At 33.3% G+C, this 288,358-nt stretch overlaps 1 protein-coding gene and 1 long non-coding RNA gene across 2 annotated transcripts; both read left to right on the top strand.

The window, feature by feature from the left end:
* Positions 1 to 112,655: 112,655 nt before the first annotated feature.
* LOC140452901 (uncharacterized) lies at positions 112,656 to 274,525 on the top strand. The gene is made up of 4 exons (XR_011952239.1): positions 112,656 to 112,748; positions 113,257 to 113,286; positions 222,661 to 222,715; positions 274,413 to 274,525. It is a non-coding gene; the product is annotated as an uncharacterized lncRNA (long non-coding RNA).
* On the top strand, positions 115,871 to 125,073 carry LOC140452929 (uncharacterized). The gene is made up of 3 exons (XM_072547251.1): positions 115,871 to 117,285; positions 117,584 to 121,733; positions 124,965 to 125,073. Exons 2-3 carry the CDS (start codon positions 117,934 to 117,936, stop codon positions 125,071 to 125,073), a joined length of 3,909 nt encoding a protein of 1,302 aa, XP_072403352.1. The 5' UTR covers positions 115,871 to 117,285; positions 117,584 to 117,933.
* Positions 274,526 to 288,358: the final 13,833 nt, after the last annotated feature.

Genomic DNA, 288,358 nt, shown 5'->3' with positions numbered 1-288,358 from the left:
CCATTTCTATGAGCAGTTGCTATTAACTAAAAGAAAACAAGTGCTTCGGTTGCTTCTAAGTACGCATGGATCCTTAGTGTTAAATTGCCCAGCATCACAATATCCATATATTCTTTTTTTTCATTGTAAAGCACTTGTTTTCTTATAGCTAAACTATCCATGATGAGGTTGCAGTCCTGCATATCTTTTGGCATCTGTTTCAATTTGTCAAACACTTTTCAAAAAAAAGCAGCCCCAGCAGACACATTGGACAGTCAGTTGTGTATACTTGAGGGATGGGCTAACTTGAAAATATTCCTGTAAAAAATAAAAGTAGACACCATTACTTTGTATCTTTCGTCCCTAAAAATAATTTAATAATAATAATAATAACAAAATCTTTATGCCGAATTTTGCAGGGAGTACCCAGAAATTCAAGTAACTGAACAACGAGTTTCTGATATTAATACCGTGTAATTATAAGAAATAATCTTATCCCAGAGACTACGCAATACTCAAGACGCAACACCAAGAGGTAAATGTGAATCAAGTCCCTAATGAAATACATGAGCAAATTCCTGAGCTTGCCATACAAGAAACTCAACCTGATAATACACTACACGACAACGAGTTATGCGATACTCTGGTAAGCGAAATGGCACGTGCTGTAAAAGAGTTTAATGGAACAAATCCACTTAGCAGACCACCGCTACCAAAAATCTTCTAAAAAACCAAACTCTTCTAAAAAACTAGGTGCTCTGTTACAAATTATAAATATCGAAGTCCTACTCAATTACGTCGTAGAAGCCCATACGTTGGAATATTTGCACATGCTTATTTACTGTGCAGCAGCAGCAACAGCTAGTTTAGTGGGAATTAAGATCGGAACACGACGGGGTACCAATGCCGTAAGGACAGACAACAGAGTTGCACCCTGGGAGAAACGGCTTCTAAACAAGATTGAATTATTGCGTAGGGCATTGGTCAAATGACAGAATATATACGAGGAACAACAAGTAAAATAGTCATTAAAAAAGCTGATCAAATAATGCTAAGTACTGCAAGACACTCGCAATATGATCCAGAAAACAACACAGCCCAACAGTGCCTGGATACATTATAACAAAAACTCTTCGTTTATTCAGGACGACTAAGGAGGTACAAACTTAGTAACAGCCGGAAATGTGACAATGCGCTTTTTGAGCATGCCGAGAAGGCGTTGTATCGGAAACTCAATTCCACTTTTGAAAGTGCCAATAAATCATACACAAGCCAAGAAGAAATTCAGGAGTTTTGGGAAAATCAACTTTGCACACCAGCTGCTCTTAACACCAATGCTGGATGGATACAAGATACGACGCACAGCTGTCACCACTACCGTACAACTATCTACAAACCCTTCACCACAGACGAAGTCTCTAATATCATCAAAGAGCTTCATAACTGGAAATCTCCTGGACAAGACGGAGTTGAAAACTTCTGGCTTAAGAAGTTCTGGAGTGCTCATGAGTGCTTGTCAACACTAATTAATCGTGTTATTTCTAATCCGCAGGAAATACCATCATTCCTACCTCAGGAAACAACTTATTTAATACCGAACGATCAAAATAATACCCAAGATCCAGCCAAGTACCGACCAATTACGTGTCTTCCAAGTATGTATAAATTGGTCACATCCTGTGTAGCCCAGCGTATCTATCAACACTGCGCTCTAAACAATATCATATAGCCTCAACAGAAAGAATGCGCTAAGGGCATAATGGGCTGCAAATAACAACTTATTATCGACTCAGTCATTTCTAACCAGGCATACACCAAAAAAAGGAACCTCTTCACTGCATTTATTGAATATAAGAAAGCCTTTGAATCAGTGCCGCATGAATGGCTGGTAATATTAAGAATATATAAAGTCGATGATAATATAATGATCTTTTTAAGACATATAATGACAGATTGGAAGACTAAAACTCACCTCCACCAAATACCTGGTGAAAGCAATATCGAAACGGAAAATATCGCAATTAACCGCGGCCTATTCCAAGGAGACTCGCTGAGTCCATTGTGGTTCTGTTTAGCGATGAACCCACTATCCTAGCTATTGAACTCCACTGACTCAGGTTTTAGTTATTAAAAACAACAATACTGTAGAGGCGAAGCTTAATCATCTGTTGTACATGGATGATTTGAAACTAATGGCTTCCACTCGAAATCACTTAGATCAAATGCTAAAAACTGTAGAAACTTTTTCAAATGCTATTAGTATGCACTTTAGGTTAGACAAATGTCGTGTACTAAATATAGTCAAGGGAAAGGTTCGGAGGATTCGATATGCAAAATGGCCAAAACATCGAGGCTATGGGCGAAAATGACATGTATAAAAATCTAGGAGTAAAGCATGCTCGGAAAATTGACCATAAACAAATGAAAATCGAATTAAAATCAGACTTCATACGAAGAGTAAAGCAGTTACTCCTACAGCTTTACTTAATAGTAAAAATTTGTTTAAGGTATTAAACAGCTACGCATTTTCCGCGCTTAGCTACTCACTTGGGATAATTATGTGGACTAAAACGGATATAAAAACTCTTCAGCGAAAAGTACGAAAACACCTCACAAAGGCACAAAAACACCATCCTCGAAGTGCAGTAGATAGAACGACATTACTGCGATATTTAAGAGGACGCGGACTTATTGATATAAGCGAGCAATTAGAAAAACAGATTACTAATTTACGAACTTATTTTCAGGTGCAGGCGGAGACATCTACTCTTCATCACGCGATTTGTGCAGTAGATCACACAATACCGATTAAACTGAGAGAACAAGAAATGCGCATAAACCATCTTACTTAGTCTCCCGAGCCCCCAGAGACTACTACACTGATCATTAACTAATAAGTAATGCGCTGGTTGAATATCTTGTTAGTCTTCGAAATTTATCACTATGGGAAATTATTGCTTTCATACAATTGTGTACTAGCTTTCCAAGTTATGTGATTACTAAAGAAGGCTCTGCAAGAAATAAGTCAATACACGTAGTATTTCCGGTAAAAGAATCAAAACTTGTTGGAGATCCATTGTTAAGCAGAGTAATATTGGTGTTATTAATGACAGTTTCTATAATGTGTCCTATTTTGTTATATCTATTAGATCCCCAAAGTGGATTGTGTTCATTTAGATCTCCCATTATAATCTTAGACGAAGGTCTATAATATGAGTTATCTCTTTTATACTTGTATCAATATTCGGTGGAAAATAAATGTTACTAATTTTGGGAGTTTTTATGGTTACTGCTACTGCTTTAAGGTTGATCTTTAAAGTTATTTGTCTAGATTTCAATGAGTCATTAGCAGAAATAGAAACTCCTCTAATAGCTTTTTATAGCGTCTGTTTTTATGATAGTAAATGCGTTTAATTTGGCTAATTTTTGAATTAGCTTTGCTAATAGTTTAGCTAATAGGTTGAATAATAGTTTAAACATTTCTATTTATCTACAATAACCACATATGTACTACTGAAGTATTGACATTTTTGTTCTATATGTTAATTTTTATTCTTGTACTCGATCATTGTCTAATTCAGAGGAGGTATTAGTATCGAGCAATTTAGATGTTTTGCGCTTAATTTCTGTGCAACGTGTTTTTATTATTTTTTCATCGAAGAGAGGGCAAATATTGTCTAATAATTTTAGTAACCCCTCAATATCTTTTGTAAAAGTTTGAGCAATACTCATTGGGTCAGGTGAACGATACGCGTCTTCAAAAAAGTTTATCATTTCTTGATAATTAAGAACGCCTTCAAAAAATGCTTTAGTTGGCTGCATCAATTTCTGTATATCAACAGGATCTGTTGTTGAGTGCTGGGTACTGATGAGTACGTTTTTTTAGGTGCTGGTGGTAAAATATACCTCATTTTTTGAGCTAATTCGGAATTATTATTATCCAATTAAATAAACTTTGAAACTAGTCATTAGATCTGAACGCGATTCTGTATCTAAACTATAACAAGGGAATTAATCCGGTGTAAAAAAAAGATGAGAAGTTCTTGTTTGTATGTGAAATATTCAGTGGTTCTTCTTTTGTTGTCAAATGGATATTTTTGTTATTACTAATATTATTGATTTAATATAATCTGACTTACAGAGCCACTGACGTAACTCCTATTCAGGAACTTCACCAACTCTTGTAATTTTTCAACAGGTATATTTAACTCAAAATTCACTCAACTTAAGAACCGATATTTTCCTACTATACAGGGTAACTTCTAGGTCAGGAATACATAAAAAATTATTCTAAAGCACAAATCTAAAGATTAACCAGTATATTATACCTATTACAAAAGTTATGTCTTATATAATTATGATTTAAAAATATCCTCGTATAACTAAAAATTATTATTTTTCGGACAGGAGATTATCTTACTTAAAACTACTCACTCACTTACTTAAAACCAAAAATTCTATTCTAATTATCGCGGGAAACAAGTGAAATTTCAAACAATAATTATATTTTTTGCCTCCTTATGTGTGTCCACCTAGCGGATGTATATTTAGTTTATTCTTGCTACATCTATGGGTAAAACGGTTTCTAGACAACAAGGTCGATAGAAAGGACTCGGGTAAAGAACACATAAACTGTAAACGGGACACATATCGATTTTATCCCCTTACTTATTTTTAAATTATAAATACAGATGTCGCGCGCTTGAATATCTGCAACAAGGACTCTGTGGTTTTAAATATGTATTTATGAATTTCTAGTATCTTTTATGTAACTTACATGCCTACCTTTTTAAAAATATAGTACAGAAATAAAATATATATATATATATATATATATATATATATATATATATATATATATATATATAAAATATATATATATATATATATATATATATATATATATATATATATATATATATATATATATATATATATATATTGTTATGCTATTTAAATTGTATTATATTGCTTACTTAGGAAAAATCCTGTCTATATTTATTAAATGATCTAATCTCCAATTAATCACAATAAATCAGCATAATTAATTACAATCTCAGGCTATTTAAATTGTACTATTTACCTTTGATCGTGGATTCAAAATATTTTCCAATTGGCTTCCTAATCGGGATAGGTAATATGACCTGAATAAAATACATAGAATTTCAACTGAACTATATGTGAGATGTCCTTTATTTTAATGAAATTTTATATAACAATCAATCCTGTAATATTTGCAATATACTAACTTTAAATATATGAGAAGTTGTTTTCTATCATGGACCCAAATGTTATTTTACATTGATTTTTAATATGTGTTATAACGAAGCTCTTTTTATAATTCTTTTTTTTTTAAGTGATCGCAAAATTAACTGTCTCTATTATTTATTCAATTTATTTAATTAATAAATGAAAATCACACTCCGGCTCTAATGAAAATTGACTGACCTTTCCTTCTCTGCCGTTGCAATTCTATGGCCACGCCACAACAAAAAAAATCCTTTCTCTGCTTCTGCTCCTATTGTGGTCCAGATGACGTACACCTTTCTCCTATCTGTCACTGTATCTGCAACCCAACAACTCGTGTTAGTCTATGCAGCCTCCCTTTGAGCCAATCTCCGCGCCTGTTTACAACTCCAAATGTTTCCGGCTTCGTCTGCTATTAAAATTCTTATACCCTTTGGTTTTCTATCTCTCTGTACCCCGTTCCTCACACTGGTCAGCTTTTACACAGCAAATAAACACACCCGGTAAATTTCGTCTTCGGAACTTCAAACAAACACAAATCACAAAGCTCCTTCCTTCTTGGACGACTAAAACTGACTAACCAACTTTTTTTTCTCTCTCCTCTCTCATAGCCAAAAACCGCCACCTCCTTGCATTCAAAACTTGACCAATAAAAATCATCCACCTCTGTGACGTATATCATTACCAAACAACTCTCTCTATAAAACGTCATTCGGGTAATTCCAGAAAACAACCTTCTTTAATTATTCTAACTAAATCTATCTGCTTTACAAATATTTCTTACTAATAGCTACAAACGATACCTGTTTCTCAATTCAATGTCTTTTGTTAATAAACTTTTACCGATATAATCTTTCGGGGAGAAAAAACCACCGCAAATCCCGGTCTATTGTTTACACTTTCTATATACACTTTTATTCCGGGTAAATCCGTTCCACAATAACCGACTTATTTAAATTTCTTATCGATAATATTTGAAAGTCTTGTCTCTGAGGCCTAATGAACAATTCTTCGAACAACTTAAAATACATATTTTGTCTTATACAGGATGTTTGAAAATTTATATGCCCGTGTCTTTATGAAATATCAATAATTTTAATTTTTATTTAAGTAATAAAATTTGTATATCGGTTTTTTATTGCTTATGGACATTCAAAAGTACAACAAATCCCCGCCTTTGTAATCGATAAAATTTATCAATTTATGCAACTATATTTTCTCGAGGCAAACTAAACGCACTTCCTGTATGCTAGCTGTACTTATGCTACGTATTATCCTATCCTACTATCTACTTTATACAAATTTAAATCTTCATTCGTGATATTTATATACATCATGGATATTATAAATACCTCTGATCTTTTCAGAATCCATATGTTTCAACTCATAGCTGCTTACTCCATCCTCGTTGTTTACTATGTATGGCCCTTCGAAAACAGGCATCAATTTTGCGCAAATACCGGTCTGAAGATTTGACACTCTTAATGCTCTTACCATTACTTTGTCACCCTTTTGGAAAGTTACTGGTCTTCGTTTCCTATTATGACCCTGTCTCTGGATGTATTTCTCATTGCTTCTTCTTAATCTCCTCTGAACGGTTTCTATAACCTGTCGATACTCTCTTTGTTCTGGATCTTCCCACGGTCTTATCGGCATGACGCCTTTCATGATGTATTCTGGTGTTTCTTTCGTTACTGTACTTGGCATGGAATTTAGGTACATCTCTATTTCTCCCAATTTTCTGTCCCATCGCCGATGTTGACCATCCGTTGCAATGCGAAGAAATTTCGTTACCTCTTGTATAAATCGCTCAGAAGGATTACTTTGGGGATGCCTGATGCTTACAAAGTTCGTCTCGATTCCCCGTTCTCTAAGCTGTCCCTTGAAACGATCATTTCGGAAGTACGTTGCATTGTCTAGTAAAATTTTTCTTGGGGTTCCTACCGTAGCGATGAAATTGTCTATTTTTCTCAATATTTCTTCCCCTTTTGTGGTGCGGCAACTATATAATTTTACGTATTTTGAGAACACATCCACCATCACCAGAATATGCTTGTTCCTTTGCGTGGTCACAATTAGATCGCTTAACATGTCGATGGCTATAATGTCCAGGTTGTTCCGGGATACAATGCTCTTTGCAATATTTTCGTTTTTAAAATTCCTGCTCTTGTATTTCTGGCATACTTCGCATTTCTGTGTGATCTCTTTTGCAATGCGGTAATCTTGTCGACTGATGTAGTTTTCCCTAAATACACGCCATACCTTTCTACTGCCAATATGTCCATTTTCCTCGTGTAGTTTCTTGATGATTCTTTCTGCCAATGTCGGTGTCACTAAATATAATTCCTTTCCGTCTATTCTCTTAAAAAATATCTCGTTTTCTAGCTCTGCTCTTCTCTTTTCTCTTTCTTCTAGGCCTTCCTGGTCGGTCCTTATCTCATTTAACGAAAATATCCCTTCGTCTTGTGTCGATATATTCAATCCCACATGTAATGTAATTGTCTCCTTTTTTCCTGTATCTTCGTCCCGTGTTAAAGCATCAGCTATTATGTTGTCTTTCCCTTTGATGTATCGAAATTGGAAATCATACTCTTGTAAGAGCAGAATGCCTCTGTGTATTCTGTTATTTACCAATCGATTCTTCATGATGTGTATTAATGCTGCATGATCCGTTTCGATGGTGAATTTAGCTCCCAATAAGTAAAACCTTAATTTGTTTACGCAAAATAGTACACTGGCGAATTCCAACTCGGTGACACTGTATTTTCTCTCATGTGTTTTAGTCACTCGAGATATAAAACATATCGGAACCTCTTGGCCGTTTTGTATTTGCGACAACACTCCTGCAAATTTCTGTATCGACGCATCCGTACGGAGTATAAACGGCAAATTGTAAATAGGGTGATATATTTTTGTTCCTTTAGCAAATTCTTGTTTCAATATTTTGAAAGCTTCCTCCTGTTCTTCTTTCCAATTCCATTTTGTCCCTTTCTTTAACAATTTTATTAAAGGAATTTCTTTTTGGCTTAAATCGGGAATTAATTTCTTGAAATAATTTATCGTACCGAGAAACTCTCGCAATGTTTTTAGATTTGTTGGTCTTGGGTATTCTTCGATGAGCTTTACTCTGTCCTCGGCTAGACTTACAGTTTCGGTGTCAAGTTTGAAACCCAAATAAATCACTTCCTTTTGAAAAAATTGACATTTTTCAATGTTTAGTTTTAATCCCGCTGTGTCCAATTCTTTCAAAATTATTTTGATATGTTCCACATGACTCTGCATATCTTGTGAAAAAATTAATAAATCGTCGACGTAATGGACGATGAACTCTTCATGGTGATTCAAAATGGTATGCAAAGCTCGTACAAGTGCTGCACAGGCGCTTTGTAATCCAAACGGAACTACCTTAAATCGGTATACTATACCATCAATTGAAAAGGCAGTGTAGTTTCTACACTTTTCAGCCAAAGGTATTAACCAAAAACTATGCTTTAGATCAATTTTTGAAAAAATATGTGATCCCGTGATTCTTTCAAAAATGGCCTCGATATTTAACGGTGATTCATATTGTGATACTGTGTGTTGGTTGATATTTCGGGCATCTAAACAGAGTCTTAACTCTCCACTGCTCTTCTTCACTATCACAATTGGGTTAATATAGGGTGAGTCACATCTCTCAATGATTTGATCTTCCAACATTTTTTTGATTTCTTGCTTTACTTCTTGCCGATACTTATAAGGAATTGGATAAGTCTTCGATCGAAAATTTCCCAAGTTTTTCACCTCAAATGAGTGCTCGTATTTTGTGGCCACTCGGTTTTCCTCATTTATCAGCGTTTCATAGTCTCTTAAAATTATACGCAAATCATCTTCTTTGCCTTCTCCACATATCAATTTTTTGTCTCTCCCATCAAATTTTTCGCACATATTCACCGTGTACTCCGTGTCTTCTTCAAACACCACTGTCTCCATTGTGTCCTCTTCATTTTCCTTTGTTTTTTTTTTGTTGGGCTCGTCTCTTCTTTTGAGGAATCCCAAGTTTTGCTTTCATTTCTTGTCAAAATTTTTCCATCTTCTTCTACTGAGCTCGTCTCATCTTTTGAGGAATCCCAGGTTTTCTTTCTTTGATCTTTTTCAGACCTTTTCCCCTCTTTCTTCCTTTTCCTTTCTTCGTCGCCAGGTTCATTTCCACCGTTTGTTCTTTCTCTGAATCGTCCGTAATTTGTTTCTCTTGTTCCTTATCCTGTTCTTCTTCTTTTTCCTTTGTTATTTTCATCGTATTGGTTTTGAAGTCGATCACTACATGTTTTTCCGTTAATTCGTCAACGCCTACAATCATGTCATGTGACATATTCGGCATTATTACACATTGAAGTGCATACATATTTTTTTTCAATCGTACCATTACTCGTATACCTTCATTTATTGTTGCCAATGTCCGTTTATTTGCGCCCACTAAATTCACCCTAGGTATTTTATAAATTAGACTTGTTAAATTTACTTCTTCGATTAATTTTCTGTTGACCAGTGTTATTTCAGAGCCTGTGTCTATCATAATTTTAATTGGTTTCTCATTTATAAATCCATCCACAAATTTTAAATTAACTCCATTTCTCTTTTCATTGTTTCCTGCCAGTTTAATAAATTCCTTGGGGTGACAAAAAATTCCTGTTTGTTTCTTCGTTTTTAGTGAGCGCCTTCTTGAAAACACGCCTGTTGTTCTTCTGTGTTTTCTCTCCCGTCATCTTCTCTCTCATATTCATTTTCTTCTCTTTGCATATTATTTATTTCTCTTCTGTTCTCTTTTGGTCTATCATTCCCGTATCGGTTACCGCGAGATTCCTGTTCATTCCGTGGGTTATTGTATCTGTTTCCTTGGTATGGGCGGTTATTTCTACTCTGATTTTCCCGATCCCTGTTTTCATTCCATTTCTGGGTTCTGGGTTCATAATTCTCTCTTCCGTTCGGTCTATTTTCATATCCCCGTCTAGGTATGAATTCTCGTCTTGTATAATCTCTTCTAAAATTTTGACCTCTATCTCTATATTCTTGGTTTTCTCTTTGTCTATAATTTTCTTGCGGTCTTCTTTCTCTTCTTTCATGCCTACGTGATTCTCTCATTTGCAAAAATTGACATAAGCTGTCAATGTCCTTGTAATTTTGGAGATTTATGTGGTCTTCCAAGGTATCTTCAAAGTGTCGCGATATCAACTCTACCAATTGTTCTGATGAATAATTATATTGCAAATGTTTTGCATTGTTATAGAGTTGTAATGCGTACATCTTTTCTGATACGCCCATCCTCTCATGGTATTTTCCATTTTGTAACTCTTTATTTACTTGTAGTTGCTTGATTTTTCCCCAGAAATAATTTAAGAATCTTCTCTCCAAATCTTGCCAATTGTCCAATTCTTCTTCCTTGCTGACAAACCAAAGATTTGCCTCTTCTTTGAGATGGTTTCTGATGGTTTCCTTTGCTGTTGCAAACGGTCCTATGTATTTGACTTTTTCCTTTAGGTTATTTATAAAAGGCACTGGGTGTATTTTCCTTATATCCCCGCCAAATCGTACTTTTACGTCTTCTGTGCTATGTACGATGACTTCCTTTCTTTCTACTCCTCTTATCTCCATCTCTGCAATTTGTTTAAATCTCCTTTCCGTTTCTTTCCGGTCTTCTTGTAGCGCATTTTCAAATTTTATTTCTATCTGTTCTAATTCCCTTTCTTGCATACTCTGAATATCCTTCATTTTAGTTTCGATTTCTTCTCTCTGCAATTCTAGTTTCCTCTCTGTTTCTTCCCTACTTCTTTCTAAACAGACTTTTATTTCGTTTTCATATTTGTCCATACGCGTTTCCATTTTTTGTTCCATTTTTCTTTGGTTTTCTTCCAAATTGTCCAATTTTTGTTCCGTTTTTTGTTGTGATTCATCCATCTTCTGTGATAGGAGTTGCATCATCTGTATTAATTTTTCTATTCCCGATTCTTGTTTTTCTGTCTCCATTACTGTTGTGTCTAATACGTCTTCCTGGTCTGAATATTCTTCCTGTTCTGATTTATCTTCTTGTTTTTTGTTCTCTTTGCTCTTGTTTCTTGTGTTTGGCATTTATTATGTTTTTATCCCCGCCAAATATAAAATTCTACTGGTCTGTTGCAACAAACGGGACTTTTCCTGTTCAAATGTAATAACTTTTGAGTACGAGTATCAAATTTCAATATCCCACAAATACATCAAATGGTAAAATATCAAATGTCAAAATCAATCAAATAATTCAAGTATGGTAAAATTATCAAATGTAAATATCACACAAATAAATCAATTATGGTAACCTATAAATTGTCAATATCACGAATAAATCAATTATGGTAAATTGTATCTTAAAAAAAATATATAAATCTTTATGTCCTCAATTTTTACATAATATTTCACTTTATCCCCGGCATATAAACTTTCAAATATCTGCTCGTCTACTCATATCCTTTCAAATTTGCCAACTAGAAATATTTTTCAAAGCTTTACACGTTGGGGGCCATTTTGTTATGCTATTTAAATTGTATTATATTGCTTATTTAGGAAAAATCCTGTCTATATTTATTAAATGATCTAATCTCCAATTAATCACAATAAATCAGCATTAATTAATTACAATCTCAGGCTATTTAAATTGTACCTTTGATCGTGGATTCAAAATATTTTCCAATTGGCTTCCTAATCGGGATAGGTAATATGACCTGAATAAAATACATAGAATTTCAACTGAACTATATGTGAGATGTCCTTTATTTTAATGAAATTTTATATAACAATCAATCCTGTAATATTTGCAATATACTAACTTTAAATATAGGAGAAGTTGTTTTCTATCATGGACCCAAATGTTATTTTACATTGATTTGTAATATGTGTTATAACTAAGCTCTTTTTATAATTCTTTTTTTTTAAGTGATCGCAAAATTAACTGTCTCTATTATTTATTCAATTTATTTAATTAATAAATGAAAATCACACTCCGACTCTAATGAAAATTGACTGACCTTTCCTTCTCTGCCGTTGCAATTCTATGGCCACGCCACAACAAAAAAATCCTTTCTCTGCTTCTGCTCCTATTGTGGTCCGGATGACGTACACCTTTCTCCTATCTGTCCTTGTATCTGCAACCCAACAACTCGTGTTAGTCTATCCAGCCTCCTTTTGAGCCAATCTCCGCGCCTGTTTATAACTCCAAATGTTTCCGGCTTCGTCTGCTATTAATATTTTTATACCCTTTGGTTTTCTATCTCTCTGTACCCCGTTCCTCACACGTCTGCTACACGTTCCTCACACTGGTCAGCTTTTACACAGCAAATAAACACACCCGGTAAATTACGTCTTCGGGACTTCAAAAAAAACACAAATCATAAAGCTCCTTCCTTCTTGGACGACGAAAACTGACTAACTAACTTTTTTTTCTCTCTCCTATCTCATAGCCAAAACCAACCTCCTTGCATTCAAAAATTGACCAATAAAAATCATCCACCTCTTGTGACGTATATCGTTACCAACCAACTCTCTCTATAAAACGTCATTCGGGTAATTCCAGAAAACAACCTTCTTTAATTATTCTAACTAAATCTATCTGCTTTACAAATATTTCTTACTAATAGCTACAAACGATACCTGTTTCTCAATTCAATGTCTTTTGTTAATAAACTTTCACCGATATAATCTTTCGGGGAGAAAAAACCACCGCAAATCCCGGTCTATTGTTTACACTTTCTATATACACTTTTATTCCGGGTAAATCCATTCCACAATAACCGACTTATTTAAATTTCTTATCGATAATATTTGAAAGTCTTGTCTCTGAGGCCTAATGAACAATTCTTCGAACAACTTAAAATACATATTTTGTCTTATACAGGATGTTTGAAAATTTATATGCCCGTGTCTTTATGAAATATCAATAATTTTAATTTTTATTTAAGTAATAAAATTTGTATATCGGTTTTTTATTGCTTATGGACATTCAAAAGTACAACAATATAATGAAATGAAATGAAATAATGAAAAAAAATGATGAATGGGTTTCACATGTAAGTTCATTTCAGTTAGGCCAAAAAAAAAATAAAATATATATATATATATATATATATATATATATATATATATATATATATTTTATTTTTTTTTTGGCCTAACTGAAATGAACTTACATGTGAAACCCATTCATCATTTTTTTACATATTCTTTTAAATACGATATTCCAAATACAGATAGACTAGTTTGCTTGTATAGGCAAGAACTCACAAAAGATTATAGTTTTACTAATTTAGGATCAGGATTACAGAGCAATAGGCAGGTAGATGGAGATGCAAGTAGTAGAATTAGAGCAGGATGGGTGAAATGTAAGGAGACAATTGGAGTGCTGGGTGATAGAAAAGTAGATGATAATTTATCCACCGTGGAGTTCAACTCGAGACGCGAGATCTTTAACCGCGAAAACGCATACAACGCTCGTCGCCCCGAAAAGGTGAAAAGGCCATGCTCCAGCCCAGGGCTAAGCCCTGAGCAAGAAAATAAAAAGCAAAGAGAAGAAGACAGCACGGCAACACAATTACAATGTCTCATCCAGAAAATGGATGAGATGCAAACTAGCCATAATAGGCAAATAAAGGAGCTCTTAGATCAATTAAAAGAACTAAGAAGCGAGATAAAGCAAAAAGACCGTGAGAACAGAGAATTAGTGGCACGAATAGTGTCACTAACGGAAAAGAAAGGGGAACCCGCCGTTCCCGCAAAGCGCGCACGCGAAGCCAGTGCAAATAGATGCGAAGAACGTCAAACAGGCAAATCGGTTAGAATACATGAGGAGGTCGAAAAACCGAAAAATGTAGTAATAACCGACAAACCGAGTGAGGAAAATTGGCAGTTAGTAGCTAAGAACAAAAAAAGTAAGGCAACCACTGCTAAAACAGCGAAGCCACGCCCACAGAAACTGTGAGCGCTGCGCAAAAACAAAGAACTCTTGTCGAAAAACGACAGGAGAAAAAAATGGATGATGAGATCAAAGCTCATCAAGCAAAGAGAGTCCAAAAGGAACAAAAACAAACAAGCGACGAACCAGTGGTGCCTGGTGAAAAACAAACCAAAATGCCAAAACCGCCGGCGATAATAATAAAAACAGTCGGCGAAAGTCAAAATATCCTGCGCAAAGCCGCAGAGAAAGCCATCATCTCAGACAACAAGTTTGCGAAATCTGAGCGGTCTGTAGTCATACAGACAAAGAGCAGAGAGGGATACCTAGCGATGGTCAACATCTTAGAAAATCACAAACCTGCAGTCAATTTTATAGCGTATCCTATAGATACACCTAAAACTAAAAGGCTAGTAATCCGTGGATTACATAAAAACATGGACATGGAAACAATAATCAATGAAATAGAAAACAAAGGTGTACAAGCCATAAAAATAGAGACTGTCACAGCCATGAGAGAAGGAGTAAGAGTCACACTCCCCCTATACAAAATAACAGTACCTGAAGAAGATGCTGAAAAAGCCAAAAATCTCACAAACCTCTGCTACTTAAGAATAAGGATAGCGGATGAAACCAAACAGCAACGAAACATTGTTCAATGCTACAACTGCCAAGATTTCTACCACGGATCGAGCGCCTGCCACTGTGCTTCGCGTTGAGTAAAATGCGGAGACTATCACCGATCGTCGGACTGTCCCAAAGACAGAGAAACCCCAGCTAAATGCGCAAATTGCGATGGAGCGCACAGAGCAAGCTACAGGGGGTGCACCAAAGCACCCAAAAGGAAGCCGAAAACAACGTCCCCACCGAAATACAGAGATGCACCTAGTGCACCTACCACCCGGCCTAACACAAGTTATGCCGCGGCGACAAAGGCAGCAACACCATCAACAGCTGCCCCTGTAGCAAAAACAATAACTAACGACGACATATTGGAGATAATGAACAACAAATTCAAACAAATATCGGATCACTTCTCCGGTATGTTTGAAAATTTCACCAAAGCTTTCGAGGCGATGAGTAAGTGCGGACCGAAATAATGCCAGTACAGTTGGACGAGCTAAAGATCGGATCGTAGAATTCGGGCGGGATTCGTTCGAAACTTAACATCCTTGACGAGTTTACCAACAGACTCGCTATAGATGTCATGGCTCTTCAAGAGACTAAATTAGTCGAAAGAATTAAAACTAAAATTCCGGGCTATGTCATCTATAGAGACGATCACAGAGCGCGCTCAGGTGGCACGGCCATTATGGTAAGAGGGCAAATAGACCACCATCTAGTGCCCACACCACTTGGACTGGCCACAATGGAAGCTACGATAGTACGAATCATTATGCCTAACGAGACGCTGGAAATCGTTTCGGCGTATGTTAGGCCTAATGAGCCGATATTAAGAGAAGACCTTGATCTAATACTAGATTCTGATAAACCAACTGTAATTATCGGCGATCTGAACGCTAGATCGCCCAACTGGTACGACCGTGGAACAAATGCGAACGGTAGACGACTCTGTGCCTATCTAGAAAATAAAAATAACACCATTGTAGCGGGTCCTATAGACCCAACATGCTTTCACGGAGAACTTCCCTCACACATCGACATAGCAATTCTGCATAACACAGGGCAACAACATGAAATACAAACGGTAAATGAAGGCGACTCTACACACAATGTAATTGTCATGACCCTAGGCGCAGTGGAACTAAACCCACTGCAGCCCCACCAAACAAAGAAGACAAACTGGCCAAATTTTAGAAGAGTAATAAGCGAAAATATCGGAGCAATTCCGACTATTAAAAACATAGAAGAACTCGAAGGAAGCATCATAAAACTAGAGCAAACAATGATAAATGCCATTGAGGCCAGTACAAAAACAGAAAACAAAATAACACCAAAAGGCAGATTCGATGAAATCTCAAATGAGCTAAAAGATCTCATTAAAGAAAAGAACAGGAAAAGAAGAAGAGCACAAAGAACTAGAAATCAAGAAGATAAAAGAATTGCTAATGAATTAGACAGGGAAGTCAAAAGAAGACTAAATGAGCACAGAAGCAAACAATGGGACAAATATATCCAAGAACTAAATCCAAACCAATCCGCATTCTGGAAAGTATCAAAAATACTAAGAAAGGATAAAAAACCCATACCACCATTACACGGAACAAATGGCAGAGTATTTACTGATCAGAAAAAATCGGAAGTAATGAGAGAAACACTCGAAACCAATAATACGCAAAATTTTCACCCGGCAGAAGACCTAGACTTCACGGAGGAAGTAGAAAGAAGCGCTAGACGCTTAAGAAGAAGAAAAGGCATAATAAGCCTAGAGCATACAAGTCCGGAAAAGATCGAAGATCTAATCAAAATATTAAATCCCAAAAAAGCAGCAGGTCCTGATAAAATCACAAACAGGGCAATAAAAAATGTACCAAACAAGATCATAGTGTACCGTTCGCGTCATAAAAAACTGGTACAACTCTTATTACCGAAAATCATGTTTTTCAAGTTGTGTAAGTTGATCTTGTCACATGTGTCATTCTAATTTCTAGGGCACTGTTGCCAGTTCAACGAAAATATTACCTATATGAAATCAGCTAAAAGCAGGGCTGTGTGACAGACCGCCAATTTTTAGTATTCTAAAAACTAAAACATCGAGCATTCTCGATCAGTCAGTCACATTTAATTTGTTTAAACATGCATCCTAAAAAATGCTCATATTAATTTTGTAATTTTTCATTATCTCAATTAAGTACTCATACCTTGATTTGTGTTTTATTATAATTTATGAAAATATTTCAAGTCAAATATAGTGATAGATAAAATCAATCTAGACATAACTTTAAATTATTATAATAAAACATTACAGTGAGGTATTGGATCTGTCACTTTATAATCTACGTAGGATAAAGTATAATGTTAGTTTTTGTTAATGTTATCGTTCATATAATAAATAATAAATTAATATTGGTAGTTGGCCTGTGACTAAACTTATTGATACAAAATACAGTTCGTGTTCGGTAGGTAATTGAAGTAAAAAATTAGGTACAGTAGATGCATTCCAATATTCCCTATGCCAATAATCTAGGTTTAAAGATCCTTCAAATATTTTGGATATTAGCTTAACCCTATCTCTGGTTATTAAATTTATTAAATACGGTTTTTTGTTGTTAATGATAAAAATAATACCTATCTAATAATAACTTTATTTTTTTTTAATTAGATTTAGTGCAATTCCGTTATCTGTGATGGCAACAGCGAATTAATTCACGAACCACTGTATCCAGTCTGAACCCAGGTTTAGATGGGGAAAAAAAAGTGTACCAGTTTTATATGACGCGAAGTGTACATTGCTTACATAATAAATGGAATATTGCGACTAAGATATTTTCCAGACAGGTGGAAAGAGGCGGAAGTAATAATGATTGGAAAGCCGGGAAAAGATGGGAGTTTTCCACAAAACTATCGACCTATAAGCTTACTATCATGTTTAAGCAAAATAGCCGGAAGAATAATCTTAAAAAGACTACAAACAGAGTCTGAAGCAATCGGTATGATTCCAGAAGCACAGTTCGGTTTTAGATCCAGGCACTCTTGTGAACTACAAGTGCTCAGATTAACGGAATTCATCACCAAAGGTTACAACGAAAAAATGTACACAGCTGCAGCTTTCCTCGATGTTAGTAAAGCATTTGATAGAGTATGGCACGAAGGCCTACTATACAAAATGAATCACAGCGGATACAGTGAGGCGATGACATGTCTTCTTACGTCATACCTAGCAAACCGGAGATTCCGAGTTCGTATAGGGTCTACCCTATCCGAGGTCGGGACTCTGGAGGCTGGTGTGCCTCAGGGGGCTGTGTTGTCACCTTACCTGTATACCATATATACAGCAGATACACCCAGCGACTACAAAACAATGCTCAGCTTGTATGAGGACGACACAGCGCTAGCAACTAGCAATAGGAACATAACCTTTGCAACAAGAAACCTACAACGCTCTCTAAATCGGCTATATGCATGGTGCATAAAGTGGAAAATCGCACTTAATCCGGATAAAACATAGGCCGTCATGTTCAGCAAACGAAGACAAATACCCAACATGCAACTAAATTTAGCAAATGAAGACATAGAATGGAGCAATCAAGCTAAATACCTAGGACTGACCCTTGATCACAAGCTCACATTCACAGAACATGTAAACCAAGCAGTGCATAAAGCTAAATTAACAAAGATACAACTTGCCTCACTAATAGGTAAGAAAAGCAAATTAAACTTCTGGACGAAGATAAGGGTAGCAAATAGTATAATACTTCCAACGCTAACTTACGCATCAGCAGCATGGGGACACACGTGTAAAACAAACAGAAAGAAACTGCAAGTAGCACAACATCAGCTAATCAGAGATGCACTAAATGTACCAAGATATATACCTCTACGGTACCTATATAGAGACACAAAACAGAAAAGAATTCTTCACACCATGAACGAAAGAGCACATGACATCTTCAATGAAATAAGAAACCACCCCAACAGAAAGCTGCGTGAGCTAACAGATTATGATGAAAACATTAGGACGACACATAGGCGGCCTAAACAACAGATAGCAGGATATGTCCCAGTAGCATAAACATAGTAAAGACAAAGATAGGCACAGACTAGTCGAAGACAACGCGGGTTAGAGGTAGCAAAAAAAAAAAAAAAAGGTAACAACTGGGGTCTGGCATTTTAGAGTTCCACACACTAGGAATTACCACCAAAAAAATATATTTAGCTTTAAGTTCTAGTTTTAGATAAAAATTCGATAAAAGACCCTCTAATTTCCGCGAACGAATTATAGTGACAATGAATTATATATTCATAACCCGGGCGCGATATAATACGTGATACTGATCCCTATCACAGCACACAGGTATACACGCGAATGAATGGTATAAAGAGAGCCGTCTGCCCTCTTTGTACAGCCAACTTGTTGGCTTAGGCCCTTATGGCAGGTCCAATTTAAGAGACCAGCGCGCGACCCCTGAGCATCGAGGCCATGTGCGACAAGCATGGGCTCGGTGGCCAGACCGGTCGGATACTCAGCCGGCGAGGAGAACGAATTAACTTTTGCCAAATCGGCGGCTGAGTGTCCGAACACACACATTTCCCTGTACGGAGGGGCACCAATTACGGTTGGTGCCTCTCCGTGCAGGGGCACACACTCTTTAGGGACATCAGGTCCAAAGTAATGCTCATGCCAAATTAAATTCAGTAAAGTAACTAGGGAGAAAAGCTCAAAGCTACCCCTTAATTTCAGGTGGCCTAACCACAACAATGTCGATACGGAGGGTTTTTCATTACCCAAATAGCCCGACGTAAAGTTCATAAGCCTTCGCTGCGTATGTCAGACGTAGTGAAGGTGGTGGAAAAACCTGGGGGTCAGATAGGTACGGATCCAGAATGATTAGCTCTTCTGGAGCGAGACCGGTTTGATCTTCGGACATGTGGATCCCACTGACTAGCAGTGATATACACATGTCACTAGGGGTTGGGTTGAACGCCTCGCGTGTGTATGTGTGTGTGTGTGAGAGATATCTTTATTTACTTGAATCCTAGATCTAAAGAATACTTTAAACTAATATGGTTTAAATGATTTAAGGTTAAAAGCAAAAAATTACTGTTTTTTTTTGCATTTTAAATGCAGAGCCATAGCCAAAGGTTACTTTGCCCCTCTTGATAAAATAACTTCTAATCGCTAGTTTTAACGTCACTACATAGCCTACTGATGCAAAGTTAAGCACATATTTTGTTTAATTTTCTTTATCTCACAAAATAAATAAAAAAAGGAAATAATGTTTTTTAGAATTCATAGGAGAAAACTAAAATCTGTTTTGAATTATTTTAGTAAATTAAATTAAAATAAAAAAATATGATTAGGTACCTCTTAAAAACAAAACTAAAAACTAGAAAAGCAAAAATTCAATGAAAAACACTGTGTCATAAGGTTTTAGAAACAAATATGTGAGGGAGGCTACACCATAATCGGTATAATATGCTGCGAATAATGATAATGATGACGATGATATATAGTAGCAGGTAAAATATATATTTTGCCCTTTGTTGCGAGCTATGATGACACCTTCTACCTTTAATTTACTGTTTATTCGCGTTAACTTAAAAACATCTAACTTCTTTTACAACCATATCAAAATAAAACTTATTTGTTTGATAGCATTTTTATTCTACAAAATTTATGAGCTTACTTTCTTTCTCTTTTTTCTATTTAAATTATGTGTGTCCTCTCATCTAAAAGATAAAAAACTATCACAGGTAAGACCAAGAGCAAGAGCTAGGGAAAACTGATGCACAGTTGAATTAAAGGACAATATTGAAACTGTAGAAAGCTTCACATATCTTGGAGTTACATTAAATACGGATGGAAGACAAGAACCATAAATTTAAAAAACAATAGTACAGGAAACAAAGCTTACATTTCTGAATACAATAGTACAAAACACACACTGGAGATTGAAAATCAGGATATACAAGACCATTATCAGACCAATAGTAGGTTATGAATGCGAGACATGGGTGATAACAAGAAGACACAAAACGAAATCTTAAAGTCTTCGAACGAAATGTCCTAAGGAAGATATTTGGACCTATTAACGAAAACGAGGTATGGAGATCCAGGTAAAACGATGAACTCTATTAATTGTTCTAAGAGGTACCGATCTCAAAATTCTATAAACTTCAGAGACTTCGATGGGCTGGTCATATAGTGAGAATGGAGACCGGAAGATTGCCAAAAAGAGCTAGCAAGAGAAAATAGGTAGAAAAATGCAAGACTTAAGACCAAAAGGAAGGCCACGGAAGAGGTGGGAGGATGAAGTGGCAGCGGGCATGCACAATTTGCTAGACATGAGATCCTGGAAAAGACCACCGTGATACCAGCAAGGTTGGAGGTATAGTTTGAAGTAGGCCTAGGTTCGATTTGGGCTGTAGCACCCTAAAAGTAAAGAATACTGGTAGGTGCTCGTCTTCTGCTGTAGTGGAGGTCGCAGGTTCTTCGATTGAGTTATCAAAGCACACTCTTTTTAGGAGAAATGGTGATTTTTTGCGATTATTTGTAGTGTTAGTTGACAATGATCTTCTTGTTTTAAGTATTTGAAGAAACTTAGATTCTACAATATCTGTGTTTGAACTTCGAGGTATGACGGTTAAACTTCCTGAACATTCAAAGGAAATATCCCACATTTGCGAAAATTGGATATCAAATTATCTTTGATGGTTGGTGTAATAATTTCTATTAATTTTGCTAACATTGGTTGAAAGTTTTTTCGGTTTTTAAATATCTGTATATTTAATGTCTTCTTTGGTATTTTTCAGTCCGATAACACTTTTTCCATGCTATTTTAACTAGGCGAAATAATGCCACGTCCAGAGTGTGTGCGATTGTGGGGTAAGCAAATTAGGATTGATTGGTTTTCTTGACGTCATTTTTAAGTGACTGAACTGTTAAATGCAAATGCAAAAAGGGTTTTCGCGTATAAGGATTTTCTTTCCTTCTAATTTTCTTAGACTGAGTATCATTTGAGGCTCTAGCCAATCAGTAAATATGATGCTATCAAACCACCTAGAAAAACTAGTGTTATAGCGACGAACTGTTGGCCCATTTTCCGTCCACGTGGTCCACATCTTACTATCTGGATAAACAATATATGGAGACAACAGCTTTCCAGCCTCATTTCCTGCAAAGATGGAAATTTATGTCTTTGATGCGTCTTGAATTAATTTAGAATACTTGCAACCTTTCTTCACGAGCACCCTCTTTTCCCCTGGATCAGTTGTAAGGTTTGTTTTGTCAAAATTCTATATGTTTTTTAAATGTACATCCAGTATTTCGGTCGCTAAATTTTCAAAAAAGCGTCGAGATATACCTGGATGTCTGGTAACAGCTAACTGTGCTCTAACAGCTAACATCTACAAAGCTCTTGATAACACAATACAAGCTTTTTATACATTTGTAGATTTATCAAAGGCATTTAACATTGTTTTACATAAAATATTGCTAACTAAACTTGAAAAATATGGTATTAGAAGGCTTGCATATAATATCGTAGAAAGTTTTCTTTTAAACAGACAATAATATGTGTATATATAGATCGAGAAATTGGTAAGGTAAGAATTATAACCTATGGAGACCCAGAGGGCACAGCCTTAGGACTAATTTTTTGTAATATCTACATCGATGATCTATTCAGACTAAATATTACAGGTAAGATAATAAGCTTTGCAGATAACACAGCTATTTTCTATTATGCAAATACATGGGGTAATTTACAACAAAAAGCCGAAACAGACTTTGCTACAATTTAGAAATGGTTTCAGTTTAATAAGCTCACCTTAAATGAAGATAAAACAAAATATATGCCATTTACATCGTGTGTAAATAAACTTTCAAATCTTGTCTCATTATTGGTCGATGCAAAAAAATAAAATTCCATATACATACGAGATTAAATATCTAGGTGTAATAATTGATAAACATTAACAATGGAATACTCAAGCAAATAATAGGTATAGTAGTTAAATTAAGAGGGCTACTATCAAGATTAAAGTTGTTAAAACAATTTTTAGGATTAACTCATTTACGAATTCTTTATTATGCACGATTTGCGTTCTATAAACATTATTCAGAAGTGGCTAATTAGAATTATTTATGGAAACATTTAAGATATTCTAGCGAGCTGTTGTATAATAAAAGTCAATTGTTAACTAAACGAAAATTATTCTGTTACAAACTTTAACTATCAGGCTCATCAAACTAGATAAGCAAGGAAGAATACAATTTTACCTAAATGTAATAAAACCACACTCCAGAGATATGTTGGTTACATATGGCACAAATTATACAATTTATTTACAAGACAATTTAAAACAAATTAGAAATTATAAAAAACATAGACATAAATGTGAAACAATGGATTAAAAACAAAACAGCACAATGCTATAAAAGAGCTGATTAATGGACAATAGTAATAAGTCATAAATATCTAAATAGACTTTGATTATCAACTAAAACATTTGTTGAATTTACTGCAGTTAATATCAGGTACTTATTGTGTACTCACAGTTGTGTCAGTGTTATATTAAAATTAAAATCATTGTATTTCTGTAAGTAGCATATATAACTTACTCTATATATACAATTAATAATAATAGAGTTTAGTTATAACAAAAAAATTGCATTACAATATAAATTTACATATTTTATACAATATATAAATAAACTCAGTTTCTCACAGAAGTTGTGTGTCACATGGACTATGACTTGTAAGTGAGGGTTGAATTTTTTTAACATATTTTTATCGCACAAATTACAATTATAAAAAATTTAAAGTAGAAACATGCAAACTGTTGACAAATTATAATTAGAAAAACATAAAACTTAAAAATATAATATTTATTTGAAATTTTAGCTAATGAACACTTGTTCATAGTTTATATCTATTACCATAGATCCATTGTTTTTTTTTATTTTTTATAGTTGTGTATGTTTTTGATGGTAGATGGTAGACAAAGAAATATTTTTGGTCCCAAAAAATCAATGCAACATTGACCAATGGCTTTTCCCTTTTTTTACTAATATCGTTAAATTTCTGTTTCTAGCTTATATGTATGGTGGGTACAATTTAGAAAGGATTTCTCACGGTGTAAATATAATAACGATTTGTAGGAGTGCAACAAGCTTAAATCCATGAAATGACTGCCTGTAAATAATTTGTCTACTAAAGATCTTATACCTCTTCTATATATTATTCTAATGATCCAATTTTGTTTAATGCAGGAATATAGCGACAATGCGCTGTCCTGAGTTTTGCATTCGGTTAGGAAACCATGTTGAGGTTTTATTACCCAGGACCTCCACATGAAGAGCATTTGGCTGATAGTTGTGCCTCTATCGCGCATCAGAGTGCTATAGGGGAGAAAGGGATGGTCTGGAGCATTGGAGCGTGGTGGGGTGACTCCTATTTTTACTCGAGTTAACACACTCCGCTCCAATCAATTGTTACACACGAACGTAATTCTTAGGAGTGAACATTTCTGACAGGCTGGGTTTCATTAAATTGCTTGCATTTTGTTTAACGTTTAGATTTTTAAGATGAGCGTTGTAGGCTTCACCACATTCAATAATCTCATAGACTAATTGTGATTATACTAGAGAATAGTATAAAATCTGCATGTGGTGAACATCCAGAAAAATCTGAAGATATTTGAATTTTGGAAGTAAACCTCTTATTTTTACGTAAACCCTACGTATTTGATATGATGATTCCATTTTAGGTGTCTGACTATTACAATACCAAGGTACTTAATGTTTTCTGCTTCTTGAACTGTTATATCATTGTCAATTTGAAGTTGGTTGAGGTTTGGTTACCAAGGGGTGTATGATGAAAGTCCATTTCGACATATCCCTTTAACTTTTTCCAATTTGCTATAAAAAGTGGCTGTATCGTCAGCAAAACTTATGATCTGACCTGAATAGTAACTAAAAACGGTCCCAACACCGTTCCTCGCGTGATTCCGTAAGTCACAATTCTGGTCATGATGATATTACCATCTACAGTTACCTTTTGCTATCTGTCATTTAATAAGCTGTCTAACACTCTAACAATTTGAAGGCCACACCTCTGATGCCGTAATTGTTTAGTTTATGTAACAATATTTTGTGCTTTACAGTATCAAATGTTTTAGAGGGATCTTGAAATATGCATAAACAACTTTTTTACTATCTAAAGAATTGTAAATATTTTTTATCAATTTAAAATTGCATCTTCTGTGGACCTTTCCTCTCTCAAGCCATATTCACTTTCAGATAATATATTATGTTTTTTTTTTTTAAATTATTTTTTTCGAGACTCGAATCCAAGCTTATTGATCTGCAGTACTCAAATTCACTACGATCTTCACCTTTAGAAAGTTGTTTAATGACACCTGTTTTTAATATGGTTTCATGGTTTAGCAATTTTTTCCGGAACTTCTTTTAACATTTCTGATCTTAGGGTATCTATACCTAGCGATTTTTTATTTTTTAGTATATTTATAGTATTTATGACTTTAACTTCATTCGTTGGAAATAAATATATGCTATTTTTTACGTACTCGTACAACATAATTGAAACGTGAATTAATTATCAACATATTTGTTTGCTCAAGACACTGTGTGGGGTATTAACAAACAAATGTACTATTACAAATTAATAGTACTTAATTAACAGAACTATTCCTTCGATAACTCTGGCGAGAAAAATGGACTTTTCCTCATTGGTGCAAATAATTATTAAAATTTAAATGGTTGCAATAAACGATCAAAGACAATTTATAGGTTTAGGTAAAACTAGGTAAAAACTTACCGCTGGGTCTAATTACCAGGGTTTGCACTACGAAACAACGAACGAAATCAATTCAATATGCGTGCATGGGTTCACGTGCCGGGTTGCGTCTTTTCTTTTCAACGACTGGTGCTCTTCTCTTCAAAGGGACGCATTCCACGAGCCCGATGACGGTACTTATAGGGATCGTAGGAATACAGGGAGGACAAATGTATTGATTAATCTATACAACCATATTTGAATTTAAACATTCTCCCCCCTTTAAAGGCCATAAGGTCTTTAAAAAACAAAACGAATTCCAAATACTATCATTACTTAAACAACTAAAACGATAATTAATACAAACAATTCCTATACAAATCTTAAATATTCAAAACTTAAACTACAATAAAAAAATTAAAATTAAAATGGTGGTTTCGTCGCGGTTATATTGACAAAAGCCGAACAAAACCAAATTAATAAAAACGTTGTAAAGCGGCCAAAAAAGCTTCCGCGGTCAAATCACTAGCTAATTCAAGACGTAAAGCCTTTGTAGCGCAACATACAAATAGACATAAATAGGCCTTTTGAGTTCTAACTCCCCTGTAACGAGACATGGTTATCGAAAACTGTCCACCATAATCTAACCCACAAATCGAAAAGGGTTTAATGGCACCGAGACGAAATTTAGGCAAATTACCCATAGGGGGTTGTAAGTTTTTAGGAGATTGTTTCCAACATCTAATACATTTGGACAATACCGAATTAACGGCTTGTTTAGAAGACATTATCCAAAACCTTTGACTAACCAAAAACTGAGTACTCTTAAATCCAGCATGTAAATACTTCTCATGATAATGACGACCTAGAAGAGTAGTAAGGCGAGATTTTTTTGGTAACAAAAACGGGTGTTTTGCTTCATACGATAACGAAGACTGAGATAGACGACCACCTACTCTTAAACACTGAGTACTATCATCTAAAAATACTCCCAACTTACGAAATGGTTTTGGAAAAGAATTTGATTGAAGATGTTCTTCAAAATACTTTTCTTGTGTAAATCTGACAAGAATAATCAACGAGTCTTCTAATTCTACGAAAGTCAAGGGTCCTGACCGTTTCGACCTTTTATAACGAGAGTTGTGCGCGAATCGCAACATAAAAGCCAAAATTCTTTGGATCGAGGTTAAAGACGATTTATTTTTCAGCAAACAAGACAGAAAATGTTCCTCACGAGTGGAAACAAACACTAAAGCTTTCTTTATCTCTTCCAAAGAGGATTTTTCTTGCAATGAGGGAGGAACCTCTGGAAAAATTAATGGAATATTATACAAAAACGAAGGACCTGTTAACCAGTCTAATTTTGATAGAAAAGCGGCCGGTAGCATGCCTCGCGAAGGCGCATCGGCTGCATTATTTCGAGATTCGATATAATGCCAAGAATTATTTTGACTATGGGACTGGATATACGAAATGCGATTTGCGACGAAAGTTTTGAATCTCGAGTGGGAGCTTTTAATCCAGTGCAATACGATTTGAGAATCTAACCAAGCATACATTTTTTGAAATATTATATGCTTCCACGACTCTAACACAAACGACATAAGTTTTACCAAATGAACAGCAGCTAACAATTCTAATCGAGGTATAGTAATCTGTTTTATAGGAGCTACTTTCGATTTGGCACACAGTAAATGAACTTGAACTAGGTTACGAGTATCAATACTACGAATATAAACGACACAAGCATATCCCTTTTCACTAGCATCGGCAAATCCATGAAGCTCTAAGATGGGACATGAGGAAATATTAAAAAAACGAGGAATTTTGAACTGTGAAATAAGAGATAGTTCGCTCTTATATTGTTCCCATACCCGAATTATTTCCGAAGGAGGACGATCATCCCATTTAAGACCGGTTGCCCAAAGCTGTTGGATTAAATGTTTAATGAAAAAGGTAATAGGTGTTAAGTAACCACAAGGATCATAAATTCGAGCTAATTCGGACAAAAACGATCTTTTGGTACAAGGGACGTCTTGCAATTTGACTGAAAATTGAAAAACGTCGGACTGTGCAATCCACTTCAAACCAAGGATTTTTAATGAAGGACCATTTGCTTCTGGATCAAAATTAATGGAGTGAGGATTAATATGGGATTCAGGAAACTGCGACAACAATTTGGGTTCATTCGAACACCATTTCCGTAACTCAAAGCCTCCTAACTTTAACAAAGCGACTAATTCGTCAACTAAAGTTTGTGCTTCTTCGAGAGTCGAAGCACCAAAAACAAAATCATCAATATACGAAGCGAGACGGCTTTAGGAAAACGAGAGCCTTCGTCTAATGCTAATTGTTGGAGAGTTCTTAAAGCGAGATACGGCGAAGATACTATTCCAAAAGTAACAGTTAATAAACGATATTCCTGAATTTCCTTAGCGCTAGAAAATCTCCATAACACGCGTTGATAATCCGTGTGTTCAGGAGCGACTAAAATATTACGATACATCTGACGAATGTCCGCACACAGCGCAAAACGATTAAGTCTAAAATTCAACAACAGCGAGACTATGTTCTGTTGCAGCTTAGGACCGACCAGTAAATAGTCGTTTAAAGATTTACCGCGACTGGGACTTTTCTGAGACGCATTATATACAACTCGAATTTTACTTGAAACACTATCTGGTTTCACAACGCAATGATGTGGAATATAATACTTTCCCATTTTCTTTTCGGCATTAGGGACTAACTGCATATGACCTAAATCAAGATACTCCTGCATATGAAAAGAATATTCTTTTTTCAAACTTGGTTGACAAGATAAGCGTCGTTCTAATGATAGCAATCTATTTAAAGCAATATCATAGCTATCTTGCAAACAAGGCGGCGATTCACGAAAAGGCAAAGACACAACATATTTACCCGAGACGTCCCGATTATGCGTTTCCAGATAAATGTTCTCACACAGAACGTCTACTGGTTCTGAAACTGGCTTTTCCGGTACGTTTTCCAGTTCCCAAAATTTCGTTAACGAAGAATCTAGTGGGTCTTCAATATTTGAAAGACAAACAAGCGAAGTCGACGAAAGGTTAGGTGTGCTAGTAGGTCCTAACAAAATATAACCAAAAACGGTATTTAGGGCATCTGGTTGTCCCGCTTTACCTTCAATTTTACCTTCTAACAACACCTTCGAAAATATGCTACAACCAATTAACAAATCTATAGATTGACTACAGTTAAATTCGGGATCGCCTAACTTCAAATTTTTAATATAATTCCACGTCGATATGTCAATTTTGGTGCTCGGCAAATCCGAGCAAACCCGATCTGTAATAATAGCCTCCAAGTGAAACACCGGTGACTCCTGATGACGAGGTTGGATAGAAAAACTTATTTGACCTTGATTCAGTTTCGTTTGCATCGAATTGAGTCCGTTAACTTCAAATGAACAAGGAGTTTTAGGCCAGCCTAATCTACTGGCAGCTTTGCGACTAATGAACGAACTCATTGAACCTGAATCTAGAAGACATCTCAAGGGCTGTTTACACCCCTTACTATCAATCGCGTGAACTAAAACGGTACCGAGCAAAATTTCCTTTTTTGTCTCGTTTTTCTTCCCTATAAAACTAGCAGCACAATGTGATATTTCAGGCGAATTTTGTTCGACTCCCGATGCCTCTGGATTATTAGTATTTTCTATGGACGACTGACTATTGGAACGATTTCTATCAAAGTGCAACAAACTATTATGAAGGTGACTATTACATTTACTACATTTAAAGGCCTTTGGACACGACTTGACAGAATGATTAGCCTGATTAAGACACCTAAAACACGAGGAAGATTCTTTACAAAATTGGTATCTTTCTTTCGGAGATTTTTTCAAAAACAACGAGCAATGGTTAAGAAAATGACTTTGTTTACATAAAGCACAACATATTGACGACGAATTTGTAACAAAGGATGAACTACTATTATGCCTTGACTCATTGGAATGTTTATAATTACACTTTGGCTCCGTATAAGTTGGAGCCCTCGACGATTTCTTAGATTCACTTAAGCTACTATTCAAATTATCGTAAGCAATGTACTGAGTTTCAATAAACTCTACCAATTTTTGAAATGACGGGATTTTATTCGATTTATTTTCTAACTCAAATAACTTTACTGAATCCGCGTCTAATTTCGACAAAAGTAAATTAAACATAATAAAATCCCAATTTTCTGTCGGAAGACCTAATGTTTTCAATGCGGCTAAATTTTCTAAAAACGTATCTACTAATTTAGCCAGATTTTTCGAATTAACTACCGATATTTTCTGTACGCCCAAGATCGCATCCCAATGCGCGGTCGCACAACGACGAACATTTGTGTAGCGTTTAACAATTAGATCGTAAGCAATTTGATAATTATCGCTATTTATTGACAAATTACGAATCAAACTAAGTGGAGTCCCTTCTAAACATCCTTTCAAATACTTAAACTTTTCTACGTCTGCTAGGCCTGCGTTATTATGTACAACCGAATTATATAAGTCTAAAAATGAACTAAACTCCTTAAAATCACCCTTAAATTTAGGCAGCTCTATTTTAGGCAAGCGAATATTTGATTGTGGAACTACTACCGATCTAAGTGGTTCTGGAGTTTCAAATTGTGGCTCAAATAATTCCGCACTAAATAGTTTTATTTTATAAAATTGTTCCAAAAATAATTCCCGAACATTTTCTTCAACCCTCGTATCCGCGTCTGGTACAGAAAGAATATTACTAATAATATTAGTGTGATGTTTTAAGAACTCTTCGCGAATCGAATCTAATTCTTCCAGTCTAATTTTAAATAAAGGGCGAATAGAAACGTCTGAACGGGCCTTAAAACCTAAATCGAAAATTAACTGAATATCATTTAAAGCAGTTTTTCTTAAAAATTTGAGCTTCCTATTCTTTTCTTCAAGTTTTTCCATTTTAAATTTTTAACAAGTTCCAATAATATTTATACAAACGAAAATGTACAAAAATGTGGTCTAAAACCCGAAATTACCGATTTGTAATTTGATACTTTATTAAAACGACGATAATCCCCTTTTAAAATCCCATATGGTCGATTTTACAAAAAGGTCATAAATTATTCTCGAGCCACGACAAGAGACGCAAACTTAAGATAAGAACCCTCAAAACGATAAAAAATACGACATTCGACGAAACCAACCATTAAAATTTAAATAAAACAAAATATTTTTTCAACAAATGAGTTTAAATCCGGCTCGAAGGACCAATGTGAGGTATTAACAAACAAATGTACTATTACAAATTAATAGTACTTAATTAACAGAACTATTCCTTCGATAACTCTGGCGAGAAAAATGGACTTTTCCTCATTGGTGCAAATAATTATTAAAATTTAAATGGTTGCAATAAACGATCAAAGACAATTTATAGGTTTAGGTAAAACTAGGTAAAAACTTACCGCTGGGTCTAATTACCAGGGTTTGCACTACGAAACAACGAACGAAATCAATTCAATATGCGTGCATGGGTTCACGTGCCGGGTTGCGTCTTTTCTTTTCAACGACTGGTGCTCTTCTCTTCAAAGGGACGCATTCCACGAGCCCGATGGCGGTACTTATAGGGATCGTAGGAATACAGGGAGGACAAATGTATTGATTAATCTATACAACCATATTTGAATTTAAACACACTGAAATAGTTAATAAATAGATCTGCAATTTTTTCGTGATCTGTTATTAAACTATCATCTGTCCTTATCTGTTCAATTTCTGTTTTAACTACTGTTCCACCATAAAATTTTTGACACATGTCCAAAAAGCCATTGAAGTGCAAGTAGTTTTATCAATTAAGTTATTGAAATATTTCTTTTTTGCTTTTGTTAATAATCTGCTAAGATAATTTTTGGATAATTTATATTCATTACTGATATTCATATCACTTAGATTTTTTTGTATAAATTATTTTTTTCCTCAATAGCTTTTAATAATTCTACATTAATCCAAGGTTTCTTATTTTTTGATTTTTTTTTTCGAATTTGTACTTCGTTAGTTGTTATGTCAATATTTCGTTGTAATGTATTGACAAACTCCTCAGTTGTATAATGCATGTTTGTGGAATTATAAACAGAGATCCAATTTTCGTCTTTTAAATTAGGTTTAACTGTATGTAATCAGTGTGTTTGTTGAACTTTGCGTTCTTTTGTTTCTTTTGGTACTAACTGAAGAGTTGAATTTTTTTTACTTTGACGTCTTCTGATTTGGTTTGTATATGATACATGTCCATGTATGTTAAGTAAGTTTTTATAATCTGATACATAGTCATAATAAGTCGATATTAATATCTCCTGCAAAAATATTAATGTCCGATCTTTTTGTATAGCGTAAATAATTGTTAATACATTAGTTAACTACCTTTGGGCATGAGCTTGGTGATCTGTATATAGAAACGAGTTTAATATTTTCATTTTTTCCGTAGATTTTCAATTCGGCTTCTGTCATTTCAATAATGTTGTATTCATTAGTTTAGATTGTTTTTACATATACAATAACACCATCATTTCTGTTTAAGTTAAGTCTACTATATATGAGTTCGTATTAGTGTATTTGAAATATATTGCTATCAAGGAGCTGTAAAGTTTCTGTTAAAATAATAATTTCAAAATGAGATGTAAATTGATTTAAAAAAAGTATAAATTCGTCCAAACTTTTTTGGGATGCTTCGGATATTCATATGCAGTATTTTTATGAGTAAATTACTATTTTTACTAATATGATTGAATTCTTATATTGTATTGATTGTTTGACCTTTAATATTATTGTTATTTTAATCACGTATAAATGGATCCTTGTTCAAACAAGTAGGCATATTATTATTAAATACACCTATTTATTAGATGAACGTATCCTAGAAAAGTGCCTTAACTTTTGGAGCTGGTTCTCAGTAGACTTATTCTTCACTTCTTTTAATACATTCTTCTTTGTGTTACATTACTCTTAATTGAATTTGATGGGTTTTTTGGGCATTTCCATTGGTTTTTCTGCAAATACTGGTATTTTTGCTTCAGTCGTCATCTTCAATAACTTTGAAAAACTGTGATTTCTTTCTGCCAAAAAATGTTGTAAAAGATTTTCTGGCGGGTCTTATGCTAGTTTATTTAGATTACTCAGAGTGCACGAGCAGTACTGCGGATGCGAACTAGCTTTACACCCACTTTAAAAATAAAAAAATGTGTGTATAAATTAGAAATAAGTAAAAATATTTTAAGTGGTTTTTGACACTGATTTAAACAATTGATAAATTTTTCTTTGTTTACATGTAATATATTTTTAAGTCTCTTGCACAAGAGGTGCTACTTTTATAATAGCTCTACTTCCGTGAGTTTTTATGTTAAGTTAGTATGTAGTATGCTGTTTGGTTGTTGTAATCTATGTTAGCCTTCTTAATAAACAATATCTAGATTTAGCCATACGGCTCACACTCCCTCTAAGGAGAAAATTCACTCATCCCAGATACCTACGGTATCAAAAGGATTGAGCTCTGGTGGGACTCTTTCCGTGTTATCGAGCCCTAGGTGACTTGGTATGCTGGAGTATCTCCCAAAAACATTAGTACACGTCTGCACGTCGCGAGGAGTACAGTTTTCTGCAAGGCCTGGAGATATTTATATAGACTCAGCTGTTTTTTATTCTCTAAGAGGTTTTTGGGAATAACACCGATAGTAGATAGAATAATAGGTACTGTCTCTGTACTTTCCATTCTCCATTGTCTTCTGATTTGTATTTCTAGATCTCTGTACTTGGCGATCTGTTCGTTGTACTTAGTATTCAGATTATTGTTGTTAGGTGTCACCACATCGATTAGTGTTGTTTGTCTCATTAATTTATTAACTAGCACGAGTTCTGGTGGGTCAAACAAGTTATAGAATTAATTTGTTGCATCGTAAACTGCAAAATAAGGCAAAATCGTTAATTTTAAAAGATCTCCGATGAGAAAATAAGCTTTGAAAGAAAATACCATTATCTTGCAAATAAGTACCATGCAACAACCATCAAGAAATACAACCTCGTCTAGCGAATCATAAAGTAATAACTGCACAACAAACATTATACTGCCTAAAGAGATAGAGTCGACTGACAATCAACACGAACAATTCTTTTGTTTCTAATCATGCTTCTTTTTCTTCGTCTCACAACTATATAATGTTAATTCACAAGATAGCCATGAAAATCAAGAGCAAGTATGGGAAACTGTTTAATCTCACAAAACAGCAAAATGACAGCCCTTAAGATGATAAACAACTAAAACACACAATAACACTGTCTAATAGATTTGCTAGTTTAGATGAAGTACCTGATGAGACCAACCAAACCGAATCTGGTAAAGATAAAAAAGATGTTCAACGCCCATCCATTTTTGTTACAGATGTAAGTGGTATATGACCTCTTAGATATTTGTTAAAACAATATCCCCACTCGGATACTCCATCAAATGTTTTTATAATGATCAAGTATAAATCCAGCCAATGATCTCTGAACATTCCCGAAACATAACCAAAGCACTTAATGAGAAAGACACCCACTATTATGCCTACCAAACAAAGGAAGAAAGAAAATTTAGAGTGGTGCTTCGTAATGTTCATCAAATAGTAGATGAAAATGCTTAAAAACGTTAGAAAAAATGGAAGACGAAATAACCAATATTGCTAATATATATATATATATATATATATATATATATATATATATATATATATATATATATATATATATATATGTAGAACTAAAAACTAAATAAAATAATAAAGAGATAGAATATCCAAGAAATCTAAATTTTTCTCGACGAGAAGAAAATTGATGTTATGATCATATCAAAAGCTCATCTAACAGACAAAAATTATATTAAAATTTCAAAATACATTGTTATATATTGTTATGCTATTTAAATTGTACTATTTACCTTTGATCGTGGATTCAAAATATTTTCCAATTGGCTTCCTAATCGGGATAGGTAATATGACCTGAATAAAATACATAGAATTTCAACTGAACTATATGTGAGATGTCCTTTATTTTAATGAAATTTTATATAACAATCAATCCTGTAATATTTGCAATATACTAACTTTAAATATATGAGAAGTTGTTTTCTATCATGGACCCAAATGTTATTTTACATTGATTTTTAATATGTGTTATAACTAAGCTCTTTTTATAATTTTTTTTAAGTGATCGCAAAATTAACTGTCTCTATTATTTATTCAATTTATTTAATTAATAAATGAAAATCACACTCCGGCTCTAATGAAAATTGACTGACCTTTCCTTCTCTGCCGTTGCAATTCTATGGCCACGCCACAACAAAAAAAATCCTTTCTCTGCTTCTGCTCCTATTGTGGTCCAGATGACGTACACCTTTCTCCTATCTGTCCTTGTATCTGCAACCCAACAACTCGTGTTAGTCTATCCAGCCTCCTTTTGAGCCAATCTCCGCGCCTGTTTATAACTCCAAATGTTTCCGGCTTCGTCTGCTACACGTTCCTCACACTGGTCAGCTTTTACACAGCAAATAAACACACCCGGTAAATTACGTCTTCGGGACTTCAAACAAACACAAATCACAAAGCTCCTTCCTTCTTGGACGACGAAAACTGACTAACCAACTTTTTTTTTTCTCTCTCCTCTCTCATAGCCAAAACCAACCTCCTTGCATTCAAAATTTGACCAATAAAAATCATCCACCTCTCTGACGTATATCGTTACCAAACAATTCTCTCTATAAAACGTCATTCGGGTAATTCCAGAAAACAACCTTCTTTAATTATTCTAACTAAATCTATCTGCTTTACAAACATTTCTTACTAATAGCTACAAACGATACCTGTTTCTCAATTCAATGTCTTTTGTTAATAAACTTTTACCGATATAATCTTTCGGGGAGACAAACCACCGCAAATCCCGGTCTATTGTTTTTACACTTTCTATATACACTTTTATTCCGGGTAAATCCATTCCACAATAACCGACTTATTTAAATTTCTTATCGATAATATTTGAAAGTCTTGTCTCTGAGGCCTAATGAACAATTCTTCGAACAACTTAAAATACATATTTTGTCTTATACAGGATGTTTGAAAATTTATATGCCCGTGTCTTTATGAAATATCTATAATTTTAATTTTTATGTAAGTAATAAAATTTGTATATCGGTTTTTTATTGCTTATGGACATTCAAAAGTACAACAATATATACCGATTCGGCAAATTTTCAACTACCGTATACGTTATTCAGTATGTGGAACAAAGATAACACTTAATTGTTTGAATACGAGTGAGACACAATCCATGCACTTGGAGTAGCGAGTCTAATTTTTAAACAGTGTTGCGAAATTTCTGTAACATAACTCCTTCTAAAACATTAGTCGGATACATGAGTGTAACATAATGTTTAAATCCACTACAGTTCATTGTAGAATGAAAATTAATATTGCCCCAACAAATCTTACATAAACTAATCATGTAAGTATTATTTTTTAAACGATTATATTATTACTTCATTAATTAACAAAGAATACTGAATTGAGAAATTGAGATGCGACAACAGCGTGAGCTAAATAAATAACGCACTTCAGTAGACAGAAAAATAGTATAAACCATTTGCCCTCTCTACCACTTCCCCTCAAAAGAATAGGCGGTCTTTATCTGTACAGCAGGTTTAAGGTCAATAAGGTAAGGTCTATTTATTTGATTTTTAGCTGTCTTGGTAAAAGGTTGAAAACAAATAATTAACATGCCAAGTGTATACAGTAGAACTTCGATAAGTTAAATTCCAAGGGAAAAACCAAATATTTTAAGTTATAGAGGTTTTAAGTTATCAAGGGTCTATGTTGTGATGGATTAATATAGGTCAGAAGTTCATTAAAATATAGGCATTTATTATAGACTACATTACTACATACACTATATTCATTTATTATATTCGTTACAAAAAGTTAAAGCAATAATTAAAGGTATAATCTACTAAAAAAAGTCTGTGATTTTCTTTTGTTTTAAAAAATTCATAGATTCTAAATCGATATGATTTTCAATAACATAGAGAAGAAAATACGTTATCTTTTATGTTTCTACACTGCTCTATAAATGATCGTACAGTCGTTATAGCACTCTTGCTTCGTTGATTGATATGCTCTTAGATGAAGTTTGTGGGTCGTCATTAAATTCATCGTCTTTATAACTTTAAATACAGTACATGTTGTTATTCCATTATTTAGGATCATTATTATCTTCCTCTTCAAAATGATTGCTTGAGGTTCTGAAGAAAAACCACAGGTTCTAAAGCAGTTTTTCACTGTGAGGAGTGTTACGTTTTGCCATGTTTTGTCCACCATCCTCATTACTTGAAGAACATTGATAGAAGAAATCGTATTTTGCTCCATATCAGCTATCATTCTTCTAACAACTTCTTTTCTGTATAATGTTTTAAAATTTTTAATGATACCCTGATCCAAAGGTTGAAGTTGTGATGTTGTGTTTGGTGGAAGAAATTGTACTTTGATTGCCTTTAATGGTGGTATGTCCCCGTGTGATGTTCAGTTGTCGATGAACAGAACAATTTTTCTATTTCAAGTTGTCCTTTGCTAATCTATATTAATCAGCCATTTTTTAAAAAGTTCTGCTGTCATCCATGCTTTTTTATTGGCTTCATAATCCATGGGTAGTGATTTTAAACCTGCAAAACACCGAGGTTTTTTTGACTTACCTATATAGTTAAAGGTTTGAGGTTTTCTGTGCCCGTAGAATTTGCACAAAGCAGAATCGTAAGTCGTTCCTTGCTGTGTTTTTCTCCATGACATTTTTTATTTTTGAATGTTAATGTTTTTTCGGGAAGACATTTAAAAAACAGACCAGTTTCATCAGCATTAAAAACATCGTTGGGATCATAATCATTCACTAAATTATGCAATTTCCATTCTTGGCAGACTGATTTGCTTACGCTCGTACTTTCGCCGCACATTTTTTTTAGCCTAAATCATTCGTTTATTGAAATTCTCTAACCAGCCATTGCTGGCTTTAAAATTATCGATTTTTAGTGAATTAGCGAACTCTACAGCCTTTTCTTTCAGTATGGGTCCACTGATACTGATGTTTTTGTTTCGATACTGTTTTAACCACGTAAACAAACACTGTTCCAAATTAGGGAATTCGGCAATTTTTGTCTCCTGATTCTTGTTTTTTCAATAGTTCGGTTTCTTTTTTTATGATGATTGATAATGTACTCTCGTGTATTCCAAACAGAGCCGCAACTTCTTTTCTTTTGAATCCATTTTTCACTGCTTCTATAGCTTTTAATTTATCAGCATATGTTAGCGTTGTTAATTTTCTTTTTGAACTCATTTTAAACAAGGTATCACACAGTACCTAAATCGATGTTTCTAGAACAGTGATCAAAACTTATGATACAGTAAGCTGTTCAGCTGTCATTGGTAAACAATTTTATGTTATAGAGATTGTGAAAACATTTCTTTAAGTTACTGAGGGCCAATATTGATATTATTTATTTAAGTTATCGAGATTGTGTATTTTAAGTTGTAGAGGTTTTGGGCTCCGATGGGAAGGGAACATATAATTTTTTGAAGTTATAGAGGTTTTTAAGTTATTGAGGTTTGACCTATCGAGGTTCTACTGTATTTTCAAAAAGAAAAGATTCAAATGGTGAAATGGTATTATGGGAACCATTCTATTGTAGAAATAATACAGTTATTTATTGCTGCTTTTTAAAAACAATAACTTTTTAAAAAATGTTTTCCGATGAATCTTCATTCACAATCCATAAAAGTCATAATCCATCTGTCGTCCGCTATTGGTCTAGGGAAAAGAAACATTTGAGTATTGCTGTGAAAACACAATTCCCAAAGAAATTAAATGTGTGGACTGGCATTTATAACGATAATATAATTGGTCCATTTTTTATTACGGGAAATCTGAATGGACGAAAGTATCTAGATTTATTACGCAATTAGATTATTCCAGCAGTTCGAAACCTTGCGGTCAACTTCGATGATGTTTGGTTTCAACAGGATGGTTGCCCAGCACATAATGCAATCGAAGTTACAAATTATTTGGAACAAACATTTCCTGGACGAATAATTTCTACACGAGGAACAATAAAATGGCCCCCTAGATCACCAGATTTAGCACCTTTGGTATTTTATTTCTTAGGAATGCTAAAATCAAAATTATATCGGCATGAATTCAAACGAGCCACCAATTTAGCAGAATTGTAAGAAAAAAGTGTTCAACTTTGTAGTCGAGTACAACCAAATCAGCTAAATGCAATGAGACTTGCTTTAATTGATAGATTCGTATTTTGTTTAGCTTAAAATGGTGGTTTGTTTGAACATTTAATTGCTTAGAGATTTTTAAAAAATGCCTTTAATTTTAATTATTTAGAATAATTTTTTTGATTGGTTTTTTTCTTATAAAAATAATATTTATATTTAGTTAATGTTTGTTAAGTTAATTATTGTTTTATTTCCTAGCTACCACAGCTAAAAATCTACAAAAATTACATTTAAAACTCGAATACCTATAAGTGTTTGAGTTTTTCTTAAAGATTTACCGACGGAAAGTTGGCGACGAAATAATTTTATGCAAAGAACTGCACCCCATCAATGTCCGATAATTACTGTCGGTCATCCGTGTATTTTTATGCCGCTTCGCACTGTAAAAGAAGGCGTTGCTTAAAATTTTAAACTTTTCAGGGGAATAATGCTTTGTTGCCACACATAAATTACTTAAATCACTGTTCTTTGTTAACTAATAAAGTAATTAATAAAATCGATTAGAAAATAACAATTACGTGGCTACTTTATTTGAATTTTTTTGGGACAATATTAATTTTTATTCTACAATGAACTGTAGTGGATTTAAATATTATTTTAGACTCATGTATCGGACTAAAATTTTAGAAGGAAAGATGTAACAGAAATAATAGCAACACTGTTTAAAAGTCATACCTACTCCATCGAGATGGTGACTGCCTCTCACTTCTATTCAAACAATTAAGTGTTATCTTTGTTCCACATACTGAATAACGTATACGGTAGTTGAAAATTTGCCGAATCTGTATATATATATATACTACAGGATTTAACTTGTAAATACAATACATTTTGGAGACTGCTATCGCCGTATTCCGTTTCTTTTCCGCCAATCCTCCCGGTCCAAGGCTTGGTCCTCCTCCAAACCACTCGATTCCATCGCACTTCTAATTCGTTTTTGGGACCAACGTTCGTCAGGCATTCTCAATAGGTGTCCAAACCATTCTAAACCTCTTTTTTTTTATTCTGTCAATAACCGTTTGTGTAGTATTCATGTTATTTCTTATAGATTCGTTGGTCTTCCTCTCCTTAATTAATGTTCTAGCTTTTCTTTTCAAATACAGTAAAACCTCCGTTAACCGAAATAATTGGGGGGAGGCTGTTTCGGATAACAAGAATTTCGGTTAAAAATAACATTGTTTTTTATAATATTCTTGATCACAGTATTGGTATTAAAAAATACTATAAGTTGATTTCGTAATGTTTTCTAATAAGTAAATCCAAAATAAAGTAATAAAATTAAGGAAAATGAACAAGTTTAACATGATTTTTTAAAGAAATCTGCAATTTTTTTGCGTTTTCGTTTGACAACGATGTTTCTCTTTCCCTCCATCGTTAATTTGCAGAACGTCACGAGTTTGCCTCATTCGATTGTTCGACGAAACGTAAAGCAATCTGAAAAGGACAAAACTTTATGTAATGACAACAAAAATTAAGAATCTAGTCGTGTCCCTAACTAATTAGGCCTACTGTATAAAATTCTTTCCTCTAAAGCATTGAAAATCTCGTCAACGGTCTTGTGCTGCCTGTTGCCTCTTGGGTCGTCATCTTCGTCATCTGATATGCTTAGGTTGTCTTGATAAAGAACCATATCAATGATGTCCTGGTCGATGAATTCATGTTCTGAGTCATCAGCTGCTAACCAGTCACGTATCTCTTCTTAGTTAATTTCGTCATGTCCCGGCAAATTTTTAATGAAAGGTTTAATTTCTTCTGTCGTTTTCTTACCATTTTCTTCTTCAGGATCGTCAATCAAAATCTTATCAAAAAGTTTGTTCCAGCATTTTTCCAAAGTTGAAGATTTGATCTTGGCCCACGACTCAGCTCACCAATAAAAATGTTTTAGAGAAAAAAGATTTGAGGATTACGGAAACACTTTTGGATTAATTCGTCTCCTGTAATAACAGATGTCTTAAGAATGCTTCTCTATAATGTCTCTTGAATGTCTCTATGACTCCCTGGTCTAACGACTGGATTAAGCTTGTGACATTCGGTGGCAAAAATCTGACAATTGTCACCATTTTGTAGATTTTGAAGGTGAGGGCGCATTGTCAACAAGCAACAATGGTTTGATGGGAAGGTTTTTTGATTTTAAAAAGGATTTTACATTTGAGACGAATTCATTTTCAAACCATTCTAAAAATAAAGTGGTCGACATCCATGAACTTTTTTGGCTTCTATACCTTAAAATGCCTTTTCAAAAATATCTTTTAGAGCTCTTGGTTTTTGTGATTTATCAACACACATAGACATCAATTGCTAAGTGAAATTAACGGAATTGTTTACGTTTTGCGACAAAAATTTACTTTTTATTGACGAAATTATTGAAACTGTCAGCCGTTTCGGTTAAACGATGTTTCGGTTAAAAAGGTTTCGGTTAAGGGAGGTTCTACTGTAATACATTTCAACTGCCAACAATCTTCTTTTCAGGTCTGCATTAATTGTTCGTAATTAAGAGCCATAACAAAGAAATAATTCAATTATGGTTTGCCGTATTCTTTTTTTGTTCCTTTTGGAAATGTTGCGATACCACCATTAGGAGTTCAGGCATCCTACAATTTTACGTCCCTGATTAATTTGGTGTTTAATTTCAGTTTTTCCCAAGCCGTTCTTATCAATAAGTGCATCTAAATACATATTTCAATTTTTCCATTTGTTTGATTTTCACGTACTTGTCTATCAACACTTTAAACCTTGCATCTGAATTCTGTAAGTGTGTTGATAAGTAAATATTCTGTTTTTTTCATGCTGACTTGTAGCTTCGATTTTACATATTTTCTGTATAGACGCTTTATCATAAATTCTAGATCATAAGAATCTTGAGCTAAGACGACTTGGTCTTCAGCAAAGTCCAGGGAGAAGAGTACGTCATTTTCTATGGGGATTCGCATTCCCTGGCAGTGGTTTTTCCAATTTTGGACTCCTGGCTCAATATACTGTTACGATAAATATACTGGCCTAACTTTTATGACTAATTATTCTGTTTTATTGTAGAAATTTCGGTGGAAGTCTAGATTCAAATTATGGTGAATTCTCCAACTTGATGTTCTCGACTATTCCAGTATATCAGGATTTCGTATATAAATACAACATTTTTATATGGAGAGACAGTTAATACTCAAGACCCGCGCTCGCGAATTTGTACGTACGGATATAATAAATTATTGTCAGATAAGTTAATATAAATAAAGAAATAAATTAAATCCGTAAGTGTTATAAATATTGAACCTTTTAATAAATTCACAACAAATGGTGTCAGAGTGAGATCGAACATAAATTAGACTTATAATAATAATACAAGTGAATACGTAAAATAAATTGTGAAAATGGCTACGATTTATGAGCTCACAGTGACGAATTTAAGAAGACATCTCGAAGACAGAGAATTAGCTTCTACCGGAAAAAAAGCTGAGTTAGTCCAACGACTAAAGAACGCTTTGCTAGAAGAAGGACTAGATCCAGAAACTTATATATTTGAAGACAAGCATGATGCTGTCCTCTCGTCGATTTCGAAAGTTTCTTGTGATGTAGCCAAAGTTTCCGGTGACATCGCATCATTGGAGAACAAAGTATCCGGCGACATCGCTTCTTTAGAAAGCAAAGTTTCTAACGAGATTTCTTCTCTGGAAAGCAAAGTTTCTGCTAACATCTCTAAAGTCACTTCAGAGATATCTGCTCTTGACGATAGAGTGTCTTCGTTAAAAAACCAAGTTGCTGCCGATATGTTGGCCTTCGAAGAAAAGATATGGAAAGAGATGGAAAGGAAGATGGAGGAAACAGGGACAGCAGAGAGAAGTAACAATCCGATTACAGTGGAGATAAAAGAAGACGAGACGAAATGTAAGTTGGAGACACGGCCGAAATTTGAAGGAAGTGGAGGTTCTATTCATGTTAAAGTCCCAACTTTCGACGGAAAATCATCATGGAACAACTACATGAAACAGTTCGAATCAGCCGCAAGAGCAAATGGATGGTCTGAAAAAGAAAAGGCGGTAAACCTGACTATCGCTCTTCGAGGAGATGCCTTAGATGTGCTTCAGACCATAGCCGTAGAGGAGACCGATGATTTCGAACAACTGAAGAAGAGGTTAAATATGCGATATGGCCACGAACATTTGGAACATGTATATCAGTCGCAGCTTAAAAATCGTAGACAGAAGAAAGATGAGGCTCTTCAAGAATATGAGGTAGATATTGCCAGATTAGTACGATATGCTTATCCAACAGCTCCCGAAAACATGATGGAAAAATTGGCCGTTCAAACGTTTATTGATGGTCTTCGTGATCATGAAATGCAGAGAACACTACGATTAGCTCGTCACAAGACGCTGGTTGATGTTTTATCCGCCGCCCTCGAATACGAGTCAGCTACGCAGGCCTCTGGCGGTTACAGTAAAGTTAGGACTGTAAAAGAGGAAGGAGATGAAGATAAACTTGACCAGCTCTTTAATTTGATGAAAAGCATGACATGCAAGAAAAAGAAGACCATAAAATCAAGAAACTCACCATCAGGAAAACCAGAACGAGTCAACCTTAGGGGGGCAGCTTCGACCCGGAACTCTTCCAAAGACCCTCTTATACTAATAGCTTCTTTGAAATGTCGTGAAGATAGTGTATATGTAGATGGAGACATAAATGGTAAAAAGCATACGTTGTTGGTGGATACCGGAGCGACCAGAACCATTATACGCCCGACAGTTATAAACAGCCGAAAGAAACTGTTACCAACGAGGTTGCGACTTCGGACCGCTACAGGTGAAAATGCCAACATTCATGGAGAAATCCAGGTACAATTGGGGATTGGAGCAGAAAAGTTTGTCCATACTGTTATAGTTGCTGACATCGAAGAGGATGTTATATTAGGAATGGACGTAATGAATATGCATGGATTCCAATTGGATTTTAAGAATAAGGTAATCAAAGTTGGCAACGAGGAAGTATTTCTCCATCCACATAATGACAACACTGTGCAAGCAGCCATTACAGAAGATACAGTCGTGCCTGCGAGAAGCGAAACGATCATAGTAGCGCGACTACAGGGAATTGTAGACGAAGGGAGACCTGTTATGATGGAGCCTTGGAACCACGACGATGAGGTTGGCCGTGGAATCATAATTGGAAAGGAATTGGTGACTTCGGCTAAAGAAATTCCTGTGAGACTTATCAATGTCAACGACTACCCAGTGACCATAAAGAAAGAGACAAAAGTAGGAACTTGTGTACCTGTGACATCCATAATTCGTCAGGCGACAACATCTGATAATTCCAACGACAAATTCGACCAAATGGTTGCAGTTGCAGGACAGTCTCTAAACCAGATGGAGAAAAGGAAATTAAGGGAATTTCTTCGGCAGTATCGTGATATTTTCGTACCGAAAGGAGGAAAAACGGGAAGAACTACCGTTGTTAAGCATAAAATTGATACTGGTAATGCTAAGCCAATTCGTCAAACAGCTCGACGATTACCACAGGCAAAAAGAGAGGAAGCTGAAACGATTGTTCAGGAAATGAAGAAAGACGGGGTGATAGAACCTTCTACGAGCCCATGGGTCTCTCCGGTGGTCCTGGTTAAGAAGAAAGACGGAACGACGAGGTTCTGTGTGGATTACCGTTTGCTGAACAACGTTACCAAGAAAGATAGTTATCCTCTGCCTCGGATCGATGACACATTGGACACATTGGCTGGAAGTAAATTGTTTTCTACTTTAGATTTGAAGTCTGGATACTGGCAGGTAGAAATGGACCCAGTCGATAAAGAAAAGACAGCCTTCACCACAGGATCTGGATTGTGGCAATTCAACGTTATGCCATTTGGACTTTGTAATGCTCCTGCGACATTTGAGAGGCTTATGGAAAATGTGTTGAGAGGGTTATCTTGGAAAACATGCCTGGTTTATTTAGATGACATAATCGTCTTGGGGGAGACATTCGAAGATCATTTGAGGAATTTAGAAAACGTTTTTAATCGACTTAAAGCTGCCCAATTGATGCTAAACCCCAAGAAGTGCCAGCTATTTCAAGGTAAAGTCAATTATCTGGGTCATATAGTCAGTAAAGAAGGAGTGGCCGTGGATAAGGGAAAAATCGATTCCATTAAGGAATGGCCAAAACCAACTGACAAACATCAAGTGAGAAGTTTTCTTGGACTATGTACTTACTACCGGAGGTTTATTAAGAAGTTTGCAGATATCGCTAAGCCATTAACGCGACTTACAGAGGAAGCAAGAGAATACCGCTGGGATATAGACTGCCAAAATGCCTTTGAGACCTTGAAAAAGCATTTAATAACAGCACCAATTTTAGGGTATCCACTGCCAGAAGGAGAGTTCATCTTAGATACAGATGCAAGTAATGTGGGAATTGGAGGAGTGCTGTCTCAGATTCAAGGAGGACAGGAACGAGTCCTCGGATATTTTAGTAAAGTTCTTTCAAAACCTGAGCGGAATTATTGCGTCACGAGAAGAGAACTTCTGGCAGTAGTGAAATCAGTAGAGCACTTCTATCAATACCTCTATGGAAGAAAGTTTCTAATCCGAACCGACCATGCCGCCCTTAAGTGGTTGATGCAGTTTAAGAATCCAGAGGGTCAGATAGCCAGGTGGATCGAACGACTCCAAGAATACGATTTTAAGATTGAGCACCGGGCCGGAGTTAGCCACAGAAACGCTGATTCTCTTTCCAGAAGGCCATGCTCAGCAGAGTGTTCCCACTGCAACAAAACGGAATCCAAGGAAGCAGCTGTGCTAAGAACGACGATTGTCAACGACGACTGGACGCCTACTAAGATCAGGGAAGAACAAGAGAGAGATCCAGTTATACAGAAAATCCGAAAATGGAAAGAGGAAAACCGTCGACCACCTTGGCAGGAAATATCAAACCTATGCTCAGTAGTTAAGACGTATTGGGCCCAGTGGGACTCATTTATCATCGAAGATGGCTTGCTTAAACGAGTCCTGGAAAATGATGACGGTTCAGAGAAGAGAAGACAGTTGGTGATCCCAAAGAGCAGAATAGCCGAAGTACTTCGTCAGTTACACGACAGTCCATCGGGAGGGCATTTTGGTGTAAGGAAAACCCTTCAGCGAATTCGGGAACGGTTTTATTGGATGAACAGTTCCGACGATGTAAAAGACTGGTGTAAGAAATGTACTATTTGTGCCACGAGTAACGGGCCTTACCGAAAAAGGAGAGCTCCTATGAGACAATATAATGTTGGAAGCCCGTTTGAAAGAATAGCTTTGGACATCGCTGGGCCATTTCCAGAAAGTGAAAATGGAGGCAAGTACATGCTGGTAGTAATGGATTACTTCAGTAAGTGGGTCGAGATTTACGCACTTCCAGACCAGAAGGCCGCCACCGTTGCAGATAAGTTGATCCAAGAATATATCAGCCGATTTGGAGTGCCTTTGGAGATCCATAGTGACCAAGGCAGGAACTTCGAAAGCGATCTATTCCAAGGAATATGTGATAGACTAGGCATGAAGAAAACAAGAACTACAGCATATCATCCGCAATCTGATGGTATGGTAGAACGGATGAATAGGACAGTTGGCAAATATTTGACAAAGATGGTGTCCGATCATCAGCGAGACTGGGACCAATACCTTCCGTTCTTCACAATGGCCTACAGATCTGCTGTTAACGAATCAACAGGCCAGACACCAGCGAAAGTCCTATTCGGACGCGAAATGCGACTACCTTGTGATCTAGAGTTTGGGTGTCGACCTGGAGAAGATGTAGCAGGTGAAGATTATGTGATCGAATTACGAAGAAGAATGGACGATGTACATGAGTTGGTCCGTTCCCACCTTCAGATCGCTAGCGACCGAATGAAGAAACGGTACGATACACAAGCCGAAAAGGGTTGCTTTAAGAAGAACGACAAAGTATGGCTGTATAATCCCAAGAAGCGAAAAGGTTGTTCTCCCAAATTGCAGCAGTTTTGGGAAGGTCCATACCTCATTATGGAGAAGATCAACGATGTCATCTACCGAATAAGCAAGATTCCGAAGGGAAAGCCGATGATAGTACATCATAACCGGCTGGCGTCTTTCGAAGGTGACCACGACGTAGATGAAGAAGTGGAAGTAAACCAAGTCCACGATGTGTCTGACCTCACGTTTGAGGAATTCATGGGTGCCTATGGAGGTACCGGTAAAGCGAGACATGGTGTTACCACTGAAGAAAAGCAAGATCTACTCGCGCTCCCCGATGACTACTCGCTGGCCCTCACCATCCCGGCCAGTATCAAAGACGCACCAGGGTTGGCATCCGTCTTTCGAAGGAAGTTTGGTCGAGTTGCAGAACTTCAATGCCAGGTGCCAGCTCCCGGTAAAACCTTGAAACTCCAAGATGCATCACGTTACCTTTTCTACCTGGTAACAAAAGACACTGCCCGTAACCAACCTACCTACCGAGATGTATGGGAAGCCTTACTTCAATTGAGAGAGCACGTACTAGAGTCCGACGTGCAAAAGTTAGCCATGCCAAAGTTGGAGTGCCGCCAATTAGATTGGAGGGTTATCCGAAATATGGTGGAGGAGATCTTTAAAGACACCGAAGTCCAGGTGTTAGTCTGTTGCAATTCGCATAGTTACTGGTGCGGAGAGAAAACCGTCCCTTGTCATTTTTATACAACTGGAAGTTGTAAAAGAGGGTCCAGTTGCCGATACCAGCATACCGTTCCGGTTCCAGTCCCGACAAGGTTCCAGGAGGAACCATCTTTTAAGAGGGGGGCAATGTTACGATAAATATACTGGCCTAACTTTTATGACTAATTATTCTGTTTTATTGTAGAAATTTCGGTGGAAGTCTAGATTCAAATTATGGTGAATTCTCCAACTTGATGTTCTCGACTATTCCAGTATATCAGGATTTCGTATATAAATACAACATTTTTATATGGAGAGACAGTTAATACTCAAGACCCGCGCTCGCGAATTTGTACGTACGGATATAATAAATTATTGTCAGATAAGTTAATATAAATAAAGAAATAAATTAAATCCGTAAGTGTTATAAATATTGAACCTTTTAATAAATTCACAACAATACATATAAATTAAACAGTAAGGGTGACATACTGCATCTTTGTCTTAGTTCTTTAGTTACTTTTATTGGCTCTAATAGTCTATTTCCGATTTTTAGGTAAGTAGTGTTTTTTCTTTATGCTTCTGTGATTATTCCTAAAAGGTATGAATAAATGCCGAGTTGTTGTATAGCTTGCCACAATGTAAGTTCTGGAACTGTGTCATACTCCTTTTCTAGGTTGATTAAGGCTAGATGTACTCCGGTACCAACCGCTATTCTTTTTTCTATTAATTGTTGGAGTATAAATAAGTTATCAGTGCAAGATCTACGAGGCGAAAATCCACTTTGGTCTTCGCTAATTAAATGTCCTACATCATCTTGTATTTTTCTATTTATTGTCTTTCCATACAATCTCCTGAAAGTAGGTAGGACACTTAATTCTCTGTAGCAGTTAGGATCTTTTCAAATACCTTTTTTAAAGATGGACACTTGGTGAGCGGTTTTCCATTCAGATGGTACTTTAATTTGTTGGCAGCATTGATTCATTAGAAAAGTTATTCGTTCTATTAGAAGTGGACCTCCTGCTTTAACTAACTTTACAGCTATATTGCCAGGTACTGGAGATCGCCCGTTTTTTATTTTAATTAACGCAGTACGGACCTCAATATTAGTAGTATTAATGGTACTATTTGTTTGTCTCTCCATACTGTATTCCTCTCTCAGATATTTCAATATGGACTCTTGGAGTAAATTTAAAAATTTATAGTAATTTTCCTACTTTTCTATAGGAATTAAGTTGTTTAAGTAGTTATGAGTGTTTTTCTTTAGATGAGTCATAGTTCTCCATGCTTCCGTAGTCTGAGAACCACCAATAAATTTTTTAACTTGGACACATTTTTGTTTTCAGAAATTGTTTTTTTGCTACTTTTACTTGATTGCGTATTTCTCCGTTTTCCTTTGATTTGCTACTCGATTGCTCGATGTTTTATTTGTTAGTCATTTCTTATATATTTTGTTTTTTTCTTGTATCATTTCTTTGACGTTTTCTGTCATCCATGGTGGTTCGTTATGTTTTTTCGTTGCTCTCTGTTCCTAATACTTCATACCCAATTTTTTTTATTATCCTTTCGAGGTTGTTGTATTCTTGTTCTACATTTATATTTCTTTCCATCTCAGTTAGTTTATTTTCTAATCTAGATAAAAATTTTTTTAATATTGGGTTGAATAAAAGGTGCAATTTATATCTCTGTTTTTTACTATGTAGTATTATTTCTCGCACATTTGGTGTTCTGTTTGTAGTATTATTTAAAGGGGCACAAAAATGTTTAAGAGTTATTTTTTAAAAAATTGTTTAATATAAAGATAATATAGAAATTATTGTACAAAATTTGAGCTAATGACAGCAATTTTTTCAAAGATGCAAAAAACAAAATTCACTTTACAATGTTCATGGTAACTTCTGTTGATCATCTGTTGACAGAGTTTCCCTAGATCGCAACGTCTAAATATTATTTATTTTATTATTTTTTCAGGTTTTAGAAGTAAAAAAGACGAATTTTTTTAATTTTGCGGAAGAGTTTTGGGTTGTAAAAATTTTTTTTTCAAATTTTTGATACATATGGATAGTTTATTAACTCTTAAAGTTTCATTTGGAATGCGTATAATTACCGTATATTTAATATTTTCTAAATAATGCTATTGCAAAAAAAATTTTGGTGAAATTTTAGCGTTTGTTAAGGGTCAAAATACACAACTTTGGATATAATAACAATTACTAGGTTGACTTTTTAGTATTCGTAACGATTACTATAGAAAGCAATTAACGATTTTACGTCGATTTGCAGTTTTTAAAGCAACAAATTAATGTTATAAGTTTTAGTAATAGCTATTTTAAACCTTTTTAGGTCATAAATGATATTTTTTTATGATTTTACCTTAACCCTTAACCACTGACGGTATGCCATACCGAGCCGAAAATATATTTTGTTGTAAAACGTGTTTTATAAAAGATTCTTAGAACACCATCTGTGTACCTTGAAGTGAGGTTTAATTGTACCTGCTCTCAACTGCTGCAGTTTTAGTACACGTTTAGTCTTTGAGCTACGTTGACATAAAGTTTTCTTGCGGTATCAAGTACCGCATGTCAGTATTTACGTTTCTATAGTTAAAAGCAGTGTAGTGTATTCTTTTGCTGTTAGTATGGCAGCAAGTTCATCCAGTTGTTCTAAATTTAGCCGCAAAACTGTAAAGCTTTCAGATGATGATTTTAAGGCTGTTTTATCTCAATGGGCTGACGAAGTACCTGGTGATTTAGAATATTTTAGTGATAGTGATGTTGACGATGCAAGCGAAGAAGTATGTATTGAAAGTTCACACGACACCGAAAGTGAACAGTCGGAAAGTTCTGAAGACGAATATCATTTAAATGATTATGGTAAGTCATATTTTTATGGCAACAATCGTTTTAAGTGGTCTACTACAGCACCCTCGAAAAATGTAAGAACTCCGTTACACAACATTGTAACAAAAGTACCAGCTGTGAGGTCCAGAGATGTAAGAAACGAAACTTCATTACTTTTTTATTTTCTTATTTCTGAGGATATAATACAAGAAATACGTAAATAGACAAATAATAAATTACGTGCAAGTCGTGAAAACTATAAAAGAATGAATAGACCAGAACTAAATGAAATTGATGAAATAGAACTAAAAGCCTTTTTGGGATTGCTTTTATACTCATCAGCTTTCAAATCCAATGACGAAGATATAAATTCTATATTTGCTACAGATGGCACTGGTAGAGATATATTCAGATGTGTTATGTCAAAAGAAAGATTTGCAATATTTCTAAAATGTTTACGTTTTGATAACCCTCTGGATAGAGAAGAAAGAAAAAAGATAGATCCAACAGCAGCCATTAGTAACATATTTAATATATTGATATCAAATTGTCAAAAACTGTATTCCGTAGGCACATGTGTTTGTATTGATGAAATGTTGGTCGGCTTTAGGGGAAGGTGTAGGTTTAAAATGTATATGCCTAATAAGCCTGTGAAATATGGCATTAAAATAATGTGCCTGACTGATGCACGAACAAGTTACTTATACAATGCCTATATATATGAAGGCAAGGACACTGACGGAACTGGGTTATCTGAAGAAGAAAAGAAGATGAATAAACCAACTCAATCTGTTCTTCGGCTTGCTAAACCTATTTATCGAACTAACCGTAATATCACAGCTGATAATTGGTTTAGTTCTATAGAATTAGTAAAGCAGTTAGAAGTAAAGAAGTTAACGTATGTGGGAACCCTCAAGAAAAATAAACGGGAAATCCCTCCGGAATTCCAGCCACACCGATGTAGGCAAGTAAATTCAACTACTTACGGATTTACGAAAAGTTTATCCCTAATTTCCCATGTGCCAAAAAAATCGAGGGCTGTTTTACTTATTTCTTCGATGCACCATTCAATAGGCACAAATCAGATTACTGGAAAACCAGTAATTATAGCTCATTATAATCGTACGAAAGGAGGTGTCGATACTTTAGATGCCAAGTGTGCCAAATATTCTGTAAAACGTCGTTCTCGCCGATGACCACTTACTATGTTTTACCGCATCATTGATATAGCTACTGTTAATTCGCATGTTGTGTACCAATCACTTCAAGAAGATAATATGGAAAGGCTAAACTACACAAAGGAGTAGGCGAAACAATTAGTTTTACCTCATCTACAAAGAAGACTCGAAAATCCCAGAATCCCGAGAGAATTATTATGTGGTATTGAACGAATACTAGGACAAAAACGCCAAAAAGAAGCAGATTTTGAAGAAAGGCTTGAGAAAAAGAAGACGTGTTACTTATGCCCAAGTGCATTAAAGCGAAAGACTTTTTATGTGTGCTTTTCTTGTGGAAAACCAGTGTGCTTACAGTGTACAAAGAAAAATTGCGGACCTTGCGCGCAAAATGACTAGTTATTTTATTGTAATTTTTGGTTATTGTCAGAATTTTGTATTTTAGTTTCTCGTTAAATTTAAATCATTAGTCCGTTTCTTTTGACATTATTTTACCATTTGTTAGTCACAAGTAATCAATTTTGCTTGTAATTTAGTTTATAAACGATTTTGTAGTAACGTCCACCATTTTTTTAAATATTATGCATGCATTCATAATATTCTTGAAAAAGTAAAGTTTATTTTACTTGTAGCAGTATATTATGCTACAGCAATGTGAAGAATCATTCCGTAGTTGATATAAAAAACAAATACAGTGATATAAGATAAATTCATATTAAAAACAAAGGAGAATAGGCAACGGTATGACATACCGCATGTCAGAGTCTACGTTCTGAAACATCCACGTCAGTAGTTAAGGGGTTGAGCATTAAGCTTTTTAATAGGAAGCAAAAAATTGAAAACATGGCATTTTTTACACAAGTTATCAATAATTCAAAAAACGCAGAAATCTTCGCAGAAAACGTATAGGTTTTATTTATATAATATGCCTATAAAAACTAAAAAATTTGCAAATACCTAGATCTATTACATTTCCGAGAGAAATCTTATTTTTCCGAGCTAAGAATAATACTTTGCTGACGATAATGAACACTGTAGTGACTTCGTGAACCGCCGCGCCAAAATACTAAAATATTAAATTTATAAGTTAATTTTTATTTCCGTTGTTATTTTAATTCTTATATTATATAATAATAATAAATAATTAAGGTAATTAAGTTAAAAACTATTGATAAGGGAGGAAACAACAATTTTATTGTAATAAAAAATACATTTTAGGTTTCTGATGTTTTAATTTCGACGTCGGAAATCGTTTTCAAAAAACATTATTTTAAAAGTTTAGTTATTTTTAATTGTTAATATTAAACCATTTTTAAAATAATCTTTAAAAAATAAATAAATAAAAAAGAAAATAAAAAATGAGATGAAATGATGAAAGATAAAATTCAAGAGAATTTAAACAAATTCATGATTTTTTGATTCATGAATTCATTGCAAAAGACACTGCTTAGTTGTTATTATTTTTAAGCGCTACCTCGATTTAAAAAAAACATCGAAATTGATTCATTATTACCGGAGATGCATAAAATTTTTAAGCGCTTTCGAAGTCTTTATTTTAATTTTTGCAACTTCTCAGCTTATTCCCCCCACTACTTTCAAGATTAAATATTCCTTTTTTAAGACACTTTTAAATCGTTATTTAACGTTAAAAAATCAACTATTTTTATATCTGCAATGCTAATTGGTAACTTAAAGGATCGAGTGATTTATTACCTGCGTTTAAAATGTTAATGTTTTTCTTCTTCTTCTTCAGCTTTTCCCTTTTCACGGGTCACTGTTCCTTACTCTTCGTCGCCACTCACTTCTGTCCATCCGGTTTTCTTTACCTAAACCGTTTTCTCTTAAGTCCTCTGCCTTCCATTTTCTCCTCGGTTTTTCTCTACCTCTCTTTACATAATTTTTTAACAGCTCTATTCTTCATTCCACATAGTTTTAATTTCTATTTCTGACATGACCAAACAATTGCAGATTTTGTTATTTAATCTTTTTTGAGACTGTAGTCACCCCATCTCTTTCCCTAATCAAGTCGTTTCTGATCCTGTCCCTTTTAGTCCTACCCAACATCCACAGTAACATTTTTATTTCAGCTAATTCCATCTTTTACTGTCTACACTTCACTGCCGTACACCAACACAGGTCTCACCACACTTTTGTATATCTTTCCTTTTACCTTTTTTTTGAATTTTCAATCACAAAATCACCCCGCTCATTCGCTGTATCCTGTGGGAAATTTCTCAATCTAGTGTCCCATTTTCCGTTATGTAGGAGCCAAGGTATTTAAATTCTCCTGCTTGTTCTAGTTTTTCTCCAATCAATTCTATGTCTTCAACTATTCTTCTTCCTCCCAGCTACATATAATCCGTTTTCGACCTGCTAACCTTTCTTCTTCAATATCCCTTCTCCAAAATTTTCATTTTCAACTTCCCCTCCAATATTTATTTACTCTTCTCTACTAACGCGATATCATCAGCAAAGAGCATTGACCAAGTATCCTCCTTCCTTACTTTCTCTGTCAGTACATCCATAATAAGATGAAACAAGTAAAGACTCAGTGAAAAGCCTTGATGCAAACCAACCGTCACTCGACAACTTTCGATAAATCCGATACCGATCCTTACGTTGGTATAGGTTGCCTTACACATATTTTTCACAAGCCTTACGCACTTCTCAGGAAACCATTTGTCTCTTATACATCTGCATAGCACGTGTCTAGGAACTGTGTCGTACGCCTTCTCAAGATCTATAAATATCAAATGTATCTTTTTTTTCTTTTTGATGTATTTCTCTGTCAACTCTCACGAAGAAAACAATGCATCTGTTGTCCTTTTACCTAGCATAAAACCAAACTGTTTTGGTTTTATGTGTTCTCTCCCAAATTTTCATCATGTTTTCAACTTTATCCCTCTGCAGTTATTACAATCCTGAATGTCCCCCCTATCTTTATATAATACTACTATCATACTCTCTCTCCATAAATTGGGCGTCATTTCTTCCTCATTTATTCTACTCATCATTTGCCACAATCTCCACAGGTATTCCATCAGGTTCTACTGGCTCACCATTATTTATCCTATTTAACGACTCGATAACTTTATCTCTCACTATCCGAGGTATTACATTCCCATTTGGGATCCCCCATCCTCGGTCTCTCCTTTAGTATTTTTTATTTAGCAATTTTCTGTAGTACTCATACTATCTTTGCTTTATTTCAGTATCAGTTCTTAATACTCTTTTATTCGCACTCTTAATTTGCTGCACGTGGGTCAAGTCCTTTGCTGACTTATCCCTTGCTTTAGAAATGCTGTATAACCCTTACTTCACCTCGGATGTTTCCAACTCTTTATACAGCTGTGCATACGATCTTTCAGCCCACTTTGCTTCCCTCTTTGCTACCTTGTATATATACTTCTCTTCTTCTTTTTTAGATCTGTCATACCTCTTTCTAGTCTTTCTCTTCTCTATAACTTTCTGTTGCATTTCATCGTTTCACCACCAAGTTCCTTTGTCTCTAGGAGGCCCTTTACCAGTTGTTTTTCCTAAGACTTCCTCTCCTACTCCTACCAAAACTTGGACTATTGGCGTTTCACCAGCCATTTACCGTATCTTTTTCCTTAAGCTCTTTCAGCACTCTAGTCTTAAAGACTATTGCCAGATCTTTACCCTTTAACTTCCACCACTTTACTTTCTGGTGTTCTACTTGCTTTTCTTTCTGCCTCACCTTTATCTCCGTATCTACTATCACCGGCCGGTGTTGACTAGCTACAAACTCACCCTTTATCACTTTACACTTGGTACTCTTTTAGCTGACTTCTTTTACACAGCATAAAATGTATCAATCTTTTCTTTTCCCTGCTACTATAGGTAACACACTGGTCTCCAGTGTTCATAAAGAACGTATTAATAACAGCCAAATCGCATGCCACTGCAAAGTCAAACACACTATTTTCTTCAATATTTCTTATTTCCATTACCAAACCTCCATGAACTCCTTGTATTTCTGCTCTTTCTCTACCAATATGTCCATTCAAATCACCTCCAATACAATACTTTCCGTCTACAGGAATCTTGAACATCTAGCAATCAAGGGCCCACCAAAATTCTTCTTTTTCCTGTTCCCCACACCCTAACTATGGGGCTTTTGCACATAAGATGATCACAGTGGTATTGCCTGTATTCCGTCAGACACTTCTTATTCTAAAGCTTTTTTTTTGGTTACCCTTACAAGTTGTTCTTTTCATTTGTTGGTCAAAATAATACCTACGCCATTTTTGCCGTGACTGTTCGAACTATAATATATTAACTTGCACCCATCTCCAAGATCTCTCGATTTATTACCTTTACAACGAGTTTCCTGCACACAAAGTACATCAATCATTCTACTCTATCTCATTCTTTACCTGTCATACTTCCAACGTTGAGAGTTACAAATATCAGGCAAGGCTCAGGCAAGGCTCAGGCAAGGCTCAGGCAAGGCCGCAACTTCGCGTTGCTTACAGGGAACGCCCTAACCTCTAAACTATTTTCCATATTCCTTTTTCCATGGTAAAATATTTTAAAGTCTTAACGTTAATATATAGCTAACAAATATTGAATTTAAAAAAGAGATCTCGGTTAAAAATGGTTCTACAAAAACTTTCAATTTTTGAATTGGTAAAAAAATCCCAGCAAAACGAATTTCAAATCAGAATTAAAAAATATTTATTCCTTGCAAAGTTATAAACCAAAAACCTTACAAATAAATTGAAAAATTGACAGCAACTATTTGGGGGGGGGGGGGCGGGGGTGAGGGAATTGACATTTTTTTTTTTATTCAAAAACAATTAGTCCGTATAGAAACCTGAGATATAACTATAAAAACAGCATTTTCATCAATTTATTTATTCTTCACGATATCGAAAGCCAACTTATGAAACAAATTTTGAAAAGATTTATCCATTCTTCTTTATCCTCATACCCAATTTAATTTCACTGGTTTTTCCAATTATTTAAATAAATTATATAAAAAATTTTATTAAGAAAATCTAAAAAGATGTTTTCAAAACCTTTTAAAAAAAGTAAAGCCTTCTATTGGGATCACCTTTTTGATGGATCTTACTTACAAAATAATTTTTGGCAATTTTAATGTTTTAGTCAATGTTTAAACAATTATTCCGTAAAACTAAACCGATCCTTTTATGAACAAATTAATACTTTTTCTGTTCGCTTAAAATAATTTGATCTCGAAAAGTTTCTAATTTGATACCTAATACACTACAATTTTTTTATTTTGACTGACCTAGTACTACTGTCGGCGGAAAAAATAGTGGTAAAGCAATGTTAATAAAAGTGCTTTAGAAGAATGGATGGCGCAAAAATGGCCGACACTAAAATTAGGCTACGAACTAGATGTCATTTTTAAGGCAGATGAATCTCGACTTTTTTGCAATATGACACCAGACAGGACTTTACGTTCGAAGAAGAAAATTGTTCTGAAGAAAAAATGTCTGAGACTTATGATTGAGGTTGAAGCAAATATGACAGTATTCTATAAATGCCAGCTTATAGTTATTGGGAAACCTAGAAAACTAAGAGGCTTTAAAAACGTAATGCTTACTGCCGGTAACATAATGAAAACAAGTCAGGGACGACTTCGAAAATTTTTGAAAGATATTACAATACTGGGTCGCTGAATTAAAAGCGATACAAATAAGATAGTTATCTTTTAGTTAACAATAATTATGCTGCTCATTCGGCTGTTACTAGTCTAAATCGCTTTGAATGCTTTCTTTAGGATCTTGTCATATCTTAAAAAAATAATACGCATTATGGGTCAAATTCACTTGGAACAGGTAAAATCCTGATGAATACCTTTTATAATCTTAACTTTTCCTGAAAATAATTTTGATTGTTGCTGTTCCTTTCCGATAACGAATTGTTGATTCCTAACATTCTGGCTGTCGATGTTAATCGTGTCAAAGTATTTCCAAAAGTATTTGTTATTGTATCTTATCTGTTAGAACGATTAAACCAATAAGTGCTAACTGTTTTATTTTACTACCCATTGTTATACAGAAGACTCTTGTCTATACTCTAACAAGAAAGTAAAGAGGGTGATTCACCATTAAGAACCGATTATAGAACTGCCAACAGTTTGAAAATTTCGCAATTTTAGCGGCGTCCTTATTTCATTATTGTTTTAGAATTGAATTGAAATTGCTTCCATTGTGATCACCTTTGTCATGTTGTGGATTTCTTAATTAAAAAAGTTTTGCCTAACTATTATAAGAGTATATATACATTACTTCCTACGGTCAAAGATTTTATCTGAATTAACTTCTTAAATACACACATACCATTGGAAAATTATATATATATATATATATATATATATATATATATATATATATATATATATATATATATATATATCATCGAGCAAAAAGACAAAAGAGGGAATATAAAGGTAGTGGGGGCAAAAATATTGTTAGACAGGAAGTGCCATCTTGAGAGGCCAAATTAAACAAGGAAAGAGAGTCTTTCCTTGTTTAAGAAATCAAATTTAGTTGGGTTATGTTATTATTTGTCCCAACTGTCACATGAAATCTTATTTATATTGAAGTTTTTTAACAATTGTTTCACATTTTAGACTGTTATCGTTAATATTTAATTAAAATCTTCTCGTCTAAGACACATTCTGAAAACTATTTTATAGCTACTGTTAATAAGTGTCGGAAAATTTAAATTTGGCGCATTCGCATTTCCGGATGTGTCCGCCATCAGAGGCCACTTTTTTGGTCGCCTTTTCATAACGATTAGATTCCCTCTTTTGTCTTTTTGCTCGATGATATATATATATATATATATATATATATATATATATATATGTATCTATATATATATACATATATATATATATATATATATATATATATATATATATATATATATATATATACATATATATATATATATATATATATATATATATATATATATATATATATATATACATATATATATATATATATATATATATATATATATATATATATATATATGTATCTATATATATATACATATATATATATATATATATATATATATATATATATATATATATATATATACATATATATATATATATATATATATATATATATATATATATATATATATATATATATATATATATATATGTTTTTTAAACTTTTATCGACAAGGAAATATGTACTGCGACGGCCAACATCTCTGATGATTGTATAACTATAGAATTCATACTTTTCATCATAATTACATTTTTGTTGAGAGTTAAAAATTAAATGATCTGGTATTACGTATTATCTTAGTGCGAATTATATATTAGGTAAAAAATCAATAGGCAAAAATATTATTTAAAACATACGGACTCCATTGCAATCAATGTTTAACTTATGGGTGTTATAGTTTCGGCTGTTAAATGTATGTCCAATTACTTCTTCTCGATAGTTTTCGTAGTCACTGTGTTAATTAGTTTTTTATTATAAATTAAGACAAAATATATATACGATCAATATTTTCTAGAATAAAAATAAATGTAACAAATGGTACAAGTACACGACATCCACGTCATAGACCTCTCTCAAAAGAGAAAAAACCAATGATCTGAAAGGTACATGATGGACAAAAAACACTTCCTTCAACAGAAGCTGTTAGTCGCTGTTCTTTTTACCGGAAGTATCAGTGTCAATAGTTAAACGTAGTGTGCGCGAAAAAAAACTTCATAGCGACAAATCAGCATGAAAGAAAACCTATTAAGTTGCATGAAGCCAAAAAAATATCCTCAGCGGAATTATAAACTATTTTTCTTTGAAAATAGAGCTTCCACACTCATATACACTAAACACACATACACACACATACAAATACACATACACGACAATTTTTGTAAAACTCCAGCCCCCGAGTGACCCAATCCATAACCAACCACCCCTCCCCATCGCAGGAGATAACGAATGGGAAGGCTTTGAACTAAAAGTTACTTTGGATGCCTTCGGTAAGGAAAATCCTCTATTTTACTTTAAGTGGTTCAGATAACCGATTTTATGGGTAGCTAGAAGAGCTAGAAACAAGAAAACTGGAATACCTAGACCACGTGATGAGGGAACCAAAATATGAAATTTTGAGAGTATTATGATACAAGAATTTTTCCCTGCATCATAACACAGGAAAAGATTCAAAGAACAAGATCTGTTGACCTAAGGCAGCATTCTTGGCTGAAAATTCTACATAATTAATATCAATACAGATCAATTGATTTGTTTAGAGCAGCAAGTTCTAAAATAAAAATAGTCGTTGTGATTGCCAACCTCCGTAGGGAGACGGCACTCTAAGAAGCAGAAGAAGAGCTTTTCTCCCAATGAATAACTAAAGTTAATTTTACATGACTTTGGAATTGTATCTCAAAATATGTGTTCGGTGACTCGGTGACGCTTAGCCTGGATTGCGTGTGCTCGGTCACTTAGCCGACCAATTGGCAAAATAGTTTTTCTTCTCGTCGTCGGCTAAGGGCCCGAAGGTCTGCTCAAGGGAGTCCACGCTTGTCGGTGCGTGACTTCGATGTTCAGGTTCCGCGAGCTTGGTCCTTTTGACCTACCTGAAGCGTATTAGGTGCCTGAAGGGCGTTTTGCCTGAACGGCTGTTCAGTCTGTAGGGATGATCAGCATTCACTTGATCTACTTTTTTATATTGTATTAGCGCTGCATGGCTGCTGTAACAGTTTATTAATATACAGCTCCTAAATCTGTTTTCAGTTAAATGATTACAGTAAAACCATTACAAGATCTTAACTTTAGTTATAGAAACAATCTCGGAATGCAATTTTGACAGATAAGGAGAAAATTATGTCAGTGTGACGTAATTATTTACGCTCAATTCAGAAATATCATGCAACAAAATGAAAAATTAATTGCCTTGATTGGACTGGGGTTATCTCCAGGTCTACATATATCAAAGTTTGGCAAAAAACAACGGTAACAAATGTACGGTAAGCATTTATTGAAGTTTTATGAATAGGATTGCCAGCACCGTCAGGTAAGGACCAGCGTATAATTGGACGTGTACGAACTCATCACTTTATAGTCCTCTATAAAATTATTAGACCCACCGAGATATAGTAAACTGATCATCGGCATCCTTTGGAGATAGGTAAACTTATCACCGCAGGTAGGTAAACTCATCACCAGCATTTTTGCCCCAAGGCGCTGGTTTCTAAGGGGCAAATTGCCTGTTACCCGTTACACTTCTCGTTTATGTGGTTATTTATTAAATTCAGAAATTATTTGAAGTAAATTGCTTTAAAATATATATTAATATCGGGTTTCTTACGGTGTGACCTATTAGACGTATCTGCCAATCTAAACGGTTTTGAGATTTGAAAAATCAGTTGCATAGATTTTCGATAGTGAACTTTATAATGAAAATATCTATTAAAAACAGCTGGAAAAATGGGAATAAAAGCATTCGCATGGATTTGTGGTGAAATGTATACAGCTAGACTGGGATGTCCAAACAGTTAGAGGGAAAAGAGACTCATTACTTATGTAGTTCTCTACCATATAATCGGCCATTTTCATAAATGAAGACAGGTTATTGATATCCTCATGAAATCGCTGAAAAAACAATCGCCTACTCGTTCTGGGTCCAAAAATTGCAAACCAAATAAGTAGTAAAGTCACTTGCCGTTGGAATCTCCCCTCTTGTAAGTGGTTACCGAACCAAGTTTTTGGATTTTGCAAAACCAATTTGAAGTCAAGTGAAATAAACACCCAATTCGCCTCGCAGATGGCCGAACGGCAATTCTTCTGAATCTAAATTTGGCCTTCTGAATCGAAATTTCAAATCAGCCATAAGTCTTTAAGTCTTGATGGACTTACGACACCAACTTCTTCGGAGCAATGAATTAATTGAGTTAAGACCGTGACGTAGGTTTCTATGCATTTGTCGGGAAGAACACAGAATATAAAAGACACGTAATGCCCATTTAATAGGCTATGAACGGTAAATAATTTCAAGAAAAATTTTGTAGCATATTTAAATGTACCTATGTAAAGTGTCTCTGCTTTCGACAAGTAACGTAAAGTTGCGAATCGTTATGAAACACAAAACATTTATCGCGGTCCTTATTTAGATTCTTCTGTTGAATTACTTATTGCGATTCCTCATTGTCTTTGGTATAGGTGACATAAAAGGCAAATGATCGTTTGTGCATATTCCTCCGAATACAAGAGATTTCTGTTGTTGTCAGGTAATCTTTGAAAGAAGAAGTTGCAATCTTTTGGTGAATGATTTTTGGTGGCCTCTCCGGTAAGTCCTTTTGAGCTTTCATCTTGCGGGAGTTGCTGATGACTTGACGGCTTAGTTTTTGAAGGTCGCTTAAATGACTGTGTTCCAAGTTGCAGTGCAGAATATTTTCCGCAACTGAAATAATTATAGAAATACAAACACATACTGGTTATTTTCAAACAACTGGACTTTATCCCATCAAATAAAATCTTCTTTAGTTTTAAAATCCATTTATGGTTGTCAAAAGAATATTTGGATCTTCAGCTGGTATTGCAAAACTTATCATAAGACTACAATTGCAATTCTACACAGAAATTGGTTATTTATACTAAATGATTTTCCAATTCTGGCATTTTAAATTTTTATCAAAAATATTTAGCCAGAAAAACGAACAATATTGACATACATTTGTCTTTAGATTTAAACTTCTAAATATGCAGCGTATTTCATTCTACCACCATTCACGAAACATGGAGGTTGTGTCAACTAAGAAAAATAGAGAAATTCTCTAGAATTAAGTGGTCTATCACCACAAATTATTTTTGGGTATGTAAGATGTTGTATGTCGCATGATTTAGAATGTTTTTAATAGACCACCATCTTCAATATTACACTCATTTGCACTTGCTTTTATTACCGTACGTTTCTCAAATGGATAATGCATAAGTAATATACATATTTGATATACATACTTTGGTTTTTATCTAACAGTTTTGTAAATATTAATTTTTTTATTCTTATTCCAATTAAAATCCAGAAAATTTAACCAACAATCAAACTTAATATTAAATGGTGACTGATGTAAAACTGTCATAAAAAAACCAAAAATTTTTTGCGTCACACAAAAGTGAACGTAATATCTGGCATACTTTTTGAGATATTCAATGTTTTGGAATGATCTACCTAAAATCTATAACTGTAACAATGCGACTTTAACACGTTAATCATAAATCTAAAAATGTAATATCAGAAAGAGTGATGTACTTAAAGCAACAAAGTAATATTATACCTTGTCTACAAGAAACATCTTGTACAGTTGACTTAAAGAACTTAATTAAGCTGATTTTTTTCTGTTTGATCAGAATGATCCACCGCCAGTGCGAAATACCTAAAAAACGGTATAAAATCTATTCACCAGTTGTATGATATTTTGGAAAGGCAATTTGATTTTAGAGTCTTTAGCAATTGAAATTTGAAATTGTTGCTAACTATTATTTTTCGTCCGCATTAGCTCAAAACATAATCAATAAGCAGTTTACTATAAATGTTAAATCAACAAGGACATAGCGGTTTGCAAGGGATTTATGGTCTATAACTGCCACTGGGTGCAGGTAGGTCAGTGATGAGTTTACCAATCTCTAGGGGTCTTTTTTAAAATCCCTAGTTTTATGACGGTGATGAGTTTGTACTATGTACAAGGGTATATGCTAATTTGTGATGAGTTTAGGTGTATACTGTATCCAGAAATTTAGTGTCTCATTATAAAAGTTATTTTAATAACAGCTGTAAAACTGAATAATCCCTTGTAAATACTCTATTGTTGTATAATTATCACAGCTACCAAAGCTGCCAGGACCGGCATAATAGCCAAGCATAGCACTACTGTATATAGGTATATATAATCATATCAAATATTATCATTCAAGCATAATGTCAAAAAACTCTTTTTATAAACATACAAATTTCCCATAATTATTGTTATTAATCATTATTTTAAGTCTCAACGAAGAAAATGTTTTGTGTGTGTTTTGTGTTTTATTGGCACTAGTTTTCACACTGGCCAGTCAATTTCATAATGATTTTTTTAGACTATGACTTATCACTAACTCAGGGGAGTACTGTGTAGTGTCTGTGTTAAGTAAATGTCTTGTTACTTTAGTAAAGTCGACTTCATTGACTTTACAAAGAGACGCTAATTGTATCTGAACATCTGAGGTCCCATCGACTTCATTGTCTTTACAAAGAGACGCTAATTGTATCTGAACGTCTGAGGTCCCTTCGGTGAGTACCGATTTACTCGTTTTAAAAGGTTCATATTTATTCATGTTGACTTGTTATGTTTAAGTTTTCCGTTTCATGTCTGAAAAAGTTGGCAAAAAATGGGAAATATTCTTTATTAATAATTTTACGAAAAAAAATTACTCTTCATTAGAGGTTATACATCACATAGAAATCATTAACAAATAATATTATAAAATATTAAGTGGTAGATAGGAAAAATCAAAATTATTAATTAATACTGAAGAGGAAAGTGATTTTAAATTTAGATATGCTAGAAAATGTAATTTTAAAATGTTTGTAGCTATTAAAAATTATGTCCAAGTTTAGACTTATGGCCTTCTAATAATTAAATAATACATTTAAAGTAAAAAGTAAATAAAAAAATACTTTTGCATTTGTTGATTTTGTATATTGAATAAGGTAAATTAGAAATAAAATTAAAAATTAATGCACCTACTGATACATCATTAAAAGGCCATGAATCTAAATTTAAAAATAATTTTTATATCCTACAACCAAATTAGAATAACATTTTATGCTGCACCTAAATTTAAAAGCACTTCACTTTTAAGCATAAATCAATATTTTTGATTTTCGGTGTATACCACTGAAACTTTTATAAATTTGATTATTGATTTCTATGAAATGCAGAAATGTTTATGAAGAATAGTTTTTTTCATGAAATTAATAATAAAGAAATTTCCCATTTGTTGCCAACTTTTTCAGACATACTTTATACCTTACTAACAATTAAAACACTTCTTTCCTTACATGAAGTATAAAATATAATCATATTTAGCTATATGTATATATCTACATTAATTCATTTTAATTTTCACTTCACCATTTTATTATTTCACTTGCAATTTTTTTAACAAAACAAAAATTGTTTATGACTTTCAAAATTTGGATATATTTAATATATTTAATAAAGAATCGAGACAGAAAATATAATAATTAATTAATTCTAATACTCCATCAGTTTATATACTTTTTCCCGTAATTATCTAGATATTTATTTAAATTAAATATGTAATGTAAATGACAAATAAAATATAAAATTCGTTAAGCCGGCCCTTTTTACTATTTACCTGAAGAGGCAAATCCCTTTATGGCTTCGACTTCTTCGAAATCTGCATAAGTCAGTTCTTATAATTGTGAATGAAGTATACCCGTCTAATTATCACCCATAATGGCAGCGATTTGATTTTCTGCAGGATGGTGCCCTTATTTTTATATTATATTTTATATTATGAAGACGTGAACTCCATATGCTTCGAGAAGTGGTTCGAGAATATTTTACAGTTTGTAAATAGTAACTCTGTAATAGTAGTAACTAATACATCTTATCACAGCCGCCTTGTTAAATGCATTTTAACGATGACTTGATAGAAAATCTACCATGCTGAGCTGGCTACTTGAAAAATGTATTTCATTCAAAGAGGATATGATATGGTCGAAGCATGACTTATAACAATATTTAAGAAAAATCTTGGCAGATATTGTCAATATGCAGTTTACTCAATGGCTACACTTCATGGTATTACTGTTTTAATATTTTCCCCTTACCATTGCGAGTTGAATCCAATTTAATTAATTTATATTTAGCTCCTGTTACAAACCAGTATAGATTACATAAACTATTGATTTTAAACCATTTAAAGGAGTGCGTTTTTAAGAAAGGGGTGAATTAGTCCCTATGCACTAGGGTGAATTTGGGTAAATTCTACTCACTTTTCGTAATTATAAATGTACAGAAAAGTTGTTCAAATTAGATTTTCTATCGAAATGTCGTCTTTCAAAGTCAAAAACAATTTTTTTGACAAAAATATGTTCAAAAACCGATGCATAAAAAACACAAAAACAAGCCATTTTCCATGAATTTTTTCTACGTGGGTATAGGTATAGGCATTTCTTTATAAAAAAAACTTGTATCCTTTTTTTTCAAAATTCTTTTGGTATAAGTCTTTAATATTTATAGTCTTCTAGAAATGATTTTTAAAATTTTGCCACTCACTCTATTTTTGGGCCATTTTTCCTATTTTTTTGCAAACATTGTTCTATGACTTGTTTCTGCTTAACTTTAGGTATAGTTCATTCAATAGAAATAAAAGTCAATTACCTTTAAAATGGTCTTTAGTAAAAGGCTCTAGAACTAATTTGACGTAAGATACGGTTCTTCAAAGTTTTTTATTTTTACCGATTTTTGCTTTTAAGCGTATTTTTTAAATTTCTCATAACTTTTTTGTTGGACATTTAAGTATATTCATTACTAAATAAAAAAAGAATATTATTTTCATTACTTAAATATAGTCTATTACAATATATTCTAGGACTTAATAGAAATTAATAAATAGCCGTAAAAGCAAAAAATTCTTATTCGTATGTTAGTCATTAAGGCCAGTTATTTCCGGTCTGGTTTAGCAGTATGTTAACAGCTGGTTGTTAACTGCCAGCTATCTCTCCATCTTTTCGGTGGTCTACCTTGTGGTCTTTTAACTTCTGGATTTCTATCTCTTACTATTCGGGCAAGTCTCTTTCCTCCCATTCTATTATTAATCTGTTGGTTCCATTCTCATCTTATTTGGCGTCCACATCTGACGATATCATATACTTGACACATGTCTCTTTTTTCTTAAAGTTTTACCTGCTATCACCTAGTGATAGCAGGTAAAAAAACTGCTAGTGTTTTCATCGCTGTTGTTCTTAAGATTTTCTTTCTAATTGATGTTTATGCTCTTGTTTTTATGGCATAGATTAATATTGGTCGTACACAAGTATATATGCGTGTTTTTCTTTTTATCCTCATGTTCTTATTACTCCATGTCACGTCTTGTAAACATCCTTACACGTACGCTGATTTATTAGCTTGTATGCGAGTTCCTTCGGAGATGTTTTCATAATAGGATATTTGCGTTCCCAGATAGTTGAATTTCGATATTTGTTTTATTATTTCTTCGTTTACTACAATATTGCATCTCACTGACTTCCCAGCACTAATGAGGAACTTGGGTTTTATTGATGACATTTTCAGGTTAAACTTTTTGCGTTAGCTTTTAAAGCGTGGACCATGCGTTGTAGGCCATATCCTTTATTTGATATTATTACTGCGCATCTGCATAGTATAGTCTTTCTACTTCTTCTATTAGGTTGATTAAACAATAACTGGCTCAAGCTATCACACTCGTCTTATACCTGATTAAATGTTGACTCTCTCCGTTAGTTCGGTTCCTATGTTTCTTCTTATTTTAGGATCAGGGTTAATATCATTTACTATCTTTATTATAGTGGCTGTTTTATTCTCTATGTGTAAAAGATGTCAAGTTGCAAACACACCTTGTAGTTTACTACAATTGAGGTCTTCAATAAGGTTGATAAAACACATGAATGCAAAAGTGCTAAATTTGTAACGTAAATATTTTGCCTACCACATAAGGTATAATTATAGGGGTTTGAAAATTGGGACAGAAGTTACTGGGGTGGAGATAGGGCAAGAAAAATAAACGATACTGTGCGAACGGCACTCAGGGCTTATTTGGAGAGCTGGGTCATAGATAAGTTAATGTTAAGGGGTCGGATTGGGGCAACTACAAAAAATGAAACAAATGGATACTTATATGAATCTCCTAGACCAAAGGGTTAACAAACAAACAACAAGAAAGACCTCCATCTATTTGATATAAGGACGCCGCTTCGAAGAATTTTAATCTTGCTGGAAAAAGGAAAAAAAAGCTCTTCTTTCCTAAAATAAGAAACACAAAAAAGCTTAGGAGACTTTTCTAAAATAAACAAAATTGTTCAGAGAGATAAATTAAATATTTATTACTGTCTCAATACAAACAGTTACAAATACAGATAATACATAAAGACCGTAATAATAGTCATAAAAGTAAATATAAAAATAACAAAAAAAACTTGCATGTGTCCTATTCGTTTACAAGTGGGAATTGCTACATAACTTACAAATGTTACTGGGCTATAAACTGTGGCAAATAAAAAATTATTACAAGTAAAGAATTATCTTTTTAAATAAAACTATTCATAAAGATTAACCTTTGTTAAAAACCAAACAAGCTAATGTCACAAAAATATGAATCTAGCTGTAATATGTCAACATTGAATTTAACAGAGAACAATTAAAATGACAGCATAGCCACACCCTAAGATTTACAATATTAATTATTAAAACGTTTTATTTTTATTATTTATTATAGTTTAGTTATATATTAGTTATATAGTTAAGTTTAAAACAAAAAAGGTTACCTTGGTTTCACAAAAAAAAAACAATGCACTGGCACTTCTGGGGTTAAACTGGAATCATACTGGAATTATACTGGAATTTTTTCTACACAAAAAGGACTGCTTTAACTTGTCTGGAATGACGACCAGAGATAAATAAAGTGAGATTGGAACAAAATCAGCGGCACATTGCGACACACCCTATAAGCGGTTACAACACTGGAACCAATTTCAATACTCTGGTACACGGCACAAATCTCTTATTCTCTTATCAAAATAGTGATTACTCTTTTTTAAATCTGCCATATTACAGAAATTTCCCCTAAATTTGCACAAATTCTCCGGTTTTGGCCATCTTAACTGCTACACGTCCGTTCAACACAGACTTAGTTGCAAACCTGACCCTCCCTCGGTCTCTAACGCAGATACGCAGGTCGCACTTTCCCCCCGCGTCCTGCTACATACCACGGAATCAGCTAAAATTCGTTAGACCTACGAATCGTGAAATAACCTTGAAATATTTCCAGTGTTTAATCTAACACGTACAAATAAATTAATTCTTTCTTGGGGATTTTAAATGTGTACACAAAGACACCAAAATTTATATATTGCCCAAGGGGTACTGTATAATTTTTATAATATACATTTGCATTTTAAAAGAAATTATTATGCTACAAATTCTACAGCTTTCTTTCCTATTTATCTTATTACGAATACGGCATCGACAGTTGATCTGTTACACCGAAATATTTATTGCTCTTCGCATATTTGATACTTTTTAATTAGTTTCCCAGCAAGTATTTAAATCAATTTTAATTTCAAACTGGTGTCAAGCAACGTAATAGTTCAAAAGTTAGATGGGTCATTTTTGCCCCTTTTATGTGTATGGGAATCATTATACTTAATTTCCATTCCTTTAATATGAATTTCATTCCAAGCACCTTTTAGAATAGTTTCGTAATATTTTCTGTTAATGCTCTTCCTCCATATTTTATTGGTTCATTCGTATTCGGACCTGGGACTTTTGGTTTTTTAATCCTTCTATTTTCTTTACCACCTCTCCTTCTATTATTGTTACCAGATCGTCTTCTGGTCTGATCTGTCTATCTCCGTTCTTGTAAAGCTATTCTATATACGAAGTTAAATGTGTCGATAGCAATTAAAGTAAATTGTATACTCACGCTTAATCAAGCCATTAAGAGCGATGCTGGGAATATTTATATTCCACTATACATCAACAATCAGTGCGTTTTGATTTGGTATGAGTCTTCTTACAAACTCTCTCTGATGACGTGTAGACCCAGAAACACGTGTCAGGGAGTAGTAAGAGACTTAAATTAAATTGAAACGCAACCGTTTTCGTATATTCTATATACTTTTTCCATTGTTTTTCTTGTATTTTATTAATATTGTTATACTCTGTAATAGCTGTTTTCCTTTCCTTCACCATCTTCCACAGCTTTTAGTGTGCAGCATATAAATTACATTCCATTTCTTCTGTGAATTTAGACCAATTTTTCCTCTTTAGTTTTCGTATTTGTGGGTGTCTTATTACTTTGATAGTGAATATACGCTTTTCGTTTTTCATAGGCTAAAGTTTTAATTTCGTTGGTGAATCAACCATTTATATTAACCTTCAGTGTTCCCATGCTTTCTTTAGCAGTCGTTATTATGTTCTTTTTTATTGTTTCCCATCTTTGATCTCCTCCATTTTCTTCTAATATGCCATTTTATTAAAATTTTTTCTTTGAATCGTCTTTGATATAACTATCTAGTTGTTCCTTCTTCTAAGGTTTCAATATTTATTGTTTCCATATATTTTGGGGGTAATTTTCTCTTAAGTGGTATTTTTATATAAGATTTTCCCTAATATTATAATATAAACTGATTCTACATTAGATGATGTTAATATTCTGATATCTAATACTTGTTTAGGGTGTATTTGCTTGCTCGTTATTATATAATCTATAGTAGATTTATGTCCTTGGGTATTTGTAAACGTCAATTTGTGTTGTGGTTTATGCGGAAAAAGTATTTTACTTACTTACAATATGCTCTGGACGCAGAAATTAATTAGTGCTTCTCCATTTCGATTTATTGTCTCTTCGTTAAAAGGTTGTTTTATTCCTTCTAATACTTCGTTCCCTATTCTTGCGTTTAAGTCGCCTAATACAATGATTTTTTCATGTATATTAATTGTATTCGTCTGATCTTGTAATGTATTATCGAAGGCTTCAGATTCTTCTTCGGTTTTACTGATATCTGGATGATAAATACAGATATTAAATGTATGTTACTATTTTCCATTTTTGGTGTCATTGTGAATATTCTGTGATTAAAATAGTGTACATCATCTATAATTTTTCAAATTTCTCGTGGATGAGTATACCAGTTCCTGAGCTTGCATATTCTCGCTTTTCTTTCGCGTTGTATATCAATATGTATTTTGCATATTTACAGTTCCCTAACCTTTTTTCTTATCTCTGAAATTCTGCATATATCGATTTCGTAGGTATTGAGTTCCATAATTATTTCTTGTTCTCTGCTTGTCCATGATTTGTTATTCCAACATGCTATCCTTACCATATCCTTTCTCGTTGTCCTTTTCGCGCCGTTTTTGTCGTCATTTGGTTCCGTATTGTTTCCGGGGCTTGTTGACCGGTTCTTTGAGAACTGATTCGTTTTTTAAGATAGGTAGGTTGCTAACATTGCCTATTAACGCTCCATTTTTATCCGGGCTTAGGACCGGCTGTGATAAATACAGGAAAGTAATCTCAGGCATCCCAGTTTACTTAGTAACGCACTCTTTTACATGGTAACACTCTTCTGTTTTCTCTTATTTGGGGGTCCATTGAACATATGAAACAATAAAACCCCTTTAACGTTGTAGTTCCTTTTAGCCCTCTTTTTGGACGTAATCAATAGCCTAACATACATTCCACAAATTGGGAGAACGCTGTTGTAATGTCTTAATAGAATAGAAAATGTGTAAGTTGGATGGGATATGGGAAAATGCTATTTAACCTGTAAGAGTAAGGGTCGGTGCCAATGAGTTAGAAGACTCAATGGATTCCAAGGATTACGATTATTTATAAACCAAACTGTAAGTAAAAAGCTTAATGTAGTAAATATGAATATTTTTATGGTAGTAATACATTTTTTTATCCAAAACGGTTAAAAATGAATTTTCTATATTTGTGCTAAAAATAGAATTAAAAAAAAGCAACCCGAAATAGTGAAAACCGTAAATATACGAAAATTTGAGGTTCCACCTTTTATTCAGGGCAAAATATGTGAAAAGGTCCTGTCAAAGAATATCATTGTTTCGTAAAGTATCATTATCACCAATTAGCCTATATTTGTTCACTGCTGAACGTAGGCCTCCCGTAAAATTTTTCACCTATTTCTATCTTAAGCTTCTTGCATCCAGTTTGTGGTGATGCGCTTGATATCATCCGTCCATCGAGTCGGTGGTCGTCCTCTGTTTCGATATGCCTCTTGCCTTGGTCGCCATTCCAGAATCTTTCTGGTCCATCTATTATCCGTTAATCTGGCAACATGTTCATCGCAAGCCTATTTAGCCATGGCTATTTTTTCAATTGCGTCTGTGACTCCTATTCTTCTTCTTATTTCTAGGTTTGGTACTTTATCTCTGATGGTAATACCTAATATTGATCTTTCCATAGCGCGTTGTGTAATTCTTATTTTATCTATTGGTTTTTTTTTGTCAGAGTCAGTGTTTCTGCACCATATGTAAGAATCGGTAAAACGCACTGGTTAAAAATCTATCTTTATAAACAAACTGGGATAAGAGACCTGCCCATATGAGACCTATCCTTTTTTGTATTCCAGTTGTCTGATTATCTCGGCCTAAGCGAATCTCATGCCCTAGATATTTGTAAGCTATTACTTGGTCGATGCTATTTCTGTCAATCATAATTTTACCGCTGACTACAAGGTTGGTCATAAATTTTAATTTTAAGATCACTTGTTTTTGACACTTTATAGAGCATGTGCATTTTTGTAGCTTTATCAACTCTATCAGATATTAAAACGATGTCATCGGCAAATCTTAGGTGGTTCAGATCTTCCCCATTTATATTAAGTTCCCTGTTATCCTCTCGTTCCAGTTGCTTGAACATATATTCAAGAACAGTTGTAAACAATTTAGGGGAGATGGTATCAACCTGTCTAATTCCACGTTCTATTCGAAACTTCTTGGTATCTTCATGAAGGCGGACACAGGCTGCTGTACCAGTTTCGTAAATACTTTTAATCAAGGCGATATATCGGTAGTCAATGCGGCAGTCGGCCAATGCTCGAAGCATTTTATGATGATCTATAGTATCAAACGCCTTTTCATAATCTACGAATATAAGAAAGATAGGCTTGTTATACTCTGTACACTATTTTATTAGCATTTTTATGACTTGTAGATGATCATTTGTTCCGTATCTGGAGCGGAACCCAGCCTGTTCACAAGGTTGGTAACTATCCAGTTTGTTTACAAGCCGTTTTTTATTATCTTCATGAATAGTTTGTATGTATGGGAGAGCCAACTAATAGGTCTGTAGTTGTTTAGGTCTAAAATGTTACCTTTTTTGTGCATTATGGATATTATGACATTTTGCTACTGGGAGGGGGTTACGCCTCTTGTCAAACAAGTATTGAACATCTTTTTTAACATATTTACTAACGTTCCTCCTCCTTCTTTGATTTGTTCAATGACTATCCTATCTTCTCTAGGTGATTTATTGTTTTTCAAAATCCACAAGGAAAATAATTCCTGCAGCTGGCTGTATACCACGTATCACAAAAAAAGAGGTTAATCTTTGTAAATGGGTATATTTTATAAAAACCCTTAAAAGGGCCACATCAAAAACACGAACGTTTTTGGAACAACAGTTCCATCATCAGGTTAAAATTACAGGTTACCATACCTGAGCCACCAAAATATCAGGGTAAAAACCCTTTAAAATATATAAAGTTACCAAAGATTGTACATGATGTTATAAATATTATTTGATGTTTAATATTTTAATTAAATTTTACTACAGGTAACATACACCCATGCTTTAAGTGAGTTCCAGTGTCCGGAGAGTAAACCTCTTCAAACGGACTTCAGCTGGTAACTAGCTGGTAGTATTTTATAAAATATACCCATTTACAAAGATTAACCTCTTCTTTTTTATTTACAAGTTTACAAATATTTTTCAATCCTTCAGTTATTTGTCGGCGCAGAACCTTTAAACTTTTATCTTTATCAATGGCTTGAGTTATGTATTCAGTGTTGTAATTTCTGACATCTTTTCGAATGGATTTTGTGATATCTTTGTTTATCTGTCTAAGTGTTATAAAATTATCTCTGTATTTGTCTTTCAATTCTCTTCTTTTGTTTATAAGATCTTTAGTAGCTTGAGTGAGTTTGTTCATTTTGTTTTTTCCTTTTTTCTTATATTTTCTATGAGCGTTTCGAATCGCACTATTTATTCGCATGTTTGTTACCTCTAATGGATTTTCATTTGGATGTTCTATTACTTTCAGTTCTGAAGTTATGAGATTCTAATAAGCTAGTCTATCTTCTATAGATTTTCATTTATTAGAATGCCTCTCTCTTATCATTGCTGTCCTCTCTCGTCTAATATTGATCATTGTTTTTGCTCTAACCAACCGATAGTCACTCCCAACAGTGATTTTATTAATTACTGTAACATCTTGGACAATATTTTTTTCTGTTTGTGATGATGAAATCAATTTCGTTTTTTGTTATGCCATCTGGACTAGCCCACGTCCACTTACGTTGTTGGTTCTTTTTAAAAAATGTGTTCATCACATAGAGCCGATGATGCAACAAAAAATGTAGTCGCACACCTCCCCTGTCATTTCGCTCACCGTACCCAAATGAGCCCATAGCCACTTCTGTGTTATCTTCTTTAAAGCCAAGTTTAGCGTTAAAATTGTTGGTGCATATACTTGGATTATTTTAATAGAGCGTCTCTCATTCAGTTTTAATAAGAGGTACACATCTCTTGAGCTTACACTCTCTATTTTTATAATTTTGTCTAGGTGTTTCTTCTGCACGAGAAAGCCTACGCCGCCGACTGCCTTCTCCAATGGAATGTAGCAGATGCCCTGATTTTAAAACTAATTGGTTTTCTCATTTTCTTCATATTTTGGAAAGTCCCAATACATCTCATTTTTTACATTTAAGTTCTTACTGTAATTAAATGAGTTTATTTTCAGTTGCAAGCGTTCTTACGTTATAAGTGGTAATATGCAATGTTCGTTGTCCATGGGGAAAATTTGCCATTTCACTACCATGCTGGCCAGGGCGGGTTCGTAGCGGGATATATCGGGATGTGGTAATGATTGGAAAATGGGTAGGAAGATAGGTTGGGGACTTGGCCTTTCCTAAAGGCTTGGACATAGTAGAAAGTCAGTAGCTAGCGTATGGCAGGGACACCACTACCTGTAGAAACCTGTCCTCTACCGGGATCATAGAGGAGTGCTACCCGCTACCGTTTATGAGTGCTTGCACGGCCGCACGGCGTAACGTATGTGAGTGATTTAATCAGTCCTATTCGTCTCTCTTTAGAGTTGCCGTGAATCAAATTATGATACATACCTAAAATGATAACCAACGTTTAGTATGGGACATAACACGCAAAGAAAAATGAGTGTTAAATGTACGATAACGATAATTTTTTTTAATCACAGCATACAAACTAATTTTCTCTCTAGTCGTCTCCATCCATCGCCTTCCTCCGCCATGCACGTATTCCCATATTTCTCACGTCTTCATCGATGTTATCAAGGAACCTTGTTCCGGGTCTTACTCTTTTTCTTTGATCAATGGGTCTATCAAGGAGCGTTTTTTAGCTGCGTCATTTTGTTTCATTCGCATTACATGCCCTATCCATCTTAGACGTCCTATCTTAATATGTTTACAATATCTGGTTTCTGATATATTTAATAAAGTTCGAAAATGTATTGTCTTCTCCACACTCCTTTGTCATTCTCTGCTCCATATATTCGCCTTAGTACTTTTCTTTCAAAACATCCTAATATGTTTTCATTACTTTTGTTAGAGTCCAGGTTTCTGAACCATATGTTAGGATTGGGTGAATTATTGTTTTGTAGAGTTTCATGTTTTTATTTTTCGATATAATTGTAGATTTAAGGAGTAGATTGAGCTCAAAATAGCATCTATTGGCCGTGCAAATTTTGCGGTTTATCCCTACGGTAGTATTATCCCTGATGCAGCCCGTTATTTATTTTAAAAGGTTCAGACAGTTCCCACTGGATTCGTACTTTACATACAATTTTTTTAATAGTTAGTTTTGTTAAATTTACCAATTGATTTGGTATTCCTAGCTCTTTGCCATTTCACTACCACTACTGCTTTAAACATTTCTATTCTATTCACAGAGTCGTAGGCTACTTTGTAGTCTATAAATATGTAATAAATATCTACGCCATATTCCAGTTCTTTTTTTAACTCTTAGGGATGCAATTTGATGAATTGTCGATTTACCACCTCTAAACCAGTCTGGTATTTTCACACTATTCCTTCTGCATATAGTGCCATACGGTGACATAGTACCTTGGACAATTTTTTTCTACGCTGCATTTAGATGCGTAATTCCTCTGTGGTTAGATCATTGAAAGATTTTTACTTTTTTATGTATAGTGCAATCATAATATTCCAATCATTACGGAGGGGTTTCTATGTCCACATTTTTTATGAGCTGCTGTAATGACATTATGGTATCGTGGCCACCTTCTTTATACAGTTTAGCTGAGAGATTATCTATTCCATGTGATTTGTTTTTGACTAGTTTTTCAACTGCCTTTTTAAATTCAAGAATGGTTGTTGGTTCTTATTTCCTTATTCTCTCTCGTCTGTTCACCTTACCTCATCTCTTTCGTTATCCTTTTCTTGTTTGCATTGACTTGTGGTTGCTTTTAATTCCTTTCTGTTGATGTTAACTTTCTTACAGAATGCTCTGAATTCTTTCTCTCTGTTGTGGTTTTCTATATATTTAAGGTCTTCATTTAAGCGGTTTCGTTTTTTTCTTTTGTGTATACTCTTTTCTTCTCTTCTCTTTGTCTGGTACTTCTCTACTACAGTTGTTCTAGTTTGTCGGGTTAACATCTTTCTATACGATTTATTTTACCATTTTCTTGCATTCTTGCATTCATTATCAAATCAATAATTTTTACGGGAACAACTTTCTGTTACTATTGTATTTTCGCTGCTGCTTCAAATTTTTTCCTTTATTCTGGTTCAGTAGGAGTATATTTTTATCTGGCCTTCCTCATTTACATTTTGATTCCTTAGTCTCTTGGTGATGTTTTTTGACTACATTTTGGTATATTTTTGTACTATAAAAAAGTAGCATTAAGCTATTCTTTTAGCCCTCTAGCTGTCCCTGGCCCTGAGATATCCCCCTCGAAAAGGTCAAAAATAGCCATTTTTACCCTATTTTTTAAGAGCTCATTGCACTGATTTTAGCTCACAAGGCCTTATTTTGTTATCTGTTCTTATAATGTCAGCATTTTATTAAAACAATTTACAAAGCCGCAAAAGATAAGGTTTATTTTATAGGCCAAGAAGAACAAAAATAGAACTTACAAAAGTTTATGATTTTTAACGAATTGTTAATATTTAATGAAACAAGGAAAAAAATTATAGAAACCGTTAAATTAAAGCATTTTTAAGTACCTTTTAAACGAGCAATGGTAAATTAAAATCTATGTAGTAGATTCGAAGATACAGCTGATTAAAAATAGCCAGTATTTCAACAATTGCATTTTTTATCATTTGTAAATTGATAGTACTTATTTCTGGTAATCTCAAATCGCATAAAAATTTGATTTGGGTAAGTTTCTATGTATACAACAATCTTTATTTATTAAAATTCTTGGTCCAGGCCTGTAACAAGCTTTCATAGATATCTAAAACTCCAATTTCAAAGATTATCAGTGAGTATTTCCATAGTATGTTTTTTCCTGTGTGCACAAAAATACAATAGGACAGCACAAAAACTCCTACGTTGAAAATTATCTTCTAAATTTAATACCAACAGCAGATACCGGTTATTCACTTAAGAAGGCCACCAGCAAATTAAAGTAAGCCAGTACACATATTCTAGCATTAATAAATCCAGATGGCGTATGGGCTAGGACAGATCAAGAAAAAGTAGAGACATTTGGAAAATATTACTATTTTATTGAAAATAAGCCAAAATTGAAGGTTAAAATAAGTTTACTGACGTGTCAATTTCCTCTTCGGAAATCGTTCTTAAAATACAAACATTAGCAAATTAAACAAATTTTGTTTTTTGTTACTTGGTAAAAAATTCTTCTAATAATTTAATTTTATCTGACTCATTTATATTGACAATTCAGACAGTTATTTTAATGTAGACGACTTTAAAATGATATTGCCAATATTGCTGAGTTGCGTTTCTGGGACGACTTTTTGTAAGATTCAGTTCATTCGATTACATTTTGTAAGTTTATTCGATTACGTGAAATCAACTTTAACTTTAGAATATCCGGAAAAATCATAGTATGTGACTCGTCTTCAAAACGACAATCAAATCCAATATTGGCAGTTAGTAAAATTCTCCTTTTAGTGATTCCATAGTAAATCATAAGAAAAAAACCAGGAAAAAAACCTCATAATACTATCCCTACATGGTAAGTATTTGGTCTTACATTTAGTTTACTCTCAATAAACACCAAATTCTGATTTTATATGTATGTTATTTTAAAAACATAAATGATATATCCTCGATACGTTACCGACTTACTAATAGTGGTGTTTTCCTATTAACTTTCTCTTTTAATATAGGTAATCAGATCCTACTGCATTCTGTCAAGAAATCTGTGACACAATTGGCCTTATTTGTTATAATTAAAGCCGTTTCTTTGATTTTTTTCTTTTTACCATCTGTTTCTTTTACGACTATACTTGAATCATTCCATTGAACCTTTTGTTCATTTTCCCATGCGTGTTTACATATATTTGAGATATATCAAACTCTCTACTTTTAATAAAAAAATGATGTTATTCTAACAGTTAATGCTCTTGATGTTTCACCCAAATAAAACTAATTCACTAGGTATTTTACACAATTCTTTGTTCTTTCTTGTTCATTGTTAGGTTTAGTTTTAGATAAAATAGATCTTAATGTCTTTCTTGTCTTGATTGTTAAGAAATATTAAATTTACTTTCTATCTTTTTAAGATTTTCTGATAATCCTTTTATTTATCGTATTGTTATTGTCCTCTTTTCTTGTTGATCTGTTCTCTTTTGTCTATTGTTAAAAATTCCTTATTTATAAACGAAAAAGGATAATCATTTTTTAAAAAAACATATGTTCACAAATGTTTTACCTCTAAAAATGAATTTTCGTTTCATCATCATCATTTTTGGCTCGACCATCCTCTGTGGATCTTGGCCTGCTCTAAGATTCGTCGACATTCTGTTCGGTTTCTGGCAACATGTTGCCATCTTCTGATTTGTAATATCCGTAAGTCGGTTTCAACTCCATCTAACCACCTAATTCGCGGTCGGCCTTTGCTTCTTCTTCCTACAGGTGTTCCTGTGGTTAGCTTTTTAGCAATCGTATTTTCTGGCATTCGTATTATGTGTCCAGCCCATCTAAGTCGCTGTGTTTTAATTAACGTTATGACATCTAGCTCATCAAAGAGCTGATACAATTCAAAATTATATCTTCTGCGCCACTGCCCTTGGTCGTTTATAGCTCCAAATATTTCGCGGAGTATTTTACGCTCAAATATTCCCAAAAGTCTTTCATCTTTCTGCGTTAGAGTCCATGTTTCTGCTCCATATGTGAGGACCGGCCTCAGCAATGTTTTGTATATAATAATTTTAGTTCTTCTTTGAATGTTTTTTGAGTGGAAATGCTTTTGGAGTCCATAGTATGCCCTATTTGTAAGATTTATTTGTCTTTTGATTTCTTTGCTTGTTTTATTGGTAGCAGTCAATAGCGACCCAAGGTATGTGAAGTTGTCAACACGTCCAAAGGTATGACTTCCAAAGACTGTTTCTCGTTCCTCATTTGTTATCGGATCCTTTGTAACCAACGTGTACTTGGTTTTGTCTTCGTTGATGACTAGACCGACCTGTTTCGCCGCTGTTTCCAATTCTAGGAGATATTGATTAACATCTTGCTTGCTACGCCCTATTATGTCAATATTATCAGCATATGCTAAGACTTGTATCGATATATTGTAAATAGTACCGCCATCCCTAATTCGTGTATCTCGGACTGCCTTTTCTAAGGCAATATTAAATAGGAGGCAAGCCAGAGCATCCCCTTGTCTGAGTCCATCCTTTATCTCATAGGATCTAGAATTCTCTCCCTGTATTCTAACAGTGGCTTCTAAGTTAGACATTGTCATTCTTGTTAGTTGGATAAGTTTTTCTGGTATACCAAACACATGCATTGTTTGAATTTTCGTTTAAACAAGTAATTTTGGCTCTATCGTATAAGGATTTAATGATTCCTTTTTAAATATTGATATTGTGATTTGATTTTTAATTTAAATATCTGTTGGTGTGTGTTAAAATGCCCCAAAATAATAGCTTCAGCTATTTGGAAAATATCTTGAGGACGTTTATTAACGTCTACCCTCTGTCAGTGCTAAAAAAGATGAAGCTATTTAGAAAAGTCTAGCAACAATCCAACATTCAGGTGAGCAAATTAAACCAGTATCAAAAAGAGAAGTAAAAAGTGTTAATATATATATATATATATATATATATATATATATATATATATATATATATATATATATATATATATATATATATATATATATATAGACTAAAACCCAAAAGGCTCCAGGTTATGACCTTATAAAAGGAACTATTTAAAAAAAGTTACCAGAAAAAGGAATAGTTTTGATAACCCAACTTTTCAATATCTCACTAAAGCTCAAAATTGTATCAAGTCAATGAAAAATTGCTAATATTATAATGATTCATAAACCTTGTAAAGCGCCTTACAAACATACCTCTTATCGTTCTATTAGTCTCTTACAGCTAATTGCTAAACTATTTAAGAATCTAATAACGATAAGACTTATGAAGATAATAACTTATAATAATATCTTCCCGGATCATAAGTTTGGCTTTAGAAAAAAGTATTCAACAATAGAACAAGTACATAGAGTCATTAATATAGCGAATAAAACTTTTGTGGAAAAAATACTGCTTTGCACTTTTTCTTGGCGTCAATTAGGCTTTTGAAGAAGTCTGACATGAAGGGTTGCTCAGCATAATAAAAATAAACATTTCAGAGTTAATGTTTACTTTAATCAAAGCATATTTATTAGGAAGATACTACATTGTTAAGTATAAATCAGAAACATCAAATCTAGGTAGTGTTCTGGGTGCTACATTATATTTGATATTTACGTACGACATACCATCAATCAAAAATGTAACGATTACAACATTCGCAGATGACCCTTCTATGTTAGTCACAGAAAATAATTCTGCAACAGGTATCAAATCTCTTCAAAAGCATATTGGTAACAGTGAAAAGTTGACAAAGAGCTGGCGTATAAGGATCAATGAATCTAAATAACAGCATAATATCTTTACAAAATGTCACAAAATATCGCCTAGTATATAAATAACAACGTAATTTCACCAGGTTAAAGCGTTAAATAACTTGGAATGCACTTGGACAAAACTTTGAGATGGAGAACCCATATATGGAAAAAGCGCTGAGTTGAACTTAAAATTTCGTAAACATTATTAGATACTCAGCAGAACATCGAAGTTGTCCATTCGTAACAAAATTTTGGTATAAAATTTAATACTAAAACCGGTCTGGACCTATGGGATCCAGCTATGGGACACAATAGCAAAATCCAACTTATCTATAATGAATGCAACCCAAAGTGTTTCACTCTATAACAGACGCACCATGGTTCGTGTCAAACTAAGATATTTATTGTGACCTAGAAATATCTACGATCAGTAAAGTGATATTTCAGTACAGTGCTCGGTACCTAAAACGTCTAGAAAACCATCCAAATGCCCTGGCAATAAACTTGCTTGATAACAGTCAACATTCTTAAATTAATTACTATTTAAATGGAAATAAGGCACAATTAAAGGTTAAAGTAAGTTTATTGACGTTTCAATTTCGACTTCGGAAATCGTTCTCAAAATAAAAACATTAGTAAATTAAACAAATTGTGTTTTTGTGTTACTTGGTGAAAAATTCTTCTAATAATTTAATTTTATCCGACTCATTTATATTGAAAATTCAGACATACGTTATATATTTTAAAGTAGACGATTTTAAAATGATAATGCCAATATTATTGGGTTGCATTCCTGGGACAACTTTACTTGATAATAAAGTCAGTAAAGTAGATAGTTCATTCGATTACATGAAATCAACTTATTCAACTTATATAATTCGTCTTTAAAAAGACAACCACATGCCACGATGATAGTTAAATTCTCTCGTTACTGATTCCATATTAAATTATGAGTGAAAAATCAGAAAAAAACCTCATAATACTATCCCGAATGGTTATAATTTGGTCGTACATTTAGCTTACTTTCAATAAACACCAAATTCTGATTTTATATGTTTGTTATTTAAAAAACATAAATGATGTATCCTCGATATGTTACTGACTTACTAATACTGGTATTTTTCTTTTAATAAATTCCTATTTATAATGGATAACCAGATCCTACTACATTCTGCCGAGGAATTTGCCACACAATTGGTCTCATTTAGCATAATAAGAGTTGTTTGATTTTTCTCTTTTTACCATCCATTTCTTTTAGGACTATAGTTGAATCATTCCATTAAACCTATAATGAACATAGGTTTACATATGCGTATCCCATGCTTGTTTACATATTTGAGATCTATCATACTCTTTATTTTTAATATACGATTGATGTTCACTTATTCTAACATTTAATGACCTTGATGTTTCACCTAAATAAAACTGATCTCATGCACAAGGTATTTTATAAATACAATTATTTGTCCTTTCTTGTTCGTGTGTTCGTTATTAGGTGTGGTTTTAGACAAAATAGATCTCAATGTGTTTCTTGTTTTGAATTTTATTGAAATGTTGAATTTATTTCCTATCCTTTTAAGTTTTTCTGATAATCCTTTTATGTATGGTATTATTATTTTCCTCGTATTATTCCTTGTGCATCCTGTAGGATCTCGTTGTTCTGTTCTATTCGGTCGACTGTTGAAAATTCCTTCTTTATAAACGATAAAGGATAATCATTTTTTAATAAAACAGATGTCAACAAATGTTGTTCCTCCAAGAACGAATTTTCGTTCACACAACAAGCAATTTTGGCTCTATCGTATAAGGATTTAATGATTTCTTTTTTTTTATATTAATATTGTGATTTCATTTGAAATTTAAATATCTGTTGGTTTTGCAACGAAGAGTTTAATTTTGTGAAAGAGTTTCAACAAAAAAAAAACAACATTTGTTTAATTTACTAATGTTTCTATTTTTTGAACGATTTCCGAAGTGAAAATTGAAACGTCAATAAACTTACTTTAACCTTTAATTGTAGCTTATTCTCGTGGCATTTTAAAATAATTACTATTTAAATAGTAATTACTTTAAAATGCCACAAGAACATAGCTTCAGAACAATAACAAGATCTTAACTTTCGATGTACATTTTCAAAGATAAGGAGAAAATAATTTCATAGCGACGTAATTATCTAGACTCAATTCGGGAATATTGTGTTAAGTTTGGCAAGATACAACAGTATTAAATTCACGACAAGCCTACGTTGAAGGTTTATCCACAGGATTGCGAGCACCGTCAGATAAGGGACAGCGTCTAATTATCCCAGATAATAATATAATTATCTATACATAAAAAGGGTGATAAAAATAATTGTGAAAATTACCGAGGAATAGCTGTAACCGGATCTATGAGTCGAATATATGGAAAGGTGTTAAAGAACCGAATCGAGAGAGAATACTTAGATTATGAAGCAGACGAACAAGCAGGATTTTGTACGGGTCTATCCACTATTGACCAAATTTTCTCCTTAACCCAGATAATAGAAAAAAAAGGCAAGGAATCAAGAGATTCATATGTTGTTCGTCGACCTACGGAAAGCCTACGACAGCGTTACCCTGAAGAAGCTGTGGCAATCAATGGAAAGCACGAATATTAATATAGAATTAATAAAAGCCGTCAAAGTGCTATACAACCAACCAATAACAAAGATAAAAGCAGGGACACAAATAACAACAGGATTTATAACATCAAAAGGATTAAAGCAAGGATGTTGCTTTTCTCCCACTTTATTTAAAATATACCTCGAAAGTGCTTTAAAAAGATGGAAACAAAAATGCAGGACAATGAGGATACCACTCACCAATACTATGGTATATACATTTAACTTTGCAGACGATTAAGTAATAATGGCTCAAGATTATGATGATTTAAACTATATATGAAAACCGAATACCTGTGCATTGGAGCAGAACAAAAAGATCTCATATTAGACGATAACACTACGCTAAAGCACTGCTGTGACTACAAATACCTAGGTATCACTATTTCACAAGATGGAACATTAGACAAAGCCATAAGAGAGAGAAATACGTCAGGGAAAAAAGCCATCACAATGTTAATCACCATTTTATGGGACCAATCAATCAGCAAAGAAAATAAAAAGAGGATATATGAGACTATAGTAAAAAGTATCACTTTATACAGCTGTGAGGTATGGCCACTGAAAGAAAGAACACTGTCAATGCTGAAAGCGACGGAAATGAATTTTTGGAGAAAAGCCGCAGGAAGATTTAGAAGAGAAAGGATTACCAACGAACGCATTAGAGAAATAATGGGAATCAAACGAACAATCACAGATGACCTAACAACAAAACAACTTATCTGGTTCGGACGCATACAAAGAATGGACGAATAACGAATGCCAAAAAAAATACTAAAGGTGCAACCAGAAGGAAAGAGAAAACGAGGTAGACCGAGAAAAAGTTGGAGCGAAGGAATAAATAAAGAACTGAGAGAGAGGGCCATAGAAGAAGATCTATGGAACAACCGGTCTAAGTGGCGATTGGAAGTCGTAAAACGGCGGAGAACGTTATAAACCAACAAGTAGTAGTAGTCTAATTATCCTTAATATTTGTAGTGATCTGGTTTTCTGCCAAGTGATGCCTTTTTTATATCGAAGAAAACTGTTGACTATCATTCTAGAAGTGGTTCGAGAAAGTTCTCCAACGTGTAAATAGTAACTATGTTATAGTAGTGAATAATGCATCTTATCGCAGTCGCCTTGTTGAACGCATTCCTACAATGACTAATGCAAACACCGTCATGCAGAGCTAGTTACGAGAAAAATGTATTTCATTTTCAGATTATACGGTCAAAGAAGAACTAATGACAATAAACAATGAGCATGGTAGTAGATATCGTTAATATGCTGCTGACTTAATGGCTAGACTTCATGGTATTAGAGTTTGGTTCAAGATATAAGAAATTTGGCCTAAGGCTGGTGGGTTGACCCAGTCAACCGCAATATTATAATAATGAACAACACCTATTGATGTTTCTAATCCCTCAATTGTCTTTGCGACGGGTAGCAATAGTTTTGGAATAGTTCGACTCGAGCAGTCGAACAGTACGGACGTGCTCAAGAGAGAAGCGTGCTTAGGTGGGGGCGACTGACCTATTGTCAACGGAGCTTTTCAGCTCCCGGTGGGTAAGACACCGAGTGTGGCATAGGCACTTGTCCTACATATTAGCGAAAAGCGGATGCGAGGTTGTTACTAGTTAAACCGTCGAGGAGCTGTTTTTATAGGCTCCTCGCGGAGGCTATAATAGCTTCGCGTTTGCGAAGAATTCGGGATCACCTCAGTGTGTCGTCAGGGATGACACTGTAAGGCCTTGACATTTGACAAGGTCGGACAGAAACGGCCCCTGCTCCTGAGGTGTGAGAAACAGGAAGAGGATCCCTCACTGTGAATACAGGGAGTGAACTACCGCGAGGTACCTGGGACGGTACCCAGTAAGCCGTACTGACAGCGGTCAGTCGGTGGAAAAAAAACAGAGTCGTCTAAGTAAAATTTTCTTATATCTTATGAACTATTTGTTTACTGCCTTACGGCAATATGAGTGATATTCCCCCCCCCCCAGAAAGTGTTGTCACGCAGGTGACAACACAAGAAGAAGAAGAGAATGATTTAGCCAAATCATCAAACCCCTCTGATGCCAGCTCGATTGAGCTATATAATAAATTTATTCAATCGACTAATCCCGCGATCGATGACATAGAAATCGTGATATCTTCTGACGATGACTCCTATCTGCCCGAGTCGGAGGAAGAAAAAAGCGAAATCGACACCGATGATGATGTTAATACGATGGACGCCATCGACGAAGAGCCGAGCCCAGCCGCAGAATCGCGCGAAGCCCCGCCCCCAACTGTAGTAGAGATACCACCCGTCGTGGACAACGTCTCCAAAAATGAAGCCGAGCCCGAAATCGGCAAGAAAATGAAAAGGCTAAGGCCCAAAGAAGACTCTCCGGAAGACGAAGAAGTAAAGAAAAAGGCCAGAGAAATGGCGGAAAGGGAAAAGGCCAATGAGCTTTTAAGGTCGGTCAATGTACTGACGGAACAGATCAAATCTCTAAAAGAAGAAAGCCGTATTCGCGAGGAAAAGGCGAATAAACAAATCCAAGACCTTCTCGCTCAGATGACTGAGCTGAGAAACGAAAATAAGGAAAAGGACAAGGAGATACAAAAACTTATACAACATATAATGGCATTAACAGCAGCCAAGGAGAAAGAAGTCAATAATGGAGATCGACCCGTGGAAAGCCTCCCTCGATAACGACGTTGTAAAGCTAGTTGAACTAGGAATCGGTTCACCTCCCCCCGCAAAGCCATCCGGTAGCAAAGGCAAGCCTAAAGAGCCGGAAAGAATTATAACAACCAAAGAACCTGCAGGTTGGACACAAGTCCAAAACAAAAAAGGAAAAAAGACAGGCACCACTACTGAGAAATCAGACAGTAGTGTGAAAACAAAAATAGGCGTCGCCGAAAAGCAGACGCAGATAATAAATCAGCGAAAAGAAAACGAATTTAACAAGGCTGCGAAAGAGGCTCATGAAAGAAGCCAGAAAAAGAAAACTGCCCAAAATAACTTGAGCAAAAATAGCCAAGTTGAAAAAGAAAACGACGTAACAAAAGACTACCGCAAACAAGCGAGGAGCCTACAGTAAAAGAGCCAATAGTAAAAGAGCCGAAACCACCGGCGATAATCCTAAAAACTGTAGGAGAACACCAAAAAATCCTGCAGAGAGCAGCCAACCAAGGCATAATATCAGTCAATAAGTTTGCACGATCAGGCAGATCTATTGTTATTAACACAAAAACTAGAAAAGATTACCTAGGAATGGTACACATCCTAGAAGAACACACTCCAAAAGTAGAATTCATCGCATAGCACAGTAGCAATTAAAGACGAACTATACAATAAAGGAATAGAAGCAACAAGGGTGATCAATATGATCTCCAAAAAAGCTGATAAAAAAGTACTGCCACATTTCATCGTCACCCTTAAAGAGGAAGACGTTGCAAAAATTAAAAAAATATCTGATATATGCTACATGCGCATCTATGTGGAGGATGAATTCAAAATCACAAAAGACACCCTACAGTGTTATAACTGTCAAGGGTTCTATAACAGCTCAAAGGCTTGCCATTGCGGATCCAGATGTGTAAAATGCGGAGAAAACCACATCAGTAACGACTGTGAGAAAAGCCGGGAAACCGACCCCAAATGTGCAAACTGTGGTGAAGCGCACACAGCAAATTATAGAGGATGCTCTAAGGCCCCTAAAAAGAAAACGCCTGCCCCAACAAGACTGGTAGGAAGACCCATAAACAGCGCTCCAATCAACAAAGGAGTCAGCTACGCACAGGCAGCGAAAAAATCCGCTGAAACCACCACAGAAGCTCCAGCACAACCACAAGAAGTGTCGGTACAGGACGCAGCTACCCTCATCGCAAACTTCCATACAGAGTATAATAACAAAATGATGGAAATGATGTCCATGATGGACAAAGCAACAAAAATGATGACTGCATTTGGAGAAGCCGTCCGAAAATGTTAGCAAACCAAAACGAAGATCTACGCATTGGGTCATGGAATTCCGGCGGAATATTCAAAAAGATCAACCTTCTGGATGAAATAATAAACAGATTAGAGCTCGATATTGGAGCCCTTCAAGAAACCAAACTAGTGGAAAGGAAAAAAACAAAATTTCCAGGCTACGATATCTATAGAACGGATCATAGAGCATTATCAGGAGGAACAGCTATATTAGTCAAAAAGGGACTCGAACACGAGCACATCCCAACACCAGACGGACTGGTGACAATGGAAGCCACAATTATTCGACTTAAGGCCAACAACGAAACACTAAAAATAGTGTCAGCTTACGTCAGACCACATGATCCGATTTTTAACGAAGATTTGAGCCTAATACTGAACTCATAAGAGCCAACTATAATTATTGGAGACCTAAATGCTAGATCTCCCAATTGGTTTGACAGGACGACCAACCGAAACGGAAGATATCTCTGCAACCATCTCGAGAACAGACCGAACACACATGTCATCGGACCAACAGAACCGACATGTTTCCACGGAGAACTCCCTACGTATCTTGACATTGCAATCCTACACAACGTGGGTCAACAATACGAGATACACTCTCTAAATGAAGGCGATTCGACACATAACCTAATCGTCCTGACCCTGGGTGCATTAGAATTGAACTATTTGCAGCCCCACAACAGAAAGAAGACAAGTTGGCCAAACTTCAGAAGAATTGTGAGCGAGAACACCGGTAACATCCCAACAATTAATAATATTACAGAACTAGAAAATAGTGTAATAAAACTAGAACAAGCAATAAACAATGCTATCGATGCCAGCTCCAAAACCGAAACAATCACAAGACAAAAAGGAAGATTCAGGGATATAAGTATAGAACTTCAAAACCTAATCAAAGAGAAAAACCGGAAAAGAAGAAGAGCCTACCGCACAAGAACGGTAGAAGACAAAAGGATTGCAAATGAGCTAGACAGGGAAGTGAAAAAACAACTTCAAAATCATAGAAATGAAAGCTGGGACTCCTATATCGATGAGCTAAATCCTAACAAATCCGCCTTCTGGAAGTTATCTAAAATCCTCCGAAAGGACAAGAAACCCATACGTCCCCTACACGGAGTAAACGGGATTGTCCATACGGAAATCGACAAAGCCGAAGTCATGAAGGACGAATTAGAAAGGGCGTGTAGAAACAACGAACACCCCGACGATGACATAGACTTTGAAGAAGAGGTAGAAAGAGCAGCGAGAAGACTTAGAAGGAAAAAGGGCAGAATAGGTATTACACATACATCTTCCGAAGAAATAAAGGAACTTATAAAAGTGACAAATGCCAAAAAATCCCCAGGACCCGACAACATCACAAACAGGGCGCTGAAAAATCTACCAACAAAAGCTATTGTTTATATCACTAACATAATAAACAGCATGCTAAAACTACGATATTTCCCAGATAGGTGGAAAGAGGCACACGTAATAATGATTGCAAAACCTGGTAAAACAGCACATTTCCGCAAAATCACAGACCTATCAGCTTATTATCATCTATAAGCAAGATAGCGGAAAGAGTCATACTAAGAAGACTCAATGAAGAATCACAAATGCTAGGAACCATACCAGAGGCTCAATTCGGGTTCAGAAGCGAACACTCCTGTGAATTACAGGTACTACGACTTACAGAATTTATCACCAAAGGATTTAATGAAAAAATGTACACAGCTACAGCTTTTCTGGACGTCAGCAAAGCCTTCGACAGAGTCTGGCACCATGGACTCATCTATAAAATGAATGAATTTGGTTACAGTGAGGCGATGACATGCCTTCTTGCGTCATATCTTGCCAACAGAAGGTTCAGAGTTCGAATAGGGGCAACCCTATCCGAAGTCGGGACCCTGGAGGCGGGTGTGCCTCAGGGAGCGGTGCTGTCTCCTTACCTGTACACCATCTATACGGCCGACACGCCAAAAGAGCCAGGCTCTCTGTTGAGTCTTTACGCTGACGACACAGCAATAGCTGTTAGCTGGAGAAACCCGGATCATGCAGCTAATCATCTGCAAAGAGCACTAAACAGATTCCAAAGATGGTGCATAAAATGGAAAATAGCCCTAAATCCAGACAAAACACAGGCTGTAATGTTTAGCCACAGAAGAAGTGTACCAAATCGCGAAATTACAATTGAAAACACCCCAGTAGACTGGACCAACCAGGCTAAATACCTAGGGGTACATCTAGACAAGAAGCTAACGTTCACTGAGCACATCAATCAGCAAATACGCAAAGCCAAAGCGTTGAAAAGTCAGCTCTCAACACTTATTGGAAGGAAAAGTAAACAACGATTTAAAACCAAAATCAGGGTTGCGAATAGTATTATCCTGCCAGTCCTAACATATGCATCCGCAGCGTGGGGACACACCTGTAAAACAAACAGGAAAAAGATACAGACCACTCAGAATCAAATAGTCAGAGATGCCCTTAAGATACCAAGGTACGTACCCTTGAGATACGTATATAGAGACTCAGGACAAACAAGAATCCTACGCACGCTAGACGAGAGAGCATATGAAATTTTCAACGGACTAAGAAACCACCCAAGCAGAATGTTAAGAGAGCTGACTAACTACAATGAAAACATAAGGACGGTACACAGAAGACCAAAACAACAGATAGCTCGATATAGGGAGAACCCGAACGAATAAATAAAGAATGAGATGGTTGCAAGAAGAACAAACAAAGAAATGCAGTCAATCAGAAAACACACCAAAAAAACTCTGGCGAGAGGGTACGCTTTTCTTTTTAGGTTTTTAGGTTTTTAGGTAATTATAAGTCCAATATACACCGGGGTGTGTGAGAGCATTATACACTTGGGAATGCACACCCCAATACACGCACACAAATAGGATTAAGGAAAATAGGAAAGAATTGTTGCCCAGGCATTTTATAGTCCCGAAGCCACAAGGAAGTCCACAAAAAAAATGTGTTTTTTGATTAAATAACGTAAATTCATATTGATATATTCATACTTTTCATTAAACCGTTTAACGTAAATTTACTTTATATAGCAAATATGGAAGGGGCCCGTCAGGCCTTCTATATACCGCTCCGCGGACTAGGCCCTTAAGGCAGATCGAATGAAAGATCTACTCGCGAAATCCGAGCACTGAGGTCATGTGCGGCATACATGGGCTTGGTGGTCGGACCCCTCTCGGGTGTTTTTTTTTTTTAGGGACTCAAGTCCCGACGTAAAGCTAGAGTAAAATCAATAGAGTCAGTAAAGTAAATAGGGAGAAAAGCCTAGATGTGGCTACCCCTACAGTTAGGTGGCATAACCACATTCACCAAAAACCGAGGATGTCCTATTACCCAGGGCATCTTAAGTAAATTTCAGATCATAAGCTTCCTCACGTAAGTCACACGATGAGGAGGGGTGGTGGAAAAGCCTGGGGGTCAGATAGGTACCACTTCGACTAGCGAGGTGTGACCGGTTTGATCTTCGGACATGTGGATCCCATTCTTACATTGGTATACACAAGTTCCGTAAACTGACAAAAGGCTATCTATCTGAAAGTCCATATTATTCAGTGGAAGAGTTTCTTAACAAGAAACTAAGAAATCAAGAAAATAAGAAATACTTCAGTATGTTTAGGTACAAGCAACTAAAGTATTTCTAGATATTCAAATATATAAATATATACATATATATATATATATATATATATATATATATATATATATATATATATATATATATATATATATTTTTTATTGTGATATTTAAAGTCTTGGTGCGCCAAGCAATAATTAGCTAATTAATTTTTTTGATTAATTAAAATTATCTAGATGATATGATTATGACTCTATCACAATTTTTAATTCTTTTATCTCAGGGTTAAATTCGTGCTTCAATATCTATGCTATTACATGTGAAAGGTAAGGTCCAGAGAATACCGGAATAATAAAAAACACATATGATCTAACACTATATATTGAAATAAAAATAATGAAATAATTCACACTCAAAAGTTTTCAATAAACAAATCTCATATAATGATTCTCAAAAATTTTGTTCTACGTACGTGAACAATCAAAATTAATGGTACAAACAATATTAATTGAAGTCTCAAAATCCCGAACTATTCTAACTCTCCTAATCAAAATATTTATATCCTTTCTAAATTAAGTGTAAAAATTGTGTTATCAATAAAAGAAAAAACTGCAGAAAACAAAAATATCTCTCTCTGATCATGAGTGGTCCAAATCCTTGTTCCTTGTAGACTATATTATCTCCTCTCAACCGCTCCCTATGTAATCAGCAATCTTACAACAGATTGTTGCAAGTATATCGTCCTTAATGATCTCCTTCAAAAGCAACAATCATTCAAATTATGATAGCCTTTCTCCTCTCGAGAAACTGAATCTCTCGTTGGCCCGAGTGAAAAATGACTCTTGGAATATCTTCTCTTTACGATAAACTGAATCTCTCGTTGGCCTGAACAGTGACTCTTGGAATATAAGTAGGAAAATATGACTTACAATATTTTGCTGCTCCAGCTTCTGTCAGATACACTAACTCCACAAAAACTCACTAACATTCAACACTACTGCTTGCTACTTCTCAGGAACCGCCAGAGAACAATCACTGTTCGTCTTACAGATTTGGAAAACCAACTGATTCTCTTTTTTCTCTCCTAAATCTAGCCAAACTCTCACTCCTACATATCTATCCCACCTTTTTCAATCTCCGCCAATCAAAACTCGTCACAATTCCCCCATTTTTTATTTTCGATAACAAACAAATTTTTACCTATAATTATAAATTTCCTAAAACTTATTTACAAATAATATTTTTCTATAATTCTTAAAAACTAACAAAAACCTCTTTCTATAATCCCTTCTATTGTCTTTAATCACTGCATTAATGTATTTTGAAAAACCCCGTTCAATTGTCTTTGGCTTTCACTTAAACTTATGCGGGTCACTCAAGTATAACAAAGAAATAATTTATGTATAGCTTACATTTTGTTTAGTACAGGTAATCCAGGAATTTAATAACTTTCCTTCTTCGAAATGTTTGTTGTTTATTATCCTACTTATCTGAATTATTTCAATGTTTTTGAACTTTAAAATATTTTAATCAAACCAATATTTTTCTCGATTTTACATATCATAACAATATATATATATATATATATATATATATATATATATATATATATATATATATATATATATATATATATATATATATATATATATATATATATATATATAAGTAAAAAGTAATGGCATGTCTCGCAAAACAGAAAACCAAAAATGGTGTATCGATGGAAGGCAACCGTATATACGTATTTCTGACCATTGGTCGTCTTCAGTACGGTGCAGCCAAGTTAGAAAAGGAGCATATTATATTATATATATATATATATATATATATATATATATAATATATATACAGGGTGGTCCTTAAGTAATTCTACAAAAAGAAACAGTAGATTCTACACTTTGAAATATTACGATTTAAGCCAAATTGCTTTAATAAAATGTTGATATTAAGAAAGATACAGGGTGTTAAAGTGCAAAATTAAAATTTTATTTTTCACTATAACTTTCATGTTTGTAAACATTTATGTATAAAAATTTACAATTGAGTACTTTTAAATATGAGAAATTATAATTTGATGCACACTTTGATGTAACATAGAGGGCGCCACTTATGCCACATATGTGCTATAAATTTGCACTTAACTTTTTTGCTCTTTAAGTTACCTGTATTTGGGATAAAAAATATTAAATATGCATTATTTTAACAAAAAAAAGGTATACTCCTTAATAACTTCAAAACTCAACAGTTTTCGGGATAATCGCATTTTAAAAATCAGCTGCATAATTCTGATCTAAGGCAATTACTCCAGGCAACGAAGAAAAAATAGACCAAAATATTAATACTTATGAATTTTGGTATAAAATACCTTTAACTAAAGTTAATAGTTAACAAAATATTAAATAAAATAAATATATTGGCAGGATAATTAATAATAGGAATTGACAAAATAACAGAATAATAGGATTTTACATCAAACATTTTACGTTTTATGTTAAATTAAAGTCATAATCAAAACATTTTGTTTACAAACCAAATTAAGAAATAGTTAAACTAAATAACATAACTTTTTGTCAAAGTAAGTGTTCGATATGTCCACCATTTTCTTTAATTCATTTGTCAGTATATTCCATAAAAGATCGTCTTCTGTTAAATAGCATCATTGGTTCTAAAGAAACTGCTGCAGTATTTATTTCTTCCCATAGTTGGTTGCGACTGTTTATGGGATTCTTATAGACATGTTGTTTTAATGCGCCCCATACACCAAAATCAATCGGATTAAATTCTGGGCTACGTGGTGGCTATAATGTATAATTGATGAATATATTATTTTGGATACATATCCAAATCTTATGCTATATTATGGAACTACATCTTATTCATCGCAGAAGTTAAATAATGCATTAAACTGTGATGTATCACGTTCATTGGTTACTTATATGCACACGAAATAACCTATCGATGACATTATTTATTTATATGATTACGTTACAGCTTACGAGTAACTATAATTACATCTCGAACAAATGGACTATTATGATTTACTAACGAACTAATATTATGCTAAACTAAATTGCCTGTGTGTTTACTATATGTATAACAATATCGGTTATTAGGATAACGATGATGTTTTTGTAAAAATGCTTTCAGGTTAGATTTGTAGCAAAGTATTATGAAACAGGACACATATGTGTTATTCAATACCTGTGCTCTAGTTTCTATCTGTCCTAATAAAAATGGGTAAACAATTTACGTAATGAACAATAAGTATTCTTTTCGGATTTTTTATAAATTAAATAATTATATCAATATCTCACCACATTGCCAGGGAATATGACTACTACGACCAATCCAACTTTCAGAAAAGTTGTATTTAAGTATGTTCTAACTGCCTTCTCTCTAGAATGTAGTGATGTACCATCTTGCATAAATCGCATATTTTGGGTTTTTAACATTTTACAATAGAGAAAAAGTAATATAACGCCATTATAAAAACTTAAAAAGCGATAGCAAAGGGAAATTGTAAACATGATGACGGCCAACGTATGAATACGGACACGGCACCTAAAGAAGAAGATGAAATATCTTTTTTCCAATAAGACATTTAGCGCCCATTACAAAGCATTTTGTGATGTTACACTATCATCTTTGAGTTGTTCTAATAAGAATAAACTATGAATTATGCTTATCTACAGGTATTCAGTGCTTTACCGCAAAAATATCAAACTAAGAATTATTGTGGAGCTGACTTATAAAATGCATTTATCTCGAAAACGGTTGAATTTTCAGGTTCCTAACAAGTATACCTTTTCTTTCTAAAAATAATGTACCTTTTCTTTTTAAAAATTTATGCCACATATGTGGCATATGTGGCGCCCTCTATTAGTTACATTAAAGTAAGTATAAAATTATAATTTATCCTACTCAAAAACATTCAACTGTAAATTTTTGTCCATAAATATTTACAAACGTAAAAGTTATACCGAAAAATAAAATTTATAAATCGTAATATTTTAAAATGCAGAATCTACGGTTTCTATTTGTACAATTACTTAAGGACCACCCTGTATATATATATATATTATATATTATATATATATATATATATATATATATATATATATATATATATATATATATATATATATATATATATATATATATATAGAAATATAGTCGCCGCCTCTGAAAAATGCAGAGACAGCAAAGAAATATTATAAATTAACAAGACACATGTTCCCGGTGCCCATTTTTATTTTAGAAAGTTATCTTTTTTACATTTTTGTAGTTCAAAAGTATTGTTAGTTTTATAAATTGTAAATAAATCTTTTTTAAAAGTGACTTCGAAGTGTTCCCAATATTTCTGGCGCTGCGAACAGGATTCTTCGTACAGAAACTAGTGTTTCCTGGTCAACTTTAGTTGTTTGACGAAAATCCAAAAGAACCTAAGAGAAGAAGGCACAAGGCAAGGCAGAGAACATCACCACTGATCATCATCCTGTAAGTTTTTCCCTTTTTCTTTGAATGAGCACTTTTACTGATACTTCTGTAGAAAATTTACATTTATTATTAGCTGATTGTAATTTAAACTGTAACGAAATTAAAGATCTTTCTAAAGAGGCGAATAGTTCACGAAATAAATTTCGAAACCGTAATCGTTCAAAAATGGCCCTTAACAATAGTGATATTTCTAGCTTATGTTCTACATTACCCGATTTTACCACAGGAGATAACCTCTCCACATTCATTAAATCCGTAGATAATCTACTTAACTTTTTTTCTAATCAAAATCTTACTGTACGACAACAATTTATTTTAAATGCAAATATTGTTTCAAAAATTAAAGGTGAACCCAGAGACTATTTAAATTATTCTAATAAAACCCTTTGGACCGAAATCAGGCCCCTACTTTTAACCAAATACGGAGACAGACGTTCAGAAGATATTTTAGTCACCCAACTTTCAACAACTCTACAAAAATCACAAGAGAATTACGATCAATATCATCAGAGAATTTTAAATAACCTTAATGATTTATTACAACATATTTCTTTACACAACAATCCAGAAACGGTAGTATTTAAAACCCCATATTTTAAAAACATTGCTCTAGAAACCTTTTGCACTGGTATTAATGAACCCTACTGCGAATACCTGTCCCACTTTCAATTAAATTCCTTAGACAAAGCTCTCCAAAAATGTATATCATACGACAACCACAAAAATCAACAGCAGTACATGAATTTTTTAAAACGACAACAAATGCCAAAATCAAATAATAATCCGCCTAGCCATCTTAAAAATAACCCTAATCATTTAAAATATTATTCCAACCAGCCTCGAAATCAATACCAATCTAATTCTAATAACTCATTCCAATATAATAATCCCAGACCAAATAATGTCAGAAATAACTTTCCTAACAATAATAATACTTCAAATACTCCAAATAACTATACCCGAAACAATAATTGTTTTCCGCAAAATAATACGAATTTAAATAGACAATCTTTATTTCCACAAAGAAATAATTTCAACCAACACACTAATAGACAATATTTTCCGCAAAATCGTCAAAACAATAATCCTACCCCCATGAGCGGCGTCAGACGTCTTCGTCCAGAAACCACGAACCTATGAGTATTTCGACTAGGAGAACTCACGTTTTTAATGTAGAAGCTAACAATAGCGAAGATTTCGAATTCTTATCCGACCCACACGAACAAGAAAATGTTTATGATTAAAATTTTCAGAGCGTTCCTTTACAAGAACAGCCACCCCCTCAATAAACTTAAATAATATCCACAACTATCCTCAATTACCTTATTTTATTTTACCCAAGTCTAAATTAAAAGTCCTAATAGATTCCGGAGGATCAGATACCATTATTTCACCCAACGCTACCAAATATTTTAATCCATCCCACAAATACAAAAAACCATTTAAATTAACTGCAATGGAAATTACGCAAACTTTTAATGACAATATAAGAACGCCACTGCTTAGCGAAATGAACATATCTGTGTTATTTGACGCCAAAGTTGCAAATTTCAGTCGAGATTTTGATATTTTACTAGGTAATGCGGATCTCGAAAAATTAAACGCGGTCATTAACTATAAAAATATGACACTGACATTAAATACGTATAACACTAGCTATAGGATTCCTTTTAAAACGTTGTATAATAAAATTCCAGTAGACATTGATAATGGAAATATATTGCTTCAAGAAATTATAATAAATAATATAAAATTACCTGAATCTATTCATACAGTTACAAATGGCTATATTAATAATATCACATTTGATAACCCAGTACAAATGGAGCCGATTCATGTAGAGAATTTAGGTGAGTACGAAATTTGTAAAGGACCCACAAATTTTGACCCTTAAATTATACGCACGCAACATTTAAATGAAGAAGAAAAAGAAAAAAATTTAAAATTATGCAAGAGATACAAGGACATATTTTATGACGAAAAAGCACCATTAACCTTTACTTCGGCGATAAAGCACGAAATAAGGACGCAAGACGATAATCCCATAATGTGAGAGGATTTCGCCACCCGAAAAGTATGCAAGAAGAAATAACCAGGCAAGTGAATAAACTTCTCGACAATAAAATTATTAGACCATCTATATCACCTTATTCAGCCCCTGTATGGGTTGTACCCAAAAAAGCCGACGCATCCGGCGAGAAAAAATTTAGAATGGTTATCGACTACCGCAAATTAAATGAAAACACAGTAGACGATAAGTACCCCATACCTAAAATTGATGACATTTTAGATAATTTAGGCAAAGCGACATATTTTACGACTCTCGATTTAGCTCAAGGTTTCCACCAAATCGAACTAAATCCTAATTCTATTGAGAAAACAACTTTTACGGTTCCCCATGGTCATTTCGAATTTTTAAGACTTCCTTTTGGTCTCAAAAATGCCCCAGTTACTTTTGAAAGACTAATGGATAATATTTTACGCCCTTATCTATATAAATTCTGTTTCGTCTATACAGATGACGTTATTATCTTTTTGGAATCATTGCAAGAACATCTTGTTCACATTTCTACCATATTTGACACTTTCAGGGAAACTAATCTTAAGGTTCAGCTAGATAAATCAGAATTCTTGACAAAAGAAGTCGCATTTCTTGGACATATAGTCACGCCCGATGGTATAAAACCCAATCCTTCCAAATTGGATGCTATACAAAACTACCCTCTTCCAAAAACATTAAAGGAAATCAAATCATTCCTTGGACTCATCGGTTATTATTGTAGATTCATCCCTAATTTCGTTGTACGTGCAAAGGAGCTATTATCGACCCTAAAAACCCCAATTATTTAGAGTGCTTCGAAAAATGCAAACAATTACTATCCAATGCCCCAGTTCTTAAATATCCTGACTTTACAGTACCTTTTGTACTAACAACAGATGCCTCCAATATTGCAATAGGCTCTGTCTTAACACAAAATAATCACCCAATTGCCTATTACTCCCGCACACTAAACTCCGCCGAACAAAATTATTCGACGACCGAAAAAGAACTTTTAGCAATCATAGATTCCTGTAAACATTTCAGACCTTATTTATATGGAAAAAAATTTACCGTCGAATCCGACCATAACCCACTGGTGTGGATCTATAAAATTAAGGATCCCACATTAAGATTAGCTCGGTGGAGATTAAAACTTGAAGACTATAATTTTACGGTCAAATACAAAAAAGGAAAAGAAAATCAAGTAGCAGACTCCCTCTCTAGAGTTCAAATCAACGCGTTAACTCGCAGTTAAATGTGCGCAGAACCCCCAGATCTTAACGATTTTGACCCAGACCAATTCCTTGAAGAATTTATTGCAATTCAAGAAAATAATAACAGCACTGACAACACACAACATACGGCTATTGAAAATCCTATTACAGGAATTCAAATTTCAGAAGAACCTATTAATCTTTCGAAAAATCAAATAATTATAATTCCAGAATCGCTAACTAACGATTTAACCTATAAGAAAAGTTTCGATAAATACAGATACACAATAAATTTAACTAATGACTGGAAAAAAGAAATTTCAGATATGCTAAAAAATATACTTAAACCTAATCAAAAATTTGCAATTAAAGTAGCACACGAATTAAGGCCATTTATTTTTAACTATTTTAAAGATAATATATATACGACGGTAAAAGTCTTCTTTTGCAATACTATATTACAGGACATTGAAGAAGAAATAAACCAAATAGAATGTGTAAAAAGGTATCATACCGAAAATTATAATGGCATAACAGAAACGTACAAACATTTAAAGCGAAAATATTACTGGCATTTTATGCAAACAACTATTTCAAACTTTATCAACAAATGTGAAATTTGCCTAAAGAACAAATACGAACGACATCCGTACAAACTTCCACAATTAGGACCTTTGTTAGGACAAAAGCCCTTCGATATTTTACACATAGACGTATTTTATTGTAATAAAAATTTATATCTGACCATAATTGACTCATTTTCCAAGTACGCGCAATGCTATAAAATTCCTGACAAAACCACAATTTCAATTTTGAGTAAACTAAAACATTATTTTTCGAACCACAATTACCCTAGAAAAATCATATGTGACAATGGCACAGAATTTAATTCCTCTTTATTAATAGAATTCATGAAGCTACATAAAATAGAATTACATTTTACCACAGTTAATAATTCTTCTTCCAATTCTCCAGTAGAACGTTTTCACTCTACCCTAATTGAAAAATTAAGAACGTTACGTGACCAAAATCCAAATGACCCAATAGACGACATATTTACTCATGCTGTTTTAATTTATAATCAATCTATTCATAGCGCGACCAATTTTTCGCCTTTTTTAATACTTTACAGACCATACGCCGAGGAAATACATTTTGACTTTAATCTTCCAGTATATGAAACGTACGTTCAAAGACGTAGAAGAATTGCAACCATTTTTAAGTAACTTATATACAAAACAAAAAGAGAAAAGACAAGACATACTAAATAAACAAAACCAAAATACTGAATCTATACCTGAAATTGAACCCACACAAACTTTGTATGTTAAAAAGAAAAAACACGGAGCAAAGTTAAATGCCCCTTATTCTACAATAAATCCTACAACCCAAAATAAAACAAAAATCATTGGTAAAACTAATAAACAAAACGAAACAAGCACTCATTTAAAATTTGTAAAAAGATTTAGAAAAACTTATGACAAACGCTTACAAAACCAAAATTCTTTGCAGGACGACCCTGTTCCTGGGCCTTCAGGCTTATGTCAAAACCAAAATTCTTTACGGGACGACCCTGTTCCTGGGCCTTCAGGCTACTGTCAAAATTCAGACGATTCCGAATAACGGATACTACTCCGAAGAAATTGGAAAATCCAAAGAAATCTCCCACTATCACCGACATATCCTACATATCAACTTAGAAAAATTAGAAGACATTCTAAACATCAACCCTGATGACCATTTTCAAACTCCTACAAAAATGGGACCATTAAACTTACTAAAATCCCAATACGACCACTTACTTAACGAACCCAAAGACAATTTGCATAAAATAACTAGGAGACATAAACGAGAACTTTTTACCTTTCTAGGTACCGCTATAAAATATGTAACCGGAAATCCAGACGATGCCGACTTAAACTTATTAAAATCACATATCATTGCTTTAGAAAATAAACAAAATGAAGTTATAACATTGTTTAACAACCGCATTTCCTTTGACAAAACTGTCTCCACGAGATTTAATACTTTATTAGAACAAATTACAAAAAATAATTAAATACTTTTCACAAAAATTAAGAGATTATCGGCAGATTTTGATGGATACGCTGTAATACATAATGATATTTTAAATTTACAGATTATTAACGGATTTTTAATGAAATTAGTTAGAACTATCATTCTTTCTCATTTTAACTCGTCAAATATTGAACTGTTCACATTAAAAGAACTTTTAGACTTAAAAGAAAATTTAGTAAAAATTTATTCTACGAATTCTTTAGTATCTGATAATGAACATCCTTATGAACTCATTGAATCTTCTAAATCTATTATTTGTGTTACTTCTAAGACTATGCTCATTATCCTTAAAATACCAATCCTTATTGAAAATTCCTATTTAATATTTAGAATTTACCCAATCCCTAACGATGATCACGTTATGATTTTAACACCAGCTCAATTTTTTGCCAACAACAAATGGTTCGAAAGTTGTACTGGCCAAGCAGACTATGTCATTTGTACGAAACCAGTCAATTCCAAATGTCTTATTCCTAATATACAAAACTGCACTAAAGCATTAGTTACCGAAAACTTTGTACAAGAGACCAATAAAGTCATCCTGTTAGGAGTTGTTAGACCAATAAAAATTAAACAAAAAGAAGTCCAAGTAAGCAGCATTTTGATGTCAAATGAAACCATACTTATAGAAGGAATTGCATACGCCAAGAAAACAATTCAACAGATTCCAATCCCCGAAGTCATTCCAATTAAATTGATGCCAGATAAAGAATTGAAAATAGAAAAATTAAAAATTCCAGAAACTCATGGCCAAATTCAACCCATTGTTCCTCTGCAAAACCTACCGGAGATTTCAACAGGACTTGGAGCCACAGCCATATTTCTAATAATTTCTGTTTTAGCAATATTATTGACAATTGTAATTAAGAAAAGGAAGACAATTTACAAATTGCTCTATGGACCCAAACTACAGCCATCCAAAATCTCGATATTAGAAACCATATTCAAAGAGACTTCGAGGACGAAGTCAGAACCAAAGGAAGGAGGAGAAATCTAGTCGCCGCCTCTGGAAAATGCAGAGACAGCAAAGAAATATTATAAATTAGCAAGACACATGTTCCCGGTGCCCATTTTTATTTTAGAAAGTTATCTTTACATTTTTGTAGTTCAAAATTATTGTTAGTTTTATAAATTGTAAATAAATCTTTTTTAAAAGTGACTTGCGAAGTGTTCCCAATATTTCTATATAATATATATATATATATATATATATATATATATATATATATATATATATATATATATATATATATATATATATATATATATATATATTTGAATCTCATCACATGCAGCAACTAAAACTTATTCCTAAACTACTTCGTAAGGTTTTATTATGCAATTTGCAATTTAGTTAGATTTTGTATATTTTACTATCTTTTATTTTGTTATATTGACAATTTTTGTAATTTTAGTAAATAATAATTGATATTGTTATTTTTTTACTTTTTGAAAGCTTTGTCCATAAAATTGTACAGTTTTCAGTGACATTAAAGTATATTTGATTCCAACCCTGCGTTTAGTTGATAAAGTGCCGATTAAAATCTGCTCTTACTAAAACTAACTTTTCAGTGGTTTATAATCAAGAAACGTAAAATATTGTTAGCTAAATAGAGTATTTAAACAACAAAGTTTCTTCACACAAAAAAATAAACTGTGAGTACATTACCAATTTAATACAAATTCAATATTATTAAATATTATACATAACCCATAATTCAATACAACACATCAATTAATCCAGTTTCTGGTTTTTTGGCAACTTCCACAAGTCGAACTAATTAGCCGATACAGGACCGGCTCTAGAAAAATTTTATCAAATGAAGAAAACAAAAATTAAAAATGGATGATTCTGAAAATATTAGTATACCTACTACATCATCAACATCGACATACTCCAATGCAGTAAGCAACTTCAATTTTCCTTCAAAAGAACAAGCCATTATTCTGTCAGCTATCCAAGGTATTAAAATACATGAATACATAGTAGCCATAGGGTCTCTACTCACACCAAAAAATGTTATCTTTGCATCACGAATAGCTAACAACAGAGTTTGTATTTACTTGAACAATACTAGCATAGTAGATACCTTACTAAACAACCATAAAACAGTAGTCATCCAAGGCAATGAGATAGAAATTCGAAGACTTATTAGCAAGGAGACTAGTAATATCAAACATCTGCCCCAGCATTCCGAACAGTATTTTAGAAGAAGAACTGAAACAACTAGAAATAACTGCAGTATCCAAATTAACGTTTTTAAAAGTTGGCATGCCCGAGTCTGAGTATAGTCATGTCTTAAGCTTTAGGCGGCAAATATTTGTCTCTCCGATAATCACCAAACCAATTCCAAATACAATCTTAATAACCTATGACAACACTCCTTACAGAATCTTCCTATCCCTAGATGGTTTAAATTGCTCTAGATGTAATACTACTGGCCACAAAAAAGAAAACTGCACATCAACATCAACTGGTACAGAAAAACTTAAAGATCCTTATACCTCAGAACTCGAACCCATGGAAGTAAATCAGAATAATTCAGCAACAAATATTTCAGATGATACAACCAACTGTTTCAACCCTATTTCTGCAGATATCCCAACGACAAATGATTCGCTTATAGTACACAGCATACCTTCAACTACAGCTAACAGCAATAATAGTAAAACAACCAATCAAGCAAAAAGGCAAATTTCAACCTCTCCTGAAATCTCAGAAACTAAAAACCTAAACGAAACTTTCATAACTCCAAAAAAATCCGCACACAAAAAAAAGAAAAAGGCTTTAGATGTCGAAGCCACATAAAAACCAATTGAAAACATTTTAATGACAGCATCTCCTTCATATACGCTAAATTTCTCTAAATTATGCGACTTCGTGATAAACGCAATAGGATCAAAATTTCCTGAAGTCACAGCTAAAAACTATACAGAAGATTTTGACGGCTTATACACCTTATTAAAAATGGTTCACTCAAAATTAAATGATAGACGCATGAAAAATAATATCACAAGAATTATAAAGAAAATAAATCCAACAAATGAATCTTCCCTCACTGAAGAAAGCGACTACGATTTATCTCAATAGTCCAATTATATTCAACTTGAATGGCTATTATAGCCACATTGAAAACATTAAAATGCTAATCAATGAACTGTCACCACTAATAATATGTCTTCAAGAAACTCGTCTTTCTAACAATCAAGCAAAACTAAAAAATTATATGCCCTATACAAAAAATCGAGCAGTACAGCAAATATCCAGTGGTGGAGTCGGAATTTTTGTACATTCAACCATCCAATCCCAAGAAATTCCGTTAAATACAAATCTGGAAGCAGTAGCAGTTTCGGTAATACATCATTTTAAAATCAACATATGCAACGTATATTTACCACATCCTGACGAAACTACTCTATTAGAACTTCAAAATGTAATTAAACAAATTCCATCTCCAAAATTAATTTTGGGTGACACAAACTGTCACAACATCGCATGGGGATCACAAAGAACAGATAAAAATGGACGAATATTATTAGAAGCAATTAATAACATAAAACTAGTTTTATTAAACACAGGAGCACCTACTAGATTTAATGCACATAATGGCACTTTTTCCTCCATAGACTTATCTATCAGTGATTCAACTTTAGCTCCATTTTTACAGTGGAATACATTGGACCACCTATACGACAGTGATCATTTTCCGATAATAATTACTCATGACAAAGATGAAAAAACCTGTACAATACCATATGAAACTTGGAAATTAAAGTCAGCCGATTGGGAAAAATACTCGAACTTAGTAAGCATACGTATACCAAATCTCGTTATATCAGATAATATAGAGACTACTCTATCATCTTTCAATGGTATAATTTTAGACGCAGCCAGAGATTCTATAGGAAAAACCAAAAATATCACAAAAGCTCCTCTTCCTTGGTGGAACACTGAAATCGCATCCGCTTTAAAGCAAACAAAACATGCTTTTAATATATACAAAAAGTTTAACACACCTAATAACTTAAACAATTTTAGATCTTTAAGGGCCAGATCTAGATTTTTAATAAAACAAGCCAAAAAAGAGAGCTGGACCAATTACGTGTCGTCAATTGACTCGTCTACGCCCATAAGGGATATATGGCAAAAAATAACGAAAATAAAAGGTTCAAAAACATTTAACCATATTGACACAATCACTACAAATGATCTAACAACTTCAGACAAACACGAAATCTCAGAAATTTTAGTAGAACACTATCAGTTGTATTCAAGCAATCAGCAGTACCACCCAAATTTCTTAGAACACAAAGAAAGAACAGAAGCATCAAAAATTAATATAGAAGATACTGCTGATCCACTAAACACTTCCATAACACTTGATGAATTAAATGAAAGTCTTAATAACCTCAAAAATTCCTCACCTGGACCTGATGACATACCACCAATTTTCATAGAAAAACTACCTATAAGCGCGAAGGTTACTTTAGTAGAGATCTACAACAAAATTTATTCGACCCATAAATTTCCATCTCTCTGGCGCGAAGCAATTATAATACCATTTTTAAAAGACAATAAACCAAAAAACTTATCTTCTTCGTATCGACCAATATCTCTTACCTCTAGCATCGGCATAATAATGGAAAAGATTCTAAGCAAAAGATTAAAATGGTACTTAGAAAAGAAAAATCTCCTTACATCCATCCAAAGTGGGTATCGATCAGAACGGTCTACAATAGATAACATTATAGCATTAGAATCTGAAATACACGAAGCTTTTATACATAAACAAAAATTAATAGCAATTTTCTTTGACATCACAAAAGTATTTGACACCACGTGGACATATCACATCTTAAAAACAATGAAGAGATGGAAAATAGATGGTAAATTCCTAGCCTTCGCCAAAAACTTCCTGGAGAACAGAAGTATAAAAGTTAAAACAAACGGTGTCATGTCAACTAAGAAATCACTGGAAAATGGTATCCCTCAAGGATCTGTATTAAGCCCCCTGCTATTCTTAATAGCAATCAACAACGTATCTAACCATTTTATGCTTCCAGTAAAAGCAAACCTTTACGCCGATGATCTTGTAATATATATGAGAAGTAAAAACCTAAAATCAGCTGCATCAATATTACAAAATACACTAAATAAATTAGAAGGGTGGTCTTTAGATATAGGCTTGAGATTTTCAACCGAAAAAACTAAAGTAATAATATTTGACAAAAGGAAAACACAACACCACTTAAATTTAAAACTTAACGGAAATACTCTTATAACAATCAACGAAATCAAATTTTTGGGAATGACATTCGACTCCCAACTAAAATGGACATCGCACATAAATGAACTAATTAAATCATGCTAACAGAGAATAAATCTTCTAAAAGTTCTATCCAATCACAAATGGGGCGCAGACACAACTATTCTTCTGCGATTATATTAAGCTCTAATTAGAAGCAAACTAGATTATGGATGTATATGCTACGAAACTGCTACTAAAACTCAAATGAACAAACTGGACATCATCCAATCCACAGCATTACGCATAGTTTTCGGAGTTTTCAGAACCAAGCCAATTAGCAACCTTCAAGTCCTAGCAGGAGAACCGCCATTAACTCTCAGAAGACAATATTTTTCAATGTGTTGTGCTACTAAATATCTCAGTGCAAAGGAAAACCCGTTTATAACAAGCCTAATAAGGAGCAACCCTCCAAATCTGTACTCAAATTATTACCCTAGAAACTTACCTTTCAATGAACGAATAAATCGATTTGAATTCGATATACATCAATTGAGAGCCACTTCTACAAACAGATGCCAGTCTCCTCCCTGGAAAGTTCAAATACCAAAAGTAGATTTTACCTTACTTAACTATCCCAAACATTCACACAATCCTTCTGAAATACAACAACAATTCCGGTCTACCATCTCCAGATACCCTGATTTCAAACTAATTTTTACTGATGCCTCTAAAAGCAGTAATGGTGTAGCTGCTGCAGCTATTTTTGATGACAACACCTCTGTCACCCGTCTAGCCAAGGAGTGTAGCATATATACTGGAGAACTGCAGGCAATCTTCAACGCACTGAACCAATGTACCAGCATTGATACAAACTTTCTTATTATATCAGATTCTATAAGTGCCTTAAATGGTGTCAAGCAGATGTATCCTACTCATGCCAATTTAGCATTAATAAAAGACATGCTATACAATGCCCAAATATGTGGTAAAAACATAACATTTTTATGGGTACCATCCCATGTTGGGATAAAGGGTAATGAAGCAGCTGATAAAGCAGCAACAGAAACTATCAATAACATGACAATTCCTATTATGCAAAACATACCAACTTCAGACCAAAAAACATTAATAAAAACTTACATGAACAAAACCTGGCAAGTAAAATGGAACCAAACAGAAGCAAAATTAAAAAGTATCAAACCAGATGTTACTTCTGCTTTACTACCGCTCCCAGCTAAAAGACATGACCAAGTAGTTATTAACAGACTGCGGCTAGGTCATACAAAATTTACACATGGATACATCATCTCCAAGGACCCTCAGCCGATTTGCCACATCTGTCAAATACCATTTTCAGTGCAACATATAATGATAGACTGTCCAGTGTACTCAACAGCAAGATCGACAGCAAAACTAAAACACAATTTGAAAGAAACTCTAAAAGAAGACATCAGCAATACAATAAATTTTATCAAAAATTGTAAACTGTATAACAAACTGTAACATAACATAAAATGTTTGTATTTTACAAAACTGTTATGTAAATTTTAATAATATACTAAATATAACTTTTCTAAAATAAAGATATACCACCCGCTAATAACCCTAGGGGTTGATGCGGTAAAAAAAAAAAAAAAAAAAAAAAAAAAAAAAAAAAAAAGTATATTTGTATTTTAGAACCCTACCCGTTCCATAAGGTTTAATGTGTTTTATATATTGTTTTATATATGGTTTGTTTTTTATGTTTATATAATATATATTATACATATATAACTATTATACAATAGTTTATGTTTTCTTACGTTTATTAATAGTTTCTTAAATACATATTCCTGCACTTTTATCTTTCTTCTGTCTACTGCTATGTCTAACGTGACATACTAATGTTGCCAACTAACAATTAAGCTGGAGTTATACACCATAATTCACTATATTTTTTCAACGTATCACTCACTGAATAAGAGAAGAACATACTCAATACCCTGAACAGGTTAATGTTTGGGGAAGAATTTTTTAAACTTTTATTGCTTATGTATTAATTTAGTTTAAATAAAATATTATATAAAGTACTTCGCGTTTTATTTACTCCATCTTTATTCTTTTGCGTTAATTAATTTTTATAAATATATTTCTATGCACTGAAAATTAAAATTATTTATCGTTCGTTGTTTCTCACTTATTCGAAATATTTTATATGTTTATGATTCTAAAAATAAAAGCAATCAAACCAATAGTCATTACTTATTCAAATAAAAAAAGTGTTTCAAATACCTTTCAATTATTGAAAGGTACGCCGCTGACTAAACGGGAAATGTTACAGTCTATCACCTCGTCTCTTTCCCCGCGCCTATAAACTTTTCGACTTCAAATTTAGGTACACAGAATGCAGTGCATGCCCAGTCCATCTTTATTTATACGTCCATGGTAAAATACGTTTACATTTATTTGATGATGCCAAGATAATCCAAATTTAGACGACGGTAAATTTTTCATTAAGACAACATCTTAATTCACATATACAACAGTGTGGAAAATTGTTACAGATAGAATTCAATCTCGTTAAAAGCGGTGCGACTTTTCTACATATAAAGCAGTAAATAAAAAAGACGCTGAGGTGGTTAGAAGAGCAGTTTATAATTTATATTCAAAGAACCTAGTTCCAACGCTTAGTATGATCTACGATCAACTTGTTAAAGACTATTCTATTACCTATTCGCCTTCAACTTTATCAAGGTTTTTGAATCACATTGGTTTTCGATACAAGAAAATTAATAAGCGATTATCAATATTGGATTCTCCTCGACTTATTAACTGGAGAAACGAATACTTGGATGCTATATCTAAATTAAAAGATAAAGGAAGACCGATATTTTATCTGGATTAAACATGGTTCGATACCCACGATACTGCTCAAAAAGGTTAGACAGACGACTCTATTAAGTGTCCACCCAATTATCCAATTAATTGAGGTCAGCGAAAAATTATTCTGAACATTTGATCTAAAAATGGCTGGCTTGGAGGAGAAAGTTTTTTACTATCGGCAAAAAGCATTAAAGATTCAAAGGTGGATTAGCATGAAAATATGACGACTAACTTGTTTAAGGAATGGTTTGAGAAGAAAGTGTTGCCAAATTTGCCTCCAAAAAGTGTCATTGTAATGGATAACGCGACGTATCACAGCAAACAAATTAGAAAAATTCCCAGTGTAGGCTCGACGAAAAAACAAATATCGGATGTTTTGTATGAAACTGATTTGTACTTTGAAGAAACATATACAAAAAGAAATGTTGTAAGTTCTTCACACAAAAAAAAAATTGAGAAACTGTTTGTTATAGACGAATTAGCCAAACGTGATGGTAATATTATATTGCGATTACCTCCCTATTACTGTGTTTTCAACCCTATTGAATTAATATGGAGCTGACTTAAGAGAAGTTTACGGCGAAACAACTGCTGTCCTAAATTTAGTAGCCAATCGGTATCACGTGTTGTAGAAGAAATAAAAAAGATTTCCCCAACACTGTGGCAAAATTGTGTTTCACATGTTATAAAAACAGAAGATCACTACAGAACATTAACCTCACATATTAAACCAATAATTATAAATTATAACATTAGATGATGACGATTCTACTGAAGATGATAGCGATAGTGACATAGAGTTATAATTTGTAATTATTTTTTTCCATCTAAACTTCAAATTTTATTTTTTTATGATACCACTCTTCTAATCTTTTACTGTTATTAACATTTTTTTTCTTAATTTCTTTAATTTGTTCATTTCTCTTATTTCATTGTACATAATAACATACCTATAACTACAAAGATATATACGTATTAAATATATGATATGATATTATATTTTATATTTATTATGTGTACTTTTTTGTTAATTTGAGCGAATCCGCTCCTGGAGGGTCTGTTGTTTGTTATTCTAATACTAAATCGGTAGGGTGATCCCACAAGCGTCATGCAAAATTTCTTATATCTTCACGGAAACTATACTTGGCTAGATTTCACGGTTTTGAGAATTTCATCTTACCATGAGTTAAATCTAATTGAATTTATTTGAAGAAATCTTGTCCAAGAGAAACTAATATTTAAAATTGGCGATGTTTAGCTATAACAAACGAGTAGAAATTACATACTGCGACGGGTAGCTCTTTTAGAAAACAGACTTAGTAAAGCTCAGGTATAATTTAAATTAAACTATATTATAAGTGAACAAAATAACAAAATTAAATTGTATCCGAGATAATAATATGTGCAGAATTATTCAAACGTTTATCTTAAAGACGGCTGTATCGACTACTCGATGACACACTGTCATCAAAATGATGAATGAAAATGATACCAGTAAAAAATAAAATTAATATCCTAAAATCTAAACAGTAAGTACAGTGTGTTAATACACATGCGGCGAAGACGGGAAATGACGGGTCAAAGAAATAGAGATAGAACGGACAGATCAACATACCCAGAGACCCGATGGAGTTTCCACAAGATCAGCACTCTAGCAGAACTCGACTCTCTCTTGTGGCTGTTTTATATCGTCGTAGGCCTTCCATTTCCTTTAGAGCGCATCGATGGAGGAGGATCTTTTTATGGGAGTGCGTGTATACGAAGCACTGACGAGACGGAAGCGATGCACTGTGAATGATCCAGATCCAATCCAATCTTGATCAGAAAAGAAAAAAGCTAACATAACAGTATCAAGTCTTAACAGTCCTACTTAGACTGGAATATAATTAGGTTTGCATCTCGGTATTACTCATTTCATAGATCTCTATTGGTAGAGTGTTTATGCTTAAAAACCAAAATATAAATAGTTATAAATAAAATCATATTTATTAGCAATCGTTATATTTGTTATTTGATAATTAATTATCTAAACAAATTATTAAAAAAAAAAACATTAGTGTCTAGTTAACCGAAGTAGCGAAAATGACAGAAGATGTAGAACACTTAATGAAATATTTTAAAGAAAAAAATTGATGGTCTGAAAAAAATATAGAGGCAAATGAACAGCGAATTATTATGAGTGTTGAAGGTTTAAATAAAAAAGCAAAAAATTTAGAGAAAGAAAATTTAGAGTTAAAAAGTAAATTAGAAAAAATAGAAAGAACACTCAAGGAAAACTCAATTTGAATCTATGGATTAGAATTGAGTCAAACATATATTACTGCTAAATTCATTTGTGAACGGCTGAAGGAATTGCTAAATATTGATACGAAACTTAATTGTCTGATATTAACAACTTTATCTGGTTTAAAAATTCCCAAAATAACGCGATTAAAGTAGAATTAGTGTCAAATATAAGGAAAAGAGAAGTTCTTAAAAATTGCCATCGATTGAAAGGAAAGACCATAAACATAACTCACGACTATACCCAAAAACAAAAAAAAGCAAAAAATATTAAAATACCATCTTAACTTGCCCGACAGAATTCTAGTACTAGAAGCTACATTAAAGGCAATAAACTTTTTATAGACAAAAATTTTTACTCTTTAGAAGACAGCAAGATACAGAAGATAATATATACCAAACAAATAGTGAGTCAAATACACCAAGTATCAAAAATACGACTGAAGCAGAAATACAAGTATTTGAAGAAAAACCAATAGAACAAATTCAATTAAGAGTAACAACACAAAGAAAAATATAGAAAAAGAAGTGAAAAATAAGTCTACTGAGAACCAGCTCCAAAACTCAAGGCACTTTTCTAGGTTACGTTCCACCAACACAATAGTAGAATTCAATTATATTAGTAAAAATATTCTTTTTTAAATCAATTTACATCTGATTTTAAAATTATTATTTTAACGGAAACTTTACAGCTCCTTAATTGCAATATATTTTAAATACAGGAATACGAACTCATATATAGTAGAGGTAACTTTAACAAAAATAATGGTGATATTGTATATGTAAAAAAACCATCTAAATTATAAATACAACATTATATTACAAGATCTCTGAAATGACATGAATCAAATTGAACATTTACGGAAAAAATCAACACTTCTGAATTTTGGTATAAAATACCTTCTACTAAAATTAATAATTAGCGAAATATTAGAGAAAATAAATATATCAGTAAAATAATTAATAATAGGATTTGACAAAATAATAGGATAATAGGATTTTGCATCAAATATTATACGTTTTATATTACATTAAGGTTATAATCAAAAAAATTTATTTACAAGTCATATTAAGAAATATTTAACCTAAATAACATTAAACTGTTTGTCAAAGTAAGTGTTCGATATGTCCACCATTTTCTTTAATAAAGTTTTCAATACATTCCATAAAAGATCGTCTCATATTAAATAGCATCGTGTAACGAGTCCGTTACTTAAATAATCGTTTACCTTTTTTTTGTGACTAGAATCTTTTAATTTAATTCTAAATTAAATTCATATTGAAATATTCTTAAACTAAATATTTAAATAACTCCCAGTAAATCTTATTTTCTAAGGTTGGCATTAAACCGCGCCACCAGTGGTTAGATTCTGAAAGTACATCCACTCGACGACTTGTAGAACCTTAACGGTTACTTGTCAACTGGATGTGATCGAAGAAACATCGTTTCCATCAGAGTAGTAGCGACTGGGAGTGCCATTTTTTTCCCGAATTGAGTTTAAGTTTATTTTATTGTCAAGAGCTGTTTGTTTTAGAAGAAATCATTTGAGTTATTTTGTTGTTTGTACGAGGATATTTTCAGTTGGATCACCCTAGCCGGTAAGATAAAATTACAAATAAATTATAAGGAAAAATCCTTCATATCGTCCGCCATTGTTAGTAAAATTCAGATCTATTTTTAATTTCTTCTTTGATAGGTATTTCATATATTTTATACATGTCATATTTTACCTTATTTCATTAAGGAAAATGTTTTATACCTAAATAAATTATAAGTACTAGATTCTATTTCTATCTCAAATTTTTATTTCCTTTCAAAAGTGGAAGCAAACAATTATTTATTTCAATTTCATACCGTTTAAACCGGCTAATATTTCTTTTTTTTTTTTCCTATTCTATAATATATAACGATCATGCTCATACATTATAAAAACATTGTCACACCATTCGAAGGTCACTATTTACCGAAAACCATTAAGGTTTTTATTTCAATTTAAGGTCACTTGTTGACATTTCTTGTATCGCCTTTCAAGGTTAATAAACCTTGTGTTTTTCCTTACCTTTTGTACGTAAAAAGAACATGAAGTAACACAATTGTTGTTTTTAGCCTACTCCCAGAATCCAGTTGCAAGTCAGGGTAAGAAATCTTTTTTTTTTTTAGTTTTTGGGTTGTACTTAATAAGAACAAGGGGAAGAAGTTTCAAGTTCATTTTATTGGAAATTAAGAAGGATTTTAAGTTGACTTATTTGTCTAAGAGTACCTGATCCAGGGAATCCAGGTTTGGTGTACCTTTTACCACCTGAGTCTAGTTCTCCACCGGATCATCTTCAAGGGAAACCTACGGAAACCGGCAGGAAGAACTTACTTTTATTTTTGGTTCTCACTCAATTATTTTAAATAACTTTTGCTACATCCTCTTCAAGGTTTTAACTTTTGGTTCCACTTTTAATTTAAATATATATTCTTAATAATAAATACCTTCAATTTTCTTAAAACATTAATTATTGTAACTTAATTGAATTATTTATTGTCTACCAAGGGATGAGGTTATAACTCTCTCTTGAATTTCTCTTTGTTAGGCTATCGTGTGCACACATATCCAGAGAGTTTTCACTTGAAAACCTAGACAATTCTTGAACGAAAACTAAACTATTTGTGAGTAGTATATAATTATATTTATTATTTATACATTATTATTGGATATAACTTTTGTCACGATTTGAAATTAAGGGATATATCAGGGGCAAATTGTTTTATAATTATATTCAGGGATTTTACTGTAAATATATCTAAGTTAATTGTACATAAGAGGTGGTGGTTTAGTATATAAGCATTTAAAATAGCCTGTACCTAAGTTTGGTAATTATTAAAGTTGTAGTTAAAATTTAATATTTCAATTAGTACCTATCTTTCATATTTCAGCAATACAAGATATCTCGGAAGAAAACATTTAACTTCCTGGCGCCCAAGCATTCATTAGAGCAACTTTTATATTTCATCCGTTTATTTCTTGGTGGGTTTCTTGTCATTAGTTCTTATATCTTACGGTCTCTGGAGGGCATGCAAATTGGCCGAATCCTTCTTTGAGTATCAAGTGGTCATTCTCCTGCATAGTCGCTAGCCAACACTTAATTCTGCTATATTTTAAAATTCATATTTACCCTTTATTTATTTCTTTTACATAATTTATTTCTATCTAATCCCTTCCATCTTCCGTTATTTCACTTATTAGTTCGTTGGTGTATCAAGGTGCATTTTAGAGTTCACCCTTTTGCTACACTGGATAGAGTCACCCAGACTCCTTAGCACAATTTTTGTTACAATCGTTTGTTTAAAAGAAACTGCTGCAATATTTATTTATTCCCGAAGTTGGTTGCGAATATTATTGGGTTCTTATCTACACGCTGTTTCATTGTGTTTTATACACGAAAATAAAGAGGATTAAATTCTGGGCTACGTGGTGGCCAAGGAAAATGACTACCGCGACCAATGCAATATTCAGGAAAGTTAGTATTTAGGTATATTCTCACTGCCCTTTTATAATGTGGTGGTGATCCATCTTGCGTAAAGCACATATTTTGCCTTAAGTTAAATGGCAATTCTTTCAACAAATTAATAAAATTATTTTGTAAAAAATGGAAATAGTTCTCACCATTTAAATTATGAGGTAACTCACATGGCCCTAAAAAATGATTACCAATGATTCCACACCATACGTTTATTTTAAATTTATGTTGGATATGCCTTTCTCTCTTAACAGGAAGATACTAAGTATTTAAAATAATTGTTTCATAAATTAAAAACACCATGGCGTGTAAATGTAGCTTCGTCCGTAAATAATATTTATTCTATCGATGAAAGAGTGGTCAAGATTTTGCCTGTTGTGAATATCATTTGCAATTCTGCATCTTAAAGGTAAATCTACTGGTAATAGATTTTGCACAGGTATAAAATGGTAAGGATCAAAATTCTCACGGTATAGGATTTTTAAAAGCAAAGTTTTGCTGATCCCGAACCCTAGAGATCTTTATCAAACGTAATGAGTTTCGGTCGGCAGTAGATAGGCTATGTATTTCCTGGCCCATCCCCTAAATCGCAACCCCTAAAATCGCAACCCCCGGTCGTAAGTTCCAAACGGCTTAACGTAGGATGACGTACGAGGGCTCGTTGGAAAGGGGATGAAAAATGGGGTTGAACGCAGTATGTGCCGTGCGCATCGGAGCATGCCAAAAGGTCATTACGTCATATCTTTGGTTCTATTGGTCCGATCGGGGCGTACGAGGGCTCGTTGGAACGGGGAGAAGGCAGGGAGACAAAAAACAAAGATGGCAGCATTGCCAAATGGGCGCTAGAATGTATCTTTGTTGCTATTGGCATGATTTTGACGTATGAGGTGTCAAATGAAAGCGTAGGTGACACACACACAGAAGCCATGTCAACGATCAGTATGAACATTCTTCTTCTTCTTGTCCGTACAGTGTCTAATAGAACGTGACATCCGACGTAGAACGTGACATTCGAGACAGGACGTGACATTTGACGTAGAACGTGAAATGCCACGTGACATTCGACGCAGGACGTGACATTCGACGTAGAACGTGACAGTTATGTGACATTCAACGCAGGACGTGACATTCGACGCAGAACGTGACATTCGACGTAGAACGTGACAGTTATGTGACATTCGACGCAGGACGTGACATTCGACGCAGAACGTGAAATGACGTGACATTCGATACAGAATGTAACAGGGTATCAAAGAGATCTTATACATAGAATTTTATTAAATTAGACATCACAATGTAATTCATCATTCAAAATCCTTTAATTTGATGGGTCATACGTCGATTTCCGCTTATCCGTTCAAAAGATATATGGTAAGGTGTCATAACGACCGTTGTAATAACTTGGTCGAACTATAAATGCTTATTTATTGTTATTGACGGTAAAACAAAACCATTGGCATAGAAAAATCTCTTATCGCAGTTTGATCTCTAGCAAACCCTAACTCGCTCAATTTTGCACCAAGTGCTCCGTGCAGTATACCATTAGAAAGGTATTTTCATGTATATTACGAAAATTACCGACCAAGTGCGATACGATCATTATTTATGGCTAAAAACATCATAAAACGAACCAACGTCAAATTCCCAATTCTCTTGTACTAATACAAATTATATCTTTATAAAATTTATCTAGAAACTTGCCATATAAAACGTGACATTCTACGTAGAACATATTCAGTAGTAATGCGTAGGAGAAATATACATATCTTTCATTAAAATATCTTTTATTATTGAGTTACATATAGCTACAAGTTATATATACAACACTGAAACTTTTTTATTAAAAAAAAGACATAGACATGTACAAGTATTGTTTATTTACATTACATTAGACAATAAGGCATGTAAACAGACAAGCACCTTGATTTATACTAATTTCCAAAAATTGTTAATACAGTTATTTATACAAAAATCCAAACACACACATATCTTCTGACTGAAGAAGTTTTTGTGTAATATTAACCGTATTTTTATAAAACATGTATTATATGGATAAAATTAGTATTAATCAAAGAATTGAAATTATATACAGAAATATATTAAATATGTTAAAAGATAGTGCATTTGTTAGCAAAACCGGATGAAGCCTCGTGATAACGCGGTACCGCATAATTCAAAACACGTAAACAAGTGTGATAACAAATTTTATTTTAATCATTGGAAAAACAAGTACACCGGAAAGAAAACCGCAGTTGCTACATTTTGTAAAATGTATGATGATATCAGCAACCACATTAACAAAATTCTAAATTGATAACAACGATTCGCTTACCGCAATATCTATTTATTGTATACCATAAAAATTAGTTGAAGAAATAAAAATAAATATATAAATATGAGCATTTCTAGAACACAAGGTGTTGCTTATCAATGAAACGAATCAGTTGATGGTACCGTAGGCGCATTAGGTTGACGCAACTTGGGCTCGCGTGGGGCGATATGCTGCTCTGTTCTTTAAAAGACCGAGGAGCGCATACGGTGTCACAGTTCGCATCGCAAACATACAACAACAACAACAAGTTCGCAGTAGTCAATACGGTGTGCAGTGACTTACATATATCTGATAAAGGTAAGCGGTTTTTGTCTTTTGTATATTTCTATGTATTTATTATGTCCTTTTTATCATTGTATTTTATGAGAATTGTACATCTCTCTGTTCGTATTTCATGCAGTATTTATTATGTCCTTTTTATCTATTTGGGTGTTGTAAAACATTTCACGTCTGCTATTTTTTTATAAGAAGTATTCTCCGCTGTTCGTATTTCGATTTCTTGTAGTATATGGTTCTTCTCTATTGCCGAGTATGTAATGCATCTCTCCATTCACGTTAAGCGGAAAAACTATAGTTTGTTCTATTGCTGTTGTAGATGGATCTATCAAAACTAAATAATTCATCCTTGGTTGCAGAACGTAAGCCAATAAAAAAACTTAAAGATCTGCAAATTGGAGAAAAATTTACCATTCACAGTGCAAAGGTGGTAACAACACAATTTGGGGATACAGTTCTGCTGGATTTGGGCGCTGAAGTTGTTTTCTTACCACAGCGGGTAACCAAAGCCTACCAAGCAGCAATAACGGACCTCAACAGCGGAAACTATTCGCTGATATACGAAGGGGAAGTTGATATTGGAAAAAGCAGACTCCTAGCATCCTTTAAGATAGTTGAATAAGGTAAGTGATTTTTTCTTATTGTTTGTCTGTGTGAGTAGCCATAGCCATGCATATAAAACAAGTGATTAAACAGTCTGATGATTTGATGCACATTATTAAAAAGCTTAGTAAAATAATTTTCGATAAATTCACTGAAAGAGATCGTAAAGTTTGGACAAGACGGTTAAATAGTCAAATTTTTAGATGTAGTAAAGTAATTAAAAACAATAGACTATCCGTAGGAACAGTTAGAAAATTGCAAACTTACATAGGACATTTTAAGCATTTTAGACAAATTATTTTAAATTTTAATAATAAGTACGTTGGGTTGGGGCTTAATTCAAAATTACGCAATAGAGTTAAATGGGAAAATGTTATTTCGTGTTTTGCTAGTCGAATTAAAACTGGAGTTATAGTTAATTTAGTGCATAAGGACTTAACACAGTTCCTAAATGATTGTTATATTATTTTTAGCAGAAAAATTAAAATTATTTTAAAAACAAATAGAATTCTTAAAGTCAATACTACATTTTGCGGCGAATTCATTAAAAAATCGAGTGATACCGAAAGTTTAGATTTAAAATATTTTAACACTAAAAATGCTATTATAGATACATCGACCGATTTACATCTTTGGTTTAGTGAAAATGTTAAGGATAAAATTTTTACAAAGCTGTCTGAATTTGCAGAAAAAGATTCAGGTGCTGCTCTGTCTAAAGTAATCTCATTAGAAGTCAATATTAATAAAGTAGAAATAGGAAACGGTTCATCGTTCATTGACTTGCCAAAAGAGATTAGCAATAAAAAGGCGTGCATTAATGTGCATAATTTCGATCAGGCCTGCTTTTATTGGTCAATAGTTAGCGCTCTGTATCCTGTTAACAAACATGCTGGAAGAGTTTCGAAATATCCACATTATTCTACTGTTTTGCAAACGGATAAATTAGAAAGCCCAATGCCATTAAACCAAATTTCAAAATTCGAAAAATTAAACGCCATATCAGTTAATGTTTTTGTCTTAGAATTAAATGTAGTTAAGGACAAACAATTTTACGAAGTAATACCTGCCAGACTGACACCGCAAAAGATGGAAAAGCATGTTAATTTGCTCCTAATACAGGATAAATATTTCCCAAAGTTAAACGATTACGATGCTCCTCCAGAAGATGATGATGATCAGACTGAAATACGCCTTCATTATTGTTGGATTAAAGATTTGGGAAAATTAGTAAAATCACAATTGAACAAAAACACACGTAAAAAATATATTTGCGATCGTTGTTTAAACTATTTTAGCAGTGAAAGCAAACTAGCAGAGCACGAAGAAATGTGTTCAGATGTGAATAAATGCAGAATGACTGTTCCCAAATATGATCATGTGGCTTTTCGCAATTTTACATACAAACAAACAACTCCGTTTATAGTTTATGCTGATTTTGAATGCCAATTACATAATTTTACAGATTCCAATGTCACAGTGAGTAAAACAGCAAAATATCAGAAACATGTACCTTTTAGTGCAGGTTATTATTTGAAATGTGCTTACGATGATAGTTTATCTTATTTTAATAGCTATAGAGGTGAAAATTGCATGGAGTGGTTCGCAAAAGAAATGGCCGAAATTTCCACATTTGTAAATTCCAAAATAAAGACAATTGTACCTATGGTCGAAAAGCCCAACACAAATATGGCAACTTTGTGCCATATTTGTGGCAAACGCTTTTTGGCTACAGATACAATTGTTGTAGATCACGATCATTTTACGGGGCAAGTACGGGGATTTGCGCACCAAGCATGTAATTTAAACTTTAAAAAATTGTTTGTCGTCCCAATCGTATTTCATAATTTTAGTGGCTACGACTCGCATTTTATGATTATAGATCTTTGCAAGCATGGGCACTTGAGCTTACTTCCCATTAATAAAGAAAAATATATTTCATTTACATTACAATCTGACGAACATCAAATTAAATTACGATTTATTGATTCACTTAGATTTATGGGAGCTTCACTCGATGAATTGGCATCTCTTTTAGATATATCAGAAAAGAAGATTTTAAAACGAGAATTTAGTCAAGTAGATAATGATACATTTAATTTGTTAACTTGTAAAGGAGTATTTTGTTACGATTATATTGATAGTTTGGAAAAATTGGATGAAACTTCTTTACCCACAATTAACCATTTTTATAATAAGTTAAATAATGAATACATTAGTGAAGAGAAGTATGCTCATGCCCAAAATGTTTGGCAGAAATTTAATTGTAAAAATTTGGGAGAATATAGCGATTTGTATTTGAAAACAGATATTCTGCTGTTGGCTGATGTGTTTGAGCAGTTTCGACAAAAATGTCGAGACACATATAAATTAGATCCAGCATGGTATTATACTATGCCAGGATACACTTGGGATTGTATGTTGAGATACACACAATGTAAATTAGAATTGCTAAAAGATGTAGATATGATCTTGTTTATGGAAAAAGCCATAAGAGGTGGGATATCTGTTTGTAGCAACAGATATTCGGAGGCCAACAACAAATACATTTCGTCGTATGATCCCACACGGCCCTCTAAGTACATCCTCTATTTAGATGTAAATAATCTGTATGGCTGGGCCATGAGTGAAGCTTTACCAATAGGAGGATTCAAGTGGATCGAAGACGTAACCAAATTTGGTGTTGGTAATCTTCCCGAAGGCCATATAGATATTATGTCAATACAGGATGATGCAAAGGAGGGCTATTTTTTCCAAGTTGACTTGGAGTATCCACGCGAATTACACGACAAACATAAAGATTTTCCATTTGCTGCCGAACACCGCATTCCGCCCGGTTCAAAATTGCCAAAGTTAATACCAACCTTATATCACAAAACCAAATATATTATGCATTATAGAAATCTTAAACAGGCATTAGCCAACGGGTTAATTTTAACAAAAATACATAAAGTTTTGAAATTTAATCAATCTGCGTGGCTGCGACCGTATATCGAGTTAAATACAAATTTACGGGCGGCAGCCACCAACAGTTTTGAGAAAAATTTGTTCAAATTAATGAATAATGCTGTGTTCGGCAAGACCATGGAGAACATAAGACGTCATCGTATTGTAAAATTATGTAAAAAATGGCATGGAAGGTACGGAGCCAGAAATCTGATTGCAAGTAGTCGGTTTCATAGTCGTACAATCTTTAGCGAAAATTTGGTTGCCATTGAACTAAAGAAAGCAGAGGTATGTTTTAATAAACCCCTGTATATAGGCGCAGCAATCCTCGATATATCCAAATTATGTATGTATGATTTTCACTACAACTTTATGCTTCCAACGATGGGAGAGAAAAACTGTTCATTGCTGTACATGGATACAGATAGCTTTATTTATGAATTGCAATGTTCAGATGCATATAGAGAGGTTTTAAAGGCGCATCCAAGTAAATTCGATACCTCAGACTATGCCGAAAACAACCCATACGAAATAGAAAGGTTAAATAAAAAAATCCCCGGATTAATGAAGGATGAGGCAAATGGGAAAATAATTACACATTTTATTGGATTACGATCAAAAATGTACACATTTAAACTGCAAATAACTGACGAGGAGAGGGAAAAAGAGAGACAGCGTCTAGAAAGAAAACAACTAAACAAAGAGAGAATTGAATGTGACATAGGAAATTTGGGAATAACGAAAAAAGCAAAAGGAGTGAAATATAACGTCGTTCGAAATAAAATTACGTACGAAGACTATGAAAAATGTCTTAAAGAATTCAAAATTCAAACCGCGAGCCAAAGATGTATTCGGTCGTACCAACACTCAGTATTCAGCATCGAGCAATCCAAAACAGCTCTAAGTCCTTATGACGATAAGCGGTACTTAATACCAAAATCATTTAATACGCTTCCGTGGGGACATTATCTTGTTGAATAACATGTATTTGTTGTTGCAGAAAAACAGATAATTGGTGTCAAAATTCGTTTGATCATGTCTTGTTTGATACTACTTGGTTCTTTCAATGTAGATGCACTATGCATAAATAATTATCTTCTTTTAGTATATGGCTACTCATAAGAACAAAAAGAGAAAAGATCACTTATCGCAAAGTTTTTGTAAATTGTAGTTTTGTAAATATAAAAAATAGTATTAATTTTATAATGTAAGTTTTAATAATAATAAATTTGTGTAATCTTACATTTTTTGGTTTTATTTATGTTAGATTACAAATAAAAGACAACATATTTATATTAATATTATTTATTCAGTTAAATCATTTACAACTTTAATTTTATAATAATATACAAATTCCTTTAAAGCTAAACTTAACAAAGTGTTTGGACAAATATTGCAATATGCTGCGAAGGCTTCAACTGGTCCATGTAAAGAGTCTATAGCACCAAAATTGTTCTTGATGAAAGTTGAAATGTTTATATAGTATTCGTGAAATTGTAAACTCTTTAACAGCACCACTCTATGCGACATCATGCTCTGGTCTGCTTCTATAATTTGGTTGACGTCATCTTCCCACAAATAAAATGCGGCTCCAAATTTCTCGATTGTCAGCAACTTTACATTTTCCATCACCAATTGTCTTAGTTTGCAAAAATCACCACACATAAATTCGATGGGATCATACTCATCCGCATAAGTCGGTAGATCTGCTTGGAAAAAATCACTCATTTTTTCTTTAAACCACTCAATTATGGCTTCCCACTCGAATGTGCTTAAACTGATTCTGTTAAAATTACCATGTTTACACAGAATGATGGATGGTGAAAAATCTCGAGCTGGAGATAGACCAATTTTTATATGGAGAGAGCTCATTGGATATGTAGTTTCCAATAAACAATATACTTCATTTGTGGCTGCTGCTTCAAATTTTGCCAATACTCGATCTAATTCGGCGCCAGGACTAGGTGGTTGACCATCTTCATCGTAGTCAAATTCTATACTAAATTCACTGCTATCATCATCGAAATTAACAGGCTGACTGTCATAACCACTATCTTGAGAGCTCATCATCTTCTTGTTTCGAATACCGTTGACGAAATGGGTGTAAACTGAACATCGTAGTTTGTCTTAAATTTATACTTTTGTCATTCCCCACTCCTTGTGGTTAATTGTAAGCCTTTTTTAGAAAAGTGTATGTCTACGCGGCGAATCGAAATATAGATCCTCAAACTATATTCGATTTATTTATCCAGCTGTTGTGTTTGCTATCCATTCCTAACCATTTCACATACATCTTATTGCCTTTTCGTCTGAGTACTTTTTCGACCAGATATATGTCAGGGCTTGATGTTTTCTGCAATTCTTCTTCGTAAAAACCGCCACTAATCGGCGCACCTTGCATGTCTTCGAGCAAATACGTTATAGGATTTGTTATCTTAACTTGTACAATTTTAAATAATTCAGTAGTCCAATTGGGCGTGTATGCCTTTTCGAAGAAATGTTTTGCCTTTGATACACGTACAATGTCGCCAACTTTAAACTTTCGTGGACCGGCAATCTTTAAATGAGTATAACTTTTGTTTAAAATGGCTTTTTCGTTGGATTTGTTAACCTTAGACGGTTTGTATCCTGTTTTACTGTGTTTTGTGTTGTTGTATTCCTCGGTGATTATGGGTAGAGCATCTAACCATTTGTACGATCCATGTAAACTGAAATACTTGTACAACTTTGCTTTCAACGTTCTAATAACTCTTTCGCAAATAGCAGCTTTTTTGATCGTGTAGGTGCTGTAATGATTAATTTCATGGTTTTTCATTAAATTTTGAAATTTTCTGTTGTAAAATTCGGTTCCCTGATCAGATTGTAAGTTTTTTGGGACTCGTCGAGTATGAGCGAGAATATCCGAAAATGCCCGAGTAATTTCCTCACCAGTCTTCGTTTTTAGAGGACGTGTCCACACAAATTTTGAAAAACAATCAATTACCACTAGTATTAGTTTGTAATTTTTATTTTGATGTGCATAAGGACGCATTTCAGCCAAATCCATTTGCCACAAGTCATCGATTCCTTTGATTATTGTTCGACGACGAGGATAGTTTTTTCGTGCTGGTTTATGCAATTCGTTCACCACCTCTTTCTTTTCTTTAGACATTATTTTTTCATCACACCTTCCACTACCTTAAGACGTTTGTCTATATCCCATGAATGAACGCTATCTACTATGCTTTTTAATGATTGTTCCACTTGTTTTATCCTCTGTTCCAGCTTTATATCGTACATCGTATGCTTTGCAACTGTTTCTGCAGCCGATTTTAGATTGTTCTCCATATCCTTTTTCAGTGTATTCAAATCATCTTGGATTATTTTTTTCAACATATTTATACTGTTCTTCTCATCATTTTTTAGTGTATTCTGACCATCTTTGATTATTTTTTGTAACTTTTGCTCAAGAGAATCCTCTATATCCTTTTTCGTATTCAAATCATCTTGGATTATTTTTTTTTTCAACATATTTATACTGTTGTCCGTATCATTTTTTAGTGTATTCAGACCATCTTTGATTATTTTTTGTACCTTTTGCTCGAGAGCAGATTTTAGATTGTTCTCCGTATCCTTCTTCAGTGTATTCAAATCATTTTGGATTAGTTTGTTCAACATATTTATATTGTTCTCCGTATCCTTTTTTAGAGTATTCAAATCATTTTTCATTATTTCCTGCCACTTTTGTTCGAGAAGGGGAAGTGCGGTGTTATGTATATCATCCAGTTCTTTTCCTAAATCACGTATATCATCTGCAAATAATTTTGTAGCAGTGTCTAGAGTTTCCTCCATTTCCCTTTTAAATGTATTCAGGTCATCTTTGATTCTGGTCTCACACTCGAGAAGTGGAAGTGTGGTTTTACGCAACTCATTGATTTGTTTATCAACGTATTTTTTCGTTGCAGCATCGTCATTGTCTGATGGATCCTTGACATTGCAAATTTTCACATTTTCGGCATTAATATTTCCGTCAGACGTATGTGGAAATGTAACTCGTGCCACCTTTTGGGCATTACTACTACTACTGTTACGAGAGTGATGACCGAATTTGTCGACACTCATAGTGGAAATGATACTGACATTCCCAGTTACTCTATTATATTAGCTTCTTTTAGTTCATTGATGATTGCTACGATTTCGTTGTCGAGAGATGTGTTGCCGGCGTCTTTCGAAGCCACCAATAGTTTAAGACGTTCAACTAACTCATTTGGATCATCCCAATAAATATACTCCATGGGGGCAGTGTTGTATGTTAAACGAGAGTCATCCAATCCCGTTCCTTTGGCCGTAGATGAAGATGATCGTGTTGTTGTTGTTTTCGTTCTGTGTTCGAGTTCTTTTTTGGATCGAGTTGCATGCTTTTTCATTGCTGCATCAGATGGTTTGAATAGAGGTTTAATAATAGAATGGTATTTTTCTCCACTAGAACCTTTAAGACGTCCTAAGGTATCCAGATGAATCTCTGTGTTTTTCAACAGTGTTTTATACTTTTGTAAATCCTCATCATTATACTGTTCAGGGTTGGCATAAAATAAAAGTTGATATAGACCTGGCGTACCACCTAACCTACGTTCTTCTAAATCACGTTCTCGAATTATTATTATGTCTCCATTGCGTTTGTCAAAGTTTATTCGACGTTTTCCCATTATCCAGCCACTAATAGAATCGTAAAATGGTCCATAGTTTTTATCAATTTTATCGTCTTTTATTAAATATTCTTTTATGTACTTGTGACTTATTGAAGGATATTGATCGATATATTCGTCTGTGGCATCCATCGGAATCTCGATTGGTTCTTGAATAATGTTTTCATTAGGTACCGCTAGATCGGGCGCATCAAGAAATACATCATCATCATCACCATTCTCCTCCTCCTCTTCCTTTTTCACTTCTTCTTCTTTTTTAACTTGTTCAAACTTGTTAGTGATAGTATGATGTAACGTTTTTGATGATTGTGCAATATCTTTGAGAGGTTTCGAGAGTGGTTTAAACAGTTTATTTAGGGACTCATCTTGTTCTGTTCGACCTAATTTTAATGCCAAATATTTTTTGCGAATTGATCTAGCCAATTCGGCGACTTTCTTCTTGCGAAGGGCAATGGCAACCGTATCATCTGACATTGTGTTGACAACTAAACAATTATCTTACAATTTTATATATTTATCAAATCCTTTGCGATATCGGCCATTATTAAGAGCAAAATCTTTTATAATTACCAGAGTACCATACCTATCACACCAACATTCAGAACAAATTTTTTTAAATTCATCAAATGACATGTCGGGTGATACATGCTCATCAAATACATGCTTTAAATTTATCTCATCTTGCTTGAATAGTACAATCATGTTACAGTTGTCTCTAATTAACTGCTTCGGTATTTTTGAATATGTTTGGCATAAATAAGCGGCATCGATATCTTTATGTCTGCACATGGAATAATACTCGCGAATCTTTTGCTGACCATCGCATGCAACATCGTCAAATAAAAACACAGAGTGAGGTTTAGCTTCGCTGGGACTAATAATTTCTTCGTTGTCTTTAAATGGGTAATATCCTACACCTTTAACTTGCGCTATTACATCTTGCAGTAGTTGGTATTTCGGTTGAAAGAGGGATTTAGAATAAACATAGACATTTTTAAACTTGACGCCATTCGGATTGAATAGAAGAGATAGCATAACATTCGTTTTGCCGCACCCACTTGGACCGCAAATAATCGCTCTGAATGAATTCGGTAGCAATTTACCATGTTTACTGTTGGTTGTTTTTTGGACAATGTCCAAATTATCAATTGGTAGCGTCTGCTCTTGTTGAACGACCTTCATCATGTGGCAAGTGTAGTACATAAGTACGGTAATATATATATATTATAGATGTCACCACTTGCATGACATCAGTCCAATGTTGGTTGTTGAAGGAGGAGGTCTCGTGAACTCTCTAATTAATAAACTTCCAGTTGAACTACATATTCCTGGTTATCAGTATTGTGGACCCGGAACAAAACTAAAAAAACGTCTTGCACGTGGAGATCCAGGAATTAATCCATTAGACGCAGCTTGCAAACGACACGATATCGCTTATTCGCAGCATTCATCTCTCGAAGAACGTCACAAGGCCGATAAAGAATTGGAAGATAGAGCTTGGGAGCGCTTCAAGTCGAAAGACGCTAGCATTGGTGAAAAAAGTGCTGCTTTAATTGTAACTGGCGGAATGAAAACGAAAAGAAAGTTGGGGATGGGATGCTCTCGTCGTCGTGGAAGACGGGGACGTTACTCTTTCAATCGAGATGTTGTCTCAAAAATTGCAAAGTCCATGAAAAGAGGAGCATCGTTAACAGATACTGCTTTGACGGCTGTACGAATAGCAAAATCCATAATCAAAAGACTTGGCGGTCGTAAAGAAGTTGATGTTCCACGAGTGCTACCACTAAAATCCGGAGGTTTTCTACCCCTCATACCTCTATTTGCGGGCCTTTCCGCTTTGGGGGCTTTAGCGGGGGGTGCAGCTGGGGTGGCGAAGACAGTAGTCGACGCTAAGAATGCTCAAAAGAAATTGGAGGAGGATATTCGCCATAACAGGGCAATGGAACACATCGGTTCGGGTCTGTACCTACGTAAGAAACCGAGCGGTGGATTCGGCTTATATTTGAAAAAAAACTTCCAATAAAGCTACCCAATCGTCCGCTATATGATGTGGAGATTGCACATTATGCGAAGATCCTTAAAATACCACATTTTCGAGGTGTTTTCATGAATGACGCTCTGCCTAGAGACGGTCCTCGACAACGAGAATGTGCAATAGTAAACTTGGATGTGTCCACACATAACGGAACACATTGGGTAGCATACAGAAAGATAAACAACAACGTAGAGTATTTCGATTCATTTGGTAATTTGAAGCCGACCAAAGAACTTGTTAAGTATCTGGGTGGTGCACGTGCCAACATATCCTATAATAACCATCAGTATCAAACATACAATCAAATTATTTGTGGACATTTATGCTTAAAGTTTTTATATAATGGAGCCTACTAAAAGTACAGACCTGCTTATGGACCATATGTTTTACAAAAAATGTTTTACAGAATTCAGTGAAGAAGAACTAAAATACATACCGCTAGATTATATTACACGAACTGTACGACCTTACGAATTGTTACAAATATGGCATAAATTGCCTAAAGAATATCGAGGAGAATTTAACCTACAGATACTACTTCCCTGCTTCGTACATTATAACAGACCGGATTGGAGGACTCACTGGGATGGCCCACCTAATTCTCAAGCTTCATGTTATTTTTGTAAACTTGCTTTGGAACAAATAAAACTATTAAAGTAAATATTGTTGTTTTTTTTTCTAATATAATAACCTATTAATACATTGACGTGAGTCAGTCATCATGTCGCAGTTGTTGAGAGTAGACAGCACCAATTACATATTCTCATTTCAACCTCCCACACCGATCGTGTTGGATCCGAACAAAGATTATGAGATAGCTCTTCGATTTTTCCATTCCTACAACAGTATACCAAACATTGAAAATACCAAGTTTTATTACTACAATGACAAAAACAAATTGCAACAATTTGATATCCCCGATGGATGTTATGAAATTGCCGATATTGAAGAATACATACAACAGAAATTGGGTGCTGATAATGTGCTTAAACCCGAAACGATATTTAGTCTAAAACCTAACCATAACACGTTGCAGTGTCAAATTTTCAGCAAATATAAGATTTCGTTTAAGCAACCTGACAGTCTTGGTACAGTATTGGGATTTTCTCCTGCACTACTAAATCCAGGACAGACGCATTCTTCAGATCGACCTGTTAGGATTATTAAAGTATCTAGCATACGCTTTGAATGCAACATTAGTACCGGAGCCTTCGATGGTAACAGACCTGCTCACACGATCTACGAATTTGTCATACAATCAAATCCTGGGTACGCAATTGACGAAACTCCACACAATTTGTTGTATTTACCTGTTGTACCGCAACGAGAAATTACCAATATCACAGTGTTGGCTGTCGATCAAGAAGGACGACCTGTAAACTTTAGAGGAGAACAGAGCACATTGGTGCTGGAACTTAGATCAAGAGGGAAATGGGATTATTAATAAGGCAATCTACTGCTCATAGTACACCATTAGTTGAGCAACCGTCTAAGCGGCAACATCTTACGTCTTCATCTAAGCGGCAACATCTTACGTTTGCAAACAAATTATTTTTGCAATCACTTGGTTTTAAACTGAAAACATGACAACTATGTATGGAAAACGATCACGTTCAAACAGCATAATGCCTCCAATATTTGATATTTATCGTAAGCCGATGTTTGACGAGTCGATTCGAAAGGCCGAATACCGAACATATGCACCATTCATCAAATCATTCAATTGCAATGACATTGTGGAATTTAGCATCAATCAAGTCGACTCGTTCTTTGCAATGAGCGAAACCTTGTTATGTATTAAAGGATCGCTCGCAATTAACGGAACTGGTGACGTTAAACTAGCAAATAATGTTGGTGCTTTTCTTTTCGATTCGTGTACGTACAGCGAAAGCGCAAGGGAGATGGAAACAGTGCGGGATCCTGGTATCGTAAGCGCTGTACGTGCTATGACATGTTATACTCAAGAAGATTCCGGTCATATGGCAATGGCAGGTTGGAATTACCCTAGGGATCCAATTCTACACGCTGCTGATCATTCATTCAACATACAGATGCCTCTTAAGCATGTGTTCAACATTTTCAATGATTATCCTTTGATTACGTGTGGCCGTCAAACAATAAGACTAGTTCGAGCTCGAAACGACAACGATTGCATAATTGTCAAAGAAAAAACTCAAGGCCAAGTTACAACTGTTAAGATTAACATTACCAATATTGAGCTCAGAGTCAAGCACATATTTCCCAATGATGATATTAAATTGGAACTTATGAAATCCATTCAACAAGATCAACCTATAGTTATTCCGTTTAGAAAGTGGGAATTGCATGAATTACCAGCACTTACCAAAGGCGCTAGACGTGAAGTTTGGGCTGTTAAAACTAGCAATGCAGTGGAAAGACCCCGTTATGTCATTGTTTTCTTTCAAACCAACAAACGTGACAAGAATTCAGCTGATCCCACCTTATTTGACAATGTCGATATTCAAAGTATCAGATTATCTTTAAATGGAGAATATTGGCCAAACGAGAGAATGCAGTTGGATTTTAGCAAAACTGACTACAATGAGGCCTATTTCAACTATACCGAATTTTATCCTAGCTACATACATTCCCAACAAAAGCGACCTCTACTCGATTTCTCAGCTTTCAAGAATCACGCATTGTTTGTCATCGATTGTTCGAAACAAGAAGAAAGCATGAAAGCATCCACTGTTGACGTAAAACTCGATATTGAAGCGAATAATGGTTTTCCCGAAAATACCAAGGCTTATTGCATTATAATTCATGATTGTGTAATGGAGTACTTCCCTCTCACCGAAATTGTAAAAAGTCTAAATTAGATGCATAAATTGTCAGTAGTGAACGAGCAGTCATCATGAGAGTAGCATTCGTAGACATTCAGGGATTCGATGTGGACGGATGGTTTGTTCCCAAAGAACTTACCATTGAAATAGGTTTTAAACGAAGTCATTACATCTTTTTGCCTCAGAAACCATTTAATGCGCTAAGTAATGGGGATAAGAAGACTGCCTCATACGTGGAGAAAAAACTGCTTGGAATTCGATACTCTGATGGGCAAGTAGAATTGTCCAAAATCAATGAAATACTAGAAACCAAGTTGTTGTATGCAGCAGATTACATCTACGTTCGAGGAGAACAAAAAGCAGAATATTTGGATAAGAAACGTCACGTTTTTGGAGTTTTTCCCATTATTATTGATGTTTGCAAGTTTGATGGTACGCCTCGTGCTACTGGAAACGTTGGCCCTACTGCAAACCCATGTCATGCCGCTGGATTATTTTCATGCACCGAAAGAAATGTGGATCGTCTACGTCACTGGTTTGCCAATAACATAATACCATTGTAATTTTTGTATATGTATAAATAAATATATTAGAAATTAAACGCTTTTTTTATTTAAAACATCTTTATTGATTGAGTCTTATATTACATGAAGATTCAAATTTTCTTCTTACAATTTCAAAAATAATTTTTAAAATTAAGATAAATACAGATGCTAATATTACACAGGACATTGTAAAGACATTATCTATTTCACTTTTCATATATTCGCTGGTTGTGTTGTTGTTGTTGGTGCTGACACCCGTGGTGTTGTTGTTGCTGACAAACATGGTATTGGTTGAATACGTCTTAATGGATATGTAGCTGGTGGCAGTTTTCTACAGGCCCAGGTGTCTTGCTGCTGCTGCTGTAGATTCAACTCTTCGGGTTTCCACGTTTTGTTGTCAAAATGCAGGTTATCTAATTGTCTTGTAATATGTTTAAAATCCTCATATGATTTAATGTCTTTCTTTAACCGATCAAGTTTTCTTTGAAATTCTATTACTCTATGTATGTACTCGATGGGATTCATACTACTACTAACTATATCCTATGTAGAATGTCACATTTTATGTCTAGCAACATCTTGACTAACACATAACTGCCACGTTCTGCGTCGAATGTCACGTCCTGCGTTGAATGTCACATAACTGTCACGTTCTACGTCGAATGTCACGTGACATTTCACGTTCTGCATCGAATGTCACGTCCTGCGTTGAATGTCACATAACTGTCACGTTCTACGTCGAATGTCGCGTGACATTTCACGTTCTGCGTCGAATGTCACGTCATTTCACGTTCTGCGTCGAATGTCACGTTCTGCGTTGAATGTCACATAGCTGTCACGTTCTACGTCGAATGTCACGTCCTGCGTCGAATGTCACGTTCTACGTCGGATGTCACGTTCTGCGTTGAATGTCACATAGCTGTCACGTTCTACGTCGAATGTCACGTGACATTTCACGTTCTGCGTCGAATGTCACGTGACATTTCACGTTCTGCGTCGAATGTCACGTCCTGCGTTGAATGTCACATAACTGTCACGTTCTACGTCGAATGTCACGTCCTGCGTCGAATGTCACGTGGCATTTCACGTTCTACGTCAAATGTCACGTCCTGTCTCGAATGTCACGTTCTACGTCGGATGTCACGTTCTATTAGACACTGTACGGACAAGAAGAAGAAGAATGTTCATACTGATCGTTGACATGGCTTCTGTGTGTGTGTCACCTACGCTTTCATTTGACACCTCATACGTCAAAATCATGCCAATAGCAACAAAGATACATTCTAGCGCCCATTTGGCAATGCTGCCATCTTTGTTTTTTGTCTCCCTGCCTTCTCCCCGTTCCAACGAGCCCTCGTACGCCCCGATCGGACCAATAGAACCAAAGATATGACGTAATGACCTTTTGGCATGCTCCGATGCGCACGGCACATACTGCGTTCAACCCCATTTTTCATCCCCTTTCCAACGAGCCCTCGTACGTCATCCTACGTTAAGCCGTTTGGAACTTACGACCGGGGGTTGCGATTTTAGGGGTTGCGATTTAGGGGATGGGCCAGGAAATACATAGCCTATCTACTGTCGGCATAAGTCACGTTTACAACGAAGTGAACCACTTTCGCCTAAATTCCGAAAAATATGTTTAAACGTTTGGTAATTAGGGTGCAACCTGTTTGAGTAACTTTTTAAATATCGCCTTTTTGCGGCACCCCAGTTAACGTGTTGCTGACAATAAATAGCAATAATGTGTTTCATATCCATATTAAAAAAAATATTCTGTCTTGACTTTTTTTGACTTTCTTTAATAAACCAAAATAAACTATATATAACAAAAATCATTGATTGATCAAAACAAGACTTATTTTTAGCTATCAAAAGCATTTGTGTCATCAGCCTATGTTAAAATGTTCCGTAATGTATTGGGTTTGTCTAATGATGACATCAAATCTGGCCTCAAATACAAGGTGGTACGTATAGTAGCTGGTAGTGTAGACTGGAAACTTCATACTACTTTTTCTATATTTTTGAAATTTAAATATTATTTTTTAAATTTAATAAAGTAATTATTTATTTATTATTTATATTTAAAACAAAATATATTATATTAAAATAATTCAATAAATTATTATATTTGCTAGTAGCGCAATCTGCTTCTGTATCAACAAAGTATACGTTGTTTATATCTGACAGACCCGTCAACGTCAGACTAAATACTAAATTATCAATAAAATATAAATTTGATATTTAATCATTACTTTGATAGTAAATTAAATTATTATATAAAATAAATAAGATTTTAAAAAATAAAATTTGATTATAATTTAAAACGAATTTATTAACAATTAACGTTAAAACATATTGTTTCGTGACGCCGTCTCGTGGCGCTTCGTCCGTGAAGCTCGCCTCGGCATTCTACTATTAAGCAGCCAAAACAAATCATTTTGTGATGTTACATTCCTATTTTTTAATTGTTTTTATAAGAATAATCTATAAGTTATGCTTATCCGCAGGTATTCAGTGCTTTATCGCCCAAATATTACAACTAAGAATTATTATGCAGTTAATTTATAAATTGCGATTATCTCCAAAATTATTGAGTTTAAAAATTATTAACAAATATACCTTTTTTATATTAAAATAATATACCTTTAATAATTTAAAACAAAAATAGCGGTAACTTGAAGGGCAAATAAGTTAAGCGCAAATTTATGCCACTTATGTGGCATACGTGGCGCCTTTTATCAGCTACATTAAAATGTGCATCAAATCATAATTTTTCATACTCAAGAGCACCTAGTTGTAAATTTTTATAATCCAATCTTCACAAACATGAAATTTATAACGAATAATAAAATTGAAAATTTTCTCTTTGACACCCTGTATCTTTCTTAATATCAATATTTTATTAAAGCAAATTGGTTTAATCGTAATATTTTTAAGTGTAGAATCTACTGTTTCTTTTTGTACAATTACTTAAGGACCACCCTGTATTGTATAAAATATATCAATTTATATTGTAACACAATTTTTTTGTTATAGATAAACTTTATTATTATAATATATATATATATATATATATATATATATATATATATATATATATATATATATATATATATATATATATATATATATATATATATATATATATATATATATGAAGACTACAGGGAAAAAACCAGACATGTCAATTTTTTTCAAATTTCAGATTTCTATTCTATGGTATAGAACACGCGGAGAAGCACATTTTAGAGCTATCGTACAGGGCAAAAAGTAGTCTTGTCATGAGTAATTACACCTCAAAGTTTCAGGGTACTGGGAAAAAACCAGCTTTGTCCATGCGTCCAGTGAAAGAACCAGATATGTCACAAGTTTCACGGTAGATAGCGTTGGATTGATTTAAAAATGATTATTAAACAATGCGTGTTTCAATAATAGAAAGTTTTTTTGTAAGAACAAACATTTGTGAATATCGAATATAATTATTTTTCTGAATGATTAAATGTTCAACAAGACATTTATGCATTGATATAACATAACGTAATAGAAACACTCGTTTTGTTTCTTGTAAAAATATAAACAGGCAGGTATAAAAAGTTCGCATTATTCACACATTAATTTCACAATATTCCGATTCATACATTATATCGTAAACAACAAAATCCATGGGCTTCGTGAAATAAAAATTACATATCCCATCCGTGGACATTCATACTTAGAGTGTGACAAGAATGTTGGACTGTGGAATCTAAAAATGCCTTTTGAAGTACCAAAAGAGTTTAGAGACATGATCAAGGGGTCCCGCGTAAAGCCGTCTCCATTCATCGTCGTGAAAGTAACATGAAAAATAGTTGTGGACTGGAAATCATTTTTGGACAAAAAGTATGTTCCAAAATGCAATTTCAAAATCAGGTTTTGAAAGAGGTTGTTGCCACATCAGAGAACAGTCGAGTTATAAATCATCGATCTTCTTACAATGGACCATTCTTTTCAAGCATCTTGAAGAAACGAATGACCTTAACAACTACGGAGTTGAAGAATGGAGAATTTGAATTACCATTACCAGCCTACTCAGGTAAGGTATTAGGTATCACAAAAAATTATAATATTATTCCCTGTATGTTGTTTCAGGACCCCTCGCAATTTCAAAAGCCAAGCACAGCGATTTAATGAGCCTTATGAGATTCTGTGGTCCTGCAGCTGTGGACTTTTTCTCCGTTTTACCTTATAATTAGTCGTAACAGGTAAATTATTATTATTATAATTACTCTTTTTTATTTTCTTTATTTAACGTCGGCGTCGATCTACTTCTGCGATTAAAACTAAACACCGACGCCCGGAGCACGCTTCCACCAACGGAAAATTTTGACGAATGCCCTGGTGTTCCAACTAGAGGTAGGGATCTTTAACGAGCCATGTTACAGTAAAACCTGTGTTAACGGCCACCTGTCAAAACCGGCCACTTGTACTAGCCGGCTAGTTTCAAAGTTCCCCAAACCAAAATTTGTGGACTACAAAACCTGGTATTAGCGGCCACCTTTTTATATCGGCCAATAGTTCTGTCATTTTTAGTGACCGTTATTGACAGGTTTTGCTGTATTTATTATTACCTATCATTCACAATAGAAATACTAATCAAAATGAAACCTATTTTCATTATTGAAAGCATTGACAATTTTCTGTTTTAGATGACTAAGCTGGTTCTTTCAATAAACAAATTGCGATTGACAAGAATTTCCTGGATTTTAAAGAGTGTAACACATTTTTCTGAATAAAAACAGTGCAATGCCGTTCATGTGTTTTTATGAAGCAATTTTGACTCCCGAGTTTTATTATACGTTTCAATGTACGACACATTATGGTCTTCAAAGTTAAATATGCGTTTTTCTTGGTTTTATGAAATTTTGACATATCTGGTTTTTTTCCTGTAGTCTTCATATATACATATATGTATATACATATAAATATATATATATATATATATATATATATATATATATATATATTATATATATATATATATATATATATATATATATATATATATATATATATATATATATATATATATATATATATAAATATGTCACAAGCACTTGAACTTCTCAAAAAAAATATTTTATTTTCAAAATTAAGTTACAATTTACAGAGATATTTACTACAACTAAATAAGAACTACTAATAATAATCGTGGGCTTCTTCCTTCCTTCTTTATAACCTCTGATCTTCGGAATTTGCTGACTCTAGATAGTCAGGGAGCTTCTTTCACATTTCTCCTCCCACCTTTGGTTCGGACTTCGTCCTCGAAGTCCTGGTAACTTCTGCAATTAATTCATTCAGAATTTGAATTTGGGCAGGATGGAGTTTCGTACCAAATAGAATTTGGGAAATTCTTTTTCGTTTTTTAATTAGGAATATTGCTAAAAATGCTAAAACAAATAAAAGTATAATAATTGAAGTGGTGCTCAGTTCCATTGAAAGTGGTGGTAAAACATCTATTGTTTCGAGGGGTTGAATTTGACCATGAGTATTTGGAATTATTAACTTCTCAATTTTGATCTGGTGATCCGGCAATAGTTTTATTGGAACTATTTTTGGTAGTGAAATGTCTTTGGATGTTTTCTTGTTGAAGTAGATTCCTTCAATGACGATTGGTTCTTCCGTCGTTAGTAAACTGGTTGATTTTACTTCCTGTTGTTGAATTATTATTGTATGGATTATTCCCAGCAATATCACTTTGCTGGTTTCTTGGAAAAAGTTCTCTGTCACTATGGCCTTTGTGCAATTATGGACATTTGGTATCGTACAATGGGATTGTACGTTTTTGGTACAAATGATGTGGTCACTTTCTTCAATGCAGCTTTCGAACCATTTGTTATTGACATAGTAGGGTGTAGGTGGTAAAATCATGATGTGATCTTTATTTGGGATCGGATAAATCTTAAAAGTGGTATAGGAAGTTTCGTGAAGTTTTGTAAGAATAGGTATTTTAACTATTATGAGCATTGTATTGGCGGTTACGCAGACTAACATTTTGGATGCTTCGATTAATTCATACGGATGTTCATCACTGACAAGAAGCGAATTTCTAGGATACAGTTTAAGAGGATTTTCTTTTAAATTGTCTAATTCTTTTACCGTGAATAATTCGATATTTGGAATATTTAATTGAGATAAAGTAATGGTTATTATTTTGAATTCGTTATTATTTTGAATGTTTACTATTTCATTATGCAAAATTAAAGAACTATCAAAATCTGCAGAAAACTTACTAACTGCAGCTACAAGAGCAGCATTGTCAGTATTTATCTTTTCTAAAAGTTTATCGAATCTTGTATTAATTGATTGTCCATATGATATTTGATTGTTAAATTTTTTGATTATTTCATTTTGTTTATTTTCTATTGCAATAATATGTGTTTTTAATAGATCAAGGTCAGAGTCATCTGGGTTGCCTGTTATATATTTGATGGCAGTTCCGAGAAAGTTAAAGAGTCCTCTTTTCTGTTTGCGAGTACTCTTATGCAAATCATTTTTACTTGTTCGCGTATATGATTATATTGAGAATAAAGAAGTGAGAGAGGTGTTTTCTTAAAATGAGCTTGGAATTGGTTGATTGGGCTAGTTTCTATTATATTCAATAAATTGTCTAGGGAAATATGAAGGATGTGTCTATGGTAATGGGAGATTTCTTTTGATTTTCCTATCTCCTCAGCATAGTAGCCATTATTCTGAATCTCCTGAATCCTGAGTTGACGGCCCAGGGCGAGGATTTTCCTGTGAACAAGTTTGAGCTTGAGTATTTTTGTCTGTACATTTTCTTGTTCTTTTAACAAACTTAAGATGTGTACTTGTTGGGTTTTGTTTGTCTGTCTTACCTAAAATCTTTGTTTTTTCTTGTTTATCTGGATGTATTATAGAATAAGGTGCTTGTAGTTTTGGTTTATGTTTCTTTTTTGAAACATACAAAGTTTTTGAGAGATCTATCTCGGGAATTTCTTCAGCGTTTTCGTTCTGTCTATCTAATATTTGCTGCCTGTTTTCTTTTTGTTTATTGTGTAAATATTCGATAAAAGGTTGTAATTCCTCCTTATATCTTTGATTGTACGTTTCGTATATGGGAAGGTCAAAATCAAAATGGATTTCCTCGACATAAGGTCCATATAGGATTGAAAATGGAGAGAAATTTGTAGAACTATGAATCGATTGATTATAGATAAGAATATAGCATGTGTTAAAATGTCGTCTAATGAATCATTGGGATTTTGGGCACGTAAGGTCCTGAGTTTTTCGGTAAGTGTAGAATGGAATCGCCCTACGGGGGAGTTTGAAGATGAGTTATTAACTGTTGTGAAATGAATTTCGATTTTGTGGAGTTTTAAAAATTCTTTTATGACTGCTGAGTTAAATTCTGTGCCACTATCACATACAACTTTCTTTGGATAGTTATGGTGCGTAAAGTAATGCCTAAGTTTATTCAGTATTGAAATGGATGTTTTATCGTTTAATTTATAACATTGTCCATATTTATGTTTTGTTGCAATGAAAAATGTCAATGTGTAAGATGTCAAATGGTTTTTGTCCAAGTAATGGCCCTAATTGTGGGAGTTTGTACGGGTGCCTTTCATATTTGTTTTTTAAGCATATTTCACATTTATTTATAAAGTTCGAGATCGTGGTTTGCATAGAAGGCCAATAGAAAGTTTGCTTTAGATGTTTATATGTTTCCACTATTCCATTATGATTTTCTCTGTGATATTTTTCTACGCATTCAACTTGTCGTTCCTCTTCTTCAATATCTTTTAGCAATTTATTGCAGAATATTGTCTTTACTGTTGATTTTATTTTCTCTTTAAAATAATTGCAAATGAAGGGTCCAAATTCATAAGGTATTGTAATGGCAAATTTTTGATTTGGTCTTAGGATAGTTTGAAATGCATCTGCTATTTCTGCTTGCAAGTTGTCGGTGAGCGTTACAGTGTATCGATGTTTATTAAAAATCTTTTTGTATTGTAACTCAAATTTAGCACATTTAGTTTGGAATATAATTTGATTTGACGATAGATTAATTGGCTCGGGTAATATATTTCAATTCCTGTGATAGGGTGTTCGACAGCGGTGTGTTGTGTGTTTGTATTATTTTACAAATTTTCAAATTCCTCGAGAAAATTTTCTGCGTCAAAAGCATCAATTGCATTTGGAGGTTCAGCGCATTCTGAGCTGGAGCTTAGAGCATTTATTTGAATTCTGCTGTGGGCATCGGCTACTTGGTTCTCTTTTCCTTTTTTATATCTAACTTCAAAATTGTAATCCTCTAACTTAAGTCGCCAGCGAGTTAATCGAGAAGTAGGGTCTTTAACTTTGTAGATCCAAACTAGAGGGTTGTGATCAGTTTCTACTATGAATTTCTGACTGTACAAGTACATACGTAAATGTTTACATGAATCTAAGATTGCCAATAATTCTTTTTCTATTGTAGAGTAATTTTGTTCAGCAGAATTTAGGGTCCTCGAATAAAAGGCAATGGGATGGTTATTCTGAGAAAGGACTGATCCTATCGCTATATTAGAAGCATCCGTAGTAAGTACGAAAGGTTTTTCGAAATCTGGGTATTGAAGAACAGGAGCATTAGTTAAGAGTTGTTTACATTTTTCGAAACACTTCAAATAATTTGGGTTTTTAGGATCTATAACAGCACCTTTACGAGTGCATCTGGAAAATGGAGACGTAATCTTCGCGAAATTTGGAAAAAATCGCATATAGAATCCGTTTAATCCTAGAAAGGACTTTATTTCTTTGACAGTCTTTGGTAATGGGTATTTTTGAATAGCTTCAATTTTGCAGGGATTGGGTTTTATACCTTGAGTGGTTACTACATGTCCTAGGAAAGCCACTTCTTTCGTAAGGAACTCAGACTTATCTAATTGAACTTTTAAATTATGTTTTCTAAAGGTATCGAATATGGTAGTGATGTGAACGAGATGTTAGTGAAGAGATTTAGAAAAAATGATTACATCGTCCATATAGACGAATACAAATTTGTGAACCAAGGGACGGAGAATGTTGTCCATTAGTCTTTCAAAGGTTGCTGGGCTGTTCTTTAAGCCAAACGGCATACGTAAGAATTCAAAATGACCATGTGGCACTGAAAATGCAGTTTTTGGACAGAGTTAGGATGAATTTCGATTTGGTGATAGCCTTGAGTCAAGTCTAGTGTTGTAAAATATGTAGCCTTACCTAAATTATCTAAAATTTCCTCTATTTTTGGTAAAGGATATCTGTCATCTATAGTATTTTCATTTAGCTTTCTATAATCAATAACCATTCTGAATTTTTTCTTGCCTAAAGCATCAGCTTTTTTGGGTACAACCCACACTGGGGCCGAATAGGGGGAAATTGATGGTCTAATAATTTTATCATCTAATAATTTTTGTACTTGTTGACTAATTTCTTCCTGCATCGCCTTAGGATGCCTATATCCCTTAACATAAATAGGATTTTCATCTTTTGTTTTAATTTCATGCTTCACTGCTGACGTGAAAGATAAACTCTTTTTCTCATCGTAAAATACATCTCTGTATTTTCTGCAAAGGTTAAGTATTTTATTTTTTTCTTCATTATTTAAATGTTGTTTACGAATATTAGATTCTACAAAGTGCGTTGGTCCGGTTGAAATTTCATACTCATCAAGTTTTTGAACCTGAATAGGTTCTAATAATTTTATCGGATAAGGGAGTGTCAGGTTATTAATGAAACCGTTTTTTGCTGTGTGTATGGATTCCGGTAATGTAAAATTTTGTAAGTCTACACGGGGTACTAGAATTTCACCGTCTAGGACGTTAACTGGAATTTTATAACATAATGTCTCAAAGTGAATAGTAATTCTGTAATTTGTTAAGGTCAATGTTTTAGTTTGATAATTTAGTATGGAGTTAAAACGTTTTAAATCATAATTTCCAAGTAGGATATCAAAATCTTTGCTCCAATTTGCGATTCGTGCGTCAATAAGATCATTAATGCCGTATTCAGATAATAAAGGGGTTTTAATATTTTGAAAAAATTTTGTTGTACGATTCATAGAGGTTAATGTGAAAGGTTTTCTGTATATGTGGGATCGATTAAAATATTTTACAGCTTTCGGAGAGATTACAGTATCTGATCCTCCAGAATCTATAAGAACTTTAAGACGAGTCATGGGCGTAACAAAATAAGGTAGCCGGGGAGATTTTTGTAAATTATTCAGATTTATAGAGGAGGTGGTTGTTCTTCGGGAGATACTAGGGGAAAATCCTGACAGTTTTGGTCGAAATATTCTTCCGTGACTTGTTCGGAATCGGAATTTTCAATGTTAACTTCGGAATTATGAATTTGATTTGCAGCAATATTGAAATGATGGCCATTAGTGGTAACGGTCATGGGTTGGTGATTTCTTGTGGAGGATGTTAGAACGCCACTCATAGGAGAATGTGTGTTTTGTTGAGTTTGTGGGTTCCTATATTTATTTATTCTATGTTGTCCATTTTGTCGAAAATTTGGGATTTCTAGATGAACTATTATTATACGATTGAGAAGCAAAATTAAAATTTGGCTGTGAAGTATTATTAAAATTTGTTTGATTATTCTGAAACGGTGGTCTGAAGTCATTTGACTGCATGGGCGAGAAGTTTGTGGGTCTATGATTATTATTATGATTATTACGTGGAAACTGGTTTGGATTATGTGGCTTCTGTTTGAGCAAAGGTTTTCTAGTTTGTTGGCTTTTTAAAAAGTTCATATATTGTTGTTGGTTTTTATGATTATCATAAGCAATGCACTTTTGAAGTGCTGCTTCAAGTGATTCTATTTCAAAATGCGACAAATATTCGCAGTACGGTTCATTTATACCCGAGCAAAAAGTTTTTAAGGCAATATTCTTAAAATATGGCGTTTTAAAATTTATAGTAGCAGGATTATCATTTAAATTAATATGTTGAAGCAGATCATTTAAATTGGTGGAAATCCTTTGATGATACTGATCATAGGATTCGTTATGTTTTTGAACTGTTGTCGATAACTGAGTGACCAAAATGTCTTCTGACCTTCTATCTCCATATTTAGTTAGTAAAGCAGGACGAATATCTGTCCAGCTTAATTTATTAGAATAATTCAAACAATTTCTCGGATCTCCTTTTATACGAGATACAATGTGAGTATTAAGAATAAATAACTGAGGTTCTGTAAGTTCTTGGGTACCTAAGAATGTTAACAAGTTATCTACAGATTTGATAAAAGTAGAAAGATCTTCTTTAGACGAAAATTCTGGTAATGTGGAACACAGACTAGCAATATCGCTATTAGTGACAGGCATTTTGGAAGTTTTCTTAGAAGATACGGATTTTTTATTACAAGAAATGGAATTTCTTAGATTAGAAGTTGACGAGTTATTAATAATATTTAAATTCAAATTGTCAAATAATAATTTTAAATTTTCAATACTGTTTTGAGAAATATTGTTAAAAGTGCTCATAAAAATTAAGGAAAGAAAGGAAAAACTTACATAAGGATGATCACAGTTGATTTCCAATGCATAATTTCTTTCTTCTCCAAGGTTCGATCGGTCTCGTTAAACAACTAAAGTTGACCAGGAAACTGATTTATGTTTCTGTACGATTTTGATTCTGTTCGCGTAAAAACGCCAAATATGTCACAAGCACTTGAACTTCTCAAAAAAAATATTTTATTTTCAAAATTAAGTTACAATTTACAGAGATATTTACTACAACTAAATAAGAACTAATAATAATAATCGTGGGCTTCTTCCTTCCTTCTTTATAACCTGTGATCTTCGGAATTTGCTGACTCTAGATAGTCAGGGAGCTTCTTTCACATTTATATATATATATATATATATATATATATATATATATATATATATATATATATATACAATAAGTAAGTTCCAAAAAAAAAATAAATCTTTTGGTCACGAGGATATCGGTCAAAGGAGAAATAATAAAAGGAAATCACAGTTCCATTCCTATATTTGAAGACGTTTCGCTTATTTTATTTACAAGCTTCATCAGTTCAATCTAAAAGAATACAAAGGTGGTAGGTAAGAATATAAAAAACCATGGAAAAATAACTTACGAATGGTGAGTAAAAAAAGTTAAGGTGTAAAACAAACACACCATTCTCTTAGTATCCGTGGTCAAAATATTAAAGTTGAAATATTAGCTTAGATGTTCATATGTAGTCGAATTCATGTATAACCATAAGAAAAAGATTACTTAAAAGGTGAAAAAAAAAATGGATAAAAACTACTGCGAGGCACTAGAAAAACCCGTCACATTGTACGTAAAAAAACTTATTATTACTATTAACAGTAAAGTGTAGAGATAAAAACAAAAGATTTTACAAGACACACTGGCACAGAGCTGTTATTCTAACAAAGTTAACGTTTAAAAAACATCTTATACTTCACTTTAGGGCGCATCTCAAATTCAAACATTCCAGCCGGAAAACAAAGTTAAGTTACCGGTGTTTTCGTTGAAGTAATTGTGTCATTTCATAGTTGTGCGTCGGGACAACTTATTGGAAGTATGAGATGAGTATGCGCAATACAACAAGAGCGCAAAACAGCAACTCAGAGGACGTTGAAGAAAATAAAATTATTTGATTGGAATGTCTACAAAACCAATTTATAGTGAAGAAAGGTTGAAATCTGAAATTTATTATGGCGATTAAGTCAAGGAATGAGGAATGAAAATATGGATTGTGAAATAGATAAAGCTTTATGTAAATTAGGAATAAGTCAGTATAAATTTAAAAGGTTGGATATAAGGAAGTACTAATGGGGAATAAAAAAAAGGTTGATAGGTAACTAAGATGTCAAATATATGTCAGATGATAAATGGTCAAAGGGAACGGAGATGATACCGTCTGGAAGCAAAAGAACTTCGAGAAATTCCTCATTTGATGTTGGAAAGAAGAGAATGGTATAATAAACTGAGGTTGTCGATGTCAGTACGTTTGTTCATGGAGGAAGGATTAAGGAAAATGTGGCACATTTCTAGGAAACTTCTCTTGAAATGGTTGCTTTCTGTACAAAGAATTTTGACCTGTTCATAATCTGGTCGGTGGTCAGAAGTAAGAATGTGTTGTGCTAACGCACAAAAATGTTTATGGCATCTAATATCACTCTTGTGAGAAGTTAGTCGACCTTCAAGGGATCTACGAGTCTAACCAATGTAACATAGGTTGCAATCCATGCATTGGATGTTGTAAACCACATTGATCTTTTCCAACGGGTTTAGAGGAGTTTTGGTTTTAGAAAATAGTTACCCAACTGATCTGATATTTTTAACTCCAATTTTCACTGGTGCTAATGTTAGAAGTTTTGCGAGCTTCTCAGTCAAATAGGGAAAATAAGGGAGATAGTAGTAACGTATATGGAAAGAAGGAACGCTGTGGGAGTCGTTTTCTGGTGTGCCTATTGAAATATCAGGATGACCCTGTACTTGACTATTGTATGCCAAACTATATATGTGTGTAACTGATAGAAAAAAGAAATTTATTAATTACATATAGTGGATAAGAATTCTGTAACAAAATGGACTTTAGAGGGTTAAGAGACTCCCTTCGGTGAGAAGGATGTGTCAACCTACGAACCCTAAAACTAAGAGCTTGTACGAGGTTGTATTTGTATCTCATCGCATGGCATGAGTGGTAATTAAGAAAACGGTTGCTCGCCATTTCTTTTCTATACCAAGAAGTACTTAACCTAAGGCCACAACCTCGCATGATACGCATATCTAAAAAAGCAATGCTGTTATGACTCTCCAGCTCACAAGTGAACTGTAGATGAGGATCATATGCATTGAAATGTGATAAGGTGCTCTGAACCGTATCTGGCGGAAGTGCCAATATGCGGTCGTCGACATACCTTTTCACAAAAGGAACATGAAAAGTCAAACTGTGAAGCCGATTTTCGACTAAATCGTCAAGGACAAAATTAACTAAAATCGGGAAAATTGAGGACCCCATGGGAGTACCAAAGATTTGGAGATAAAATTGATTATTAAAAATTAAATAATTTGTTTCAAAAACAAGTTTCAGCAAATCAGAAAAGACTTTCCAAGAGATTGGGGATGAGGGCTGGATAATATCCCAATGTTTATGAATTGAAGTAAGGAAACTACATCAAAACTCACCACATGTAGCCTTCAGGCAGTTTGAAATCATTAATAAAATTAGCAAACTTAAAAGAGTCAGTGATATTAAATTGATTATCTGCATCATAAGCTTTGGTTAAAATATTTGTAAGGAAATTGGCAATATTACCATTAGGAGCATTGATAGAGGATATATATATATATATATATATATATATATATATATATATATATATATATATATATATATATATATATATATATTTTGTTTAAGATAACCGTTTTCGAGATAATGTTCATATTGCGACTGCGCACATTTTCTCGTTATCAACAAACCTCGTAATACCACTTAAATGTGAAGCCATTGCGTCTGTAGGTTTAACTTACTTATCTGTGTTTTTGATCTGAATTTCTTTTTCATATGATGCGTATTCAATTATGGATGTAGGAGGCTAACTAGTTATTTTAACTTGATTGACCGCTACCTTAAAAAATATAGTTCGTGGTTTTTGCCCATTCTGTGCAGAACTTCTTTGTTAGCAATTTCGTCTCTCCAGAAAATCCTTAACATGTGTATATAGTCATATTTCAAATACTTTGATCTATAGCACCACATTTCTTCGGTGATGCTAAAAGATAATTGGCAACTATTTTTACGAGATGAAATTTGGTCCTCTTTATCGCGATCACCCTTAACCTATCATGGTGAGGTGATTGAGGTGAAACTATAATATTTTTGAAGAAAAAATTCCCTATATTTTGTTCCTGTAAGTAATTTTTAATTGTATAAAAAACTATTTTAAGTGCAATATTTACCCTAATGAGACTTTAACTATTATCGCAGTATAATATTTTATAATAAGACGTCGTGAAATAAACTAATTCAAAGCATTTAAGAGGAATTGGTACTTAAGTCACTGTTTCTATTTGAACTTCTTCAGTAGTAAAAGTCATAAGTAACCATTGATTATTTTTCGATTTCCTAACTTGCTGTCTTTGACATTAAACGGTCTAGTAACATTAACCCCACTTATTATAAATTGCCCGTTTTTTAGAACTCAATTATCAGGAAGGCTTTCCATTTTTTGAACAGTGCTGATTGAATTTACATTAAAACAAGTCATACATTCCCGAGTTGTACTGCAAATGTAAAATCTACCTCATAGAATCCAATAGGTTTCTCTAAGTGAGTTTCAAAGTGGCCTACCTCCTACGTGTAATTGACGTTTATTATATAATATATATATATATATATATATATATATATATATATATATATATATATATATATATATATATATATATATATATATCTACGGCATAAAGTGGACTCCGCCCATGTTAAAATTCAGGTTCAAGTGAGCTCCATGGTCAAGTGGCCACCGATATACGGAGCTCACTTGACCATTCCATAATATTGGCTCTGTCGATTCGTCAACATGCATAGTTTCATAATTTTTAAAAATTTTGTGGAGCCCCTAATTACCCCTGTATCATGAATGTATATCGCTTAGTTCACGTGTATATATTATAGGGGTCGTTCAGATCTTTTTCCGTGTATATTGGAACCATAAGTATATCGGTTTAAGTAAGCTCTGATAGTTTGGCAACTATGGGATTAAGCCGTTTATTTCCAGCGGATATTCTAAACGGTTCATATGGACTCCTTACTTTTGTTATCATTCATACGCATTACAGTATGTAACAGATATGTGTACTACCAAATACCTGTTTTTAGTAGGTACGTGCTTTTCTAAAAATAGATTTATAGATACAAAAGGATTTCATTACCAAGTTGGATGTGTTTTTTCATATGCGAAAATTATCTAATGTATTTTGTTAACGTGAGTATGTCTTTATACGTTTTATTTAAGAATCCGGTTAATAAGAACTTCTTTTATTTCATCCATTGTTTCATGATATCTTATATACAGCTTTTTATTATTTTATTTCTTTTATTTTATTATTTTATTTTTTTATCTGTGTACTACATATAATTTTGGATAGAAGGTTATCTCAAAATAAATATTTAAGTGCTAAAATAGATATTTTTTGTTAAAATGGGTAGTAGTGCACAAAAAAGGGAAGACTGATTAATTTATCTAACACGAATTATACAACTTCACCAATAGTACATATTTCTGAATGTTTTATCTCCTATTTAGGGGTAATATGTAATCAATATAAGTGGAGTTAGTGTCAAATTTGCAATGATCTTTATAAGTAATAGCTTACTGACTGTACTTTACATGTTCAGTTCACATAAATAAACCTTGTCCCTTCAGAAAAGAGCGATTCGAATGGTAAAGTTTACTAAGAAAGTGTAATAAGTCTTGTACCACCCCACATGCACACAAGTTAACCGGTGTTTGCAGGCCAGAGTCCTCCTGGCAGATTTAAGAAAGATAACTACCATAAGGAAGTTCCTTTCGAGGGATCAGATGGCGAGGAGCAGCTTATTTTTGTTTGTATATCTTGCAGATTTGTTGATATAGCCATTTTTTTCTTGATTTTAGTCATAAAATGGGCTGATATTCGTGGAGTGGATGTTACGAATCTGGACTTTGTTTCTTTTGCTCTCTAGCTAATTATCTTCGGATATTAGGTGGATCGATAGCTACGATATTATAGAGCTTATGTATGGATGTGAGTCTTAATATTTGCTGAATTTGGCTGACTAATTTATAACTAAATCTACGTGTTAAGTATGTGTTGGTGTCACTTATACTATCAAGGTATATTAGGCAGCAGAAGCATAGAGTTCAAGCGTCTACGTTTTAAGGGTGGAAGGATGTGCTTCACATTTTTAGCTGACAAGCTTGCAGAGAATATTATTTTCTGGTTCTAGTTTGGCATTTGATTTTAAAAAAAGTACTGTGAATGACAAAGTGTGATAGAAACTATCTTCAAGCTATTTATAGCAAGTCCAGAGTTTAAGGATTTCATGACACTATTGGTTCAGGTATATATTCAGATTTGTGAAAGTGTCTCTGTTAGGGACATTGAAGGAGCACACCTGACTTTTTTCGGGGTTTGGCTTAAAATTGAGTTATAATCTATTTTTAGGTATGATTTAGATTTTTCTCCACTTCACCAACAAAAGTTTTTGGCTGTGCAACACTAGATAATGTATCGTCTACATAATAAAAGTCCTAGTATTTACTGGTATGAGTTGTGTAAATGTTATACAGAGTAGGTGCCATTACAGGACCCCAAAGAGACAGTTATTCTACGTTCTCCATCTGCTATTCTTACCATTGAGTGATACGAAAAATTTTCTGTTGTGTAGGCATACGCGGATAATACAAGTGAGTTTATTACCTCAGGAGATATTACATAGATTTTGGAGAAATACCCTATAATTTAAGGTGTCGTAAGCGGCATTAAGATTAACAAATACCACTCCTCATACCTGATATTTTTCGTACTTCTCTTTGCTGTGTTGGGCAAGATTTAGTATTTGTGATGTATATGATTTAACCTGTCATATATAGCCACTTTTTTTTTAATTTGAGTTTTTCTTCTATTATCGATTTATATTAAGGATCATGTGCAGAAGTATTTTGTATAGCTGACAAAATAAATAGATATATTGGCCGATAGCTTTTGTGGTCGTTGGAGTTTTTGCCAGGTTTAAGCAAGGCAACAACTTTGTCTTTGCTTTGCTTGTCTAAAGATTTTGGATATTAGCCATTGTTGTATTTTTGGTTCAAATTTTAGAGTTAGTTTTGTGCTCAGATCCTCAGCCAGGAGCCGTAATATTGTTCATTATATACGTGAATAGCGGATCCAAGCTCAACATCGTTGAAAGTTTCTCTCAGCTGACTGGTTTTGTTTTCTTTCATTATAAGTTTTTCTTTGCTTCTTTGCCTGCATTTAATATGTAATTTTCAGCGATCAGCTTAATACCAAATACCATAGGATTGGCCATCTATGTGCTTCCTGCATTTTGTTAAGTGCATATGTAAAGTGGAGTGTCTTTATCTCTAGATATTCTCTTAATATTTATACACATAATTAGAATAGTTATAGACCAAAAATATCCTGGCTTAAAAACCTAAGGAAATGGTTTGAAAGCAGTAGTGCAGAACTTTTTAGAGCGGCAGTCAACAGAGTCCGTATAGCCATGGTGATTTCCAACCTTCGATAGAAGATGGAACTTAAAGAAGAAGGTGGAAAATAGCATAAACTGTCTACGTAATAAATCCCATTAACCTGTTAGTAATGGATAACCAGATATATTTAAAAAGATTAAGTGCCTTTCTTTTTATTTTGGATTTTGAATTTTGCATAACTAGAGCAAGCGACTAATTTTTGTGTATTAGTTTTGCATCAGTAGACCAAGCGCCTCTTGCGAGCGTTTTAATGATTGTGAATCGAATATTTGGCAACATATTATGTACATAAACGTTATTAACAATGGTGACGTTGGCAACTTGTTGAGGCGTTTAGATTAAGAAGTAGTGGCAGTTATTGCTTAAATTTTTCTATAATAGTCACATTACAGAAGAGCTAACACAGAAAGAGAATACCTAACAAAAGACATAACACTAAGTAAAATGTATGAATTGTATATTAAAGAAGCAGATAATGACCTTGTTAAATTTTCGTTTTACAAAAAAATGTTTTTAACACGATTTAATCTTCAAAGAAAAAAGTTGAAAAAAGTTACTTGTAGTAGATGTGATTGTTTCGAATTAGAAATTAAAAATTGCGCAGATAACGAACAATTAAACAAGTTAAAAAACGAAAAAATGTGCAATTAGAAGAAGCTGAAAATGCACAATCTAGAAGAAAACTAGACATGAAGATAAGCAACTATCAACCAGAAGTGGAAACCTTTTGATTTGATTTAAAGAAAAACTCTTCCCCTTCCGAGAATCCTAATAAATATTGTATATTATAAGCGTCAATTATGTATTTACAATCTTGGTATCCATAGCGCCAAGGATAATAAAGGTCATTGTTATATTTGGATAGAAGGTGAAGCTGGTCGGGGAGCCCAGGACGTAGGCATTTGTCTTAAGAAACATATTGAAGAAAATGTTACTTCTGCAAGACATGTAATTTTTTGGTCAGACTCTTGTGGCGGCCAAAACCGCAACATCAAAATAGTTTTGATTCTGAAAACGATTTTGGAAACTCATCCTACCATTGAAAAAATTACATTACGCTATTTCCTTCCTAGTTATAGCTTTTACCCAATGGTAGTGATTTTGGAGATTTTGAAAATGCCCTAAAATTTCAACAACGTGTATATATCGTTGATGATTAAATAAACGTGATGAAAAAATCCCGTAAAAAGAAACCACTAGTAGTTCACAGAATGAAAAAAAAAAAGAATTCGTTGGAACAAAGAAGTTAGAAACGATGATTACAAACCGTAAGTCAGACATAGAAAAGAGTAAGGCTGGTTTAAAACAAGAGAAATTTAAATAAGAAAGGATATACCACTCATTATTTTTATGAAAACTTAACACTAGTGAAGTTGAAGTAAATCTTTACAAGGATTTTTAAAAAGGACGGCCTGTTGCAATGCAATCCGTAAGTAACCACTTGATTCCTCTTTGGCTCACAGGCAAGCCACTTTTTGTGCCTAAGCTTAACGACAATCTTTAACGCACCTAATACCAAATGATGCAAAACCTTTGTATTGCTCTCTTTTCAGAAACAATACAATAGAAGACGACATTAAAAGATTTTATATTTTTGATTAATTTCTTAAGTAATATAAAATATTCAAAAACAACAACTATTTTTGTCATACCCAAAAAGAAATAATAGCTTGTGGCCTACCAATAATTCACTAAAAGTGATATTTTAGTCATCACTAGACCAAACGACCTCCATGTCGCTTGGTCTACTGATGTATAACACAATTACACAATGTGGCGAAAATCGTAAGTCGACCAAAAGACTTTTTTTTTGTTTTTCTTTAATATTGGACAAGTTACTATTTCGCACTTATAAGAAACATAAAAAACTGTATTCGAAAACAAAAAATTACGACAATTGTAACATATAGTGAATTTTAATAGAGTGAAAACTTTAAAGTCAAATATCTCAAAATCATATTTTGGCGCTTGGTCAAGTGATGAATTACGCCGTCCATATAAAATTACGAGACAATATTCATATGCTGTGGACAAATCGTCATATTTGCGTTATATTGATATGTATACGACAATCAGCTGTAAAAGTCATTGCCTTTTTTTTGCCGTATCATATTTTAGCATAGTCTTCTGATTTATTTTGTAGTATGTTAACTAAATCGGTTTAGTTTGCCTGAAATGAATCCACAATTCGTCTAATAATATTATGTTTTTAAAACAGTTGTGTTTTTATGCTCATCCGTTCACTTTTTGTAAAGCAGTCTGTGTAAATATTAGGGATTTACTTATATAATCTTTTTGTATACATAATTTGTTTATTGATTTTGCTTTTTAGATAAAGTTTCATAATTATAGTCCTCTTGCTTTTATTATCTATGGTAATACATATACATACCCAATTCGAAAGGGAGAAAACCAGCGGTTTCTAGATTAAACATAGACATTCTTCTCTCTATCTCCCTCTATGTTATATAAAGATCATCGTCATCGCATAGTCAAAACACAGCAAGATTCTATTGCCTTTTCTTCTTTTTGTCTCCTCATTTCTATTGTAAACTAAGCCACGTAAATGACGTTTTAAAAATTTATGTCAATATTTCTGAAGTGCCTTTCCTAGGATAATTTTTTTAAGCCTAGTTCGTTTGATTACAAGTAATTGATTTGATAGCTTCCAACAGAGAAGTATTGATTGTAGGTAGAATAGCAAGTGTTGATAAATATGATGGGTCGGTAGGTAGTCTCATTATTCCTAAATCTGATCATATGTTACCTCCACCCTTCATTTGTAGACATCGTCTCGTGGCATTCTCCCAATTTAACTTGGTAATGCAGTTATTGAGAGAGCCTTTGGATATAGCTAGCTGAACGTTGGAGTTGAGATTGAGTTTCTTGTACGACATTGCTATCTTTATATATGTGTTTGACATTGGCATTAGTTCCGTTCGTATTGGTTAGTACTCGGACCTTTGTAAGTCGGAAAATACCTCTGATGGCTTTTCTAGCAATCCTGAATCCTGATCTAATTAATACGTTCTTGTCACATATCCACACATTAGCACTGGTTTAATCACTGTTTTATATATCCTGCTTTTAGAGATTCGTATTAGACTTCTGGATTTAAAAGTGTTATAAGGGTTATATATACATCAATTAGCTACCTGAATATTCCCTTTTATTTCTTATGTGACAACGTTATCTACGATATCTAAAACGCTGCAATGTTTCAAAATGATATGGCTTTATCGTATGGCGTTACGTTATGTCCCACTCTACATCCTCTCTTTTGTATGTTAAAGAACGTTTATTTGATTTTTTTATTAGTGACTATTAGACCGTTTTTTTGCTGCTAATAGCATTATTTTATAGCATTCTAATATTTAATTTATGGATTAAATCCAGATAGCAAATAGATATTCTTCACTTTCTCGAAGAAATATTATTTTAATATAACACACAAAATTAATAAATTGCCAAAACCTTCCTTGCATATTCTGTTCACTTATGAGGGGCAGCAATATCAGTACCAAAATAAGGCGTATAGTCCTGGACTGGCTAATTGTTGGATAATAGGAAGCATGAGTCTAGCAGTTTTATTGCTTTCGGGACTGCACCAGGTATCGGGGAGCAGAAATATCATTACCAAGTTAATGCATATAGGAAGTGTTGCTCGAACTTTATTAATATTAACATCATTTAATCTTCGCTTATCCACTGCTGGGCATAGATCTCCCTCATAATTTTCCATCTATTTCGATCTTGTGCCTCTTGCATCCAATTTCTATGACAACGTTTTAGATCGTCAGTCCAACTTGTTGGTGGACGACCTCTGCTTCGGTAGGCATCATCTCTTGGTCTCCATTCCAGTATCCGCTTGTCCATCTATTATCTGTCATTCGAGCCACGTGACCTGCCCAGTTCCATTTCAGTGTTGCTGCTCTCTCTACTGCATCAGCCACTCCGGTTCTTTGTCGTAGCTGGCGATTTGGGATCTTGTCTCGTAGTGAAATGCCCAACATAGCACGCTCCATCGCCCTTTGACACACACGGATCTTTTGAACTGTTCTCCTTGTCATGGTCAACGTTTCCGCACCGTAAGTTAACACTGGCAAAACACACTGATTAAACGTTTTTCTTTTAAGGCATATTGGTATATCAGACGATTTGAAAATATGGTTCAGCTTGCCGAAGGCTGCCCAAGTCAGTCTTATATGACGGAGAAGCTCAACGGTTTGGTTATCTTTTCCTATGCGAATCTCATGACCTAGGTATTTATAGGCCATTACCTGGTCTATGGATCTTGTTCCTACGCATATATCTTCGCTGACTACAAGATTTGTCATCATCTGGGTTTTAGATATATTTATTTTCAATCCCCCTTCTAGCGAGGAAAGGTAGAGCTGATTTAAAAGTTCTTTGGCCTCATCTATCCTATCAGCTATTAGTACAATATCATCTGCAAACTTTAGATGGCTAAGCTTTTCTCCGTTTATATTTATGCCCTTGTCGGTCAGTTTTGCCCTTTTACATATATATTCCAAAAGCGTAGTGAACAGTTTCGGTGATATGGTGTCCCTCTGGCGTACTCCACGTTGTATCGGGAATTTCTGGGTTTGACGATCACCCACTCTAACACTGGCTATTGCGTTTTGGTATATGTGTTTAATTAAACACATTATTAAATAACACTATATTTCCTAGTAAAATCATCATGACTTTACAATAAGACAAATTTTCGATTGTTGGTTATGGAAATATCATGTACATACCACCGGGTTCCCTATGTGGATATCCAGCAAAATCCTTATACTAATGATACGGGAAACAAAAAACCAAAGATGAAAATATGCACCAAGAAACACTGAGTTATAAAACAGTCGAATAAAATATAAATTCTCGATTCAAATATTCAAAAAATTAATGAACATCTTACTAAAATAGAAATGAGGCCTATTTAAGATGTAATCCATTAACGGGCCAACGTACAAAGCACTCCTAGCATGTGCTAATGATATAGATCTCATAAGAAACTCTCCCGTCCGCAAAAATCTTCAATAAAGGGAAGAGAGCACGAAAAACGTTTTACTTAAAATCAACGAAATGAAAACCAAATACAAGCGAATCAACAGAAGAGACCAATTTAATAAATCTTGATAAAATATTAAAGTTAACAACTACAATTTCATTAATATGGAACACTTTAAATATTTTAGATAAATAATCACGGTTAATAATAATGTCACTAAAGAAATACAGATCATAATTTAAACTTTTTACCTATTTTAATACATAGATGCGAATCATGGACAATGACTAAAACAGATAAAGAAGAACTACGAACATTTGAAAGGAAAATAATAGGAAAATTGTTTTAACCTCATTATCATATCGCTACAAATCCGTATAGAAGAAGAACACATACTGAATAAAGAAAGCTCTTATAACGATATTGTTTAGGAAAATAAATTGCTTAACGTAGATCGGACACATGCATAGACGCCAAGATGTCAAACTTGTAAAACTGGCATGGAAGGAAGTTAGCACAGAAGAATGCCACTTGGGCGTCTCAGTATGCAATGAAGAGAAAACATCCAATTATATCTCAAAAAATTAACATCGTGAAGGTTCTTCTTTGAACCCCATAACAAATGGCTAATCTTTTACTTTTCATTAAAAATTTAAATTTTAATAAGCCACGTAAATAACGTTTTAAAAATTTATGTCAATATTTCTGAAGTGCCTTTCCTGGGATAACTTTTTTTATTCTGGTTTGTTTAATTACATGTAATTGATTTGATAGTCCCCAACAGATGAGTATTGACTATAGGTAGGATAGTAGGTAGTTGAACAGGCATGTGTTGATAAATATGATGGGTCGGTAGATAGTCTCATGATTCCTAAATCTGACCTCATGTTACCTTCCCCCTTCATTTGTGGAAGTCCTAAGGACATTTTTTCTCTTGGGGCATCCTCCCAATTTAACTTGGCAATGCAGTTATTATAAAGACTTTGGATATAGCCAGCGCAACTTTAGCATTGAGATTTAGCTTCTTGTACGACGTTGCTGTCTTTATATACGTGTTTGACCTTTGCATTATTTCCGTTCGTTAATGGTTAGTACGCGGACCTTTGTAAGTCGGAAAATACTTCTGATGGCTTTTCTAGCAATCCTGATCTAATTAATACCTGAGTTTCACGTACATTGTTTTGTCAGCGTTCTCGTCACATATCCACACATTAGCACTGGTTTAATCACTGTTTTATATATCCTGATTTAAGAGAGTCGTATTAGACTTCTGAATTTAAAAGTATTATAAAAGTTATGTATACATCAGTTAGCTACCTGAATATTCCCTTTTATTTCTTATGTTACAAAGTTATCTACGATATCTAAAACGTTTCAATTCTTTAAAATTATATGGGTTTATTGTTACGTTATGCCGTTCTCTACGTCATCTCTTTTGTATGTTAAAGAACATTTATATGCTTTATTACTGACTATTAGACCGTTTTTTTTTTAGCTAATATCATTATTTTATAGCATCCCATTATTTAATTTATGGATTAAATCCGGATAGCAAATTGATATTCTTCACTTATGACATTCTGCAATTAATCACAAAAAACTTTTATTATCCAATAACTTCGAGTCTTTATCGCGGTTAATTAATTTCTTCCTTTAAAAAAACGTTTTTTGGCTTATTTCAGATACCCCTGAAGATGCTCTAGGGAGCGAAAGTACTTGGGCAAGATTTAATTAATAAAACTGTGCTCGATATCTGCCTTTATTTTATCAAAGTTCATTTATTCGAGCATTCAACCTTGTATCTATTTTTTTTATTGTGTTTAAGATATGATTTAGATTTTTTTCCACTTCAGCAACAAAAGTTTTTGGTTGTGCAACAGGAGATGTATTGTCTACGTAATAAAAGTCCTAGTATTTACTGGTACGGGGTGTGTTAATGTTCTATTATCGGTAAAATTATATTAAGGATTATGTGCAGAAGTATTTTATATAGCTGACAAAATAAATATATTGACCGATAGCTTTTGTGGTCGTTGGAGTTTTTGAAGGTTTAAGCAAGGTAACAACTTTGTCTTTGCTTTGCTTGTCTGCAGACTTTGGATATCAGTAATTGTTGTGTTTTTGGTACAAATTTTATAAGCTTTGTGCTCAGATCTTCAGTCAGTAACCGTAATATTGTTCATTATATAGGTAGATAGTGGATTCAAGCTCAACATAGTTGAAAGGTTCCCTCAGCTGACTGGTTTTGTCCTCTCTCATTTAAATTTTTCTTTACTTATTTGCCAGCAGAGATAGCACTTTTACATTTATTATGTGTTTTTCAGGAATCATATTAATACCAAATACTCTAGGTTTGGCCCTCTATATGTTTCCTGCACTAGAAATACGTCACATTTGTGCTAAGCACCCTTAATATTTATAGACCTAATTAGAATAGTTGGTCCTAAAAAGGCCGATTTGACAAAAATCATATTGAACGGGTGATTAGCCGATTAATTAATTGTTCATTACCCAGGGTACGTCCGATTGCGGTGGTCTTATTAGTACTTAAATTTTCGTAAAGGCTTCTCTTTTGAACTCCATAATAAATGGCTAATCTTTAACTTTTCATTAAAAATTTAAATTTTACATACTGTTGATGTATGTTTTACATACATACAAGAGGTACCTTGTGGACAACATGTGCTTAATTAGGAACGAATTGAGATACATAATCAGAAGACGACAAAGGAAAATCTATATAATATATAATAATCTATATAAATGTATACCATTTTTAACAATGCATATTTATAGCGCATTTCCAGAGCCAACGTGCTAATTGTATGTAAAATGAAACTTTTTAAGGTTTTTAATGTTTGTATGAAAGATGAAACCGTATGACACATAACCGTGAAATTTATATACCAACCTATAAATATCTTTTAAAAGAATACTGACACCTACACATTATCACAATACTACATATCATAATACTAAGAAATTTGTTATTTTAATCTAAGAATAGGCTTTATAATTTACGAGAGATTTAATTTAATGTGAAAAAGACAGAAAAGATTTTATTTCACGTTCAAAGCGTCTATGTATCTATTGATACGTATTTCGACTTAAAAAGTCTCATCAGAATAGTTATTCATAGCCGTTCTTAACGTGAAAAATAAAATTCTCTGTCTTATTAGAAGTAACAATAACATGACTTCGTTATGGACGCAATAGCGACATCTGATAGAAAAATCGGTAAAATAGTTTCGAAACAAATTCAGATTTCTGCTTTAATCTGGAGCCTTCTAAAAATTGCAAGACATGACCAGACGATGATAAAGATGTTAAAGAAGACATGGGGAATCTAAAATTTGCATTCCACGACATGTCTATTCATCTAGGCAGAAATCCTAACGAATTTGTTTCTCGTACTCATACAGAGTAGATCCGAATAAAATGAAAAAGACAGAAAAGATTTTATTTCACGTTCAAAGCGTCTATGTATCTATTGATACGTATTTCGACTTAAAAAGTCTCATCAGAATAGTTATTCATAGCCGTTCTTAACGTGAAAAATAAAATTCTCTGTCTTATTAGAAGTAACAATAACATGACTTCGTTATGGACGCAATAGCGACATCTGATAGAAAAATCGGTAAGATAGTTTCGAAACAAATTCAGATTTCTGCTTTAATCTGGAGCCTTCTAAAAATTGCAAGACATGACCAGACGATGATAAAGATGTTAAAGAACGTTATTTTTCACGTTAAGAACGGCTATGAATAACTATTCTGATGAGACTTTTTAAGTCGAAATACGTATCAATAGATACATAGACGCTTTGAACGTGAAATAAAATCTTTTCTGTCTTTTTCATTTTATTCGGATCTACTCTGTATGAGTACGAGAAACAAATTCGTTAGGATTTCTGCCTAGATAAATAGACATGTCGTGGAATGCAAATTTTAGATTCCCCATGTCTTCTTTAACATCTTTATCATCGTCTGGTCATGTCTTGCAATTTTTAGAAGGCTCCAGATTAAAGCAGAAATCTGAATTTGTTTCGAAACTATCTTACCGATTTTTCTATCAGATGTCGCTATTGCGTCCATAACGAAGTCATGTTATTGTTACTTCTAATAAGACAGAGAATTTTATTTTTCACGTTAAGAACGGCTATGAATAACTATTCTGATGAGACTTTTTAAGTCGAAATACGTATCAATAGATACATAGACGCTTTGAACGTGAAATAAAATCTTTTCTGTCTTTTTCATTTTATTCGGATCTACTCTGTATGAGTACGAGAAACAAATTCGTTAGGATTTCTGCCTAGATGAATAGACATGTCGTGGAATGCAAATTTTAGATTCCCCATGTCTTCTTTAACATCTTTATCATCGTCTGGTCATGTCTTGCAATTTTTAGAAGGCTCCAGATTAAAGCAGAAATCTGAATTTGTTTCGAAACTATTTTACCGATTTTTCTATCAGATGTCGCTATTGCGTCCATAACGAAGTCATGTTATTGTTACTTCTAATAAGACAGAGAATTTTATTTTTCACGTTAAGAACGGCTATGAATAACTATTCTGATGAGACTTTTTAAGTCGAAATACGTATCAATAGATACATAGACGCTTTGAACGTGAAATAAAATCTTTTCTGTCTTTTTCATTTTATTCGGATCTACTCTGTATGAGTACGAGAAACAAATTCGTTAGGATTTCTGCCTAGATGAATAGACATGTCGTGGAATGCAAATTTTAGATTCCCCATGTCTTCTTTAACATCTTTATCATCGTCTGGTCATGTCTTGCAATTTTTAGAAGGCTCCAGATTAAAGCAGAAATCTGAATTTGTTTCGAAACTATCTTACCGATTTTTTTAATTTAATGTATTTAAAATTTTACAGGATCCGGTATAGATATATTAGATATTCTTTTAGATTTTTTAGATATATTATTTCTTCAACACTGAAGTTAGTCCAATCTCTGATATTTCTCTGCCAGATTTTGTCTCTCTTCCCAAGACTTTTCTTCCCTCTACTCTTCCTTGCATGATGACGCATAGAATAGAGTATTTATCGTTTCGAACTGTAGCCCAGATACGATGTCCAGATAGACAATTCGTCTTAACGCTTCTTCGTTTGAGACTTTTACAGTCCAAGGAATTTTAAGAATACGCCTATATAGCCACATTTCGAATGCCTTTAATTTTTTTACAGATTTGGCTGTCAGGGTCCAAGCTTCTACCCCATATAGCAGTTGCGACCATACATAACATTCGACGATCTCAGTCTAATAACCACACTCAATTTCTTATTTGTAAACATTGACTTTTATCTGTTTAGTTTAGTCCTATCATTTTGCTTTATCTGTTAATGATTTCTATAAGAATTTGTAAATCCTCTATATTTTCTGTCATAATTGGGGTTTAGTCTGCAAATTTTATGTTATTAATGATGCTCACTCCATTCCTTACTTCTTTCCCATAGTGTCTCCTAAAATATTAGTTAACAACACACATCTCTGGCTGACTCCTTTTTGAATTTCTGCTTGATTTGTCTCTCTATCTTTCACCCGCATGACCGCTGTTTGATTTTAGTAGATTTTTTAGTAAATTAATATCTTGGTATCTAGGTGTATGTATTTTAATGCATGTATGGGCTTACCAGGTTGAACTATGTCAAATACTTTTGAAAATCTATATTAGATATGAATACGTTTTCATTATAATCTCTGCATTTTTGTAATAGTACCACCATTGCGCACAATTCCTCTTTTGTTCCCAATCCACTTCTAAATCCAAACTATGTGTTGTCCAATTGTTCGTCACATTTTTTATTGACAGACGATTTAATGTTGTTATTAATCGAATGACATTTGTGACTTTTATTAAATTTTGATAATCGTCGACAAATCAAGTCTTTTAGTGACATATTATTCTTTTAATTTTTACTTCTCATTTAATGTCTATCTTTTGTTAGTTATTTTTAGAGTAAATATATGATGACTGACATTATTCCCACTTGATTCTTTTGTTTCAGTTATTGCTCTAGCCTAATTTGACATTTTCTTTCTTCAAATCATCAAATTTTCATGGTTTGTTTATATTTCGTTATAGTAAAATTCACATTTTCCACTAAGCCTAACATAAGAAGCAGCAGTGTCATCAAACCAAAATAATCCAGTTGTGCATTACGTTTTTGCTGATCGATTTAGAAGTAAATTTTAACAAACACATCAAATTGATCATCCTTTTTACTTTCGTATACGATCATACTTATCCAAATTAAATTTTCAATTTTCAAAAACTTATGATACCTCCTCAATCCACAACCCTGCGCCATGGACAATATCTGTTCCGGCTATCGACATCAAAAAAACCTAAGAAATCAGAGATATCGTCAACCGTCATTAAACAAAAGTTTCGTACACTATTAAACAGATATAGCAATACCTACAGCGTATACACCGATGCATTAAAAAATGAAGACAGAGTTGGAGCAGCAATTTATTCGGAAGACATCTCAGTTAGTTTCCAATTGTCGTCAATTACAACCATCTTTTCGGCTGAATTATTTCCAATTCTAAAAGCACTATCGTTAATACAAAACAAAAACCAAGAAATATGTATAATAATCACAGATTCTCTAAATTCATTTTCCTCACTGACTCAATTATACTCTGACAACCCCCTTCTACTTCTTAGTAAAAAAGAACATAAAAACATTTCAAATAAGAAAATCCAAGTTCATTTTTTATGGGTACCTTCTCATGTCAGAATTGAAGGTAACGAAGTTGTAGATAAACTAGCTAAAAACGCACCAAATAACCTAATGTCCGAATAAAGTAACATATTGGTACAAAACGATTTAAACTATAAACTTATACTACAAAAAATAATTCAAAAATGGCAACCAACTTGGAACAACACTCCATCAAGGCTATATGAAGTCAACAAACATCCGCATCTTTGGAAACCAAAAATAAAAGACAGAAGACTGCCCTAGAAGAAAATACAGATACTAAAAGAATAATTTCTTATCTTAAAGACTGTCAACTTCTTCATATAATTTAAAACATACATTGTAATACACATACATATTATTATTATTAATTATGAACCAATGTATATACACTATTTGTATCAACTGTAACATTAATCTAAATACGCTAATGCCTCTGCGTGGTAGATGCGTTTAAAAAAAAGGTATTTATATTAGACTATAGATTATATTAGATTTATATTAGATTAGATATTCAGTTTTGTGAAAGCGCCTGTCTTAGACAAATTGAAGGAGCGCTCCTAAGATTTTTCGGGGTTTGGCTTAAAATTAATTCGTAGTTTATTTTATTATATTTAAGGCAATCATTTAGATTTTTTTTTCACTTCAGCAACAAAAGTTTTGGTTGTGCAATGTATCGTCTACATGAAAGTCCTAGTATCTACTGTTATCGGTTAATCATTTGTGTAAATGTAATACAGTGTAGGTGCCATTACGCTACCCCAAGCGAGACCATTCATCTGCATTCTTCATCTTACCATTGAATGATACGAAAAATCTTCTATTCTGTAGATATACGCGGATAAAACAAAGGCGATGTCATGCAGCTTTGGAGAAATGTTCTCTTATTTAATATGTCGTAAGTGGCATTTAGATTGACAAATACCACCCCTGATACCCGATATCTTTCGTACTCGTTGTTGCTTTTTGCAAAAACAGGTACGTTATTACGTACGTTAATAAGTATTACGAATAAAAATAAATAAGCAAGAAGAATATAAGTGATCTATATTTAAACTAAGTGACAGAAAAAAGAATATTATATATACATTTACTTCTAAATTAGAAATTAAATTTTGATATGCCTGACAACGAAAGATACAAAAACACAATTATATAAAGTTGAAAATAATAATAGCTTGTACAAGCGACAAAGCATTTAAAACAATAAGACCGAACATATTATATGTAATTGTAATAGATATGTTGCCGAGAATCAAGATACCCTAAGGAACCCAAATATTTCTTCTTTTAGTATCTGCTATAAGTGTATCCATGTGTTTATGTGTATCTAAAATATAGTATATAGGATATTGAATTCCCTACATTTAAAAATCGAAATATTGAAATAAGACTCTAAAAACATTAGTGTTTTTGTTTAACAAAATATAAATATAAACTAATGTTTGTATTTTGAGAACGATTTCCGAAGTGGAAATTGAAACGTCAATAAAAGACTCTAAAAAATTGGAATTTTAAGAATGATTTATAAATTGTTATAATTTAGATTTTACTACTCCATGAAACATATATTTTATACGTCATAAACTGTAGCAATCGAAACATCGGAACGTTCATTTATATAATAAATATTTCAGTGCCAACGCATTTAAAAAAAATACTAATAAATAAAAATGAACTCTTGCCTTTTCCAAGTTTATAATAGACACTACTTAAGTTTAAAAATAATTAAAGCAAGTAATATAAATTACCACTCTAAAATATTTAACTGCATTAACCAAGTATTTGTGAAATTTCTCGATGACTAAATTGATTGATATTTAAATAAATTTGAAGTACCAAAATGTACCTGCTGTAAAATTTGAAAGTCTACGACTAATCAAATTATTGGCAGCATCGCAAGAGTTTAGTTGTGTACGCGAAGGTATACATACGGATCCCAAAAGTGTTTTAACCTATTACAGAGTTCACTTAATCCTACGTGTTGCTCGGAGTCTACATAAAGCGCTACACAGATAATAATATACACGGTGTATATTCTACTGGAGTTAGTATAATACCGTTTTAGAAATGAGCTTACATTAACCGCTAGATGTATATATATATATATATATATATATACAGGGTGGTCCTTAAGTAATTGTACAAACAAAAACCGTAGATTCTGCACTTTAAAATATTACGATTTAAGCCAACTTGTTTTAATAAAATGTTGATATTAAGAAAGATACAGGGTGTTAAAGTGGAAATTTAAAATTTTATTTTTCTCTATAACTTTTACGTTTGAAAATTTTTTTGGGGCTAAAATTTACAGTTGGATGCTTTTGAGTAGGATAAATTATAATTTTATACATATTTTAATGTAACTAATAGAGGGCGCCACATATGCCACATGTGTGGCATAAATTTGCGCTTAACATTTTTGCTCTTTAAGTTAGCTCTATTTGTGTTAAAAAATATTAAAGACACATTATTTCTACAAAGAAAAGGTATACTAGTTAGTAACCTGAAAATTTAACCGTTTTCGAGATAATCGCATTTTATAAGTCAGCTGCATAATAATTCTTAGTGTAATATTTGTGTTTATTAGTTTATTCTTATTAATTCTTCTTTTATTCTTATTAAAACAACTCGAAAGATGATAACGTAACATAAAAAAATGCTGTGTTATGTGTGCTAAGTGTCTTATTGGAGAAAAGATTCTTCATCTTCTTCTTTAGGTGCTGTGTCCGTATTCAGACGTTGGCCGTCATCATGTTTAAAATTTCCCTTTTCTATCGCTCCTTAAGTTTCTATAATGGCGTTGTATTACGTTTTCTTAATTGTAAAATGCTGAAAACCCAAAATATGTGGTTTATGCAAGATGGTACACCACCACATTCTAGAGAGAGGACAGTTAGAACATACTTAAATACAACTTTACTAAACGTTGTTGGATTGGTAGTCATATTCCTTGGCAATGTAGTAAGATATTGATATAATTATTTAATTCATAAAAAATCCGAAAAGAGTACTTATTAATTATTACGTAAATTATTTATCCATTTTTATTAGGACAAATAGAATCTAGAGCACAGATATTGAATAACACACATGTGTCTTGTTTCATAATACTTTTGCTACAAATTTAACCTTAAAAACTCAGCATTTTTTACAAAAACATCAACGCTGTCCTAATAACCGGTATTTTTATAAATATAGTAAACACACAGGCAATTTGGTTTAGTATAATATTAAATCGTTAGTAAATTATAACAGTTCATTTGTTTGAGATGTAATTATAGTTACTCGTAAGCTGTAATGTAATCATATAAATAAGTAATGTCATCGATATGTTACTTCTCGTGTATATAAGTAACCAATGAACGAGATACATCACAGTTTAATACATTATTTGATTTCTGAGACAAATAAGATGTAGTTCCATAATATACCATATGATTTGGATATGTATCCAAAAGAATATATTCATCCATTATACATAATAGCCACCACGTAGCCCATAATTTAATCCGTTTGATTTTGGTATATGGGGCGTATTAAAATAACGTGTCTATAATAATCCCATAAACATTCGCAACCAACTATGGGAAGAAATAAATACTGCAGCAGTTTCTTTAGAACCAATGATGGTATTTAATATGAGACGATCTTTTATGGAATATATTGACAAATGAATTAAAGAAAATGGTGGACATATCGAACACTTACTTTGACAAAAAGTTATATTATTTAGTTTAACTATTTCTTAATTTGGTTTGTAAACAAAATGTTTTGATTATGACTTTAATTTAACATAAAACGTAAAATGTTTGATGCAAAATCCTATTATTTTGTTATTTTGTTAAATCCTATTATTAATTATCCTGATGATAAATTTATTTGATTTAATATTTTGTTAACTATTAACTTTAGTTAAAGGTATTTTATACCAAAATTCAGAAGTATTAATGTTTTTGTCTATTTTTTCTTCGTTGCCTGGAGTAATTGTCTTACACCAGAATTATACAGCTGATTTGTAAAATGCGATTATCTCGAAAACTGTTGAGTTTTGAGGTTATTAACAAGTATACCTTTTTTTTGTTAAAATAATGTATCTTTAATAGTTTTTATTCCAAATACAGGTAACTTACAGAGCAAAAAAGTTAAGTGCAAATTTATACCACATATGTGGCATATGTGGCGCCCTCTATCAGTTACATCAAAGTGGGTATCAAATTTCTTATATTTAAAAGCACCCAGCTGTAAATTTTTATACATAAATGTTTACAAACATGAAAGTTATAGCAAAAAAACGAATTTTAAATTTGCACTTTAACACCCCGTATCTTTCTTAATATCAATATTTTATTAAAGCAATTTGGCTTAAATCGTAAAACTTTAAAGTATAGAATCTACCTGTTTTTTTTTTGTACAATTACTTAAGGACCAGCCTGTATATATATATATATATATATATATATATATATATATATATATATATATATATATATATATATATATATATATATATATATATATATATATATATATATATATATATATATATATATATATATATATATATATATATATATATAAGTAAACGTTAAATATTGGGTTTGCAGCAATAAAAATGAAACGTGTACTCTTTTAAATCTTTATTCCAAGCTTTCGGACATTGGTTATGTCCTTCATCAGGGAGCTACAAATGTGATGAATAAATTGTTGGCGTTGGTATAATTAATTAAAAAATTCACTACTTACAAACTTAATGAGGTTGTATCAACGAAGATGTATTATAATGTTGATAAAATTTATCACAGTCTCTCATCTTTTTTTAATATACAAAATTGATAAATTATTGTTTGTGTTATTATTGCATTTATCTAGTAGTAACAAATTATAAAAATAAATTAATATAAATAAATAATAAATTATTATAATACATCTTCGTTGATACAACCTCATTAAGTTTGTAAGTAGTGAATTTTTTAATTAATTATACCAACGCCAACAATTTATTCATCACATTTGTAGCTCCCTGATGAAGGACATAACCAATGTCCGAAAGCTTGGAATAAAGATTTAAAAGAGTACACGTTTCATTTTTATTGCTGCAAACCCAATATTTAACGTTTACTTCCTTACGTTGTCAGCAAATACTTCTGGTTCATTATATCTATATATATATATATATATATATATATATATATATATATATATATTATATATATATATATTATATATATATATATATTATATATATATATATATATATATATATATATATTATATATATATATTATATATATATATTATATATATATATTATATATATATATATATATATATATATATATATATATATATATATATATATATATATATATATATATATATATATATATATATATATATATATATATATATCTACGGCATAAAGTGGACTCCGCCCATGTTAAAATTCAGGTTCAATTGAGCTCCGTGGTCAAGTGGATACCGATATACGGAGCTCACTTGACCATTCCATAATATTGGTTCTGTCGATTCGTCAACATGTAGAGTTTAATAATTTATAAAAATTTTTTGGAGCCCGTAAATACCCCTGTATCATAAATGTATATCGTTTAGTTCACGTGTATATATTATAGGGGTCGTACAGATCTTCTTCAATGTATATTTGAACCATACGTTTATCGGTTTAAGTAAGCTCTGAGAGTTTGGCAACTGTGTGATTATACCGTATATTTTCAACATATACCTTGAACGGTTCATATGGGCTCCTTATTTTTATCTACTGTTCGTAGACAGTGTAATCTAATACGCATTACACCGAGTAACAGAGGATATCTTATTACCTGATATAACTACGTACTGAAAGGTAACTAGTTCTTTAAAAACAGGTATATAGATACAAAAGGATTTGGGCTTATTATTTAATGTAATATTCGGTTGCATAGGAAATTTTATTTTGTCTGCATTTTTAAAAATGTTGTTCTTTTATTTAATATAATTTTATTAGTTCAATGCCAAACTCGATGTTTTTTTTAATTACAAAAATTTCGTAATATATTTTGTTTACGTGAGTATGTCTTTGTACGTTTTATGTAAGCATCCGATTAATAAAAACTAATTTTATTTCATCCAATCTTCTGCGATATCTTGTATAAAGCTTTTTTATTATTTTAGTTCTGGTCTTATTTATGTACAACATATGATATCTCGATAAAAGTTTATCTCAAAATAAATATGTCTAACATAATAATATAATAATTTTTCTAACAAGGTATATTCGGCAGCAGATGCATATAGTGCAAGCGTCTATGTTTTAAGGGCGGAAGGATGTGCACCTCATTTTTAGCTGACAAGCTTGCGAACAATATTATTTCTGGTCCTCAATTTACCTTTTAGTTTTAAACAATAATCTGTGACTGACCCCGTGCGATACAAACTATTTTCAAGGAATTTATAGGGAGTCTACGTTCAACAATTTCATGACATTATTGGATGTTCAGTTTTGTGAAGGCGTCTATGTTAGGGAAATTGAAGGAACACACACGAGCTTTTTAGGGGTTTTGGCTAAAAATTGATTCATAGTTTATTTTTATTGTGCAATAATAGGTGTATCGTCTATATAATAGAAGTCTTAGTATCTACCGGTATGGATCATTCGTTTGTGTAAATGTTATACAGTGTAGGTGCCTTTATGCTACCCCAAGCGAGACCGTTCTTCATCTGCTATTTTTACCATTGAGTGATATAAAAAATATTCTATAATATTCAGAAATTATAAGTGAGTTTGTTATCTAAGGGGATACCATATAGTTTTTCAAAAAATATTCTGTAAGTTAAGGTGTCGTAAGCGGCATTTAGATTGAAAAATACCACCACTGATACCCGATATTTTTCGTACCCATCTTTGATTTAGTATTTGTGATGTACATCACTTTGAATAGCTGACAAAATAAAGATATTGGCCGATAGTTTTTGTGGTCGTTGGAGTTTTTGCCAGGTTTAAGCAAGGTAACAACTTTGGCATGTCTCTAGACTTTGGGTATCTCCTAATTTGAATACAGTTGTTCATCATCTGGATAAGCCATTGTAGTGTTTTTGGTCCAGATGTCGTAATAAGCTTTGTGCTCAGGTCCTCAATGTCGGTATTTGTATTATTTTTCATTAAATATATAGATGGTGGATCCAAGCTCAAAATCGTTAAAAGGTTCTCTCAGCTGACTGGTTTTGTCCTTTCTTACTTTGAGTTATTCTTTGCTTTTTTTCCGATAGAAATAATATGTCTATATCTATAATGTGGTTTTCAGCGATCAGCTATATACCAAATACCCTAGGTTAGGCCCTATATGTGTTTCTTGTACTAGAAATTAGTCAGATTCGTGTTTAGCTCATATGTCTGATAAGTTTAAGTAAAGTAAACTTTCTTGATTTTTAGATTTACCCCCTTAACAGTTATAGATATATGTTATTAGAATAGTTGGTTCTAAAAAGGACCAATTTGACAAAATCATATTAAGGGGGTGACTGAAGAATTAGCCGATTAATTAATTAATCATTACCCGGGGTATGCCCGATTGCGGTGGTCTTATTAGTACTTCAATCTACCTAAAGGCTCGTTTTTTAAACCCCATAAGTAATGCGTAATCTTTTACTTTTTATTAAAAATTTAAATTTTACATGCCGTGTATTACTTTTTGAAGATATGTCGAATCAGATTTGTATAGTAATAATTTTAGGTTCTAAAGAGCCTCTTTGTGGAAAATAAATAAGTTTGTGATATCTGTCACAACTCATATATAGATAATAAAAAAATAAACAGTTAAAATAATTGTAAACAATCTTAACTACATACATCGGCGCCACTGTTCAGGTGATGGGTTTATCACAAATATCAAAGGTTACATTTTAATTCAATGTTCTACTTACGTATCTTCAATATTAAAAAAGTAGAAAAAGACATGTTTATGCTTTTATTTTTTTAAATCTATTCTATTTTCTTTCTAGAGTTCCGTCTTTTTTGAACGATCTGTGTTCTTTTTTCAATTGGGCACTTGTCCAAAGCTATGACAAATACTCTGTCCTCTGCTATTCTACATTAATATGACATTCATTATTTTCTCTAAACACTCTGTCCTCTGATATTCTACATTAATATGACTGATTTATTTTATCTTTCTTGCAACTATTTTAATGTTTATCCTGTGTATCTTCTTCTTCTTCTACTTTTTCTTTTTATATAGACATAACTCTGTCTGTTTTTCAATGTGCCTCCAGTAAGTTGCCTTTCCATTGTTTTCGTGGTCGTCCTACTGATCGTCTTCTTATGGGTTAACCGTCTCTTGCCGTCTTTATTGTTTTATTTGTTGTCATTCGGCTTATACGATCGTTTCATTCTACTCTTCCATTTCTTGATGTTCTTCACCTTGCGTCTACGTCGTATATCTGTACTTCTAGCTCTGTCCCATAGTGTCTTACCATCAATTTTTCTAAGTGTTTTCATCTCTGCTGTTTCATATCTTTTTGGTCATCTCTGTGTCAGATCTTGTTTCTGCCGCGTATGTCATTATTGGTCTGATGACTGTTTTGTAAATTCTGCCTTTCGTTTCTTTTCCGATATTTTTATTTCTTCATAATGTTTCATTTAGGCAGCCTGTGGCTCTGTTTGCTCTATTCACTGGGTCTTCCACTTTAGTTTCGAGCTTTCCGTAGCTAGATAATGTGATGCCTAGATATTTAAGCTCTAACACTTGTTCTATTATATGACCTTCCAGCTCCAATTAACATCTTAGTAAATTTGCTCTTGTAACCATGCATTTTGTCTCTTTTGGGGAAATTAACATGTTAAATTTTCTGGCGGTTATATGAAATTGGTGCAGCATACGTTGTAAATCATTTTCACTGTGAAACAGTAGTATTGCGTCGTCTGCACAGCAGATTATTTTAATTTGTTTTTCTTCCATTTGGTATCCCTTTTTAATTCTTATTTTTTATTATTTCATCCATAATCAGGTTGAATAATAGAGGACTCAGGTAATATCCCTGTCTTATCCCATTGTCACCTTTAATAGGGTCGGTTAGTTCTTCTTCTACTTTTACTTTTATTGTGTTGTTTTGGTATATATTTTCGATCGTTTTGATTTTTCCTAGAGGTATCTCTCTTGCGTACAATAAGGGGATAACGTTTTTTTAATTTGTGTATCTTCTGTTTATCATTATTTCTTTTGTGTACTAAAAATTAAATTTTGGTTATTATTTCTTAAGATTCTCTTAACGTGTTTATTAATTGTCTTGTTTCATGTGTATCAAGATATGTGTGTCATGATAGATTGTAATGCATATTTCATTTAATGTAATTAAAGTGCTCTTTGTGTTTGCCAATTACTTTCTCACTTCCTCAGCGATAGGTCTTTTTTTCCTCATCAATAACCTTATCCTCGCTCAATACAGCTATTTTAACCCTCTATAGCCCCGTGTGTACTCAAGGCAACAAAGGAGTTTTTGATGCAGAAAACTTTTTTAAAACAATTTACGACTCTAGTATGCCCTCTGTTAATTTCAGGCAACAGTTGGTTATACATTTTAATACACTCGATGAACCTATGACAAAACCTATATGGAAATGTTTAACAGTATGTCAAATGGACATGACTGCCTTATTAGTTTGTATTTTCGATCGTGATTTATTGTTATAAATTGTGTACAATATATTTTAAAATACATACAGAGACATTATATCAGCATTTAGATATTGATTACCGTTGACATTTGTTTATTTTATTGTGTTGTTTCAGTACTGTGATAAAAAACAGGTATGTTGCTTAGATAATAAGAAAGTGATAATGAATTTTCGAGGTACTCAGATATCAATCGATCCAGGATCAAATAAAATGGAAAATGAAGATGATTTGTACGAAGCAAATTTAGACCAGGATACCAATTTAGATTTGGACCAAGATGAAGATGAGGGCGATACCGATAAAACAGAAAAACACACTGAACAAAATGTGCTCAAAAGGTCAAAAATGATCGTAAAAAACATTCAGTGGAAGAGTGGTTTCCGAACAGTATTTCCAATTCCAGAATGGAAAGGTAATTCACCAACATGCAAATTATTAGAACCGGAATCCCCTCTACATTATTTTAAAAAGATGATATCTACCAGTATGCTGGAAAACATAGTAGAACAAAGTAATTTGTATGCACTGCAAAAGAATATAAATAAACCATTGAATATGACACTAGCAGAATTAAACCAATTTATTGGATATGTTCTACTGATGTCAATATATGGCTTGCCAAGGACAAGATCATTTTGGCAGAAGGAAACACGTGTTGCTTAAATAGTCGATACTATATCTAGGAATCGCTGGGAAGAAATAAAAACTAAAATGCATTTCAATAATAACGAAAATATGGTCAACAATAATGATAAGTTATACAAAATTAGACCATTCATCAACGGTCTATTTTAAAATTTTCAAAGTATTCCAATGAGTGAAAAATTGTGTATTGATGAACAAATGATACCATTCAAAGAGGAACATTCTTTAAAACAATATATGAAGAACAAACCCAAAAAATGGGGATACAAGGCATTTGTTTTGTGTGATAGCAACGGTATTGTTTATAACTGGGAATTATATACAGGAACTGTTAAACATCCTCTTCATTTGCCTAATGTAGACACCAGCGGTAATGTAGTAATAAGATTGTGTGAGATAGTCAAACCAAACAAATACTATAAAGTATATTTTGACAACTGGTTCAATAGCATTCAGTTGCAGATTGAAATGGAAAAACGTGAACTGCAATGTTTGGGAACTGTTCTTCCAAACAGATTGCCTTATTGCCATTTTTCTGATGACAAGAATATAAAGAAACAGAGCAGAGGTACTGTAGAAGAAAAGCACGCTACAGTAGATGGCATAAGACAAACAGCGTTAAAGTGGTACGATAATAAACCGGTTCATTTGCTTAGTACATTTGTTGGTTCTGAGCCTACTTCGTTAGTCAAGATGTGGAATAAGAAACAAAAATCAAGAATTATTGTATGCTGTCCAAATTCAGTGCAATTTTATAATAAATTTATTGGAGGTGTCGATCTTATGGATTCACTAATTGCTTTTTACCGAACAGACATAAGATCTAAAAAGTGTTTTCTAAAAATATTTTTTCACCTTCTGGATTTAGCTGTTGTTAACAGCTGGTTGTTGCACCCTCGTGATTGTGATTACCCTTGCTGTCGTGATTGTAATTACTTTGAAATTAAAAAGAAGTTGCCTTTGTTACAGTTTAAGTACCACTTATGTAGCGTACTGTTAGCAAGCAATGACCAGATCAAAAACAAAGGACGTCCCAGGCTCAGTGAAATTGAGAACGAAATTGTAAAAAAACAGAGGAGAGGATCTACTGCTATTGTCCTACCAAAGGAAGTTAGGCTTGACCAAACCCTTCACTGGCCAGTAATTTCTGAAAAAAAGGGAAGATGCGAAAAACCAGGATGCTGTAATACTTCTAAAGTAATGTGCGATAAATGTAAAGTTGGTTTATGTTTTACAACTACAAATATTTGTTTTTTTGAATTGCATAATAAATAAGTATAAAACTTAATTCGTTAGTTTTTGGTAAACACTCCCAAAACTCTCCCCAAACGAAATTTAAAAAATCTAAAAAAATTAATAGTTGTTGTAAATGGATATTTGAGCACATATACAAATTAAAACATTTTATAAACAAAAAAGTTTACAAAAAAGTCGGGCAATAGAGGGCTAAGATATTTATATTTCACTATATGCTCTATCATTTGGTTTTCATTTCAAATTTGCACCTATGACGAAATTTATAATATCTAATATCTGGTGCTTTCATATGAAACTGGAATAAAACACTTGTTAGATAATATTTATTTGTTTTGAGTACACTTTTTTTAGAACCTAGTATATAAAAAAATAAATATTTGTCTGTCAACAAATTTCTATATAAAAGTACGAGGCACTATTCTCATGCTGTGAGCTTTGTTGCTCTGTTACTTTTATAACGCTTAAGCTATTTTTAATTTATTTTCAATATTTTTGAGGTGTGTTTCCTTAAATGAAATTAAATGAAATTTACATTAATTTGATAGTTTCCATTTTATTAGTGCTGGTGGTATATGACTAGCATCTGTTGGTACTATATATCAATTTCAACATGTGGAAGTGAGAGCACTCTCTTGTTAGTAATTTCAGTGTAAATTTTGACCAAACCAGAAATAACCCATAATATTCTCCCCGTGTGATCTTAGTATTTCCGTTGAAGAAATAGTATAGGGTATCCAATATTTCAATCAACGGTATGTCAGAGTGGTTTTTATTAATTTTTATATATATTTGCAAAATGAAAAAGAAAGTTCAGTACAGGCAGTTAAACAGCTAATCTGTCAATTTAGAAGTAAGAGCAAGTACCAACTTGCTGAAAAGTATACCCATACACAAAAGTGATGATAAAATGTACTGCACAAACTGTAGCGGTAAAAGCTATATATAAGCTATATATTAATAATTAGGATATACAGTATTTTTTCTAATACACCTGGAACGATTGAGTGAATAGGTGAACTATCAAATAGCAAATAGGAGACCATTAGTGTGGAATTAGAACAACTTAATAAATCGTTGATTAATTATTCACTATTAGGCAGTTAAAACATTAAACATTAAACTAGTTATTTATAGATTTTAAACAAACACATGATATAATCATAAGAATGAAACCATAGAATACTAATGCCGAACAAGGCTTACCTAAGAAATTAATTTTAACAAGGAGTAATCTACAAGTAAAATAAATATGCTTTTACAGAAAACTGGACAAAGTGCTTTAAAAAGGTGAATGAATTAGCGTAGGTAACAGCTGTTTTGAAACCTAAATATTATGAGAACAATTGGGGATATTATATTACATAAACTAAACCGCTTGTCTACAAAAATTATCAGGAAAATTTGATACGACAGGACAGACTAATGACTTTACAACTAATTGCCACATAAATATCACTTTACACAAATAGGATGATTTTGTATAATATAAGACAATTCATATATTATAAATTATACCTATATAGATACAAATAGTAAAATAAAATTACAACTATTATACACTATAGTAAATACTTATTTAGATAAACGTAAAATATTCCACAGAACGTTAAAAATAAATGTTATAAATAAAGGTGCTTTTCAATTCGCGGTAAAAGATTTGATAGAGTTCAGCACACAAGATAAATTCGTAACAAAATTCATATACCAGTAAACGGTACTCGATACAGCAGCAAAGTAATTTTGGCAATAAATATGTAGGTTGTACTTTATCCCATTGGAAGCATAGCACCCGCTATGGAAAATGGTGTCTTCTTTGACATACAGCAACCACAAATGTGAAATCAGGAAAGATTAATGTGAAGTTAGGAACATTATATACTTAATGAAAAATGTTATGGGAAATGAAATGGGAATAAAAAAACATTAAGCTAGTTATTTATAGATTTTAAACAAACATATGATATAATTATAAGATTGTAACTAAAATGCTATGGAAGAACTAGGCATACCTAAGGAAATAACTGTCAACTTACTTTCAAATGTACAGTTACCTCAAACAGGAAGATGCCGTATCTCCAATCGTGTTTACGATCGTTTTGGAAAGCATCGCCCTGAAAGCTAATACAGAAAATCTCACAGTTTAATAATCAAGGTCTTCAGATTATACGGACTTTCGAGGATGAGTTTAATATAGTAGCGAGTATAATTATTAGTAACAAAAAAACATTAATACATTCAATAGAAAAAGCGCAGAAAAGGGTCCTCCAAATCAACGATAATAAAAAAAATATATGGCTATCATAAGAAGAGCACTACGAAACAGAATAGGACATAATATTTTAATAGACCAGTACAACTTTAAAATGGTTCATCAGCCTAAATAGTTGGGATTTAAGAGCACTTTTAACAAAAACACTACAAAAGAGAATAACAGAATACAAGCTGGCAATGCTAAGTTTTAAGCAAAAAAATTAAATCCAATCTTTATTTTCCTGTTTGACCTTAGCATTAGTTCCCGGTCGTAAAACATTTCTGGGGCTTTTCTTGTGAGTTTTACTTACATTGTTTTTTTATATCCTGATTTTAGTAGTTTGTATTACACTTCTGGATTTAAATTTTCAAACCTTTCAAAATTATATGGGTCTATTGTTACGTTATATGCCCTATTCTACATCGTCTCTTTTGTCTTTTAATGAACATTTATCTGGTTTTCTCGTTACTGACTATTATACCGTTTTTTTTTGCTGGTATGTAATAGCATTACTCAATAGTATTCTAATATTTAATCGATGGATTAAATCCGGATAGCGGATAGATAATCTTTACTTTTTTGGAGAAATTATATTCTAACACACAAAAAACCTATTAAATTGCCAAAACCTTCCTTGGCTATTATATATAATCGTCTGGCTGGTCGTTGGATAATAGAAAGCATGAATGTAGCAGTTTTAATGGCTTGCTAAAATCGGGAAGCAGAGATATCAGTACCAAGTTAATAACTCTTGGAATTGTTGCTTGACCGGCAAAATATTAAATACCAGAAGGTATAACGATAGCAGTCTCACTGCGACCTCGATGGAGAAGGCAAAGCGAAACAACTTCATTATTATTAAACAACATTATATTTTCTAGTAAAATCATCACGATTTTACAGTAAGACAAATTTTCTAATGTTGGTAATCAAAAGATCATGTACGTACCACTGGATTCCCTATTTCGGTATCCAGCAAACTCCTTGTAATAACGATACAGGAAACAAATAAATAAACCAGAGATCTAATAAAATACAGATTCTCGATTCAAATAAATCAAAAATGAACGAACAGCTTACCAAAATAGAAATAACGTCCTTTTAACACGTAATCCATTAACGGTCAATTAACAAAGCAGCTCCTAGAATGATGCTTATGATATAGATTTCATAGGAAACTCTCTCCCGTTCCTAAACGACATCTTCAACAAAGTCCAGAGAGCATGAAAAAAGTTTTACTTAAAATCAACGAGGTGAAAACCAAATACAAGCAAATACACAGAAGAGACCAATTCAATGAATTTAGATAAAACATTAAAGTCAACAACTACGTTTTTTAAAGTATGGAAGACTTTAAATATATTGGATCAATAATCACAGTTAATAATAAAGCCACTGAAGAAATAAAGAACAACTTCAGACCTATTTTAATATAGTGATGCGAATTATGAAGAATGACTAAAACAAATAAGGTTTTATTACTATACTGCTACAAATCCGTATAGATTAGGAACAGATACTGAATGAAGAAAGCTCTTATAAGTCCAGGAGAATTAATTTTATTGACTAAGTTAGATCGGACAAAAAATCGGATATCTCAAAAAATTAATATTTCATTTGATTGCAGATTCATAGAAGACCGATCAACGTGGAGAAAAGTTGTAGTTAGCGAAGACTCACCCAGTGTTGTAGCGCTATGTAATGATGACGATAAAAAGAAAGGGCAAATAAAAAAGCAACAAAAATGAACCAATGGTGCAGAGCTGCTTAAAAATCTTGATTGGAAATAATTAATAATGTATATGTATAGGTCATTTCCAGAGCCAATGTGCTAATTGTGCGTAAAATAAAACTTTTTAGACTAAATCTGCTACAGGATTGTGTGACCCAAATACATCCATAGCTAAAAACTATCGATGTTTGTATGAAAGATGAAAATTTCATTTTTAAATGCTAATTACAATAAAATGGTAAATTTATCGCTACGGGACATACCGATGTCGCGGTGTCTACCCGCGAATTTTATTAATCTCTTTTAAAAGAATATTGGCACGTACACATAATCACATAATTGTAGACGGTATCTTGTACATAAATACTAAGAAGGTTGTCGTTGTTATCTAAGACTAAGTTTGACAATTTACAGGAGAACCATGTTGGAGTACTATTACTCAGGACTCCCACATGAAGAACATTTAGCTGATAGTTGTGCTCCTAAAGCGCATAAGAGTGTTATAGCTCACAAAATGGGTTCAATTACATTGCAATTTTTTAAAGTTTTTGTGATAAAATGAAGTGATTGATTGTTGTTTTGAAAAAGCAAGTTGTTTTTTTATTTTTGTATTCCTATCATTATATAAATGTACCTGATATTGTAAAACCAACAACATTTTTCATAATCTAGTCTGAAATGGGCTTTCTCTTACTGATAACTATCAAAAGTTTTATTAACTTCTCGTTAATATAATTATGTAGGTATTTAGATTTTTATCTTGTTCTTACTATAGTGCTAAAACACAAATGTAGTCATAGTCTACTGTATTTTTTTCGTAGGTTTCATAGTTTTTAACTGTGTGATAGCCTATGTGTCTATAATAACTTACGCATAGAAAATAATAGAATTTTGTACCTCATAATTTATGTTTATTATCCTTTGTTTTTTTTTGGAACATCTAAAAGTATAGCAATACATTTTAATTATTAAACAAAAGAGAAAATAAAAACACTTTTTGTGGTGTGCCACTTAACCTTACACAAAATCGTACACAAATAGTCAAATGGTAGTAAAAGTTTCCGATATAGGCAGACGGCAGAGGCATCGCCGCGCACGATGTCCATACTATGACACGTTTTTCATACGGTTTTCGGATCGATTTTTTCAAAACATCAAATATAATCTATTTTTGCCTTTCTTTATTTAGGCTAACCGCTACTGTTTTTTTCTTCAGCGTTTCTTCTTAATCTAGATTAATGTTATATTTACAATTCTTTCTGAAACGAGCTATAATTTTTCTCAAATATCCATATTGTTTGGTTAAGGCGCCTTACGGTTTAGCATGCTGTGTCAGATGCTCTTTAAAGTCTCTTTCAATATTAATATCGTTTGAGAAATTTTTCCCAGATACTTATATTTCGTTAGCTAATCTACCATTTGAAGTTCAATTTTCTTTTAATATTAGTTTAAATGGTCCAGTAGTGTATTCGAACAGTTCAGTTATAAGCAAAATTAGGTGTTGTTGTACACCTAATTCTTTTAGTATCAGTCATAAGTGTATCCATTTGGCTCTGTCGAACGCTTTACGATAATCTATAAAACAAATCTATAGTGGGATATTAAATTCCCTAGACTTTTATACTTTTTTTGGACTTTTACAATAATATCTTTAAAATTAAATGTTTAGTGAAAATCTCTACGCGACTTTAATGCATTAAATATTTTAATTAAAAATCGACATACCTATTGAAATTAGACAGTAAAAAATTATGTCATTAAAGATTGATTTATAAATTATTGTAGTTTAAATTCAACTACGATATGAAACAAATATTGTATGTCATAATCTACAGTAATCGAAAAATTACAAAGACCTTCCTGTTGTACAGTTTTCTTGAATTAATAGGGTAACAAACATTATAATCCTACCGAAGGGGCTTCTACTTTCATAAACTGTTACACGATTACTCTATCCGATGTACGTACATTTATGGACTAAATGTTTCAGTGCCAATGCATTTTAACAAAAAATACTAATTAATAAAAATGGAAACTTAACTTTTCCAAGTTTATAATAGACACTTTATTTTTGAAAATATATAAAGCAAGTAATATAAATTACCGTCTTGTTTATTAAAACTAAAAAGTAAACTAAAGTTATGTGTCGGTTAACAATTTATATTTAACTTCATTAGCCAAATAATCCTGAAATTCCTCCATGACTAAATTGATGGATATTTAAATAAATTTCAAGTTCCAAAGTGTACCTGCTGTAAAATTTGAAAATCTACTACTAATACAATTATTGGCAACATCGCAGGAGTTTAGAAATGTACACAGAATGGTAAATACGGATCCCATAAATGGTTTATCCTTTTGTGGAGTCCACTTAATCCTACATGTTGGTCGGAGTCTACATAAAGCGCTACTCAGATAATAGTATACACGGTGTATATTTTACTGGAGTTAGTATAATACCGTTTTAGAACGGAGCTTACATTAACCGCTAGATGTATATATATATATATATATATATATATATATATATATATATATATATATATATATATATATATATACAAAAAACGCAGTTTATTAGGGCTGCAGTCAGTAGGTTTGGCCGGGATGTTATAGAAACACTCTTTTGACTTTTGGTCGAGCTTTCGGAATTCCTTTATTCCTTCTTCAAGACACTGTAATTAGAAAGAAAGTGTAAATATTTACAACATATCTCAAATTGTCATTACAACTTACTAGTCGTTGAAATTATTTGTGGAAAGCTACGACACTCAACATTAAAAACACACATATAAAATATAACATTTAAAATAATGGACAAAATACATTTTTAAATTTAGCTGAAAAGTTAAAATTTTGTTCGTAACATCTTTTAATGGTGTGTTTTGACTGATCCATAGAGAACAGAAAAAAAATAGTGTGGTTTAAAAGGTAATTAGGAGTTCTTGCTATTATATTAATGGAAATAATATTAAACCTGTCTTGATAGTATGCAACATGTTTTGTATACAGGTGTATTATGGTGTGTATATGTAAAAGTAAATCTTTATTTTATTTTTGATGTTTTGTCAGTAAGTAACAATAAATGTTGCTCAATTTATCTATGTCTGACTTTTTATTTATACAAGACGTATTAGATTTTATGAAACACATTTCCAAGAAAACACGTTTTGTATGGTTTTTTCCTTTGCCAAAATACAGGAATCATCGAAATGAAATTCATGTTTTAGAGTTAATCCATGTTCTGTGAGCGCATATGCGTTTATCTTTTTGGTTTTTATGTCGCTGCGATGTAATATTACTCTATTGTGAAAATTATGAGATGATTCTCCGACATACACGTTTTCACAATTGGCACACGGTATAGAATAAACAACATTCGACGACTCCTGTATTGTGAAAGGATCCTTTGTCTTTGTGTACAACTTCGATACCGTTTTCACATTCTTAGTTGCAATTTTTAAGCCACTAACATTTTTGAAAATGTTCAATAGCTTAGGTGTGAGAACTGGAATATAGGGTAGGCAACCATACGTTATTTTAGATTGTGCTAGCTCTGATGTGTTCTGTGTCAATGTCTGTGTCAGTTGTCGGACCTCATTCATCTCATTATTAAGAAAATTTTGCTTATCAGAAATTTGCACAGGAAAAGGAGAACCAAAAATGAGTTTATTCAATAGCCCTGTAGGATAGGAGTTCTCTTGTAGTATAGATCTCAACTTTTTTAGTCCCTTGTCCCTGAACTCGATGTGTGATAAGTTGATAACCCTAGTTTTAAGGACCAAAACCAAATTTGTTTTCATCTTAGATGGATGTTGAGAATAAAAGTTTATGAAACGGTTACTAAAACAAGGTTTACGATACCACTCCGTCCTTAGCATGCCATCACTGCCACGATGTAAATGCATGTCTACAAACGGAATCATATTGTCAGCTTCTCTCTCAACCGTAAACTTTAAATATTCACACTGGGCGTTAAAAGCGTTTAGAACATTAGTTACTTTGTTTTCAGGGACCGATAAGATCAAATCATCAACATATCGTTTGATAAAAGGTATGTGAAAAGGTATCTTTTCCTTACATATTCTTATAAGTTCATCCAATACAAAGTTACATAGTATGGGGGATATTTTGCTGCCCATTGGAGTGCCAAAAATTTGTTTAAAAAAATTACCATTAAACAAAAAGATGTTAGAGTCAAAAATGAATGTTAAAATTCTTATGAAATCATGTAAACTGATCTTGGTATGCAGAGGGATGCTGTTCCAGTTATTTTTGATGCTGTTGAGAACAGCATCTAGTGGTAGGTTTGTAAATAGTGACACATCTAAACTAATTAGTATATAATTATTCGGAACTTTAACATTATTAATGAAGTTACTAAATGTGAAAGAATCTCTAATATAGAATTCATTGGATTCGTTGTAGGAAATTGTGAGGATATCTGTAAGGTGTTTAGCAAGTTTACTATTAGGAGCATCAATGGAGAGACAATAGGTCTCATTGAAAGAGTGGGTTTGTGAACTTTAGGAAGTGTATAAAACCTGGATGCAACTGCATTGTAAATTTTCAAAGATTTTGCAACTTCTGTTGTTATGGATTTGGAAGAAGCTAAATCCGAAACCAGCTTATTCGCCTTTTTTGGAGGATGCACACTGGACTGTTTTTGAGTTTAATGTAACTTTTTGTGTCATTTAGTAAACTATTGCTTTTTTCAATGTAATCATTCTTATACATTGCCACTGTTACATTTCCCTTGTCACTTCTAACAATGTAAATTTCTGGATGTGATTTTAAAAATTGTTTGCACTCATTGTATATTGTGTTCAAAAAGTGTCCTTCTTTACTTGTTTTGTGTAGAAAATTAGTGATAACATTAGTGCTTTGAGATCTCAAGATGTCCTTCTCTTGGGGTTCTAGACCAGAAATGTGAAACTCAATATCTGAGAAAAGAGAAGACATTTTAAAATCTCTAGCACTAGGGAATAAGCAAAATTTTGGACCCAAAGACAAAAGTTTTTTGACATTATAAGGAAAAGTGATGTTAGTTAGATTTTTGAACCATTTTTCTTGAAATGTTATTTTTGACAATTGATTATTTTTACTACTTTTATTTTGTTAAATTTTTTGATATTGTTATTTCTAATTTAGAAAAAAACTTTATTATGTTTGATTTTTTGTCTTCTGTTCTCTATGGATCAGTCAAAACACACCATTAAAAGATGTCACGAACAAAATTTTAACTTTTCAACTAAATTTAAAAATGTATTTTGTCCATTATTTTAAATGTTATATTTTATATGTGTGTTTTTAATGTTGAGTGTCGTAGCTTTACACAAATAATCTCAACGACTAGTAAGTTGTAATGACAATTTGAGATATGTTGTAAATATTTATACTTTCTTTCTAATTACAGTGTCTTGAAGAAGGAATAAAAGAATTCCAAAAGCTCGACCAAAAGTCAAAAGAGTGTTTCTATAACATCCCGGCCAAACCTACTGACTGCAGCCCTAAAAAACTGCGTTTTTTGTTTATATCGACAGTCAATAATATCCAGTATTTCTATATATATATATATATATATATATATATATATATATATATATATATATATATATATATATATATATATATATATATATATATATATATATATATATATATTTGACGTGTAAGTTTATGATTAGGATCAAGTATAATATAATGTTATTAACCATATTCCAAATCCCTAGAGATGTCACGAACAAAATTTTAACTTTTCAACTAAATTTAAAAATGTATTTTGTCCATTATTTTAAATGTTATATTTTATATGTGTGTTTTTAATGTTGAGTGTCGTAGCTTTACACAAATAATCTCAACGACTAGTAAGTTGTAATGACAATTTGAGATATGTTGTAAATATTTATACTTTCTTTCTAATTACAGTGTCTTGAAGAAGGAATAAAAGAATTCCAAAAGCTCGACCAAAAGTCAAAAGAGTGTTTCTATAACATCCCGGCCAAACCTACTGACTGCAGCCCTAAAAAACTGCGTTTTTTGTTTATATCGACAGTCAATAATATCCAGTATTTCTTATATATATATATATATATATATATATATATATATATATATATATATATATATATATATATATATATATATATATATATATATATATTTGACGTGTAAGTTTATGATTAGGATCAAGTATAATATAATGTTATTAACCATATACCAAATCCCTAGTTTATGATCGTCTTTCATTTCAATAAGACGTCTGGAGAAAGATATTAATGTAGACTTTGTAGGACCTGAACCATTATTTTTTTAATGGAATGTAATTTATAAGATAAACCGTCTGATTGCTCCATGCATATATACCAATTACCAATATTTAGATCAGAAGTCGATAGATCTTTTTTATTTTGATTTGAATTTTTTGATTTGATTTGGATTAATATTATTTAATAAGACTTCCTGAGTCAACTTTCTTTCGGGAATTTCTTGAGCAAGATTATTTAATCGTGCCATATAGTGTTGTTAATAATATTCATTAATAAATACGTAAACTAATTTTCGAAACCAAATTCAGATTTCTCCTTTAATCTGTGCCTTCTAAGAATTGCAAGGCAAAACAGACGTTGATAAAGATGTAATTAGAGACATGAGGAATCTAAAATTGCATTCCACATATCTCCTTAACGAAGCGAAAATCCTTAGCTAATTGGTTTCTCGTACTCATAAAGAGTATATCGAAATAAAAGGAATTTTCCGTAAGTCTGTCATAAATGACGTTGGACATTATTTTTTATGCCGCGTTCAACAGCGTGATTCCAAGGCAGTTTTCACATTCTAACTGTAAACTGCATGTAATGGTATAATAATATCCTTATTCCACTTTGCTGGTACCTGTTTATTCAGCCATATAAATGCGTATCGGCCAATAAATGCCCTAAGTCGAGCGCCCACGACGTAAATGTTTTAAAATAACGGTTAAAAACTAGTTAAAAACCAGTTTCAGGCGGATCAACTCATGCGCAAATCCCGGTGCATCTGCGCTTTCTAAGCTCAAAAAACTAACAAAATACATACATTAAATGATAAGTAAAAAAATAAAAGAATACTTGTCAATAAAATATTCGATTTGCAACGATTGTCAAAATTTAAAAGTCATAAATATCATCCAATATTGAATCATATGTTTAAATTTTCATGAATTTCTCATTTTAAAATAATTTCATATAAATACAATAATTTTTAAACATCTTATTTAGTTTATAAAATAATTAGGGGAAAGTAGGGGAATATCGACTTCCTAAGACAAAACGGTTATAGACTATTTGCTATAGCTTTTACCAATTTGAAGCTTATAATATAGACATTTAGTTCATTCAGTTGACCAATTACTGCTACAAAAATATTATAAAATAATTAAAAATATATATTTTTTAAATTTAAAAAAATTCGGGTAATATCGATCAATCGGGTAATATCGACAATGGAGATATGTAATATTTATCAAGGATGGGAAATATCGATCACAGATGGACCAGTCCAATGAATAAGTTTACTTAGGTTTAAGTATAAAATACATATTTCTTTAGTTACATTTACAGTTTGAGCAAATACAAAGAGTAGCAGTATCGCCTTCAGTGCAGTCTACATGATCGCAGAGACCACAGAAACGACATCTCCACCATAATTCATTTGATCCAAACTTCTTGACTAATTTTTCTGTTTTTATCTTAGTAGCTGCAATTGTTCGTTTATCTTTCTCAACCTCATTCTTCTTTTGCTTTATTCCTTATTTTCTAATTGTTCTTTTAATGTTGTTGATGTTAAAATGGTCGAGTGTTGAGTTCGCCTGCTTCTAGTTTTTGTATATCTACTGACTGGTAGTACCGGTAGAGGGCATAGTTCAGTGAAATATATACGAGATAAGCTTTTATTTTTTAGCTGCACAGATTTTTTTTTATTTTCGCGTAGATCAATGTCTAAAACTTCCTTTAATTCTGAATTAGATAAAGAATATTCTGATGCTGGTGCTGCTTATGATCTCAGTTTTTTATTTTGGGCTTTACTGGGCCCTGGTGAACTCATCAAGGGGAACTGGTGTTGGCGATGGTGTTTGATGTGTATCGGATAGAGAAGACACATTATCTTGATATTGTTCAACTACTGGTATAAATATTAATTCTTCTTCACAAAAAAAATCGGGATTAAAAAGAAAGATCCCTGTGGTTCGAAAACCATTTACAGCCTTCTCAACAGACGCAGCCCTATTAAAGGCATTTTTAACAAGTTCCGCAATGTCTGTTGTATTGATTCTCCCATATTTTTTGTTTTATATACTTGTCACACTCTTGGTAGTAAGCCGTCTTGAAATGAAGAAAAAACGTGATATCTAGAGGCTGGAGACGGTGCGAGGTGTGCGGTGGCAATGAAAGGAGATTTATTCCGGTGTCTCGACAAAAATTGTAGGAAGCCAGACTTGAAAGCGTTGTGTGGTTATCTAGCACTGAAAGAACTGTATGGTCTTTAGAAGTATTATCATGCCGGTGAAAATATTACAACCATTCCATTAAAAGTTGTTTCGTTATCGACCCTGATCTAAAACATCTGTATATTGCTCCGATAGGACCGGTTTTGTCCAAACCTTCTATCATCCGATTCCACCAATAAATATAGGTGGAATATATTGACCTGAGGTACTGAAAGCGCATACTATCGTCGTGGTTTGTCCTCATTCACCACCATTTGTTTCTGGCTTGTCAACCGGTTTCTAGCCTTTGGCAGCTATAATTTTACAGAGAATAGGAACATTATTGATACCCGTCTCATCAAAATTAAAAATTTGGTGACATTCAAATTTGTAACGATCGCATACAGTTACCAAGTTTTTGTTAAATATCTTTAGTTATTCACGATTAAAAGCATTAATTCTGCTCAAACTTTTTGCTTCTGGTTTATAAATAAATAAAACCAGTCTTTTCCATACATTTTCGTTGCCATTTTAAACGGATGTTTAATTTGGTTGTGCTCTGCATATTCAAAAACCATTTGACCTATGGTACGGGAAGTAAGGCCAAAAAATGCCTTCGACTGTTCTAAAATTCTAGATACAAATTCGGATTCCTCTTTCTTGGTAAAGACAGTTTTCGTCCTAGTGTAATTCTTTTGGCCTTGAAACGACCTCTTAATCGGTCTTGCAATATTTCATAAGGAATGTTGTATAACTTGGATTCTCTTCTTATTGAAAATATTTTGTCAGCTATATCGCTGAGGGCTCTTTCCATTCCACGAATGCGCATATGTATGAAAGAGCCCTCAGCGATATAGCTGACAAAATATTTTCAATAAGAAGAGCATCTACGTAATATTTTTTTACTTTTTTTCACTAATTTATTACCACCCTAATAATTTTTCACCATCAAACCACCCTTAATGGGAGCGATTCTGCTGGCTTAAGGTTCAAGCTAGCGGAATTCAGAAAATAAAAACTTTTTGCTTATGGCATATTTTTTCACCCATTTTTCACTAATTTATTACCACCCTAACAATTTTTCACTACCAAACCACCCTTAAGGAAAGCGATTTTGCTGCCTTACGAATAAAACTAGTACAATTTCAAAAATAATATTTATGATATACCACAGTGCTCTGCTAGATTTTTACAAGCCTAGTAATTGTTTTTGTAACTACCCTAATTAAAAACATTTTGAAATGTTACTCTGCGATAACTAATATTTATTTTTTAAATGTTTAAATATTGAAAATATGAAAATACTTTATTACAAAAATTATAGGGTAACGGGTAGAGTGATTGGCCACTTAAGGAGTTGCCAATTGAATTAAAATTGTAAATTGGTATCTTTAAAGGTGAAATATTTTGTAAGGGTTTTTTAATAGTAATGAAACATCAGATTTCATAAAAACTCAGGTTATTTTAATCAGAAATAATAATGTATATTAAAAATAAACACAAATTTGAAAACTTACAGAACTACACAGTTATTGGCCATAAAAATATAGTTATTGGCATATAGAATTACAGTCATTGGCCATTCATAAAATTCCTAATTTTCTTTTTTTGTTTTCAATTTCTTGTCGTTTCTTTGCACAAGTACCAATATGGTAGCCTCTAACACAAAATAGACATTTTATTCCAACTTTTGATTTAGATATATTATAGGAACAAGAATAACACAATCCTGTATACAAAAGGTTATTTACAGGTGGGTTGGTGTCGTCTGATTGTTTCACGGTTATATCTGAGAGAATTTGTATTTTTTCATGTTCTGGATATCCCTCAGTTTCAAAAAATAACTTTCTTTTAGCTGACTCACCAGCACGTTTTTCTTGGCTGGTTTCCAAATTTGTACATTGGCTTTGGGATATAGTCTTCAAATTTGATGAATTCATATTGTTGCAGGCATTAAAAAATATGTTATCAATAATTGTGGGCAGATTAACGTTTTCCTCTACAGAATCAGTAAATTGGTTTCGTGACAATTCTTGTTTTTCTTTGAGGACAACAACATCTGGTATATGTACTCTAACTCCACTTTTCAAAGTAGTGCTTTTAATTGTATGATCAATAAGTGTATCTGCTTTCAAAATATTTGTATCTGCAATATCAACTATATTTACTGTAACATTTTCCTTATTCTTAACAACAGTTTGACATTTTTTGCTCCCGGAATTGACTCCTGTTGCAATTTTTTTTATTACTTTCATCTTGATTTGCCTGTTTTTTTTACCTTTATTGTTTGCTTTTGGGTCAATTTGCTTTTGTTTTCGTTCTAATTTTATTTTCTCTAGTTCTGCTTTTTCTTCAATTTTACGCCTCTCTGCATTTTGACGATCTGAAGAAGTGAGCACGAAAGGCAACCTTTCTGTTTGCTTTTTGCCCTTTCTTTCTGGGGTTTTTGGCCAAAAAAAGAATTTGTTGATTGAGGTGTCAATTTCTTTAGATAATGAGTTGTCTTGATTAACTAAAGGCAGATTATTATTGGATGTAGATTGAATATCTTCTGTCATTGTATCTTCTGTGACATCTTTTATATTATATGTAATATCAACGTTTTCTGGAAGTTGACTTCGAAAATCCGAAAGTAGATTTTCTTCTGTAATAACAGGAATATCTTGTAAGTTGCATATGATTTCATTGCCACCTACAGGGTTAAGTGTAAAATCTGAAGATATATGGGTTTCTCTGATGATAGAGGTATCTTGTATATCATTTGAGATTCCACTTGTCTCTGTGGTCTGCATCGTGTGTAGATCTATGGTATTTTGAAATAAATTAAATATATTAAAGAGCAATTTTGAATCTCCACTTAGTTCTTCGCAATTATCCAAATTTTGAAATTCTAATATTTTTGCGGCTCCAACTGTGTCTACAAAATCTTCATATGTTATTGATTTTGTCATAGAAATAGTGTGATTAATACCTTCATGCGGGTTTTTGATCTTCCCTAAACATTTGGAATAGTCTATTGCTTCAGGGTTCCATGGATACAATCCAGATGCTTTGAAGCCATTAATTATGGAATCTGATTTTAATTGACTAATGGCTGTGTTTAGTACCAATGCAAAATTCTCTTTGGTAACTACTGAATTCGGGTTTTCGCGTCTAAACTTTAATACTGCCCGGTTCCAATTTGCCTTTAATGGTTTAAATGCAGCAATATCTGCAGGTTGTATAATTCTGGTTGCATTGGGATATAAGGCCACTAAAATAATTTGTAACTTTGAACATAATTCACTAGTTTGAATGGTTAAGTGAGTTTTATGTCCATCAACGAACAAAATAACTGGAAAATTAGTGTTTTTCGCAACTAGGTACTTATATAAGACGTTTCCTATGTATTCATAGAAGTTTTCATTCTTCATCCATCCCGTATCGCTACATCCTATGCCCCATTCTCGTGGAACGGTATTTAAAATATTGCTAGGAATTCGTTTATAAGGGTAAATAATCATTGGTGCTGTTATTTCTCCACATGCTGTAAAGGTAAACATAACCGTCAAATTAACTTTGGAGTGATGCTCTATTTGATATACATTTTTGCTTCCCTTTACAGCTAACACTCGTTTATTTTTGGGACATAAGAGGAAGCAGGTTTCATCGCCATTTAAAATACGTGAAGGGTCTTGAAGAATATCAATGTATCCTTTACGATGCAAGTATTCATGAACACCGGTGAACCATTTTTTTACATCTTTTTCAGACACAACTGAACTTGCTGCCGTTACTGCTTCTGGAGTTCTCTCACTTAAATCTGGGTGTCGCTTTAAAAAGGATCTATACCAACCTCTTCCGGGCCGATTGTCAGTAAAAGGATTTGCACGTGGATTTGCGTCAAGAAAACCTTTAACCGAGTCTTGTATATCTTCCACTCTTACCGGAAAACCTTTGTCTTGACATGTTATGATCCAATGCTTTAAACGATTCTCTTCCTCTAAACTAAGAATGGGATTGGGACCAAGGGTAGTTTTTTCATTAAATTTTTCACTTGCTCTAAACTGCAATGTTGCTCTTGGCACATTAAATTGTTCAGCGGCTTTTCGTTGGCTCATGCCATTTTCGATGGCCTGAAAAGCAGACTGAAGATCTTGTTCTGTATATTGTTTGTGATACGTTTTATCTTTCCGGATATTTGGCATTTTTGATTCTAAAAATAAAAATCATTTATTAGTAATAATGTTAGCTACAATACGGACGTTTCAAATTTGATTCAATATGCCCACATTAGCATTAATTTTATAACAACTAAAACGATTGTAATTTTATAAATACAAATCCGGACAAAAATTATATTCTTATTACACATTACAGTTATTGGCCACCCTGTGGTTTAGTGATTGGCAGTCGGCCAACCACTGGTTATTGCCTCAAAAAATAAGAAAAAATGTTTAAAATATCTTATTTTGGACCAAACTAGGCTGAAAAAGTCTAAATTATAATAAATATTTTAATTCGAAGTAGGTACAGTAATTGGCCGGCAGGCCAATCATTATAACACGGACATATTTAAGATACAGTGCTTGGCCACTCAAATTTACCGCCAAAAATGCATAACTTAAATATTAAAACCACTGATAATGTAAGATGTACCCCACTAAATCGCCATAAAATATTAATATACCCAGATACATAATACTATTAGTCAATATAACTCACCTCGTGAATAGCCTTCCTTAACAAATTCTTTAAAAAACTCTTAAATCTGGATACACCTGTTAAGCTTCAAACAACACACGCCGTAACAACTAGATAATTTTAACTGAGAGAGATGATAGCTAGACCAAATATACAGCAATGTTGCCAGATTTTAATGCAAGTAAATTTATTTCCTTATATTTTCTGAAAATCTTAATATTTCGGATTTTTGTGAAAGTGGCCAATCACTAGTGACCGGCTAACAACTGTACCCGTTACCCTAAATTTTAACTGTTTTAAATAATTAACTCTGATTCTAGTAGTGGGTAAATGGCTAAGAGAAATCAACGACACAGGTGCGCAAGGTGTACTGACTCTCCTTTACAATCAGGTAGTTAATGTAATAGATATATTAAAATTATTTCAATTTGTATATTTCTTACCTGGTAATTATTCTGTGAAATATAACAATTCCATTGCATTTACTAAAACTTAACTTGATTTCAGTTATTTTATATTCATAAAAGGGGCTCACGATTTGATTTCTCTTAGCCATTTACTCACTACTAGAATCAGAGTTAATTTTTTAAAACAGTTAAAATTTATAATTTTTGTAATAATGTATTTTCATATTTTCAATATTTAAACATTTAAAAAATAAATATTAGTTAGCGCAGAGTAACATTTCAGAATGTCTTTAATTAGGGTAGTTACGAAAACAATTACTAGGCTTGTAAAAATCTAGCAGAGCACTGTGGTATATCATAAATATTATTTTTGGAATTGTACCAGTTTTATTCGTAAGGCAGCAAAATCGCTCTCCTTAAGGGTGGTTTGGTAGTGAAAAATTGTTAGGGTGGTAATAAATTAGTGAAAAATGGGTGAAAAAATATGCCATAAGCAAAAAGTTTTTGTTTCTGAATTCTGCTAGCTTGAACCTTAAGCCAGCAGAATCGCTCCCATTAAGGGTGGTTTGATGGTGAAAAATTATTAGGGTGGTAATAAATTAGTGAAAAAAAAGTGAAAAAATATTACGTAGGTTAAATTGGTCTTGGACGCTTATTCGTCCCCGCTACCTTAAGATACCAAGACGAAAGTATTTACTTAGATTTGGCGCAGCCATAGGATTTGATGAGTTTGTGTGCTTTTGGTATAGTTGATTTTATGTTATTAAATAACGACCACGCTAGTTTATGTTTAATACTTTCCTTTGCAAAGGATTTCGCTATAATACACCTATCTGACAAAGATTCAAGAAAATTGTTTAATTTTTGTTTCTTTAATTTATTTATTATGAGAAAGCCTTCGCCAAGTTCGTCTTGATGCGAACTTAATTTTGAAATTAATAAATGAATCAATAGAGAATTAAATGATTTTACAGGTTGGCCTAGTAATTATGTGGCCTTAAACCTAAACTGAAAATCTCCTGTTAAATTTCGCGTGCCATATTTCCCATAAATCATTCGTAACTCGAATAATGCTTTTATATGATTTTTGAGATAGAGATTCGTTTGAGAATCTACCTCTCAGTGAGTTCCAAGAAACATCATAATTTTCATTGGTAATCGACACTTTCATTAATAACTGACAGAATATTTTGTGCTGAACCTCTTAGACTTCCGATTAAATAGTAAAATTTTCCGACCTTTGGAATATTATGGTCCTCAAGAATGAGTATAACATATGTTTCTAAATTGTAGAATTGTATCAGTTCGATGATCGGAAATTTACTTGGGTTATTGTTTGATTTGCGTAGTATTTCTTAAATAATAAATGTTAATGCTATTTGTATTGTTTCATATTATTTTGTCTTAAAGTTTTCCAATTCCTTCATGTCTGCTTCTGAATCACCCAAGTTTTCTATTCTCGTTTGCGTTTTGATAAATTTCAGTAAGAGGCGATTTGAATTTGTAACCCCTAATTTAACTTTTTTTTATTATATATGTTTATTTACAATCTACATCATTACAGAGTATTAAGTAAATGTGTTATAGGTTTTGCGCGTGAAGGAGAGACTTCCAATGATGTCTCACCTTATTCTATTTTGGTTTAGTTTTGAAGTAGGTCTTGAGGCCAAGTTCTATCTATTCTTCTTGTGGCTGGACCATTATTGAATAGGTCACTTACTAGCTTATTTTTATGGTGAATGGTAAGTTCATTTTGTGAATGGATTTCTTCTCTGATGAAAGGAATCTTTAAGTCGCAGTGAAGTGTTTGATTACTTATGTACCATGGTCCATCTACTATCGATCTTAGCACTTTAGACTGGAATCTTTGGATAATATTCAGCGAAGTTGGCTTTGCACAGCCCCATGGGTGTAGTCCGTAGAACCAGATAGGTTTGAGTATGGCTTTGTATAAAAGAATTTTGTTTTGTATGTTAAGTTTTGATTTACGTCCAAGAAGCCAATACATTTGCCGAAATTTTAAGTCGAGCTGCCTTCTTTTGGTCTGGATATGTTTCTTCCAAGTTAGACGTTTTACAAAGCGATTGTAGTATTATTAGTCTCTGGTATATCGGCTGTGTAGAGTGAGAAAAGGAGCGGCCCTAGAACACTACCCTGCGGGACTCCGGAGTCGATAGGGCAGAGGTTGGATTGTTGGTCTTTGAATTTTACAGAGAAATATCTATTTGATATGTAGGATTTAATTAGGAGGAAATAGTTACTGGATAGTGCTATTTTTACTTTGTAAAGCAGAGCTCTGTGCCAGACTTCGTCAAACGCTTCTGAAATGTCTAGAAATACAGCGTTGCAGTATTTCTTTTCTTCAAGACTTTTTGATATTTCATTTATCATTCGATGATCTTGTTTGATGATTCGATGAACAGGCCCATTCGCCATTTGGTTTACGGATGGGAGGAACAGTTGTGTATGGTTTCTTAAGCTTCTTTGACGCCTTTCATAACGTCTGGTCATTTGCTGTAAGATTTTTAATGTAATGTTCGAAGGTTTCGTTGTTTGGGCTTTGATGGCTACCCCAAGTTGCCTACGTAGTCTATTGAATATATATAGGTCTATGTTGTTTCTAGATATCTGAAGTATTGAGCTGCTGTATTTATGTCATCAGTAGATTTGATCCGCAGATTAAGATTGGTTTTTTCTTCTAGGTAGGATTAAAAATCTGCCCAGTTGGTGTTTTTTGACGTGAGTCGAGGAGGTGGTGGGCTGTTTATAACTGTGGTACTCAGGCTCATAATAACCGGTGTATGATCCGATGAGAGGTCATAGCTGGATTCTATTAGACAGTTGTTTCTGGACACTCCTTTGCTTATGTAGTAGTCCAGTCGATCTGAAAGTTTTCTGGGGTCACTCGGCCAGTACGTAGGGATTCCGATGTTGTGGCATTCATAGTTGTTGTCGGTCATTGTTTTTATAAGATTACGACCTTTTTTTGTTGTGAGTCTTGAGCCCCAGTGTCTCCCCCGGCCACGAATTTGCTGCCAAGTAATTGGAAGTAGGCTTCATATTTATCTGTGGAGATTGCGTGACGAGGTGGGCTATACATTGCAGATATGTTATGGCGTTAAGTGCCATGGCGTTGAATTTACTTGAACGATTGCTGCTTGTATTTTTTCTGTTACATATTTCGGCAATACATGATGTCATATGCAGCTGCGGATGATTACCGCCGAGCCACCATGAGCTGTATCATCGGGATGAGGTGTGCTGTATGTGGTATAGAGCGGAATATTGAACGTAGTTAGGTCGGTAAAGTAATTTTTCTGAAATAAGCAGAACGTCAATTTTATTCAAGTTTAAAAAAGTAATTACTTCTTGCTTATGGTTTAGCAGGCCATGAGCGTTCCATGTGGCAACACTAAGTATGTTTAAGAATTTCTTTGGTTAATGATTTGTATTAGTAAGTTTAATATCATACCATTTTGACTCATGAGTTGCGAGAACATGTTTTTGAACTCGTTTAGGAATGTTAGTAGTTGTTGTTCTATATTAGTTTTAGGTTCTGAATCATGATTGGTTTGATGTGCTGTCACGTTTGCATATGTTCTTTGATGGTTTTGTAGAGTGGTGTTTAGTTGATTTGTTTCAGTACATACATGTGGGATGTTGAATGTTGGTCTTTGAGGCTGTTGGTTTCTTCTTTTCTGCATATGTCTGTTTTCTACTAGTTCCCTGTAGACTACACAGCCGTTATAGTTAGCAGCGTGATCTTGTTTGCATAGTGCACACTTAGCTGGAGTGCTTCTAGTTTTTTTACAATCTTTTGTACTATGTTGTCCTCCACATTTGACGCAGTAATGCGGTTTAGTGCAATATGTTTTACTATGGCCCTCTGCCTGACATCGCATACATTGAATTATTGAGTTTCTCTTATTTGGTGCTTCGACTGCTATTTTGGTGTGACATAAGAATTCTAGGTTGAATATGTCTCTGTTGTTACTGTTGGATTCAAGGTCTATGAAAAACAAAGATAAGGGTTCCTTTGTTTGTCTGTGTCGAATGTTAGTTATATTGTGAACCTTATGGCCGGCTTTTTCTAGTTCCTTTGTTATATCTGTTGTGGGTATTGAGTGATGGATATGTCTTATTACCACTCTACAGGCACGTTCTTCCTTTATTTGGTAAGTATGGTGAATAATTTCTTCTTCTCGTAAATGTCTTATCAGTTTACGGTATGTATTTATTGTATATGTTGTAATCTTGACAGTGTCGTCTGGCAGAGTTCTGGTATAGTAAGTTTCTTTCTCCACAATTTGTGCAAAGTTATTGACCATATCTTTAAAGTTTATGATGCCATATACGAATATTGGAGGTGGTTTTGGTATATTCTGTTGTTTTTCTATTTCAGTCTGTTCAGAGCTTTCGGCGTTTGATAATGCACTGTATCGATTTTGTATTTTTGTTGGTGGTCAGCTTGGAGAATTGGAATCGTTATTTTGTTTTGAAAATTTACGTTTTTTGACTACTTGCCATGAGTTTTTATTTTGGGTTTCTTGATAGTCGTCTTCTCTAGACTCAATATCCGAGTTTTCTGAATGTGTAATTACAAGTTTTAGCTTTGTGTTTAAGGTCTGCCCTACAGTAGATGGGTTGTTTGGATTGTAATAAATTGGTTGGGGTTGTGGTGGAAATTGTTGTGGTTGTGGCGGAAGAGCGAATTAATTTTGTGAAATGTTTGATATAGCAGTATTTGTGGGTTGCCAGTATATGTGGTTTGGTGCATGTTCAAAGTATGTATGTATGTTTCATGTATTCTAGTGAGGAATATTGTTGGGGAGTTGGGTATATGTTCTTGAATGTTTGTTAATAGTGGACCTGCTGCTTACCTGCAATTTCTGCTGATACTACAATAGACACTAAATATTTGTGTTCCGTGTATGTGAATTGTTCATTGTAGAAAACAGAATTTGGTACGCCACTGTCACTTTACTGTTTATTTTATTAACTATTTTATTAACTAGAATTTTAATAATTAGATTTTAATTGTTTTTATCGATGGTCAATTTTTGCTATCGCACTTGGCGGAATACGTCCTTATTTTACGATATTCAAGTGAACACTCTGTAATTTAACTGAGTTACTTTAGTTTTGCCTTAAAATGCTGGTATATTTTTGAAATCGTTGAACTTTACTTCTACAACGTTGACATTGTAATGATCGAGAAGATTCTATACAAATCTAGGAATGGGAAGAAAAGGAACATACTCACCCGTTGTTGCTTGCGCTGCTTGTTGCTTTAAATGGCGTTAGCTCTCAGGAATTATTTGTCTGAATTGACCTTTTGCTTCTTCCTAATATGCTGTGTAGCCGAAAGACTATGAAATGAACTGTATATGTATCAACAATAAAATACAAATCGCTTTATTAAATCCCTGATTGGCTAAAACCAAATACAATATACTTAAGTCGTCCAGAAAGTAAAGAAAGTTTTGACATAAAAAAAAATTAGACAAAAGATATCAACACAAAATTTTATTTACAAAGTCGCAGTACCTTAGGATATCTTTAAATGTAGTTGCCTTAGTTTTCTAGTTACAAAAATGTGCCTAGTTAAATGTAAAGGTTTTTATTGTATCGTAGAATCAGTTTTTCAATGCAGGTGTTGTAGTCCTTTACTGCCAAAAACCTGAGCCAGGTTATGATTTGACGTTTGTACTCTTCGTCATTTCCAAACTCCTTTCTTCTTCTTATTTTTCCTCTTTATAAGCAATTCTGCTGGTTCATTGGTGGAATAATATCTCTATGAAAGGTTATCACTCCATCTTTTGGGTGGTCGTCCGATACTTCTTCTGCCGAATGGTAACTTATTTCTTGCTATTTTGACGACACGGGTCTCCTCCATTCTGCTTATGTGGTTATTCCATTCTTTTTTCTATTTTGTGTCCATTCATTTGACACTGTACGTTACATTTTCTTTTAATGTCTTCGGTCCTCTTTCGATCTCTCAGCGTACTTCCTGTAATTCTTCTCAGTACTCTCATCTCTGCCGTTTCCAGTAGCTTTCGCGTCGTGGCTGTGTCGGGTCTTGTTTCTGAGGCGTATGTCATTACTGGTCTTACACTGGATTTATAAATTCTTGACTTTATCTCAGTGGTAATGTATGTGTTTCGCCATATAGTGTTATTAAGGCATCCTGCCAGTCTATTTGCTTTTTTTACTTGATCTCTCACTTCTTTGTCCAGGTTTTCATAGCTAGACTAGTTAGACTAAATTCCTTCAGTTTCGAAAACAGATGATAATCGAAAGGCTTGAGGTCTGGACTGAAGAGAGGGTGCTCGAAAATTTCACAATGAAGACTTTGAAGTTCTTGCAGATATATGATGGTCGAGCATTGTCGTAAATCAGAAACAGCTTCGTCGAAAAGGTGCCACGTCGTTTATTCTGGTTTTATTGTTAAACCCATAGGCATAAACTCCACGTGAATTAACCAAAAGTTAAATTACTAAAATTAAAATTAAATCAAATAAAATTAATTAAATTTATATGTGGGACGACCCACCTATAACATAAAAGGTGTTAATTTGACAACTTTAACGTTCGTTACATTGGCACGCTTAATTATTTAAATTATCCTTCCATTTTTTATTAAAATGATTCCTAATACTTTACGATTACAAAATTTTATTGACTGCTTACTTTGGGAAAACATCTTCATATAAAGTCAAAACACTTACATATTTCTTATTAAGTTACTACTGCTTTTTTCTTAAATTCTTAAATTTTTATAAGATATGTGTGTGTGCCTGTGTGTGTATATGTGTGTGTACACTTTGTAATTTTTCTTTTACATTTTTAATACCCTTAACTAATAGACATTTTTACAAGTTCTTATTTTTGTATTTAGTTTTTTTTTATTTTTATTTTTTGTTTTTTTTGATTATTTTTTTATTTTTTGTTTTTCTACTATTTTTTTTTATATTTTTATATATTTATATACTGTTTTACATTTACAATTTTAAACCTATATTACAAATGTGTTTGTATAACGTTTTATATGCTTCCATATTTTTAGACATTAGTAATTAAGAAATATTGTTGGGATTTTGTATAAATTTAAATTTATCTAGTAAGTATTTAACTTTTTCACATTATCCTTTACGTTTTTACAATTTAACATAATATTTTATGTTACATCATATTTTATGTTCCGTTGATGTATGTATGTATTGTACGTATGTTTTTATAAAATACTTCTTTTTGACTTTCAGTATACCAAATTTTCCATTCCTCCTTCACTTGATTTTTTAAAAATATATTTAAATCTAAAGGTGTACATTTATTATTACTAATGTAATTTACATTTAGGGCCTCTTTTGCTAAATTGTCGACTATTTCATTATGTTTTAAGCCGCAGCGCGGTTTAGTCCATGCTAGTTTTGTATGTATACCAATGTTCTTTAATTTCATAATTTTCTTTGCAATATTAATTTCATTATAATTTATTTTGGTTGTATTATGAAGTTTTTTTAATTTTTGCAGTGCGCTTCTGCTATCTGAAAAAATAATCAAATTTTCTTGATAGCATTTATTTTCTATATATATAATAATGCCTCCAAAATTGCTGTCAATTCTGCTGAGTATATTATGAAATGCTTATTTACCCTTTTTGTTACTTTATTTATTTTTAATATTTTGATCCAAACTTCACAAAAAATTTGATCATATTTTTTAGAGACATCAGTATATAACGGAGAACTGTTCAGTACTAGATTATTAATATCTGACACAAGTAGTTGATTCCCAATCAGTTAAAGAAATTTAGAATAGTCCTTAAGGAAAATTGTTCTAACGATAATTATATTTGTTATTGAATTTAGTTCAAAATATTGCAATATATCAAGTTTTTTACTACAAAAATCTTGAAACGAAACTCTTTTACCTTGTTTTATAATTTTGTTTGTCGGTTCTATTTTACTCAATTCTTTAAAAAAATGTTATGTTTGTATTTCTTTTTAATCGTAAAAAACTTCGTTTCTTAAAATAATCATATTTGTACCTTTTTGGTTCCATCAAGGTTTACTAAATTTTGAGTTGGTTATTGTTTTCTTAATTGGGATAGCGGCATCAGTTACATTATAATATTTGTAATAAATTGATCATAAGAAATTTTATCATTTTTTATTGTATTTAATTCTTGTTTATCAAAAAACAACAACCAATCTGCTTTTTTGAAGTTGTATTTTTGTGTGTTTATTAAATTTTCATATATATTTATGTAATTAAATATATCAATTATAATAGGTAAATGGTTAGACCCTAAAGATACTTTCTCAACTCTCCAATTACAAAGAGGAGTAATCCCATTAAAGCAAAGTGTCAAATCTACTGCTGATTTATAAATTTGGTATGGAGTAGGAATCAGAGTTTCTTCTCCTGTATTAATAATGACTAAATTGGTATTTTTCACTGCCTCGAGTTTATTGAACTGTTTTTATTAATCTAATTTATTGTTTTTATTTATTATTAAAGGTTCTACACTTATAACACTTATAAGTTTATTTAAAGTCTTTATTTGGACAATATAACTAATTTATCTTACAGTTAATAAATATATAATTTATCTACGTGCGTTACATTTTAAAAACTCGACGCGATGTTCAAAAACTAACTTCTTGTTTACAACAAAATTCCTCTTTAAATATAAAATGGTGTTAGTTCCGGAATCGCCGCGATCCCCCATCGAAGAGCCCAGAAGGTCGCTCATACTAGTTTTATTTGGCCTGCTTCTGGAAATTTCAAGTCGTGGGTGACTCATCAGAATTCAGGTAAACAGATCTTTAAACTGAGCGCCGAAATAACTAGAACAGAAAAGAATTAGTGATAATATATTTACAGTTTTAAGTCATATGACACGTCATTATCTATCGCAACAATATGATTACCAGCAGCATCATTTCTTCCGCAACCCCACACAATATGATGACAAATGAAATCACCTGCCACAATAAAAGGTTTTTCTAGAATTTAAAAAATTTAGTCCATTCCCTCGCACCTATTTTCAAATTTGGTTTAGCGTATATAGAATATACATTAATTCGAGTATTTTTGTCTAATATTACTTTAATAGACACACACACACACACACACACACACACACACACACACACACACACACACACACACACACACATTAATTGATTTTTCCTAAAAAAAGGTTTGATTTTGCTAAAGGCAAATGATTTGGTTAATATTATGGCGGCGCCAGCAAATCCATCATCTCTACCTTGTCTAAAAATATTAAAATTACTAATTGAAAAATTATTTTCCTTTTTTAACCAAGTTTCGCATAAAATACTTAAAGAAATATTGTTGTCCAACAGAAATTTTTCTATGCTTTACTTATTATGAATTACAGATTTAGTTCTATTCTGTAGAACTACGATATAAGATTTTGGTTTACATCTATTTTAAGTGATTCTAACAAATTTTGTTCTGGTGAGAATTGAAAGTATTTTTATAAAATATTTTTATTCATGTGTAACATAAAATCCATCATTTCTTGATTTATATTTTGTGTCCCTTCAGACAACATCTATATGTTGTTATGTTTTTAAATTATACAAATACCACTGCATTTGATGACCTTGGAATTTAAACAATGTTTTTATGTTCTTGTGAGTATCCTGATCTGCTGCTATTATTTTCAATATGCCGTTTTTTATTTATGATTGTTGTGTAGTATGGCTACCTCGTTTCTTTTTTTCTACGGTTGCGTAGCTGTTAGTCACCATCATTTTGATAACAGATTTTTGCTTTGCAAATTCACTGCAGTTTTTTTTCATTTGGTATGTGATTTCCGCCGCCTAAGACACATTTGGTTCCTTTCTTTGTTGACAGTTATTGGCTTCATGTTCCCCTCCTTAATATGGGCACCTGATTTTTCATTTACATTGGTTGCTTATATGACCATATCTCAGAAATTTATTACATTGGACGACCCGTGGAATATATATTTATACATCATAAATAAGTTTTTCTGTAATTACTTAAGAACGGATCATTTGTCTTTTAAATGTAACAATAACTGTCGATGTAGGGATTCCTTTTTCCCCATTTTTCTTTTCTTTATTCTAACATTCATTCCAATTAGTTAATTCCAATTCTGATAAATCAATGACTTTGTTTAAAAAGTTCTTTTTGTGTAAAGAATGTGGGTACATATATGTCGTATCCTTTTTCTTTTAATTTTTCTGATTTTATTAGTTCCAAAAATCAGTTTTAATTTTTTGAAACCTACAACATCCATATTAACAATCCAAATTTTTTTAAATTTTTGGAACAGCATTTAATATCAATCTTGCGGTTCCAATTCTACGAAGTTTACCAATATTACCCACAGTCTTCTGTACGAAGGTGTAATATGGACCAGCATCAGATGATGAATAAAAATTGATCGGCCTTGTGAAAGAAATAATATTTGTACTTACCCCTGTGTCTACCTAATTAATTAAACGTGGTCTTTTGTTAATGGCTTCCTCGTCTGTAACGATAATTCCTGTACTGTTGTGATCTATGTTATTTTTTACCCTATCTGGTGAATCACTTTTAAGACTTTTATGCATTTTTCTTAAAAAACGCCGATCATCAAAAGGTTTTTATAAATACCTTAATTAACCTTGTTCGATACACAAATTTAACTGTATCTTTTGTCAATTCAACTCGAATACTAATGAATAATTGGAATTTAACTATTAAATACTATTTAATATATACAAAATTATTAAAAACCAATTGAAGAACTCTTAATTATCAAGTTTAACTTTGAGAGTTATATGACAATTGAATTTTTATAAGATGAACATGAAAATATTTGTGAACTCTTCCTAAATTAATTTCATCTGCCACCTTGATCAGTTTGTAGTAAATCTGTTTCGTGTGTTATTATAAGTGAATTTATTTCTAAAGGTAGGTTTGTGATTATTCATTGTTTAACTAAAAATAGTGAATTTCTTATGTTTAAACATTCATAATGTTAGAATATTCAGCAATTATATTCCAGGAGTTAGCGGGGAGTTGTGTATGCACTTTTACTTTCCCTCGGTACCTTGACGTTTTTTAATGTTTTTTGGTGCGTAGATTAGATTTTTCGCTGGTACCAGGCTGGAAACCCGTCAAATCATTTCTTATTAACAATTTAATTGATTAAATAGTTATATCTCCCAAACTATTAGAGATATTTATTACTTTTAAAATGATCGTTGTTCGCGCCACGGCCTTCCGGTAGGGATCTATGGGGGAGTATCATCAAGCCGCAAGCCCTTATCTCTTGTCGTACTGCTCCACTATAGGCCGATCAGATACCAGCATATTCTGGTCTAAGGCTATGGCTCCACGAGCGACAGATTGTCGCTAGCAGTAGCAGTAAAATTACGGCGGTAGTAAAGCAGTAAAATCATGGCTCCACGAGCGACAGTTTACAGCACGCATATCGCCGCGTTTTGGTCTTGTAGTGGCTCCATGAGCGTTAATATGACGCAGCCGCAATCAGTGGCATCTTGTCCGTTTATATAGTGTCCGTGTATATAGCAGATAAAATAAATAAATAAATAAGTAAAATAAATTCAGACCGATAATACAATAATACAGTATGGATAATCTATCATTTTAACAAAAAGTTGCTTTAATATTGGCATTGCGCCGTCGACGTAGGGTAAAAAAAAGGAAATAGTGGATTCACCCTGTTCTAGTGCCTAGACAGACAGAGGGAAAATTTTTTCTTTTACACAACAAATTAAAAGAATATCCTGACAAGTTTTTTGAATATCACAGGACGTCAGTGTCTCCTTTTAATTTTTTATTATGTGAAATAGAAGATGTCATACGAAAACAGGATACATCAATGCGTGATAGCCTAAGCTCAGAAGAAAAATTAGCAATTACTTTAAAGTAATATTTCAAATTACATATTTTATAATTATATACATGTATCTACCTAAAAATAAAAAAAAATAAAATATTTAACTATTTAATTTTCATTAGAATAAAAAGGGGCCGCCACCACTTCTTACCTCTGCGTATTCTGTAATTCGCTACTGAATTATCAAGTAGATCGACGGCTCCCATATGACAATTATATTAATTTATCATATTGGGTTGATATAATGAATCTTCCTTTTCCAATATCTAACTTGCTTTTTTATGTTACAATAATTAAAAAAATTCTGATGCGACATACAATCTGCTTTGTTGCATTCCTTTATTTATGAATCACGCCAAGCTATCGAAAACGAAACATTAGTACTGAAGGATAATAAAATTTAACACTATACACAATAATTATTCAAATTTTATTTATATATGATTAGACAACCACTTATATAGAAATGAATCACCAGTTCAAAGAAGGAAATCCAAAAAATAGATTTTCGGGAAATCAATAAAAACTGTTTATTCTCTCTATTCAACTTTTTCTTGTTTAATAATGTTTAAATATATCTCTATTATAAAATACAGTTTGATACGGTTAATTGGGGAAAAAACCATCCATTGATTTTTGTTATCTAAAATACCGATAAAGAAAATATTGGATTTATTTCTTTCTTAGAACTTATAATTTTTTGTTATGATTTGAGACAAAAAATTGTATGAAAAAACTGTAAAGTAATTTATAAAAACAAAGAAACAACTTAACAAACACCGAGAAATAAACAAAACAAGAACAAAAATATCCGATTAAATGACAATTACCGCTACAAGCGACAAATTACTGCTAGTGGAGCCTCAAACGCGCTGCAAATTACTGCTAAAAAATAGGTCCGAGCCTATTCGAACGCGACACGACCTTGACGACGCGTCTCGGTCTCAAAACGAAGCGACAATCTACAGCGCGTGGAGCTACTCAGTATCACTGCTGTTGTTTTCATTTATCAAGCTACATTTTACTGCTACTGCTACCGACAATCTGTCGCTCGTGGAGCCATAGCCTAAGCCGCAGATTGATCTAGAATTTTAAACTGCTGCGTTAGCCTTTTTTATTTTTCTGTACACCGAGCTGGGGCTCGAACCCACATCCACTGAACCATTCGACAGTAAAGCGAATGAGAATCGGCCGCCTAGCCCGCTTGGCTATCTGACCGACTTTCTCAGCTCAGCTTTCATACATATGATTAACTTTCAAAACTCCCTTATTTTAAAGTTAATTGTTTAAGCATTGGAAAAAATTTAAAAAATAACTTTAGCTTTAATAATAAAAAAGTTATAACAATTAAACATTAAAAATTTTACTACAAATTTTTGATTAATTTGTTTATAAGAAATTTAAACAAAATTAAGTTTTTTTTTGCTTATTGGCTTTGGCTTGGAACCTTTAGCCACGAAATTACATATTATGAATATTAGTATTCATTCATACAGGATTATACAAGGAGAACTCTTTTCACGGTCAGGGATTCATCAGAGCGGCTTTATTTTAACAAACAACTAACCTATCTAACCACGGTTAGATAGGTGGGCAACATATACAGGGTGAGTCACTACTCACGAGACGGAAGATTATAGCGAAACGGTAAAAGATTTAAAAAAAAATTAAATTTATAGTTTGAAGGTTAATAAGGGCTACATTTTAAAATTATTTTAAAATATACAGGACATTCCAATAAAGAGCGGCGTATCAAAGTTAAATTTTTTCTTATGGGAGACCCTATATTTTATTACATTTTCTAATTATAGGCAAAGAAAAGGTAAAGTTTCATAAGACTTCCCTATACCTATATATAGAGTGTTCTGAGTTATGTGGAATATTCTTAAAATGTAAAGCTTTAAACGAAGACTCATTCCTAATTTATTGAAGAAATTTTAATAAAATTGGTTATACCTCTAAATAGTTAGATATTGATTGAATGTATTTCATGATTAATTATTAAACATTATTTACAGTGCGTTCAAAATGTGCAGTTTTATTATTGGATTATTCAATGTGTAACATAAGGTTTATTTTAAATAGAACACCCTGTATAAATGAATTATTATATTAACAAAATTTTTCACTTTCGAATGGTATATGGATGTCCTATAACTAGGAGTAATAGATTTTCCGTAATTTAAAATTTTCTTTTCGATTTCAAAATATTTATAGTTGTTACTCTCGATTTTTAAACCCATTATTTTGACATATTTGTTATAAATAAAACCAATATAGTTGTAAACAAATGTATATACTTTATACTTTTACTTGCTGATACATAACGTATCAGAAATAATTTTAATAAAACAAATAATACAAAATAATACATCATGAACATAAATAATACAAAATAAACAACAACTTACTACATTATAAGCAAAAAAAAATTTTTAAAGAAGACTCATTCTCAACTTATTTAAGCAATTATAACAAATTTTCTCTTACAGCGAAATAGTTGGGTAATGGTTAGATTTATTCCATTATTTATTATTAAAATAGATAGAAAGCTAGACTTCTATCAACCTTGCGAGCAAGCAGGATTTAGAGCTGGATACGGAACAAATGATCATTTGCAAACCATTAAGTCGTTGATTGAAAAGACCATTAAATATAATAGACCCCTGATACTTATCTTTGTCGACTTTGAAAACGTATTTGATACGATCAATCAAAGTGAAATGCTCCAAGCTCTAACACAATGTAGAATAGATCACCGATACATATCCCTCATCAGATACATCTATCAGCATGCTACAGCCTATATAAAACTTAATAAAGATACTGGGACCTTTCGTATTGAAAAAGGCATTCGGCAAGGAGAAAACATGTCATCTTAAATTATTTACAACTTTGCTAGAATACGCTTGTAAAACAATAGATTGGAACGAAAAAGGCATCAATATAGAAATGTAGCCATAAGCTCCCTTACTATTAAGAATCAGCAGATTCCGATATCCTACGTTATAAATAGAAAGAAATCAATAGTTTTATTATTATTGTAATTATTATGTTTCAATAGTCAAGTTTAAATCATTAAATGTAGTAGTTTGTAGTATTTCTCAAAATTGTAACTTTTATTTTCGAAATAAAGATTTTTTTTGGGAAACTCAACGTTGAAGAAACATTTCTGGCGCTGCGAACCACAGGATATTTCATACAGAAACATAGTCGTTTCCTGGTCTACATTAGTTTAATGGAATCCTGAAGAACCTGGTAAAAGAGAAAAATGTATTGGAAATCAAACACGATCATCCTTGCGTAAGTTTTTCCTTTCTTTACCCTTGTTTATGAGCATTTATTATTTTAATTGAATTCTTAAACATTTACATTGAATTTATTATTTATTGTATATTGAATTTATATTATTTATAACATTTTACTTCAACGAATTTTTTATATATATTTGCATTTATATTTTTACACGTTTGCATATATTTTATGAGTACATTGAATAATATTTCCCAAAATAGTATCGAAAATTTAAGTTTACTATTCGACAATTTAAATTTAAAAATAAAAAGAAATCTACAAACCCCTAAATCTAAGCCTGCATCTAAATTACGTTCCAAAATGCCGATGACCAGTAGCGATATTGCTAGCCTTTGCTCAACTCTGCCCGAATTCTCTTCTGGAGACAACCTCTCCACCTTTATCAAAGCAGTAGATAATTTAAAAATTTTTTTTAGGCACCCAAGATTTAAATCCGTCCCAAGAATGTATCTTAAATTCCCATATCGTATCTCGAATTAAAGAAGAACCTAGAAATTTCTTAAACTATTCTAATAAAACCAATTGGACAGAAATTCGTCCAGCGTTATTAACAAAATACGGAGATAGACGTTCCGAAGACATATTAGTAACACAACTATCCACCACCGTCCAAAAACATAGTGAATCCTACGACAATTATCATCAGAGAATAACTACAAATCTGAACGATTTAGTCCAACACATCACCCTAAACGATAATCCCGCGACAGTCACTTTAAAAACTCTATACTTCAAAAACATTGCCCTCAAAACCTTCTGTACCGGAATCAACGAGCCTTATTGCGAATACTTATCGCATTTTGAATTAAATTCCCTAGAAGAAGCCCATCAAAAGTGTATTGCCTACGATAACCATAAAAATCAACAACAATACATGAACTTCCTTAAGAGCCAACAAAACAAAAAGCCCCCACTCAAAAATAAACCCTATCAATCTTCGAATAATCAAAGATCCACAAACTTCCAACCCACACACTCAAACTTCCAACCCATGCATTCAAATTATGTGAGACCTTCAACTCACAACACAGAGCCCAATTTTAACTTCACTCCACAACAGAACTATAATTTTCCTCAGAGACAAAATTTCAGTTCTTACGAACAAAATCAATCCTTCCAACGAAACGATGTTTCGAAAAACAACCAACAAAGATTAAATAAATATAAAGCTCCTCGACACCAACCAAATTTTGCTACTCCAATGAGCGGTGTTCAAACTACCACAACCAGAAACCATCAGCCCATGACAATTACGACTAATAGAAGCCACAATTTTCACATAGACTCAAATGATACCCAATATTTTGAAAATGATTTCGAAAATTACGAGTCCGAACAAGAGCCCGATTTGCATGATGAAAATCATCAGGATTTTCAAGTCATCCCGTTACACGATCATTCACCCCCTGTATAAACCTACATAATATCGAAAGTTCCCCTGGGTTACCCTGCTTCGTTACACCCAAAACACATCTACGCGTTTTAATCGATACCGGCGGTTCCCATTCAATTTTAAATCCGCGAGCTCTCAAACTATTTGATAAAAATCATATTTATCGAAAACCTTTTTCGCTAACGTCAATGAAAATTACTTCCAAGCACGACTTAAATATTAAGACGCCACTATTCCTAGAATATGGAATTCCACAAACATTCGACGTCAAATTGCCGACTTTAGTCAGCATTTTGATATCCTCCTTGGAACTTACGATCTGAAAAGATTCTACGCCACAATTAGCTACGCAACTCATATTTTAACCTTTAAGAATCCTCATGTTAGCATTCCATTTGAAACTTTATACCAAAAAATTCCAGTAAGCGTTCATAATGGTGAAGTTTTATTGCGTGAAAGACACTTTCAAGGTATCAAAATTCCTCATTCCATTCACGTTGCAAAAAACGGCTTTATAGACACTATCGACTTATCTATGCCTATGAAATTTAATAAGAGAATTGAAGTTGAGAACTTCTGTAATTATAATATAGTAGAAATTCCGACAACGCATTTTAATGAAAATAAAATCCGTACTTCGCACTTAAATAACGAAGAAAAGTATAAAATTATAAATCTTTGCAAAAAATATAAAGATGTATTTTACGATGAAAACAAAAATTTAACTTTCACGTCAGCTGTTAGACACGAAATTAAAACGAAGGTTGAAAATCCGATTTATGTAAAGGGATTTCGGCATCCCAAAGCAATGCAGGAAGAAATAAAAAAACAAATAAGTAATTTATTAGATAATAAGATAATTCGACCGTCAATTTCACCGTACTCAGCTCCAGTTTGGATAGTATCAAAAAAAGCTGATGCCTCAGGTCAGAAAAAATTTAGATTAGTAATTGATTACAGGAAGCTCAATGATCATACTGAAAGTGATCGCTACCCACTTCCTCAGATATATGAGATACTGGATAACTTAGGAAAAGCCAGTTATTTCACAACATTAGATTTAGCTCAAGTTTACCATCAGATTGAAGTTTATCCGGATTCTATTTGGAAAACAGCCTTTTCAGTTCCGCATGGTCACTTTGAATTTTTACGTATGCCCTTTGGTTTAAAGAATAGCCCAGCAACATTCGAAAGGTAAATGGACAATATTCTTAGGCCCTTTATTCATAAGTTTTGCTTCGTCTACATGGACGATGTCATTATTTTTTCCAAGTCACTGCAAGAACACTTAGTTCATATTGCGACTATTTTTGACACTTTCAGGAAAAATAATTTAAAAATTCAGTTAGACAAATCTGAGTTTCTCACGAAAGAAGTTTCTTTCTTAGGTCACGTAGTGACAACCGAAGGAATCAAACCTAACCCAGCAAAAATCGAAGCTATACAAAAATATCCTCTACCAAAAACAGTAAAAGAAATTAAATCATTTCTTGGTTTAATCGGTTACTACCGAAGATTTATACCCAACTTTGCAAAAATAACATCCCCATTTTGGAGATGTACTCGAAAAGGAGCAACTATTGACCCTACCAATCCAAATTATTTAGAATGTTTTGCAAAATGCAAACAATTGTTAACTAATTCCCCAGTTTTACAATACCCAGACTTCGAAAAGCCTTTTGTACTGACTACAGACGCCTCTAATATAGCTATAGGATCAGTATTATCTCAAAATAATCACCCTATTGCCTACTATTCTCGAACTCTAAATTCCGCAGAACAAAACTACTCCACTATTGAAAAAGAACTTTTAGCCATACTAGATTCTTGTAAACACTTCCGTATGTATTTATACAACCAAAAATTCACTGTAGAAACAGATCACAGTCCTCTCGTATGGAGCTACAAAATTAAAGACCCCACTTCTAGATTAGCCCGATGGAGACTTAAACTAGAAGAATATGATTTTGAAGTTAAATATAAAAAAGGCAAAGGAATCAAGTTGCTGATGCTCTTAGCCGAGTCCAAATAAATGCCCTAAGCTCAAGTTCAGAATGTGCTGAACCACTGAGTTCAGAATGTGCTGAACCACCCGACAATTTCGACATTGACGATTTCCTTGCCGATTTTGACAACTTACAAAACAGTACCAACACACAACATACATCAGTTGAGAACCCTATCACTGGAATAGAGATTTCACCTGAACCAATTAATATATCCTCAAACCAAATTATTTTTAAACCAGAGTCAAATAATTTTGAAATTAAATACAAAAGAATTTTTAACAAACACCGTTACACTGTCACTTTGACAAATAATTGGAAAACAGAAATAGCAAATACCTTCCAAAATATCCTTAGACCAAATCAAAAATTTGCAATAACAATCCCTCACGAATTTAGACCTTTTATCTGTAACTATTTTAAAGAAAAGATAAATTCCACAGTCAAAGCAATATTTTGCAATATACTACTTCAGGACATAGAAGAACAAAACCAACAAATAGAATGCATAAAGAAATATCACGTAGAAAATCACAACGGAATAATTGAAACCTACAAACATTTAAAACAAAAATGTTATTGGCCCTCAATGCAGACAACTATTTCTAATTTTATCAATAAATGCGAAATTTGCCTAAAAATAAATACGAACGACGTCCTTATAAACTTCCCCAATTAGGACCGTTGTTAGGTCAAAAACCTTTTGATATATTACATATCGATCTATTCCACTGCAATAAAAACCTGTATCTCACAATAATAGATTCTTTTTCCAAATACGGTCAATGCTATAAGCTCACCGACAAAACTTCCATTTCTATACTAAATAAATTAAGACACTACTTTTCGCACCACAATTATCCAAAAAAGATTGTATGCGACAGCGGCACCGAATTTAAATCCGCAGTCATTAAAGAATTCCTAAATATCCACAAAATCGAAATATATTTTACAACAGTAAACAATTCTTCCTCAAACTCTCCAGTAGAGCGCTTTCATTCAACTCTTATTGAAAAACTTAGGACCTTACAAGCCCAAAATCCAAATGATTCGTTAGATGACATTCTAACACACGCCATTCTTATTTACAACCAATCAATCCACAGTTCCACAGATTATTCCCCTTTCTCAATTCTGTACGGACCCTATTCAGAAGAAATACATTTCGACTTTGATCTTCCGATATTCGAAACATATAATCAAAGACATAAAGAAGAACTCCAACCCTTTATTGCAGAACTATATAATAAACAAAAACAAAAAAGACAACAACTTTTAGATAGACAAAACGAAAATGCCGAAGATATTCCGGAAATAGACCTTACAAAATCCCTATATGTTTCTAAGTAAAAACATAAGTCCAAATTACAAGCCCCTTTCTCCACTATTCATCCAGAAACACAAGACAAAACAAAAATAATCGGTAAAACAGATAAACAAAATTTTACAAGCACTCACCTTAAATATGTAAAACGAATACGAAAACATGTAGACAAACCTACTCAAGACCCAAATTTTTCACAGGACAATCCTCGCCCTGGTCCATCCACTCAGTATTCAGGAGATTCCGAATAATGGTTACTATGCTGAAGAGATAGGCAAATCAAGAGAAATCTCCCACTATCACAGACATTTTCTTCACATTCCACTAGACAAATTATCCGACAGTATTGACGCTAGTCCGACAAGCTATTTCAAAGATCACTTCAAAAATGCACCTCTCTCGCTACTGTACTCCCAATACACCCACATACAAGAACAAACAAAAGACGATCTACACAAGATTACGCGAAAATAGAAACGCGGACTTTTTAATTTTCTAGGTACAGCCATCAAATACGTGACTGGAAATCCAGACGACTCTGACTTAGACTTGTTAAAATCACACATCATCTCTTTAGAAAATAAACAAAACGAAATCATAAAAAAATTTAATAACTAAATATCTTATGGAAACTCTTAACACGAGATTCGATAAACTTTTAGAAAAACTAAATTCTGATAATTCAATTCTCCTATCTGCACTCAACAAATTATCAGCTGATTTTGACAGCTATATCATTCTACACAATGAGATAATAAATTTCCAAAATATAAACGAATTTCTAATGAAACTTATAAGAACCATTACTTTATCTGAACTTAATATCTCTAATATAGAATTATTCACTTTAAAGGAAATAATAGACCTTAAAGAGAACCTTCTTAAAATTTATCCCAGAAATTCAATTCCCAATAGTAATGAACACCCTTATGAACTTATAGAGTCAACAAAAACTTTAGTTTGTGTAACTTCAAATACAATGCTCATAATAATTAAAATCCCTATACTCCATGAAATTCCTTACACTACCTATAAAACCTATCCCATTCCAAACAAAGATCATGTTATGATTCTGCCACCTGCAAGCTACTATATAAATGGTTCTACACTTGTATAGGACAAGGCGATAACATAGTTTGTTCTAACTATGTACAATCCAAATGTAACATAACCAATGTAGATAATTGCACAAAAACATTAATCACAGAGAACTTTTTCCAAGAAACCAGCAAAGTCATATTGCTAGGAATAGTTCACCCAATGAGAATCCAGCAGATAGAAATTAATTCAACCAGCCTCTTGACGACAGATGTACCCATAATGATTGAAGGCATCCAATTTAATAAAAAGACGTCTCAAGACATTTCCATTCCAAAAATTGTTCCAAAAAAATTAATACCAAACCATAAGATGAAAATTGAAAAATTAACAATCCCAGAGACACATGGCCAAATTCAACCAATAGATACCATAGAAGTACTACCCCGATTATCAATAGGACTGAGCACCACTTCTGTTATAATATTTTTAACTATTTTAGCTTTCCTAATAATCTTCCTAATTAGGAAAAGAAAACAAATTTCTAAAATCCTATTTGGAGAAAAATTGCATCCTGCCCAGATCCAGATATTAGACGAGCTGATAGCCGAAGTAACCAAAACTTCGAGGACGAAGTCCCAACCAATGGAGGGAGGAGAAATGTAGCCATAAGCTCCCTTACTATTAATAATCAGCAGATTCCGATATACGACGTTATAAATAGGAAGAAATCAATATTTTTATTATTATTGTAATTATTATGTTTCAATCATTAAATGTAGTAGTTTGTAGTATTTCTCAAAATTGTAACTTTTATTTTCGAAATAAAGATTTTTTTTGGGAAACTCAACGTTGAAGAAACATTTCTATATAGATGGAAAATTTTTAAATAACCCTAAATTTGCAGATGATATCGTTCTTATTGCAGACAGCTTTGATCAGGCACAGATAATGCTCCAAGAACTCCATACTGCCACAAAAAGAGTTGGTCTTAAAATAAATTTTTCAAAAACACAATTTATGACAAATTTAGTCTACAACAAAAACATCTCAGTAGAAGACAAAGATATTGAGCCAGTTGACTCCTATAAATACTTGGGCCATGAGATCAGAATAAGTCGAGACAATCAAACAATCGAGCTGAACAGAAGAATAAACCTCGCTTGGGCTGAAAGAAAGCTAAAAGAAAAGTATTTAATCAGTGTATTTTGCCAGTGATGACCTACGGCGCAGAAACCCTACCACTCACAAAAACAACAATGAGTAAACTACAAGTTGTGAAAAGGGCAATGGAGAGAATAATTTTAGCGATTTCTCTACGTGATAGAATACCCAATGCTACTATACGCAAAAGATCAGAAGTAGCTGACGTTATTGAAAGGATAACAACACTAAACTGGAACTGGGCAGGTCATGTAGCAAGATCAGTTGATGACCGGTGGACAAAAAGAATTTTGGAATGGAGACCCCGAATACAAGCTAACAGAAATAGAGGTCGACCCCCAACGAGATGGCAGATGACATAAAAAGAGTGACTACAAATTGGATTCAGATGGCGCAAACTCGGACTAAGTGGAAAAGCATGCAAGAGGCCTGTGTTCAGCAGTGGACGTCAGAGGCTAGTTGATGATGATGATTGATTATTAAATATTTATTTACAGGGTGTTAAAAATTTAGTTTCAATTTTGGATTATTCAATATTTATCTAATATGAGGCTTATTTTAAATGAAACACCATGGATATTAATTAATTGTAATACTTAAAAAAATTCCACTTTTGAATGGTATAAAGATGTCCTATACTTAAGTCTCATAATTTTTGCGTAATTTACAATGATTTAAACTCTTCATCGGTATACATATTGATTTTAAAACAAAAGATATAGTTAGTTAATGTTATTGTATGACATTATCATTTTCTGACATTACGGTCTGGTAATTGTCAAAATATAAACATTCGTGTGTAATATTTAACTTTCATTGTTCCTAAAAATAAAGAATTACGCTATCCATGAAAGAGTCGACATGGTACTTTGCATTGGAGAATGATTGGAAAATTGTCTCTTAGTTTCCAAAGTTTATGCTCAAAAGTATCCTGATAGAAGACACCCACAAAAGGAAGTTTTTGAGAGATTGCTTAATAGATTCGGTGCTACTGGTAATGTTGTATACGAAAAGGTAAATAAAAATAAACCAGTTATTGGTGACAAAGTTCAAACTTAATGTCCTGCTTTTTGTTACGGAAAACCCAAATATTAGTACAAGAAAAATTTTGGGTGAATTAGAAATTAGTCAAACTAGTGTATGTAGAATACTGAAGACCAACCACTTTCATCCCTATTACATTCAACTTCACCAGCATTTGACAGAACAAGATTATGGTAACCGTTTAAATTTTTGTTTATGGACTTTAGATAAAGTTGGAGAAGATCCTGATTTTTTTTTAAAATGTATTATTTACAGACGAATCGACTTTTCATAATAATGGTCTAGTAAATAGACATAATTTTCATTATTATGACACAGAAAATAAACATTTATTTCGTACTTTTGATCGCCAACACCGATGGAGTGTTAATGTTTGGGGCGGCATTATGAGCGAGTACGTTATTGGCCCGTATTTTTCTGACGGACATCTCAATTGGACAGATTTCTTAAATTTTTTAAAACAAGATTTTTAGATACTGCTTGAGAACCTTCCACTTAGCCTACGAACAAAAATGTGGCTCCAGTTGGACGGACCTCCTGCTCATTTCTCACGTGATGTTAGGAACTACCAACAAAATTTACAAACAGATGAATAAGTAGAGGTGGTTCATATAATTGGCCCCCTCGGTCACCAGGACTAACCAAGATGGATTTTTTTAAAAGGGATGGATTTTATTAAAAATATTGTAGAGATGACATGAAATTAAGAATTACAAACGCGTTTGCTTCATTAACTATGTTAAATAATGTAAATAAATCATTCGAATATAGTATCGCTTGTTGTATTGCACAAGATGGCAAGCATTTTGAACGTCTGTTACATACCTGAACATTTTTTACTTATAGTAAGTTTTAGATTATTTTGTATTATTTAAGTTCATTATTCGTTTTGTATTATTTTGTATTATTTGTTTTATTAAAATTCTTTCTGTTTCGTTATGTATTTAATTATTTTCAAAAAAATAGTGTGTGCTCGTAAGCACGTAAGAAGTTATAGGTACATCTATTTTTATGACTTCAAAGAAATAAATATATTTTACAGTTTTATTTCTATTTAAACATTAAACTTATTTTAATACTTAAAATAATACAAAAAATTAAACATAACGTTAATATGTACGTCGTTTTTGAAAACTGTAACCTATGCGCAGTTGCCTTTCACTCGATGAATCGTATAAAATCTAAAAAACATCAGATTTTCTACAATTTTTTTCTCTCTATTTTCTTTTCATCATATTTTTATACTAATTATCCTATTCCCAACGAATACAAATCCAAAGACATACAAATTTTAATTATTTACAAAAAATGTATTTACAACTACACTGGTTTCGTTTATAACAATATGTCAATATGATGGGTTAAAAAATCGAAAGTAACAATTATAAATATTTGAAATCGATTTTCGTTTAACAAAATTTTAAATTACTGCAAAAATATCAGTCCTAATTATAGGACATCCGTATATCATTTGAAAGAGGAAAACTTTTTTAATTTAATAATTCGTTAATAAATTCGTTTTAAATGGTGTCCCATTTAAAATAAGCCTTATATTACACATTAAATAATCCAATAATGAAACTACAAATTTTGAACACCCTGTAAATAAATGTTTAATAATTAATCATGAAATAAATTCGACCAATATCCAGCTATTTAGATGTATGAGTAATTGTATTAGAATTGCTTAAGTAAATTAAGAGTGAGTCGTCGTTTAAAGTTTTACATTTTAAGAAAATTCGACATAACTCAGAACACTGTGTACATAGTATAAGGAAGTCTTATGAAAGTATATCTTATTTTTGCAGACAATTGGAAAATCAAATAAAATACAGGGTGTTCTATAAAAAAATATATAACTTTGAAACGCAGCGCTTTATTGTGACACCCTGTATATTTCAGAATAATTTTAAAATGTAGCCTTTATCAACCTACATACTATACATTTAAAATGTTTTCAAAATCTTTTACCGTTTTGCTGTAATCTTCCGTTTCGTTAGTCGTGATTCACCCTGTATAATAAACATACAAAGGAAATATTCATGCATACGATCAATTTTACACTCGTACATAATGATTTTATAAATTTTTATATTGTCGTCACTTAATAGAAGATTTACGTTTAATGGTGTACTTAAACCCTCTTGTATCAATTTTTTTAGCAGCCACGTGCTTGTATTACGATGTAGTGAGCAGTTCAAAATTATGTGATTTAAATCAGGTATACTAGTTCCACACTTACATCGGTCTGTTGGGAGAACTCCTGATTTGTGTAGATGTTTCGGAAAACATCCATGATCTACTTTTAATCTTAAGACAGTTGACCCTCTGTTTCTGCTTAGTGTAACATCTTTGTTGTTAAAGAAATTGTTTTACAGCTACTGTTGGTTGTAATTTGTATAAATTAGTGACTGTGCTTTCACCAAACTGAATCCATCGTCTGTCCCATTTAAATTTAATATGTTGTTTGATATAGGCAAGTAGGTCACATATGTTGAATTCTTCTATCACCATATTATGTGGGTGCTGTAATCGATTTTTAGCTATAGAATCAGCAATAGTATTGCCTAAAATATCTGAGTGTCCCTTAAACAAATGTAACACCATATGGATCTGATAGTTTTAGTTGCTGTTGAAAAATTTCTAATATGAATATTATGCTAATGATTGTGAATTTAAAGTTTTGTAAGTTGTGTAATACTGACAGTGAATCACTGCATATGACAATTTTGTTCCACTGGTTTTCACAGCACAATTCAAGGGATTTTTATATAGCACATGCTTCAGCAGAAAAGATGCTGGATTGATTATTTAAAATAAATGATCTTTTTATCTTCATTTTTGGTACAAAGTGAGCACTGGTTTTACATGTTGGTGATTTTGACCCATCTATATAGATCACAACATGTTCTAAATAACCACTTAAGATTGCTGTGTGGGTAGTGTAACAAAATTCGTTTTGGTATTTAGGAATAATAATATTTGTAGCTAGAACACTTGTTGGATGTGGTATATCCAACGATTTCCAGATAAGATTAAAAGGGGAATTTATTAACTTGAGTTCGTTGCAAGTTATAATTGCTCTTGAAAGTGTTGAAGTTTTTTTATTTAATGAAGTATGTGGATGTTAAATCAGCTGTATTTAATTCATTAATTATTTTTGCATTATAAGTGCGACGATAATATTTATTTAGGAAATATTTGCTTACCGGATATTCTCTGCGCAATGAGGGTAGGTTTTTAGATGCTAGAACTAGGGTGGCTTCATTTGGAGTGCTTTTCATTAATTCTAACAATATTCTTAGAGCTTGAAATTGGATTGTGTCAAGTTTACGTAAATTGATTATGCTAGCTGACCCATATATCAACCAGCAGTAATCTATAATAGATCTTATATAGGCTCGATAAAAATTCAATGCAATGTTTTGATCTGCACCCCACGATCTTTTACACACTATTTTAAGAAAATTAATACCTTTTTCGCAGCGACCAATTTTATAATTAATATGTTAAGTCCAAAGCAATTTTCTGTCAAATACGACACCAAGATATCTAAATTCCGAAATAATTGGAATATTATTGCCATGTAAGGTTACAGCGTGATCTTTATTAGGGTGTCTTCTTGAAAAAAATACTACGGCCGACCCAAAATTCTCGATTTTGGAATGTCAAGAAACACAAATTTATCACAGAGTATATCTAAATCAATATTGTCATATGCACTTTTTATGTCAATAAACAATACATATGTTGTCATGGAATTAGAAAAACCAATTTAAACATCTGTAGTCCGTGGTTCCATAGCCATGTTTATATGCATATTGTGTTGCTGGTAGAACATATGTTGTCATGGAATTAGAAAAACCAATTTAAACATCTGTAGTCCGTGGTTCCATAGCCATGTTTATATCCATATTGTGTTGCTGGTAGAATATTATGCCTTAACCAAATTTCCATTCTCAATTTTAGAATTCTTTCAAATGTTTTAAAAATGCATGACAATAGTGTTATTGGTCTATATGATTCCTGATTATCTTTGTCTTTTCCCGGTTTTAGAATTAATATAACAAAGCAATCAATCAATTTGTAAGGAGGTATTCCAGTTTGCAAAATACAATTATAAATATGTAGTAGTAGTCTTTTAGCCATTACATCCATTTTTTATAGCATAATATAAGAAATCTGATCTGGACCTGGAGCTGTGTTTTTGGATATCTTGATAGCATATTCCAGTTCGAAAGATGATATTTCTTTTAATAAATAATGTTCTTCTGAATGTAAACCCATGTAAGGTATATGTTTGTCAACAAATGGTGGACATAACTTCTAAAGAATAGCTTCTGCAACTGCGGAAGGAGCATGTTTGATGTTTGTGTTTTTGTTGTTTAATTTGTTAGCCATCTTCTATATTTTAGTTGATGGGCAACTAGAGTTAAGACTGGAGCAAAATTTAGTCCATGTTGTTTTGGCTTTGCGTTTAAACATTTTTTAGTTGTAGCTTCTATCTTTTTATATTCAAGAAATTTATTCAGTGTAGATGCGGTTTTGTATTTTTTAATAGCATTCTTCTTAAGCTGTAGCTGTGTATTACATTCATCATTTCACCAAATTGATTTTTGTCTATGTTTAGGACTAAATGTTACGTTTTTGGGGATAGAAGCTTCGCTGCTTGTATTAATTGCTCTATTCAGATTATATGTCATTTCATTACAGTTTTCAGAGTATGCACCATCCTTCAGTTCCATTTTAAGAGTGCTCTGAAACAATTCCCAGTTGGCCTTCTCTAATTTCCGTTTCCTTGTTGGATAGACAACAAAAGAGGTACATCAATATTCAACTTAATGGAAATAATATAATGATCAGATCCAAGAGTTCTATTCAATGTTTGTCAATGAGCTAGTATAATTAATCGAGGAGTTATTAGCGTTAATTCTACAGCTGATTTTGCAGAGTATGTAGGAGTAATTTTAGTCGCTGAACCATCATTTAGAAATATTAAGTCCATATATCAGTTAATGCATCAATTATTCTATTGCCATCAATATCAGTCTTTGGAGAACCCCATACCGCATGATGGGCGTTGAAGTCACCTCCTAGTACCGTCTCTCCTTCGAGTGAGGAACACCAATTAAAAAGCCGTTCCCATTCTCAGGTGCTTATATTCGTGTCAGGTTTATATAATGAGACTATATTAATTATTCTGCGATTAAAATCAATTTTTACACCACACATTTCCAATGTTCAAACATTTATAACATCCAATATCTTATACTTATTTTTTATCCGTAGACCTAAAAATATAGCTACACCTCCAAATCTACGACCTTGACGATCTTTTCTAATAATTTGGTATTCCTTATAAACAATACTGTGTTTCGTCTTATAACATGTTTCAGTTTCAGTTAAAACTGCATGCTCATTAGATACAGTAGAACGACTATTCCATTGAATTAAATTTAAATTATTTGAACTGTTATGATCAACTAGATGTGGATAAATTTTCCAATATATTTGAAATGTGTTTTTTAATTAAATTTTGATCATTGTATATATTATCTTTATAATTAAAAACATCAGATAAAAAGCTGAATATTATATTAGTAATACCTTCAATTATTTTTTTTATGTCTCATGAACTCATCCCTGTAAGGATTTGGTAAGATTGATGAACTGGCTGTACTATTCTCAACCCTTTCATTATCAATATGATCGCTCTTATTCAGTTTTCCTGTTTTAAATGATTCAGAACTGTTACTTGATGTGGAATTTCTTCTCACAACTCTCGGCTTAGAGATACTGCACACTGAAGGTAAATTAACATTTTTGGAAGGTAACGGAGGAAAACTATTAGAATCATTAGCTAGTAACGAGAATCTATTATTAGTTAATATGTTTGAATAATAATTTGAATTACTTTGAACTTGTTTAACTTCCTGAAACGAGATATTTTTTGTTGTCATAATTTCCTTAATATTGTTTAATATATTCTGAGCATTCTTTTGATAGTGCCGAATGTTGCTGACCACAATGTAAACATTTAGTTCCCACAGAGCAGTCCTTATTGCTATGATTTTCACCATAGTTTTTACAACGCTCTTTCCCATTACATTGTTGTGTCATATGTCCATATCTCAAGCATTTCTCACACTGTATAACAGGATATATGTGCGGTTCCACTGGAAAATGCAGCTATTAATTATGACTTCTTTTGGTAAAGAAGCTCCGATGAATGTTATATATGCAAATTGTCTAGGTACTAGACTACTTTAGTTTTATTTGTTTCTGTAGTAGATATGTTTCGGTAATCCCTGTATCAAATGAATGTATTGTACCTCGACGTTCCACAAAAAACTGTGGGATATAAGCAATTGTTGGCTTCTAAAAAGTCGCCACTTACAATGTTATTAGCAGATGAAGCATTATTTATAATTACCTTAATTTTATTCCTGCCAATAGATTTAATTCCAGAAATATTATTTTTAAAATTATTTAGATGTAAATAATGACCAACTCTTATCGGATGTAATTTACCGATATTTCTATCGATAGGCCAGTGTCACACAAGTTATATCAAATGTTTTTGTCGTAATGTTTTTTTATAAGACTCGGATCGTTATCATTTTTATAATCGTCTATTATTGGGAACGACTCACCAGATACAGTTGTTCCACCAGGATCACCTATCTCATTTCTCACTTCCATTTCACAAAATATACTTTGTCGTCACCACTACAACACTGCTCGTAAATACGTCTACTCTCGTTAAAAACTTAGACGGAACTGCAAAATTAAGTTATAAACTTTGAAAATCTGGCTAACGGAAGTTGTAGAATAACACAAAACGCACATTTTAAGCATTTATAAATGTTTCTATATTAACAAAAAGAGAAATCAAACGATTTCTACTTAGCGAAACCGAATTCAAATCTTAACCACTGTGTTTCCTAAAATTTGCGAAACAAACAGCTGGATGAATTAATCGGCAAGGGAATCTAAAATTGCATCCCACAAGCCGTTCATCCTAGTCAAAATTCGTAGTGAATTCAGTTTCTCGTACTTCCAACGAAGTAAATAACAAAACAGAATGACGGTATTAGATTTTTGTTTTGATAAAGTGCAGCAACAACCGTTGATACGTATTTCGACCTCCTTAAGTCTCTTCAGAACGGTATAGCCACTGCTCTGAACCAAAACAAAAATCTTTCCCGTCCTAGAAAATAGTTATTAAAATAACTATATACAGACGTAGCTACGCCATCTAAAAACAAAAAGAGAAATCAAACGATTTCTACTTAGCGAAACCGAATTCAAATCTTAACCACTGTGTTTCCTAAAATTTGCGAAACAAACACTTGCTGTTGCTGCACTTTATCAAAACAAAAATCTAATACCGTCATTCTGTTTCTATATTAATTTTTGATCAAGACATGGAATTTTTAATAATGCACCCTGAGGCGCACTGTCAGCTCGCAGCAAATAAAAACCAATACATACGTAAAATCTGTGTAGATTCAGATATGCATATTATTTTATCATTATAAATAAAAAAGTTATAGCAATTTAAAGTTAAAATTTTCGTTAAAAATTGGTAAACTAATTTGTTTATATGAGTCTTAAATAAAATTGAGCCGCAAACGTTAGCAGTTTGGTTTGGACAAACATTTTAAGCTTTGGTAAATGTTTCTGTGTTAATTTTTGACCGAGATACTAAAAATTGATTTAGGCGTACAGTTGCGAGGCGAACGTGCGCGTTATTAAATGTTTCATATCTTAGTCAAAAATTAACATAAAAACGTTTACCAAAGCTTACGACTAGAATGTTCATTTTGAGTTGTTCTATAACTTTGATTAGCCAGATTTTCAAAGTTTGTAGTTTAATTTTGTTGAAATCTCTCATAAACACATTAAGTCGCAACTTTTTAGTAAAATTTGTATTATTGAATTGTTATAACTTATTTTATTAATGAAGATAAGTAATTTTGCATAAATTTTTCTTTGCAATAATTACTTTACAAATATAACTGAAACAATTACGTTTAAAATAAGGAAGTTAAGATTTTTTTCAATGGTATATTAATATAAATAAAATAGAAGACATTATACATCCCTACTTAACTCCATATTTCTTCTTGTAGTTAGTTTTCCTATGGCAGGTTTATTGTCACCGTAGCTATCCGTACTTTATTTGGAGACGCTCTAAAAAGGTACACTGAGCTACAATTCTACTATTCTCGAAAGTTTTTTGGTCAGGAAACCCTCCTTGAAAAAACTTTGGTGTTTCATCGCGATTAAAGAGCAATCGTTTTAAATATATGAAGGGGCATTTTGTAATCAACCTTGAATCTAACCAGATATTACTGAACTTTGAACTGGAACATAAACCTAAATACTAGGTAATCTGATAAGTAACCTCCTGCAAATGAAATACATGTTTATCCAGAAAATACTTTTATTGTATTTGATAGATTCTCCTTTTAGATCAATATAACAATTCCAGTAATTTTTCCTCTTCTTGTAGTCCTAATAATACGATTGTGGAAGCTGTGCAAAATAAGCGTTTTTTGCCAATTATCTCTTCGTTAGAGTTAAAATTTTTCTTTACGAGCCATCTCTTCAGATTTGAGAAAACATTCTAATCAGCAGGGACGGAGAAATAACACTTTTTCTTTTGAATATGAGGCAGTTTTTCACAGAGATTTTGCTTCAGATTGGCTAATAATGCATAATAATATTCGTTGTTTATAGTATTACCTTTTTTAAGATAGCAAATTAAAATTATTTCTTTGCAATACAAACCTTCTGACATATTAAGCAAGTTTTGGCCGCTTCGGAGTACTTTTGTCAGCATCAGTCCACTACCGTGCGTTCATTATGTTCTCTGGTTTATAGTTGTGGATCCAAGTTTTATTAAAAGTTTTATTAATCGACGCCAAATGTCCGAGGTATTGTCCATCATAAGGTCAAAACGCTGCTGAGAAGTAATGACATGATCATGTTTTTGGTCAATGGTCAGTAAACGAGGCATCCATCGGCAGGATCATTTTTGCATATTCAAAACTTTGTTCATTCAAGATATGACAAGTCATTCTTGTAGCCTCTACCAATTGACACAACTTTTCGTTACGATCAGGTAAAACCGTTTCGTCGATATTATTCATATTTTCCTGTGTAACTGCATCGGAAGGCCGTCCAGTACTTGGTTCCTCCAATTTAGATATACTAAGAAATTCATGGAACCAAAATTTGACCATGTATTCTGAGGGACAATTAAAACCATAATATTTAACTAGCTTTTTTGTTTTCTCTTTCTATTGAAAACAAAAAACACGATATATATTTCAATAATAGTTAAAGAGCCGCTTTTCAGTCCTATTACTACTATGTTCATAGAGCATTTGTTTATTCTGCCCTTTCCTGGTTTTACACAATATAATTAAATTGGTTCATTTTTCACAGAAAAAACAATCTTCAAAAAGATGACGTACTCAGCTGACATTAGTTCTTCAGAGAGGTAAGTGAACTTATATTTATCGTTTGTAAGTTTTTCTTTCTAAATAGTTCAATACATATGTAAGTGTCCGCATAGCTCGCAAAAATAAAAAAAAATAAAATATGCATAGAAGATGGAATAATAAAATATTTATATTGCTCCTGTACTGATTATTTTCCAAGTTAATATTTACAGTGTCTTGAAGAAGGAATAAAAGAATTCCGAAAGCTCGACCAAAAGTCAAAAGAGTGTTTCTATAACATCCCGGCCAAACCTACTGACTGCAGCCCTAATAAACTGTGTTGTTTGTATATATATATATATATATATATATATATATATATATATATATATATATATATATATATATATATATATATATATAAACTTAGAGCTAAGATTAATATTATTACAAAAATTAATATTAAACTCACCAGTCTTCCGGGTTGAACCGCGTCGATATCGCAAAATACAAACATTAGTATTTATAAACTAATGTTTGTAATTTGAGAACGATTTCCGAAGTGGAAATTGAAACGTCAATAAACGTACTTTAACTTTTAATTGTGGCTTATTCCCATTTAAATAGTACTTAATCTACGTTTATCTTCACATCTAGCTTTTTTAGATGTCGAAGGCATATTATTTACATCCATTTTTTTTTTATAAATACTATAACTCACTTTTACGGAGGTAATTAACAATAACAGCGTTCTACTAGAAACTGTCAACTTACGACTTCCAATACTATAAGGCCACTTGAGGCACAATATGTTTTTACTCAATAATAGTTCCTGTATAAGAAAAATTGTTTTTTAATGTGCTTCATTGAAGCACACTAGACATATTGCAGTTTTGCCATCACATTCTTCAGAGTATGTTTTAACTTTTTTAACTTTTCTATCGGCCTTTCTACTAGTCATGCTTCTTCTTAAAATTTTGCAACATCTTGTACACTTTCTTTTCTTTGTATTATTTACATCGCTTTGCCTGAGATGGTACAACTATGATGTTTAAATGTTGCAAGGATTAAAACTGGTCTTTCAGTGTTCTATTGCTTGAATATTATTATCTGGTATTTTGAAAATGTTGACATTTTTTCCTGATCTGATCTTCCTCAACTAACGTCATCTTTCTTAATTGGTGGGTTGTGTTGTTCAGGTCTCTTTAAGTGTTTTTGTTGCTATCCATACTGAATGATCTTCTTTAGACAATGTACTAATGTAGTGTTCAAATGTGACATTGCGTGCATCATGTAGCGCTGATCTTAATTGTCTGATTAGTCGATTATATTTGTGTTCGTCATTAAGATTTCGGCTTCTTGGTCATTTACCTCTTGCTCTTTATTTTTCGACTATTAGTTGTATAATATAATTCGGAGTGTTATTTGTGTTTTCTTGATTTGGAATTGTTAATCGTGTAGCTCCATATGAAATAGTAGAAGATGAAAACGGCAGCATATTCATCCATAAAAAAAGGAAACGCGATAAAGATATCTGAAACAACTGTTTTATGTTATAAGAGATGAAATAGTCCGAAATTACCAAAACAGGTGAACAGGGCACTATAAAGAGGAAGTAGAATTAGCTATGAAACAGCTTGAATGGGGAAAAGAAATAAGCTTAGACCAAATACCAGCAGGAATTATTCAACTCAGGAAAAAAATTAAATGGATAGCAATATTCACTCCATTTACAGAAAAGAAGGTGACCCGCAAAAATTTTAAGAACTTCTTTAATAGCTTCCAGTCAACAATTTCCTAATCATGTTTAAAAAACATACGGAATGCACTGTATATACTAACCTAAGTCGTCAACATACTTGTTGCAGTTATGTATTACGATCAACTTAAAGGTTATGCACTGGTCCCCTTGTATAGGTACACAGGCATGCACCCGTGCGGGAGAAAGAAGATTTGTCATACCGTTACATTATGTCACATTTTAACGTCGAATATTTTATGGTCCCCTTTGGGTTATAAAACAAATGATCGACTTTTACTCGCACAGATCCCGCCTATGTAATTTTACAACGCGAGTCATTTGCTGGGTATTAAAGAACCGTCTATGGCCATCATATAATTTTACGCTAATATTTCACGTTCTACGACGCATTCCACGTTTGACGTACTGTCTTGTTTAGTTTTCTGTCATTATATTTGTTAAATCCTATCTCATTCTCGTCACAGCGTCAAGGAGCAGTAAATGTGTGCAGTGAACGGAAGGCATATGTCTAATAGTGAACGTTGGAAATTTTTCGAGTTTATCGTATCTTCTTCTTTGAGTGCATCTCCTATCGGAGATTGGATATCATTAGGGCGATTCTAATTTTATTTACTGCTGTTTTAATAATTCGTTAGTGGTACAGCCAAACCACTCTCTTAAATTTCTCATCCAGGATATTCTTCTATGGCCTGGATTTCTGCGTCCTTGGATTTTTCCTTGCATTATATTTTGTAGGAATGTGTACTTTTATCCTCTCATCAGGTGGCCAAAGTATTCAAGTTTTCTCTTTTCTATATTCAGTATAACTTCTGGATCGTTATTTATTCTGCGTATTACCTCTTTATTTGTAATTTTATCCACCCAACTTATTTTTAGTATACGGCGGTAGCACCACATCTCAAAGCTTTCAAGATTTTTAACATTCTTCTGTTTAAGAGTCCATGCCTCAACACCGTTAAGCAAAGTACTGAATACATAGTAAGTAGTTAACTAAAAGTGGACGTATGCAAAGAGATGTACGACGTAATCGTATGGTATTCGCTAAATCCTGTCACGTAATATGCCACACACCTCTGTGCGTTAATTCGTTTTATTGCTGCCAGTTTAAGGTGTTACTAGATGCCGCCATGTTTAATTTCTCTCCACCATCTTATTATCTCCGTTAAATCCTATCATTTTAGGCTCCATATGTCATTATTAGACCTATAGGACCGGAGATACGCAACTAAGGCTCTTTTGACATAACATATATAGGAGCAAAGATATATACCTAAGGTCCTTTTGACGTGTTGATGTATTTGATTTCTACGTCGTAGTATTCTATTGGTTAAATGGTACCATTTGAGGTACTATACGTCACGATTGGACTAATAGGATCGAAGATACACAACTAAGGCCCTTTTGCCAGGCTACTCTATTTATTTTTATATCTCATTGTATTCTATTAGTTAAATTCTATCATTTGAGGTACGAAACGTCACGATTGGACTAATAGGACCGCAGATACATAACTAAGGCCCTTTTGACAAGCTAATGTATTTTATTTTTCTATCCTATTGTATTCGATTGGTTAAATCCTATCATTTCAGGTACTGTACGTCACGATTGGGCCACTAAAAACGAAGACACGTAACTAAGGCCCTTTTGCCGTGATGCTGTATTTGATTTCTATGTCATTGTATTCTATTGGTTAAGTGCTACCATTTGAGGTATCGTACGTCACGATTGGACTAATAGGACCGAAGATACATAACTAAGGCCATTTTGACATGCTACTTTATTTAATTTTTATACCTCATTGTATTTTATTTGTTAAATCCTATCATTAGAGGTACTACACGTCACGATTGCACTAATAGGACCGAAGATACGTGACTACAGCCCTTTTAACATGTTGCTGTATTTAATTTTTTTATTTCATCGTTTTCAATTAGTTAAATCCTGTCGTTTGAGATACTGTACGTCCCGATTAGACTTATAGAAACGAAGATATATAATTAAGGCCTTTTTGACATGCTACTATATTTGATTTTTTTGTCTTATTGTATTGTATTGGTTAAACCCTATCATTTGAGGCGCTGTACGTCGCGACTGGACAAATTGGAGCGAAGATACAATAGGTAGTTGCAATATATCATAACCCGTTACTTTTAACCAAACATGATGCCAGAATGATTTGTGGATGAAAAAAATATATATCTTCTTAAATTTACTATTTCGTTGTGGGTAATATTATATTCAACAACGATGCCAAATTTCTGATGCGAAAATGATTGATAATGAAAGTGGGATATACATTTTCATGTATATAATGGCAGCGAGTAAACGGTAAAACCCTGAACTAAATATATATAATATTTTCACTGTACCATCATTTTAGACTCAAACATTTTCTGGAATAAACTTATATAACTCAGTAAGGGATAAAAAGAGAAAGCGGATATTTTAATATACCAACACGGTATCAAAACTCTAATCAATGAGATGGTTAAAATTCTTGTAACAAGTACAGGAAAAAAGTTATTAAGGTCTTGTAAAGTAGCGTCGATATACAGATGCTACTTTGCAAGACGATGCTAAATTGATGGTAAAAGCATAATGTATCGATGCGAAAATGATAGTAGGATGTATATATATATATATATATATATATATATATATATATATATATATATATATATATATATATATATATATATATATATATATATATATACTTTAAATAAGATAAGTTTAATGTTTTGTGAATTTCAAAATTTAATGGATTAACCTCATGTTGTAAGTTTTTGTGCTAGTTTTATACAATGTTTTTAATTCCAATTTCATTGTATATACTGATAAAAGAACTATAACCATATATTAGCATATCCTGAAGAAGCGAATAAATTTTGCGAAAGCTTGATTAAAGAGCAAAGAGTTTTACTTATCTTACCCTAATACTGACTGCAACCTCAAAATAAAACTTTAGTTTACATAATGTGTCAGTCAATAATACCTTAGTACTTTATATACATGGATGAGTGCCTTAAGAACCGGCAAAATAACGCAAAAGATAGAGAACATAATACGTTGTGAAATAAAAAGAGATGAAAGTAGTAGAGGTGAGAAATTATCGATATTAACCTATAATTTACTTTACATTACATTAGATTTATCGAAAACTTCCCACCTTTAGACGTTAGCTTATGAGCTGGTTGACTTCAGTCATAGTAATACGTATCACGTCATGTAAATAAAAACAGTTTAAGTAGGAGTATTTTTTTATCCAAAATTAAAGTACTGATCAATAATAAACTATGATTTAAGACGTCGCACACACCCTTCTCAATACAGAATTATCATAGCTTATTATTCTGTATTCGTCAACACCGAATTAATTATCAAATAACTACTAATTAAACTGTTTACTTACATTTGCTTTATTGCCTTCAATCAGTTTTTACTTTATGCGAAATTTAAAAAATGTAAATATTCGACGTCATACTTGTAATATTATGACTGAAGTCAACTAGCTCATAAGCTAACGTCTAAAGGTGGGAAACTATCGATAGTTCTGATGTAATTTAATGTAAATTAGAGGTTTCTATCGATAATTTCCCACCTCTACTACTTCCATCTCTTTTTATTTCACAACGTGTTATGTTTTCTATCTTTTGCGTTATTTTGCCGGTTGTTAAGGCACTCATCACTGTATACAGTAGAACCCCGATTATCCGTGCTTCACGGAACCGGGCGGTGGAACGGATAATTAAAATGCAGGGATAATCCGAACATTTTTTTAATGTATTAGTACATATTGGGTGGAATGCATAAAACGTAGTAGATGCTATTGCTTCAGCAAATAATATCTAGTTTGTAGCATTTTCTTTTACATAAAAAGAGGTGCTTTGTTGAAAAGAACGTACTACACAACCGAAATACTTGCTACTGACATGAAGAATCTACTACTAAACGTAGCGGGAGCCGTAGTGCCCTTGTGCGCATCACACCAATCGTACTAGAACAAGTTTTTCATGTGGTTTTTTATATGCTTGTGTTTTGTGAATAATTATTATTAGAATAAAAGTGAGCAGTGAGTAAAAATAAGTGGTTCAGTTTCCGAAGCGACAAAAGAGTTAGGCGAGAACAAAAATGAACAAGTATTGTTTGTTAATCTTCTTGAAAATTATCTAATTTTATTAGATAAAAGAATGATCCCAAAAATTAAACATAAAATGAAAGCTTCGTTGAATAAATTAACTGCTGCCTTTAATGAAATTATCAAAAAAACCGGATTCAAAATAAATTATGAAGAAATTCAACAACATGAAAACAAAGGTTAAAAAAATTGTTGACGTAAAAAAAACTGGTAAAAAAAATCGTACTAACTGACTGGCTAAGAAAATTCTATAAGTTATGAAACATTGGAGAAAATCCAGTCTTGCACAGGGTACAAGCTGCTTGTCAGGTCGGTGTAACAGAGGAGATTGGGGTTTAATCACAAAAGAATAATGATGAAAACGTTCTTTTTATTTTAGCTCCAATTCTGGTTGCTAGAAACTAACAGGCAGAGCTCCCAAATAATAATATCCTAGTGCGAAGGAGGAATCGCTAATTGAACTACAGAAGACCTGCTTACGAAAACAAATTCAAGCAGCTGAAGCTCAAATTTCTTGTGCTCGTGCTCAACAGCCTTCGGCAAAAGCTCAGGAGCGAGCAGCGAATGTATTGATAAAGTTTGCTGAAGCTGGTGAGCAATTAGTCAACCATAAAGTTCAACGTGATATGGTACAGTGACAAAAGTTGTATGTAAATATGAATTTTTATAAAAACAAAGTTATAAACTAAATATTAAATAAATATGTGATTATGTTGTATTTAGTTTAATATTAATATAGCAGAAATCAAAATATTCGTTACGAATTTTTATTGGACCCTGTACATATGATAATAATATATGTGTTAGTTGACATTATGAAATAGAGCCTTCGCAACCTCATTTCTACGTTGTGTGCCTCGATTTCGAATTTGTGCTTGATTTCCTTCAGGTATCACTTCATTTGCATCTTGCACTACAAATTGAACTGGATCAAAATCATGGTACGAATCTTGCAGATATTTAGATATGTTGTGAAGTACAAATGCACTTACAATATGTTTTGGAATGTTTTCAGTTTTTAGGCGAAAAGTATACTGTAACATTGGAAAACGCCTTTTCAACTGAGCAAAACAGCGCCCAATGACACAACGTTCCTCCGCATGAATTGTATTATAATTTTGTTAAATAGGTGTGGTTGGATTTTTAAAAGGCGTCAACAACCACGGTGTAATACCATATTATTCATCACCTATCAAGGCTCCTCCTTGCACATTCATCATCATCACTGGCTCGTCAACCCTTTTTGGGTCTTGGCCTGTTCCAGGATTCGTCTCCATTTTGATCTGTTTCGTGCTTTTTTTCTCCAGTTTTTTATTTTTAAGGTTGTTATATCATTTTCTATTTGTTCTAAGTATCTCAGTTTCGGTCTTCCTCTTGTTCTTTTTCCTACTGGCATCTGTTTGAATATTTTGTTTGGTATTTCGCCTTCTTCCATTCTTTCTACATGTCCTATCCAACGCAGCCGTCCTATTTTAATGAATGTTATAATATCCGGATCCTGGTATATTTTGTATAGTTCAGAGTTATATCGTCTTCGCCATATTCCGTTTTCTTTTGTGGCTTATATATGTGTCGCAAGATTTTTCTTTCGAAGGTGGCTAACAACGTTTCCTCTCTTTTAGTGAGTGTCCAGGTTTCTGGGCCATAATGTGAGTACCGGTCTTATTAGGGTTTTATATATTTGGCATTGTGTCTTTCTTGCGACGTTATCTGATCTTAGGTGTCTAATTAAGCCATGGCAACATTTATTTGCAATAAATATTCGCCCCTTCACTTCCTCCGTAACGTTATTATCAGACGTGACTAGGGATCCCAAGTATATAAAGTTTTTTACCCCCTCTATGTTGTATTCTCCTATTGTTATATTTTGTGGCTGCCTTAATTCTGCGTTTTTACTTACCTGCATATATTTTGTTTTGGTCTGATTGATTTTAAGACCACTATTTTGTGCAGCTCGTTCTATTTGGTTGTATGCCTCTATCATTTCTCTTCTTGATCTTGCGATTATGTCAACATCATCTGCAAATGCTAGTATTTGCACGTTTTTATTAATGATTGTTCCTCGTGTATTGACTGTTGTGTCCCTCAGTATTTTCTCAAGTACGATGTTGAACAAGATGCATGATAGAGCGTCTCCCTGGCGTAGTCCCTTTTTCACATCTATTGTTTCCGTTAATTCATTTTGTATCCGGATTCTACTTTCTACTTTTAGAGATTCTTTTATCAGTTCTATTAGTTGTGTTGGTATATTAAATTCTTTCATTGCTTTTATTAAGAATTCTCGGTTTATATTGTCATATGCGCTTTCAAAGTCTATGAAGAGATGATGTGTGTCGATGTTATATTTACTTGTTTTTTCGAGGATCTGTCACAGAACAAATATCTGGTCTATTGTTGACTTCTGTATACAGAAGCCACTTTGGTATTTGCCAACTATTTTTTCAGCGTGTGGTCTAAGTCTTTCATAAATGACATTGGACATTATTTTATATGCTGCATTCAGCAGCGTGATTCCACGGTAGTTTCCACATTCTAACTGATTTCCCTTTTTTATGTAATGGTACAATAATACCGCTATTCCACTCCGTTGGTAGCTGTTTATTCGACCATATCTTTGTTATCAATTCATGTATTGTTTTTTGTAGTGCGTCTCCTCCTTCCTTTAGTAACTCCGATGCTATTTGGTCCGATCCCGGTGCTTTATTGTTCTTTAATTTTTCTAATGCTGCTCTAATCTCGGCTATTGTTGGTGGAGTCTTTTCTCTGTTGTCTGCTTGGTCTAATGGTACGTCAGGGGTCGTCTCTCTCCGATCTCCTTCAAACTTTTTCGTAAAATGTTCTGCTCATCTACTTAGTATCTCTTGCTGTTCTGTCAATATATTACCTTTCTTATCTCTACACATCATTGTTCTCGGTTTGAAGTCTTTTCTGCTTTTGTTTAGTCTCTGATAAAATTTTCTTGTCTCTGTTAATTTACTTAGTTCTTGTAGTTCTTGAAGTTCTTTGTTCATATTATCTCTCTTTTTTCTTCGGTGAGTTTTCTTTTCTTCTTTGCGTAGTCGTTTATATTCTTCCTCTGCTTGTCGGGTTCTGTGCCCCTGTTGCATCAGTAAATATGCTCTGTTTTTTTTTGTCTGTGATGATCTGACATTCTTCGTCAAACCAGTCATTCGTTCTTGTTTTTCTTTCTCTACCTTTTATGCCTAATACTTCTTTAGCTGCCTCTTTTATGATGTCTCTGCATTCTGCCCACTCTTTATTTAGGTTTTCATGTGTTATTCTGTTTTCTAGTTTGTTGTTTATCTTTTCTTTATACTCTTTATTTTTGTTTGTTTCTTTGAGTCTTTCTACCTTGTATCGTTCATGTTTAAAGCCTCTTTCCTTTTTGATGTTTGAAATTCTAGCCCTTACCCTACTTTCGACCAGGGAGTGATCAGAATCCGCATTTGCCCCTCTTCTGGTGCAGACGTTTATTATATTCGATTGGTGTCTCGAGTCTACAATAACATGATCTATCATATTTACTGTAAGTCCATCCGGGGATTTCCAGGTACCTTTGTGTATATCTTTGCGAGCGAAGTACTTGCTGGCAATCACCATGTTAAGTGATCTTGTTAGGTTTATTAACCTATTGCCATTGTCATTTGATTGCTCATGGAGACTGTGCCTACCTATTGTGGGTTGGAATTGCTGTTCTTTTCCAACTTTGGCGTTTAGGTCTCCATAGATTACTTTTATATCATTTTTTGGGCATAACTGATATGCGGACTCTAATTCGTCATAAAAATCTTCTTTAATTTCCTCTTCTTTTTCTTCTGTCGGGGCATGCGCATTAATTAGACTGTAGTTAAAGAAACGACCTTTAACCCTTAAAATGCACATTCTTGGACTAGTGGCTCTGCAATCTCTTGTAGTATGCTTTACTCTCTTGTTTACTATGAATCCTGTGCCCAAGACGTGATCTTTAGGATCGCAGCTGTAGAAAATCGTATGGCTTCTTTTTTCCATTACATTGTTTCCAATCCACCTCATTTCTTGTGTGGCAGTTATGTCTATTTTGTATCTGTCTAGTTCATTTAGGAGATTTTGGAGAGCTCCCAATCTATATAAGGTACGAATATTCCATGTCGCAACCCTCAAATCGTGTTCCTTTTTCTCGCACAGTCGTCGTCGTTTGATCAGTCCGGCTTTTCTTCCTCGAACGTTTATAACTCATGGTTTTTCTAGAAGAAGGTAGTTAACCTTCAGCCCAACCCCCTATTCGTCGAAGGACCAAGACTCCCTTCTTCGTCAGCCCTGACCCCACCTTCGGGTTGGTTACCCAATCTCCAGTGGGGTTGCTCAGATTACCGGCGTGTACCGCCTTGGAGGTGAAGATAGGAATTGAGTAGGATAGGCTAAGTGATGCCAACAGGATACGGCATCATGTATTGCGCCTCACTACCCCCTTTACACACCCCTCCATGCACATTATTATACATAATTCGATGCACTACGGAGTTTCGTCAAATTCGACTATCGTGCACGGAGCCTGGCCAACTCGCATCGACACTGGTAAACATTTCTTGGGCGTTATAAGTACATTTATGGAATATACTCCTTTTCTATTTACGTATTCTTTACCATGGATACGTGGCTTTGTTATTTTAACGTGGGTACAATCAATAGCACCTATAACATTGGGCATTTGCTTATTGGTATTTGCCCACTGATTGATAACAACTTCAAATAACTTGTTAGTATTAGGAAATGCTATCCAGTTATTTCTCTTTAAGTAAATTGCTTCTGAAACACTGATCAAAAAGGTAATATTACATTTTTCAAAGTTTACAACTTATTTCCAAAACTAACCTAAACTTCTTAAAAATATCTCCATTTTCCGGGTAACAAGGCTCCACCTCTTGTTTCTACGGAATCGTCATCGTCAAGAAAATAACTAAGAAGCCACTCTACATTTTCTCTGTTGAATCTAAAACAAAAAGTATGAAAGTAACTTTTTATAAAGATTTTATATTAATACCTAAATATATATACCTACATATGCAGTGCGCTGAAATAAGTCTTACCCCCACTTTCCTACTTTCCCATTTAAAAAATCAAAGTTATGACTGTCACCTGAAGAAGTATTGCTTAAAGTTCGAAACATCGATGCTATAATATAGTATGATTATTTTAAACATCGACCTCTCCGAGCGTTTTGCTTATATACTAAAAATGAGTTAATATGGGCGGTAACACTTATTAGAGCGCACTGTATGAATAAAACTGCACTATTCATGACAATTACCTGAATATTTTACGATAAATATCCCCATTGTATATTCTTCCTGGTTTGTAGATTTTTCTACGACAAACATTCATAAATGCTGCCATTTGTTAACAAAAAACACCTATGCCGAAGTCGTTCATCCACCAACGTCACCGAAACTGAAGCAAATTCTACTAAACTAGCAAATACTTCAAAAGCGTAGTACATCCTTCTATGTATCTGGTAAATAGTAGCAAATATTACGGAGGAAAGCAAAATGCTTTGTAAGTGTAGCAAGTACTACAAACTTGTAGAATTACTTGAAGCATTAGCAGATACTACGTTTTATGCATTTCACCCATTATGTACATTGTACATATGTACATGCATATATACCTATCATAAAAAGATAACAGAAAAAATCAAACTCATAAGTTCAAACTACATAAAAACATACATAACAGAACAAAAAACAGATTTCTACCGAAATAAATTTTTATATTAATAATAAAAATAAAAACTACATAAAGTTATTATATTATATTTTAGGTGGCTACGCTTTAAAAAAAATAAGTCACTTTGGCCTGCGATTTTTTATAATTTTCTGACGTATTTTACGCAAATTTAAAATATCGACAAAGTCTAAAGATTCTTGTTGCTCAAAATAGTCTATTACAACATTGACAGCTTCCTCAGCCTTTTGGTTAGTTATTCTGTTGATTAATAATGTTAATGTTAATGCTGAAGAGCTAATAGCCTAACTCATATTTCTCACACTCTGTCCATCTCTAAACCTTGGTTTCATCAATTTCTTCAAACATTCAAACATCAAACAAATTATTTTTTAAAAAATCTTTTGAGAGTGGTCTCTTTCACTCTATTCCATGCATTTGCCACTGTAAAAATTGCATCTTTTATGGTGAACGATTTCCAAAACTTCATCAGATGAACTTCATCTAACAAGTTCATCATAAATTCTTTTTGGTAGAGTCGTTTTATTGTCTCAATAACACCTTGATCCATTGGTTGAGCAATGTATGTAATATTGGCTGGAAAAAAAAGAACAAAGAAATTTCCATCGTCAGATCTTAGGGTCGCCTTATTGGGATGAGCACCAGCATTATCCAGAAGAAGAACCGCCTTTTGTGGTAATTTTTCTTTCTTCAAATATAACTTTACTTCAGGAATAAACTTTTCATGGAACCAATCTTTAAAAATGTCACAAGTTATCCAGGCAGCCTTCTAATTATAATAGTGAACTGGGAGATTCTGTCGTTTCATATTTTTAAAAGCGCGAAGATTTTTTGACTTTCCAATCACAGTCAGCTTCAGTTTATGGCTGCCAGACGCATTGGCACAACCAACACGGTTATCCTGTCTTTACTTTTTTTATATCCAGGTGCACTCATCTCATTACCTGAAACTTAAGTTTTTGTAGGTATTGCTTGCCAGTATAATCCTGTTTCGTCAGCGTTATAAAATTGAGAAAGTTATAAATTATTTTCTGTAATTATGGTCTCCAGCTCATAGCAAAATTCCACCATTGCTTCTCCGTCGGCACTGAGCTTGTCGCCTTTTTGAATCGATGTAACCAACCACTGGATACATTAAAAGGTTCTTTGATTTTTAAATTTTTGTGAAAAATCTCCGCTTGCTTAGCACACATTGGTCCCGAAATTGGTACGCCCTCAGATCTTTTCTGCAGAAACCACTTGGAAAGCGCTTCATCGAGTTGTTGAAAAGTCGATCCTTTCAACGATTTTGTGCAGATATGTCTTTAAAAGAGTCAGATTGAGATATAAAATTTTGTAGTTTTAATTTGTTTCTATTAGTATCGCGCATTGTTTGCTTACCAACTTCGTAGCTCCGTGACAATGATGTGACACTTTCACCCTTTTCACTTCTGTTTAAAATCTCTAACATGATTTGCCATCGTATTCATCTTGTAAACAGGCTATCAAATCATACGGATGTCCTACTCTTATAATGTGAGATGTTCAACAGTTTCATCAAAATTTTTATTCACATGTTAAATAAAAAAAGTTTTTATTAACTTTGTTTCCCCAAGAACTGATCTTTGTTCTACGTACCATTAGCTAACAGAAAAGATAAAGGTTGAAAAAAATAATAAACTTAAAAATACAGTATAAAATGAAAAACGCATACATACGTTACGAGCAAAAGCTTTTTTTAGTTTACTACAAGAAAAAAAGCAATGCCTTAAAAACCGTAGCCTTTGACTGTCAAAAGAATCAAGCTCTGCCGAAGATTTCTGATCATTCTGTTTATTACAGCCAATCAGTATATATGTACAATTTTGCTGATGTAACAGGTTCGTCCCATTCGCCGTTGACTAAGGAAAATGTGTTTTTGTACACATGGACAGAAGATTAACACTTAAGGAGAACGATTTGAACCTTTGGCGAGGTTGGACGTATTTAATTACCAGTCTAATCGCACCTAGTTTTTGTGCTTTTATTTATATCCACTTAATAATTAAAGTGTTGTGTTATTATAAATAAAAATTAGTGAACTTATTGGAGAAAATCTGTAAGTAATTTTAATCTAATTAGATACTTACTTCAGAACAAGTTCATATTGTTTATATTACCTGTTGTCATTAAAAAACGAAAATGGATGATGCTAATAGTCCAGGGGCGTCGAGGCCCCAAATTTTATTGACATCACATAAAACTTGTTCATATTCTGCAGCGTTAATCAATTCAACGCCAAAATTCCCATCCAAGAAACAAGCTATTTTATATAATGCTCTGGAAAACGCCAAACTTGAGGAATATCTACTTGCACTGGGAAAAGTTATAGAACCAAGATATATTATTTTTTCATCACGAATTTCAAATCACCGTATTTGTATTTACCTAGCTAGTGAAGAATTAGTAGAAACAGTCATGAATGCTGACAACGGAAGAATAACCATCAATCAACAAATAATTTTTGCTCGACGCTTAATTACACCAAATGAAAGATTACTGATCTCTAATGTTTGCCCTAGTATTCCTCACACTTTCATAGAATCGGAACTTAAAAAGTTAGGCCTCAATTTATTAACTCCAATTAATTTTTTACGAATAGGTACAACAAACCCAGACTATAGACATATACTGAGCTTTCGAAGACATACATTTATCTCTCCTTTAGAAGCTACATTAATTCCTCCCTCAATTGTCATAAACCACGAACAAACATCTTATCGTATTTTCTTATCTTTAGAAAAACAGATGTGTTACTATTGTAAACAATCTGACCATTTTGTAGGAAACTGTCCATCCTGTACAAATCCAAATCAAAACTTAACAATAACAGTGCCAACTACTACTATAAATACAGTAGTTAATACTCTTCCACATGACGTCCCGATCACTTCAGCATCTTCAGCGAATTCCTTTTCCTTACAATCTTCGACTATACCTTCTTCATTAACTACACCAATATTAACTGCATCCCAAATATCACCCTCAACATCATTCCCAAGTTCTCAAACTACATGCACAGATACAAATATAACAACTACCCAGTTATCAACAACACCTAATGTTTCACAACCTCATACATCAATCCCAAACTCTTCCTCAACACTAGCATGCCCTGTCAATAGCATATCAATAGATACCACTGATACACTTGAAATAACTAATACACCTAGTAAAGAAGTAAACACAGCTAAGCGCAGCCTTGACGAAATTTTATCCCCACCTTTACAAGAACCTAAAGAAAATTTTACAAAACCAATACAAAAACTTAAAACATCCAAAACTATTGATAATTCTGAGACTATTTCTAACAGTATGGAACCCGTAAAAGATTTTATTACTAATAAACTTATAACACCGATATTAAATTTTGAACAACTAACTAATTTTTTTGAAAATGCTTTAGGATCTCCAGATAAATTGAGTCTATCTAAAACTTATACAGAAGACACATTAGGCTTACTTAATCTGTTAAAAGAGATCTATCTTCACATTATATAAAAAAAAATAAAATCGCGATGTACTAAAATAATTAATTCAATTACTCGACAACTAAAACCTCAGCTCGATAGCGACTCCTCCATAGAACCTTCTACATAAGCTCACGTTTAAGTCTATTTTACAGTGGAATTTGAACGGTTATTATACCCGTTTAGAAATGTTACAATTAATAATTGCTCAAAATTCACCTTCTATAATTTGTCTACAAGAAACTCATTTTAAAAATAACAAAATTCATAATTTGAGAAATTGAGAATTAAGCGTATCTAAAATTAGGCAAAATCAAGAACATGCCAGTGGTGGAGTTTCAATTTTTATCGAGAATTCCTATGAATATTGCAGTATTCCTCTAATAACAAATCTAGAGGCTGTAGCGGTGTGCTTAGTAGGTCCACTAAAAGTTAACATCTGCAGTCTTTACAATGTATGCTAATCTTTTATGTCAGATTCCTACACCTCGAATTATACTGGGAGATTTTAATGCGCATAATTCATTATGGGGCTCAAAAAAATTGACAAAAATGGGAAGAAAAATAGATGATATCCTAAATAATCTCAATTTAAATCTACTTAATGACGGTAGGAATACTCGATATAATGCAGCAACAGGAGAGTTTTCAGCAATTGATTTGTCAATTTGTGAACCAAACTTGCAACCTAGTTTATCGTGGGACACTTTACCTGATCTATATGGAAGTGATCACTTTCCCATCTTAGTTAACAATCTGTTGTACCATAAGCACAATACACACATCACCAAATGGTCCTTAAATAAAGTCAACTGGACTCTGTTCTCAACATTGATTTCTTCATTAGCTATGAATCTTAGAGAAATGTTAGACTCAGAACAAGATATTAACGAGAAAACATTATTTTTCAATATAGTCATCATTGATGCAGCGAATAAATCCATTGGAAAAACAGCTTTTCATCCAAAACATTCACCTGTACCGTGGTGGAACGATGCGTGAAAACAGGCAATAAGGGAATCTAAATCGGCTTTTAATAGATACAAACGATATAAAACTACTGAAAATCATTTGGAATTTAAAAGAATAAGAGCTAAATGTAGATTTATTATTAAAAAAAGCAAGCAAGAGTCATGGCAAAAGTTTGTTTTAGAAATCAATAGATCTAATCCAATTGGCCAAATCTGGAACATGATTAGAAGTTTATCTGGAAAAAATTCACAACACTCTATAAAGTACTTAATAAAAGACAATCAGACATTTACGTCCGAATGCAGTATATCTGAAATAATGGCAAATCAATATTGTACCGCTTCTAGTGATGAAAGCTATTCAATAGAATTCTTAAATAAAAAACGATTTGAAGAAAATAAAAGAATACCAATAATCAATGACACTTCACCAATAAACAATCCTATAAGCTTGACTGAACTTATTAAAACTCTTAACTCCGTTAGAAATACTAGTCCAGGACCAGATAATATACTTGTGCTTTTTCTACAGAACCTACCACTAGTAGGCCAAGAACTATTATTGCAACTATTCAATTTTTTATGAATCAATAAAGTATTCCCACACATATGGCACTCGTTAATCATAGTTCCAATACACAAACCAGGTAAACCTAAATTTGAAGCAGAATCCTATAGACCAATCTCTCTCACGAATGCAATGTGTAAGTTGTAAGAAAAGATCATTGCCAATCGACTCATGTGGTATATTGAACATAAACATCTTATTATACCCGAACAAAGTGGATTTAGGAAAAATAGATCCACATTAGATAACTTAATATCATTGGAATCAGAAATTCACGAAGCATTTATATGTAATCAAGAATGTTTAGCCATATTCTTTGATATAAAAAAGGCTTTTGATACAGTATGGCGCTACGATATTTTAACCACACTCCATAATTGGAAGATTCACGGTAACATGTTTGCTTTTATTTCAAACTTTCTACGGCAACGATATTTCCAAGTTCGAATCAATTACCATTTGTCTGAATCTAAATTACAGAAAAATGGAATTTCACAGGGCTCGAATCTAAGCGTAGCACTATTTTTTATTGCTATTAACAATGTTGTGTCGGACTGCAATGGCACAATTAAAACTTTTTTGTATGCTGATGATCTGGTAATTCTAGAAAGAAATAAAAACATATTATCGGCTCATAATCGTATTTCTGCAGCTCTTAAGTCGATAGAGTCGTGGTCTAACAAAATTGGGCTCCAGTTTTCCAACAAAAAACAAAAGCTATACATTTTTCACAAAAATCAATCAAATCCACAAAAGCTCCCAAATCTAATTTTAAACAATTCTCTCATAGAATATACAAAAGAAATAAAATTCCTAGGAATGCAACTGGACTCAAAATTAAGTTAGACAAGTCATATACACTCGCTAAGAGTATCGTGCCAAGCTGGACTAAACATTATGAAATCTGTATCACATAAAAATTGGGGAGCAGATTTTTCAACTCTAATAAATTTATATAGAGCTTTAATTAGATCAAAACTGGACTACGGATGTGTTGTGTATAACACCGCAAACCAAGCATTGCTTAAAACTTTGGATACTCTTCAGAGTTTAGCCGTTAGACTTGCTCTAGGAGCATATTGCACCAGTACTGTGGACAGTCTACTCTGTGAAGCTGGAGAGCCACCCTTAAACCTAAGAAGAAAATACTTAACTCTATCGTATGTCTCGAGTATAAAATCTAACCCAAAAAATCCAGCTCTTCATCATGCTGTTGCTAACAGGTTCCAGGAGGTCTATCGAAAAAGAAATAGGGGTCCTGTACCTTTCTATGAACGAGCTAATAGATACTTATTCGATTTTGATATTGAACTACCTCCCATTTATCCTATCTGTGAAATAAATTTATGTTTTCCTTGGGTTGTTCCCTCTCCGCTTTGTAACCTTAAACTTAAACCATATAACAAAAATAACGTGATACCAAATTTTTTTAAAACTCACTTTCTCCATGTTCTCACACAGTAGAAAACTTACCATTTTATATACACGGACGCATCTAAGACCATAAATGGAGTAGGAGCATACTTTGTGACATTCCATGAACATTCCATCTATAAATTGTCTCCTAAGACAAGTATTTTTACAGCAGAGCTATTTGCCATCAATAAGGCCCTAACCTATATTCTAGAAAAAAAACTTCCCAAATCTCTTATAATATCTGATTCACTTAGTTGTCTGACATCAATTTCTCAGATTTATCCCTATCATCCAACATTACAGCAGATTAAGTTAATTTTATACCGTATATACCAAAGCAATTTGACAGTAGAGTTCCTCTGGGTACCGTCACACGTTGGAATAGATGGTAACGAAAAGGCAGATAGTCTAGCTAGGTCCGCAGTAACCAATACAGCCACATCAGTGGAAAATCTAACGGTGAATTTGGATTTAAAACCTTACTTAAAATCAAAATTGCACGATATTTGGCAAAACCAATGGAATAGAAGCACCACTAAATTGATAGAAATAAAATCTTCCGTCCTTCCATGGAACTTCTGGCCTTCAAAGCGACAACATCAAGTCCTAATAACACGTCTCAGATTAGGACACACTTCTACAACACATGAATACTTGTTGAAGAAAGAAGAGGAACCAGTGTGTTTTGTTTGTGAATGTAAAGTGACAGTGAAGCACATTTTGATTGAGTGTCCAATATACTCAGTGGAAAGACTATATCATCACTTTCCAAAAACATTAAAAGAACTTTTAGGAGAATCTAAATACGTAGCTGACTTGATAGAATTCTTGAAAATTATAAACCTTTTCAATAAAATTTAATACAATACATCAATAATTAAAATATATATTGTATACATTATTATGTAATTGATATTTTGTATATGCCTATGTATGTCTTTATCATTTTTGTATTTTTCTTATGCTAATAACCCTAAGTGGTTGAAGCAAAAAAAAAAAAATTAACACTTAAAAGAAGCAAATGCAATAGCCAGTGCCGTTTATCAGAAGCTTTGCCATACAAACATCGATGACGATATTCGATGATGATGTATGACTTGTTGCAGATCGGTGCGGAGCACAAAATAAAAATTCCATCATGATAACTATGTGCACTAAATGGCTTAGTATAGATAAACCTTCATTTATAAAACACTTTGAGATTATATTCCCTCTGGCTGGACATTCGTTTATTCCCCTTAGTATTCCGGACAGAGTATTTGCAAAGATCGAAAAAGTTATTAAAAAAACACACCATCGTTTCTCTAGAAGAGTTCATTGAACTTTTTAAAGACCATGGAACTCTCCATATCTTGGGCCAAGATGTAATGGTGTACGACTTGACAAAGGATTGATAAACTGCACTTAAACATCCTGCACAGTGGAACTTTTGATTTAATATGAGCAAAATATTTCTATTAAGACGTGGAAAAAGTAAAGTTGTAACTATTATAGGGGAACAGTCTTCAACAAAGACAGAACAAAAGAAAATCCGTTAAAAGTATGTTCCAATCTACAGTTACACGAATTATGAATGTTCTTGGGAAAAACACTTTTTTAAAAACTGAACTTCACAATTAAAACTTTTATTTCGACTTACAAAGATTTTAGTAACAACAATTATAATTTAAATCAGACTATATTTTAAATCAGACTATAATTTTAAATCAGACTTTTAATTAATCAGACTGGAAAATATTGATTTTAACATGGTGTTTTTATAATTTATTAATTGCTGATCTTGCTGTTCAATACGTCGCAATTTAGTCCAGAATGTTCAAGCGGTAGCCCCGTGTTGGAATCCACGTGGTGGAACTTACTGGATGGTAGCGGTCATTGTACTGTAACTACTCCATCCCCTGAAGAAGTTTTGTGAGGGACGAACAGAACTGTTGAGTTGGCCTCTTCTGGAGTTTCGTCGCTAGGTTTTTTCGTTATTTGTTTTATACCTGTAACATATATAGAGGCAGATTATTGTAATAAAGATATATAAAGGAGTCATCCAAAAATGGTTATGGCTATGGTTCCATAATTTCGGATTAATTGTCTCTAGATGTTCATCTTCCTTAGAGAATTGATGATTCAAATCCTTAATGATTTGAATTTAATCGCTGTTTGAATATCTATGGTCCTTATTTTGGGAAGCATTAGCGGTTGCTCTGGGATGGTTGTCCTTGAATTTATGTAACTCTGGATTGGGGTTTTGAATTTGTATCTGGGCGGAAGATTGATGAGATAAGTTTGGCACGGATAAGTTAGGATTAATAAGATAGGACAAGAAAATGAAGGATGAATATAATACACGAAAAAGGTAATGGCTAAGTCCATTTTGAACTGCTGTGGTCTTTGCGTCGTACTGGTTTCAATTCTGTCAAATTCTTCTTTTATTGGTAGTAGTTTGAAAAAGTATATCAATCGTGTGTACTAGTATGAATCTTTGCTTGTCCCAGGTTGAGGGGAATTAATCCTGGGTTGTCGTTCAGGTCCTTGATCTTCTCTTCTTCTCTTATCGTCAGGGTGATCCTGTGCGGACGGTTTAGAATTAGTTTTTGATTTAGGTTGATGTTTTATGTTTTTCTTGTGAACTGTAGTTTTTGATGTTTTTACAGTCACTTCGTTATTTCTTTTTATATGTTTTGCGGAATATCGCGGAAGTAATTTATTTCTGATAACTGTTTTTCGTGTATAGATTTTTGTGCTTGGTTTATACGTAATAGGGTCTTGTCTCGATTTATTTCTATTTTCAATGACTTTATTTTTATTCTCTTGTATTTGTTGGTTTACTTCCTTATATAATTCCTTTGTTATCTCTCTATGATTTTGGATATAATTGTTCAGTATTACTTTCTGTATGTCAACGTCAAAGGGATCTTTTGCGTCGATATGTCCGTTTAATATGTCGATGGGTCTTAACTTCTTACTGAATGTATGGAATTATTGTACCCAATTATAGCGTATAGCATTTGTTCTTTAATCGAGAGTTTTGCTTTGGTGTTCCTTAGGATTCGAAGATGTTCGATTAACGTAGAATGAAATCTCTCAATCATCCCGTTGGATTGCGGATTCTCTGGTGTTGTATAGTGGATTGAGATTTTATGAGAGTCTACAAATTCTTGTATTACTCCATTTTTAAATTCCGTACCATTATCGGCTACTATCATTGTTGGGAGTCCATGATGTGTTATAAAAATCAGTAGGGCGTTGAGTACATTGATTGCATTTCCTCCATTTATTGGGTAGGCTTGCCCATATTTCGAAAATGCGTCTATTATGGTTAGAAACTTCTGTCCATCAGCCTGGAATAAATCAATGTGAACTATTTCCAGTGATTTAGTGGGAGTTGGTGTAACCATAAATTTTGGTTTGGGAGGAAGTCTGTCGTATTTATTTTCTTGACATATATCGCAAAAGTTTATGATATCTTCTATGTCCTTCTTCATATTAGGCCAGTAATATCGTTTCCTTATTTGACTTTCTGTTTCAACTATTCCTCTATGGTTCGTTTTTCCTTCGTGATAGTTTTTTATAATCTCTTTTTGTTGTTCTTCTAGGTTAACATCTTCCAATAAAAGATTGCACTTTACTAAGTCATATGCGTTGTGTTTAAAAGTTTTCCTGATAATTTCGCAAATTTCTGCAAAAATTTCTTCTTCTGCTTCAAATAAAATTGCATACTTCTTTTTCGGGTTGAGGTGTTCCTTAAAAATTTTTATGGTATCAGCTTTTAACTGATCTTTCGACAGCTGGATATGATAACGTCTTTTATTCGGAAAGGTTTGTATAATTGCTGGAGGTCGTGGATTGTAGTTGACGATTTTGACTATAATTTGGTTATTGTAGAAGTTAAGTGGTTTTTCCGAAATAGGTATACCAAGAATTGGATTTTCTACTGCTGTATGTATTGTTTCATTTCCGTCTTCGTCCATGTTTTGATCTTCGTTTTCCACAGTATCTTCTGGGATGTTTTCTGGAATTAATTCTGTTGCTTTTTCTTCTACAATCTCGTCGATTATTCGATCTGCATCTGGATTATTAGTCGTTGACCATCCATCGTCTTCCATCTCTACTAAATCATCAAAGACTTCCTTAATTTGTGATTCGATGTCCTTAGTTTCCTTTGTGTGTATTTCGATTCGAGAGAGTGCGTCCGCATTTGTATTAGCTTTGCCTTTTTTGTAAATTACTTCGTAGTCAAATTCTTCTAATTTTAATCTCCAACGTACTAGTTTGGAGTTGGGTTCCTTTAGGGAGAATAGATATTGCAAAGGACGGTGGTCTGAAAGTATTTTAAATTTTCTTCCAAATAGGTAAGGTCGAAAATACTTAGTTGCCCACACCGTTGCTAACATTTCCTTTTCTATTGTGGAGTACTTGGTTTCGGTTTCATTTAGTGTCCTGGAAGCAAAGGCAATTGGTTTATCACTGCCAACTGGTCCTTGAGAAAGTACTGCACCGATAGCGAAGTTACTGGCATCTGTTGTGAGGTTAAACGGTTTGGAAAAATCTGGATATTGCAATAACGGCTCATTCATTAATAATTTCCTGCATGTTTCAAAGCATTCTACGAATTCGGGTGTATGTTCGATCTTTGCATCTTTTTTCAGGCATCTTGTTAGAGGTTTTGTGATTTTTGCGAAGTCTCGAATAAACTTCCTGTAATATCTCAGTAGTCCAAGAAATGCTCTTATTTCTTTCGCTGTTTTCGGTATTGGATATTTTTCTATTGCTTCAATTTTCGCTGGATTCGGTTTTATGCCTTCTTGTGTGACTACGTGTCCTAGAAAATTAACTTGCTTTTTTAAGAATTCGCATTTGTCGACTTGGATTTTTAGTCGGGCTTCTCTTAGTCGTTGAAATACTTTTGTGAGATTTACTATGTGTTCCTGTAGTGATGTTGAATATACTATTATGTCGTCCATATAGACGAGGCATATTTCTCCTTGAAGTCCCTTCAATACGTTGTCCATCATACGTTGGAACGTGGACGGAGCGTTCTTAAGTCCAAATGGCATTCCTAAATATTCATAGTGTCCATTTTCCACATTAAATGCTGTTTTGGGAATGTCTTCTTCAGCCATCTCGATTTGGTGAAATCCGCTTGCTAAGTCGAGGGTCGTAAAATATTGACATCTTCCCAATTTGTCCAAAATATCGCTAATGTGAGGAATTCTGTATCGGTCGTCAATTGTCTTCTCGTTGACCTTTCTATAATCTACCACTACTCTCCACTTTATTTTACCGGATGAATCTGGTTTCTTTGCCACGACCCAAATAGGCGAGGACCATGGCGATTGACTTGGTCGAATGATCCCTTGCTCTAACACTGAAGAGATTTGTTTCTTTACTTCTTCCTTGTGCACCTACGGATACCGGTATGATTTCGTATATACAGGCTCTTCATCCTTGGTTCTGATGTGGTGTTTAACTTCGTTAGTAAAGCTGAGAGGAGTGTCTGGTTGGTGAAATATATGGGAGAATTTTCGGCATAGGTGGCGAACTTGTTCCTCTTCTTCTTCGTTAAGATGTTCGGTTTTAATTAAGTCGTCGATATCTTGTCTGTAGTCTGGTCCGGAGGTTGTTTCCATGGAATATATATGGAAATCTTGAATGTCTATTTCATTGCTTTCGAGTGGTTCCATAAGAGAAAGATGAATGGGTTCTGACGTGAAGTTGGCAATTTCGGTCCAGGCGAGGTGGTTCTCGGCGTTAGTAAGGGCTTCTCGTACTACGACGCCTTGTACATTTTGGGTAGGAATAATGATGGTTCCTTTTTCTTCTTTGACAGGAATTTTCACTTGGCTAATAGAATTTGCTTCCAAATGAATGGAATAAAATTGTGTTTGATTTGTTTCGTAATATTTAATGGGGATTGTAGAATCTTTTGTAACTAGAAGCGATTTAGGGAAGTTTAATTGGGCTTCGAAGAGTTTTAGATGGTCGAGGCCAATAAGACCATCGAAAGTTTTGTGAAACTTAAAGAGGTAAAATTTCATTATGCTGTCAGAATTAAATTCTGAAAATGATGGAATTTCGGCACAATATTTTTGGGAATAGTTTTGAAAAATTGATGTGATGACAAAGGGTTCATGTTTTATGTAACTTGGAAAATATGAAGAAGCTATTTCTGGATTAAGAAATGACTTTGTAGATCCCGTATCGATTTAAAGTCGTAAAGAAGGCTTAAAAATTTCGATGTAGGGTAGCTCCTTCTTGTCGGGAAATGAATGAAGTTCAATTACGTTCCGATTGCTTCTGGTGGGTCCTCTCGAAAGTTACGTTTTCTTTGTATTCGGTTGGTTGATTTTCGTATGTATCTTGTAGAAAATTGTCGTATTCAGGTTCGTAGTAATCATTGTAGTTGGCATTCTCTTCTTGCTCATCTCCGTGGCATTGTATATTGTAAAGTTCTTCTACGGTGAATTTTGGCTGTGCTCGGTAATTTGGTGTAAAATTTGGACGGCCTCTGGTTGTGGTTTCTGATATTCCACTCATAGGTGTTGGTCTAGACTGTTTTGACTGTCCTGGTTTGGGTGCCCATACATTTGACTGGTTTTGGGTCCTGAATGCTGGAGGGTTTGAATTTTGTCTAAATTGATCGAAGTTTTGTTGCCGATGTGGTTGCTGAAACTGATTCTGCGGATAGAATTGTCTCATTGGTTGCTGCCATCGTGGAGGTGCAAAATTTGTCTGTTGGTACAATGGTTTCTGGATTTGTGCAGGCATCTGCTGTCTCTGAGGTCGGCGTTCTTGATAATTTTCGCTTCTTCCTGATGTTGAAGGTTGACTTATTTGGTTTTTTTGAAGATATCGAACATTATTTTCTTCCTGTACGTATTGTATTGCCGTGGCTAAACTTCCTGGTCTCATTTCTCTGATAACAGAGCCCATTGGTTCTCGTAGGCCTGCTAAGAATGTTGTAAGAGCTTGTTGACGGAAAAATTCTTGTTTGCTCCTTTTAATATCGGCATTTATGGTATGTAATTCTAGGTAATTATTAATACAGCTTAAAAGTCCCATGATTTTTTCGTAAAAATGCATAATAGATTCTGTTGAGCCTTGTCTTAAATTTACTAGATCCCTTGTAAGCGAATTTTCGTCTCTCTGGTCTCCAAAATTTTGAATTAATGCGTTTTTTATTTCGTCCCAACTTTCGCATCCATATACAGATATAACTTCCTTGGCTCTACCTGTTAATTTACTGATAATACCATGAAGCAAAAATTTGTTTTGTATATTAGCTGCATTAAGTCTGTCATAATAATGGTTTAGAAGTATTGTAGAAACTTTAATAAATTCATGTAATTCATTTGGATTTCCGTCAAAATTTGGAAGAATGCATAAATTTTTAACGTCAAATTGTGGAACTGCCATATGTTAAAAATTTTCAATATAATATATAGTCAATAGTCAAATCGGTATAGTAATTTTCAATAACTAATATATAAATATATAAATCTTAATCTACTTATTTTCTATCTATTAATCTCTATGTTTATTAATATATAGTATTTATTAAGCTATTCAATTTTGTCTAAATCTGACTCTAAAGTCAATCTAAGGACTTAGAGGAGATATTTTTAAATTACTTTAATCTTTGTTAATCTATTCAATCTTTGTTTTATTTATCTTCTAATTTAGCTCTGATTCAATCTAAGGACTCAGAGGAGTCTGATTTATTAAAAATTCTTTCAAAATCTAATCTTCTTAATTCTAAGTAATAATAAAATCGCTTACAGGATAAAGACGATGCCGATGTGCATTCCTTTGCTCCTGAAGGCTTCTTCTAAATTCTAATTCTCTAATTCCCTCGGGTGAACTCTGCAGACGGTTTCCCTGGGGCTGGTTCTTGGAACAGTGGAGAAACACTTGAAAGTGACGAGGATCTATATAGACTCTTCCACTTCCGTACTGACTCTGCGCCAATTATGAATGTTCTTGGGAAAAACACTTTTTTAAAAACTGAACTTCACAATTAAAACTTTTATTTCGACTTACAAAGATTTTAGTAACAACAATAATAATTTAAATCAGACTATATTTTAAATCAGACTATAATTTTAAATCAGACTTTTAATTAATCAGACTTTTAATTAATCAGACTGGAAAATATTGATTTTAACATGGTGTTTTTATAATTTATTAATTGCTGATCTTGCTGTTCAATACGTCGCAATTTAGTCCAGAATGTTCAAGCGGTAGCCCCGTGTTGGAATCCACGTGGTGGAACTTACTGGATGGTAGCGGTCATTGTACTGTAACTCACGTGGCGCACGTCCTAAAAAAGAAAAGTTTGAGGACGTAAAGAACTTTAAAAAACATTGGAGAAAAAATTGGCAATGATACTCCAGAGACAATCAACAATGACCATTTGTATGAATCAGTTGACGAAGTTCCGGATTTAATAGTTTAATTTAATGTTTTTTTGTTAAAATAAAATAAATTATATGATAAAATAACAATGTTTGTGTTTGTGTTTCACTAGATATAATTCAAACTCCGACAATTCCATGCACGTTAGTTGCAAAACCCGACAAATCCGTAAGTGAAAATCGAAACCTATCAAATTAATTTATGTTTTTTAAATTTTAGTTAAAATTACGTATTCCCAGAATACTTAAAAATGGTTTTTAATTCAAAACCGTTTTGGATGGGTTGGAGTCAATAAAAGGGCTATTGGTTAACTATTTTTTTAATCTCGAGCTTTCAATTATGTTTACAATTATTATCATGAGCTAAAAAAGACAAAATATCTTACAAGGTTGAACTAAAACGAAAAAACAATTTTTGTTAACTTACCAAATAAAAATTAGTTTAGTAAGTAAAAATTACTGCTAATACATCTTCAAAATATTTAATATAAAAATGTTTTAATCTAATAAATGTTTCTCCGAAAATTTTTATAATTTTAAAAACATTTTTTTTAATACAAAAATAATTGAATTTATAAATAAGTTAAAATAGCAACCAATTACAAATAAGCCTCAATGTCATAAATGCCAACAATTTTTATTTTTGACAATTATATTGCCAAAAGTCAAATTTCGTTTAAACATTCTTTTTTGTTTAGTAACAAAAAGAAGAAGATTTATTCACCGTTGACAGATGTCTAAAAAAATGTAACAGATATATGGAGAATTAAATATGACATTTTACAAGTTTTATATATAAATCATAAAGAAAGAATATAATTATAAATTTTACTTAGATTTTGAATTTCTGATCTTTTGTTTAAATTATTATCACTTTTGCTAATACAAACCATTTCCAAAAAAGTCCTTTTAAATTTATTACTTTCACTATATAAAATTTTAATGTTATCAAAATCCATAATATGGTCTTTATCATTTTTTTTATTAATTTTATTTAACCAATTGTAACAAGAATGAGTAATGTAACAAGAAATTTGACTGTAACAAATATTGATGAAAGAGTGAAATGTAACAAAAATGAGGAATGTGTAGTAAACATGTGCAGTGTAGAAATAGGGTAAACTCTAAAATGTACCTTTATACACCAACGAACTAATATGTGGAATAACAGAAGATGGAAGAGATTAGATAGAAATAAATTATGTAAAAGAAATAAATAAAGGGTATATATGAATTTTAAAATATAATAAAATTAATGCTGGCTAGCGACTATGCAGGAGAATGACCACTCGACACTCAAAGAGGGATTCGGCCAATTTGCATGCCCTACAGAGACCGTAAGATATAAGAACTAATGACAAGAAAACCACCAAGAAATAAACAGATGAAAGATAAAGTTGCTCTACTGAATGTTTGGGCGCCAGGAAGTTAAATGTTTTCTTCCGAGATATCTTGTATTGCTGAAATATGAAAGATAGGTAATAATTGAAATATTGAATTGTTTTAACCCAACTTTAATAAATACCAATTTTTATGTACAGACTATTTTAAACACTTATATATGACCCATCACCTCTTATATACAATTAACTTATCTATATTTACAGTAAAATCCCAGAATATAATGATAAACAAAATAAAATGATAAAAAAAACAACTAAATAACAAATGGCTTCTTCCAACACAACAGCTTTGCCACAAAATAAAAAATAAACTTAAACCCAATTCATGAAAATGGCACCTACAGCCGCCTTGAACAAACGATGTTCATTCGACGAAATTCCAGCCACAAGTGGCGATCTGACGGTGCTACTGCTGTCACGACGATGTACTTTCAGAGTCTTAGACAGAGGGCGGGATTTAATGCCAACTTTCGAAAATAAAATTTACTGGAGTTTTAAATATTTGGTTTAAAAATATTTCAAAAATGAATTTAATTTATAATTAAATTAAAGGATTCCAGTGACAAAAAGGTAAATGGTTCTTTAAGTAACGGACTCGTTACACAATAGCCCTTTTATTGACTCCAACCCATCCAAAACAGTTATATATTTGTTCCAAACGAGTCACAAGTAATTTTTTTTTTCTTGTTCTTATATATATATATATATATATATACATATATATATATATATATATATATATATATATATACATATATATATATATATATATATATATATATATATATATATATATATATATATATATATATATATATATATATATATATTTATAGAAGCACTTTGCTTCTATAAATATCGATTGCTTCGAGTGGGAGAGAATAAATTATTTTCATGAGTGTGAGAAAAATTATTTTCTTCATGCAGAAGTGTATTGTGCTTTTTTTTTATTGCAAATTTTACATGTGTATTTAGAGAGGCATTTATCAGTTAAATGCTTAGTGCCAAAACAGTTTCTGCACAGCTGTGCTTGCTTTACAAAATTAAACCTTTCTCGAGAATTAGTGTCTTTAAATAAGTTACACTGATATATTTTATGACCAATTTGTTCACAAAATATGCAATTTTCATATCTAGATTTATTATTATTTATAGTGGAAATATAAGCAGTTTTTTGAGTGACTTTATTATTAAACTTTGACTGAGTTTCAGTGTAATTAAGTTTCTCTAAAACATCACAACTTTTTTCTAGAAATTTAAAAAATTGTTTGAGTGTTGGAACATTCTTAGAACCTACTTCATATTCAAAAGCCTTGTGAGAAGCGAAATCTATTTTTTCTAAAAATATTTCTATTAAAAGGAGGTCCCAATGTTCAATTGGAACTTCGAGATTACTAAGAGCTTGAAGCGTTTGCTTCGTGTGTACAAGAAAATCTCTTAGTACCTGAGGAGTGGATTTGACTAGAGATTGAGACTTTAACAGCTTTTTATAAGAGTACTAATCACTCGTGATTTGTCATCATATCTTTCTTTTAGAATTTTTATAGCGATAGCAAAATTTGCATCTACTACTTCGATGCTGCTAATTAAGGTTCTCCTTTGAGGAAAGATTTTAAATATATAAACTTTTGTACATTATTTAAACTTGAATTGTTTGTGATCAGAGTTTCAAATAGTTGAAAAAATTCATTGAATTCTGAGAAATTGCCGGTAAAGGTTTTCATGCTAATTTCAGGCAGATTCGCATTGAAAACAGCTTTATTATTTGAGCTAGGTGCTTTATTTTCTGTTAAATTTAATTTTATTATTTTTCTTTGCAAACCTTTGAGTGTGTTGAAGTGTTTTTCTTCAACATTTGCTCGATCAGCTGATTGTTGGTCGCTGTCATCAGTCTGTTCGATTTCTAATTGAATTTGTTCATATTGTGTGAAAAAATTAAAAAGTTTTTCTTTCCTATTTTCAAAATCAAGTATTTCGTTTTCTGTGTCTTTATTGGCTATAAACCATTCTGAGATACGTGTAATTGATGCTTTAAGTGATTTGCGCTTTTTCTTTAAAGCTTCCATTTTTTATTTAAAAGTGAATATATTTGCAAATATATATACTGAGCGAGAAATAAGAGTGAATGATTTTGTTTAGTGTAAATGTCTTTTTCAACTAAGACGCGATTTTAATTGTAATAGAGTATTTTTTACTAGAGTGATAAACAAATATTTTTCGTGAGAGCCGGCTGTGAGACAATCTGTATAATAAATAATTGTCAGCTATCTTTAGCGATATTGAGAAGAAAGATCTGTTGTCAAATCAAAGCCATTAGTTAATATAAATATTATTGAACAAATAAAGGTCGAGACAAATATCTACCAAATATAAATTATGTGCATACAGTGATTATAGAAGATATAGAAAGAGTTTTAACCTCACCAAATGTTTTGCAAGTATCAAATTTAATTACCGCTATCGCTTAGCAACACTTTTCACAAAACACACGTGTCTAATCTTGAACGAAGGTCAACTTGTGCAACCTTTCTTCTAGGGACGAGAAACCATTATTCTTTCTTCTTGTTGTTCTTCGGCGTGTGTAATCCTTTTCTTTCTTCAGTCCTGTTTCATCAAATAATCTGTGCTCGATAGGACCACGAAATGAGGGAGCCTTGTAACTGGCTACCTACATTCGAGGGTTGGAAATCTTTTGATTCCAAGCCTTACTTCAAAGGACTTGTGAATGGATGTATCTCCATAGGTTTGGTTCTTCAGTGACCGTTGAAGGATAAGGATTCTTAATATGAGCAAATATAGCTCCAGAGAAATAAAATCACTTTAAGTTTGACGATTTATAATTAAATGTTTTTAAAGTAGAGAGGCCCAATACGGCCGTAGCGTACTATACAATATCAAAAAATTCTTTCTTTATCACTCGGTCAAAAATGACCGATTTCGGCGTAGAGAAATATTTTATACGTGAATTGAGAGTGTTTAAAAATTCTGTTGCCTCTACGGCGATGTGTGAGAATGAACTGATAAAACACTACTTGATGCGTGAAAGTGAAGATTACTCCACTTTTATTTAGGTGTGAAAACTATTTAAGAGGGTGAGACGACACCAGTCAGTCGGGGTCGTGATCAAACTTGATAAAGTGACTATTTTACTTATTCTACACTAAGACAAGTCTAAAGAATTACATTTTTATTTTATATTTTAAAAACAATATGTTCATTTCTGGAACACATGTATTGTTGAAATAGCTGTTATTAAATTATTTTTAGAAACATCGATTGATTTGTCTGACGAATAGAGTACCACATCATCTGCAAATTGTAGTATTTTTGTGTTAATAGGAACAATGACTTCTAAATCTATATTATATTAAATATATAAAATTGGACTTAAAATAATTCCCTGCGGCAGGCCTATATTGGACAGTCGAGGAGAAAAAATTTTGTCATTGATTTTTAAGTAAATCAATCTCTCTGAGTACAAAGTTTTCAAAAAGGATGTTATACCTATAGGTATCCCGACTGACAATAACTTTTGTTCAAGGAAATCCAAATTTATATTATCAAAAGCAGATGATACGTCCAGAAATGCAGCTGCAGTAGATGAGTTTTCCGTGAAATTGACTTGAACTGTTGTTACGAGAGCAGTTATGGCATCTTGCGTGGATTTAAACTTGCGAAAACCAAATTGAGAGTGTGGGAGAATGTCATTAAATTCTAACCAATGCTATAATCTATTTTTAATTAGTCTTTCCAGGGTTTTAAGAAGACAAGAAGCTAGAGATATTGGGCAATATGAATTGTAATCGTCACGTTTGCCAGGTTTTCTTATGGGTATTATAATATACTCCTTCCAGCTTTCTGGAATTGGTGCTTGTTTCTGCCAAATATTATTTAGAATATGAACATCGTTCTTCTGTGATGTTAACCACTTGGGGCGATTCTGAAGTTGATTAAGGTAATCAATTTTCCAGCGTTTGGCAAATGATTGCTGAATCTTCATGAAGTTTTGCCAAATTGTTAATTTATTGTTAGGTATTTATGTCACTATCTCTTCAGGAAATGACGTAATTGGTTTTCCTATTAGGAAATGTCCTGGAGACAATGTGTTAAAGTCATTTGGATCATTTGACATAGCACAAAGAGGGCGTGAGTTTAGTACTGCTTCTATTTGTGCGAGAACTGTGCTAAAGGCTTCAAAAGTTAAAGTGGTATTGCCTAAAAGCCTTAAAATATGATATTTAGCACTTTTTATGGCTGCCTCCCAAATTCCACCATGATGCAGAGAATGGGCTACAATGAATTTCCATTGGATTTCAAAAGAGGAGAGAAAATTGAATATGGACTCAGAGGCTTTTGTTTAAGAGATAGTGCAACTTCCCTCAACTGATTTCTAGCTCCTAGAAAATTAGTGGCGTTATCTGAGTAGATAATTTGTGCACAGCCTCTCCTACTAATGAATCTTTTTAAAGCAAGTAAGAAACTTTCGGTAGAGAGACCTGTGACTAATTCGATGTGCACTGCACGAGTAACCATACATACGAACAACGCTATGTAGGATTTTATTTTTGGAGCCTTTCTTAAATTGGAGCTTTCTATAAGACATGGATCACCAAAGTCTAGACCAACATTGGTAAATGGAGGGGAGAAACATGAACGTTCTTGTGGTAAATCAGCCATTAACTGTGTGGCTGTCTTTGCTTTAAATTTAAAACAATCGTGACATTTGTTAATTATTCTTTTAGTTTCTTTGAGACCATTTAGACACCAATATCTTAAACGAAAATTGGAAAGAGCATTTTGAGGGCCTGCATGACATAATCTTATATGTTCTCTATGCAGCATTGTAATTATGAGAGGGTAGAAGTAATGTGTACTTCTGTTCATATGGGACGTCTGAGTACCTTAGACGACCACCTACACGAATCATTTGCTGATTATCTACGAATGGGTTGAGTTTTAAAATTGTTCTATTTGAAATTATCTCCTTATTTTAAAGACAAGAAAATTCTCGAAAAAAGTGTGCCTTTTGCAAAAGTTTTATTATTAAATTTTCAGCATTTTTTAATTCTGAAACAGAGAAGGGTCCAACATATTTTTCATTTGGAAACTTAAATTGTGAATGTACCTGAGAATAAGTGCTATACTGCGTTGAAGTTTTCAAAAAGGATGTTATACCTATAGGTATCCCGACTGACAATAACTTTTGTTCAAGGAAATCCAAATTTATATTATCAAAAGCAGATGATACGTCCAGAAATGCAGCTGCAGTAGATGAGTTTTCCTTGAAATTGACTTTAACTGTTGTTACGAGAGCAGTTATGGCATCTTGCGTGGATTAAAACTTGCGAAAACCAAATTGTGAGTGTGGAAGAATGTCATTAACTTCTAACCAATGCTCTAATCTATTTTTAATTAGTCTTTCCAGGGTTTTAAGAAGACAAGAAGCTAGAGATATTGGGCAATATGAATTGTAATCGTCATCACGTTTGCCAGGTTTTCTTATAGGTATTATAATATACTCCTTCCAGCTTTCTGGAATTGGTGCTTGTTTCTGCCAAATATTATTTAGGATATGAAGTAGATGGATTTTATGTTCATTTGTCAGGTTAGAAATCATAGAATAAGATATATTGTCTTTACTAGGAGCAGTATTGTTATTTTGTTTGAGGACCCTTCTTAGTTCCCATAGATAGAACGGACGATCTAAGCAAAGGTTATCTCTAGAAACAGTGGCTATGGAGTTGGTAATATCATTCGGAACCCAATCTGGTGAAATTTTTTTGGTAAAACTCTGTTTGTTATCCATGGCTCGTCCGGGTCAATAGGAAAATTATTGGATTGTTTGCGATTTTTGAAGCAATTTAATTTCTTCCATACCTCCTTAATAGGAGTATTTTGATTCAAACTTTCACAATACTCCTTCCAGTTTTTCCTTTTCTTCTCCTTAAAGGTTTTCTTCGCTAATGCGTCCATCTTTTTGTATTCTATTAGGTTCCTTATTGTGGGATTTTGCTTATATTTAATATAAGTTAATTTTCTGCGTCGGGCTGTTTCCTGGCACGTTTTGTCTCATCAAGGTTTTGGAATGTGATGTTTGTTGGTAATATTCGTGTATTGTTTTGACAGATTCTTAATTTTAATTCTTTGTTAGCAAAAATATAAGAAAATATCTCTAGGATAGGTAGTTCGATACTATTTTCGACACAATATATTTTTGATTTATCGAACTGATCTTTATTTGCAAAAATTACAAGAAACAGATGTGATATTACCCGTTCGGAATCAATCGGTACTGGTATAATAATATATTTTCGATCTTTTACAGTTTTGGCGTGTACAATATTAATTCTTCGGTTACTATATTCCATGTTTTCTTTAAATATGTCATTCATTATTTTATCGTGGAGTTCTTTAATTTTATTTTGTTAAAAAAAATTTTGACAAACGTTGAAGTTGTGGAGTAAAAATTATGGTTTTATTGACAGCTACCAATAATTACACTAAAGATGATGGTTAGGTAATTTTCTACGATAGACTGCTCTCGAATAAGCTCAAATCCCCAATTTATTATCTCACAAATAATGTATAACTCAGCACAGAGGTTATTGCTTCTATCATACCAACAAACTTTGAACTATGAGCTTACAATACAATTTATTCTAGGTCGTAATTGCAACACTTGGAAGTTTAAGTGGAAAATATATTATTCCGCAATTTATTACGTTGTAGGTAAATGAACTAATTATTAAAATATTACACGATATGTTTTCACAATGTTTCAATTATACACGATGAAATAAAATATTAAGAAGTTAAGAATAATGTAAGATTACAAATTAAGAGATTATTTTTTGATTGAACAATCGTCGTCTTCGTTTTCTTGAGTTTCCGTATCATCTTCATTCGATACATGTAATGAGATTTTTCATTTAAAGTTTGCACAATCTTTGAAATGGTTAATCTTTATTCTTGAGAGGGCATCTGCATTTCTGTTTATTTTTCCTGTACGTTGTTCTATTTTATAATTGTATTCTGTAAGTTTAATCGGCTTCCGGGATCTCTTATCGAGAAAAATCATGTAAGGGGTCGATGATCCGTAATAAGAGTGAATTTTCGGCAATAATTATATTGTCTAAAATGTTTAACTGCCCATACGATAGCCAATAATAATTCTCTCTCTATAGTGGAATATTTATTTATTTTATGTAAATCTGTTCCAATAGGGCCTTGCAATAGAACGGCTCCAATCGCGAATGCACTAGCGTCAGTTAATAGTAAAAATAGTTTCTCAAAATTCGGATATATAAGTATTGGCTCTGGTGTTAAAATATTTTTGAGTTCGTTAAAGGCTTCTTAATAGTCAGAATTAAAAATAAAAGGCACGTCTTTCTGAAGTAATTTCGTAAGTGGTTAAGAAATTTTGGCAAAATTTGGAATAAATCTTCTGTAGTAACCGACTAAACCTAAGAACTATTTTATTTATTTGGTGTTCTTTGGTTCCGAGAAGTTTTTGATGCAAGATATTTTAGATGGATTTGTTTTTACGCCATTTTCTGTTACTAGGTGGCCCAATTACGCTACTTCTTTTCTTAAAAATTCGCACTTGTCTGTCTGTATTTTTAAATTTCTTTCCTAACCTTTTAAAAACTTCTGTTAGTCGTGACATGTGATCATGAATAGATACACTAAGCATCTTTCGTTTTGTATTCCTAAGAGGATGTTGTCCATTACTCTTTGGAAAGTAGATGGAGCATTAATTTCTGGATTTGAATCTGGTGAAATTCAGAAGCCAAATCTAGTGTTGTGAAGTATTGGCATCTTTATAGTTGGTCCAATAGTTCTGATATTTCTGGTAGAGAATAACGGTCTTGTACTGTGAGTTCGTTAAGCTTTCGATAATCAATAACAACTCGCCATTTTTGTTTTCCTGACGCATCTAATTTCTTCGGTATGACCCAGACTGGACTCGACCAGGGCGAGACGCTTTTCTAAATTATTCCTTCTTCTAACTTTTTATTAATTTGCGTCTTTACGTCTTCCTTATGTATTTGGGGATATCTATAGGATTTAGTGAAGATAGGATTAGCGTTGTTTGTTTCAATTTTGTGCTTGATTTCGTTTGTGAAGGTCAGTTTGTCGCCTTCGACATAAAATATATCTACATATTCAGTATATAATCTAGAATTAGTTCTTGTTCTTCGTAATTTAGATGATCAATTCTTAGTTGTTCTTTAATTATCCGTGTTCTATCTACTACGGGTTCTTTAGAATCGTTTTTGTTGTAGGATAAGATTGTTTCCGAATTTTTGAAAGGTGCGATTGAAATGTCTAAAAATTCGATTGTCTTCGGAATAGCATTAGCATTTAGGACGGAAGTTAGGAATTCTCCATTTTCGTCTACGGACTAATGCATGAGGTAATCTAACTTTTTCTATTTCTTGAGCTGATAATATGGCACCTGTATTTGATAAGTTGCATTTTAGTCTGCATATTTTTTCGGTCCTGCTGTGAATGGCAATTCTGTTTGGCAAAAATGTATCAATATAAAAATATATAATATATCAATAAAAATGTATCAAATATATCAAATAAAAATATATCAAGAGAAAATATACCAAAAATATAGGAAAATAAAAAAATATGTCAATATAATATCAGTATAAAATAGTATGAAAGAAATATGTTAATATCAATAATTTTAAATATTAGATAATGAACAAATCCCCTTCGTTGGCTCAGTGAAGATGTTCGTTCAGTTGTAATGGAAACACCAAATAATAGTAGCAGAGTTTATTGTAGAGACGTACACTATGGGTGTAGACCCGGGATTACTTTGAGTAGAGACTGATGAAGTTGATCGTTGAAGACTATCACGTTCGTTGAGTGAATATTGATTGAATGCCTCTCTAGGCAAGAGATCTTAGTTTTAAATAAACTTTAATTTGGTCAATATTTTCACGGACCTCGCGTGACATGTGTATTTAATTTATGTACATAGTTTAACTTTGTCAGCACTTTTGACTGATGTACAAATTATATTATTGATAATTGACCAAATGTGTATGTAACCTAATTAACTACGTGTGTGTATTTAATAACAAATAGATTCATTCGGTCTACTGGGTGATAAAATTATACTGTCCAATTTCGGATATGAATTCTAAAGATTTGATATTGGACATACTGCGAAATCGGGCAATCTGACCCAAGTGTCAATACTCAAAGTTTACATATAAGTATTACATAACATAGTAAAATTCAAACATGATAAATTATAATTAGTTTAAGAATAATCAATAATCTTCCAACCGTACCCTAGCTATCAATGTCCGACTCCATCTCTAGATTAAAATTAGGGCAATTGGATGAAAATGTGGAAAGTGGGATGTCAACTTGGGAAGTCGACGGTATATTGTTGTGCCGATTACTAACTAATACAGGTGCTTCCTGTTCGTTAGTCTGAGTTTGTGGATTCCCTGAACGACATAGTCGTGCAACAGGACGGTACTTCCATAACGTGAGTATCCCAATTATTACCATTATAGTAATGATCCCGGTGGCCACAAAATAATGCCAATTAGATTCGTGAATCGATCGCCACTGCGTATGCGTCATTTCTTGTTCCAGACTCTCCTCCTCAAGTAACACATGACGTAGCTCTCCTCCTGGTATGTCAAGGTAGGTGTTTAGAGGCGTGTTAAACTTGCGGGGTGTCCTCGCCACCAGTTGGGCCACGGGAGTGATTGGCGACTTCAGGTAACTCGTCACTGCTCTGTCCACCCCACTGCTAGTGGGGAGTAATGTAATATTTTTCGTTTGGGCGATACATTTGGGTGAAAGCTTCAGGAATGTGACTCGTTCCAGTACTCTTTCGTTCCGATTTCCATCGCAAATAATGGATATGTGTATCGTGACTGGCATGATAACTAGCCAGAGGTTGGGAGTACCCATCTTACTCCATTGAGCTGTCTGTATTGTCCTGGCTACCACTGGACATGTGCTATTCTTAGATCGCTCATAAATTTCTTCAAGTATGCAGTTTGGTTGGGTATCCATGTTTCTTATAGCCGTTGGTGAGCACGCTATCTGCGCCTTTGTCAACAGTAAGCATCTTTCTCTATCTTCCGCGGTCAATTCGAAGTAGTGCAGTGTGTTATAATCTACGACCAGTAGATTCCTTGGAGCGACAAATGTGCGCAACACCGACCCCTCAACGTTAAGTGGTATGGCCGTGACTTTGAGCATGCTGTACTTATTTTTTCCTGTCACTATGAAGTAGCCGATGACTGTTATATATCTGTCGTCATGACTGACTTCTGTTTCTATAATGGGTTGTCGTCGTATTTCGACCCCTTGAGGCAGTATCTGCCCTGCTTTCCCTATTAATTTGGTTATTTCACCCGGTTTCACTATATCAATGAAGTGTCCGTGGTTATAGTGAAGGTTTAGTATTCCCTCGTAAAATTGAGTATATTCGTTTATGAAGTCCATAACTTGTAATGCTATCGTTTGTATTCGTAACGTGCTATATTCGGTTTCTAGTTTTTGTGCTTTGTCTTCTACTTCGTTAAGTCTTTTAGATATTTCTTGTAGACCTGTGATTAGTGCTTTGTTAAACTTGTTCATTTGCTCGTTTATCCTGTTCTCTGTGTGATTGATTGATGTTATTGTTTCTAACATTGTCTTCGCCTGGTGCTGTGATCCCTTTATTAGCTCCTTTTGGTTATTATCTAATGCTTCAAGTTTACTGTAGGCTTCGTCATTGACTCCAAATACTGAGGTTAATATTGTTCCTAATATTCCTCTTCTTTCCCTTCCTTTTATTTCTACTGTCAACCCTTCGCTTACTGACTCCGCCTTTCTTTGTCCTTCCTCTAACTTCTCTATTATATCCTTACAATTCACGATTTTTATCTCATGACACAGTTCTCGTACGCCTTGTATCATATTTCCTATTAGTTGGTGCTCTGTTCGAATTCTTCCTTTTTCGAGTAACACCTTTATTCGAAATGTTCCCCGGTCTATGACGACCTCTCCAAGGTCTTCTGTGAAAAATCCTGGTACCGGATTATATATTTTATACGGTTCTGCCTTTATGGGTTTTAACATCGTTAAAAACATTATAGCTACTAGTATTTTCTTCCATCTTAGTACTGCTGCCTTCTTCGGCTTTTCCTGTTTTTCTTTTTCCAGTCGTATTAGCTGATGTATGGGTCTTTTAGTCAGTTTCTTGTTTCCCTTTCTCACTGTTACTACTCTGGTTAATCCCTCCGCTCCAGGGTGTGTTTCTGTTACCCTTGCTAATGGCCATCTGCCTGGAGGTGTATCCTCTTCTTTAATTATAACTATTTCTTCTTCATTTATGTTAGGGTGCGCCTTATGCCATCTATTTCTCTGTTGTAATTGGTGCAGGTATTCCTGTTTCCAAATTTTCCAGAAGTCTCTTTTTATTTTCTCCACTAATCTCCACCTCGTCGGCATCTTCAAATAAGTCGTAAGCTCTTCTTCCCGATTTGGTGATATAATTTCTCTCCCTATAAGGAAGTGAGCTGGTGTCAGGGCTATTTTCCCTTCAGGGTCTTCTGATGACCCACATAATGGTCTCGAGTTCATACATGCTTCTATTTGTGCCAGCACCGTACTCAATTCTTCATATGTTAGAACTGTTTCCCCGATGATTCTTTTCAAGTGATATTTCATTATTCGCACTGCGCTCTCCCATAATCCTCCGAAATGTGGTGCATATGCAGGTATGACATGCCACTGGGTACCTAGTGCCAGTAATCCTTGTTTTATCTCGTCATCTATTTTTTTATTTTCTTTTTTCAACAAATTTGCTGTTCCTACGAATGTGGTTCCGTTATCGCTGTATACGTTGTTGCACTGTCCTCTGCGTGCCGTAAATCTCTTGAACGCTGCGATGAATGCATCCGTAGACATATCGCTTACTACCTCAAGGTGTACTGCCTTCGTTGACAGACACACAAATACTGAGATGTAGCCCTTATAGCTCCTCTGTCCTCTGCCTCTCGTGGTACTTATTTTTATTGGCCCGGCATAATCTATCCCTGTGTTAGTAAAGGGATGACTCGGGTTCACTCTGTCTTTCGGTAGATCTCCCATTAATTGTTGTGCTGCTTGGCTTTTATACCTCCTGCACCTTAAACATTTTGCTAGATGATCTTTCACGGTTCTTCTGCCGTTGATTATCCAGTATTTCCTTTTTATGTACTGTAGTGTTTGTTGTAATCCGCTATGTAGATTTCTTGCGTGACTATCTGTTATAAGTAACTTTGTTAATGCACTATCCTTTGGCAAAATTATCGGATGTTTTTCTCCGTACTTTAGATTCGTGTGTCTCAGTCTTCCGGTGACTCTTAGAATTCCTTGTCTATCCAGAAATGGTACCAATGACGCTAATTTATTTTTCTTGTCTAATTGCTGTTTCTTCTCCAGCTTATTTATTTCTTGTTTGAAGTAGGCGTGCTGTGTGTGCTTTATCACCTTTAATAGCGTTTCCTCTAATTCTTGGACTGTAAGCTGACTTTGTCCATTGTCTTTCTTTTTTCTGCATTTGTCTGCAAATCTCCTACAATATGAAAGTACTCTTCTCATTCTTTCTAAATTTGAGAATCTCTCGCATATGTCCTCCTTTATCGTTGTCGTGTGCACCGTTATTTTCGTTTTGACTTCCTCCTCATTTGTCTCTGGTATTTCTTCTGATTCCTGCGTTAAAGTTTTGTTACTAGTCAGCCAAGTTGGTCCCTTCCACCATAGCTCTGCTTCTAATAATTCTGATGCGGTACTTCCACGTGAGAGGATGTCCGCTGGATTTTCCTTTGTATCTACCTTATGCCAATTTTTCGGTCCTATAACGCCTCTTATTTCCTCTACTCTGTTGGCGACGAACATTTTCCACCTTTTTGATGATCCCCTTATCCAAGCCAGGGTTATCGTTGAATCCGACCATGCATATACCTCAATGTTTTCCCTGTTCAATGCTTGTAGGGTTTTCTTCATTAAATTTGCTAGTAGTACCGCGGCACACAGCTCGAGCCTCGGTAACGTCGTTTTCCCTTTTAATGGTGCGACTTTCGATTTTGCTATCATTAGATTCGTTTTAATTTCTGGGCCTAATACCCTTGAGTAGGTTACCGCTCCATATCCTTTCATAGACGCATCTGCAAATCCATGTAGTTCTACTCTGTTTATCTTGCTTAAGTTGTTCCACCTGGGCAATGTTATTTTCTCCAGATTTACTAATTGCGCCTGGTATGTATTCCACCTGCTTTGTTGGTTGCTAGTTAATTCTTTATCCCAACTGGTCTTTTGCTCCCATAATTCCTGTATGAACATTTTCGCCTGAATTACTACAGGTGCTATCCATCCCAGTGGGTCGTATAGTTTTGCTACTTCTGACAGTACGTGTCTTTTCGTTATTTTCTTTGCCGTCGTTATCCCTATTTTGAATGTGATTATATCCTCTTTAGGTGACCAGTGTATTCCTAACGTTTTCCGTACTTCTTCTTGTTTGAATGCCTTGGAGTCTACGTTCCTCATATCCTCCGGTACGTTCTCCATTATTTTTTCTTCGTTGCTCAACCATTTTCTAAGAATGAAACCTCCTTTTCTGAACAGTTGTATTAATTCCTTTTGGGCTGTTTCTGCTTCCTGCACTGTCTCAGCTCCTCCTAGTATATCGTCTACATACATGTTTTCTTTTACAATTTTCGATGCCAACGGGAACCTCGCTCCTTCGTCTTCTTGTAATTGTTGTATTGTTCTTAACGCTAAAAAGGGTGCTGCGGCCGTGCCGTATGTCACCGTCGTTAAGTTATACTCTTGTATGTGGTCCTTTGTGTCCTTTCTCCACAAAATTTTTTGATATTTTTGGTCTTCTTCTGCCATTCTGATTTGTCTAAACATTTTTTCCAGATCCGCTGAGTATGCTACCTTATTGGATCTCCATCGTAATAGTATATTTGTCAAATCTTGTTGTAATTTCGGCCCTGTGTGCATAATATCATTCAGGCTTACTGCCGATGAGCTTTTGCTTGATGCATCAAACACGGCTCTTATTTTCGTTGTAGTACTGTCCTCTTTTCTCACTGGATGATGAGGTAAGTAGTACCCATCTCCCTGGTTTTCTGCTATTACCATATGACCTTGGTTTTTATAATCTTCCATGAATTGTCTGTAATTCGCTTCTAACTGTTTGTCTTTTACAAACTTCCTTTCTAGTTGTATCAATCTGGCGAATGCTTGCTGTTTAGATTCTCCTAACTTTGCGACGTCTTCCCTAAACGGAATTTTTACTTCGTATCTCCCTTCTTCATTCCTTTTTACAGTCTGTCGATACAGTTCTTCACATTCTTGTTCTTCCACTGAGAAACTTGTGTCCTGATTTACTTCTTCTAATTCCCAGAAGTTCTTTATTTGTACGTCCATTTCTTGTCTTGATATCATACAGCATACTTCTGCTTTTATATTCTCCCTTTCTCGTGCTATTCCAGAAACTATCCATCCTAGTTTGGTGTTTTGACTCAGGAGTCCATTACTTATTCTGTGCATCCCTTCTGTCAATATGTAACTGTATTCTTTTACTCCTAGTAGTAAGTCTATCTTCCCTACCTTGTAATATCTTGGATCTGCCAGTATTGCATTTTTCTCGTTATAGTCCGGTAGAATTATATCCTGTTCCGGTAAATTCCTTGTTATCTTCGGTAGTACTAGTGCTTCTATTTCCATCTCGAAGTCACTTTCGTAATGAGTTTCGATTATAAGTTTCATACTCCAGTTGGCTGTTTTTTCTCCTGACGAGCCTGTATGGGCTTCCTTGTTGTTCCTAGCGTCGTCGCAGCTTGTTCCGTTATAAATGCGCATTGTGACCCTTGGTCGATTAGTGCTCTCATTATGTGTGAATCTCATTTCGCATCTCTTATGCGTACCACAGCTGTCGCTAGTAATGCTTTACCTTCCTTATGGCTTGCACAGTTTACTGAATTCTGCCCTCTTTGTTGGTCGTTGCTATTCCTAGGCCCATTGGTATCTTGTGTATTTTCTCGCCTTCCGTTATTTTGTTCTCTGGCGTTGTATGGATTATTATTTCCTCCTCTGTACCTATCAGCTTGGTACCCCTTTCTTCTATTGTTTGAATCTCTTCCATTTCTTTCTTGTGTTTGTTCTCCTTTCGTTCCATTGGAGTTTCTTTTGTTGCTTGTGTTTCCTTTTTCATAATGCAACATATGGTGGTGGTCTCCGCCACAGTGTCTGCACCTATATTGTGAATAACATTGTTTTTCTTTTTTATGTGCTAGGCAGTTTGTACACAATCCTTTTTCTTTTATCATCCTGTTCCGGTCTCTTACATTGAGTTCCTGAAATTCTCTGCAGTTCGGTACTCCTTGATCTCCGTTGCATATCACGCAATGTGTTCTTGGTTTCCTAAGAGATCCTCATTGCTTCTCATGTCTTTTTTCTGACTCCAGCAGTTCCAGTGTCTGAAATCTTCGCTGTAAGAATGTTTGTGTCGATTTGTACGTCGGTATCTCTCTACTGTCTCCAATGTGGTTTTCGTACAGCCTCCTAGTTTCATTGTCCCATTTCGTTATGATAATTCGGGCTATCAATGGGCTCCACGCTTCCGTGTCTGTTCCTAACTCTCCTATGGCTTCCAGACTTTCGTGGAAGGTGTCATGTAGTGATTTCAATGCTCTAGCAGAAGATTCCTTTACTTCCTGCGCTAGTAGCATCCTGTCTATTAATTTAAACAATATCATCCTTGGGTTCTCATACCTGTCTTTTAGCATGTCCAGGCCACTTCGTAGTTGGCCTCGGATATGTTTAAGTGTTGTATCATTCTGTTGGCTTCCCCTCTTACTTGAGTTTTTAGGTACTGCATTTTTTCTGCGTTTGATAACTGGTCGTTTTCATGTATTACTTTAGTAAACAGATCGTGGAAAGTTCTCCACGTTTCATATCTGCCTTCATACACAGGGATTTTTACCTGCGGCAATGTCACACCGTCCCTCCTCTGTGTGCTTTCTGGCCGTTGCATTCCTGGCCTTTCTTTCTTTAAAACTTCCCTGACTTTCCTCTTTAGATGATTTATTCTCTCTACTTCTCCATTATCTGTAGCGTCTAGTTCCTCATTTACTGCTGCTTCAATCATTAGTGTATTCACCTTTTCCATGTATTCTCTTAACTCTGACTGCAATTCTTCATCCTCCTGCAAGTCTTGTTCATTTTCTGGCCGTAATAATTCCTCGATTCTTTGTTTTCTTATCTGTATCTCCTTTACTTTCGGTGCTTTTCCTCTTTTCAGCACCCTTCCATATTCTTCCAACAGGGTTTTCCCCTCAATGTATATCTTAAATACCTGATCATAGTATTTTGTTTCAAAATATTTTTCTTTCGTTATACCCCCTTCTAGCAGCTTTTCGTGGTTATTTAAAAATTTTGCCCAATATTCTTCTAATTTTTCCTGTCTATCCCGGATGTATTGTTGATTTTTCCGAGATTGGGAATCCTTTTTTGTATTTGAAACGAGTTTCGTTATTTCTGTTCCTAATTCCGCTTGCTTAACGTATATGCTTTCCATGATTATTCTTATAAATTTTTACATTTAGCGGTAAATATATTAGACAATACGAAATGTACGTTATTTATTAAATAAGTATACCTGTATTATAACACTTTCTTTTCTATCGGAATGTGCAATTTAGCGAAATATGAGTTTGACCTTGCCTGTTGTGCTATTCTTTGTACTGAGGTAGGTCAAGATGTAATCCACACACTCTTATAATGATATATATATATATATATATATTGTTATCAAAATAAATGAAATTATTTGCTACGTAATTATTTTAATTTTTCGAAATAAAGTATTTGTAAAGTTTGTCGAAATAAAGTAATTGAAATTAAAAGCAAGCTATATGTATGAACGTTTCTTTTTTCAAATTGTCATACAAAATTACTGTTTAGTAAGTTATAGTTGTGAATGACGTTTATTTTTTGTTTTATCAATTCTCTGTATTATTTAAATGGTATACATTCTAAAGTACATTATTATACGATTGATAGAGTGGAGATTGTTGTTCTAAATTGTTAAATTGTAATAAAAAAAAACTTGTTAAATTGTAAGATTGTAAAAGTTGGAAGATTTTGTAATTATTCAAAAACTTACGGTTTTTTGTGTTCTTAGACGTTGAAGATCCCTCGCTTCTGGTGGGTTCTGCAATCGGTCCTGTCCTTTGGCTGCTCTGCGGCTCTAGTATGGCTCTCGGCTTTGGTACTGCTCTCGGCACTAGTATGGCTCTCGGCTTTGGTACTGCTCTCGGCTCTAGTATGGCTCTTGGCTTTGGTACTGCCTCGGCTCTAGTATGGCTCTCGGCTTTGGTACTGCTCTCGGCTCTAGTGTGGCTCTCGGCTTTGGTACTGCTCTCGGCTCTAGTATGGCTCTCGGCTTTGGTACTGCTCTCGGCTCTAGTGTGGCTCTCGGCTTTGGTACTGCTCTCGGCTCTAGTGTGGCTCTCGGCTTTGGTACTGCTCTCGGCTCTAGTGTGGCTCTCGGCTTTGGTACTGCTCTCGGCTCTAGTGTGGCTCTCGGCTTTGGTACTGCTCTCGGCTCTAGTGTGGCTCTCGGCTTTGGTACTGCTCTCGGCTCTAGTGTGGCTCTCGGCTTTGGTATGGCTCTCGTTCTCCCGGGTCTAGTGGTCTCTCTCTGCTACTGAGGGTGTTGCTGGCGTGGACTGTATAGGCTCTCTCAAACTTCCTTGAAGTATTCTGTTTCTCGATAGGACCATGGACAAATCCCCTTCGTTGGCTCAGTGAAGATGTTCGTTCAGTTGTAATGGAAACACCAAATAATAGTAGCAGAGTTTATTGTAGAGACGTACACTATGGGTGTAGACCCGGGATTACTTTGAGTAGAGACTGATGAAGTTGATCGTTGAAGACTATCAAGCTCGTTGAGTGAATAATGATTGAATGCCTCTCTAGGCAAGAGATCTTAGTTTTATATAAACTTTAATTGGTTCAATATTTTCGCGGACCCCGCGTGACATGTGTATTTAATTTATGTACATAGTTTAACTTTGTCAGCACTTTTGACTGATGTACAAATTATATTATTGATAATTGACCAAATGTGTATGTAACCTAATTAACTACGTGTGTGTATTTAATAACAAATAGATTCATTCGGTCTACTGGGTGATAAAATTATACTGTCCAATTTCGGATATGAATTCTAAAGATTTGATATTGGACAGATAATCAACTTGTAATTTTTTTATGTATCTTGATTAGTTGACTTGCAGTATAGTCAATTTTGTAAATTAATATAACAAAATTATTAACGAGATGATTCAAAATCTACTTACATAAAGAAGAACATCGGGACGCCTTGTTCTCTTTCCTCAGCTACCAGGGGCTTTACTACGTGTTCTTTCCGTAGATTGCAGGAGTGAGGTTGTTCGGAGATGCTTTCTTATTTAAGGGTCGACTTGTTCTCTCTGCTCAGCCACCAGGGTCTTCACTAGGTGTTCCTTCCGTAGATCATAGGAGTAAGGACTTCCGTAGATTCTTTGTTCTGTTAAGGGATGAGAATCTGCCGCTGTCAGTCAGTATACACGTGTTCTAGCAACGTTAACCGGATCCTACTGACTGCGCCAATTGTTAGATCACTAATCAGATATTTGACTTTTAAAAAAATATTTATTTGTTACACATTAAATAATAAATAATAGTAGAAAATTAAATTAATTTAAAATGACTACAATAACTGGACTGGTCGAAATTGCAGCTAAGTGTGTTTCCGGCATCTGAAAATGGTAATTTATAGGTTTGGTATCAAGTACTGAATCACTGTTCCCATAAATATTGACCAATAATTCGTACAAAGTTCTTCTACTGCGTGCTCAGCGGTTTCTATTGGAATGGAATGATGAAATCTGAAGTCGGCGAACTTAAGCTAGTTCAAGGTTAATATTTTTTCATATAACAGCTCCCCTTATTAGTGAAAAGTCAATGTAATTACTTTGACTTTTACAGAGTAATTGGTGTTCTCTCAAGGTATATATATATATATATATATATATATATATATATATATATATATATATATATATATATGTACTTGTGACTCGTTTGGAAAAAATATATAAATGTTTTGGATGGGTTGAAGTCAATAAAAGAAGCTATTGGTTAACTATTTATTATCTCGAGCTTTCAATTGTGTGAAAAAATTTTTGGTTAACCCACCAAATAAAATTAGTTTGGTTAATAAAATTGCTGCTAATATATTTCAAAAGTAATTAATAGAAAAATGTCCTTATCTAATAAATGCTCCTCTAAAATTTTAATATAATTTTGAAAACATTTTCTTAACACAATAACAATTGAATTAATAAATAAGTTAAAATAGCGACCAATTATAAATAAGCCTCAATGTCATAAATGACAAATTAAAATTTTTATTTTTGACAATTATATTGCCAAAAATAAAATTTTGTATGAAAATTGAAAAAGGTATGTGAAAAGGTATCTTTTCTTTACACGTTATTATAAGTTCATCCAAACCAAAGTTACATAGTATGAAGGATATTTTGCTGCCTATTGGAGTGCCAAAGATTTGTTTAAAGAAATTACCATTGAACAAAACGATGTTAGAGTCAAATATAAATGTTAAAATTCTTATGAAATCATCTAATTTTAACATTTATATTTGAGCCGAGTCGTGAATAAGGTTTCTTTATTTGAGGAACTGGGAAACTAACTACACCAAAAATAAATAAAAAAATACTTATGAGATTTTCTGGGCAACAAACACAAGAAGATTTCGAAACTATTTTATTTGGACGCCGTTTAAGAAAATCCTCTTGCTGGGTAGAAACAATGCTTATTTCACATAACCAGTTATTACAAATAAAATTATCCAAATTTATCAATCAAAATATTCTAATTTTGATCAACATTCCTTACATTGAGTTTAACCTTTAAACAAAACAGAATTCAAAATTGTAGTTGTGTACCAAATGACAGAAAGGAATAATACTGACTCTCGGGAATGAAATATCAAACTTTTTTGAAATACACAATAATTATTAAAGTTAACTTTATTTAAAAGGAGACTTTATTTATCATTTTTCAGTTTGTCATGAAAGCAAATCTTTGTATATTAATGAAAAATGCTTATTTTACTTAAAAAAATTTCAACAAAAAGTACCTTGTTTCACGGGCTGTGTATTTCCTTTAAGAAAGTTTATTACCTTGGAATTGGATACAAATCAAACACTCTATCCCACACAAACTGCAAATGATCTAGATGGACCCATGAACACACAAAATGGACTTGCGGAGGTCAAACATTTAATTGGGCTTCAGATTATCCTGGATGATAACAAAATGTATTCTTCAAAACTAGGCTGCTTAATTCTTACTTAAAACCATGTGGACCTCTTAAGACGTTGGACACGCTGTTTTTCACGTTTCTTACATAGTATACAGTACAACAAATCGGTGATGAACTAATTCACTGAACAAATACTGTCAAATAGCATTTTGAGTTTAAATTCATCTCTTAACTCATGAAATTAAGCAAAAAATTGCCGGTTTTGAAAACTACATACCGAGATCTTATCTCTTCTGAACCGAATCTGCTTCTCCTAACTATTATTACACTTTACTTTACTTTATTGAATTCTCGAAGACAAATAACGAATAACAATAACGAATTTTAAGAAGAAAATCCGGACTCAAACAATAAAACCAACTGCTTTGGATGTCCATCGTATACTGATATTATTTTCTCAAAAGAATATCTTGCCCGCATCAGCGAAAAGATTCCTGTTTATTTGACGCGCAATATCTAATAGACGGAATCAATATCAAACAAAATATCAATTAGTGTTATTACACACAGACTAAAAATTTCTATATTATGAATCTCAGCGACGCAAAAAGATTGAGAAGATTTTTCTGTGTTTTAACATATACCAGGGGAAATAGAAATGCTACAATTTTGCCTTGTTTTGTCTTGTTGTCTTCCGTCATTTTTATTTTCTCTTTTGTCTTCTTTTTCGTTACTTTAGCATCATCCAGACTACTCTCTGCATTGCGTACTGAATGAGATCTTCTGTGTGTAGAAATCTTTAATCCCGTTTTGCTATCACTGCTATGGGAAATACCGGTGGTATGTATGGTATCACTTTCGGTCGCGATGTTTTCGAAATTTTCATTACTCACTACCTCACTAGACACTACCACACTAGATAACTGTTAGATTTATATGAAAATTTTCAGAACTAACCAATTTGTTAACATTTTCAATATTACTATGCGACTCTGAACTATCTCCAGAGTTTAATATTGTATTCTCGCTAGGGAAATTTTAATTTGAATCATTGTCTGAATATGAATCCTTATTTTCAATATCATATTTATTTTCAAGTATATTTTCAATATTATATAATATTGAATAATTATATTTAATTATATTTATTTTCAATGTCAATATGCATTCACTAATATTAAATCGAATAGTCCTATTCTGTATAGAATGTGCATTATACAATTAATTTGATGAACATTTTCTAAATTTTTCTACATTTTTCGATTTGTATCAGATAATTCACTACCTGCTTCTAGTACTTGATCATAAGACCTTTATACTAAATAATCTTTGATTAAACTCCAGCAAAAAGTTTTGTGCTCTTAATAAAAACAAGCAACTTTATGAAGAGTATAAAGATTTCTTCTGGCTCAATATTTGTTTTGTCTTTGTATATCAGATATGTAAAAAACACATTCGTTGCAATTAAGTGGAACCTTGCCAGATAAGCATAATAATATTAACAATAATTGCCGCAGTAACGAGGCGATTCGTCACAGATTGATATAATACAAAAGTAGCTATAGAAGAGTAGTCAAGGTCAATAACAATAGATCACTATTCAATCGTTAATTGTAATTAAACATATGTAATCTCAATTACTCGTAGTGAATAGTCACAACAGACGAATTTAAAGTTAACCTCCTATCATCGTCAACTAAGTCTGTTGTTAGTCAATAACCGTTAATCTGTAAATAGTGAGATGTAGCAATAGATGTAAGAATGTAAGAACAGATTTATACATATATTTACAACGCTCCGTATTACGAAGACTAGAACCCCCAGAGATGCACGACCGGCTTATAGAGACAAGACAAGAATACCTGCCTTATCTTATGGCGTTCCATGTACAGTTGTCACTTTATCAAACGTTTTTCTCTCTATTTTTCATTTTCTGAAACATGATTCACTCTACCTATGTTGCAAAGATGTTTCCTCAAATGAAAGTGCCCATTTCTCATCTCTCTTATGCTATGATCAACTAGATTAGCCAAAAGTCTTTTGTCAATGTTGTTAATGATTTTCTTTAAATGGGTGTGCTTCTTTTTTGCACTCCATTTATTTTTATACTTTTTCAACCACCTTTTTGTTTTATTTCTAACAAATTGTGACACCGTAGAATCATTCTGAATCTTGAATTAGTTATTAGTAATTAAGTTAATATAGTATTAGTTGTTTGTTCTATATTTAATACCCGTTACTATAGGAGATTAGTTAGATGATGGTACTATTAGCACCAGTCTGGAGCGAGGCGGTAGAGATAACTGCCTGTAGGAATCTCATGACACGAGTAGACAGAACAAGTCTGTTGCGAGTGGCATGCGCCTACAGGACTGTGTCTGCGGCAGCCTTATGGACCATCACTGGATGTGTTCCGTTGCATGTTTTGGCGGTGGAAAGAAAAGAGCTTTATGAGAGAAGAGGTCCAAACCTTACTGTGGCCGAGAAAAGACAGGAAAGGGAAAGGTCAGTTGAAAGATGGCAAGAAGAATGGAACAACACGGAAGATGTGGCACAGTGGACGAAAATGCTGATCCCGAACATAAGAGATTGGGTGGACTGTGGCCACAGGCGACTGGATTATTTCCTGACGCAGGTGCTCACAGGACACGGGTGTTTTAGGGCCTACCTCTATAGGATCGGAAAGACTGATACAGATGAATGCCTATACTGTGGATACTCGGACACTGTGACACATACCATGTTAGATTGCAGCAGATGGATAGTGGAAAGGAACAGAATGGAGAGAGAGACAGGTGTGAATTTTGTTACAGTGAGAGAAGTGATTGAGAGAATGATTAAAAATAAATTAGTTTGGACTAAAATACACAGCTATATCCGTGCAGTGATCAAGAAAAAGGAAGAGGAAGAAAGACTGCTAAACCAACGCTAAACGAGACAGGGAACCTTTTTGCTGATGAATAGAGTGTGGATGTGTATGAATGGAGAATGAATGAATAAAGGTAGTGATTCGGAAGTGATGCCGGCCTTACAGCGGCCATTCCGCTTCCGAATCGCTGGATGACAGAGGAGGGTATGGTTTAGCAGGTAGGCGTTCGGCGTAGACTCGGCGACGAGAGGGCATTTTACCTCGGGAACTATCGCCGGGAGTACGAAGAACGAATCCTGCACTAAAGTTAGTCAGGCAGCGCCCTGGACTGAGATGTCTTTTGAAGATTCCAGACCCCCCCTCTATAAAGACGAAAAAAAAAAAAAAGTTAGATGATGGTATTCATTTCTCCCATGCTCTGATATTAGTTCAACTGAAAGAGGGGTTCCTCAAATAATGTGCCAGGGATATTTGTATGACTTCTACATGGGTCCCTTGTTGGGTCTTCACATATTGTAACCTCAGGATAGTTAAAAAAGCTAAAGTTTATTTCCTTGTATCCTTATTTATAGTATTTTTGTTAGATTCTTTCATCATCAATATTATAATACAGTTTTATGCCTACAATTTTATCATTAAATAATAATATTTTTTAGCTCTTCTGAAAACGACAAGAAGACAAGAACAGAAAAATCAAAAAACAAACCCGAAAAAATGTCTAATTTGAAAACAAACACATCTATTAATCCAATATTCCCTAAGCAGCCCTCGAAATCTCAGAAAAATGTTAAAGACAATAAATACGAAAAATTTAATAAATATGAACAAAAGAGATTGCTAGAAAGTAAGACATCTAGAAGTAGATCCAGTTCAAGAGAAAGAGTTGGAAAAAGACCGAGGTCCGAATCGGAGGACGAGGAACTAGCTGAAATTAGAAAAAGAAGGCAAATATATGAAGCGGAGTTTGCTGAAATATCTAGAAAATTAAAATTAGGTAAGGCTGATTATTAAAAATAAACTGTAAACTTAAAGAAATAGAGAAAGAAAGAAAATTGTGTAAAGTTGGACAAAATAAATTTTACGCTCCATTTATGTTCTCTTGTATAACACATTAGGTTTTATAAATAAAAAATTCATGCGTTAATGTAAAATTATACTCCACACTTCTCTTGTACTTTTAATTCTAATTTTCTTCCGAATCGATATAAATGTCGATTTACTTAGTGGCACATACTTTTAAAGAGCATTTTTATACGATTCGATCGTATATCGCACTCGAAAATTTTACTGCGTCCTTCGAAATTTACATTCAAATTTTATTGAAGTAGTCGACTACCTATAAGCCATCCTGCAACTAAAAATATTTGGAAAGCGAGATGCAGTAAGAAGAAGAACATCCTGGTTGAAAATCTTCAGAACCTGGTTCAACACAACATATGTGCAGCTTTTTACCGCTGCTCAAGATAACACAAAGGTTGCCAGGATGATCGCCAACATTCATCACAGATAGGACACCAAGAAATACCTTCTGTTTCGAAGTTTTTGAAATATTAGCTACTAATACATCGTAACAAACCTACCGACATTGACATCTGTTATTTACCGTTATCAAAAACTAACTAGAGCTATAGGTGTGTCGGGAGTTCCCGGTCATCTAAGATTCGACTCACCGGCTCCAGCTCACTTTAGAGAACCGCATCACTTTGTGAGGTGACGGGAGTTATAGTCGTTGACCCCATAAGCCAATACCCTAAATCCGATGCGTCACCACCTAAACTATGATCGACCTGAATATAAAACTGCAACTTGCGAATTATTGTTTTATTTTCCAATGTGTAATGTATTTCATTTTAATTAATTATTATTCAGTCTGATTTGAAACTTTGTACAGTGAAGTCTGATTTTAATATTGTAACTTTTAAGAACACAATAAAGTTCTCTCGCATTTGTAAATTAAATAATTATTTTTTAAAAATTGTCCCTGAAGGGCAGAAACTATCAGTGGCGCAGTCTTAGTGGATTTTTCGTAGAATTCCATTGCGGATATTCGTGAGTTTTAACTCTTTGACGAAAAAAGAACCGGTTTCCGTTTTTCATAAACTATTCGAACTGTCAGTGATTTTGGGCTCCATCAGGACATCCAGAATTTCCAGGGATATCAGAATAAACAAGCAGAAGTACATAAATGTGGTAAGCTAATAATTTTTATTCATATTCAGACTCCTCTTTGCCTATTAAATCCTTTTGTGAAAATAATAGTCAAGAGTACGTATTATTTACTTATTATTTTTGATAGATAAGAATATAATTAAGAAAGAAAAGTATTAAATAAAAATAAAATTACTTCACCAAGTACTTCAAATGCTACTATTATTGTACCTAAGTTAGATATCGCAAATTTAGCCATTATTCCTCGTTTTGATGGCAATATCAATAAACTTTATAGATTTATAAATGCTACCGAATCAATCTTACAACATTATTTTGATACAACTAATCCTAATAGCTTTCAAAATTGTTTATTATTGAACGGTATATTAAATAAATTAGAAGGAAGAGCTGAAGAAATAATTGCGATTAGCGGCAATACTGATTGGGATGGTATAAAAAATACATTAATTTTAAATTTTGCTGATCAAAGAGACGAAAATTGTCTAAATCAGGATCTAGTTAATCTTAAACAAAAGCCAAACGAAACACCTTATCAATTTCATGAAAAGGTGCTAGATTTATTAAATTCTATTTGTAGCTATATAGATTTACACCATCTTGGTCAGGAACGTACATATAAACGAGATTTCTTTAACAAACAAGCATTGAAAACATTTTTAGCAGGTTTAAGAGAACCTTTAGGACCCATAATTCGTGCAATGAGACCACAATCTATCGAGCAAGCTATACAATTCATTAAAGAAGAAGATAATATTAAGTACTATCAAAAAAGTCAAAATTTTAATACTAATAATAATAATAATAATGGTAACAAATATTCTAGAAAACCAAACTATAACTTTCATTTAAATTCCCAAATAAATTCTCGCAATGATAGACATTTCCAACCTTCACAATCACATCAGTATCAAAGAAACACTCCCCAAAACTATCAGTATAATGTCCAAAATTCTAATAGGCCAACCCAAAATGTTTGGCGACCAAATCCAAATTTTGTTCCCAAAAGACCCACTAACATAAGTACATCTACTAGAAATAGTATTCCCCAGTTCAGAAATAGCTTTCAAAACTCTAACAAGCCAGCTCAGAACGCTTGGCGATCAAATCCCAATTTTACTCCAAACACATCTACTCCTATGAGTACAACTACTAGAAATAGTACTCCCCAATTCAGGAATAATTTCCACAACCCTAGAAATCCAAATCAAAATTTTACATTCGAAGAACTATATAATACTGAATACGAATCGATCAATAATAGTGATTACCAAAATACTCCTCAGACTTCTCATCAACAAACTTATGATATTGTTAACGAACAGCATCATCAAAATTTTCAAGACGGCATCTTTCAAAACCAACCGACTTAATAGAATTAAATTTTTCCACAAATAAAAGAGAACTGCCATATATTCAGATTCATGATCCTCCATTAAAGTTACTGGTAGATACAGGTTCCTCTAAATCTTTTTTAAACCCCGAAAAAGCTAACCTTTTCTACAAAAATTATATTTTATGAACCCTTTGTTGTTTCCGCAGTATTTCAAAGTACAAAGAAAGACTTTTGTGCAGAAATCCCCATTTTTTCAGAATTTAATCAGGAAGGTAAGATTAAGTTCCATCTTTTTGATTTTCATAGAAGTTTCGATGGTCTTTTAGGACTAGATAACATAAAATATCTTAATGCTAAGTTAGATTTCGTAAATTCCCAATTAACTACTCCATATTCTAGTATACCTATAACATACTATAAATCTGACCTAAAAATAATCTTTAAACAAAAATTGGACCCCTTATCTTGTAGTGTAGCTAAAATTCCAGTTTCTGAAAAATCAGGATGTATATTTATCCCTGACCAAACTATTCAAAAATGTGAAATCCCTGCATGTCTCTCGCACGCAATAGACGGTTTTGCTCTAGTCGAAATCTATAACCGAATCCAAGATGAAATTTTTATCACCTTAGATGCTCCAATTGATACTGTTCCTTTTGACGAAAATTGTCATGAATTATTCCATGCAGACATAGTGCCTGCAGACGAAATCGAAAAATTTAATATTGAAAATTTAATCCGTACATATCATATGAACTCTGAAGAAAAACAAAATATTCTAAAAACTTGTAATAAATATTCTAATCTTTTTCATAGCGAGGATAAACCTCGCTATGAAAAAGATTAATTTACAAATAGAGTTAAGCATTTTATAAAAACTAAGGATGAACTACCTATTTATAGTAAATCGTATGGATACCCTTTTGTTCATAAACCAGAAGTAAATAGTCAAATAAACAAAATGTTAGAACAAGGAATTATTAGACCAAGCAACTCACCTTGGTCCTCGCCTATCTGGGTAGTACCCAAAAAAGCAGATGCATCAGGAAAAAAGAAATGGAGAATTGTCGTAGATTATAGGAAACTGAACGAGAAAACAATTCCAGACAAATACCCATTACCAAATATTATCGATACACTTGATAAATTAGGCAGATGCAACTATTTTAGTACACTTGATCTAGCTAGTGGTTTTCATCAGATTGAGATGCACCCAGACGATATTCCCAAGACAGCTTTCAATATTGAGAATGGACATTATGAATATGTTCGTATGCCATTTGGACTCAAGAATGCTCCTGCAACTTTTCAGAGAGTTATGGACGATATTCTGCGAGGTCTTCAAGATAACATCTGTCTTGTTTACTTAGACGATATAATTATTTTTTCTACCTCACTACAAGAGCATATTGTAAATTTAGAAAAAGTTTTTAAACGTTTACAAGCTAATAATTTTAAAATACAACTAGATAAGTGTGAATTTCTAAGAAAAGAAGTAGCGTATCTTGGTCATATTGTAACTACAGAAGGTGTAAAACCAAACAAAGATAAGATTAATGCAATTGTCAAATATCCAATTCCTAAAACAGCACGCGAATAAAAGGATTTTTAGGATTGTTAGGATATTACAGGAGATTTATAAAAGATTTTGCCAGATTTACTAAACCATTAACGAAATGTTTAAAAAAGGATGCTAAGATAGAACACACTCCAGAATTTGTAAAATGTTTCGAAGATTGCAAAAATTTATTAATTAATGAACCTATACTTCAGTATCCAGATCTTGATAAAGATTTTATATTAACTACTGATGCAAGTAATGTAGCAGTAGGAGCCGTATTATCTCAACTGGTAAATGGTCAAGACAAACCAGTAGCTTATGCCTCGAGAACAATAAACTAGTCCGAACAAAACTACAGTGTTATAGAAAAAGAACTTCTTGCGATAGTATGGGCAACTAAATATTTTAGGCCTTATCTATTTGGAAGACAGTTTAAAATTATGACAGACCATAAACCTTTACAGTGGCTTATGTCTCTAAAAGAACCAAATTCACGATTAGTAAGATGGCGTTTAAAATTAGAGGAATTTGATTACATAATCGAATACAAGAAAGGAAGTTGCAATGCAAATGCAGACTCCCTATCTAGAATAGAGATTCATTGTAATGAATTTTTAAAATACATGGAAGAACAAAATAAGACTCCGACAAGGAACGATGATGATAGCGTTTCGATGGCTGTAAATATCGACGATGACATTAACGAAGAAAACATAGAACAAGGAAATGACCAAGATAATGACATTGAAGATAACAATGATGATGGAGAAACTGTACATACTAGTATAGAAGATCCAATACTAGGAATGCTCATTTCTGATAAACATCTCAATGTTTTTGATCACCAAATTGTAATTGATTTTGTTTTACACTCAGCTGCCAAACCAAAAATTGAAAAAATATTTCCCAACAGAAAAAGACTTTATATCCAAATTTCAAAAAATAATATTGTACAAGAAACTATTAATATATTTAAAAATTACATTGACCCAAAATACAAATATGCTGTGTACTTCAAAGAAGACACCTTTATACCAGAAATATTAGAAACGTTAAAAAACACATTTAAAAATTCAGCCTACAAGTTAATAAAATGTAACAGCATCTTAAAAGATTTAGTAGACAAAGATGAACAGCATGATAAAATAAAGTTATTTCATGAAGGAAAAACCAATCACCGAGGCATTCTAGAAACAGAAACTAGAATTAAACGTACCTACTATTGGCCAGGAATAAAACAAGATGTAACAGATTTTATAAATAATTGTAATATTTGCCAAGTAAATAAATATGATCGTAATCCGCCAAATCAAAAATTAATGATTACACCCACAGCTACGAAACCGTTTGAAATAATATTTGCAGACACTTTTCAAAGTCAAGGCCAAAAATTTCTTACTATAATAGACACATTTTCTAAATACGGTCAAGCATACCCACTTTCAGCTTTGACAAGTACTGAAATTGTAAGAGCTTTTCTAACCTTCACGACACATCATGGAATTCCTGATCTCGTAACTATGGACCGAGGCACAGAATTAAAAAACTCTGTTGTACAAGAATTCTTCGACATACATAAAGTAAAAACTCATTATGTTACTACAAATAGTACCCAATCTAAAGGATCTATAGAGAGATTTCATTCTACTCTAATAGAACACCTACGAATAATTAGAAGTAAATCAGATGGAAAAATTCATATCTTAAATCAAATGCCTTATGCTATTTTAGGAGATAATAACTCAATACATTCCGTAACTCAACAAAAGCCTATAGATATTATAAATGGACACATTAACACTAAAGAAATATTTGATATGAACATAGACCAAAAACTGATTAATAATTATATGCAGAAACATAGAGATATGACCAAAGAGATCTATAAAGAACTTAATAAAAAATTGACCCAACAAAAAGAAAAATGTATTGAATATCACAATAAGGATCGACACGAACCACTTACATACGAAGAAGACAGGATGATGTGATGTGTTTCAGTGATGTTTACAGGAAAAACACTACACTTGTACGAAATAAACTTAACCCTAAATTTATGAAAGATAAAGTTGTTAAAGATACAAAAATTAAAGTTGCTACTCAAAAAAGACTTTTACATAAACAAAACTTAAGACGACCAAAAACTAACCGAAAAAAACTCTTGCAGGTTCCTAACGACAACGATGATAGTCCTGGGCCTTCAACAAGCCGAGACTAAAGACTTAATAAACAAATTTTATTATCGACAGATATTGTAGAGAATTTTAATAATACTATTTCTCTCATAAAGAGTAACCAAAAAGTAATTTTCTCTGGTTTAGAATCTATTCGTTCAAACCTTAATAAATTTATTTTTAATTTTGAAGATTTCCTTATAACTTGAAGTATTTTAGATCAATTAAGTATAAGTATAAATATTATAGGAAGAAGACGAAACTCCTGGCTAAAGAATCTACGGGAATGGTATAGCTGTAGCAGCAACGAATTGTTTCGGTCAGCAGTTTCGAAAATACGTATAGCCCTGATGATCGCCAACCTTCGGAACGAAGATGGCATTAGAAGAAGAAGATAAATATTATATTACAGTTGCTAACAGAAATAGAAAACTCTATAACATTTGCGAGACTAGGTATTTTAAATAGTAGTATAGTAAAGATTAATGAACTAAAGTCAATATTAACTCAAATTATGAAATATCATTGAAGAAACGAACTAATTTATCCGAATATCACATCAGACATAAATAAATATTATAATATCTTAGAAACAGAAGCGTACTACTCCAACTTGACAATTGTTTTCATTGTCCATGTTCCAATAGCGTATCCCGACGAATACTTCTACTATCATTTATACTCGATTCCTACTGTAAATCGAACTACCACCCCCTAACACCTATCTGATAATGAATGAAAATTTTTACCAATACACATCTGTACCATGCTCCAATCTGAAGCCAAAATTCTTCTGTCCCGAGAATCATCTGAAAAGTAAAAATGAAGAAGACTGTCTATTCCAACTCCTTAAACTGAAATCTAATCCTACGAGATGCCAAAGAATAGAAGTTCAGATTTCAAAAAATATGATCCAACAAGTAGATGAGTCTCACTACATCGATGTTTTGGTAACCAAAACCAAAATCCAAATGAACTGTACCAACACAGATCTTCAATTAATTTCTGGAAATTGTCTCATCACAGTTCCCTTCCAATGCCAGTTTAGCACAGAAGACCAAACATTTAGCAATAATCGCCTCATTTCTGAAAGTCAGCCACTATTACTTCCGAATATAGTTATTCTTCATCCTCATCAAGAAGAGATTCCCAAAGTTCATATCGAAGATGTCCAACTGGACCAGATTCATTTAGTTAAGAAGAAACAAGAAGAAATTAAAACATTGATACTTAAAAACTCAGAAGCTACTAGTCCTTTTAACTTTTGGAACCTATCAATAATATTTTTGATTATAATAATTTTTGCATATTTTGGTATTAAATGTATAAGAAGAACGAATTCGCAAAGAAAAGATGATAGTCCCATGGAGAGTGTTCACATCCAAGATGATCCTAAAGAAAACCTACCACAAGCCCAACCTAGGTCATTTTTCAATTCCATGAAAAATTCCAGAAACTAAGGGTGGAGGAGTTATAGTCGTTGACCCCATAAGCCAATACCCTAAATTCGATGCGTCAGCACCTGAACTATGATCGACCTGAATATAAAAGTGCAACTTGCGAATTATTATTTTATTTTCCAATGTGTAATGTATTTCATTTTAATTAATTATTATTCAGTCTGATTTGAAACTTTGTACAGTGAAGTCTGATTTTAATATTGTAACTTTTAAGAACGCAATAAAGTTCTCTCGCATTTGTAAATTAAATAATTATTTTTTAAAAATCGTCCCTGAATGGCAGAAACTATCAGTCGGGTCAGTCGGGTCAGCAGAGATCATATACAAACCAAATATATAATTTTCTCAAGTGGTCAACTTTAAACCTTACAAGACATCTGTGTTTAAAGCATCCAGATAGTCATGCTATAATTTAGTTCAGTACATTTTTTTCAGCCCATTTGCTTCCTACCAGCAATAAGCAAAATTACAGAGCGAGTTATCTTAGTTAGGTTAAAAGAGGAGTTCGAGATGATAGGGACAATAGCAGAAGCGCAGTTCGGATTCAAAAGTGCATGCATACAAACTACAGTTATTGAGACTAGGTGAATACATCTTAAAAGAGTTAAGGGAGAGGAAATATATAGCAGCAATTTTCTTGATGACAGCAAAGCCTTTGACAGAGTCTGGTACGAAGGCTTGCTGTATGAAATACATGAAATACAAACTAATTTGGATATAGCGAAGCGATGACATATTTTCTCTCGTCTTACCTGGCCAACAAAAGGTTCTAAGTTTGCATAGAACCAACACTATTTAAGGTCGGAAACATAGAGGCCGGAGTGCCACAGGGAGCGTTGTTGTCGCCCTACCTATACACAATTTTCATGACCGATACCGAGCCTGTACTTTAACGACACTGCAATAGTAGCTAGTAGTAGCGATCTTGACCTGACAGCGAGATACTTACAAGCGACACTTAACCGTATGCAATTCTAGTGTATTAAGTAGAAAATCGCGATCAACCCGGACAACCCGGACTCAGGTTGTCATGTACAAAAAAGGTGCAACCTAACAATACTCCAATTGAATGGGCAAATAATTCCAAATACCTTGGTAATACGTTAGATAAAAAACTAACATTCACCGAGCATATCAACCAAACGGTACATAAGGCCAAGCTTCTTAGTAGTCTACTCCTACTCTCGTCACTAATAGGGTAAAAAAGTAGACTAAAGTTCAAAACAAAGATCAAAATTGCAAATGCTATAATTCTGCCAACCCTACATATGCCTCAGCGGCATGGGGTCACACGTGCAAGCCAAATCAGATGAAAATTCAAATCGTGCAAAACTTTATAATTAGGGAGGCTCTCAATCTTCGTAGATACGTACCTTTAAAGTTCTTATTTAGGGATTCTCAACAAAAGAGAGTCCTGAAAATGAGTGAAGAACGTGCACATGAAATCATTAACAACCTTAGTCACAATCCGATCCAAACACTAAGAGCGTTGACAGACTACGATCCAAACGTGAGGACAGTATACAGACGGCCAAACGATCGCTTGATAACCTGAGGTAACCACAAGCCACCCTAACAACGCAATAACAGAAGGACTAAAAAACACAAAAAAAAAATTACAAAAAATACAAAAGATTACTGCTCATTAAAAAAATAACCTTTACCACTCAATACTCTTTTCTTTCTATTAATATTTTAACTTCACCTTAACTAATAACCTTCTGTTCTTCAACTTCAACAGACAAGTCGTTGATGGCTCTCTATCCGGAACACACATGTATTTAGGGACCAGAGTCAAGATATAAAATTAAATTCAGTCAATCATAGAGAGAAAAGCTCTCTTTGAGCTACTAAAATTAGGTGTTCTAAACACTACCAAGGAAAACAGAGGATGTTCGCTTACCCAGGGCATCCAAAGTAATATCCAGTAGATAAGCCCCCCCCCCCATTCGTAAGTCACATGATGGGGAGAGGTGGTGAAATAGCTTGAGGGTCAGATAGGTATTCGGTGACCGATTTTTTCTTCGGACATGTCGGTCCCACTGTTCAATGGAACACATATTTCCCTCGAGGCTGGGTTGTGCGAGTATGTGTGTTTGTGTGTGTTTACACCATGAGTCGATGGTTAAGTAAAAATTAAAAATATTTATAACAAAACTATGACGATGATACAATTTGTAACTATTATTTATTCTTTTAATTTAAACATAAGTGTATGTAACATTTAGCGCATTTTATTTGCAAAACCATCCTCTACAACCTGCTAATTTACATTTAGAAGCGAAGTCTTTTTCATGTTCCGGTAAATTATTCATTTCATCCAATCGTAGTTAAGTAATTGGTCTAAATATTATATTTTGTGGGTTCAAGAACGCAATGAGTTTGGAGAATTATCCAGTGTAACGGAAAAATGCAGTAAATCCATTGCTGTTGATTGCTTTTTTTAATAACCCAATTGAGTAGCTCTATTTTTGTATTCTAATCAGACGTTTACTTAGGTTAAGTCTATAGCGTGTGTAAATATCCTGAGAGTCCTTTTCTTTAAGCGAATGAATAATATATATATATATATATATATATATATATATATATATATATATATATATATATATATATATATATTGAAATGATTTCAATATCTTAAAAAGGATACAACTTAAATGGATTTTTATATGAGTTTGTTGTTCATGAATTTCATAAAGCCATCACAATGTGGGTTCGACTCTGAAATAAAAGAGAGAAAAAGATTAGTAAATTGTTAAATAAATTAATTTTGACTTACCTGGTATAGTGTTAATAATTTCTCAATAGTATAGTTGCCTAGTGTATAGGTGAATCGTCTAAACCTTAAAAAGAACAAAAAAGGAAGAATTCTTAAAAAATATTTAAACATAGAAATTTTAAAAAAACGTCAGAAAATAAACTGTCAAGCAAGTCTGTGGGAGCTAAATTAATAGGGGTTTTGTTAAATAAGAAATTACAATGATGTGGAGATGAAAAGAGATATTAGCATTGTAATAGAATAAGTTTTATATCTGAACATTTTTTTTTATAAATTCCCAAATTAGATGTGATTAAAGTGATTATGAGAAATTAATGTGGATTGACAAATGTGTCAGAACAGGACAGTTTTATGGTTTAAAAAAAAATAGAAGACGAAAAGAAAAAGAACGTTGGTTGCTGTTAGCAACGGATAATAGGTTTTTTGGAGAGGCCGACGAGGATTTGTCGACGAAGGGGAGCCCTGAAACTGTGGAATAGGTCGGGAGTTTTTTTTTAACTCGTCTAATTAGAATTTTAGTTTTTCCACAGTTTCCACAGCAGAGATATCCAGAATTTGTTCAAGAGAGTAAGAGAAACAATTTGACTTATAAATTATTATTGGAGTACAGAAATGTCATTTAAATTGAGAAAATTAAAATATATGAATTAACATAATTGCGATAGGGCTTAAAAAAATAGAAAATATTAATGATCATTAAATTAAAAATAGAATAGTACGTACCTTAACTTCCGAAGAGAGGATTGATATTCCAGTTTCACCGATTATTTTGCGAGTAGTTAGTTTTCTTTAAATAAATCAGAACTGTTTTAAAGTGAGGTTGGATAATAATTTTGGGGATCATTTGAAATTTTGATTATATTTGAATGCAAGTTAAAAGTCAGCGGAATAAAGTGTTCATTTTCTTTTTCTTTATAGTTTATTTAAACACTTTATAAAGTTGCAATATTTATTTAGTTTTTAGGTACTTGTAGAGAGTCTCCACATTTTGTAATAAATTTTTATTGTCACGACACTAAACCACATTAAGATTTATACGATTCCTATTTTTGTAAATTTTTTAAAGGCAACCCAAGTTGCAGACGAATTTTATTGTTTATATTAAATTTGTTCAATATTAATAAATAACGTGCTTCATTTGGGTTAATTTATCAAAAGTCTAAAGTAAATTTTGGTTTAATTTCTTTTTGAACTCTACCAGGAGACTACAGAGTCGACGTCACACAGTGACATATTGCTTAGAACACATAATTGAGCTAGCTGAGGTATATATTAAATTATACAACGAACCACATATTTTAAAAATTACAACATTTATTATAAATACAAATAAAATTAATAAAATACAACTTTTTCAATTGACGCTAACAACGTGGGGCCTCTCGGAAAACAGAAATAAGGGTGTTTTTAAGCAGATTTATTAATATTACACAGATTAAAGTAAAAATAAATTGGTGTGATTAGTGTTGCAGAGATTCTGGGGCAGTTAAAGTTAAATTTGAGAATAAATAGATATTAGGATAAAATGGCAGACCGAATGACTTTAAGAAATGGAAAAGAAGTCGTACCGAAAGAGAGTAAAGGAGAACAGGTGTTAGAAGAGGAACAGGATATACAGGTAGATGAAGAAAGCAGAGGAGGATCAGGAGAAGTTGTAGTATATTTAGAGCAAGGCATACAAGAAGCAGGACAAGGTGATAGAGAGGGAAGTCTAACAGATAGTTTGAGAGAGGAGTTGGATGAGACAGTGAGAGATAGACGTGATGAAAGTGAGGATGAAAGTATAGTGCAGGAGGAGAGACGCAGGGAAGGAGATGTTGGAGAGTCAGGGATGACACAGATGGATATGAGGCAAATAATGCGGATGCTACAACAGATGGATCATAATATTAGGGGGGATATGCACAAAATGGATAGTAATATTAACAATATTAGGGGGGATATGAACAAAATGGAAAATAATATTAAAGGAGAACTTAGGGGAGAGTTAATTAAAATGAGGGAAGAAATCAAAGAAGAAGTGAAGATAGTCAGGGAAGAGATGCTACACATTACCCAAGGTTTAGAAGAGAAAGTAGAACAGGTCAGAGGAGAAAGTGAGAATTTTAAAAGGAATGTACAGGAGGAGATATCCAGAGAAAAGGCCATAATTAGAGCGGAAATAGGACAGGAAATTGGGAGCAGATTTGTAGAGTTGGGAACATCCATTCAAGAGAATTTAACAAGGGGAAATAAACAAAGAAGTTAATAAGCAGAATAAAGAGATTGTTAGGGAGGTAGAAAGTGTTAAAAGGCAAACTCAGGATCATGAGGAAAAACTTACCATTATCAAAAACAATATAAAGATGGGATTGCAGAATTTGGAACTGGAAATGGGTAGGCATGCAAATCAGGCGGAAAAGGGAGATAGAGTATTACAGGGACAAGTTGAGGAATTGAGAGAGAAATTTAAAAATGCAAGTGAGGAGATTCAGCGTTTGGAATCAAATCTAGGACAAACAAGGGGAGTGAGTACTGTGATGCCGAGTTATAATGATGGGGGAATTAATTTTGACGGAAACCTGAATCACTTACATCCTAGAATATTTGTAGATATCATCAAAAATAAGGTAAAGAATGTAAGGAATCCGATAGAAATGAAATTGAATATTCGAAACATGTTAGTGGGCATGCCATTATTATGGTTTTGCAATAATGAAAATTCCATAAATAATGTGCAGGAATTTGAGGCCAAGTTTATTAACTATTTTTGGGGAGAAAACCAACAGGCTAATTTCAGGGAGCGGTTGTATTTTGGGAAATTCAATTATGAAAAAAGTACCAACTACAATCTGTACGTAATGCAGTTATTCCAGACAGCACAATACTTAGAACCAGCTATGCGAGAAGAGGAGATTGTCCTATACATCGCCAGGCAATATAACCATAACATGGCGGAAACAATAGCTCTCCACAATATAAAGACGATGGAAAGTCTGACAGGATATCTTCAGAGGATTGAGAGGAGTGTAGGGACGCAGAATCGAAATGGACAAGAGCAAGGGACATATAGGAATAACACAGCAAATAGACAGGGATATGTGAATCGAGGGAAAAATTATAGGGAAAGAGAATTTGAGA

The sequence above is a fragment of the Diabrotica undecimpunctata genome, chromosome 11 (genome assembly GCF_040954645.1).
Source record: "Diabrotica undecimpunctata isolate CICGRU chromosome 11, icDiaUnde3, whole genome shotgun sequence".
Taxonomy (NCBI): domain Eukaryota; kingdom Metazoa; phylum Arthropoda; class Insecta; order Coleoptera; family Chrysomelidae; genus Diabrotica; species Diabrotica undecimpunctata.
The sequence above is the reverse complement of the archived record's forward strand: the minus strand, read 5'-3'. Positions and strand labels throughout refer to the sequence as shown.

Bases quoted from the DNA above. Each gene is read 5' to 3' on its own strand.
- LOC140452929 (XM_072547251.1), top strand. From the start codon at position 117,934: ATGCATATAAAACAAGTGATTAAACAGTCTGATGATTTGATGCACATT. The intron at 121,734-124,964 runs GTACTTAATACC...AGCTTCTTTTAG, and splicing joins AGTCCTTATGACGATAAGCG to TTCATTGATGATTGCTACGA.